Below are 245,556 nucleotides of genomic sequence, written 5' to 3' on the forward strand. Positions count from 1 at the left end.
CGAAAAAAGTTAATTTTGATAGTAAAAGCTTTCTATGTAAATTTACTGTTTGATTTTAAGTTTGTAAGACCACATGCTACAGCAATTTTAATCTGAGCTGAATACAGCAGCAGAAACTGTACGTAGAGCTTAATACTTAGACGTCATTATCTTATACATAGCCGAGTGGTTGAGGTCATCACGCCAAACGCACTTTGCGCGACGTGTCGCAGGTTCGATCCTTGCGTAGGACAAGCATTTGTGTGATCCACGAATGCTTGTTCAGAGTCTGGGTGTCCTTGTGCATGTGAATTGTATGTTTGTGAAACACCCCGCGACACAAGGATTAAATTCCTTAGTGCGGGAGTCGTTTTAAATTTACGTATCTTGGTACCTTACAGAAATATTATTCTACATATCGGTAAGATCTCTTGACAACATTTAAAATTAATCTCTGTGTATTTAGCTACTATGTAACGGCCTCGGAAGTACAACTCTACTATTAAGAAGATCGATAAGTAAAATTAAGTGAGAAGCAAGGAAATGTGTCCTCTATACTATTAGTGGTTATTCCTAAGTAATTTGCTGATGTGTTATTATGTATTTCTTATGGATAACTAGATGCTCTGTCCCGGGGGGTAGAGTATTAGTCGGCGAATACTTGTTTGTCATTTGGTACACTTGCGGTTTCTGTTTACAAGTAGTACTGTTTCTGATAAGAATGTGTGTGTTTATTTATTTGATGTTTTCTGTTTCGTTTATTTTGTAGATTTGTTCAGTTTACCCCTAAGAATTATTTTCATTTATTAATTTCACAAACAGTCAAGTCACTTGCGTTTTTGTTGTTTATACGATAGATTCATAAATAGTAAAAAGATAGAGTAGCTTGTAGACATAATAAATTCTTCTAGATGTTATTGAAGCTACAACACAATTTAAGGTAATTTGGAATTTAAAGCAAAGTATGTTCTTGTTTATTTAATTAAGTGTTAAGCATTAATGATTTGAATTGACCAGTCGCAAAGCATTTATTTTACGCTATATCTGAAATATTTTTATTTAACGGCGGCGTTTTAATGAAAACGTAGAACTAAAAATACAATTATAAAAATATACCATATTGCATACCTACAACTTTATAGTTCAACAACCATTATTCGTATTACAACTATCTTACATATGAATATTTAATAGAAGGCAATAGTTAACGATTGTGTATATTCCGAAACGAATTTTTAAAGTTATTCGTTACGTTACTGGAGTTAGCATAATAGTTAAGAAAGCGGCCATTTTCCCTTTTCTTTATGATTGACAGTAAACATTTTACAACCTCTTTGGTTAGTTTTCATTTGACATGTTTTTACTATTGGAAGTTTGTTTCGCCATATCTTAGGCCGTTTCTACTTTTTACGAAAAGCATACGGTTACGTTTTTAAGTTTTGAATAAATATAGTTTGTTCAACAATCGAAGTTTTTGTAAGGAAAATGGCACGGACTGCACGGATAGCTGAATGGTTGAGATCACCAAAACAAACGACATGTCGCGGGTTCGAGCCCCACGTAGCAAGATGTGTTTTTGTGGTCCTCGAGCGCTTGTCCTGATTCTGGGTGTCAATTACTTGCTTACTGTCAGTGCTTATACTTTTATGTTTTTGTTACCCTATGACTGCAGGAGTCATAAGCAAGGAATAAATGAATTAGTCAATTAGAAAAAACATATCGCAAAGCCAACCTTAGCCGTAATCAAAATAACGCAATCCTTAGAAATGCGACAACCTAGGTCAATTTTTTTTTCATTTCTTTTTGTGCTAACATATTAACGCCATTTCCATGTAATTAAAACAATCGACTTGAACTTACACGCATATAAGTCTATATAACGTTTAGGACATCAAGTTATCTAGACTCATCAACATAACACAAAATATAAAACAATGTAATATTTAAATAGCTACACAAACAAAGTTAATCATAGCATCATTAATAACAATTACAATTTGCCAATGCGACACGCGGATATGCGCTATCCATATTGTTTTATGTAAGCGTAGCCGCGGGGCGAGGCTAGCTCACGTTTTAATATTAGATTTACAAGCTATTCAATATGGAGATACCTTTAGATAAAACCATACTTATTGTTTATATTAAGTAGGTTTGTTGTAAACTATGGGTAAATGTTTTATTAAAAGATACTTTGTTTTTTATTGGTAACTGTTTTTTTTATATCTTAAGCTGGTTGTTAAAGTATCTTAGGCCATAATTTAAGGGCTAAATGTTATTCAAATTCTTGGTGCAAGTTACCCTCATTAGATAGTCCGAGTTTGAGTTTTTTAGAGTCTTTATACTTATGAGTTAAGCTATTAATGCTCCACTGAAATCTAAAGCAAGTTTTGCATTAAGTGTGATATATGAATAAAGATAAGAGGGATATAAAGATATCTTGAAAACTAATATTACAAAATATTTTGGGTTCCATTCCCAAAGGCACGCACCTCTATAACCGAGGCTCCGCAGTTAGGCCGTCTGAATACTGAAAATAAAGATCGATCAATCGTTTTTTTTAGTCTATTTGTACGGAACCCTCGCTGGGTTCCGGAGTTCGACACTTAACTGTCCAGTTTTTTTTCCTGCATATGGACAGTGAGTTACTCTTTGTTTTACATTATTTATCGAAATATTTAGGATAAAGGGACAAATTGCACTTATCCTAAAGAACCTAGAAATTACGAAGAAACAAAAGTCTAAGCATGTTGTTAGTTAACAAATAATCGTTTATACACCAAAGACCTTTTCTCAGCTAATTAGATATGTAATTGTGTACACAAAGTTAATTATAAGTCGCTTATATTGCGATAATCATCGTTATGTCATCGCAACACGTATAGTGTTCAATAGGTAGGTAAGTGGATGTTAGGTCACGGATTTCCGGATCTAGATAAAGAGAATTGGTTGGGTCTTAAATGATTATGAAGTTTGATGATAGGTGACCGAGTTTAATATGAAATTAAAAGTAAGTACATAGCGTGTTGAAATTGTGAGAAGTTTTCTATCGTAAGATATGTAACATTGAAATGTGAAACAATTTAGGGCAATAGGATAAATGTTATCACTTTTATATGTCATATTTTTTAAACTAACTGTAGGCGAATTTTCTTACGAGAAAAGAAAAACGTCATAACAAACTCAGGGGTCATTGCTTCATTTCATGTCCAGACAGTGAACCTTTCCGTATTGAGTATTTTTTTTAAACGACTCCCGCACTAAGGAATTTAATCCTTGTGTCGCGGGGGATTTACAAACATACAATTCACATGCACAAAGGCACCCATTGTGTTTTAATGAAAACATTGTGTTTTTGGACTAGCATTTGGACGAAAAAGACAGATTGACTTGAGTAAGCCTGGCGAACAAGCGGGAGGCATGTCGTAATTAAGAGAAGTTATGAAATTCGACTCAAACTCTAAGACCGAGTCCGTAATGTGGATATCCGAAAACGAACCAAAGTTCGAGACGTCGGTGACACAATAATGAGGTTGAAGTGGACCTAGGCAGGCCACTAGGCTAGACGAAGTGAAGGCAGGTGGACTAAGGCGGTGACAGAATGGTGGCCAAGACAAGGCAAAAGAAGCGTCGGTCGTCCGGGAGCAAGATGGGTCGATGACATTCTAAAGGTCTCGGGTCGAGTCTAGGTGAGGCTAGCACAGGACCGTAGAAATTGGCACGAGAAAGGGGAGGCCTATACCCAGCAGTGGGAGGATAAAGGCTGTGGATGATGATGATGAAATTCGACTAATTCGATTTTTTTAAGTGATAATTACGTTCATTTGTTTTATTTTGCTGATGCTGGCAGCGAATGTAATGATTAAAGCTATCCGCTTCAATCCTTTTCAACACTCAGATCAGAACACTTTCATTTATAAGTTTATTTATTGAATATATCTTATCATCGGCAGCTAATAACCATTTACAAGTAATAACTATCTAACGTATCTAATAACAATGAATTACAAACATCGTATTAAACATTACAATTACTTTTGGTCCACAAACATTAATAGCAAATGCCTTTCCCGCCTTTTTTGTGTATGTCTGTCTTCTGTGTGTTATGTAAGGAATTAACTCATGTATATGAGGAAAGGAATATAGGCTTTTAATCTGTGGACACTAACCAATAGTAACCAGCCTCTAAATATAACTATCAAAAGTATAAATAAATTGTTTGACGTTCAAAAGTGCCATTTACTGGTCTAATTGATAAAGAATTTGACTTCGACTTTGAAAAAATTTTAGCTCTTTTGCTAAATAAATGTCCGACCTTTAAACCACTTATAAAATAAAATATTCAAACATTCCAGCAGGAAAAAATGGTTTGGAAAACTAGAATTACTGATTCTAAAGTTTAATTCTACAAGTAGGTAGTAAATAAAATGAAAATAGTAAATAAAATTAACAGGACACGAAGGTTCTCTCATCCTGATAACTGAAAGGGAAATTCAGAAAGCCTGTGATATAAAAATAATTTGAAACTCACGCACAACCAGATACATAAGTACCTCCGTAATAAATATGTAAACATACATAAGTATATAATGACTGCCAATTTGTTCTAGGGCGGGTCTGATTACATCGCTCAAAGATTTTAATTAAATTGTAATAGATAAATAGATAAATGAGTTTAGTCATGCTTTACATAATAAAGACCAATTAGATTTGCCGAAAATGGCAGTCCCACATGTTCGGAATGATGACCGGTGTTTAGGAATATTTTCACTTTCAAGGTTTCGTTATCTCGTTAATTTTACCTTTACTAAACTAACATCGTTGAATATAATTGAAATTGTCACCGTTGTGTTATCCCTTGAAAGAACACCACTTTGATTGCGACCTTTAAAGCCAATCTCATGTTTTGAGTATTTCCTCCTGCCCGATTTTTTAATAAGCGCCTATCAAATTTCAAGCCTAGCTTAATAGTGAAATATCCTTTTTAGTCTACCGGCATTACATTTTCTTTTTGACATACAACCGACTAAAAATAAAACGTCCTGAGTCCAAAGTTGAGGTCCAAATGATAGTTTTCACAAAGTAGGTTTATCCAGTCCATGAAAAAATACGGACAATGTGAAAATCTCCTTTTTCTTGAAGGCGACTGAAAGTTTGTTTAGCTGTCGCATAGAGTTTAATACCACTTTCCACTAGTGCCAGTACACAAGTATGTATCAGATGAAAAGCTGCATACAATCAAACAAATTAACTCGAAATGATCCAATTTATTGAAATCAAGCAATATTAGACGTACAAACCTATCAAAAACCAATTTGTAATCGGATAAGTTGCATTTGATTTACAAAATGTCATCACAATTCTGTTCCCATTAAAGTTGTTAGTACAAATGTTTATCGAGAGGATTCCGAGGTAAACTGGCATTTATATACCAAGGACAAATGTTTTAGAATTGTTTAGGCCGTAATAAGATCATCTCTGATGACCTATTATTAAAAGAAGGTTTTATTATAACAAGTCCTATTATGGTTGAACTGGGTTAACTTGTTTAGAATCAGCGTAACTTTGTTCGTACTTCATGCGTTTTGAGTCACTGATCACGAGCAAAACCTCGATTTTATAAATTTTTGAGTTCAGTGTAACTAAATACAGCAAGATTTTCCAAAGGTTAAAAACGCTGCCCCGGTACAGAAAAGGCAATTGAAGGAACATGGGTGGGTTATAATCAGTAAAAGTCTGACACTCCTTTTAGCTCAATCCAACGCAAAATATTAATTTTATTAAATAGCTTTAATAAACAAAAAGCTACGACTATTAAGTGCGTATAATACTTAAAACGAGTATAAAATCTAGTATTATTACTTACTTTTACAACAAGTTTCTATATAAACGATTCAAATTAATCTCAAATATAATAAATCGGTGCCGATTGCAAAAGATAACAGTATTAAAGACCATAGTGTGAGAAGTGAGACAAACATTATAAAACGAAAGTTTTTGCAAAATGGTCTGAATATGTGACAAAGACACCCACGAAAACCAAAAATACCCAATCAGTTAAACTTTTAAAGTAACATATCACCCTACTCTAAAATAAGGTTATACTAGTTATTGAAGAGAGATAGCGCACTATACCTTGTATAGTGCTATCTCATTCTTTATCAAGTGCCACAGATTTTGTGAGGTGGTGTTAGGCTACGCAGATTATATTGACGTTAATCTTATCATATTTATGATGGATTTCAACTCCTACGACTGCGAGATAAAACCTCTTTTTATAGATTCTTGTGTTATATCATTAGCGGATTTCGGATATTTAAGGACAGTGTTTTTTACTGGTCGATTCATAGAAATAGTATAATGGTGATTGGTGAACGGTGATTTTTATAGACTTTTCTCTCAGTATGTTTAAATAGATGATGATTGTATGTGTAAGAGTTTCATAAATAATTTGCTAGGCTATTGAAGTAAACTGAATAATCTTTCTCTGATTTTTTCAGTAGAAGGGGCCCGGGGGTTTTTAGTCTGTGGAAGTCCAAAATATCCAATCACCGTGACCTCGACGTGGGTTGAAGTCATTAGCGTTTTGCACCGGAAAAAAGGAAACCACTCAAAGGTGATCTCTCAATTAAACACAAAACGTATTTTAAAACAGCTCCTTTCCAAAAATCTATCATAACTCCTTATCTATTTTAATGACTGATGTGGGTGGCCCCATACATAAATCTAGCGTTGTATATGGTACCATAGACTGGGTCACGTATTAGATAATCCATAGAGCTGTGGTAACGGAACCTCTACATATTTGGTAGTCTATGGTAAGGCAATAAGGATATGACGGTGCATAATGCGTTTGTTTGGCTTCCATATTTATAGCTACACGTTCCGTTTAAATCCATCATGTATTGTTAATTAATTCATATATTGTTTGTAAAGGTTATGAATCCGAATGCATCATTTTTGGGTTATACGATTTCGATTTTGGTTTGCGTAAATTACAAGATGTGTATTTGTTTTATGTAATAATATCTGCTGTCCAAGACTTTATCTGCGTGGTTTTCAAGATGAGAAACACTAAACTAACACTTAAGTTTAATAAAAATTATTATCAAACAAAGTTCTGCTTTCCAGCTTTGTTCTAAAATCATTTCTTAGGAAATTCTTATAAAGCTCTAGCTTGCCTTAAATACTTTACTAGCTGGTGCCCGCGACTTCGTCCCCGTGGGTAGAAGATATAAGTTATGATTGATTGCCCTTTTTTTTCACATCACTTCGCTCCTATTAGTCGCAGCGTGATGCATTATAGCCTAAAGCCTTCCTCGATGAATGGTCTATTCAACACAAAAAGAATTTTTTATTTGGACCCGTAGTTCCTGAGATTAGCGCGTTCAAACAAACAAACAAACTCTCCAGCTTTATATATTAGTATAGATACGCTCAACATAAAGCTTCTACTTTTAAATTCCTTTTGCAAAATATTGTCGAATGTATTTCAATACAAATAGCTTTCAGATTAAAAAAAACACTGCAGTTCGAAGCCATTTAAAGTTACACAGCCTTCGCCTTAAATAACGTTGACATCAATCAAGCATGTCGCTAATATTTATATAAATTGTAATAAACATTTATCGGGCACTTGTCATTAATAGAAAATGCTTTCAATACGTTGTCTATAAGTGGTTACGTCGGTATATTTGTCATAGTACAGATAAGATTATACACTTGATTGATTATGTTACCTTTTGCATAATACAGGGATCTCGGTTCAATTGGTTGCGTAAAAATTTGTGCGTAATTGGATTTGCAATCAATTGATAGATTATTATAATTATTGTTTGGGTTAAGCTTTTGATTGATACCTACATAGTATGTACGAGTTTTTTTGCAAGTTATTGCGATAAACGACTGTTGGTTTTTTATTGATTGGGTCAGATTGGGGGCAAGTTTTATTCGTGGCTACTGGTTGACTGTGTTGAAAGAATGTTAGGTAACTTATCTGTTGACTTTTATCCGTTGAAATAAGCTGTTAGAATGCTTAGCGAACCTTATTGGAGACCTATGTCCAGTAGGTGCATGGATAAGCTGTATGGCTTAGGTCACCAGGCCAAAACTACTGTAAGCGATCGTGTTTATGTTCGATCTTCGACAAGCTTTGGTCCGATCTACGAATGCTTGTCGCGAGGCTCGGTATCTTTGTACATGTGACTTAAATGTTTGTAAAATCATCTTTGACATAAAACTTAAATTCCTAAGTGCGGGAGTCGTTTTTCTTTACATTAGTAGGTAAACTGGATGGCTATGACCATCAATGGTTTGTATAATATTTTTCGGTAAAGGACAAGCCCAACATACGACGTAGAACGCTGTAAGCATTATTGGCCAAAAGCTTTTCTTTGCTGCAATAAGCAACAAATGGAAAATTCAATTAACATTGTATGTAAATTATCCCATTAACTTCATAAACCGATGGAATAACAATTGGCGAAACGAAACGAAGCTAACGCAACGATTTGTCAAATGCCATATTGTGATAACAACCAGTTCAGATAGACCTGCAATACTAATACAAATTCATCTGAGGTGTCTTAAATAGTTGTTGGTGAAGGAGGTGAGGTAGGTCAGAGTATAATGGTGACACGGATTATGGTTGATGGGTTGTCAATAAGTAATGTGTAATGCGTATTTAAGTTTGTAAATACGATTGAAACTTGTGTGTGATGTTATCAAAATATTTAGAAATGTTTGAGATCCCTGCCTTTTAGTATTTAACTACGTAATCCTTGTATGTGTTTTGTATTCCGTTTATTCACAGCATCGTCTTCTCATATAAGTGACGTTACATATATCGGAGTAGAGTATTAAAGAGAATAAGTCAATTAATGAAGTTAAGAATTGTCTTAACTAGGCCTCCTTAATCAAAAAATATTCTATTTAAGTGAGCTTTGATTTGAGTCCCCTCGAGTACTCGAGTGCATTTGCAGACATTCGGTATTTTTCGAAACTGACCCTCAGAACCCAAAGTCCAAGAACATTCGCACATAATTCACCTTTAATACCAAACGAATTAATTCGTTTATTCGTTCGGGAGCTATAATGCTCACGGACAGGTAGATATGTCAAACTTAACATGCTGTTTTTGCGTCGGGGTAAAAAATATTTCCAAAAAAAATGCTTTTTATAATAATTCATTGTTCTCCCTACTCATCTTCACAAGCACGGAGATACACAATTGATATTAATCGAATCGCTCTCGACAAATCCATGTCACATATTATCTTTCTCGCATCTATCTGTGTTCCCAACTATTCATTAACTAGCTGTTGCCCGCGACTTCGTTCCCGTGGGTAGAAGTTATAAGTTATGATTTATACCTGCCCTGTTTTTTCACATTTTCCATTGTACCTATCTTCGCTCCTATTAGTCGCAGCGTGATGGTTTATAGCCTAAAGCCTTCCTCAATGAATGGTCTATTCAACACAAAAATAATTTTTCAATTTGGACCAGTAGTTCCAGAGATTAGCGCGTTCAAACAAACAAACTCTTCAGCTTTATATATTAGTATAGAGTATAGATATAGATATAGATAATTGTGCAATGTGTATTATTCCTGATCATTTTCTCCTTTATTCTCTCTTATACTCGTCATAAGTAACTTGGCCTTTTGAAACGTTAAAAATGACATCTAAGCTTAAGTTGACCTAACATTTTGCTAAAATTACCTAACACGTAAGTCCTCATTAAGTCATCTTAAAACATTATAGTTAACTGGTTGACTATGTATTACCGAATTGCAATGAGTTTGCAAATAATTAATAACAACGAATGATTTATGGACGGTCTTCAACTAAATATTAATGATTAATTAAATATCGTTTGTCGAGTGTAAATATACATGTTTGCTCTTACAGAATGCATTTACACCGTACCTGATAAAACGTGACTAACTCTTCTCCTTCCTAAACTTGTATTTGATGATAATGATAGATCGGTTGTCCGTCTGTTGTTTATCCTGTAAAGTGTAACAATAAGAGTTACTAATTAATTTATAATGTGTTACTTTGCAGTTCTACTTAAAAAAAACTATTATAGAGTCTATATGTCTAAACAAATGGTCATTATTGACCACGACTACTTTCCTAAATACAACACAAAACCCAGTCCACGTATTCACACAAATAAAAACAACCTCCCCCTCCCTCCTCTCCCCAACAAGATAATTAAGTTCAGAACAAACACTCTTATTACGCTACGGTGTAACAAGAACCCACTTAAACAATTAGCTACAAAACCAACCATCAATTAATACATGACCGAAGTTAACCATACTGTGTTGGTTCAGCAATACGTTACGCCACGAGTCAATGGACAATTATATAGGTAAGCCTGGGATTGATGGGAGATGTATTAATGTATGGAGTGATACATATATCAGTATCTGTAAAGCTAATCATGTTTAGGTATAATAAGAGTCGGAACTTATGTGAATACTTCTTCTGAGTATGGAAAGACCATGAAAATCTTACCAAGATAATAATAATTAAGGTAATTGGACATCTACGAAACAAAATTTGAACCTTCTAAACAGCTAATGACAAAAGTGTACGTTTAGCCTAATACAAGACTTTAGACAAGATTGTTTTGAAAAACGTTACAATAGCTATTGACATATTTAAAAGTCAATAAATTAAATTAAAATCATTATCAATAGGTGTAAGCAGCTTGATAAATAAAAGACATTTTTCAAGTTGATGGAAAACAGTTTAAAATCGAAAGTTTTTATTTCAAATAGGTCGTTTCGTTATGACTCTAGGTGCAGTTGAATGTGTGAACCTTTGTGAGAATGACATGCATCCATATTTTGGTATAATTCTTATAATTTCAACGATTTCGTTTTCCTAAAGCCTAAAACGTTAAGATTAATCTAAGATAATAAGCATTCACAAGTGCTAAAGGATCAGCGGGTCAATTTGTCATCTCACAATTTCGCATCTGACATGTTGCCTCAAGGCTATAAAGAATATCTCAAGTATTTATTTTCATTTCAATAAACATTGAGACACATCATTAGTGTCACAAACGTAAATACAAGGAGTTACATAAATAAATATTTATGATGCAGTTAAGTACATTGTATTATTCGTTTTGTAATTTTCGCGTATTTATTATGACAGCTTGCGAAGGTGTGTACCGGATTGTGACGTCATTATTTATATTTGTTGGTATTATGCGTATTGTGTAGGCTTTGTTCAGATAGGACGAGATTTAAGCAGATTCGTTATTTTGGTTTTGTCCGTTTGGGTCATCAAATAGTTTCGTTACCTAGGATAGAGATCAAAGAATTTGGTAGAAAAACGGTTATGTAGTTAAGTACGTTCATTGTTATAATAGGAAAGTAATAACCATATAACAATAAATGCAAAAAATCTGGTGTCATATTTTTACTTAGCAACTTAGGAACTGACACAGCAATTAACAGTACTTGAGACTAATTATTTTAACACTCATAGTATACAATAGATCTGCATCTACTAAAGATTCTTCTTGTCTGTTCTCATACAGAGAGGATCGTGAACGATCCGTAGTGGATCATATTTTAGATAGCGAGGAATGTTCTCATTATCACCAGTAGAGAACCACTTGAACAAAACAAAATCGACATTGGCAGGCAGAGTCGCAGGAAGAAGCTAGTCAAAGTACATGCTTTTAGTATCTACTGCCAAAGTGCGACGTGTCTTTGAGATGTGCGTGACATTCGCAACATGTGAACACGCCTGTATTTGGGAGGCTATAATAAACAACTTAATTATGTTTACATTTTTATGTTCGTGTCTTTAAATAAATTAAAGGGTCAACTTTATCGTTTTTGTAATTTTACCGTCCGATTTCCAAACCGGGAAAGTTGTGAGTTATTTGTAGTTTTACGGCTCTTGTGACTATTTTTAAACTGATTCACCCTTGCTATTATGATTAAAGTACTGAGGTAGGTATTTTAACATTATGGTGATTACGAGTTCGGGGTTATATTAATTTAAATTGCATTTTCTATCATACACTCTTATTGACTATTTTTAGTTGTTTCTTTTTCGTCATGAAAATTTAATTCAAGCAAACACAATATTTGTTAAGGATTTCTACTTTAATATTTACACTGAAATGACCATGATTGTCTAAAATAAAAAAATTGTTTATATAAAAGTTATAAGCAGCACAAGAATAAGATATTATCAACTTACTGTTCTAAATCTTAAACAAAACCAAGATTTGAGTAAAGACTCATTTAATAATAATTTACTATGTCCCCTTATTACCAAATAGAACCAAGTTATAATTGGAACAAGCTTCTCCATGAATACATAAGTTTCCCCATAGAAATAAATACCCAAGTAAGCTCTCGTCGTTAAAGTTCGACTACTCGCTACTAGATGGCGCTGTCCTCACTTTTAAACACCCGTGCTTAATTAACACAACTTTTCAGAATTCACCAAACAGAATCACGAACATGATAACACATGTTCGCCCGTCAATTTATCCGGCGGTATGCGATGTAATGACATGTCGGCGAATACTCGACGGGTGAAAAATGTCCCGCGATAAAAGTCTTTAATTCTACACCGCTTGAGGCAACATAGTACGTAGCACTTAAGTTTCTGATGATTGTATGTAATTTTGATTAATTTATTGGATTATGTGAAGAGAGAGATGTAACAATACATTAAGAACAGGATAACTGAAAGGTGGACTACATTACGATGCTATAGAAGCTCTTCATTACGACTTTCATCCAAATGGTTAAGCAGTCATTTAGGTAGGCATCGGGACCCTAATGAGGATAGTATTCTTTACTTAGACGCACTTTTTAAAACCAAATTACCCGTACTAAGTGGTAGGTTTAAAGAAAAGATGAAGGAAATGTTTAGGTATAGACGTTTAGCGGAATGGCCTAATGTGACCGCGGCGTGATTGTGCAATGCCCCGATCATTATGATTTTACGTGTATTGCGTAAATCTTGTTTCCAAATGGGATCTATTCTTTCTGGCCCAAAAATCTGCCGGTTTTATTGTAATTGTGTTTATAAATTAACAAACAGAAAATTTCAGTATTAAATAAAAGTCGAGATGACGGAATGGGTAGGTCTATCCTCTGTTAAGGTAATAACGGTAGGACAAATAAGTCTAAGTATGTAAAACTATTTCGTTGTCCTGACAATAAAAACTAGACACAATAATTATACTCATCAAATATTCAAAAAATCTTTAGAACCAATCATAGCTCAAAGATTGAAGATCTTTGAACTTGTACTGATAATGTCATTACAAGAAAAATACATCGTTAACGATAAATAAATGTGTGTGCTTTATCATTATTGCAGCTTGCTCTATTACGGTCTGTATCAGTGTCTCCCAAATCTAAATGGTTACAAACGACTTCATCTCTTGAATCTTTAGTCGTAATAAATTAATACTGACCACTTAACATCGCACCATCTTCTAAATATTCACCTTACATATACGGACTCTTTAGTAATTTGATTTAAAGCCCCGTTTACACCCCTGCGGCTTTATTATACAACTTTTAAATGTTTTACCAACTTACATTTGCTGGCTGAAAAGTCTACAAACTGATACAAAAATTAAAAAGCTGTTCTATCTAATTGTATTAAGGATGAGTTTTCTTTGCTTCATATTTAACGGACTGCATTGTTAAGTTTGGCGAATGTAGATAATAATGAAGCATATTAGTTTTGCGCGTGCGCGAACATTTGTCATTCATCTTCGTAATGGCGGTCATTTGGAGTTACGTCATTGGACAGTTTTGGCAAATATTTTTGTTAAAGATGAATCGTTTTGTGGGCTAATGTTCGTTACGTGAAAAATTGTGGTTGGATATGGGCATTAAGGCTACGTGATTTTAGACCTACGCGAGAATTCTTCTATTTTGTGCAATGCTGAGAGAAAGGTTAGAAAATAGGAGGCTTCATTTGCATTTTCTCTAGTTAAAGCTCAAGTACCTGAAATCCATTTCAAATTTACTTTAATGTAAGGATCTTTGTCTACACATTTGATGAACTCTTATTGGAAAACATCGTACTTTCAGATACTCTCATTATCAGCAACTTTCGCTCAAGGGAACAACACTGACCCACTTCTTCTCGGCAGACACAAGTCTTGAAGATCCAGACTTGCCCAGAACTACTCTAAGAACACGAAAAAACCTAGTTGTAACTAGATGATTAATAGACTCGTCTCCCTAGTTTAACTAAACAGTACCAGTTAGCTAAACCTCGTTAAATTTATTAACTGTAGTTAGATTTTATCAGTTAAGTCGCGACGTTTATGGATTGCTGCCAAAGATAGATCGTGGACACATGTTTACACTGTCATTTCACTATTCATGAGTTATAATTAGGTGTTTTGCTGGTTGACTATATTTTGCTTAAAGTGAGTGTCGGTAGACTTCTTAGTTGAATAATTAATCTTTTAATTTGAATCAGATTCGGGTCAAATTAGTCAAATTAAATTAAGTAAATCAAAAGCTTTTGGGCGAGTGAAGCAAGTAATTTGCTTGAATCAACATCGTTTAAGACAAAAAAGAAACTATTTTTATGGAATATCAAGTATCCAAAAGGTGAACATATTATTGCCCCTAATATATTAACAGAGTTCTAAAATAGTATTGAGTATAGGACACCTCTAGTAACTCCATGTCTAACCTTATTTCCATAATCCATAATCATCCTAAACTAAGACTTCATATTTGATTGACCTTTTTGATTTTCCTCTCAACTCAACTCTCAACTCTAACAAATCTCACAAATGCGGTTATCCCATCCAGATATTCTCTAAACTCATTACAAACGTTACACTCCTCATTAGCACACAAGAATATCAAGCAATAAATCTTAGTTCAAAGAAAGCGATCAAACATATAAGGGATGAACTAGTGAGTTTATTTTTATATGGTTTTCTAAATGAGGCATCGAAAGTATTGGTGGATACGTTGGTGACGACATGCGACACGAGATACATAAGGGCAGTGTGTTGGTCCGAGGGCGACCCGCCAAACCTGTCCGGCCGCATGTCAGCTACGGTGACTATGGGTTTGCAATTTTGTGAGTGAATAGAATTGATTTGGGACTCAAGTATTTCAGTGTTCGTGATTTAAAGTAATAATCACCTTGGATTCTTGGATAGAAGTAGTCGCCAGCCCTTCTTCAACCAACTTCCAAATGGAGGAGGTTCTCCTTTTTTTTCTAAATTCCTTTGTTTTTTTATGTTTGTTGCTACAGAGCTTCGGAGTAGTCTAACAGATTTTGTAGGTTTTTTTTTTATTGAAATGGCTTTCATTTTGCTTCATCAAGTTTGGCTCAGCGGTTTTTATGCGAAGTCAGTTGAATGTATTTTTTGTTAAAAATATAATACAGTCAGTTTTTTATTCTTGGTTTTGCGTGATGTATCCTCTATCAGCATCGACACCCACCTCCGCGGGGAAAGAAGTGGTTCGTGTCGGACTCTTATTACCTAACGTCTTCCTTCTCCGCTTTTGGTTACTATAGCAGGTTATATTAGGCAAATATAGCAATTCATCATTCTTCTATAGCTTTGAGAATACCTGTCAGCGGAGATGGTCTTTGTTGATAAATATCTATAAACGGACAGGTTTATCGTTATTTTGTTTGAACATATTTCCATTCTTCTATATTGTACATGTCATCGACTTCGCTTGTTTGCCAGCTGTTTTCCTCGGTAACCCATGTCCACCCTACACTGGAACAAGTGCAGGCGGTTCGCCTTGCGCGGACGTTTCACTGCGCGCGCACACATGCGCACGCGCCTTTGCATTTGCAACTTATATCCGATTGATATTGATTTCTCTCCATATTCAATGCTCGACTTATATCAATCATAACTGTGATTAACATAAAACACTTTTTTACATTTTAACATCTTATTTTTAATAGTCATCTTGCAGATTGTACGGATTTGTATTCACGAAGGTGTAGGTTCGATCCCCAAAGCATGTAGATGTAAATGTGTTATGTTAAAGTAACTTTTTCATATCTATATGAACTTTTTTATTTATCCAAAGACAACAGTGAAGGAAAACATTGTAAGAAAACCAGGGTACTTAATATTGCTGTTGAAATCGCCAAGTCGCAGTGAGCTAGAGTGGTGATCAATGATCAAACCTTTCCTGTATGGGAAGAGGCTGGAGCCCCGCAGTGAGATATTTATAATCTGGTTCTTAACACATAACATTATAACATTCCCTGATTTTTTACACTTTTGACCCCTTGGACACATGTGACCGATTCTAAAGCCGATATAGTGCAGACTTAAAAATAGCGATGATGGTAAGTTACATGTAAAACGGGGGAATTTAAGCTGTCCAATAATACTTACATTCCATATTAGTACATTTTATATGAATGTTTTTATCCTAGTCAGTCATATCAAACAATTAAACTAGATATCTTACTAAAATAAAAATGCCATTTAGTACAAACAGTACTCAAGTAATTCTACAACCTTTAAGTGCTAACATGAGAGTTAGACAGAACGAGATACTAATTAAGACAGTGTCGAAGCGACACCTTTTAATCTGAATTAATTAGTATTTACCTCTGTAAGGCGACTGCCTGACCTATGTAAGTCCACAGACTAAACGTTAGGTAGTAACAGTAGCATTTGGGCTGATATATAAATGTTTCCGTTGTAAGTACTGAAGGTTTTCGGAGAGAGAAGTTTTAGCAATCTACATCCATAGCATTTCAATCAGTATCGTCTACTTTTCAAAAATAATCTCTCTTTTTTTATCGTGATCAAAAATAAGAACAAAAATGGACAGTATACTCGTAATGCAGGCTAGATTGCTCCTTGGAAAAAAAGAAATTAAAAAAGAGGTTATAGTTGTAACACCTACAATTGTTCATGTATTTATGTAGTATGCGCATAAGAGTTCATCAAAATATGGGTCACAAAAGTTTTAAACCATTTTAAAAATCTAGCAGTTTGATTTTCTGATCAAGCTTCAAGCTCGAAAATTTCCTGATCAAAGTCAGAAGCGATATTTGTCAACAACTGGAAACCCGGTCACATTTCCCTTTGCCAAGCGGCTTCCCACAGTACACATGTACTAAACTGTTTATTAAATGGTATTAACCTTCCGCCAGTCCATTTACATCCCAATAAAAGTCACAACTTTATCCAGCACAACAATATTACAACAAACATGGCGTGAACCAATAACAATGTTTCACGCCTACTGCTGTGGACAGTAAACGTTACACGAAGGTTCTTATGAAGCATTTTGCAATAGGCCACGGCAACGATATAGCAAAATGTAAACCATGCTCCGACGATATCGCTCGTTATACGAACAAAGATTATGAATATTTATGAAGCATTTGGGTTTTTAGATGAAGACTTTTTTGGTTGGTAAGCTGATTTTTTAAAGTAATGCATATGTACTCAAAGTGTGTGTTTATGTTTCATGGAAGATACGGTAATCAGCTGGAGGTGAAACTAGAAGCCGAAGCTAACATTATCGTAGGTTGCAAAAAGACAAGGAAAAAAGTGCATTATGGCTTTTTATTTTTTCGCCTTGCAGCTAAGCTACTATAAGAGGGAGTAATTGAAAATATCCAGATTGATAACATGATTAATTACAGCGAAAGCTCGGAAAATCCGAGAAACTGCGTCATTCCAAGATGTCCTAAATCGCGTAAACTTGGGCTTTGAGTCACTTCTCAATGAATCACAAAAACTTTTACACGACTGAAAATCTGACTCACGACACACTCCCAGAACACTGACATGCATTTAGAATATAGATGAGATTACTAATGAGATGATTGGATCAGTAACTTGATATTCTGAGGTTCTCGCTTTGACAGCAGAATTTAGTCTATTGGTTCCCAATGACAATGGCCCTCATATAATAAAAAGGAATAGCGACTGGGTATCAACATAAATTCTAACCAAATTATGTTATCGGGGCAAAATAAAAAAATACGAATCCATTACTACGTATTCAAAAAACTACAGGATCAACATTAAAAAAATCTCGTCATCCCTATTACCTAAAGTCACATAAATTGGCAAGTCGAATAAGTAAGGTCAAATTAAAATAAGTAAAGTCAAACAGCCGTATAAACAACAACCCGGTATACTTAGCAAAATGTCACTCTTAGATATCATGCCGTCTTTGTCAGTGTCAAGCAAAATATAGAGACAAATATACATTTTAGAGTGTGACTTAGATAAGCCTTGTTCTGGAATACATTTATAAGCTTGTGTGAGAAATGAGAGTAATAAGGAAATGACACAGTATTTGATGGAGATGAATGAAAGAAGACACCAACACGTCATCAAGGAATCCAAGAGCCGGAGAGATTAATATTTATTCATGAATTGTTATCGAGGACAGGATGACGGATTTCATTTTATGTAGGTACTGGAAACAAAGACGAAAGTGTTTATTTTGATCATGTGGTTATTATTTCTTGGTTAGTAACTGACGAGAATGAAACAAGATTTAAAGAGAAGGAAAGAAGAAGAAAGAAATTACTAGATCTTTTTGACAGTGTTTGTGATTTTAATAGCATCTCTCCAAGTTTTGCTGCTAATGATGACATTATCAACAAGCTTTTAAAGGCATGTTTGGTGCAAAATGTACCAAAAATAGCTGATTTTCAATTTTCAAAAATATACCTAGTTGTTAAGTAAAGTTTTTAAAAAATATAAAAGGGACGGCGGGAAAACTGCAGCGCGTGTTTCGATTTAGTTCTGTCGCAGTTTAGGAAAGTTACGACTGTATGTAGTACTTTTGGCGAATCCTAACTAATAGTGTCTAGCCTACTGCAGACTACACGAACTTTTAAACGAAATTCAACCCTTTATAAACAACATTCCATGTAATATGACAAAAATGTAAATTTCTTAGAAAAGATACTGCTGTTGGACGTTTGTGGCGAATCACCTAAATTACATTTAAAGTTATGGAATGTGACATTCATGATGAACTATGTAGAATCATGAAAACAAAAAAAAAAATCAGGAAACAGTGCTTTTATACTCTTAGTAGGTAAATTAACAAATCATCAAATTTCGATTCATCGCGCAGAACCGTGATAGTTTAAATACTAAGTAATAATTTTTCAGCAAAATACCTTTTTAAATTAACCTATTAGTAATGCCTAATAAACACGCAACTACTGGTCAAACGCAAGAGCTAAACGAACCTTTACAACACAATAGCACATACGATCAAATTCTGCAAGCTCACCGTTTGTCATAATACGTCCTATATAAATCCATGTTTTACAAGCAGTCAGCTATCTGCTGGCTGCTCTATGCCGGTTGACAAAGGTCAGCACAACAACATCACGACTTGAACCCGCGGCCGACAGCGCATGGGAACAGGACCTGGGAGACCATACCATTGGTCTGTCAGGTGAAAAGGTATTGCTGGTTGGCGGATTGGGTAACTGTTTGTGCGAATGCTTGGGAAATTTTGTACAAAACTGTGTGGGGAAATTGGTGTTCTTGATGAAGTGGGAATTGTTGCCCTTTATGTTTTAGAAGAGAGATTTTTTGTTCTGGTTATTTTTAGTTGATGTTTGTAAATGATTAGACAAAAAAGTTGAATTTCCAAATTCGTCCAGGATTTCGAACGTCCATTAAAATTTTTGCTTTATCTATCATTTTTGTCCATCATTTGACATTGTATAAACGCCCAAAAGATTTTTGGATTTAGGCACAAAAGTGTTGAAGTTCAATGAAATAGTTATGGGGATTCCAGAAACCGACTCTTCAGCAAAACAAATGACTGCTGATAAATCAATACAAATGGATTCAAGGAGTAAGTCGACGTCACAGTTGTATACATTAATAATATTTATCTAATCGTGTGTTTTCAGTGAAAAGGAACCGATGGTAGGGCGTGAGGGAGGCAAAGGCGCGGCGCCGCCGTCCAGCCACTCAAGATAACCGCCTTACTAATGTACCAGATAGTATTGAATTATGACGTTCACCAACGATATTGTTCTATGTGAAATTTAGCGAAAGTTTGTATATCTCAGTCTGTTTGTTTGATGTGTTTATTATTATTTGGTTCTGATATCCTGGTGTTGCGTTTAGGGTGGTCTGGATGAGATTACGACATTCTATTCAAGTGTCTCCTTCGCATTCAGCTTTGAAGTGTCCATTATTGCTCGCGATAAGTTCTTCGCAATATATTTGCTGCATTAAACACTGTACAGAATGGTATCTACAGTCGTACATGAATACATAATAAGATCTGTGATTTAACAAGCAAGACGCATACCTGCTTACAATATTTTTGTTGAAGTGATAATTAAAATAAATTTATCATTACCTAAAAGTTTCATTGAATACCAGTCTATGGGAAATGTAACTTAATCCGTGAATGTCGACGGCCTTGATAGATGGATTAATCTGACGAAAGTAGCTCTGGTAAAGTGGACGAGACCTCTTACGTAAAGCGAGTTATTTAGATACGCTCACTTTACTTCATTAAGGGAATAAAGAAAGTGAGGACTAATTTGTTATTCAAAATAGAGCTGGAGATGAACAATTTAAATCTACGGGTGAGCCATAATGGTAGTGGTGTTATACACTACGTTACTACTATGTTATCATCATCATCATCAGCCCATATTCGTCCACTGCTGGACATAGGTCTCCCCCTCCTTCCCCCATGCCATAGAGATCTATGATGTTACATCGGGTTACATATTGTTCTGTCAGGAATGAAAGTATAATAGAATAGTACATAATTGATGCTCTGTTTATAACCCTTTTTGCGGGAACTACCTCAATAAAATCCTTTCAATCAAGTTTAATATATTAGTTTCATTAACCTCAGACATAATTTGAAGATATATCAATAACAGTTACGTTAGCCAGATAAATAAAACGTCATTTTTCGTCAAAGTTTCGTGTAACGTGTGTATGAATGCTATTTGTATGTATGTGTGCTACGACCAAAATGATAAACATCCATATGAACAATTCCAATGGCAGTTAAAACAAAAAGAAATGTAGTTTGTTTGCGGTTTGTATTGTAAGATAATGTGCATGTGAATGAAGTCGACCCAAATAACGTAGTAAAAGTGAGTCAACTGTGAGCTTTCGTTACTTTTGAGATGTTCTACTGTTGCTGTAGGAGATAGTAGATGTTTAAGGATCATTGTTTCTGTTCCTTTGGTTTTGAACATTGTTTTATGGACTCATGGTCAAGGTTTACAAAAGTTTGTCTTTTTTGGAGAACTAGCTGTTACCCGCGGCTTCGTCCGATTCGAATAGAAAATTATCCCACCGTGAAACAACATCCATACATTGGATTGCAATTAAATCATTGAGGTGAAATGTTCTCTACAAACAAAAAGACTCTTTCTCTACAAGAAAAATCAAACTATGAAGATTCTAAAAACAAGGTTCAATAAATATAAACTTTCTATTAATTCAATCGAAATCAAATTAAAATTCGCATATTCAGAAGGCTAATTTAAGCGTAGAACTGTTGAACGTCCGCACCCCTTATGGCCGGCCCTCCGACAAACAAACTCTAAAGACCGCTCTACACTTAGCCCGCGGCGCGTTCCCGCTTCGCAATTCCTTTGACGCGGAACAAAAATCTGTCAAAATTTGGAGAACAAAGCGCGACACCGCGAAGAACATGCGAAACTAAGTGTAGAGCAGACATAAAGCGTAGCACGCTGTCACTATTTATTCAAATTTTAATAATTATTGAACTTGTTTTTTATTACTTACTACGGCTACTACCACGGCTACTACTCTGTACCCCGTAGCGTGTCGCTGTACGAAATCTCATGGTACACAGTCAGACGTTACTTGGATATGAATAGCAGCTTTATTCTTTAAGCGGTAAGGTCGATTTTGAAATGGTAGTGACGACATTTGAGTGTAATGGTCGATAAATTCAAAAGTTCTCTCACAGGTCTCGTTAGCTCAGAGGGCGAGAGCGCCGATATCCAGGTTTAACCGCCTGAGCATCGGAGGTCGGAGGTTCAAATCCTTCACGAGCCTAATTTGGACAGCCTTACATTTTGAAGTTTTTCAGTATGAAATATGACACGCGACTAACATTTTGCTTTATTAAAATATCTAGCCGTTGCCCGCGACTCCGCCCGCGTGGACTTCAGTTTGCAGCGTCCGGTGGTCCCGGTTTCCGTGGGGACGCCGAGATAAAATGTAGCCTTGACCCCCTAACTACCCAAAAACCGTATAATTCGTTTTGTTTGTCAGTGCCATCGGAATTTAACGAAATTTTCCATAATCCGAATTTTGTCGTTTCAAAATCATTTTTTTTTATTTTTGTTTTCATATAAGCTGTCGGTCGAGTCTACCGTAGGCCTGTACGAAATTATTAATATAGATTTTAGTTTTTGAGTTCTTGGTAAATGATTTTTCAGGTAAAAGAAGTTACACTAGTTTTATACTCCTTACACTCTATAAGCATAAGTTCACGTTAAGACTACAAAGATCTTTCGGCAAATTAACGATGAACAGTTATAAAAGTCCAATAATGTCGTCCTCAGAATGTATATGAGTCAAATCAGGTTGAGTCAAAATAAATTAACCTGGTTTCGATGCAATTAGAGTTGTATCAAAACAACAACAACTCAATCCTGTTCAAGCAATCGATGGTCTATTCAGAGCAGGATTAGACCGCTATTCCACCAGACAGTGCGTCGGCGTAGACTACAGTAAAATACAGGGAATCAGGTCATAGTAGTCAAGGCTGGGGGCTTTAAACACAGAGCATTGAGAAGTTGAAGGAACAGGCACTGTAGCATAGTCACTACTAAGGAATGAAGATCAACTTATACTTGTAAAAAATTAAAAGATTAAAACGTTTTCTTTTTTAATTAAAAGAATGACCCGAACAATTTGGGATTTTTTTAATTTTCCTTTTAGTCCGACGATTAAGAGACAAAAACAAATCGACTTGATATATTGTGATCAGATGGCTGACCTGCTTTTGCAAATTTTGCCTTTCAACGTTTCAACGCTGCCAGCATTCTGAGCACGTTTCCCAAATTTGACAGGGATGAAGACGCCTTTATTGATGCTATGCCAAGTTAGTTTTAAGTTGAGTCTAGTAATGTACTTTTGGAATTAAATAGGATATGGTAAACCATTGCTACCAACCTACCAACTACGATCTACTAGCCACCAAACAATTTTACCAACACTACGGCTGTTAAGGAGCACTTCCTTCATTTCTTTATTCCGCGTCTAAACAGTTACTTGTAAGATTATAGACCTCCACACACCTGTCCCTTTACTCGATAGTACCTGTTAGTACTATACTATATGTAATAGTACTAGATAGTATGTCGCACTAGTATCGACATCACTGACTCAAGTTGAAGGGAAAATGAGGGCGCATTAAAGATAGATTAGCACTTAGGTACTGGACAATACTAGGGTAGTGAAATCTATGTCTTGTAAATTGTTAGGTTTCTTCACAATTATCATGACGATTGACCTTTAATGCGTACTAATAGATTATGTTTTCTTTGCCATCATTTGCAGAATCGCATTATAATTTACCTTTGATAATTAAGTTCTCTCTATTTGTTCAACATTTCCATTTCACATTTTAAGCTTGTTCAATGACAAGTTGAGCTTTTTTTAATCTTTACTTAGACAACGTTACTTCTGTTGGTTAAGCTGCACAACTAAATCGGTTCCGACTAAGCTTACCATGGAGGAAAATGGCTTCCCTGAATGATCCCAAAAAAAAAAGTTGCATTTGCAAGTAGAACAAAGAAGTAGTTACATGACATCAAGCCAAACCAAATCACAAGCATCATGTAAAAAAAAACAACACATTCTATTCAATTTATCATTGCGCAAACTATAAAACTATGTAACAACTAACATTTACATGAAAAAGAAACAAGCTTAAATTGTTTAAGTTTTAATATCCGGATGGTTGAAAGAAGGTTGCATAACTTACAGTGACGGCAGACCAGTAGACACGTCTGGCATCGAACTGGATCAGCTTCGTGAGGAGATCACGCATCATTTTCCTATACCGTCGTTTACAATGAGGAACTTCATGAGGAACCTCGCGGCAATTAGTTTGTTCTTAAACATCGTGATATAAGGAGGATTGGTGCCGCGAGCTATTGCCACAGTTGAAGAGTATTTGATGTGAGCATATTGTACCTATGTTTCCTATAGTCTGATGAGTTAATTTGTTGCAATGCTTACTGGTAGGAATTCTTGGAGGATGAGAATAATGTGTAAATTAAATGGCCTATTAAACTGTATTTTTTTTATCTTGATATAAAGGTTAGACAGTTTGACTAAAGAAGTTGATCCAAAAAGTGGGAAACATTGTTGTTATTGTTGGTAGTACTATATAGTTATGATATTTTAACCAATAGAAAAAACAAAAACTAATGAGTACTCAATAAAAAACAAATACATAAATAGGTTCATTTAATCAAAGTTACACATTCTTCCCAACATAATATTCTCCAGCTTGCTCGCCGAACTACTTTCCATGCTCAAAAGCCGTATGTGCCAGCCAGCAGCGATGCTTTCAACAATTAACACGCGAACGATTGTCTGAGAACGGACGAACAATCGTTTGGCAACGAAACTTTACGGATGATCGTGCTTTTTGTATGCGTATGTTTCACAACGCACTGAGGCTCTACCGCCAAGTCTTACAAGTAAAAGCAAGGGGGGAAAAGAGATGAAGCTATATGACGAAATAGTGCTGTCTCTCTCCCACTTCCGCGTTAATATTACTTAAAGACGTGGTAGCGCCTCTTAGCTCCCGTGTGTATGTCGCAAGTAATTAGCGTAAGGGAAATTATGTTTTACACAAATTGTATAGTTATTGTTGTCTAATAAATACTTGTGGACATTACTGTTAGTTAGTCTTCTTTGTTTGTTATACTAATTTGTTTTGCTTGGGTTTGGTTTCGCTTACGCACGCAAGTTGTTTGGTACGAGTGGAAAATTTTGCAGATTTTTTGGTTCATTTTCTGTAAAGATTTAATAAAGGAAGACATAGTGTGACGAGAAATAAAAACTATTAACAATATTTAAAAGTTTTAGTTTATTTTAATGTCATATTTTTTTCATCAGTTGCAAAACACTTTTCGCATAAAATTTTCAGATTTAAAGACAGAACTTTCTTAATCATTTGGCGGCTCTACCTTGCTCACCTGACCTCATACTACACATCTTCATGAAGATTAAAAGTTGTATTGATGTGACCTAGTTCTGGTTTGGCAGGCTTATGACGTAGAAAGAAAAATGCGGAGCACTGCAGTCTGCAGAGCTTCAGACGAAGGAGATTAACGATGTAAACAGTACTGCAACGATACGAATACCTAGGGATTTAAGAGAGGTGGCGCAGATGCTTTTGTGTGCGGAAGATCATATGTTACTGTGCTCAAAAAAGGGAATTGAAAAAACATAAACCGTATTATTTGGATAGGAGTATTTACTCTCCCGGTGCATGCATAGTCATATAGTCGATGCAGAGTCGAGTAGAATATGTGGATTTTATATCTAACCTAATTGTATTTTAATACTAGCTGACCCAGCAAAGGTTGTTTTGCCGAATAATTCTTTTTTCTAGTTGTATGTATTTTTAATGCCACATTATAAAAAAAAGCAAACAAATTCGTCCAAAAAATAAAATATATTTTTTTAGTGTGGGCAACCCTTATCACTTAGGGGTATGGAAAATAGATGTTGTTCTATTCTCAGACCTACCCAAATGTATACAAAATTTCATAAAAATCGGTCGAACCGTTTCGGAGGAGTACGGTTACCAACATCGTGACACGAGAATTTTATATATAAGATTCTGAGTAGCAGTTTAAATAAGTTTGAGGTTTTTTCGATTAGGCTAAATGAAAAGCATTGATGAGTTTTTATCAACTTTGAGGGGGATAGTGCAATCAATCAAAATTAATGTTACTGTTTCTAACTTTAGACAACTTTATCCCTTCTCACCCATATGACCTTAAAACTGTTGTTTCGCAACATGAGTGTAATAGCCAGTACATAGCCCTATAACTAGGAGCACAAGATTACATTGTTGTGGTCGCGACCCACTTGGATAACAGCTGCTTTCCATCAGCAGTAGATTGCCGGTTACCACGTATTCTAGATTTGTCGATTTTGGTTCAAACATCAAAGGTACGCGTATTTTGTTAACACATTTGTAGAACTATTTTTGTCTCTACAATGTTCAAGTCAAGTGACTTGTATTTACTTCCTAAGAATTTTGGTATTTCTTGTTTTAGGCTTCAAGTGTTTCCAAACTTTGGCCAAAATGTTAAAGAATTTCCAGATGTTTTATTGAAAGCTCCAAAATTCTGGATATAATATTATCTACGTGATATATGCAATTCCTTTCTTGACTGATTTGTTGTTATTAGCCCGCAATCACAGAATACATTAAATATAGGTACACTTATATAGAGTTAAAACTGCTTATAGATAAAAAAAAACAACACCATAACTCACCTTTTAATTACATCCCTCTAATTTATAATTGTATGCATCTACTTAATTGTGCGAATTAGTAGAGAAGGGACCGTGTGAATACAGCACATAGTAAACACGGCTCGTTTCGTCACGGTAGCTCAATGCAACACCCGAGTGAAGGGGGACACACTTTGTTTTAATTCATTTGCACCAAAACTGCAACAATATAACATTATCAACATAAACATAAATACAGTCATAATAAGTACTTGCAGCAGTTGGAGCACAATACATTATTAATTTAATAACACATTAATCAATAATTTGATGAAAGCAAAATCATTTTAGATCAATAGAAGTTGCTTAAAGTGATTTTTCAAATTATTACGTTTAAAATAGTTTGCGGTTTCGTACCTAGTTTAGTTTTGATAGAGTCATAAGAGTGGTTATTTTTCTGATTATTTCGTTCAATGACTTTTACTATAACACGTATAATTTGGTATACATTGATGATTGGACGAGGAGTTCCGTTGAGCTTTTGTATACTAAAATATCGATGTATGTTAAAATAATTCTAGTTGTTAAATCATTTTTCTAATAAACACTTTTTTTGCGTGACTTTTAGAATTAAAATCAGTTAGGTACTAGACTGTGGCGACTTGTTAAAGAAACTAATCAGACAGGATAGTTGGTGTCCGAATGAAAATATTATATGTTGGCAGCCAAACGCCAACCATATTTCAAACTTTGATCAAACATTTGGGACTAATTAGACGAAGTAATGTTTGTCTCATGTCTCCAAAGTTGCGATCGTTCTATATTTTACATGGTTTTTGGAGAGCTAACAGTGTACTCCGTATCGTAAATTGGTGTCTTCTTTGGATCGTTTCTAGTAGAGACATTTTTGAATCGGTCGATTCTAAGAGGTATGAAATACCTCCAAACAAAAACTCTTGTTACTCCGATAAAGCTAAATGGGCATTAAGTTTTTTTTATGGAAATCATCTTAACTTGAGAACGGCTTTAACGATTTAATTACCTCATGTTCCAGTTATTTTGTTCTTTTAGAAGACTAGGACAATTAAATAAAATAGGAAAAAAGAACACAATAACTTACAGATCGAGACACCAACCTAGTACGAGGCAGCCGTGGTTAACAGATCTCGAGTAAAACGGGCTAGCAGTAGTATTGTCCGCTCAAATACAGTAAATGTTAGAATATATCTTCAAGCCCTGCCCATAATATCGATATGAAATTCCTGTTTATTTTATTATTCATAAGTTTATTTAGAGCGTGGGACAGTTGGAACATTTTGTTGGCAACAGATGTTTAGTCACGCCTCGTGTGTCCAAGAAAGGGTACCTATTATGTGTTCCTTGCGGATTTCGTTCTTACGCAAATACTAGGAAAGCCACTTGGGTATGCCCATGTATTTTGTTTAAGGCTGAACGACTTATGTCATAGCGGTTGTGAAATTTTGTGTTCGTTAATGTGGTATTAGAATTTTGTTTTAGGCTTAGACTGAAGTTTATGGACCAACAGAAAGTTAAACGATTGTGATTACTTATCTTTTGTTTTGTTTTGTCTTACGTGATTGGATGGTATTTTATTTCCCCAAAGTATTTGGCTCTTCAAGTACTACTACAATAACATATTTTTATGAGTAACTTTAGTAGTTCCTTACCAGTTCTTGTTCTTAAGAATTACATTTTGGGACCGCCGATCTAGCAACATTATTATTGTTTAATTTTAATGTACAACATGATGGTGAGTTTTATTCAAATAATAAAATATTAAATTTTACTCTACTGAACAAGTTTGTAAGTAGCTTCTCACAGCAAATTCGCTTATGACGTCACTATTTCTCTTGATACCTGATCTGATCTATTTTTATCTCTATTTTGAAATCTAGCCCACTGTGTATCACTGCTGGGCCACGGCATAGATATTCATTTTATGCAATTCCTTTTAATAGAAATAAATATATAAAGTGGAGCGATTTCTTCCTTAAAACTATTAAATTTAACGATGGTTTTAACAATTATCCTACAAAACTTTATAGGTCTATTAAATTATTATCATCACACTTAATATCCAATATAACTTTTATTATCTATTCTGATAATATAGGCTTGTTAATAGCTACCTAATTACTTACCTAGACCGCAATATTAATTACTTAGAACGCGGTTGGATTATTAATAACCTATATGGTTCGAGGGGCAATCTATAAGCGTGAAACCTATTCTATAATAATGATTTGGCCTTAAATATAATAATTACTTGTAATTAGTGAAAGGATGTAAACTAGGACACCTTGTTTGTCCCAGGTTTCCGTAGTCGAGGAATGCAGGATGTTAGGATATAGGATAGATTTTCTAAATATGGTGTAAGAAAAGCTGTACTACTATTGGCCAAAATTGTAATGTTTGTGTATTTACTTTTGTAAAATTTTAAAATAAAAACTTTTAATATCACTATCTCATAATAATTTTTAATTTTAATATCTCACTGCCTGATTTTTGAGTGTTTTTCAAGAGGTCGGTGCATTAACTCCAGCTTATACTTTGATTGCTTTACCACATTAAGCAAAGAAGTTTGTCGCTCTAATTATATTATGTGGCTTAAATCTTATCGATCTTACGTAAAGGTTAAAATAAAAAAAGACAAAAGTAGAGCAACAATATTTTTGTTATAACTACATAATTATTATAACACTTACAAAACAATTAGAGAAAAAATGAAATGGTTCTGAATATTAAATGAATGTTATGTGTTTCATTTAAAACAAGCGTAGTGTAAATTAAACAATGTCCGACACATGGGGGTTCACCGTCCTGAGCCCAACGTCTTGACGCCGCAGTCCAGAGGGACCTGCCAGACGGCACGAACAAAAAGCCAATTTCATAAAACTATGCACCCGACTGCGGCCCATAACAATAAATGAGCAAACCTCCAGAACCTGATACCTCGCCCGGATATACTTTTCACATGTCCTGTGTCAAAGCACATTCAAAATTCAACATACATTACACGTTTTATCAATTTAAATTAAACCCACCGCTCACTAAAGCGGCAATGTAAAAACAGTAGAGCGGACGAACGCATCGCTCGATTACACTGGTAGAGGAAACTGCAAGTCTGGCGCACACATGCGCGGCCGTGTCGCCATGAGGAGGCTTCGAGTGCACACTGCAGCGACGTAACATCGCGCGCCAGTCTGCCCCGAGCTGCCGCCCGCGACGCCCGTGTCGTGAGGCGCGACGACGCCGAACCTCCGACATCGCGAAAAAAGTTTTCGTCCGATACACGAAACTTTTCTTAGACTTTCCTTTCAACTCGCACATTGTTGAACTGGAACAGTCTGTTTCGAACCCGGCGAACGCGGAAAGTGACCTTCTAAAACCGGAATTCGGTATCCTCCGGAACGGGTTTAGTCTCGGACCCCGCCGTGCCAGGACTTTCGTGAAGTGCTAACTTGATTTTCATAGTGGTGTGTTCAGTGTGAGTGACTGGATTCTACGCTTAACACGGAAGGCCGGACGTTGTCCCGACTTTTAAGGTCGGCTTCTTTGTAAAAGTGCTGTTAAAATTTCAGTAAGTATTGTTTTATACCGAAGTTCAAAGACCTCAAAATATTCCACCAAATCTGTACGCAACGACCCGCATTACCAAAAAATATTGCGACCACGTAATACTTACCATTACTTTAACTTCAGCCGAATGTTGTAACGGTCCTTGCCCTTGCTTCAACAAAAACTGGACCAATATTAATTCCAAATAACATAAATCGGATCAGAGAAGTAAAAAATAAGTCGGTCACTGTAACAATAGCAATTTAATATTGTATTTAAAGTTATAAACAAAATCATTGAATGTCGACATGCCTTTAATCTTTGGCTCACAATAAAGGAAATTACGAAAGGTATAATACATTCATGGAGCAATTAATTTTAATATTTTCCGTATTGTCAGGCGCTGGTTCAGACGTAGAGCCAGCAAATCAATAACGACTTGGAATTAATTTGAGTTGAAAATAACGAGTCTGCTCTTAAACCGGATCTTACAAACGTTCAAACTGTTTTTTTACATGTTTGTATAAGCAGAAGATTCAAGCCACAAATGTTTTGCATCAATCGAAAGTGCCATGTGTCTGTCTATTCGGAACAGTCAACAGATGTGCAAAAACCAAACTGAAAAACGACTATTGAGCGCTTTGTGCAAGTAAAAAACACAACGGCGTTAACTTTGTTATTTTTTACTTTGATGCTAAATTCGCTCTCGACACAGCGTTAGTAATGTGCTCTTATCTTATTTTCTGCAAAGAAATTATTCTTTCGGCTCGTTTTGCCTGAACCTAAACCTTCGACAGTCATCAGATTAAGCTTCTGAAAGAGGTTTTGATATAAGTACACAATTGTAATATAATCTGCGGAGAACTTTTTGAATAAAGAATACGTAGTGTAACTTTGAAACCAGTTACTAAACTACTGTTATTAAGATTTCGATCTCGATTTGAACGGCTTTATTGATGTAAGTATTTAATTTCATAATTTTGTTTAGAAATATTGATAGGTAATACATTTTATCGTTTCACAAGGCTGTATCTCAGGTCATAATGCCAAGGCCGGACCTAATGGCGAATAACTTAAGAAACTGTCTGACTTCAATCGCACAAGACAATATTTGATCAATTTTGAAATTGGAACCAATTGGATACTAGTGTTGTCACAGTAAAATATCTTTGCGAATATTTAAGAAGGTTTAATACGTAACTTAAATACTGCTTTAATAGTTTTCTCGTGTTTTTCTAATAAACAGTATTTCAATTCGCTCCAATGTTCAAACGTAAACATTAAACAGACCACCTGCAGTTTAACGTTTTCTTAATAATTGTAATTAAAACTGACTGTGCTTTTATGTATCTTTCATTAACGATATGGTTTAGTAAGACATTAATTTTTTTATTTCCTTTCTGGTTGTCTCAAATAAATAGCGTCAAACATCAATGAAGATACATTTTAACTTAAGCTTAATTATTTTGTTTTTCTGTGGGCCTTACTCTATTGATTATTTCTATCTATATATTTTTTAAATATATTTCTTGGTTTATTACAACTACGAAAAGTCCATTAATAGGCTATTTTAAAAATAACAACAAGATCTTTTTAAAATAACAAATACAACACCTCGTAATTTAAAAGCACCTAAATACTGTGCGGTAAAATGCATTTAAAAACCGTTTACTTTGCCTACCATAGACACACCTGCTCTACCTAGAGTGTAACGACCATAGACAGCTTAAACACACGTGCTGCAGTAACAGTCACAAAAACACCAAATATTGACATTTCAAATAGGAGTTGCCAAAGTAAAAAGTAAGAATATTACTACGTGAAGCAAAGATTGAATATTGACCTCAAATGTTTAAACTTCAATTGGAGAAACACTTTCACATGGTGTCAGAGAGATCGTTTGTATGACCATTGACAATACGCTGTCATATGTACTTGTATTGAGTTATTATCTGTGTAAATGTTGGGTTTAGTGTCAGACTATACTATAAGTTCAAAGTTAAGAGGATTCAAGATTTTTGTGACTTTTGGCGGAGTCAAGATCAATATCAAGACAGCTTTTTCACATAATTCATATAGGTATGTGAAAAAGCTGTCTTATTGAATTCATTAGTTTATTACTGAACATTTAAAAAAAGATTTATTATTGCAGTAGTTTTCAAACTTTTATTAAAGAAGAAAGATCTTTTCACGAAATAATTATGAACACCAATCGTTGTATTTGTTAGTTTAGCAAAAACTGAAACATAACTAGTTTAAAACCTACAATAGGGCTAAAATTTACCATTTTTGTGTTAAATTTTAAACTAAACGTTTTTATAATCTCACAACAACTAGGTCCAAATAGATCCAATGTCTGCAAATATTTGTTTTGCGTTAACCAAAAAGATATTAAAGCTCTAAATCTTTGATGGCTAAGAAAACACGTTGAGTGTACAAACAAATCATAAAAATCGTATTCAGAAATAAAACCACTATTCATGCTTCTCTACCTACTTTTCATTGTAGAGAAGATGAGCAAGATGTTCTTAAGTGCTTAGTAAGTCAAGTAGTTACATTTAACATTAAACTACTAGTTTAATGATTGAGAAACGCATGTGTATCTTTTACTTTAATTAAATTTTGTTTCCCGTTCAAGTTCCTTTTTAAATCGCAATCTGTATTATATCATTACGCTGAGGACAACCCTAATTGAGTACAGAAGTCGAATCGCAGGCACAAACAACTGAAGTGTCATCTAGATTAAAAAAAGCGTTTTTGAATCATACATGTTTGTCAAAGTGAGCCTGAATCTTTTTCTTAAAAAAAAATATTTGTCGCACATGCAGATAACACTCTTGTACATCCTATTTTGTAATGTTGTGTTTCTTCTCCTATTTTGTGTGTACATAAATGATTAAATAAATAAATGTCGTCTGAGGACAATCGTAGAAGTACTTATAATATATTTTTAGCATAAAACTTCTTACATCACCATAAAAATCGTGAAAACCGTATATTTATCAGTCCGCTTCCTGGTATTTACAATCATTTTAACATTATTTACATTCATTAGTACCTCCGAAGGCCAATGTCATATTGTCCGCTAGATATAAATTACGTGATTTGACTGCTTAACCAAATAGTTTGTATACTTAGTTGGTGCTTACTAACTAACTAATGTATGAAATTAATATTATATTTATCTCAGTTATTTTCAAAGGAGGTGTCAGTCATTTGGTTTTTACGTTTGTAGGGTGCCTTTTTAGGCTTAAAAGAAATAAAATCTTTTGATTTCGCATGGTGTGAAATACATATATTCTCGTGTCTGAAGTGTATTTTTACAAATCTATTTGCAAAGTAAGCTTTTAAGTAAATAATTTAATAAGCAGCTTTTTGTAATAGGTAGATGTCTATACTATAAAAATTGTAATCATAAAAGTCGGCACTACAAACAGTTATGGCGGCAAAAAAGGAACATAGACAAGTAACGTCTACAGTAATATTTTTTCGAATGCGTGAATACTTTTTGTTGGACAAAGCAGGTTTCTTAGCTGTTGTTTTTGTGAATGACTAGGAGTTGCGGTCACTGGCCTTAATTTACAATAATACGTACCTATACGAGTAACAAAAAGGCCTTTGCTATTATTGTATGTAACCTTTACTTATGGTGATGTATGGAGTTTGGTTGTATTGTTGCGTCATGGATTAATATCTTGTAAGACGTAGCGTTAACGGTGTATTCGGCCGAATCGTAAACTGCAAACAATAATCTCTACATTCCTAGAACATTTCAACAATTCTACAAAAGGAAAGGTTGTTCAAATAAAATTCATCAAATCGATTCTTTTTTAATTGTTGATTAAAAATTACAATATTGTTCATCCATTTTTAAGAACGAATTAATTGAATACTTAAAAACGGCGAAAATATAACAATAATCTCGTCCAAAAAAAACTTCAAATTTTTGCGTCCGAACATTATCTGGTATAAAATAGTTTTACGTAACAAAAATATGTAGTAGTTATAACACGTGTAAACTGAATATCAATTTCCACTGGATCTCGCACTTTTAATTAAATTAAATCACGCACGCTCCAACAATCTCTTTACATCTACGTTATCTGTTCGACACACAAATATTTATGTGCCTACATATGTATATGCACGTACGCACATATATTTCTTCTTATTTAAAACGAATGATAGATGGGCTCGAGATAAAACTGAATATCGGGATAGCTAAAAATTACTTACATATTATAAACTAAAAGTGACTTAAATATTTATAGTATGGACAGAGTTGACATCAAGTATTGGTTGTCTCTGAAAACCGGTGTATAGGTATACACACCATACATACACCATAGGTGTTCTAAAAGGCATAATATCAGATTCTATTCTAGTTGATTCAAGTCACATATACCTAAGAATTACATAACCTTCGGCTAAAACCTGGACGATATAAAAATTTGATCATTAAACTAGTAATCCGTCACGACATGATTGTATTGGGTGATAATACTTCAAATATGTAAGTTAAGTATTAGTTTGTCTAAAAATATTCATGAGTTAAGATCGTAGAAACCATACTTATAATACAGACACATAATCCATCCATTCTGAATCCACTTTCGCGATGCATATTCGATTTGATCAAAAGATTTTTATACTTCAATTCCTTTACATTCGATATTAAGATAAGTATCGGACTAGCATGTCACTTTGACAGTATTATCAGTGATGCAACGATACCGTTCATAGCAGGTGTCTAGATCTATCGATAAAGTTATACTTGATCGTGAAATTTCACAGTTTGTTTTAAACCAGTGAACTGGAATAAGTTTTGACACCTCTTCAACTTGATAATGAGGTTCCTGAAGCTACAGATGTAATGAACGACACAAGCATGATACACGATGTTCTTGAAAAGAACGGTTAGGAAGCTAAAGTAGAAAAAGATATAGGACATCGATTACACAATTTAAACGAATAAAACTGTTTATCTAATTAAAACGATGAGAATGATATCAAATAAATTCGAATCAATTTACTCCAGGTAGAAGCTGTTGATATAATTGTGACCGTATGTCCAATACGCAAACTAACAGTATTCAGTGCTTGTAATCCGAACTCTGAAAACGTTGCAGACTTTGTTGCGATTAGACCAAGGATTATTACTTCAACATGTGTGAGCCATTTTAATTCCTTTCTCACTCGAGCAAAGACAAATTAATGGTTTCATTGTTCTTAGTTTTAAAAAGAAGTTTGACTGAAACAAATGCTGGCTAGTCGTGAGCTAGCTTGAGCCCCTATGACACTTTCACATTCATGCGTACGAAAATAAGAGCGAAATGTTAGACAAATGCAATTTGGGTTGTAACTATTTAACTAATCTTTTGTTATATTGTTTCTTCAAATATAGTAATTATGATATGGATGATGTAACTAATGTTCCATTTGAAGAAGATTTGTGTAGTCATTAGGTGTTTGAATTATCGCTACATGTTGCTAGCGATAACCTCTCACATTATTCCACAAGTTCAAATTCGTTTAATAGAAATAGTCGAAGCTTCACAAAATCTCAATATCACGGCGCGAATCGTTTATTACTATTTGAATGCTGTTATACGCAATAATTACAGAGTCGGACTCGGGTCATGGACATGGGAATAACAAACAATGCTTCTGTTCCAAATACATTTTCGGAACACATCAATTTTTGAATATTACAAAATCGATGTAGTTACAAAACGAACGATTATCAAGACGGGATCAACCAACGCGACCTTGGTTTACCTGTCCGTGTGTTGTGACACGAACGTTGTCGACTTTATTACAGCTTATTACTTCGTCAGTGAGATCATATGTCGTCAAATTGTCCATTACACCTTGACACATTGGTACCTAATAACCTTCGCAACCTATGTTAGCTTTGCTTTACATTGCAAATCATTGGTAATCATTAATATCTGCCACTCGACTTCTAACATATAATTCATCGCGTTCTCTCAACTATTTAGTTCGACAACAATCCTGTGAAATAACTTCATCGCGTTTGATAAACATACAAAGATTAGCAATATCGAAATTGAATACGAGTAATAAATCATTGGATTTATCCGAATCAGGTGGCGTTTCGTCTGAAAATTGTTCGTCGCAAGGTCCGTGTAGATTGATGGTTATGTATATTAGGCGCCATTCATTGCCCGAAAGTTCAGCATTTGGATTGCACCGAGCATGTGTGGCCTTTGCTTCATCGTTTGTGGTCCTATGAATGGCTAGTAAATATTGACCGACAGACATCTGTTTACGGACTATTGAAGTGGCTCGAGTATTATTACGATTTTGAAGAATTATGTCGAGGTCTCCATTGTGCAAGGTGATCGATGGAACCGATGAAGCTGGATAGTGAGTGTCTGATATTTCTATCTAATCGGTGAAAGTGTTTGATCGATTTGTATTATATTTATTTTATTTTGCGATCTGATGATCTAACATATTCAACGTGTGATCTCACTCTCAACTGTTATTAATCGTAAATTCATCGAGTGTCTGATTTCAAACAAAATTTTAATAACTAATTTCAATTGCTCAAGTCTCAAAGCGCTTAATTAATTTCTATTCGAATTAAGTTTTGCATTAATGTCAATGGTATTAAACAATTACAAGTTGACCTATAGCGGGTTAATCGATAGAATCTCACACCTTTACATTCAATTAAGATCACGGTAATGATAATGATTTGCAGGCTTTAATTAAAGGCCCCTGCAGGCGCTAATTGTGAATGCACTTCTGTGCCATTGTTCCAATTGTATGGAGGTACAATTATTCAGATTTCCGTTCTTGCTTAGCACCTCCCTGACCGAGTTTTGTGAAGAAGGCCGAAAAAGGGCCGCCCTAATTTCAGAAGTTCATTATCACCCATTTCTTTCTTTTAAATGTTTTTTGTGGTTACGGTAAACAGAGAATTGTCTTGAAGACTGCATCTTAGTAGTCGCGGCCTATAAAAATGTCAAAATATTGGTAGTTTCTTATTTTTCATTGAACAGATGCAGATGTAAACGTGAGAGTCTGAACTACGCAAGAGAAACTAAAGTGTGGGAAGTTCAAATCTGTTCCGAAATCTTCAATTTGCAAAAATATGATAATAAAAATGAAACGGACTTGACGTGTAGGCGATCTGACCCTGACCACCCATCACTAATGATACTTAATTATAAGCTTAAGCTTTGATTTAACACTTTATAAACAGGTCATATAGAAAGTGATTGGTATTAAATAAAAAACAATACTGTTTCACCTCAAGTTCAACGAAAGAGAATTCGCTCAGGAATCAAAAACGATGCTAATGATAGTCGTAAACACTATTATTATACTTGGACAACTGTTATTATGATGGTAGGTTACCAAATTTGAAAAATCTAGGCAAGTGGAGCAAAGCTTTGTGAATTCGAGAATGGGAGAGTTTATGGCTATTGATTTTTATACCAAACAATAGAAGTAAATTTCAAATACTAGATTTCGTTATTCTGTCATAGATTGTATTTAGAAAGTCATGGTATCTTTAGCATATCTTTCCCAAAAATTTAAAAGATTTATCGGGAAGTGCTAAATACTAATTATTTCACTATTGGTGCATAAAGTAAGGCAAAAAGAAGAAAGCATCGAATATTGAAGTAGAAACAAAAGACAGAAACATTCAAGGAATGATTGCACAATTGCAATTGGGTAAACAAGTGAGAAATAGTAAACGCCATGTACTATTAATGTACCAAGTTTATTACTACAAAATATATTATTGCTAGAAGTAGTTAAATTGATGGTGAGTGTTGCAACCTCTTTTTACAAAACAATTTGTAATTATAACTTCTTGGAGAATAAAGAGAGTTTAGACAACTTGATGAACCTTGAAAGCTGAGCTACCTAATTTGTAATATAAATCAAATTGAGAGAAGACAAATGAATTAGATATATCCAAGGCAGGTACTACTGAGTACATTGACCAACTATACCATACTCCTAAAAATAAAATAGAATTACAAATCACGTCCGACCTTAAGCAACATTGCAGTATCCACGTAGCTGGTATTAATTTACAATTGCTACCTTTGATTACTGACCTAATAAGGCCCGTAGCTAAGTCAATGAGCTAACAAGGTCACATGATCGAAAGCTGGGACATTACTGATACAATCGTTATTGTTTTCACCCGGTTTATAGTCGCTTGTAGACAATGCTTGATCGGCCATCGCTGAATTAATATGATTTTGATGTATTGGACAAGGTCTCTATTATCTATCTCCATCTTACAGTTATGTTGGAGTGACTAAGTTGTGAAGTTGAGTTTCGAAAGTATTTTGTAACACTTATTTTCATTGATCGGATAAATGATTATTTGTACAATTAGTGTGAATTATTTTGTTTCTTTTGTTAAATCTTTTACCATCCACGGCGGAAAATATGTATCTAAAATTCAGATCGATCTACATCTCTAAATTTACTAAGACCTTGATGGTCTTAGTAAATTTATGCGATGTCAATATTCTCTGACGGATCATGGAAGATATTGTTTCCAACGTAATAAATGAGAACCTGAACTAGATCAACTATGCGTTCAGCGATCAGATTAGACTAAAAGATAATTGAATAGAAGTCGGTCTTGATTTATTACTACTACGATAATACGTTTATGCTTGTTTATACTCCAACGAGGAAGAAGTTTCTTCCCTAAGCTCAATGATCTCATTTAGTAGAAGCACTTACTATTTTTAGGTTACCCAAACATGCTTACTTTCAAACAAAGTTGTTTACAACGCCCGTCTAGGAATTAGTGAACCAAAAAGTAATGTTAAGCTCCATGATTTGATTGCAGGAAACGATATTACTTCACAAAGAGTTAATTCGATTAAGATATCGATACGAGGACACACAATTGAATCAATACCTTTATACATAATTAAAAAAAGATTAAAGTTATTGTTGTGAACTATCTGATCTCTTTCGTAATGTCTGATATCAAAATCTATGAAGTAGAAAATCGTTTTATTTTATTTAGACGAAACTCGATTACTTCTAAGTAAAATGCCTCAGTCGGAATTAGATGGTATTAGTTAAGTCATCAGACACGTAACCGTTAAAAGAGAAAAGAAATCTGCTTCACTTTCATTTTTGGCTTGTCGCGTTTTCATTACCAAGGTCGTTGCATGGTTAGCATTGACGGCTGCGTCAGGTGCAGCCTCCGTTGCGTGTACATTGTTTATTTTTCGCTTTGTCGTCATGTGTCCGTAAATATGCATGTCATGCTTTCGACTATTAATTTCCTCCGTTTTACCGGGTTTACTATTACTCGCATGTTTATGCTCTGTAATGGGCGTATTGCGTTCGCAGACACAATTATCTCATATCGTTTTGTAATAAAACTCATCAGACTCGAGTTGATGACCCAGAGCTTTATGAGTGGAGAAAACGTGTCATTATCTGCGATGGTTATTAATCCCATTGTTTATAAAAGGTGCATGAGAATGTGAGAGATTAAATTTATTATTTAGAAACAATGAATTCTCTACGTGATTTCTAGGAAAAAATGATCTTACGAAAAGAGATAAAAGCAAATGACTTTACTAATTAAGTCTTAATGAAACAAATTGTGTATTCAACCGTTACTATTTCAACCGGATAAGCATATTTCCTAAGCGTACAACAGTAGGAACGTTAGATTTCGTTCCTGTTGTCCTAAAACAATATCTGTAACATCAAGAACATATAGCTGTCTCAATAAGTTATGTTCTGATTAAATCTCCCAGAGCAATAACGACGCATTGTATCGAAATATCACTATTAGTTCCGCTCGGATTCGCCGCGGGCGACACTACCAATGCCCTTTCCCTTTCTCTGATTGTTAACACTTCTTTAAAGTCCATTGCTTCTTCCGCGCCAGCGTGTCTAGCTCAATCTCTATTAACATTGTAATGTACGTCGAACGATCAATCATTTCTCGTTTGCTCTCGTCGGCGGCAGTGTCTGGTACTTCATTATGACCTGTCATTAGAGGGCAGAGCAGTGTGTATAAGTAATTGAATGTTGCGGATCTGTAATGGAAAAGTATGCGCTTTCGATTGTCAAGTTGTACTGTTTTTATATTAGATCTGTTTAACTGAGAACCAGTTGTGAATGAGCGTTTGTTAGGCTCTATCTATTGTTACATCACGGAGTTTATGTGAAGGTTGTGATTTCGTATCATTAATGAATTGTAGAGAAATGTTGATTGAGACAAGGATACTGGCTGGCGGCTACTTGTGTTCCGTTTAAAGTAGTTTAAACCTCTTTTGAGAATGTTTAACGTTCGTGATTTTCTGACCGATCGTTGCGATAGTAATCCAATTATAAAATGACACTTTATCTCTGCGGTGATGGAAATTTGATTATTTTTTTTCACTTTTTTTCTGTAAACTGTGCATTCTGAATTTGTTTGTATAAATTCCAATAGATAAATGCGAGACAAAAGCTATAAAAGTGATTTAAAAATCCCGAAAACGAGGCTCCAATGTATCAAAAGCTTTTGTTTCAATAATTATCTCGCTCTTTTGTTCTCACGTTTTTTAATAACTCTGTGGCCGGCCTGTGAGGGTTGAAAATTCCAATTTGCATGCAGAGGGTGCAAATACTAAAGTCGTTGCATAATCTATGAAAAGTTACGGACTTGTAATTTAGACTTATTAACTCCATTACCAATTATTAGTTATTTATGTTTGTTTTATATGTACGGAACTAAGTGACTTTAATTAAGTTATTTTTATGTTATAATAATTGCATGTTTTGTAGCTTTAATGGTTTTTAAATGTTCGTTATTATTTGTTAAATAACTTTATTCATATCTCCATAAAGTAGTATTGATTATTAATTTCTTGTCTATTTGTGTTCAAATGACTGACCGATACCGAAAAATACTGATTTGAATAACTAAGTCAACAACTTTGAACCCCTCAAATTTTGTGTTACAAAAAAACCTCAACCTTCTTAAAGACAAACCGGTTTTGACCGTTCTCAAAACCAGGGAAGAACACTCAAACAACATAAAACAAAAGAAAACACATGATCCATTAAAATAGATTAAATAACTCTAGTTGATCGAGTAGAAACAGAATTAAAAGCAGCTTCACAGTTCGTTGTAATAAAATGAAAGTTACAACGGAATAGCGATGGCATTCGTCTTGCAGTGTGTAGGATATTAAACTGTAGATGGACAGATCTTGACTGAACACTCTATTCTCTAATTGGTTTAACTTAAACTTTTTTAGCTATTCAACAGGGTAATATTGAATGAAAGTAAGAGCTCGCTTTGGTAGTTTTTGTGTGTAACAAATCATTGTTGCGTGTTATATTATTGATTTTAACTGTCGCCATGAGATTATTCAGTTTTCGCATTGTCCATCATAATGTTAATTATTTCCAAGTATGATACTTTGCAACTGATGATGTGACTTTCTCACTTCTCTTCAAATTATCAGTACATTAAAAGTCCTCAAATTGCTTTTAATTTAAGGATTAAAACAGACAAACCAAAATATAATTCTATTAAAATTTCGATATACTCAAATTGTATATTATCAAAACACTCAAACCGGATCCTGATTAAAACCACTTCAAAAACAATTCATACCCATAGTATTCACAAAAGTAATACGTATTAAAATATAGGTATCAAAACACATCCTGTACATAGATTTAAATATTAAAAAAAAAACATTAAGGCCAATCAGATAAAAATACGGACTACTCGGTCAAGACTATTGCCACACATTACCTATCAGGTAACCACAGCTTCTCAGAACGGATCCAGATAAGTCTATCAGGAATGAAGACTTGAATTACTACTTTACTGTTGTATCGACGTTATTTGAGACACACACTGCACTTATACTCACAGCTAATGCTGTGTGTTACAAGTTAGCAAAAAGGCAAATGTTCAAAGAGGCTTTTTATGTTTATGAAAAAGTTTAAAAGGCTTTAAAAGGGTTGTGTAACTTCCTGAAATTCCCCCATGTTTGTTAACTTATAGCCAGCAAAAAAGAGGTTATGTCCAAAAATATTTTATCTAGTTAATCATGAATTACGTATCGGTCGTAGCAAATTACTCTTACTCTTACGCTTACTCTTTCTGCTACGATCTTAAGACTGAACTTTTGCTGAATATTTTTAATTTGATTGGGACTCAAAAGTTTTCACTGGGTATAGCAGTAATAATCAGTATTACATACAGATTTTTAATCTGTTAGATCGTTCCTTATCCACTATAAAGCAACAATCGCTATTGCAACTGGGCCGAAAATGATCCCTTGGGAACATAAAATCGAGATAAAAACTAGTCTTTGTATTAATCCTGGTTATAAACTATCTGTGTACCAAGTCTCATCTAAATCCGTTCAGTGACTTAAGCGTGAAAGAGGAACAAACATCCATACCTACAAACTCTCGCGTATACAAAATTATGAGGATAATACTCATAAACTACTGTTATCACGTAAGACAGATTTCAAACGCCAAGTTTACAATCATAACATTGTTAGTCTAAGTTCCTGATCTATTCTCCGTACTATGATTCCGACGCAGACGGAGTCAGGGGCCGCAGCTACTTACAAACACACTTTATACAGTCTCTCGGCGCCAGCTTTCCCTCCTTGTAAGTGTTTATCCGTTTATATGAACCGATTTGTTTCCCGATTGGAACCCAGATAGGATCTAATTGAAGAGTTTATAGCTCATTTGTGTTATAAATTATATTAATAAACAATATATTTGAGAGTAAATGTTTTAGTTGGTAAGGCTTTTGTCCTGTGAAGAGAGTGAATGCTGTTGGTGCCGATTTGTAGTCTTGCTCTATGCAGGTTAATTTTTATAGTTTACCTGCCTACAACGACTGTCTGTAGTCATCTCAAATTAATTTTAATGGGTACTGAAAAATCTCTTAATGGGATTGACAAGATTGAAGCCATTTGTCATGATTTTATAGATCAATTTCTATCAATCGATGCCTTTATTTGTGAGTTAACTCATCTATTTCATTAGTATATTACAGTTCTTTTTATCACAAAACATATTAAATAGAACAAGTAACACGTGCAGAATCAATACCGTGTCGAATGGTGAAAATCGTATCGCTTTATGTGCAGCCGTTTTCAAGGTAACTTTTAATGTACAGATAGGCACGGTTGAAGACTTGCTTATTTGGTTTGATTAAGAACCTTACGTGATATTTTACTCCTACTGTATGTAGCTTAGTAACCAACAAATTATATAATGTCAGCCTTATGCCAGTCGAATAGAGTTTAAAGTTGAGTAAAGGAAATAATCAAAGTACTTTTTCTAGTAACTGATAAAGCTACCTGAATGCAGTCATGTATTTAGACTGCCGTCGTTGACATAGTCTAAATACAGTTCTGCTTAAACGTAAACCTGAATGCCAGTAGGACAATTATTTTACTTTAAATTCTGAACTCTGTTTTGCCTTCGTTTGAACAAACTAGCACGGTAGTGACAATTATTAAGAAATCTTGACCAATCTTGCTTAGTCAAACAATATTGCTCAATTACTCAAAATGACACAGCGCCAGCATAATTTATGTGGGATAAGTGTACTTAAGTGTCGCGTTAAGTTTCCAGTGCGAAAGGCAAATAAACGTCCTAAAAAATCTTGTTGCGTGTTTTTATGTAACTTAACATAATGAGTACCTTTAGAACAAGAAAATTTTACTCGTGACCTAAAATGAGATGAAAAGATAACTATAGCCTCCATGATCTATTTTATTGCTTTTATATGTATAAGTTGTAGCAGAAGGACTGAAGACACTGAACTATAAATATCACTTGGAATTATGACAACCCTAACTATTTACAAAATTGACTTACACATAACATCATCATTATCACCATCAGCCCATATTCGTCCACTGTTGTACACAGGCCTTTCCTCATAACAGAACAATTACCGAAAATAAATCTAAGGGAATAACATTCTAATTTAAAGACCATGAAGTCAGTTTCCACATCAGCTCAAGAAAGAACAATCCCCCAATATTTTACTGACACTTTAGATTCTTCATACCCAATTAACCCTTGACATCCATTCAAAGTATTTGCCTATGATTTTCTCACGTGGATCACATTAACGAGCTCTGTGATCGACGAGACTGCTTAAAATTCCAGACAGTGTCTGAGAGCTCTCGGCTTTTCTAGAGGAGCTAGTTTTAAGGAAACTGTGCTTAAGATGGTGGTATATGGTGTAAGATGTAGGAGCAAAAATGAAAGCCGCAACGTGTAGGTATATTTTGGTAAAGGTTTGAACTGGTAATCAATTTGGTGGCTGAAATAGAATTAAATAATATATTCAGTTAAGTAAAGTTGACAGTATGGTTTGTAAATTTAAGACAGGAAGGAAGATTGCCGAATTTAGCTTCAAAATGCCAGCCAGAAGATTTTGAGACAAAGAAGGAAATTTGAAAATGGGTCATTTAAAAAAAAACATTACTCAGGTTATTCGGGTATAAGTAACACTGCTTAAACTTGTGGTTAAGTTTTACATGACATCCCGTGAATTTTTAATTTATCAAAAAGGTTTACTTAATACAGAGTACAAACCATCAACTGAACACAATCTGAAATAACAAACGGAACTTAAAAGTGAAATACTAAGAACAAATATTATTGTTACATAACAAAAACGGTCTGATGACTTTATGTAATGCAATACTCTTATTATACTTATATATGTGCAACAAATGAATGAACATAATTATATAATGAAGTGGTATCGTATTTGTTACACCTAAATGTTTTTGCAAACTGAAATTTAAAATGATACGTCGGTGAACAGTTACTGTAAATTTGGGATTAATGATTTTGACTCATTTCTCACTCGTGGATAAAGATTAACTACAATAAATACGCGGATCGGATAGCCGAGTGGAAGAAGTCACAACATTAAACCTACTGAGCGCACCAGGCCTCGAGTTCAATCTACGCGTAGGACAAGCATTTGTGTGATGCTCGAATGCTTGTCGTGAGTCTGTTGTGGAGGTCTGTCTGGGTGGCTTTGCATGTGAACAAAAGTGATACTTTACGTTCCCAATTCTTCCTTATTTCCTACAAGCATGGGTATGGGTCATTCTTTGGAGTCGTATCTCCTTTGCGTTTCATATAAAAACGTTAAGTTAAAATATGGTTCCAACAACGTCACCAACATCTTCCCTGGTATACCATAGAACTCCCGCTTGTAGAAAAGTTATCAGGAAAATGTCCTTCATTGCTCAAACAATGTCCATTATTTTGGTCCCACGAATCCCATTTCAGTTATTTACTTAGACCAAACCGCAAGCCCTAGGCTCGGTTGATGTGTTGTCCTCTCACTTTCACCGCCGTTGCTCCGTATCACTCAAATCTGCCATCTCATTAGAATAGCCCTTAAGGGACAGCTACATGGTGTTTTAATCTACAGATACTATCCAATGGCTTATGGAACAAATATTTGCTTTAAATGGTGAAACTTATATTAAAGTTACTTCCATATTCTGCTTTCACAGTGTTAACGATAATGGATGAAAAGTACCTGGGTCCTTCGTGTAGGCGATGGAAGTCGATACCTGATTTTAGTCTTTATGTGACTACCGGCATGCATGTTCATAGAGTCGTACTGCGTGCGTTGTTTGGAGTTAAGTCGTCGGGTATAAGACTCACGTACGAGTGTGTTACATCTATGTTATATAGCAGTTGTGTTAAGCAAATTGCTGAACGAATTGATTGGTTTTCTCGGTGTCGGCAATCGGAGAAGTGTGAGTGTTATTTATAACTATTGTGAGGTAAAGAATATTTTTAGTATAGACTGTTGCCAGAGGCTCTTCTGAACTATCCGAGGTGTTCATGCAGGTTATAGAGTATCTGTGTTCCAAATCTAGTTCAAGTCCAATTAGTCCGAAGAGTAACAAAAAACCATACTAAAAAAAATTCGAGATTACAATTTTAGTCGGATTTCTATAAAACAATTGCTTGCTTATCTCCAAAATAAACTTAGGAATGTTAACTACTGTACTTTAATCAAGACTTAGACGTTAAATGATACCTAAATTTAAAGTATTTTTTGTGCAAACGTCGACAGTCCAATTACCAATGTCAACCTTCTAAATCTTTCCTATTACAAAAGGCCGAAACTATTATGTTGACATCATTTAGATGAATATCTCGTTACCACGTAAAAAGGCTTTAAATGACACTGGTACAAGGGCCATCATATCTTTGACAGGCGTGTCAAACCTTGACAAGGGGCCGGTTTAGGTTTCCGACAGTCAACTTAAAGTACTCCATGAATACTTTTTGCATGAACTTAAGGTTAATTAGAACAGTAACGGCAAGATCTATTTGTGTCCAGCTACTAAAATAAATTGGCATAAAAGGAATTGGTCTAAGCCCACCGATAAAAATGAGAAATAGATAATTGGTATTGAATTCTTGTTTTAAAATTATTGATGCTGAATTAAAAAACAAGCTTTGAATATAGAATAGTTTTTAGTAAGTACATCTAATAAATTTTGCAAGTATATGCGGATTATATTTGCATTCAGCAGTTGTGCCAATAAATTGTTAAATCAGCAATCAATCATTTTGTTTAGCAGTGGGCGTCAATACACCAATGTCAAGAATAACTGACAACTAAACGCAAAAAATGACATTGAATTTGACGCTGCGAATATCGTCTTTCTTGTAATTAATACGAAAACATTGAAATACCTTGTAGACACATCAATTTGTGTACTATGAAACCAGTAACTCTAAAAAAAATCTTGATATAAGACAGGCATGTCTTTTATCACTGTCAATTGACCTAAAATGTGATCATAAATTATTAATGTGATCTATTTCGTTTTTCTTATGGATATTTCGTCTAGTATTAGAAGTTTAAGATACTGATCACCCAATTATTCAATAATATATCCAATCTTTAAGCCCACAGATATTCGATATTTATTATCATAGGGTTTGACAAGGCCGCGTCAAGTCAAATGACGTCATCAAAGGACACTACACTTGTCAGTAAAATATTGTCTTTGATTCCAACCTTGTAAAAATAATATATGTTTTTCAAGCAATATGAATGACAAATTGATTGGATAAGCATTCTTTGTTATGTTAAATATATTTTGATTTTATTTAACAACCTTCTTGAAGTTGTTTTCTTATTAATAAGTGTTTGTATTGAATTTTAATGAATACCATGTAAACCTTGGATACTATTTGCGTAAGAATCGTAAAGCTAGGCCATAATATATTGAGTGTGTTGACTTAAAATAGCTCACAGTATTAAATGAATTGCGTTCCAGAATAACGTGTAATTACATACTAAACAAATTGTTAGTCAATTCCATGCAGAAAAACTTAAACGAATAACTGGTTTTGAGGAACATCATGATAAATAGCTACAGGCAATGCCATAAGAGGATATTTTACTACGAGTTACGATTCCGACCTTGAAAGCTATCCCTTGGTACGACAACCCCTCTGAGCGTAGTGCACCGTAAAGTGTCTTTATAGCCTGCGACTTGGAGACGATGCGACTTAGACACTTTAAGTATCGCTTTCATACGTACGACTAAGGTTTAATTATTGTTTAATAATTGGATGCGGTTCTCCGGGTGATAGATAACACTGCTAACTGCTATGTCTAGGTGTGTATTTTAATGCTAAATGGTGTGTTGTGTTCTGTGAGTTTAAAATGACTGTATACGAACAGGATTATTGTCTAAAATTATTTTTAAATTAAGAACGTCGATTATATGAATTGGGGAGTATGAAAATAGATTGTTCTTATTTTCAAATTTTAAATATTCGTTTTTAAAGATTCACAGGTTGTTTTTATATCATAGCGATAATTATTTTTGCATAATCAAACTTATATGTTGAACTTATGTACAATCATATAATTGCAATTAATTTACGTAATTTTGTTATGCTACAAATCAATATTCTCTCAAAAAAATTTAATACAAAATTAAATGGCTTATATGCCGGTCTCACAAGTACTATTGACAGCAAACCATAGAGAATAGATAAGAATGTGTCGTGACATTGACATTTAGTTAGAAAAATAGTTTCAGAATTAGGTAATCAGCAGACAGCGTCACGTGCAAGCGTGCGTGACTCTAGAACACATTATTTTACATTTTATAACTAAGACATGTCTTGTTTCAGTCGTAAATCTAACTTTCCTAACCGGTTAGGTAAGGCATAGACAAGGATTCATGTTTTTATAGTAGCAGTTGAAAATTAGATCGTTATTTTATCCTTTTTTTTCTTCAATATACGTGTTCCTATTTTTATTCGTTTGCACTTTATTATACGTCTTTTAAATTTCGAATGTGGAATAACCTGTTTATTTTGCAAAAATCAAGTTTAACGTTTGTCATTTAAATTCTATAAATATAAATTGAATGACAGGTGTTTTATAAAAACGTAAACGGTTGATAGAACTGGTTTCGTTAGCGTGTTCCTACCAATAGACAACTGCACATCACTGGTTAAGTTTTGGCATTGACAGCAGCTTTATGTCAAACGAGTTAGGTTACTTCGCTTTATTTCGAACGACTATTTAACGTGGTTGACTATACGATATCATTTAAAGAAATGTGTGCTGCATTTATTAAAGTAGGTTTTAATTACAGTAAACGAGGGTCGTAGTTATATGCTCAACGTAATTTTGAGCTGATTCACCTAATTAAACACAATTTGTCCTATTATCAGTTAGTACAAGGCACTGATTTTTAAAAGAACACACTTAATTCTAATTCTAAATTCAAATATCCTTCATGACACCTAACCACCACACTTCATAACCAAAACAAACAACAGACAAACGTGAAACAGATAACCTTTAATTACAGCGTCCCATAGTCACCATAAAATCGTGTGATATAAACGCAGGGTACAGACGGGTGTGTGCGTGCAGACGCGGGATGCGATCGATACGCCCGTCTGCTGCCCCGCACAGCCCGCACTGCGGCCTGACCTTGTCGCTGCACTGGCTTTGCGTAAACTGCAGTCGTGGTACCTATGCACGATACTGGGAAGTTTGGGTGTAGTTGGCAACATTGATTAAAAAAGAGGTTTTGAATTTGGAATGACTGAGTTTAGTTTGAATAGGATGTATAGGTAAGTTACAGCCGTATGGTTATAAAAAAAAAACAATTGGTGTTCCATTTGCGTTTAAAAAAATATATATTTTTAAATAGAAAATAATTTCGTTATTGTTTTTTATTTGGTGTCGTTAGTTCACTTAAAGCATAGGCTTTTGAAGTGTTTTTTTTCTTTTGATAAAATAAATATTAGTCGTATTAAATATTTATTTGGAAAGAAAAACTTGTAGTTTATTACCATTAAACTCACTACGTATAAACATCAAGAAAGCTTAAATGTTAACGATATATTTTTGGCAATAAGAAACATAAATAATAATTGTACTTTCTCAGAAATCGTGTATTACAAGCTGTAGATATTTTTATTCGGCACTTACGACTTATTCGGTTTGACCAGAAGTGAAATCATAATTCCTTATTCTGAGAATGTGTGATTTATTTTTCTGCGCGGAAAAATATTGAAGATACATGTTTGGATTTGGACCAATGCCACGAAAAATATATGAAAATGTATGGAGTCCCGGTCCGATTAGCGAATTTGTAATAGCATAATTGTGTAATAATTCCGTTCTGGTACATTTTGAATTTCTCTTCTTTAGAAATGTATTTTTTTTATTTAGCTTTTAAAATATTGTAAGTATTAGATTCATTCTTCTGTGGTTTCGCTTATGTACCTGTCTACGAAATCTAGCTCCTACATATTTTTATACCAAGGTCATTTAAAAACCCTTGACACTGACCTTCTTACATAAAATCACGAGAAGGTCAAAAAACATAAATATTGGAACATAAATTACAATATATTTACATTTACTAGTGATGTGTATTCTTCATACAGCTGTTTAAATGTCAGAGCGGTGTAAACAAACATATACGCATAAATTATACACTCATAGGCACACATAGACAGCATGTGTGTGTAAAAGGTAGTGCTTACAACTTGCTGCTAACGTTCACGATTCGTCAAGCTCATCATAGAAACTTATAGAGACATTATATTCACTTACGATACATTTACTAACTAATAAAAATGTTTGGGAAGACGATTATTGTGTCTGTACACCGATATACTTCTCTGATTTGCAGAATCGTTGAAGTAACCCTAAGTAGTTTAAGATTTCTCGATTAAGGCATGTTTATATTGTTTATTGGGTTGTTTTACTACAAAAGAAATATGGTTGCTTATCATATCAAGAGGAGAACTACCTGAACACATTAAATTTAGTCAGGATTTTCTTTTTTATGGAGCACAACGACATAATTTCAAGCTTTCCTTCAAGGAGTGTAACTTACTGTGTTTTATTCCTCAAAGCTAAGTTTCCAAGTAAAAATATTGATTCATATTTTTGGCGGTACTGAAAAGAGGTTACATAGCTATAGAAAAGTAAAGCTATGAAAACGTTAACGAGTCTATATAATAGCAATATAAGGTGTAGGAACCATAAACCAGCTTTTATTTACAACTTTCGTTGGCGGCACACTTAGTACCATCGCAGTGCCATCGGACGCTATGACGTTAATTGCCGTTGCCATGGGAAACCGCACAAATTATACACAGGTGAAAATCATGGGGTTCGCAATGGGTAGGCGAGTCTGTGGGTGGTGACTGACTTGGTTTTGGGATTTAATTGTAGCCCCCGTATGCTTTGTTTGAACGTGATATGGTGGGTGAGAGGGAACCCAAGATTAGAGAATTTTATTTATTCAATTTTGGCGGCAATTTATCTGTAAGTAGTAGTAGTATTTTGTATAACATATCGTACCTAGAGATGGTGTCTTTTTCAACCGACTTCAAAAATAAGGTTCTTAATTTTTCTGTATTTTTTTTGGTTGTTACCTCCTTTTGTTGATTCTTTTTCCATTTAACGTGAAATATCTGTCTTTTGGTCCCACAAAAATTTCATCAAGTTAGGGTCAGTAGTTTTTATCTATTTGAAGTCGGTTGTATGATATATTGTAATTTCACAAACACGATTACATTTCTGAAAATGGTTTAACTTTACCAAATGTAATAATTAATTTTGTGCTTAGGTAAAAAGTAGTCTACTACCCAAGCTCATTCAGTTACCACCATCCAAACATCAAAATCCGGTACCTACTCAAGCGCATATAGTTAAAATACTTTATTTTCGCTACACTTTAGATTTCACTATTCGCTATAACGATTTTTAAAAATGGTGTAAAACAATGCGTTTGTCTTGTTACTCGTGAAGTAGTAAAACAATGGTTGGTCTCGCGTCGTCGCCTGCGATTATGCGACCTTGATAATCGACGTTTCCGTCGCGTGACTCATGTCGCGCGATTTTTTTGTAGTGAAATTGATGATTCTGGTACTCTTGGTACTAGGCTACGAGACTAGCTGGCTCCCATCACTGCCTCTACCACTACATCACTCGAAGTAAGACTGATCTTTTAGAGGAGGCGAGATAGCTTACTACAAAGTGTAGAGAGACTTCTCGCTTTCAAGGCTGAAAGAGTTTTACTAAAGAAAATGGTAGGCCCCCCGTTTTGCGCGATTGTACTTGTATTTTCTCTTTCTTCTCTGGTGGGTATCGATTGACGTGTTCCACTTTTCTACGTGATAGTACTTTTTTTCACTAGCAGGCAGGTATCTAAACTTTGATTAGTTTAAATCATCGCTGTCTTGGTAAAGAGTTAGTAAATACATAGCAAAAATAATCTAGTTTTTTTTATTCAATTTGGACTCTGGTTAGGTCCGAAACTAGTCGGTTTATCCTTATAAAAATACATGAATAAATAAAATAAATTGGCTTCATAATTGCAATTAAATTCAGATGCAATATCTAAACAAAGAACTGAGTCTAATCTACAAAAAATGTTTCTAATTACAGTATTGAATGTAAATCTTAATGACATCTATTTAATCCTATTAACACCATCGCAAAAAGATGTTTTGTCTCATAATGAGCCCATTCAATCTCATCCAGGCAGCATTTTTAATTAACTTAACATTCATTGAAACAAGTCGATAATGAATCACATTTCCATTCGCAGACATCATGTTTATTTTAAAAGTGAAATCTTATTAAAACATTTTCCTCACAACTTAGACTAAAAGGAGGTTTCTAGAAGTTTCTGAAAACTATTTGTTCAATGTTCAATTAACCGCTTCGTAACCAGCGATCTATCTATCTACATATATATGGGGAAATGGTTTGTAGAGCTATAGGAGACATAGGACGGACTCACGGATATTAATAATGATGATATTTGTGGTTAAACGTATGGAGCTTTTCAAGGTCACAAAGGTATTTTTTTACAAGTAAATGAAATAGTATACACGGAGCTATAGTATGTAATTTAGCCGTCATGCTAAATGAACATGTGCCTAAAGATTTTTTACATGATTTCTTGTCAAGTTATTTATTCTTAGCAAGTTGGAAGTTAAATAAATTTTAAGTGATTAAAAGTAACGTGTTAAAAATATTGTGTATTCGATTATAATTCACGAGAATAATGGTATTAAGACTATTAAGAGTAATAGATACAAAAGTGAGTAGGTTCAAGGTTGGTACTATATACTGATTTACTCTCCGTACTGAAGATTGCAGTGTACAAATCAGTTAAGAAATATTTAACGATGTCCCTATTCTTTAAGCTTAGTTTGAAAACCCATTGTGAATATTGCTTCACGCAAAATACCATAGTTTATTATCATTAGGCAAGTTTCGTAGTAATTGTGAATATCTAAATAAAAACACGTACCTTATTATTAGTTAAAGTTAAAATGACGAAGATATTGTAATTTCATTGTCCTAAGTATTTTCGTTGTAAGTTATTTGAATTGTTATAACTTACGTCTATTGGAGAATATATTTGAATGTAATCGTAAAATTGTTATTGAGAAATAATGTGCGTATGTTTTGACGCGTACTCTTTTCATGTTTAATTTTATGTATTGTGAAAATGTTTGAAGTCACTCAAATTATTTGTGCGTAATAAAGTAAAATGCTTCGATTTGACTCGTTATAAGATATTTAAGATCTGGAATAAGCTACTTGGCTTCTACTTAGCAGGTGGGAGACTAGGTGTTGAAACACAAATTCGGAGTGGCGAATGTCCAGCGGTGGGCCACGATAGGTTGAATCGATTGATTAAAATTCTGAAACCGCCAACCTTAATTCCGCCAATCCTCTATATGGAAAGCTTAACCCAGCAATAGAGCATTTATAGACTGGCATTACTTATAACAATATTAAATATATCATAGTTATATTAAAAGCAATAAATTTATAATTGATATTAGCACTTAAAATTCTTGTTCAATGGTCAGAGCTGGTCAATAGATCAGAGTTGCTGCGGTTTATTGCTCTTGTGTAAAGGTAACTAAACATTTTGAAATCTGTCAATAAATTCTGCGACTGCAGGACACACGGTTGCCTCATAGTTTGTGAATAACTATCACCTTTAAATTATACACTGGTTATGTTATATTAAGGTGTGAATATTTGGTATTTTTATGGTGGTTGCCGGCGAAATCCAGCTTTGAGAATAACGTTTCTTTATAAGAGAATGAATTACTCTCATACACACTTTGAATTATATCCTTTAATAGTTAAAAGTTATGTATTGCATGAGAAGTCTTTGTTTTATTTTTAGAGAATCCTCAGTCCTTAAAGAACATGGTTATTGTCGCACATAGAGGCAGAAAATCAAAATTGTCAGGATCCTACAAGTTTTAAAATGAAGTCGTTCGCAAAACGCATAAGAAGTACTATATTACAAAAAATACTTGCAACCAGCCAAGATTGTGCTACTCAATTTAATCCGTCAACTTACATGCCAAGTCTAGACTTATATCAGGCTATAAACTTGGTCCTTTTATTAAGTTACTATGGAATGAAATGTCTGCCGCTGCCAAGCTAAATTGCTGGCATGTCACTTTGAAAGTTTATTTTTTTATTAGAGTATGGCGTTGGAGCGGCCTGGGCAAGACAGCATGATGGATATCGATGGTTGCAGATAGGAGCTATTACTTACTGCATTTAAAGTTGTTTCTTATTGCCGACGAATGACGTTGCAGGCCAGTGACTGATTTGTTCAAGAAGGTTTTATTGAGATTGTTTTTTGTAGAGCTTTTAAATGTAAGCTGAAGTGGAGTATGTGTAGACGCCTTTGTCCATGAAATAATAGGTGTATACCTAATTTTCGGACTATTTGGAAAAAAATACTTTCCATTACATTTTGTTGTTATTTGTATTCGCAAATCTCCTTAACATACGCAAACCTACATGAAAAAGCTAGTAAATTACGGGAAAAATATTGAGATAAAAGCAAACTAACTCCCCAAACCAAAACGATAACAAAACTTTATCCATCGAAACGTTTACAACTAAAATACTACTGCACTAGCCGAGTACAGTCTATCCCTCATGTGAACGACCTAACTGACCATAAACATTTGAATATACGTAAAACTTCCGCGTCGGGGTGTACGTATTTATTAAATTCCACCAACTATGTGGGGGAGCTCCCTACAATCTTATGAATACTTCGCATTTTCAAATGTCACTCTTTTTCTATTTTTTTTTGCTCCCGAGTGGATAACAAGAAAGGAACAATGATATTGAAATAATAAAACTGTCACTGAGAACTTATCCGATGATATTGTTCGGATGATTTGAAGCGTAATTGTATTAATATCCTGTCCTGAGATTGAGATACTGATACAATTGTGCCATTGAGTAAAAAAATTAAAATTACTAACAATCTCGTATTCGATGCCAGCTAAAAAATTGATTGGTCCGTATGTGGCACATACCTACCCCAAAATTTTCCCCAATACGGGAGTATTTCTTCTATTCTCATAACTTTTTTTGGCGATAAAAACAAAATACAGTTATCGTTTTATCATTTAACATTATTAATTCAAAACGATTTCCCCTTCTTATTGACGTAAGTAGTTCCATTGCATAACTGAATATCATCACTTCATTTTGCAGTCGTGATAGTCGACGCGAGATAAATCTTAGCTGTCATCAATAAAACAGAGCAACGGTTATAAAGCTATTTAGTTTACTGCACTATTATACAACTATTATTAAGGAGCAGTTTAAAGGGATATAGACGGTGTTACTGTGAATTGATTGAAGGAAACATTCATTTATATCGTAAAGTTTTAGAAGGTAAGTTTGGATTTCTTAATTCTTGTTTGCTGTTTTGTTGCATTGTTTTGATAAATGATAATCTGATTTTATTACACACAGCTGCTTTACAATACACAAAATAAGTGACTTTGCGCTCTTAAAGCAGCTGTGTGTAGTTATATCGTCATTATGATCCTTATATACTTATAAGTTACTTGTTATTAGTAAATAACAACGATTTAGATTTTTTTTTAATAGTATTATCCAAAATCGTGAGCTATCGCTATAATCTCGTAATTTGTGAATTATGCAAAAATGTTATCGAAAAGTAATAAAAATAATAATGTATTCTAATTAATCTGCGTTTTATTGCGTTTACCAATTTTATTAATTCTAAGTCTGTCTTTGCCTAATTTTCTAAGAAGTTAATATGTAGAATAATAATAAAATATCGTGACAAAATCCAAATTGCAATTTGAAAGTAAGCGACGACTGGCAATTCATGATCATTGTATTATAAAATACTAAATACCAGCCTATTACTATCCCACTGCTGGGCACAGGCTTCATCACATACAGGGAGATATTGAGCTAACCCTCTAGGTAAAATTCCAATTCATATTATATTGGTTCGTCATATTGAATTAACTTCAACAGTTCCATACATAGCATTAAACGATCAACAATTTAAATGTAAGTATTAATAGAAATCGCTTCTCGAAGTGCAGTTATTTTGTTTGCTTTGCATTTGTAGTTAAAATTGGATTACAGGCGGTTTTACGCTAGCGCTGGCATTGCGGTAAATTGCAAAACTTATTTATAGCGTTGTAATCAAAATGATAACGTTGCTATTGTTTTGTATTGGTTATAACAAAGGAACGGGCCTGTACCATGAGATCTTGAATTTTTAAAACAGTGTGGCGTTGAGTAAGCGGGATGCCACTACACGTGGTGCATCGCCCTATCTTACTGCCACAATGATCGAAGTATAGCTTCAAGAGTTTATGAAGATTCTTTATCATTTTTGATTGTCGGAAAAGCGGATATTATTTGTAATTAAATACAATTACACCAATGAAAAAATACCATAGACTGGACTCCTACCTGTGACTCCTGGCTATACACGGAAAAAAATAAAACCTTATACAAGATACAAAACTTACTGAAGTCCCGTCACAGGCGTGTTTTGTTTTGTATTAATAAACATTGTCAATGTACTTAATTCATACATATATACAAGATACGCACGAAAAAACCTTCCTTGTAGTCGACTATATATTTTTATAAATTGAATGTATAAGTAAGTAAAAGCCTGTTTAGTGAGTATCGAAGGTATCAATACAAACAAACCAAGTTAGTCTCATAGGAAATAAACTCGAAGCAAACAAGAATGTTGGTACCAATCTATTCAATTTAATCACTATAGTTTCAGTCAACCATTTACACAATACGTGTACACAGGAGAATACTATACAAGATGAAGTTTCTGTATCTGTTTGTATTCACACATGCACACATCATAAACATGATAGAACAATGAAACGCGAAAGTTTATAATATACAGTATGGTTATATGTTACTCTTTCACGCAAAAACCACTGAACGGATTTGGACAAAATTAGGTACACGAATAGTTCTGTTTATTAGCTGAATTAACACAGGATAGTTTTTACGTTTAATCCAGATTTTATGTTACCGTGGGATCATTATCAATTTGTAGCAGGCAGCGCCGCTGGCAATAGCTAGTATTTCATACTTACATATTTGTAACATTTAAATTTAGTATTAATGTAAGTACATATATTGATGTTAAGATGGTAACGGTATCCTGTTATTTTCCCGTATTTTATTTTTACCTTACTTATATTATGATTCACGTGTCTGTGCTAGTAAGATAGGCAAATTCATAAATATAAATTATACGGGTTGTCCATATTAAAATTTGCAAGTCAAGTACAATAAGTCGTAAAGGCTTAACGTACTGCAGTGATTTCGAGCAGCAGTTGTCTAGAACCCCTTTCCCAAATGCAAGAAGTCCATATTGAAATGGATGCCAAAATACAAAGACCAGAAGCCGGTATATAAGAAAGTAGGTTCTATGTACCTGCCATGTTCTTTTTCATGAGTAATTAGAGTGTGCTCAAAATAACACATCAACTTTACACGTATTTGTCTCAAAGTCTACGCTTCGAGCGATCGAAAACCAGTCCAATAAAACAAGCAAACTTTTTCTAATGAATAAATTAAACCGTTCACACGATGCAGAGTAAATCAAGTCCTTCTGCCTTGAACTGGCATTGACATTCAGATCGCAGCGTTCGGATGTAGCGGTGTGTGTCCGGTTGTGACAGACGGACAGGCGAATGTTTTATGTATTTATGCCCTATTAGGGTCAGCGTTGATATTCGTGCGGAAGACGTCAGGTGGGCTGGAGTGGACTCGGCTTGCGTATGGGGACATTTTAATTTAATATTCTGTTATTTTTTATGAAGTTTTCCTTCTAATGTTTATTTAGTTATTACTGATATTATTTATATGGAGCAAAACAAAAGATTGTGACCGATGTTGCAGTGTACCAAATAACCTGACGGGAAAGCGGAATTGTCCGAAAGGGTAACATGAAGGACAAAGGTAAAAACATGGATGGGTTTCAGGTTTCAGTCAGTAAGAGTCTGACACTCCTTTTCGCTCAACTCGTTTTGATGATTTCCGATCCGATAAAAAAGTGTCAATCAGTCTGATTTAATGAAAAATAGAGCAAAGCGACAAATTTTTCATGGCTAGTTACTAACAAATATATTTACACATACAAATAGATAATATACTACACAGGATATTATGATGATTCGTAACGGTGTAGCGCCGATTTATATTCTAGACCAAGTTTAGGACTCATTCTAACATCCGTTTATTAGCCAACATATAATCCTAAGCTGTATTTAATAATAGAGTTTCTTTGCAGAAATAATATCTTCGATTAAGAAGACGATGTACTTAATTCTTGCCCCAATGAATTCTTAAATAGTAACCTATTTAATGGTCTGCTTAATCTGTTTTTTTTTTTTATATTCGGCCTTTTTTGAGATTAAACTTTTCTCTTTTCATATTGTGACAAAATATAACAGCTGTGATATTTGGTCACCAAGCGAGAGGGATCACTACATGGTGTGTTATGTGGCGTCTCTTTTCCACAAATGCAAGTTTTACGCTAAATAGGTGGTGGTAGCACTCTTGTATTAGTTTGTTGACCATCTGCCACTGATAGTAAGACAATTAGAGTGCACCTGTGCTCGTACATTTGAATTTTCTTGGCTAGTCGCTGCATAGATCTTCCGTGACTGGAATTTGAGTACTTACAGATACACCTTCTTGGATATACTTCGGCAAATTTCCTAACTAATATTAACCATTGATTTCTTAAATATACATACCTATAGTTTTCTCAAGATAATAAAATTAGTATAAAAATTGCACCAATGGCTATATAGAAATGGAAAAGTTTAATAAATTACCGTTATAATCATTCATAACAGCGATTTTAACAAGCATTAAAGTACGTTTTGGAAGCAGTAATAAGGCAATATCGCAGTAACGATGACATTAATGTACTATAAATCCAAATGTTTTGTGCTTACAATACCGAAATACGTTGAAACATTATTGTGAAGAAACATAACAGTATTACAGTTCTACTTACACTGGACAACTATTCTAAATGAAAAAGCGTGAAAATAACAGTTATTGCAAATATAATAAATTGATACTAATATATTGTATAGTTTATGAATGAATACACCCACGAAGTTCATTCACTGGTGTGATGGACTTGTGTGCTATTAGGCGCGAGTCCGTTGTTGCATTCGATACGATTCCCTACTTTCACTTTTAGGAATATAATAGTAATAAAATTGTTTTTTGAGCAATATTTTTTTAATCTTAATTTGAGTAAATTTTACCTTGCTGTGTTTAGTGTAGGAATCGGCCTTTAACGAGGCTGATATTGTTGATAGATACCGAATTTTATATTGAGTCTAGCGACTGCCTTAAATGAATTCCGCAATCCATGTCTTTAGGGAGAAGGCTAAAAATTCTTATGGATAAGGTCTTATGTGATAATTTTTCTCACGTCCTGTTTGCTTTGTATTTACCTACGGTTTTTTTAAGCATTTTCCATTTTTATTACTCCAACCTTTCTCGTACCAATCAACTAAAAATATCCGTAATACAATGGGAACGAACAACAGCTGGTACTAAATAAATAGGAGCGATATCTGTCGCCCACTAGTTCTCGTAGATTTATTGCTGACAGCTGATCTAGTTAGAATGAAACTAACGGCCACACTAGTGCCTAATATGTGTTATAATGTGTGTTTGGGATTTCTCAGAAACCTTTTAATTGAATAAATTGTTAAAGGAGAGAAAAGAATTGGATTGGTTGCAGACAAACACTTGAAAAACATTTCGTATCATAATTGCTACGGCGATAATATTATGTTAAAAGGAAGATGCTTTTCTTAAGGAAATTAAAAGTCCAACATAATCTTTTAAATCGTAAAGACTAACAGTTTGTATATGTTACCTAACTATACAAATACAATTTGTCGAACGTAGAATTAAACAAAAGAAGAATCCTAATAAAAAAGAACATGAGCAGAAAAAATATGGTAATGTAATATAATATTATTTAGAATTTTGTCTACACAACACAAAACAAACGCAACATATCTGACACTTTATCTAAGTAATTCTGTTCTGCTTTACTTTGTAATAGATCCACGATGATCTGGTTAACAATAAACTAAGCAGTAACACTAGTAGGTATGTTATTGTATACTTATCTCTTCGCAGAATCCTCGGTATCATTTACATCTGTAACTGGAGATTTTGTACCACTTTGTTCTAACTAAAGGTCAAAAACTTTTCGGTGGGAAAATTATATTATCTAGTTCAGCTACCTGTTTGGTCAACGACGTGTGCGAAGATGACAGGTCGATAAGACGGCCATGTTGGATTTTTTAACTACGAATGCTGGACCCCATTTTATCTTATTTTTTTTTAATTGAGCGATTGTTTGTTTTTTATAAGCCATTTCTTCATGTGCGTTTTTTTTGACAATGTTTTTTCTTTCAATTACATAATATGAAAGAAAATGTCTTAGGATGTGCACATAGCAAGAACAGCATAAAAACTGTAATAAAGTTTATTAAATACCTTTTTGTTGTTAAAATTAAAGATTATAAATACACTTACATATTTACAAAAGTAAGCAATAACATGCACGCAAACATGCAAAAATTGCTCACAGCGCATATCCTGTTGGCGCTAACAAATGCCACGCTGTAACCCGACACCATCATTTGACTCGGTCCACAACCTGTGTGGTTTGACAGCAGTCACAACCAACAACCTGGTAGTCTGGTTACATTCCCACATTTATATCTATTGTTGAGTATATAGGTCATCTTTGGGGTGTGTTTGAATTGATCCGATACGATAAATAAAACATTAAGGTATATGTACGTCGAGGTGGTCGAGTGACGTGAGCACCGGTTTCAAGGTGTCGCTAGCTCTGAGGTCCCGGGTTCGATCCCCGGTCGGGTCAATGTAAAAATTCACATTTTCTACATTGTCTCGGGTCTGGGTGTTTGTGGTACCTTCGTTGTATCTGAATTCCATAACACAAGTGCTTTAGCAACTTACTTTGGGTTCAGAACAATGTATGTGATGTTGTCCGCATATTATATTATATATTATATGTATATGGTAAAGGGGGACAGCATAACAGTATTTTGGGAGCTGGTGTAAGTATGAAAGATTGGGGATGAAACAGATCTTCGATTTTAGCGAAATACTCGGTCTTTTAGTGTCAAGTTTGTCCATTAAAAGTGACTGTTTTAATAAAACGCGAATATAATTTAATGAAAGTCAATTTTTAGATATCCGTTTACACGGTAAAATATTTAATTCATATATTAAATTAACGTGTCAATCGTGAAATTGAACTAATCCGAAACGGCTCGACCGATTCTGTTGGAATTTTGTTTTGTAATATGATAACAGATATTAGAGCTCTATTTTTTTATTCCCTAGAACTTATTTATATGACAAAACAACGGTTGCGGGACAGCCATTTTAGTAAACATTTTAATTTATTTATTTACCGCAAATACAACTATTATTACATTTAATGCCTATGTGTGGGTAGGTCACCGACCTTCTCAATAACAAGCCTTCTTTAACTTAACTGCAGAAGTAGATACGTTTCGGAGCTCTTTTATATGGAGATGAAAGTGCATAGAGCATTATATTTTATGGTGTAAGTAATCACATTGTTAATATTCTCGGAGAAAGTCGCGGACGAAAGCTTTATGATATATGTTAGATGGGTTTATTTGACGGTCGAGTAATGTGACGGGTTGGTAGAGGTTGAAAAATACAGGGTTAGGATTTGAAATTGGTTCAGTTATACTTGCGATACCGCTGTTTTCATTAATCACGCCAAACTCCTTGCGGGTTCGACCCTTGCCCATGACAAGATTTTTTTTGTGATCCACGAATGCTTATCCTGGGTGTTTTTGGGCATGTGACTTGAATATTTGTGAAACAGGATTCAATTTATTATGCGGAAGCTGATTTAAAAAAAAATATAAATGATAAAAACATAATTTAAATACTGTATAAATCAGAAATTCCTTCAATTAGGTACCATAAATAACGGTCCTTAGTCCAACAGTCAGGGCTTTATTCAGCCCACATAGGTATATTAATAGAAATAAAAGAGAATGCAAATTAGTCTAAAGACCCGCATTGCAGCTGAATAGTAATTACAACTACGAATAAACTGTTACCTTGACAATCAATTGTTTTACCGACTACAAAAAAAAATAGTTTTTAAAATAAAAATCACCGCTTAGTAACGAGACTCGTTGTACTAAGACAGTTTTTTAACAAACTGCATAAATGTTCAGCGACCTCTAAAATATTTGATTTCTGGAAAATGTTCGGTCCCGAATACATGGTGATTGCATTTCGACATGACCAAACTATTAAAGTGCTAGTCTTCATAAACTTTTGTAAGTGATTGTACCTACAATAGCAAAGCGTAATAACAACCTTTAAACCAGTCTATCAAACTATCTATAAGGAAATGACAGGTAAACTTAGACGAAAAATGGTCATACCTTTTATGTAGCAAAACTATCGGGCCACCCACTGTGAAGAGAAAATGGCGCCATTTTTCAATAGTTCTATTTCTTCGTGTTGAATAGAATATCTATTGAATAGACCTTTCAAGTTGGACATCACGTGACATGGAATTTATTTACCTCGTTCATTATATTGATTTATAAATACTTTTTAGAATAAAATTATTACATTAAAAAATGTAAAAACCCACGATTTAAATGTCACTTCATTCAAATTTTATCAATATCGGTCCAGGCTTTTTTATAGTTGTAAATTTCATTGTCTTCGGGTCTAAAGTTACCCTGAAAATTTGAGCCTGCTAGCTTATCGAGACGTGTTTCAAAATGGAGTTGCTAAAATCCAAAGGGAACGATAATCAAACAAGAAAAGTCGTTAAAGGTGAAAAGTCGACAAACAAAGAAAGAAAATATTACTTTGCTGGGTTTTTCAAACATCGGTCTCGAAAATCATCTGTTACACTAAAAAAGTAATATGTACAAATTTATCTAAGGCCATAGTGGCAGTTGTCCACTAATCAAACACGGTGTATTACCGGGCCTTATATCACATATATCTCTAACTACCCTCAACATAACATCATGTCTTCATAGTCTCACAAGAAACAAAGCATCCTACATCTTAACTTCCACAAAAACAGTTCGAAAACGTTCAACTGATGACGTAAAGTCACATTCGCAACAAAAGCGTGTTACACAACATCGAAATTGGCGTTAATGCCGTTATGATGGCTCCGATAGTGTAGCACGGCCTTAATACTCTAAATGGACTGCTCGGCAATTTGTACGGGCCCATACACGCAGACATTTTTAAAGGAAATGAATATTTATTTGTGTCGAACGTGGTTTGAGAATGGTGATAGAATCTCTTTTTGGGTATCTTAGCGGCTGTCCCAAATACTAGATCGGTCGAGCTGGAGTAGAACCATACGATAAAAAAAATCAATTTTCGGTCTTAAGCGAAATGGTTCTTATGAATGTAACTGAGTTGTATTTTTAAGGTATTCCCATCAAGCCTCAAGGAGTCTTAGCCTGAAAGTCACCTCATGATTCATTTAGATATAACTATACCGAAAACCAACCAAAATAGAATCAAAAAGTTATAGTTTAAACCACTTAGGTACCGTAAGGATTCTTAATTATCAATCGTTAAACGTTTTCGCAATCACTTATTAACTACTTATTGACTACATACCAAACTTATTTTTTGTACAGTTCCCACTAGCTCCAAAAAACACAGTTTTAAGTAGTAATCCAATTAGAAGACACATGTTTCTGTGTAACGATCTCCTAAAACGGGAATTTTATTATCTCTACACTTAAATGGTCATTGTTCTTTTTAGATTGTATGTGGGCTGAGATTCACACATGTTTGCTTCGAAAATACCTATTATTAAGCTAGGTCAGGTAACTGATACGAGACGATAATATTGCTTTTTTAATCAGATGTATTACGCCAAGTTACGGTGTTTGCTTTACATTTGATTTGTTGCGCGTTCGATCTCCGCATGCATCCACAACTATAGGGGCGTTTTACAAGTCTGGTGTTCTATTTGTATCTGAATTGAATGCTTATGAAACACAATGACTGACTTTGATTGCACGGGTAGTCGATTGCTTGAGGTTACCACGCCAAACCTACTGAGCGCGTTAGACAAGCATTTATGTGATCCACGAACGCTTGTTCTAGGTCTTGGTACTCTTGGTGTATATGTACATGTGACTGTTTGTAAAACATCCGCGAAACAAGGATGATGATAAAATATAAACATGGTAGGTAGGTAATATCTTTTATTTTGATACTGCTTAGTCTGAGTGGAGTTCTAGAACCACTTTTCCTTTTACAATGCAACCAGAGCTATTTATCAACATAAAAGCGTCACTGCCGTATATACGCCATAAAAGTTAAGGAAATTAAACAAGTTTCTTAAACGTATTGCATACGAAATGAGTTATATTTATACCAAATCAACACAAAACACTTTATTCACCTCTTCCCGACGTGCTAAATCATTTACATAATATGATGTAAACAGCATTGTACTTGCCTTAGAATTTATCATAAACTAACTTAATACCAAGATAACAAACTTCAAAGATACGATTCTAAACCTTATTAAAACGCAATAAGGTTTACACCAACTGTAAAACTATTTGAATAAACCAGATGGTTATGGAAATGCTTTCGCTAAAAGCTGTTGGTTTGGACGTTGAAATTGCATCGCTTATGTAATTACTCCAGTTCTTGTTAAGTGACAATTTCAGCGCATAGTTAACTATTAAACTGTTAAGTTTGCCCAACCTCATGCTAATAAAATTCCTCATTTATAAACATTGGATTTGTGTTCGATTCGAATGTTTTTGATTTGACATAAACGTTTATAGTTTATTAAGTGGGCTTTTGTAATTTGTCAGTTGTCTAACTGTACATAAAACATCTTCCTGTATTGAGAAAGAAGGATCGTTGATGTTACAATCTCAGTTGATCTATTATAGATCGCTAGATTTAGGGAATTCATAAGTCATCGTCATGGATTTCAGTCGTAAACTCAGAACAACTTAACAATATTATAAATTAAAATCGTTACCAAATGATGCATCGATATAAACTTTCTTATGGCATCTTGTTTTAATACGTTAAAGTAGTTTCAAGTACTAATAAGTCACTCATTAGCCACATACCCATAAAACAGGAGAAAGTCCCGGCAGTTCAGTTTGTCGGTTTTAGCCAACAATGGCCACATTAGCACAACTAGTCACCTGATTGGTGGCGAGGTCGGAGATCAAACCCGCACTCACCACTGACGATCACCTAACAAGCACACTTTACGAGATAAGTGGAAATCTACAGAAAAAATAAGTGAAAGATGTCCAATTATACTTGAAATACATAAATAGAAATTGGTTAGGTTATGTAGCTAGAACTAAAGTTTTTCCTGGTTCCATAGTGACTTTAATGGTTGATGTGTGTGCAATGAACGAAACATTCGTTTTCAAGTCACTTAATAATGTAAAGTATTTTTAAAATTTTATTTCGATTTAACAACTCAAATTCGCCATCTTGAATGTTAGATGAAAACTTCTTGGTGCTACTAAACTATTATTTTTTAATTCAAAGTGCAAAGAGGTGGAAACAATTATCGATGTTCTATTTATAAATCTTGCGCGCCAATCATCACGACACCTACCTGATACCCTATTACGTATCCGGTATTATAGCAACCGCAAATGCTAAGCAAAGGACATTGTAAACAATACCTAATGTCACCTTGTTCTAAAACTGTCATGTCAAGGGTCTAAGTGGTGATCACCAGTCTGTTATTACTAATATACAAAGTATTACAAAGTATTGTTTCAGCGATTCGGTACGGAAAATAAGCAGGACTTTTGGAGGTCGTCTATGCCTATTTTAGGTTGAATTATTCATGCTGTTATCTGTGGTTTAAACGAGTATTTGGCATTGATCTCTTTTATCGATATCCGTCCAGATTATGCTGTCTATTTTCAAATCTTTGTGGACTATTTTATTATACGGATATTTTTTATCGTAAATTTAATCAGCTACCGGTATTTTCAATGTCAACAGATGACGTCTTAATCCTCAAGTCAAAATTGACATCTTCACACGTAATAGGTACGGTTTTCTCAACTCTATTTTTAAATCATGGGAGTGTGTTCCGTATTTAAACTTTTTGTAGAGTTTTTTTTTAATTGTTTGCGATTGTAAAACTATGGACAGTTCTTTAGAAGTCCAAATGAGTGGGCCAAAGTTAAAACAAACATTTTTTTTTGGTAAGGGCATAAAGCCGCGGTAGGCCTGTAAGCGGAAATACATAGTACAGTTTTTATGCACATAAATAGCGTTATAATACTTTATTAATAGTTTTACGTGGCCATGTAGTTTTTTGCTTATATTAAACATAAAACAGTTATTTTTAGTAACAGCGATTGAATACAGTTTTTATCCATACTGTTTTGTTTCGTGTAACGGTCAATTTTAATAACGTAACCAGTTTAACTTAAAGTTTTCCTTAACAATAGATGAGCAATTATTTTCAAAATGATAGTCCTTAAGTCTGAAGTTTAAAATGTTTTTCCGTCTTATCTTTTTTATTCCCTATCTTCTATTTACGAAAAACTGCCGGTGGTTTATGTCTGGAATTAAAATGAAATTATTAGCTCCAAAATTAGTGTCCGCATCAGATAAATGTTGACGAAAGACAAGCTCTTAAATAAAAATGAAAAAAAAACAAAATTATAATATTCAGTTTAGATTTTTTGACCTTCGTCAAGAGGCTTTGTCGAACCATTCTCAGCATTTCTATCCTCAAATTATGTCACCTACGTACTCCTCTACCTGACCAATCAATCTTCTATCTGTTTCTAACCGTTTGTTTTCCCTTGCAGAGCATGCCGCCACCCGTGTAAGGCATGAGCGGTCGCGGCACGGGGGGGCAGCGCTGCCAGCTGATCTTGCAGCGTTGCCTCGCGATACAACTCACCAAGCCCGGCAACGCGCCCGATGACTTCTGGATGTATGAGTCTGGATATCTGCTCTTTCAGGTAAGGAGAGGAAAACTTTTGAGTGTGTATTATAACCAGGTGACGTAGTGATGACGTAAAAGCGAGATGGGAGACTGAAGTTCGCATCGGGAGTCTCGCTTTAACAACTTCAGCATTATGAGCACGCTACATTAAGATACAGTTATATTTTATTTTGTTTTGAGCTAACTTAGATTGAAGTAAAAAGAACAGTTGTTACCGATCACTAAAAATAAAATTTTGTCTTCACTCACCCGTGAACTGAGTTCTTAGGCTTCTATTCCCTCTAACATCACTCATCTGATATGTTTCTTATTTGTATAAAAAATTGCAATGCTTATTTTTAATCAACGATAATTCAGCATAATAGCTATCAAATACAGAGCATGTTCCTACACCAGTTACCCAATAGAATTATCTCATGTTATTTAAGGATGTAACTTACTAATTAATACTTTACTTAACATATATTATCTAGTAAACGACAAATTTATTGGCTTAGTAGTTATGAGAAGACGTATAGGAAGTCGAGATGGAAAGCGTGACAGACACGTTAAACGTCTATATTTTGTGCGCTGCAGTGAAAGTGATATTCAATGAATTGATGAGTTATTTAAAATGTTATTAGTTCAAGCCCTCGGTTTTAGAAAAGATTCAATATACGCAATCGTATTAGATTATTCCGTTTAGTATTCGAGTTTGAGTTTTCAGCTGCCATATTGCGTTGCGATAGTGGTATTTATCAATTTATCATACAATATGTGTAACAGTTGAAACTGTAGTATTGATGCTAGAACTACAAAAATATTAGTCAATATATTGCTTCTGTTATATAAATAAACATAAACAATGATTTGTTCTGAATCTGTCTTCCGTTGTTACATCTATGCCGCTTGTGCTAACCCGCTTGCACTGCGACCACGTCTCCAATATCCTTACACCAACAACTTTGTTTACTCTGCGCTTGGCTCACAGCTGATTTTACGTAAACCACCATAACTCATGTCCACTCCTCGCCACGAATCGCTTACAAATGGCTGACAGTCTTTACCGACAGAGCTAATCTGTTTAACGTGCTGAGTAGAAATAAAATGGCGGCTTACCGCCAAATATAACAAAGTTGCCATATAAAAAATATTTGTGGAACATTAAAAAACTTTAATATGAAAAATATAAATAAACAACCTCACATAAAATTATAACCATAAAATTTACAGTAGCAAGTTTAAGGGCTAATAAATAAACAGTTAATTGCATTACAGTGGTCAGATCGCTTCCTTATCTGTGAGATCAAAGCATAGACTAAAATACCATGACCATAGATGGGCAGAATTCGTTGTGCGGACATTAATTTAGATCGAGCGAACTAAATAACTAATTCAGTTTTACTTTGAAGTTAAGTTACGGGAAGATGGCGGGTCATGTTTATGATGGCACGTACACAATCCCGTAGTGAATCGTTTCATTCAACGACAGTTTCCATATTTGGTTTTGGAGTTCAAAGTTTTATGGCGGCTATCAGTTAAGGAAATTACGAATGTCAAGGCGTAATGGCTATCTTTAAAATTAAGTAAATCGTTTAGTTTGTTTAGCAGTGAATTTATAATTCTGCTTTTAGGGAAATTACGTTTACTTTAAAACAACCAAAATGCCTCATTTAAGCATTCCGAAAACTCCCATCCCAAAATTATACCTAGAATTGTCACTTGGCTTTATACCTAATCGCCATCGCCTGTGTTCTACTAATGCATGTAATCAAATGCAAAGCCCGTAATACGAAACTGACCGGTCAGCCGAGACAAAGTTCACACAGCCGTATAACCCATCAAGCTAATTTACACCATAAACAGACATTGTTTAGGTTTAGTTTCCTTTATAAGAAAGTCTGATATGAGGTGATAGGATTACTAGCCTACATTTGTGATAGTTTACTGACCCTGTCGTGAAGTTTTACTTCTCTGTTGTTTTATGATATCGAATGAATGAATGCTTGAGTTTTACATTGATAATTCAATCTCAGCCTATCGTAGGCGCCCAATTTAAAAATCGAAGAATACATAAAAGTAGGTTGCACATTTTTTATTTGAATTATTATTATTTTTTATGATTTTTTTTTTCTGCTTCTTATAATTTCAAAACTTAGATCCTTTACTGACATTTTACACTTCAATAATGTTGGTGGCTTTTACATCACAATATGATTTCAAATTTCCAAATACTACATCTTTTCCTTACTAATTATAAACTGTGTGCGAAACTTTATCACTTTGTAGTACCACTATAAATCTAATAAATTTACCGCTCAATTCATGAAATATGATATGTGCCAAGCGTAGGCCGTACCAAAATTTCACATACACCTACACAACCATAGATACACATCTTTAAGGTTTTATTTTTAATTTGACCCATAAATTACGGGCAAATACACGCGACCTCACGTCGGTAGCAGAAGAAAGTTCAACCTACGGGCGGTGCCTTTGAGCCATATCGCGGGGGAATCAGAAGGTCCATGTTGTTTATAAGCTGTATTTTAAATTTAATTGCTTTGATGTTTTGTGAACCCACTTGTTGGTAATTAAGTAAGTAGTAGTGTTGCAATTGATAGGATATAGTTTATTTTAGAAATAATTAATCGATTATGAAACGACGTTTTTCGAGTGTAGGAATGTGTGTACCTTTAGTGATCGTGACTTATTACTCTTAATTAGATACCATTGTTACCCAACGACATTATTCGACTCTATTCTTTGTTTTCAAACCTTCAACAAAGAAGTAAACAAAAACAAGTGAAAAATGTTTTCCAATTTTAAGTCATTTCCAAAATAAGCATGTATACGTATAATAAACACTACATAATATATACTTCTTGTTACATACACACACTTGACTAACTTTGAAATACGCTTAATGAATTACTAGGTACTTCCTAGCTCTCTAAAGTTTGAGCTAAACTTATGCCGAGTCAGCGAGTGAATGGTATCTCAAATTATCGGTATATGAATTCTGAAATGATTCGCAATAATATTTAGGCTCATTGATGACCCTATTATTATCTCCATGTACTGCTTTCTACTCAGAGTAAATAAAAGCGTAATGACGAACAATATTCAATAAATTAATTCATACTTAATCAGATGTACCGGCAATTTTGAAGGTCATTGAATGAAATGGACATTGAATTTAATAATAAAATCTGAGCTGAATTTACTTCGTCATGTTTTGAAATAGTTTGACAGTAAGTATGATACTTAGGTAGGTGACGTTCGAAAATGTCTTTTTGTCTCTACATTCCTATTGACATTGATAAAGATAGCATGACACCTAAGGGCGATAGTTACTATGCATTTACTGTGCGTCGTTCTCGCATACGTCTGTCACATTATATCACAGTTTGTTCAGACTGGTACTTCTGTAATACTTTTGCATTTTAGAAATGTTGTTTATTATGATTTATCACATAGATTTTTCCTTGTAGGTACTAGAAGAAGGTAGTTGTTACATAATATTAGCGGAAAATGTATACTTAAAGCGATCATACTCAGCCCATGATGGATGGTCAGATTATGCCTTGATGGATATTCTTAAGCGAAGTAGATGCTTGATGACGCGTATCGTTATTCAGACATTGTTGGATACCTTGACTAGACTTTTTGGCGTTAACGCCGATTCTAAAGGTGCGATTCCAATGAACATTTTGGAGACGTTACTGTTACTGTCAAAAGTCTTTCTGTCAAAGTTCAAAAAATGTGTTTCAAAGATTAGGGATAATAAAATCATATTTTTATGTAAAGTGAACGTTTGTACCGGCACCTTTAATACCGTTTATCTGCCAAAGCCACCATGACCCAAACTCCATAATCGACCACTATTCTTACCTATGTTGGGAGCATCTGCTGACAAACTTTCAGCTTTTATAAAATAACGTAGGTCTGGGGTCCACGGGCTCTTAGACCATTGTCGGTATGTTTGAAAAAAGATTGCCCAGTTATACTTAACACACTAGACGATACAAAACAAACAATTTCAAATCGAAACAATAAGAATCCACCCTTTTGTTCGACAATCCTATCTGAGGTTAACACCACTCAAAATATTACTTGAGTATGTATAAAGGAGACGCCGCTATCTACCATAGCGCGTTGTCACGCTCACACAACTGCAATATTCAAAGTTTAAGGCGTGGTGGTAGGGCCAGCGCCGCGGGCGACAATTTCCGGCGCAGACACCATGGATCTATAGGTTATGGCAAATAAAATGTTCACATCGCTTATTACTGAATGGAGATTAATGATCACCTTCAAATAAACACCATGTTTTCACACTTTAAGAATTTCGGTACATGGTCACTTTACGTGTTAATATCGTTTAAAGTGACTTGTGACTTGTTTCATTTCCGATTCGTTTATTAAATAACCGTTAGTTAGCATGGTGAATAGTGATCTGTGATAGATTGTAAAATGTCGGTTTTGCTTATCTTACGACGAAATTAACTGCGTCTAGTTGTAAAATTATTATTTTTAAAGATTTTAGAGCACCTTGTTTAATACCCTTTCTGAGAATATAAGATTGACACGGAAAGTCTTTCATAGGTATCGAATAGCAAGCAATTAGGTATAAAAAACACACACATTTATACTTGTATGTTCCTGCAATTTATATCAAATAAATAATACAAAAAAAGTGATATTACTCGCCGCAACATCTCAAATAATCTCAATACCAATAGAGTACATGTAATGTGTCTTCAATTCTTATTCTCAAAGCACTAAAACAGATCAGAGATGCAAAATAAAAAACAAGAAAACACGCCACGAGTAACTCTTGTAAGAAACTTTTATTATTTAATAAAAAAACGTATTGTGTAACAAGAGTTTTACGCACGCGACGCACGAAAGCCTCGAACCGCCAATTCATCTTCGTATGCTTTTAGCGTGGACAGTCGTAAATGTGAAATCCACATTCCAATCTGAATCAATTTGGACAATTTGAAGGCTTATTACAATTTGTCATTCATTTCACACATGACTTCTAATGTCTGTGAGAACGATGATTTGTTTTGGATAATCTAATTTGAATACGAGTTTCAATTGTTTAGAATTGAATTGAATTGAATTTTTCATTAACTAAGGCCCACTTTTTACGTTCAGGAATCATAGTGTATACTATTTTAATAAAAGTACCTTAATAAGTAGCACTATTGTAAATAAATCTTTGTACTAATTAATGCGCTATGTTATGTAATTAATAATAAATTCGACAATAAATTGTTCTAGGTAAATTCCTAAATACTAATTTAGGTAACTGGTTTTAAAACTAGACAGCAAAAGTTAAAAGGAGAAGTAAAGTATCAAACTGTTAGACTACATTTAAAATATCGTAGTTCCGAAGATATTTATGGTCACGGTTTCCAATTATAAGATTACGCGTACCAAACTTGGCACGCATACTAACATGTGATCTAATCCGATTTAAAATGCGGTTGAAATGTGTGTAAAGATCATGAATTAGTTTTATTTTTAACTGCTAAGAGACTTGACAGATAAAGGGGACATCAAAAAGTTTCTTAATTAAGGATCTTATTGTAACCCAGAATGTTATAAATTAATACAAATTGTTTTCATTTCGGTAAAATTTTACTTGCAACTCTTATTTTACTAGAAATGTTATAAAATGATTTCGTTAATATTTAAGATAAGGTTTTTCCAAATGCTACCAATATTACAAAACCGCATTTAACATCATAAAACTTACTAGTAAACACAGATACTGCAGAACAACTTACTCCATCCAATTATCCCATTAAACTTCAATCACCTTCATAGTACCAATTAATTAAATTGATTATCGTTGATTAATTTTCACTTAGTTTCACCAATGTCAATGCTGATAGAATATTACACGGAATATTTTGTAATTACAACTCTACAACCGTAAAGTGTGGTCTGGTTAACGTAAAATTATTTAATTGTTCATAAAAAGTGCCGCTCAGTACCAAAAGGACTGTCCTTGAGATCGGAAAGTTCGGATTTGTGGAGTCATTCATAATTAGGTAACATTACGTGTCTTTGTTAATTAGTTTTCGATAAGCTTTGTGATCAAGTACTAATGATAATAAGTATAATATAGGTTCATTTAAAATGTGCCTTTGATGATCGAAAATAAGAATTGAAATTGCATGACAACAAGCATAATGGAACTAAATAGATCTAATAAAAGTTTCACAGAACTAATAAATGTTACATGTAAGTCATTGTAGTTTTTTAATATTAAAAGAATTAAAAAATATTTCAAATAATAAATTGTGGTGTTTTAAGCTTTCAACAGGATATAGAGGCTTATTAGAAATTTCTGCTTGCAGTCGTCACCTTTTGCCTCAATAGCTGGGTCATATATTACGAAATATTAAATCGATTATTTTTTAAATATTGTCCATAATCAATCAATGTATAAACACACGAACAATAGGCAAATACAGTTATATAAGTTAAAATACCATCGTTTCGTCTTTCCCTTTTGACCGAAGATAATAATCTTGTCAACTATAATTTATGAGATGTAAATTATACGATTTCTGATACACAAATAGACTCATTTAAAGGTTTACATAATATTTCTCCTTTTATATAATATAACTAATTTATAGTAAATGAAAAAGTAATATGCTATTAAGTATTATCATAAAATAAGTCCAGATAGACGAAGTGATGTTTTATGGATTCCTTTTCCCACGAGGTGTGAACTCCCATTAAATATTTTTGTCATTCCGCAGACAAATTTAAAAACATGTCTTTCTGCATCATAAATGTATTATGTAAGAGTTTACTGTCCTTAGATCCAAGTTGAATATTTACAATAATTAACGTCAATAGGTCAGGTCAAAGTTAAATGATTTATCAAAATGGAATGTCAACTCCATACATTTGAACGTTTTGTTAATATTACGAATAAAGGAATTGTGACCTTTTTCCTTTGAAAGAACAGATTAAAAGATTAAGTAATAATTTTAACACCTTCAAAGTACCTTCTTATACCTACCATTGTATTAAAATCTCAAGTGTCGCGAGCTATAAAAACTGATTACGATCTCAATCAAAGGTTAAATCTAAACCGTAGTTATTGTTAAACTGTTACTAGCGATTTGTCATAGTTTCAGTTAAATTAACTGTGGTTAATAACGTATTGTGTGAACGTCTTCAACCACACTTTCGAATGTTTTGTGCGTGAGAATCATTGCGTATTTGTTATCAAGGGTTATGGCGTTTTCTCATCGAAGACCCACTACCACATTTTTAAGTAATCTTGGACTTGTAAGAGCAAGACTGCGCACAACTTGGAGTAGAGGTGTCTCGCTCTCACATTTTGTTTGATAGATTTTGTCAACTTTCAATCACCACTATAGGGACCGAACAATCTCGCTGGCGCGGAATTAGCCTGGCCTTATTATTTTATTCAGCTATTAGTGTTCTACAGCTGGACAGAGGTCTGCCCCTTCCCTCCTTGCATAAATCTCGGTCTATAGCTAAAAGACCAGTTTTGTGTAAGAATCGAGTTCTTCGCTCCATAGCCGTTAAATACTAAGATTATTTCACATGTTAGACATTTCCTTGTATATTTTATAGCTACAAGCAAGTTATCTGCATATAAGCAAATACGAGTTACGGAAAATCCATGATATCTTGATCAAAATGTCGACCAACGTGTATTAGTAAAGCGATGCATCCCTCAATCATTTTAACGGCCATAGTATGTACATTTTAGTGTCCACTTTTACTTAAGCCGTAGACGGCAAGTATGGAATTAAAGAAAGGCTTTTTACACGTTCTTTGAATATGCTTTCGTACCAATCGATTAAACTATCGCCAAACGATGTTACTTTCGTTACATATAACACTTTCATCATGGAAATCGAGTTATCTATGAATGAGTCTCTTACACAATCCGATTATCGATACAGATTTAATCGATACATTAAATCGATTATTTCTCGCCTTAAGCTCCCATAAGGTTGTTAAGGGCATTGGATTACTCGTCGTAAAACGTTAACCATTATATTTATTACTACACATCTTCCGGCGATCTACACTGCCCCCTACAAACTAACGAGATAGTTATAATTATTTATGGTATTCAAATTTCATTCTTATACCTTAGCAGGTAGATCTCAAATCGTTTTGTTCTTGAATATTAGCGTAAGCGCGCCAAAACAAGAAATTGCAATCAATTGCTTCTCAATTACGTATTTAAGTTTTGATATCAATTCGTGAGTTAGACAATGGAATGATTGGGTGTTACGCAAGAGCCCTTTCTATTAACATGTTTACTAATATCTATGAAAATGTAACAGCTTTCGAATTTAATTTAGAAGGTATCACGTGTGGTTTAATTGGGTGATAGTGCGTTTGATAGCCGGCTTTCCTTCCTTTTCCAGTTAAGCGAAAGAAAATGCCGCTTCTATTGCTGACTGGTCAAAACTTGTTTTATTACTATTGAAGGAAACGCGCGAATGTGTTTTGTTATTTATTTACTGGCAGGATAGACATTGAAGTCATGCAGTTACCGCTTTCCTGTGAAGTTCTGGCACAAACTCGTATTGGACTTGCCGATATATCGATTAATATATAGGAAAGTCACAGTATACCCACCCGTGTGTCAGTACCCGCGGCTTAGCTCTTGAATATCGGTTATCGTTGCAAAATCGTCGTTAAAAGCAGGCTATGTGTTCATCCAGGTTGTTTTTTATATTATTTTAGGCGTTTGATAGTGAATAAACAAAAAGGCTTTTTGCTCAGACAATTTTTAGTCGATAGGAATAAAAGATCTGCATTACAACTGAATGTATATGGGAAGACCATTTCTTTAGATTACGTCTTGCTAGTCCAAGAAAACGGTTTTTTAAAATACGATTGGATTCTTTTTGATTTATGATTATATATGTATGTTTTGTTTTATTTTATATCAAGCGCTACAAATCGCTGCCGATAAGGCGTTGCGTGATATTAACAATATTATGTGAGTACTAGTTTACTGACCTCATTTTAAGCATTTTCATTTGTTTAAACAAATGTATTATGATTATAAGACGCATTTGGCCGAATAATGTTACGTGACTCAGATTGAAGGCGCCGTTAAAATCTTACTTATAAGGATAATTAATCTTTATTCAAAGAAGCTATTTATCCAAATTTTACTTTATTAAAAATACGTATACGTTTTTGGCATCTATAGCCGAATTACGCAGAGCCTGTATTTTGCAATTTGATATACAATTATTAACAAAATCAAGTTAAATTAATTATTTGTAAAATAACAACTGATAGATATTATAGAATGATTCAGAAATAGAAGTTTTCAGTATTTAGGGGTAGATATAAGTTTCACGACTTTTTTAAATATACAAATTATTACTACACAAGAAGGTTCTCGGTGAATTAATTTCGGCTTAACAGAGTAATATTTCCTATTTCACGAAATATTAAATATGCAATTAAATTTATTTGAAGTAAACGTCCGTCGTCGTCATACATGTGAAATCCACTGATAGTTTGTACAGATTTCCACTTATAAAATTAAAACCCCATTACTCTTCATTAAGAATTATGAAGATGTTCTTTACAAATTTTCTTTTCATATTTATAATGAATGTGAACAACTAATTGGTTAATTTGAATCAATCTTTGCTTCTCACAGTAACATCTGAGATTGAACAATTATTATATTAGAGAAATAATAACAATTGACTCGGTGAACCGTAAAATTAAAATGCGCGCCGACAGCCGGGAGATCGTGGGCCGTAATTAAGAGGCTAGGGATGCCTATCTGATGGTTTTAACTTTTATTACTGTTATTTTTAATTTTTGTAAGAGAAAATTGTGTTATATCATGTGCTTTAAGGGTTAAATCTCCTACATGTTGAGTTTATGATTTAAAAAATAAGTATACCATATGATTTTATGATATTTCCTGTAACATTTGATTGATATATAAATATGGACTAAGTTTAGACAACGACTGTTCAGTTGTATGTACGAGTGAAAGTTACTAAAATATTGCAGTTAAATTTATTTTGTAAATTGTCTGCAAAAGATAAAAAAAAATATTTTTAGTATAGATATTGTAAGTGACAACCCTACAACTTTTGTCTTCTTATCTCCATAAAGAATAACGTTTACCATCAGAATGAACAACATTAAACAAATTCATAAGTGAACTGTGTAGAGTGATCAATTAAATGTGGATTGAATAGAAAGCACAGATCACGATTCCAACGTATTAACCGTTTTACTTGTTGTAAGTGTATTTCTTTGTAACGAGCTTTTGTATTTTTAGTTAGTAATGTATGATGTATAATATAAATATTAGCTCGGGTCATGTTATAACTGATTTTAATTCTATTGTATATTGTTGGTGTGAATTGTGATTAAAGATGTCTTAGAAGTTTTTGGGAGAGATCTGGAGTGGAAATGGAAAACCAAGATGTGTCGAAATAAAAAGCGTTTTGTTTGAAGTAGAATATTTTCTAGGCACTTTTAAAACGTTACAGTAGTATAGACTTTCTATGGACAAGAACCGGCAAGAAAGTCCTTAGGTTACGCTTTTTAAATTAATTTATTATAGTAGACTGTTACCTAGAACTGTTACATGTTAAGGAAGATAAACGACGAAATGGAACTTAACAATATAATAATAAAGGTGTGAGTTTTTAATTAAATTTGTGTCGGACACACTTGTACAGGTCTGTGTTAGTAATTTATTCCTCCTTTCGCAGGTCTGCTGAAAGAGATTTCATATAGAAATAAGCTTTACTTTGTACATCATACTCATCATACATCTTTAACAATTTTGTGCTACGTTTGTAAATTTATTAATTACTTTAAATCAAGTGCTCTTATATACAATTCTTACTAATAAATATACAACCTAGATTAATATACACTTAAAATAAGTACTTAAAAACAAAAACAATAATTGAAAGAAAGCAACAAAAAATTCATCGGCATCGCTGTCGTCTGGAAGTGTGCCCAAAGGGCTGGCAGCATTGCTAAACACAAGTTGTGTCAGTAGATAGTTTTAAGATGTATGAAAAATATACGAACCTCTGCAGCAAAGAAGATGTTACACATTAAAATTATTCAAATCACGGGTGGCCTGACATGAGTAAGTTTTATTGACTGTTTATGTATGAGTATCGTGATAAAATTACGTAGTTCATTTCAATACAGGCTGCACTTTTAATTATAATTACTGATAATTATTGGAGTAATTACTTATGAGAGATTTATTATAGTCATGACTGATGTATGAGTTAATATGTTTAGTGCCTTTCGATTCTTTGAAGATCGATGTTTTGGTGTTAGGTAATATGTAGTTAGGCTTTTATCCGAGCTGATAAATAAGATTAGAGTAGAGTGATTCTTTTTTGAGGTTAGCAGTAAATTCCGAGGATATAAACAGTTTGATTAATACTTGGTACTTCTTGGTACTGCCAAACTTAAAATTAGATTATGAGGTGTACTTTATTGCACAATTCGCGAAGTCTCCGTTAGGTTTGTCTAGAAAGAAATTGAAAACGAGTCTGTTTCACTCCTGCATTACGAATTTGAGGATATTGTGGCAATAAATAAAAAGTTAATTAAAATAAAATAAAAAAAATAAAATACGTTTATTTTCAGGTATACACCCATATTTACACAAAATGACAGACACATACAGACAAATAAAACATTAAAAACAGAACAAAAACAACTTTTATAACTATTTAACATTATTTAGTAAACATTTATTTAAGGTTTTTACTCAGGTAAACAGTCTTATACACGACTTCTACCAAGGTGTTACTTGTAGTACTCACTCTATTAAAGAATGATAAAGATCACAAAATATTCCTTAAACACTTTCATCGGACTACCAAAATAGTTTTAAATCTTTTCCCATTTAGGAAAACATGACCAAACAAACAATCATTTTACATTATTATCCAATTCCTAGTGTTGTATTACATAACGAGTGTAACGTAGTATTATGTACGGTATCTTTTCCATCTGACATTTGAGTCTGTGGAAAACGTCAACCGAGGAGAATCACAATTACCAGTAGTCATGTGATAGTTTAACGTAATTGTAGGCTTTTATTTGTAGATTTAATTCTATTACGTTGCGAGTTTATTAATGTATTGTAATGTACGTAAATTAATGTATAATTAATCGATGGCATAATTAATCATGTGTTTATAATGTTTGAGAGGTAGGCCCGTATGAATTTATTGACAATGATTTACTGTATGCCTAGAATAAGCATTTGATAGGTCATAAAATTGACTCACGCAAGACATAAAAACATGTTATTGATTCGATTTAAAATGAAATATGATTTAATGCTAGGATTTTCGCTGACGGGTGTCAAAATACATTTAAAATGGATAGGTAGAGTCATTTTACAGTCAAAATAATGTTAGAGATTTTAGTTAATACATATTCTATCGTAACCAGTTTCAATATTTATTTTCATGAATTAAAATTATTAATTATAATGAGAGTAGCCCTCTGCCCCGTATTAAGACAGTTATAACTTACCGAAACAGCATTTACATAACGTTAATGTTAAAACATGCTAAAGATATTGCTTCCCATTAATTATATCTAAAATATTCAACCGAGATACATCATCATTATGTTATTACATAAACAACTATTTACGAATAATTAATTACATATAAATTAATAGGCTTTGCACGTGAAGTTCTAACAAGTTCTTAATGCTTGGATGGTTTATTCGGAAGAGCACGAAGGTCTCGTGATCAATCATCGTCATTTAGAAGTAATAGCATTCTCTCCAACACCGAATTTTACCTAGATTTTTCGCTGCTCATGCTATCTCTGTCATTTTAACCTGGAAAGTAGCGACAGATAGACATCTGTAAGTTGCGTTTAATTTGGATAATTACTGCTTTCGCGGATGGTGTTATGCAACACTGATTTTGTATAATTACCTACTGAGTTTTCAATTATATTGTTGGTATAGGTCAGGTCTGTTTGCGTTTTGTTTGCATTTTGGTGTATAGTTTTGATGGTAGCAAAGTTATTGCATTAATGTTCCGAGTTGTAACTGACGAAACAAATATGTATTTATACTGATTGAAATTAATTTCTCAGTCTATAATAATATTAGTCTCTTCCCCATTGACAAATTAATGTCACGTCGCTTGTCAAAATGGAATTCCATACCATTCATTGAAGTTTTCTATTCTTATACGAAGTGACATCCTGGCTGAAGACGTGTAAAATCTCACGAATGAGGCAGTTGAATCATTTAAAGCCTGCTTAGATCCGTCGGTTTCCTTAAGATAGTTTCCTTCAACGTTTGTCCGCTGTTATAATAATTAAGAAAGTATTATGTTACTACGCTCGAAATATGAAAATGCTCCTGTAATTTCCATCTTGCAACTCTGTCATAAGGACACCTGCAATACATTGTTACCGTGTGAAGTAGGCAGTAACTTGTTACGTGATGTCATGACGGTAACGCAAGGGAACAATCCCGCTTATTATAATAATCACCAAGTTCTGCGCAAGAGTCTTAATTGAAAGTCGGCTTGAGTACTGATTTGACGTATAGATAGGCGGGTTTCAAAGTTGCGGTACCAGAGAGCGTAGTTGACTACGTTTAGAGATGTCTATGTATAAAATTGGATGGATTCAGTTTCAGTCTGAATTTCTTAAAATAGCAGTTCTGATTATTTTTTTGTGTTTGCCTAAACAAAGCTTTTTGTATGTACATTTAATGCACGCTTCGATATTAATAACACAGACAGCACCGTACAATAAAAAAGGATAGTATGTACCAACCAACGGAACAGTTAAAATCTGACGAATAATGTTAAAACTTTCTTTCTATTGTATAACTATGATAACACACACATGCCGTTTTGCTCAAACAAATTATATAAATAAAATTATTACTGACAACCGTTACGACTTTTGCTCTTATGACGGACTATATGACCTTTGCGCTCCAAAAAGTATTTAATATGTAATAATGTACACCTGGGGCTATGTCTAGCTTTTTGTAGAGACATTGTCACGACACAGGGTGTTCTTCTTTTGAGTACAATGAAAGAAGGATAATAATTTAAAACTAAGATTTTTCTTTACGAATTTCCAAATTGCAGCATGCCGTGTTTGGACACTCAGAGTTAATAGTGCTCTTATGTTTAAAAAAATAAAACAAATTTTAGGACATTTAGTCAAGATATTAGGCGTATTATTGATTTTGAAAAAGATTATGACATATTTTCAATGATCAAAATTTATATTTTTGGATGAATTTTTAGTCGGAATCGAGTGTGTTCTGGGAGAAAGTTGTTTGATTCTCACTTTTATTGTATCGATATGCATATGCAAATATGTTATAAGTATATACCTACCAAATACGTTTGTGAAGTTAATTGTAACTAGTATTAAACAAATGTAAAAAAATACTTTTAATTTCAAAGATTCAACCGTCCATCCTTTTTCAGACAACTACTTCTATTAAAACAGCTGCAGGCGAATCTAAATTAAAAAATAATTAATATCTAATATCGACTAGAAATTTTAGCGAATTTAATTATTTCTTTCTGATTGACATTTTATGAAGGAGAAAGTTTTGTAGATATTTTGTAAAAACGTTTTTTAGCCTGAGGGATTGTTATAGGATAGGAAGGTGTTTGAAAATGCTAGAAATCTGTTGTTTGTTTTGGATATAATATGGTCAATCATAATATTTCACTTCCTGTTTTCAATTGGATAGCTAATGGCGTATGAAACTCATGATTATGAATGATTGATTAACTTTTGATGGATGCTAACATACGCCTTCTTCTGCAAAAAATGCACGTCATATTGTTAGTTTATGTTTGCCTGCGAATGATAAATTAGTAGTAGTAATGTATTGAAGAAACCTTTCATATTTTTTTAATTTTAGTTAAAGTTACGTCAATATACTCGTATGATATTTATAAGTTATAACGCTATACCGCGGTGCGCGGTGTATAGCGAATTTGATCTAGCGCTGACGGACGTTTGTTCTGAATCTGGGTGTCTCTGTATAAAGTGCGACGTTCTTTTTTAAAAAGGTTTATGCGATTTGTAACCTGGTTTTTATGGTAATAAAATTGAGATAACCGATTTGACGAGAAAAGTAAATGTTTGAATACTTGACAGAAATTCTTTTCACAGCTTTCAGATTGATTGCTAGACTACCATATATTGTTGACTAAATAACCACACCTTTAAGGCATTAATGCTTATCTACTCATTAAAGTGAGCATTTGTAACAGAATATACAAAATACCGTTGGATATAACGCAAGAATTTTATATATTTATCTGTATTTATCCCTCTTCAAAAATGTCGCTTTTTAAAAACCCTTTTTTTTGTAAAGCCTCTGATCATTCTCATATATTAACGTCACTAGAAAGACTTATCAAAAACATCGTGAAATCTTTTCCAAAAAATAATGTACATACGTAAAAATATACCATAGATTTCATCACAGACAAGACAACTGCTTCAAAGTGATGAAATGTCCTCAATCTGAACAGACACAACTGTTTACATGAAAACAATATCCTGTCGACAAATTGAGTAAACAAGTAACAACAAGTTTATAGCTCAGTATCATGTTTAGTGAACTTTAATAGAACGGGTGGTTTACCAAGTTCTGCCTCCATTTAACTTGGTCCGGAGCGGACAACAAGAATGAAATCATGAAGTTATAAAGTTCTGTATGGATTTATTGTAGTAAGTATAGTGTCCCTGTTTTGTGACAAATAGAATAAAAAGAAATAAACCTTGTGTTATTATTAAATTTGGATGTGATTTGTCTTCATATTGGAAAATGATGTTTGGTTTTTCCATGGAAGCTGGTTGCAAGTTTTATTAAGAAAACCGGATAAGTACGAATTGGACTCTCGCACTAGTGTGAGCGTCTCAACCCTTTAATTAGTTGTTTTATTTTGTATTTTAGTCCTTTTTTACCCTTTATGCACGAAACCCTACACCACGACCACAAAGCAATTTATACTCTCCGCAGTGACCGTATCTGAGAGTATCACTCAGCATCAAATGTAGTATTTAAAACACAATTTTTTAATGACAATAACATATCACTATATCCGATTTTTTTCAAAAACTTCTCATTATAGTACCAAGTTATAGTTAATATGCATGAATCCCCTGTGAATGCTCAATTGTGCATTATCAAAGGTGTATGATGCAGTTGTATGATAATTCCCACATTTACAACTTCCTTATTGATCATTCTTCAGTTAATTTATGAGCAAGAACTAATTAAGCGTTATTTTTATACGTTTCCGTGGCATGATGCACTTGAGATAAATTAATTATAGGTAAAGGTACATCCCAATCTTCAAGACTAATAAACTCTTATGTTGCAAGTCTATAAAAATTCGTCATTAATTAAATATTACAAAAGAAAGAAACGTCACTCTCTTGTAAAAAAATATTAAGGGAAACCAGTCAAATATGCGTCTTAGTAACATGTGTTTGAGCCCTCAAAAATACTTTAATGGAAAATAATGTCACTAAACTATATTGACATTAAAACGTGGTCATTTATTTGAAAAAAATATATATATTTTACCACTTTATAAAATAGGTATAAAATTAAGCTTACTATTATAAAGTATTATACACTTACGGTCATAAATTAAGATTAGAGATTTACCCGGATTCTATAGTCGGTGACCCGAATAAGTTTCATGCGTTAATTAGGTAAAAGTAACACTTTGGTAATATTTATTACAACCTGTAATCTTAGTTCGTGTTACCTTAACAATAAACTCTGTTTAAAACCAGCGAACTCTAGTAAATATATTAATTTTAACGGTAAAATTCGTGACTTATATAGTATGATCTTGCTGTATCGAATGTTTTGCCAATTGTAAGCCATGTTATTTCTAAGTGTCATACGCTTGTCTAAAACCCAGGGAAAGTGAGCAAAAAGGATAAAGGAGGAGCGTCTTCGGAAAAATAAACCATCGTAGTTTACATTTTGACCGTACTTACTGTTGGTTGTTCTTGTAATAGTAGTAACAAAATACTTAATGGGTAAAAAATTTAACTGTCTAGCTATTACGGTTCATGGGATGCAGTCGAACTGACAGCGGAGTTTCAGTAATATGTTTTGGTTTCGATCCTTTCATCATCATCATCATCTCAGCCTATCGCCGTCCACTGCTGAACGTAGGCCTCCCCCAAAGAGCGCCAACCATCCCGGTCCTGGGCAGCCCGCATCCATCCGCTGCCAGCCACCTTCTTCAAATCATCGGTCCATCGACCCTTTAAATAAGAGAAAATAAAGAGTTCCTTTAATAATCAAAATACACAAATATATTTCGTCACCATTCTTGTAGCTTTGCTGCAGTCGGATAAAGTTTGTTAATCCTACCGAACTGCAGTGAGTGTCAAAGTACTTTTAAACACGCTTGGTAACTGCTAACTTGGCTAACAGACAAAAATTTCAAGTCACGTCGTAAAACGGTCGAGGTATAAACTGTCTGGGGCTAGACACCTTATCCCAAAACCCTTTTTATATAGCTACCTAACAATCTACCTATCTACGGAACAGGGAAGTAGTGGGAAGTGGCATGGCTCTGCTGTAGACAAGTTACGTTATCCCGAATATCAAGGCTTATAGAATCGCTTTGAAGTTGTCCCACGTGACGCGATGATTATTTTTTAAGTAGAGGCACAGCATCCGGTCCTGCGCGTTCTGCATTTAGTATAAGCTGCGTAGACTCACTGCCACTTCCTTTAAATTTCTATTTTCTGTTTTCCTACCTACCTATCATAGCTCCAGACTGGATGCAGTCTGCGGGTATTGGTAGCAATCCCCAGCGAATACGCGGTTTTCCTCGAAACTTTTCCAAGATTTCATATAATTCTAGCTATGAATTTGTCGGATAACTAGATCCTTTTCACTTAGCATTTGGATACGTCGAAGTTTCTCGCTTACCGACGAAGAACAATCAGCATTAAAGTTTTGGGGAATTCTCCGAAAATCGGTCTCTGAAATAATACGTAACGGATGGTGACGATATAGGCTATATAGCTTAATACCCAGTTATATCATGAATGATACTACACCCACCTAGAGATAGTCCACCCTTCACACCTAAAGTAATTTAAATCCACAATAAAAGTCTAGAATCAAGTTCCTCCAACCTCGTAAAGCATCAGCATTACTTAATACTATCCGCCTCTAAACCTATTGCACGAACAGGAACAATAAATAATCGAACACATACATAATCTTTACATTAGATCTTCACTCTTCCGATTACATTGAGTTGCATTTTAATATAATTTGATTAAGAACTACAAATTTACTATAACTTAGGTTTCTTTTACACGAGGCTAAACACACAAGTCCTCGTTAAGTGAATTTTGCTCTCCAATGACGCGTGCGGTTGTAGGAACCTCTTGAGTTTTAATGGCGGCTGTCTTTTGAAGACTTCCATATTTGAGAGAGCTCTATAACCCACCTTATTATAAAATACTTAGAATACTAAACTTAACTTACAAAGATTTCTAGTACTTGTATATCGTAAGAAATGTCACACACTTATACTTTCCTGCTAGCATATACCTACAATATTGGTATTATAGTACAAGAACGGAACAGACTTATATGTCGCCTAAATGTGTCATATTGTCATTATCATGTGTATTTTAAACACACAGTTTTACCATCGAATACTTTTTAGTCGCAAGTGGAAGGTACATTGTGTCCGAATGTACACCGAGCGTTACTTCCAAATGTTATTAAATTTAATAATATTTATTCATGCGGACCATAGAAACGAACTTTCGTTTTTAAATTAAGTTATAGATTAAAATGATTACACATAATTCTAGTGTATTTATTTTGCAGATGTTTTGACAGTTTCAATTGATAGGATCTATTATTATGGATGTCAATCTAATTTGGTTATATGTAAAGAGTTTTTTTTTAAATTCACTTTTTAAATGTTAAGTTGAATATGTTTCAATGGTATGCTGCGATTAACTGCGGTTTCAGGGCAGACTTTGTTTATAAGTCTTAATGATAAAATGTCTACAATATGTTGTGAAGATAGAAGAAGGCCATGTTAAATACGTTGAATCAAAAAGGCTAGAAGCCTCTACATATCTTCTGAAAAAGCTAGAGTGACAGAAGAGGGATTCACATGAATAAATTCGCAATTAATAAAGCTTAAAATAAACAAATGAATGCAGAACCCACTCGTTGATGTAGTATTATCGCTGTCTTACATACTCCATCTAAAGAGTTTTTATTTAAACCTATCTCGCTTATTCTTGCCTTTACAACACAGATGTATGCCTCTTAAAACACATTAACATGACCGTTTATAACATTAATCTTACCTGCTAACATTTTCTCCTTTCGATCTACTACCATTTCTTCAAGCCAGGCTTTTGTAATTGTGGGAGCAAGACAACGCTCTATGCCGTGTATGTTGCTGTCCTGCTTCCACAACTGCAAGAGTCTTGTATCTAGAAGAAGTGGTAGGGCCAGGTAACTTACTAACCCTTTTCACAAGTTACCTTATTATACATTGAAATTAAACTAGTTTTACTAGTCTGGGATATTTTAAAGGCATCGTATATTAAAGATTAGCGGAGGTGCTAAATCTGATTGCCAATTAGTAGGTACATTATTGCGTACATATTTTATTATTTTATGGTAATTTGAAAGTGCATTTAAAATAGTGAAGGAATTCAAGCCGTCGAGATTATTATCTGCTTTCTTATGTATTACGTATTTGATATACATAAAATACAGCTTACGAAATTCACTAGGTACCTATAATTTAAAGAAGCAACAACAAGCCAACATAAAGCATTGTTTCATAAAGATCAATTTCGATCCAAATATCACACAGACATAAAATACTATACAAACCTCTTTACAAAAATCGAACTACATAAAAAAGTTTTTAAACAACAATCGGATTTCAAAAGTGCGTCGCCATCTTGATTTCAACGTCAATTTTGACAATTGCGTTTCGCGGTATTCTCGGCACTAGAAAACTGAATACGTATTGTATCGTGTTAATTACGTAATGTTATGTAGTAACCGAGTACAGAACAATCGCGGTAACCACTAACTACAGTTCCTTCCGTTTTTGAAGAAGGTTACTGAAGAATAGAGGCTTTAATACTTGTGTTAATGTTGTTCTAGACTGAGGTCAGGGTGTTGCTGACTCATTAGGCGATATTTTTTATTACTTTAAGGCTGTTTAATGATCGTTGCTTGGTCTTTACGTTTATTGAATAAGAATACTGGATGCTTTTTTTTTTAACGTTGTTATTCAATCTTTCCATAAAATCTGTCCATGTTAAAAATTGCTTTAAAACTTTAGCCAAGGGATACGTTATTGTAATTTGTTTAAATTTCAATTTAAAATATGCAAAATAAACGTGACCTCACTTAAATTATTTGAAATAATAATAACAGATAATTTGCACACTTAAAAGATTCGGCACGAAATGTTCGTATCGATTTCAAAATCGTTATTCGCCGAAAATATTTTGATAATGATCAGGATTTTAGCTATAAAACGCTTCTTAGTATTAAAATGATAATGATATGTTAATCGGTGATAATACTTAAGATTATAAAGGAATGTTCTAAAAACTTAAAAGCAAATGCAAAACACTTTTAATTCTTTTTTTATGAGTTTTTAATTTTGACAGTCAGTTACGCTATGGCGTCCTGTATTGCCCAGTAAGATTGGCCGGTCAGGTCAAAACCAAGTCCTTCAAGAAACAAAAACATATAATAGTGTTAAGTGAAAACTTGTGAGACACCAGTTTACAACAGATTCTTAATCTAATTAAAAGGTAGTTACATGTGAAACCGCATTAATGTTTCATTAACGAAATGAACATAATGCCGTTTAGTTTTTAATTAAATTATAAACTAAACTGAGATTAGTCATCAGTCTAATTAACTAATGTTATAAAGATTAATATTTCCTTTGTTTTATATTTAACTGTAGTTTAAATTTAAATTACAAGTAATTAATAAATATACTTATGTATAAAATACCGTTGCAGAGTTCAATAGCATTGATTTCGTTACGTCATGAGTTTTTAAAAACAGAACGTGCGATTTTATAAAAAAAAACTGCATGCTTTGTTTATGAATATTTATTAAATTATGAAATTGAGTCAAAGAGTAAATTATAATTGTGATGACGTAATGTTTTTTTTCTTTTTATATTCTTTTGTTCCAACCAGTGATATTTTTGTTTGTCATGTAATATTCCACAGATTGTTGCTTGACTAAGTGTATAAAGAACAATTAATGGCGGTTAATGACAGCTCTCGTTGAATTTATTACACGTTAATGAACATAATAATATCTTAATCCATTGTGTTAATTACGTGCTGTTTTTATAGACGGTCAAGTACAATCTTTTTTCTAGGAACAAAAACTATTCTGCTTAACCATGGCATTCGTTTAAACTAGCTTGAGTAGAAATCATTTATAAATTGACCACTCTACAGAGATTGATTTAAAATGGTAAAATTCCTTACTGTCTTTTATCATTGTTAGGTATATTGTCTACTCAACATATTATTTTTTGCAAAAATAAAATTGTATCTACCTAAAAATATTTCGGCGTGGGATGAACTTAAAAACAAATCTCCCATAACCAATCGTTACTCCACTTGAATTGCGTAGGTCAGTTTTAGACTCAAGATATCGCAATATCTCCTAAAACAAAAGCCTAACGATATCTACAAACATTTGATAAAGATCGCAACAAATTCGCATCCTTATGCTAAACTGTGAGTTGTGACGTAATACACGTAAGTGTTGTGAAAAACATGGCGTTTGTAGGCCGCTGCGCCTGCGCACGCTAATTGTGTATTACCGAATTCGTGCGACCAAATGAAGGCGTTATTAATTCTTACTTTAAGTGAATATTAATAACTGTTTTCAATTCTCTGTTATGGAGTGATCTAGATTATGGATATTATGGTTACATCATTTTGTTATAATTAGTTGAGAGTGTCTAATCTCCTACTCCTCCTACTCCTACTCCTTGTAGAAGCGTGTGCGCTGTCCGAACAAAAGGCTTCTATGCTAATGTTGTGTAAAAAAAACGAAATTCCGACCAAGAAATCTGAAAATCGAAATATTTTCTGGATCTTCTTTAAAGTGTCTTGAAGGGCCATCATGAGACTCTAAGGTCCAAAAAACAAAGTAAGGAATATAGGTTTTTTTTTTATGAAATCCCATTCTACACCGTTTTTTATTACACCGTCATACTTTCGTCCCATAATAAGCTAATCTACTTTAAACCATAACCTACACCAATAATCACGAAATTTAAAAACAATAACACTAGTAAACCTGTCCAAACATCCACTTCCTTCCATTTTTCAATCAAATAAAAACAAATTAAAGTAACGGATTCGGTAATTCACTCAGCAGAAATATTGCAAGAACCGGCTTCGAAATTCAAAAACCGTTAAGTTCAACACAATCACATGTTTGAGTTCAGATCTGTAGACTTTTTACTCTATGATTTTAAATTTCATATGTCAAAGTCAAGCAATAATGAACCCTATCTTTATTAGTTTAAAGCTTTTCGTGTTAATTTGAATTGAATTTGCAGTCCGCCTTGATCCGTAACGCACGACTTTACTTGAAGTTGTTGGTTTTTATGACGTATTTACAATATACAGTAAAGGGGATTAACTGTTAGATAAATCTAGATAAAAAAAGATTTTTTGGAGTATTTTGTGACGTAATTGAAAATAATAAAACTAGTAAGCAAGCCTGACGTAAGCTCTAAGAGACTTTGAATTTAGAATACAATCTTCATTCAAACAAAGATGCTAGCGTTTTTTTTTTTAATATTGTTTTACTCGAGGCTCAAACAAGTTGCTATACAGTCTTACTAAACCAGCTACTGTTGTATCTATGTAATAAATATCAAAATTATTGTATTAACACAAATCCGATCGTGATCAGATTTTCATTGTGCGTTCCACGTAGTGTTTCGCAATATAATTGTAGGTGAATTTGTAAACATAAGGTACTAGTTATTAGTACTTTATCGTGTATAGTACTAATAAGGCTCATAGTAGGCGTGTCACGATTTTCTTACGCTCATTAAATAATAGGAAAGGTGATTTAGGACTTGGTAGAATAACAATGAGGATTCTGACATCTGTAGTAAATGTCGCTGTGGCCTTGTATAAACAGAATTTAGGTTTTTTTTTAATGTTCACCATTTCGAATATAATTGTGTTTAATACACTTAAAGGTACTTGCAATAATTTACTCTTTGTAAAAAGGCAATGTGTTACAATTTTTTTTCAAACTAAGTTCAGTAAACCGTACATTCGAAAAAAGAACCCGAACGAGTGTACTTTTAATATATCCAAAGATATAGAGTTACTGTCAACCGACATTAAAAGTCAAGATTCCACTTTCAAATCTCTATCATTGGGCATCCGACCTCACATCACATACTGGCCGAAAACATAATTAGGTACGGCTTCAGAACCCGCGTTACGAATTGCGTCATAATTATACCCCTGCACACTATTGTTAATGAAAGGTCATATATTTTGACACTAATGACTTAATTTCGATCAATATTATACGGAACTTGAATTGAAAGGAGTATGACGTTATGTATCAATGAGAGCGGTTCAAATAATACTGGTCAAGTGCGAGTGGCGCCAAACTTAATATTTCTTACTAAAAGGCAAAGAGAAACAAATTTTGATCAGCCATGAAATTTATGACTGTACTAACGGTACTAACTATTGCTCTACTATGATTTTTATTTTTGCAAAGTTTAACTGTCACCTATCACGGTTCATGAGATACAGCCCCGCGACAGGCGGACCGACAGCGGTGCCTTACTATTATCGTTTTTACTCTTTGACACATTAAATAGTATAAGATGGAAATATAACAAATAAAAATCCTCCTTAGACCAAATTCTCTTCAGCATTAATATTTTTTATTCAGTTATTCGGAACCACGGTTATTACACAAAGCGAACAATTTAGTGAAAAGAAATGAGTTATACGGACTGTGAGCGCGGCGCTAAACGATAAAGATTCAGTTTTAGATAAGATATGATTACACAATTTATCTTAAAAACTATATTATTATTTATTATACAATACAATTTTCGTTTGTTAGTAGCATGTCTTAGAATATATTCAAAGTAAGCAACTGCATATAAAATGCATCCTAATTTATTCGTTTTCTGGTACGAAAACCCCGTGAGAACACTGAACCCGTAACGATTGTCAAAGATGGGTTAATAACAGCCGGGAACTACAATTTTACACAAACGAAACACAACGAAATTCGTTATAAAATAGATGGTCACCTATCCACGGACCGACAGCATCAAGTGTAGTTTAACCTTTAATCGATCAACTTGTGCACTTGTAGTTTAGCCACGATCTCCATGGATTGCAATAAACAATAAAGTATAGAGATTTATATCTTTAAAGAGATAATTTAATTTCCTATCCAGTATAAGTTAGAACGATGCAATGCTTACATAATTCTTATGTCATCAGCTTGTGAATCCCTTAAGACTTAGTGAATGTTAGCATTCTTCTAGAACTAGCCGGTTTATTTGCGGTCCGTCTAGACCCTTGAATAAACTTTAACTAAGTTGTTTGTTGACGTGAGGTGAGAAATAAATCATTCATTGCTGATTTTTTGTAGAAGTTTTAGTCTTTGTTTACTAAGGTATATCGTATGTAGCAAACTTTAAGAAAGCATTATAGATAGATAGGATGTATTTTGAACATCTTAGCATCGCCTGCATCGGAATTACCTACCTTTATCAACACCTAGAGATCGAGATTTTAATTGTTTTCTGTATTTTATTTATTCTTATTCTCACATCTGACATAAATATCTAGATGTAGAAGTGCACGAGATTTCATAAAAAAAGGTTCAATTGAACAATCTAGTTTAGATTGTTCAATTGAACCTAATGATGATCACTCTTGTCTTAAAATAACACTTTATGGACATTTTACTTACACGTACTCATCCATCTATTCTAGATATTACTTTTAAGGTTATTTTAAGGTTAAAATACTAATATTACTTAGTTTAAACTGCTAACTGAAAGTGCTAATAATTTTATAAATAGCTCTGACTAAAACGTGCTGTCTAATAAACTCTGTAGAATACGATTATATCGCATCGAAGGTTAACAGATAAATGTAACATATTGTGTTATTTATTATCATTAATTTTGCACCGTCTGTCGTGGTGTATTGAACCTTGTAGCATAATTATTCAGTTTACAAAGTAGATAATAGGAGGTAAACGTGTGACAAGGTGTACTTATATGTCTACGATTAATTAGGTATATAAAAGTTTGTCTGTTTGTTGTAGTTACATGGTTAAACCTATGAATTAACTTTAATAGAATTCGGACGCTTGAATTTCTACGTCACGTCATCAAGATTCTGACGGAAATATTTTAAGGTCCAAAGGCGTCGAATCGTTGGAAACTAAAATTCAGATAAAAACTGTGCTCCAACCCGCAGCGGTGTTCTAACTTTTTAATTAATGGCATAGTCACGTTGCCGTATTATATATATTGATAATTTGAAGGAGAAAAGCTAACATGTGTGATAGCAATATTTTTAATAATGTTGATTTTAAGAGTCAAATAAAATCTTCAAAAACTCTTTCAATATTATGAAAGAGATGATTATATAAGAGATGATCTATTAATTACTTGTTCAGTAGCCTTTCTATAAGGGCCAAAGGGCCTACTACCTAATAAACTAACATTACACAATTGTGGACGCAAGACAGCGCACTATACGGGGTAGAGCATTGTCTCTGTCGCACAGTTGCAATTATATTACTTAAAGAGATATAGGTTTGTCAGCTCAATTCAGTTCCTACTAAAACCAGTAATGCTTGTAACTTGTACGCGTGTTAAAACTAATTATAAGCTTAACAAGGAGCGAAAGATATAAAATCAATATACAGTAGTAACGGACACGATGCCGCTACTTCGCAAATATAGAGTTTATATGTTAGAAAAGTAGGAGAATGACTTACGGTATGAGGTTTGAGCTGGCGAGAAAAGAAGGTTTTATGGTGATATATTAGTGAGAGATAGGATTAAAAATAACAATTAGGGACTTCATGACATTAAACATTTTAGAAGACGGAGGATGAGAACCCGTGTATCCAAATCTAAATCCAGGATTTATTTAAGTAAATGTGCTAAAGAACGTTATTTACATTAAGTTTTTTACTAAAACAGTATGTTTTAGTTAAATGCTAAAATAATGGATCGATCAGTGCCCTAGAGATACTATCCAGAATAGTGACCTCTAGAAGAAAATAAATATTATAACCAAACTTTTGCTACATTGGAAAAAGATTTCAGTCAGGATGAAACAGTCAAATCCAGCGACAAGATAACTGCGGACCTGTACGTGTATTTACTATACGTGTGTGCGTTAAAAAATAAGCTACGCGTCCTAGGAAAACCCATAATTCCTTATTTCTATCCATATTACAAACTCTATCAGATCCTTAATGCGTTTCTTTTAACACGTCCTTAATGTCCCTACAATTTCTCACGGTTTCAAGAAAGGAGGCCTATTATGATTTTATGATTTATAGACCCTCTATAGAAGTTTCTTCTTGGAATAAAAAGCTGTATTAATATCGATTTTATAGCTTATGTAACTTTGTGGGAATTCCGATGGCTGTGTATCGCCAGTATTATGTATAGACGGTGTGGAAATGTGACGTCGTGTAACACTGCAAATAGCGCGGTCTCTTTCTTTCTGCTTCTATTTTATGCATATTATTTAAGAAAAAATAAAAGAAATTAGATATTACCAAAACCGCGCACTAACAGTTGGTATAGTTTTTCGTTTTTTATAGATTCAAACTAGTTCACCGTGCCTAATATCGAAAAGAAGAAGAAAAGTTATGATAAAAAGTTTAGATTTAACATACTTACATACTCAACAACTAACATACAGAACTCAGGATAATAGGCTAATTACACTTATTAGTTGTCAATCACACATCGTAAACATGCAAAACCCAGCTTATGTATTTACTATTCACCCTTCTATGTATACTATTAATGTATGTCGTTATTTTTGTTACAGGTAATAATTAGGCCCTTTACCACAATGACGTAATCAAGATTACCATAAATCGCGTAAGTAAATAATCGACTACAAAAAACGCGAATGTACAAAACGATTCCATTTTCAAAATGCAACAAAAAGAAAAATAAATCAGCTAACATTTGAAATCTAGACTTAGCACTGGCAGGTACAATATTTTTCTACGAAAAACATATCAAAACAACAGCCCCTGGTCAGTCCATTACGAGCCTTAGGGACAACGTTTTAAGATTGAAAATTATTTGTGGTATATGTAGAACCTTCTTGGAACTATGTAGTTTAAGCGCGGGCTGTGTGGTGTTTGCACGCAAATTCAGAAAGTCTGATTGATGAGAAGGTGCAAGCTATGTGGGGAAAATGGCCGCACTAAGGTAGTACAGTGAAAACAGCAAAACTTTTAATGAAAAATAAGTCGGAACTTCAAAGATCTGTTGTAACGACTTTATTCTTACGTGTATGTAAGTTATACAAACACATTTGCAGACGTCAACAGACACACCGAACTTCAGGGCATGTGTGGCGGGCTAGTCCCATAAAAAAGTCGTCAACAGATGTGGTGTCGAAAACTTATTAAATTATTCGGTTTTAGCAACTTGATCAAATAAAATGCAGATTTTAGTGCCATCAACCAAATTATTTTTTTTATTTAATTTCTATAACACGAAAAGTTGTGTCTGATTTTAGATTTAGTGCCCGACAATTTTACAGGCACTGTATACTCAAACTTATCATAATTAATAGAAAACGTGTTCCTACAAAACATCACTACAAAAACTGACAGACACTTTCTTACTTGATATCGGAAGTACCAGTGACCAGTTGACCCAAGCATAAATGAGTTGACCTTGATTACATAAAGATGATGCGATTGACAAGACGGTCTGTAGCGAATCGGTAAACTTTTCGCAATAACCTCTGGGACCTTGAGACACTAACAAATGTAATTAAAGTGATGATGAATGACTTATTTTAGTTATCTTCTATATCGTCGGTGAGATTAGAAATTGGAAATTTTATGTATGTATGGATTTTTTGTGGTGTGAAATCGAAGTGTGGACTTGATTTAGATAGAGAGTTTCGTGAGATAGAAGTTTGTCTTCCTTCGTTCTTGGAAAGAGGGCTGTGAATGTGAGTGAATTTCATTGAGCCATGTTTTGATGAACTTCAACTGTAGTAGTTCTGTATGAAGATTTACTTAGGTTTACCTACGTATTTTTTTTGCATCCACTAAGAAAAACAATCGAGTTCTTCTCTACTTACCGTCCAGTCAGACACTGCATTCAAGACAACTGTGAAGTATTAAAAAAAAAGAATTTGCTAACAAACGGACTTAAAACTTAAATTCTCCGTAAGCTCTGTATATAACCCAACTTTACACGATTATGTATAAGATAAATAAATATACGAAGTTAAATCAACAACCGTTATCCGCATTAGACTACAAAGGCTTGCCGTATATGACGCAAGCCAGTCCTGGGGGCCTACCATCATCCTATAAAAACACTATTGCAAATGTGGAAGGGAGAATGAGGGATCTACGTAGAACGGTGTCTCGCTCTAACCTGTGCAACAGTTTTAGTTAAGGAGTCGTTGGTAGGCAGTAGAAGTCCTGTTACTCTGACAATGGTTCCCACGGGGTTAGGGTGACTACACGCGAATAACAAACATTCTCATAGAACAATGAAATTGTTTTTACACGTCTGCAGCGATCCTTATCATTATGGATATTATGCAGTTTCCGTATTGTTTTTCTTGCAAACTTTGTATCTTTACTTAAATTCAGTTGTTTGCTTTCAGTTCAGTTCATTCATTCAGTTCATTCAGTTTGCTCTAATTACGTTACAATTTACTTTAGATAATGTTTTGATACAGATAATATATTTAGTAATAGATTCACTGAAACGTTATCTCTATTTATCGATCAAAATTGAAAAAAAAATAAGTCAAATCAAATTAATGTGCGTCGGATTAACTTGTCAGCAAAAAATAAGATAGGTACCTATCTACTTTCTAAGTAAAAAGAAATGATATAGAAATTTAGAAAAAAAGTTCACACACATTTCTTTAAACTAATAAATAAGAGAATAAATTCATACCATAAATCAAATATTATGATTTTTAATGAAGTTTATATTAGAAGCAAAATATAACTTACTAGTTATATTACAGATAATTAATCATTACAGGCTGGCTTTCTATATCCTGTTAAACTAATTGATATACTTATATTTCTAACTTATATTAATTAATGTCTAGTATTTGCACTGTCATCCGCTATTTATCATTGAGAAATTATTTTTTTATGTTTACTTGTTTTTGATGACACACGGTCGGAAAAAAATCTTTTTTTTTTTTATTATTCAAGCAATTATAAAGAAGTTTCATACTTCCAATGAAATCCAAATGTTTTGTTTCTGTTATTTTTCGTAAAATATTTATGGAATCACCGATATTATTTTTGATTATCCTAATAATATACAAACTCTATACATAACCGAATATTTGAACTAATAAAATGTATAAACAAAATAAATAAATCATAGAGCAATTCATTAAATTATGTCAGGTTAGAACCTAGACATGGTATTTATAAAAATACTTACTATTATAGTATAAAAATACCAAGTATTGTTAACTTTTCCAATAAATAAATACCACAAAAACTTCTAAAAAGTTCCGTTGCATCGAACAAACAATTGGAAACCCACAAAGGTCGCACTTCAAACTTATTTGAAGTTCTGTATTTCACAATCCGATACCGCCCAATAGGGAATCACAATAACACAATATCAAAACGGAAACGACGGACATAAATCACTAGTCTCGCTACAGTCAACTGTTTTTGCATCGGAGTAATTTTACAAAACCAATAGTCCACTTGTCTCTCTGTGATTTACAACACTATATTCTATTCCATTGAAATTTTTTTAAAGGTAGAGCAAGATATTTCTAAGTACGTTTTTAAATGGTATCTTGAGATTGTAGAATGCAACTCCAACTATGTGGTGTACTGTAGTTTTTAGATATTCAAAATATATGCGACTTATATATTGCATACTGATAATATTGCTAGTGCATTTTGCGACGTTGCAGGGTTTAGTAAAATATTTTTGTATTTCTTTTACCCATGTAAAGCTACATGCATGTCTCATTACCGAATAATACCTAATTTACCTTACTTAGTGAGCCTTGGTTAGATAGCTCAGTGTAAAGATAGTAAAGTAAATAGTTCAAATAGCAGAAGCTTTATACCTAACTAGCTGTTGCCCGCGACTTCCTCCACGTGGTTATAAGATGTAAATATTTTTTCAATTTGAACCAGTAGTTCCTGAGATTAGCGCGTTCAAACAAACAAACTCTTCAGCTTTATATATTAGTATAGATTAATACCAACTGGCAACTAGCCAGTAGTCAACGATTAAAACGGTAGTTCAAGTACAGCTGTGACTTACAAACCGTATTGATAACACAATTTTGATAAGCTTTTAAAGCCAACTAATAAGTTTGTATAACTGTAATCTGTAACAGAGACCTCCATTTTAAGTCAGTGCTCTTCATTAAGCACTAAACTTTGTTTAAATCTCACACTAAATGTAGTTTAAATAAAAATGAAACAAATATTACTGGGTCGAATATTTTGGAAACTACATTCAATCCTTTCGGACTATGAAAATTATCAGCACGACTCTTCGAAAATATTTCGAGAATATAGGAAAGTACAACATCTATGGAATCACGGAATAAAATTTGTTTTTTTTTTCGACTATACACGGTGATTTTTAGTCGTCTTACAAAAGGAGCCCAGTTCATGTATCCGACGTAAAATACCCCTAGGCGCGATTTTTTTTTATCATCAAGTAAGATAATAAGAACGAAGAAAAATTAAACAAGAGAAATCTGAAAATACTCTTAAAAATTATAAAAACGGCGCGGCCCGCGCCCCTCAACATTGTTACAAGGCTCGGACAGCGCTCGCAACAGAGCTGTTTCTAAAAAACTACGAATTGCATCATAATATTGAATAAAAATTGCATTTTAAATTTATTCAAATCTCAAAACACCTATTTTTTTTATCATGCACGTGTTCTAGGCATTGTTTAGATGAACTGGGCTGCTTTTGTAAGACGACTAAAAATCACGGTGTATACATAGTCGCCTCAATAAACACATTTAATATTGCAAGTCCTTTATCAACATGACTTGCGAAGACTCTATTCCAAAAATACTCCTCATTAAATTTCCTCAACTCAACAAGATATCGGCTCTGAATATTTATTGGAATATTTCATAAACATGTCTTACCCGGAGCGGGCTGGCTGCATGCGTAACTACATACGAGTCTAGACGACGTACAGCCTTACTTACTGAATAGATGCTAAATATCACAGAGTATGTAACTATTACGTGTAACTTAATGTCAGTTTATGATATTTAATTAATTTTTATCATCTATTTCGTCTGTTTGTCAAGTGTATGTCAAGAATACTTATTACTGTCATGGCAAGGATAAACAGGCCTTGTCTTAGGCTACGTTGTAGCGTTTTGAGTAGAAAAACAGTGTTTGTTTTTCTACAAAAATCATAATTTGAGAACCGCTTCATTAATACATATATTTGGATTCATTCAAGCGATACTGTTTGTTCAGAACAACATCTCTGAGCGTCCCGTGTAGAAACACAAAAAGTGTCACCCACTAATTAACTATTCTACTGAATGAATTACAAAACCAAACCAATAAAAACCTCATTACACTTTCCTTTTATCTATAGATAAAGATAACCCAAATATCTACCAACATAAACAGTTTACACACACACCATTTGGACAGTTAACCAACACTTATTAAGAAACAAACAACATTAATTAAAGCACTTATCTACAAAGCAAACATCAATTAAATATAAAATTACAACATTTCTTAGCCCTCAGACATTCGTCGTAATGAGCCCGCCCCTGACAATACCTATTTAAAATGGCGTTTGATCTGTCAATCACGGGAACATTATCATTACAACGCGTTTACCTTTGATATCTAATTTGTAATTAAATTCCATACATAAGTGTTTGTTTGTATTGTAAGTAAACAATTGGGTTAGTAAGTGGCTTGTTACTAGCCATGTTATGTAATTACTCTAATTCTAAATTAAAATATACGTAGTGCTCTAATTCTTCTGTTGGTTTTAAGAATTAATGAGAACTGCTACTGTTTCGTTATGTGGATTTCAATTGCTAAATATTCATTGTTGCAATTGTGGTTTAATTGTCAACAAAGAAATAGATTGAATTACAAAATACTTTATATTTAAACCTTATTAGACTGTTATGTTATGACCTACTATTGATTTTCCTTGTAATCTATGCTAATACAAAATGCTTGTAATGACAACTTGTAATAATTAAATGTACACAAAAGATTGTCTGACACGTTAAAAAAACTTAAGTAGTATTTGCATGCGTTTTGTTTCTATTGTTAGCAGCACAAGAATAAGTTATCTTGACAATCGAAATGTAATTATTTTTAAACGTACTTTAGCGCTGATCTTGTTCCTCTAAAATAAAACTTGGAATTGAATCCTAATTTTATTGGGACTATCACAAACATTCAAGTCAGATATACGAAGACAAGCGTTTAGTTTATGCATCACACAAATGTTTGTCCTACGCGGGGATAAAAGCCGCGACACCTGAACAACCTATATTATCCTATATATATATATGTAGGATATATTTTATACCTTTTAATTCTGGATACTGTGAAAATATAATCGTGAATAATAAAAGTAAAACGACATCATAAAAACCACCGTAACATCAAAAGATCTCTTTGCAAAAATATTCGCGTTGCCCACCAAATATTGTGCGTTCGGCATTTTAGCGCGGCACCTCGGTCGCCGACCGAAGCCAAGGTCCTGCCAACACATGGTTACGGTAAACTTAGTCGGACCTTTAAACTTGCCTTGCGGTATTCTCGATTCGCGGAACTTTTTACTTAATAAACGTTGGATGTAAAAGAGTAATTTTATAGTGTTTTCGACTGTAAATAAAGCTTTAGTGTCGAGACGTTGTAAATGTTGCGTTGCGGTACTTAATGGACATGCCCCTGTACTATGAGATCTTAACCATAGGCTGTTGACACTGTGTAAGCGAGATGGCGCGTTACATTGCGAAGCGATGTCTCGCTCGCACAACGGCAGTAGCTCTACTTTAAGGTATCTTAGTACAGGCTTTATACATTCTATGTGACAGTATTCTTGGATTTGCAGATTGTTTTCGGTAATAACTGTATGTTTATAATACTTATAACAGGGATTGTTTTGATAGCGTCTGGGACATATTCGAAGGCATTATCGTTATCGCAGAGTGATTTAAAGAAAGTTGATACGAAAATGCAATTACCTGAATGTATATAATTTGATTGTTTCTCTAAAAGCCCCTTGTAAAAACTTAAGATCTGTTTTATAATCTGAATTAAATTATTTTTTGTTAATAAAATTGTTTGCTATGTAGTCAAAAATTGAGGATAAATCTAAAATACTAATGAGTCATTCCTTTAAATAGGTTATGTGTATAAATACAGTTATTATACCACAACAACTAAAGTTAGGACTTTAGTTAGGAGTTACAGTAACCAAAGATTTTTTAACTTTTTAAAGCTAAAAATTTTAAACTCACTTCTTAGTGGTTTCCGGTTATCGGCGAATCTTAAATGAAATGATTGTTAAATAATAGCGTATAAAAATGGTTTAATCATCAAAACCTGCTAAATGGCTGTCATGGTACGTGAATCCGGGTAAAGTGTATGTTTACACAATGGATCGCCAATTAAACATTTTTTCAAATTTTATGAATTCGCTTTATTGTTAAGGAAAATATTGTTTGAATTAAGAGTATTATCTTTTAACCACTTATTTGAAAAGGCCCGCGGGATAAAAATTATATATGTTTACATCTATGGTAATTAGGTATTTTTCAAACAAACAAATATTTTATGTCTACATCGGAAGTAATTATATTTGTATTTATAATTTTTATTTTACGTAGAGATTCGGAACAAACAATTAAGAATAAGAAACAAAATAAATTAATACCTATTTCTAAACAATCGTTCCAAAAATATTTTATTACCCCAATCAAGACGTATTTTCAATGTAGTTATAATAATAATTGCAACAAAATTGATTTAAAAAACGTGATCATTTTATTCGTTCAGGATCTAGATTTATATCCGCTAAATCTTTAAAAAATGCAAAATGTTTTACATTACGTCCGGTGACATAGTCTAAACCACGCTAACTACAGATTAAACTAAAAAGAACCTGAAAATTAAACTTAAAAGTTACACTTAAAATAATATTATGTATCTAAATAACATTTTTAATCATTTTAAACTTAGAATAACAAATGCCTTCACAATAAATCCTTCATGAATAGAAGTGAGTTCGAAAACTTTTTTTGCAGCCGCACTGAGACACAGGAACTCTCCATTCAGTCCATGCAAAAAGCCTTAAATAAGACATAAACTAGTTAGGTCTAGACTAGAGTTCTAGACTCAATACAAAGTGTAGACTGAAGTTGATAGATGACGACCTATTTAAACTATAGACAAGTTGATATGAATGGATTAATAAATCTAATTGAGTGTAATCTGTGTTTCGCGGCCTGTTGCCGGCTGATGGGAAAATCGCTTTGATTGAGACTATTTAGTTTGTGTTGCTAACGAGTATTTATTATTGGGGAAAGCAAGGTTTAATAAATAAATTGTACTTGTAAAGACCCTTTTTATCTGTTTGTGTTAATACAAAATTAGATGCGGGATTCTTGCGAAATTAAACTAGCAACACGTTTTATATGTTTCTTTGATGTTGTCTTTTACCTAACGTTCAAACGAAACATCATAGCTAAGGGCGCTTAACCTACTAAATACGACATAAATCATAAATTACATCACTCTGTTGAAAAACATTTTATAACCTGAAAACTTAATACAAAATATTGACCTTTGTCACGTAATTCGTGACACTTCCCTGAGAAATTACCAATTAACAGCATCTTACAAAGCCCTAATCTTAAGAGTATTACGTTAAACATGCTGACACAATTTTTGACGTAACAAAATTGTAAACTCAAGATTGCTTCCATAATGTAAGTCCGTAATGTGAGCCCTATGATAGAAAGCTGGGCAAGTCACGACGCACCTCGGGAAAATCGCACAATAAATTGCAGACTGCATAATTGCAAACAATAGGCTAAACTGTGACATCATTAAATGTAGCCTGGCCGGTTATAATAAAATTAAATATTAAGAATTCTTAAGTTCATAGTTCGAATCGTATGTTTGTAACTTCTTTTTTTCTTTCAGTTGAGCATGTAGGTTTTGCTGTTCCTGATGCCTTATAGAGTACTTTGTGCTAGTCATATAAGAATACCCTTATAGTTTTCATTTTGGTCAAAATAATTTGCATTGCATTAATTATTGTGTAGCCATTCCTCAGTTTCTATTCAAGAAGAATCACCTTAATAACTTATTTTAAAAATCGGATCGCAAATATTGCATCGCTTAAATGAATGAAAATACTTTCGACCTTTTTAAGTTCAAAATGCAACTATAAGAAAGATAATCTGCATTCCTATAAATGATTCATACAGCATCAGAATTATTTTATTTTATATCCAATGCCGCATTAATGAAGCCACTTTAAAAATTGCCGTAATCAATTTAAAACTTCGATTCGAGCACTGGATTCGGCAGATCTTATCTCAAGCTGCGTGTTAAGAAAAATGGCGACTCGGACTAGTGTATCAAGTTTTTTAGCAAAAAGGAAATACAAAAGTTTTACTCTGTAATGCCGACGAAAAAAGGGTATTGGATTGCATGCGAGCCGATGTTTTTACTTTTTTATGTGGGTATTTGCTTGGCTTGTAGGGTCTGACAGCTGTCAATCTTACTAATGACATAATTGAGGTTAAACAACTCGTATTTTGTTACTTAACCACGTAACGAGGGACTTGAATACTCCCGCAAGTGGAAATGATGATTTGTAAAATATGACGTCTTTAAAATATATTTTCTTAAGGTACTAAACTAAAAACAAATATAAGGAAAAATGGGGTTATTTGACTCCAATAAAAATAAACAATAAATCTTCGCTGTTTAGGAGAAAAGATTTTAGTTATCTCTTAGTACCTAATCAATGTTAAAATAAAATCAAAGGTATTTATTTTGACCTTTTCTGACCTACACTATTCAGCATCAAATAAAAAAAAACCCTCCATAAATGCATCATCAAGGAGCTCATTACTACCAACCTTTAAAAAAAGTACTAAGGAAGTGTGTTTATGGCCGGAAAAGTACCATAAAATCTATAAATTAATATTGTAGAACAGTTTCCGTACTTCATTAATAAGATCTGATGCACGATTTGTTTTTGTATGTTTTCCTGTATTTATTCAGATTACGTGTTTTCAATGTCAATATTAATGTAATTATCTCTTATGCTTTTTTTAAGTTCAACCGGTTGTTTATTTTATATTCGTTGGTCTATATTCATATATCGTATTTTTGTTGATTGAGTATTGTTTCCTTATGTCAGTAAAATTATTTCTGATTCTTTCAAGCTTTTTGTCCATTAATTTGTAAACTGTTTTGTCACTGACACCGAAAAGTTAAAGTTTTTTTTGGATGTGGAAAATTGAAATTTCCCGACTGAATTAGAAAATTCAAAAATGACGTCAAGTATCTTTATGGTTTTTCGCATAAATGTATGGATTCTGAGGAAACCCACTTTATCAAAAACGTTTCGTGTTTAAAAGATTAGGTGGAATATAGTATCGAACTTACATACACTGCTTTTGATTCATCATCATCAGCCCATATTCGTCCACTGCTGGACATAAGCCTCCCCAACTGCACGCCAATCGAGATCTTCAGCTTCTCGCATCCAGCTCCTGCCAGCCCTCTTGATTACAAATCATTATACTGTAATATTCCGCCCGCCCTGAAATAATACAGCCCAGACTTCAAAGCTTAGTTTAGCAAGTAAAAATTCCATCTTTATTTCTACGGACTATACGACCAGATAGTATAAACTAACTCCACAGCCTCACCATGCCCTCATTAGTACAAAATTGTCCCGTCAAAGACTAATGAGGGTCAGTTAAAGCCTTGAAACATTTAATGAGGCTACGAGAGGGTCACACTGACCCAGTACCGTTTGACGTCACTCTGTGATAAAATAGAACTTTAATAGTTAACTGTGTAGGTTTTACACAGACAAGCATGTATTTAAAATGTTTAAATTTTAACTGATCGGCGTAGAAAAGGAACAATACATAATAATATTTAAATTACACCTTTCTTTTTTAATTTAGTAATAGATTTTTTAACTATAGATATGATTGATATAAATACTCCTGTGTATACTCCAGTATAAATAAATAAAAACTTTTTAATACAATATTCAAACGATGAAATAAATGTAGTTTGATGATACAGACGAAAATAATCAAAGTATGTATTTCATCACCATACATTCCTGAACGTAAGACCTGATTCCGTGCAGATTGCAACGTCCTTAATTAATTAAACCTGCCCGCAACTATTTCAATATATCTTTGAATACAAGATGAGCCTGCATAACTACAGCAAATTAGCAATCCACCAACGTAGAATATATGGTATGGCAAAATAAGATGTAAAGGACGAACATCTTCCTCATTAGTTATTACATCACAGACAAACAAACATGTTTCGAAATGAACATAAACGAAGCTATCATATTAATTAGAGTTCTATTTAACTGAGTACTGTAATGTTGCGTGGAAAAACTTAATTGATATAAAAGAAAATTGGTCAAGTGTGAGCCTGAATTCTATGGAAAGTTCCGTATCACATTCATTTAATGATTTCTGGAATTAAGTCTAGTAGATTATGATTCTGGTAATTGAACAAATCGGAATATCATACAAAAACTAATGTAAAACTATTGTGCGTGCATTTCGGCCATTTTGAAAATGGTCATCTTAAAGCTTTTTTTAACTTTGTTTTTTTGTAATTACAAAGTATTACGTGCAATTGAGGGACTTAAAATATGTTATTAGTAAAATAGTAATTGGCAAATCGCTTGTCAGACACAGCTCGCCGACGGACCATTGCTCGGGGTAACTGCATAGATTAGTTCTAAATAGTTAGGTTAGGGAAAGGGTCCTATTGTCGCCCCTCGTCTACTTAACCCAAACGACAGAGCAACATAAAATGATGTATCTGTTACAAACGTTGTAAGAATATCTGTATTCCATTGCGTAAATGTATGTAATTGTTACGTCACTCAGCTGATTTAATTTCAAATGTGGGTGACATCTGTCGGAGATCGAATGCATTTGCATTTACTGTAGCATGTCTTAGTCTACTTCGTACATCGGCCCTTCACTCGTTTTGCATAAAATTATGTGATTTGACTCTATTTAATATTAAATACTTTGGTATGGGTATACAAAATTGAATTCCTGAAGTTTCGATTGCTACAGAGATTCTATTTCATAGGTATATGACTTTTGATTTGAATGTAGAATTCGAATACCTAAGTGAATAGGTTTTCGGGTTGATCAATTTATTACATTTGAAACTTTTGACACATAACAGTTGACGATTAAAGACAGTTTTCTCTTCGATTTCGAAACTAGGTTTATCTAAGAACTTAATTTTACATAATCAAGTATCGAATCGCACAAATTAATGTCAATGTAAATAAATACGATAATGCTAGTTTAAGTGTTAGTTTTTATTGCTTTCAATTAAAATGAGCAATTAAAATCTACGTAAACAAACTTATTTTATTGCGGGCCCACATTAATGTAAATGGCGGCCCAATCAAAACAAATAATTAAGGTTTCCTTTGATTTGATTGAGGGACTTTCCTTCCTTTAAGTATATTTTAATCTCCATCACATCATAAACTAAGATATTTGTGGGATCGAGACAGCTTACTACACGGCCTCTAGCGCCATCTCTCTCACACATCAGCACTAGTTTTGCTTTTGAGCTGTTAGTAGGTACTAAGTTAGTTAAAATGTACGAATGTAAATTGTAAGATGGTGGATAAGTAACCAGTAACAAGTCGCCGTCAAAAGACACGCGATACTCAAGTCCACGCCATAAAATTACATGTTTATAAAACACTTTAACCAACCCCAGTGTATAATTAAGGGAGATCTCACAATTTAATATAGATAGGCTTGTGAGCTTATAAGGTGTGGAGTAAATTAACTCTATTAATAGACTATAATTTATGCAGCTGTTGTTCATTATTTTCTAGGTCTTGTACGTAGTTATATTAGTGTCGTTGCATTAACGCTTGATTTAAAAGGCTGAATTAATTTGTTGTCAAATCGAATGTCCGCGTAATGATTGGAAGACCAAAAGCATGAAAACTAAACGTATTGTATTACTTTCTTTGACGTGTGGTATAAACCTCATTCACCAGACTTCGTCCGCGTGTAGAAGATATATGTTAGGATATTTTGAACGGAAGCCCTCGAAGATGAACATTTTCCCCCGTTTTTGCCACATTTTCCATTGTATCTTCGCTCCTATTTGTTGCAGCGTGATGTTATATAGCCTAAAACCTTCCTCGATGAATGGTCTATTGAACACAAAAAGAATTTTTCAATTTGAACCCGTAGTTTCTGAGATTAGCGCGTTCAAACAAACAAAAAAACTCTTCAGCTTTATATATTAGTAAGTATAAAGTATAGATTATAGTTTACGATTTTTGTACCTCTTTCTTCAGCTCTTTTGTAAACTACTCCTCAACAGTCCCGCTGAAACCTCAATGGAAAAACCTTAAACTTAATACCTCCTTTTTTAAAGTCGGCTAAAACTGAGTAATACCTATTAATCTAGAGAACATAAATCGACAGTTATTATTATAAGTTGTGATTAAAGTTGTTATCTTTTAAGCAGATGTCAATGTACTAGACATAGACAAGTAGAAAGCGCTACCTGTAAGTTATAGGGACGATGGTGTTAGATAGTTTAGGCTGTAATTAAGATTGTAGTCGAGAACAGGTACAATTTTCATGTCACTAGTCACTTGGTAATGGTAAGTTATTGTGCTGAAGGAAATTAAAAATGTGAAGACTTTTTGTTGTTCTCAAAAAAAGAAAAGTGATATAAGAAATTGTTTCAGTGTAGACGGTTTATTTTATTAATATTTGGTATAAGATTTAAAAAATAAATTTAATTAATTACACCTGTTCATCAATCGCCTGCGCTATTTACTTAGGGTTAGAGCCTACTATTGACTGCTCACGGCTCATGGGCCAAGAGCTTTCGGTAGCTAAATCACTGCGATTGCTAATGGAGATTCATAAAGAATATTTTTTTTCTGAAAGGAGCTATTTTCCAATTTTAGCTAAGTTAGACTTTATTAATATACATAAATACAGTTCTTGTAAGGCGAAAATTACCAAACAACCAAGACTAGTATTTATGGCTTTCATTTCAAAATTTAAGTTTTTTGTAATTGCATTTTACTTTGCTATAGTCTGGCGGACCTTAGACCTCTTCATGAAATATAACTATCGCTGATGTAGAAGCGAGAGGCCGCTCTATAACATGTAGTGCGCTGTCCCGCTCCCACAATCGTAATTGTCTTGCTTAAGGGTGTTCTGGTAGGACTCTGCCTGTCTAGTAGCCCACACGGGTTGCAATATATTGCCTTCATTACATAGTCTCATACCTTCATTCAGTTTCATATTTATAAATGAGATATTTATACTTACGTTGTTTTGGTATGTAATGTGTTGTAATGTTTCATTTTGGTGTTGTCTTAAATTGGTTTAATAATGTCATACTTAAACGGCTCAATATAAAAGATCTTCTATGTTATTTTTTTAACAATGCGTTCGTTTTTTGTTTGATTATATTTCATACTTTATAACATGGACTAAAAATATCTCGTCCAGATTTGTTTTTAGAATGTAACATAAAAATAACTTCCGCGCAAAACCAAAACGGATCCACGACATCATGTCAAGAGCACATCCTCAGGCAATAGCGCATAATTCACCTCTTAATGGTATAACACCATTAACGAACTAAATGCTGTAAACTGTCTGCATGCAAATCTTCGACAATCCATCATCCGAGGTCCGAGAATCCCCGGAACTATTAAATACTCGTAATCTAATCCTCACCAGAAACGGAACTTTCGTCATTAACCTTTACTATATGCCCCGGGCGTTACCGTAATAATAATGTAACACACGCAACAATAAGAGAATTTTTACAAATTACTTACTAAGAAAGTAACAGTTTTTTTTAATGTTTGTTTGGTTAAATTCATGTTATGTAATTTCTTCGTTATTGTTGGAAATAGCTGCTGGTGTTCTCGTCAGTTGTTTTTGAAGAACGGCAGAAGATATTCAAAGAATCAAGGAATTAATAGAAACGCTTATTTTGTATAAGGCTGTATAAATAAATCGAGTAAAAACCAACTAGAAAAAATTATAAGTCTTTTCTCCTTTCTTAAGCCAGTTAGAAAACAAACTTTTCAACACGTCAATATGGAAATGTCGCTTTAAATCCACTTAAATAGGTTCTATTATAGGTGTCATATATTTTAATAGTTTCGCAAAAAAAAAATATGCATCATTAAACAAACTTGGAGATAGAATTGTCAGAACTTAAAAAAATCCATTAATACCGTACTAAATTGATTGCCCCATCCTGGTATCTTTTTCCATTGGAGCCGGATTGATAAATAGTTTACGGCCGCAATCCCGCCAAACTGGAGCGCATCGTGAGTCTCGTGACAAACTGCGCGAGTGAGCGACATCCCCGCGTTAAGTAATTAACGTCGTCGCTCAAGAGCCGTCAAATTAACGCGCTTTGTTGTACGGCGTGAGTTGCAGGCGAGGAGCGACGTCTAGTGGGATAACTGGGAGTTTTCAAAGTGCAAAAGCTGTGTTTTTTTTAGTTTATGAGATGTGGTTTTGTTTTCATAAAAACTAGGTTATTTATAAAAGTTTAATCGTAACTTTTTTTTGGATTTAGGGGAAATTACGTTTTCTAACTGCAAACTAATATGGGTTTTTTAATTGTATTAACGAATAGTATAAAAAAACAGTAGCTGGCTGGTAACTAGAAATATTATAAGACATTTAAGTATTTGGTAGATAATTTAGAACTCTTTGTTAATGCGAATACGTTTGTTCGACACTAAAATAAGAACACGTATCGACAAAAGCCTAAGAAAGTAAACATAGTAACAGAGTGTACTCGCCAGTACGTACCTGTTTTGCTTGCGTCTTGCATGCTATAAATTACGATAGTTGAGTATACACCGCTTTCCCCGAGTTCCTCCGACTTCCGTGATTTGTTTTACAAACTATTTTAAATTTTAATACTGGGTTTTTGTAGAAATTTCACATAGAAACTCTTTTTGAATACGGACTTTTTAATGTGGGTCAAATGTCGCTGTGACCCACTTTTCGCTCGTTCTTAAGGTAGAATAAGATTCTACCTTAAGAACGAGCGAAAAGTGATCTATGGGAGAAAAATCGTAAGAACCTTTATTGAGTTAAGAGATCTAAAAATGAGATCCGAAGTTTTTTCTTTCTAGTGAACAATTGTCAGTTTTTGAAAAGCTTATTACTTTCGCCAGCTAAAAATCTGAAGACCCTTTAGTTCCCCTTAAACGCATAATACCGGCTGACTTGTCAAATTTTATAATAATTGCTCTCGAGTGAATAGGGGGTCCTGCTTCGTTACCGTACGACCGCCGTCTACAGACCGGTACAAGCAAATTTATGGAAGCATTGAAACTTATTCTTTTGGAAAACGAGAGAAAATAACTCGATTTATACCCATTTGTTAAGATCAGTTGACTGAAAATATTATACAGTATTTTGTTGACCATTTTTTTGGGTAAATGCTTTAATACTTGTGTTATTCAATCAATTTATTTTATGGAGGGTCCTTCAGCGAGCTATAATTCTAAAAAAAATATTTCAGATGAAATTCTCTTGTCCTTTAGTGCGCTATAATGCTGGAAAAATAGAAATATTAGAAATATATGTTTCATAAGAAACTTCCTTCGAAAACTCTAATCTTCAACAATAGCCAGAACCTTCAGCATTAACAGAAAGTTCCAAACAATTAAAAATAAACAGTCCAACAAAGTCAAGTCACAGTTTCCCATCTCAAAGAAGCTATTTTTCTTGTATTGTCACTGGCTGTAAACATTGCCATTTCTCTCTTGTTCACAAAAATGCGATTGAAACGCTGCCAACTACCGCCTTTCGAGAAAACTGTCCGATTGTTAAGTGTAAGGTTGCGGCTTTATAAAATAACACTATTATTTCATAAAGTACACCATATTTTGAAACAAACAAATGCCAGAGATCATCTTAACGAAAGTATCTTATTAAATGTTTAATTTGATATTTTATAGGATATCGCTTTTTGTGTAGTAATATTTATTGAATATTCAATAGATTTTGCTTTACGATAAATTTTTGACCGCTATATAGCATAAATTACATGTATTACACTATTTCTCATGATTATTTGTATATAATTCTTCGTCAATGACGGCAAATTCTAGGCATCTATAAAAACGCACTTATATTTTCCGCTACCTCCCCCGCTTCAGCTTGTGTCCAGTCGCAACCCTAACTAAACATTTTCAGAAGCAGTAAAGTTGTTCGCTTGAGCTTTTAAAATGTTATTGCCCTCTTATTTGGCCGCTTTTTGATGTAAATCACGTTTGTACACAAAGAAACCGCATCTTTTCTTGAGAATGGTGGTATAAAGCAATTATATTTTCATTTTATTTTATTATTATGAGACCACTTGTTTGCCAACGTTTTAATTTATTGACGTACATTCGTTTAATGGCAATAACTTGGTACAATTTTTCCCTTAGCATAGCTAGTGTAGGTACGACAAAAGACAAATATGTATACGCATTTAGCTGTCAATAATTTGACTATAGGTATTTTGACATCGCGGTAGATATTAACGAAATTTGATACGTATTTTTATCAGTTACGTGTATTATTATTATTATAAATGAGTGAGAAAATATCCTAATGCGGTAAACGTATCTTATTGCACTCTAATCAGCTTAAAAACTAAGAACTAAAGTAAGTCAGAGTGCTTTTATTATACTCGAACTCCACGCTAAGGTTTGTTGCAATTGTCATTTAATTTATAACTTTAAGTTTTTAAATTTAATATAAAATGGACATTACTTACATAATGTGCTTCGGGAAGCTTTGCTTTATCAATAAACAAGACATTCTGTCGAACTATACAGTAGTCTGTAGCCTGTACTGGTTTATTATTATACCGCGTACGGTTACCGATCGTAGAAGATATGGATGCGCTATTCTGCATAGATATTTTTATATCTCTGGTTTGTGTGTAATAAGTATGTATATTTGTATATTTATAATTTGGTTTTATTTATGTAATTTTAATTGTGCAGTTCAAGGTTTGAGTGACGACTGACACCTTAGAATTAAGATGATAAGGATTCGGAAAGCAGGGTTTTAAGCCGGGAGCCGACTTTAGCACTTAGGTTGTATAAAAAAAGACCCAGTCATACAATTGTGCTATATTAACACAATCAAATCACATGTGTAACTGATACTAGTAATCAATACCTATCACATTTGTTACCGCATCCACTTTCCTTATACCCTCTACATCTGGCCTCGATAACAACCACAAGCGGGCACGGATCACGTCTCTATCACAAGGGCTTCCTTCTTAGCTTTCCCGTTTGTTAGGCATTATCGTACTTGCGTATAACCGCAGTTGCGATTAGTCGCACGTCTTGACGTTGTCTTAGTAAAAATAGTTGTGAGACCGACCCGTCCGAATATTGGGAAGAGAATTAGTTTTAAATGCCTGGTAGGAAGATTCCCTTTAACATATTAATTACCCTACGGCCGGGATTTTCAGGGTTTTTATAGACATCTCACACTTAATGCTGAGGAAGTAGTAGATAGTAGAGGTTTAATATTTAACCACTGTTTATGTATATTTATGTACTTTTTCAGTTGCATCCATTCCACATTTACGTTATTTGAATAATAACATTTTGACACTCACACATAGTGTGCCATCTCTTTATGTAACGTCATCCAATATTCAGTGATTATAATAAACCTAGTGATGACGGATTATTATAAAATTCTTTTAATTATTAACTTCTTTTGAGACAGCCTTCTTTAGTATAATTATCTTTTCACCAATAGCCAATTAATTATGATTGATAATGTTCACATAAATTACATTAATCATTCTTCTTAGATTTTGTATTGTTGTTGTTACGTTATTGTTTATTAAACAACGATGCAATTTTAATAATGCCACTTGCAAAAGAAGTTAGAAGAAATGGACAAGTGCTGGTGGGGTCGCGACACTGAACAAATGAAAGAAAGAGATACAATTTTCGACCCATCACCATAACTGTTTCCATTAAAGTGTTGCTTAAACTTAACTTTGTTTATTTATAGTTTATAATTAGCAGCACCAATAATACCCATTCTGCGAAAATGTAGTTTTCTAAATGCCATAGTTGACAGTCACAGTTGAGGAACAACCTGGTGACAAACAGACGTACAGATTTAGGGGTTTAGTATAAGTTTTACATTTCCACCCTTTGGAAACTAAACTCAGTACGGAAACTCAAAAACAGTTATTGAGTTCCTAAAATTAAAGGATTTCTCTTAAGCTAAGGATCATTCTAACATTTGAATTAATCGTTCTCACTAAGGCAATAATTTACCCTGTATAGAAGATTAAACAAATAAATAAAACAGAACTCTTTTGTTTCATAATATCAAAATACTAGTTTCCAACAAATGCATACCGCATTGCGTTGCCCAGCACACTTTATCGGAACTAAATTTAAGTCCCATATCGCGGCATGTATTTAGCATAACATTACGTTCAGTCCTGGCTAGGTGACATTGTACTTAATCTTGTACACTTGTGTGCAATAAAAGTGTACCAATAAGGTCATATTGTTTGAATTATTAAAGATTAGAATATTTGGAACTTGCTATTAAAACTAGTGAAGAATGAGATATCTTAATTTATATTATTTTTTAAAATAGAAATATTGAACTGAAGAATTTTCAATCTTCGCATTGAAATTTAACATACTAGAAGAAAGCAACAGTAAATTTTCAAAAACCAAATGTCCCTCTCAGAGATTTTTCGATCAGCAGATATAAATTTTCTGCGGAAGGAATATTTTTTTGAACTTGATAGTCAGTTTTGTATACCTCTATTTTACTAAATTTCAGCAAAGGTCGTTGCATAAATTTTTCGAACAATTTATTACAGTGTCGTTGTAATAACGCTGTTATGAGTACATTTGTATACTTTCTTTACTTACAAATAAGGTTTCAAAAAGAATTCCTTATTATTGTCTTTTACTCTGCTTCCTATTTACCTTGTAAGTTGTTGACTTCAATCGGTATGCAAGTGATTGTTGCTCTACCGTTATTGGACATTCCATTTACCTACATAAGTATGAACTGAACAGAATACTTGTTTTAATTAACTAAACATGTATGTATTTATGCCTGACTACTATTGAAATACTAACTAAAACCTTAATAGGTGAAGAAAAATAATGTATTGACTTATAAATAAGGTTTATTTGCGGTTATGTTGTGTCCATAGGGAATGTTTTATATGATTTGTTGTTGCGCACTTATTCCTTGTGTTCCGGGGTTTAACTAACATCCATGGCACATGCACAAGGCACCCAGACTTATAACGAACATTTGTGGATCACAGAAATGCTTGCCCAATGCGGGGATCTAACTTAAGACAATATAATGATCGAACTTGTGCTAAGTTGATTTGGCAAGATGATCTAGCTTTACCAATCGGTACTTTTTAGAATCGTAATCAATCTAAAAATATTAGGTAATAATGCACTAATGCACACTTTTTTTTTAATGTTCACAAAGTAGTTTGTAGCTTACTTAACGGGCTTGGAGTGTAATAGATATTTTTAGAACGGGTAATTTAACTTCCGATTATAACTGTAGGAAAGCAAAATAATCAATCCCCTAAAAGCCGTCGCTTCTGACATCTCTCAACTTGTTCTGACAAGACCCTCACATCTTTAGATGACAGCTGCCGACAGGTTGAACTCGAGTTATTGTTACCAAATTAAATTGACTATTCCCACTACAATTACTACAAACATGCACTCTATCCCATAGGCAATAAGAACTATTTTCATTTAAACAGTTTTATTAGGTGTGAAAAATGTGGCGCAAAATTAATTATTAAGCTGCGCACTTATTTTGAAAGGTAGTGTACGTCGGGTCGAGTGTCAAAAGTTTTTGTATGGCTACTTCATAACTAGTAATAAGTCTGACTGTGATGTATTACCCACCTGCCAGCAACATTACACGTTGTTATATAACAAAACATAATTGCAATTATATTAATTCGAATATTAAGACATTTTGTTTTGCGAGTAACCATTTAAAACGACTCCGGCATTAATGAAACCAATCCTTGTTTCATGGGAGTTTTCACAAACATACGCGTCTTACGCACAAGATACCTAGACTCATGGTAAGCTTTCGTGATTCACACTAAATGCATATCCTATGCGGGGTTGAAACTGTGTTAAGTTGCAACCAGTGGTATTGGTTCGGATATAACTAGGTGTTAGTCATCAGATAGATCAAGCTAAATGTTATCACACAACAACTAAAAAAGAAAAAAAAGGAACTGGAATGGTTTTTTTCCAGTGCTCACATGTAAAACTTCCTCTTTGTATTAAAACATTTCGCTGTGCCCCATCCTTCGTACAAAAGGGTCATAATGAACTGATATACATGTAACTCTTTCTTTTCATTCTGCCATACAGTGTCACCGTTTGCCATATTGAAGGATAAAAAGGGGTAAAATGCCCCCAAAATTTCCCTTTCACCAAAAATAATCCGTAAAGCCGGCCAAAGTATGTCTAATAGCAGATAAAGACCATTCACAATCATTGTTACTTTCCACATGAGCCTTCCAATCAATACCAATCTCAAGCATTACCTATACGATAGACAAAAACCCGAGAAAACCGAGGGTCCCGTATATTAGTCACTTAGAACTTCTGTCTTTGACAGATAGGGTGCAACCCTAATTGTCATGCCCAGAATTGTCTGACCTCCCTTCGTTTATTGAATGTCTCTTGTTAAGTCCGTTTGATATCGGAGCGAGGGAGGGGTGGGAGGTCTATATACCTGGTCGTTGCCTCGAGAGGTGACGTTGGAAATATTTGATGAGGCGTTTATTTTAAATCAGGGTTTCAAAAGCTTTTATTGTTTGTGAATTATTAGTGAGGTCAGTCTGAATTTCTAAATTTATTTTAGTGTTGACGTTTGGGAGGATTTAATTTAAAGTATTATGTGTATTTTTATTTTATTAATTGCCTCTAGACTGAAGCCTGTTTTAACGAAGAGGGATTTTTGCAACACTATAAGCGGAACCAGTAAAAAAATAGAACGACTATATATTTATACCAAGTCAAGCATTTCCTTTTAGTAACATTCCTTAAAAAAAATCCTTACTAAACCTGTGTAAAGTTATCAAAAGTTGCAGCACAGAACGGAAAATCTTAACTCGACTGTCAAGTGAGGATTATCCATTCAATTCCTTTAGACGATATGTCTCAGTGAGTAGGGTACGGTAATAACATTAGATGGTCCCGTAGACAGCTCTGACTTATGTTATTAGGCGGCTCAATCAATACCGTCGCCAGATTGGTTCACTTCGATACAATACGTATAAGTATAAATAAGATACAAACTGGAAGCTAACCTTTAGCATTTGCAGAGACTTGATGAAGAAGAAAATAATCAAGATGTGAATAAACCTTACTTAATAAAATTAAAACTTTTTCGAAATTTGCAATATCTTTGGATGCCATTCGTATGTCTTAAGAATCAATGTTATAATTTAGCCCAACTTATTGTTGAGCATTTCGTTCAGTTTTAATTCAATCTCCGTTTTAATTTGTATAAAATGTACATTCATATAACATACGAACACTTTCATAATAACACTGAAACATACATCTTTTGACTCAATCTAGACTACATATCTTACGAACAATAGCTTTATAACAACAAAAATACAACTTCAGATTCTTCCAACACAAAGGAATAAAGCAAACCCCTCCAGACTCATTCATCAGATCGCTAAAAGCGTTCACCTGTCTTTACTCAGCTTAATAAACCACACAAGTAACACCGTTAAACGGTAGACTAGACATAAATGCACCTTTATCTAGACCTAAAGCAATATACTTAGACATTAAACTAAACGACGCCGACGTCTGAAACCACCAAAATAAATATAAAAGTACAAATTGACTTCACTAAGCGATTCTAAACTAAAGTGGTTTGCGAAGCCCTTCGCTGTTTTGAAAAGAAATAGATACTGTTTTAGTTTGCAAACATGGCTTTTGCATATGAAACTTTCAACAAAATGGAAGCTGAATACATTCAATACATTATAAATAATAAAAACTACAAACCAAGTTAAGGAATATGTTGAGTTAGTACGGTTTTGAGTTAAGTGCAAACAAAAAAGGAATCAATTATTAATTATGACCACATAGTGTTGTACATTGCAATATAATAAATAGTTAATACGCCAGACTCAAACTAAACTCGAAAAACGTTGAATTGCTCAATATACAATTTATCCGGCTCGATAAGAACAATATCAATGATTATAACAAAGTTGTCATAATGTGCCCAGGATCAGGCCGTCATAATTGTCATAGGAATAGAAGTGACCAATAAACAAGTAGACCACTCAAATGCCATACGCCATAGCAGTAAACACAACCAAACCTAGCAATGATCTAGTTCCGAATAATGCCAACAATTCGCGATCGAGGCGAAATTGAACGGTTGTGCACCAATAACACGTTATCACAGCAATCGGTGGCCAGTCCGAACGATTGGAACTCGCTACTATGGAACTAGACGGTGTTTTGTTTGAGTTTTATCAGATATCTTCGATTTTTTTCTATTATTTATTGTAATTTTATGCGGCCCATCTATTTCTGGATTAACGCATGCTCCGCATTTCAAATTGGTTGTTTTTGAGAAATAGTTGATGTGGCTGGACAAAAAATGTGCGTAAAATTTGCTTACTATCCAAATTGATTGAAGAATACTGTCTGACCTGATGTAGTTGGTAGGTATAAAACCCATTCAAATCCTTCCCAACACCGTCTATTATAGTTTGCTAGCCATTTGAAGCAGCAACTATGCTGCAAACAGCCGTATTTTTACACAAGATTACGCCAATTGCCAAACTCGTAAAGGCAGACTTCTATTTCCCGTAGTAATTTATCGGCAATAGACGGACCAATTGCCTTTTCACCCACCGATACTGGCTCTGAATTGCAGGATTTATTGGCAGAACTATCGAGTATCGATGCTGTTTACATGTACTCATCAATTTGTGAGGAATTTTGGATGCTGCCAGTTATTGGGACCAGTTGACTGAAATTGGCGAAACAATTGAAAGGTCTGATGATGTGACGTGAGATGACAATTTACGATGGTAGTTTTCGACGATTGTTTTGTTGCCAAGTGGTAAACTTTGGAAGCTTGGATTCGATTTTTGTATTTTGCATTTAAAGAGTCATTTATGATGACACACTTGTGATCTGTAGATACTGGGTCTAGGCAATTGTGAATATGCATTCCGCACCCACGACACAGGACGGTATTAAATTCCCATTTATATTAATGGAAGTGGTCTGAATTCTGTTGGTAATTTCGAGTATATGTGTATAATAAAACAAAACATGTAACCTCACTGCAAATGCGTTCATATCCGCCATATTTTTACAGGTCCATTTATGTTTAGCTTTATTTGGCTTTTTCCAAGGATGTATTTCCCCAAGCTTTACTTTAGTCGAATTCAAATCTTCCCTATTTCAACTAAATACTTTATTTCACATCTGCCTGCCAGACCTACACAGCCCATTTGAATGCAACATATTATCGAACACCAAAACAGTTCATCAGAAATAATTTTATTTCTGATGAACTGTTTTGACGTAAAAAGGACAACTTAAAACTTAAGTGTTACCTAGCGCAAAATATATTCCACGCAATAAAGTTTAAAAAATATCATTTTTCTGTTGTCTTATTGACAAAGGCCTCTAGCAACTGTGAGATAATTTCCCTTCCTCGGACGAAACTTCTGTTACATAAAACATTTGACACAAAAGACGTCGGTACCAGTAACAAGGTATTATGTTCCGTCCGATGTCCCACTTCTGCGAATTAAGTTTATTGAAGACGCGCAAGAGTTGAGTGGCCCAATTGTTTTGTCGTTAGATCGAGATAGTGTGCATGTGAACAATTTGTGCCGATCGAAAATATATTGTAGGAGTGAGGTAAGCAATTGGTTTTTGTTTTTTTTTCTTGGTTAGTTTGAAGAAGAGATTTGGCTGACGGTTATTATAACAGCTTGTAATAATTCTACTGCTGGCTAATGCCTCTTCCCATTTAAAGGATTGTGTAGTGAGCATGCAGCTAGCCCCATATTTATAATAACGTTATTTTGATGAGTAAGACGTCTGTCAACTATGAAATATAGTTACCATATACTTATTGAGATCTTATCCTCCCACTGCATGCAACGGCAAAGTTTTTTCTCCATTTTATAAAATATATTTTATAAAACTGAAGGAGAGGTTTTTAAAACTCGAAAACCAAACGTGAAATAACTAAAAAGTAAAAACTAGGCTTTAACCATTATGAAACATTACCCTAATATCACAGATTGCAACAACAATTTTTAATTGTAATTGAAAATGACACAATAGCGATTTATTATCTGTACAATAAATTATATTCCTTACATAACTCTGGGTCATACATTTGTTATCTCGTTAATATAAATACAATATATTATACAGCGCTAGTCATTTGTTTCTACGTGTAAAAAATACAGGTCACACAGTTTCAAATAAGAACCAATCATATTAAACTGTCGTGTTTTGCAATTCGTCAAATAAGTTCAATTATTGGGCTTACGATTGATATATAAATAGAGTTATTTATATGATTTTCAATCAGTGATATCACTCATAGTCGTGTGTGATTGTATGAATGTATTCTTCTATACTTACGGGTCAAACGTGTGGTAAGCTTGCAAAAGTTTGATGATCATATATTTTGCATTAGCTGTTGCCCGCGACTTCGTCCGCGTGGTTAGAAGATATGGGTTAGGAATTTTTGAACGAAAGCCATATTTTTCTCCGTTTTTGCCATATTTTCCATTGTACCTTCGCTCCTATGAGTTGCAGCGTGATGTTTTATTTCCTAAAACCTTCCTCGATTAATGGTCTATTAAACACAAAATTTTTTTTTTCAATTTGAACCAGTAGTTCCTGAGATTAGGGTGTCAAACAAACAAACAAACAATCAAACAAACACTCTTCAGCTTTATATATTAGTATAGAAGTATAGATAGATAAGTAATATCTAATGTAAATATGTTTTTAATAGGCTTAATAATAACATTTTTAAAACTATCAATACAAAATGAAAAATATTCATAATATACAAAGCTTGAAAAAATACATTTTCATCCCTGCCAAAGTCGGGAAACGTGCCCAGTAATTTGATATTATTGTTTCAAAAACTCACATAATTTAAAACAATCTCGAAGTCGAATCACTTGAGATAAATAAATGACCATTCTTTTAACAATTTCGGCCAACAGAAACAAAATAAAACAATTGCCTGTTGAAAATGGAATCGTTATATAATTCTAATTCCATAACATTTCACACCTTGTGTTACCAATCTAATCCGAATGTTGCCAACTTTTAAGCCTCTAATAAAAAATCCATCCATCATAATCAGTGTAAAACATTGTTATACGTAACAAAATAACAAGTGTCTCATATTTCATAAGTTGTTTGTCCTAACGAGCTGTGTGTACCCATCTATATAAAATCAATTTGCTTACATAATTGGACCCCTGACCTGCGACCAAGGTATCAATTACGTTGAACACAATAATAAAACTTTGACATTCACGTCGCTTCTATTCCTTCGCAATAAGGTCGAGTTTTCTAATTACTTTCGAAATTGTCTTAGATACTTTCGATGTGATCTTATTATATCGATTTGAGATCGACCACAGATAGTATATATGTAATATGTCTTAGTGGCCTATGACCCGGTAGTAATTTTTGATGTTTAGATAATGTTACATGCTTTATTGTTTTATAGCACGTGCTATTATGCATTTCACTTTATACTATTTATTAAATATACAAAATTAGACCTTGTGTGCTAAATGTTATGGTCGACTATAGAATGTGATACAGATTTTAGGCAAGGTTAAGTTTTTTCCATTTAATGGTTATGTCTACCTCACGCCATAGTTCTGGGATAGGACGAAAAGAAGGCAAAAAACTTAAAGAGATGAAGTTTTTTTATATATATCACTTATTATTATTACTGTTACCTATTATTTTGCTTCGCCTGCCTGTCTCTCTTTTTTATGTTTACCAGTAACCTTACGAGAACTGAGAACCACAAATAATTATGTTCTTTATTTATTATACTTTATTGTTTTTTTTTTTCAAATATGGTTTTTAATTATCCACAAAAAAAGTTTTAATATCCAACCTGAAGTGATTTGAACCACTTAACTCATTAAATGAGTTTTAATTATGTAATACTCGTTAACGATGTAAGTATTTGGGTTTATGTTATACCTACTTATGACTCAATATAATAATAACATAACCAGAATAATAAAGACACTTGTATCTTTATTTGTTTTTTAAATCAGTTTTTTAATCTTGTTGACTTTGGTATGTAACAGTAGTAGTATTTTTGGACACAAATAAAATCAATTTCAGTAGTTTTTTTCCGAAAATTAAACGTAAGTATGTCTTGTTTTAAGTATCAAATTATATCTTGTGATAAAAATACATCAATCCTTTGCTAACACGTATTGAAAATTACAGCTGATCATTGAAATTGCAACAAGAAAAAATCTAATTTATATTCATCTGTACCTACTTATATGTAGATAGCAAAACAGTTTCAAGGTTAACTTAGTAACGGTTTTCATGTTTATGTCAAAACAGTGTTATGTTTTATTATTTTTAAATACTACATCGTGCAACGGCAATGTATTCATCCATTCAGCCGGTTTCAGTATCCCCCCTGCAGAGTTTTTGGCTGTATAATCTGTGGCTAAATTGATTGTAACCTTTTTAATAAGTTTGACAGCGAAGGTTAGGCTCTTGCTAGTTTAGACTCCTATAAAGACTGATCATTTTTGACGCAACAATCATGCTAATTAGTAGATACTAGTGTAATGACATTACAAAGAAATGGATTTGAGTAATTTTAAATATGTCAAAATATTTTTGTACTGCGTAGAAATACTAAAGATCTTAAATGCTTTCATCAATCTATGCTTTCTTATTGGATTAAATAGATACCTTTTATGTTACTGACCAAATTTGACCGTTTGCACACTAGCTCAAAAACTAAAACTAAACAAAATTTTCCATAATTTATGGCAAATGTAATAAATACGGTCCATGTAGTATCAATTCGCATTGTGACACATATTTAACTCAGTTCAAATAGGACCAAACAAATATAGCATCAGTTATAAACCTTACTAGGGTAGAAGGTTCATATAAACAGAGAAAGCATACCATAGCAAATGATCCCGGAACACAACACCTGACGGATGCAGACCAGAGGCCTACCATCTTAAAGTTACATAGTTGTGGAAGCGAGACGGCAATACATTTCGTAGAGCGGTGTCTCTTTCTCACAATTGAAACAGTTTTACTTTTAGTTATAGTTGTGGGCCCCAGTTATCGTTTTCAAGTACCTAGAACCACTTGACCTGACCATATAAGTGGAGAAAACAATATTTCCTTTGAACTACGATAGAATGTGGCCCTTATTGCCCTGGAGTTTATACAGAGTGTTTAAATTTATGGCGCTTTCAAAGTTTGGTCAATCATGTAATTGGTGCGAGCAGAAAAAGGGCGTTATTTTTGGTGTTCATAATTACAATTACCTTTAAAGTGATTTATTTCGTGCATGAAATATTTTGAGATATCTTGGATAAAATTTGAAAAGATTGAGTTATCAAAGTTTTGTAATTTGACTAAGAATTTTCAAAAGCATTCTCTTAAATGCTTAGTAGACGTAGTAGTATCACCTAAAACGATAACTCGAAGGGTTCTCAAAACAACAGCCTGTATATAATACTAGTTCGCTGTCCAGTTCGCCTTCATTCATAGAACATTGAAAGATTTCATTGATTTATATGATTTCTCTCCATTGATAAAAGATATACGTTTCCGAACCCTTTTAAAGGTGTTAATTTGAAGTAAAAGTGTACAGTCGACACCACATGTTCAATGACAAGAAAATGACTCTTACTTTGTTGATATTAAGGTTGATTTTTGTGATTAATTGTGAGCGAAGCTATGTGGTCGAGTGTACAATACATGTTGGACAGAAAAGTGTCAATTACGCGTTTCTATGAAGGTTTAAATTGTTATAATATTGTGATACGTTCATTTTCTATGACGTATAACCTAGTGAAGTAGTCTTGATAATATATCTTACTATGATTTATTTGAGAAAGTTTTCATAGTTGACATCGTTGACTTAATCGTAAAAGTAAATGGTTTTGAGGAAACCAATAAAAATAATATCTATATAGTTATAATAAAATCATTCTAATATTTATAAGTAGTTTATTGTGATCTAGTGGCATCATTTGGTTATTATTGGTTTGATTATTTACCAAAATGTTGTACCTACCTGTTGTACAAACCTTTGTAGCATAAACGACACTGGTAAGAAATTTGTTTGTGACACTCTGATATTGGCGGCGTTAAAGGGTAAATATTTCCATACTTTGCTAAATAAATAATGAAGTAAAGCTCGTTTAAACTGCAGTAATCCCAAATTATCCTAGTTACCTTCAGTACTAAAAGCATATAAAACAAAGCAAGCAAACTTAAATTTACCTACAAACGGACTTTAATTGAAAACTTTTCAGATCATTCTAACATTCTTTTGTTTTTTATAGCATTTGTTTTGTATTATACTTCTATTAATAAAACATAACAAGACGTTCTAAAAAATTGCCAAAAAAACTTACGACACAATTAATAATCAACAAAGCATTATTTGCAGCTGTCCAACACAAATACTAGTGTAATTAAATAGTTAACCGTGGGTTCAATAAAGGTTAACTTGTTACTCTAACAATAACCAAATAAAGTTGCGTCATAGATCTAATAATAAAACAATATTTCATACAATAAAGGGTCATGTGTCACAGAGTCATGAAAATACAGAGGCGCTACATTTAAGGAAAGCTATCGTTACTAATATTATAAATGTGAAAGTAACTCTGTCTGTCTGTCTGTCTGTTACGCTTTCACGTCTAAACCACTGAACTGATTTTAATGAAAGTTGGTACAGAGATAGAGTTAACCTTGAGAAAGAACATAGGATAGGTTTTATCCCGTACTTTTGAAGAATTTTCTTGGAAACGCGATATAACCGACCTCGACGCTGGCGAAGCCGCGGGCGAGAAGCTAGTACAATTATAAATGTAGGATAGCGTTCACGAATCAAATGCTGATATGAAATGAATTTCTTTTTGAGCTACTGCAACAGAATAAAAGCGCTTGAAAATCGTTCTCATATAGCTTTTGCACGAGAAGTGTGTGAAGTAAAAGATTTAGACAAAGGTATTAGTTCGTAATACTCTAATCCCAAAAAAATGCTCTTCTAAAAATTTGATGTGCCCAACAGGGGCTAAATTGTTTCTATGTCTAATCTACCAACAGTTAAAATGAACATTATGAAGCGATAAATGTCTAGAATTGAGTATTGAGTAAAAATCAGTGGCATAGGTACATAAATATAATCATGCAGTTGTATAAAGCGTCACCTCTGGGTATTCATTACTCTGTGTCATGTTTGCAGGCTAATTTAATACTGGACACTGTCGTAACATGATAGGGCTGTACATAAATCTTAATCAGACGCCATTGTGAGCTGCATTTGACTGTCGCACTTAACTAGTTTGATTTTAGTATTTTATTTATTGAATCTAGTTCAATTGAGCTAATAAATTTATTGGTTTTCTTTTGATTCAGTCGGAAGCTCGGTTAGTTTATTGTGACGTTCTCACGCACTGTTATGCTAGAATAAAATAGATGTTTATTATGAAGATTGAAATGATTTATGCAAACGACTTCGAAAAGGATGAGGTTCTCAATTTGTCGGTATTTTGTATGCTTGTTACCTCAAAACTTTGGACTGGGTGAACCGATTTTGTTAATTTTTCACTTGGCGTGAATTAGCTGTCATTTGGTCTCAATAAATTTCATCAAGTTTGGCTCAGTAGTTTTCTGCAGTAAAAACATTATTATTTAATTAGAGTCTATGAGAGTATGATGTCAATTGTGTTTTATTTTTAATTAAGAGGTAGTTAGTAACATCTTATTGAATTATATGAACCTTCTTGGTAAATCATAGATAAATTAAACCTATTTGGTGTTCCGAGTTTTATTGGTTGTCGTGAGCTAGGCAAACTAATTTATTATAAATTGAATATTACGTGCTTTTTCATTTAAATACAGAAGGAACACTTACTCTCATAATTACGAAATACTAATCACGATATAATTATCTATAATAAATATGTTGCGTAAAAGCAATCGAAGATACCCAATGAATAACACAAATTGTATATTAAGCCCGAATAGACCAAAGGTGAAGAAATAATTAATTATTTCCTACATCTCGCACCCTTATGTGGTCAGTTGATAACGTATTCAATAGCACATTGGATTTATAAAGACTTTTACAACTTCCTTGGCGATTACCTGGTAGCCGCCATTACGTCAAATCGCATTTATATAAACATTCAATCGATTTGTGATAGTGTTTAATTTATGGAACTTTCATGATCATAAGCTCTGGTATTGAAATGATACTAACTTCGTGTAGGTTGATTGATTGTGTTTTTAATAGTTTTAGCGGTAATTCGGATAATAATTTTTCAACATTTATTGTGTATTTAAGTAGACAATACAAATCTTCAAAGGAAGAAACTCCTAGCTCCATAAATTCTAATTATTAAAGAATGATTATAAACTGTCGTAACAAAACAATCTGAAAAGATGTTTTGTTTATTTTTAACTGACAGATGAGATGCTTTTAATAACTAACATCTATATTTAAAAATAATGTATCAATAAACACAAACGATGCGGAAAACTAAAACACTTCAATACCATGTTTCCTGTTATAGACATTCCTTTAATTCGACAAAAGAAAGCGCTGTCATAAATCCTAATAGAAGCTGTAAAACTTTTTGGTATGCACCACAATTAAAAAAGTAAAAATAGCACAGACTACACGATATTCCTTTTTAGTGGCGCGTGGAGCAATCATTTTTGGAAGTGGCAGCGTGTGGGAATTCCTTTGCCAATTAAGAAGTTTCGACTAACCCGTAGCGTTTGTTTTTTTAAGTTTTTAAATATTGGATTTTGTTATGGTTTTAACCATGTAGAGATTTTTTTGAATTGAATTTGTTAGTAAACAATTTTATGAACACGAAATTCGTTTTTATCTAAGAATAATTTAAATAGATAGTGGGAAATCGATGTAAATAATGAGGTTCTTAAAGTAAATTATGTACTAAATACTGTGGAATATTATATATAAAAAACTGTAAACTGATAATTTTGTTAAAAGAAGGACAACATTACATAAGAATCAATGGCAAAAGTCTAAATATCAAATAGAAACTTTAAATCTCTTTAAACATCGTAAAGGTGAATAAAATTGTATTCCTGTTTGCAAGAGAAACTTTTTACATCTGTCATTACATATATAACAGGTAGTATTTTAGCAAAAACTACATAAATATTTAATGACGAGGTTGTTTCCTCACACGGGAATGGTTAGCAGACCGTAACACAATGTCTTGATGATGTATATGCGATAGCGATTGCAATTTCTTGCTTTTTCTCACATATAGTCTGACAGCCAATGTTGGCTGAATGTTTGTGTTACTCATAACATGACATGATGGGCTTGGCGCAGGATTAGGAGATTTTTTGTGAAAGAATGTTGAAATTGAAGCGTTGTTTTTAATAATTTGTAAACACTTATAATCTCTTTTGATTACTATAAGTAAAGATAAGATAAATATAAGTAAAGCTCTTTAAAATGCTTTAAAAAAATAATGTAGTTCTCCACAAAATGTTCATCCGAAATTGCGAGAAAATTATTACGTATAAAAAAACAGCAGTATGGAAGTGAATATACACGACAGAAATTTAAAGCTCTTCTTGAAAGTCACTATCATTTTCCTAACTCACACCAGAAAACAGCATTTCCAAGAATGCAATATCAATTTACCGAGAGCTTTCGCTACAATCTCGTCCAACATTTGTAACCAATGATCGTCACCAATATTGGGTCCAGTCACCAGTATGACGGGCTTCCGACTTGCACGCTTAATTAGACAGTTCCCATTGTTACTTATTAGATAAGCATGGAAACTTTATGCAAAATCTGTTGTATGTTTATAGATTATTAAAAAAATACAATGTGAGAAAAACAGACCATATTGAAATGTAAGGAGGTCTTACGGCGTGGATTGGGTAAATGGGTAAAAATAATAATCATGAAACCTTAAAGTTTAAAAAAAATATCTTTTCACATACGAAAGAAAGTTGGTACCGATGTTAAATGAACATATTATATTTGCTCATGTAACAGTGTGATTAGTGTTACAACCGCAAGAAAAAGTTGTGTTTAAAAATAATTCTGATGTGCCTTTTGACCCAAGGTCAGCCACACAGGTGTAAAATGTTGTATTTGACAGGTATCACTTACGAATCAATCTCGTTCTTATTCTAAAAAATAATAATGTAATAAATATTTAATACTGAGAAAAAACTTATTACATAAAAAAGGAAGCCCAAGTCAAGTTTTCACGAACAATTTGCATGTTTTTAAAATGGTCATGATAGAGTATTATAACTGTATACTAACACTATATTACGAGTATAATAGAAGATTATGCATTGTTAAACATAGTGAAGTTTTATATTTTCTTAAAACAAGGATTTTATGTCAGTTTACATAAGTTTCCATTACCATATTAATATGAAGGTATCATGTTATCCGAAATACGAAAGATCAGCGGTAGATGAACGTGTCACTCAAATATTTTGTATTTAATGTAGGTAAGTTTCACAGCTATCACACCCTTCCCGGCAGCGCAAAGCAATCTATTTCTCAATTACAACAATGATTATAAGGCAGCTTAAACAATCTAAGATAATTCACTCACATGGGAGTTATTGTAACTTAATAAATCCTCATTTGTAAGTGATAAAATTTTATGAGACAGCATAATAAGTATATAATCGGGCCCTACTTTGACCATAATGTGTCCGAGGGCCCCGGTTTTACTTTCACAAGTAGGTACCTATTTAATTCACACCCGGGAAAATTGTAATCTACATAATACTAGGCTTAGGATACATGGCTTTTGGAGACTGGAGCTGGGTTATGATGTGTCAAAAGAAATTTTGAGAAGCTTAGTTTGTCATATTGGTTAGTTACAAAAAAAAATACAGTTGTAACAATTTGAGGTTTCCCAATTTCTATTACACTGGTCCTATCTTTATTCATGATAAAACTAAAAAAAAACTTAATTTAAGAATTAATTTTAGAATAGCTTTTCAATAACCCCACTTTTTGTGTGTTTGTTGTATTAGCGACGTCGAATAGACGTCATCGTTTTGAATGAACCAACGTACTTATGGATTCAAGTTGAGGTAGTAAACCATATTCTGAGTATTCTGAGTTTTCTGAACATCGAATTTAATATTCTTAGCATTTCGCAGAAGCACCGTTGACTAACACTTAAGTTTCAAAACCACGACAAAAGCTTGTTATTTTCAACGCTTAGGTGTCAAGTTATAAAACTAAGTGGCAACGGGCAAAGTTTCATATGCTTCCTGAATTCCGTGTGAACTGAAATTTTGCATGTTTGGGAGCTCGATAACGGTAATTTAAGCTCTATTATAAAACAACAAACTCTAACCAAATATTGGCTCGCCTGATAACTGTTTACGACTACAAAGATCCCACCCGAGTCAAGCCAATAAGTTTCTTTTTCTAACCTTACCCCAGTGTGAAAATATAACAAGAATACTTCATGCAAATTGCGTAGTAATTGTAGTTATAATGCGTCGGTGAACACTAGGTTTAATATAATGATTAAAGCTAGCAATTTACTCTTTATACTTAAGACAAGTTTTCTCTTCGGACACAATCCTTAGGGCACTTAATATTAGGTACTGTCCATCAAACGTTTGTGAGTAACCGTTTTTACTTTTACGGGGTGAGAAATGAAAAGCGTTTTTTAAACTACAATTATATCTTCACGCAACGTCATTTTAAGTGGCAAACCTAATGTATATTTAGGAGATTTTGGAACTATATTATTTTTTTGACTCAAGTTACAAATAAATAATTATGTAAAATGGTAGACAAGTAACCAACATGGTCTGATACAATAAGTATTGTTTTAAATTCAATACGTGTGTTACCTTAACACTAACAGTATGTACCTAATACTTATTATTATTTTAATAACCGCAACCTTGATCTTCAACCTGTAACAATCAAAACAAATATTCAATCGACTCTCAAAAACAAGTCTGAAGATTTGTTTTGAGACATGATATAAGATAGACGTCCATTAAAAATATTTGCTACATTACACTTTAATGGGCGGCTATAGCCAACCACATTACAATTTCGCAAGAGCAACCTATGTAGTGCAGGCCTGCAGGATTCAGATGTTGGGCAACCAAAATGCCAGCAACCTGGTCAAGGACTTTGGTTGCCCGAGGTCTGAGCACACGAAAGGACCGATCATGTCGATTTTGTCAAACACAATTTCGGCAATTGAATTACAATTTACATGTTAAATTGAATGGCTTGTTTCAATTAACATTAATGGATAAATGATTTATCGCCGTATTTTAAGAGGAAATTAAGTGTTCAGGAATGTTGTTCGGTTAAAAGCCTGTAAGGATCCGGTGACCTTAATTTTGGACAGCAACCTCTTTTAAAACTTCATTTATTTTTATTTTTTAAACCTAAGCTCTCAATATTTATCTAAAAGAGTAATTTTGACTGGTCCTTTAAAAGTCGTTCCCCAAGATTTGATATCAGAATTACCTCATTCATCTACATATTTTCTTGTCTTTTCCAGAGCTTCCTATCAGCGAACGCGAAATGCTGGTGGGCTGGAGCCCTAGCGGCGGCGACGGCGGAGCTGCGGTACGCGGGGTATGTCTGCCCCGGCGTGCTGCTGGTGGCCGGGGCGCCGCGGGCGCTAGAGACTGTGCGCGGAGCATACGCCCGGTCCGTGCTGAAGCCACCGCCCACTTACCTGATATGTGGACTGGGTAAGTGTAAAAATAGAATATGGACGTGGATGGATGTAGGGGAAGAGGACGACCAAGAAACGGTGGATGGTTTGTGTAAGACGATATGGCTGCAAAGAGTGTTTCTTGTGAGATGACGTCAGATAGAAAGGTATGGAAGAAGCACTCATGTTGCGTCGAAAAAAATAGTAATTGGTATAAGGGCAGGGATGGTGATTAATACTCTTCCACAAACTACATAAGAATTCTATGTTAAACCAAAGAATTCTATTCAACTTTTATTGCTAAACAATTTCTTGGGCCTATTTAAAAAGATTTTTCAGAAACAAGACGGAGATAACATTTTTCCAGGAGTGCTCGGAAAATCAAACTAGGGCAACTAGGCACAAATTGCCAAAGCCCGATAAGAATTAAAATCAGACTCTCAATCTTCTTGCCAATCATATAATTATTATTCACATAGAATACCTGTTTATATTAGCACCTCAAGGATACGTCATATTTATAATTTCTAAGAACATTTAGATATATGCATGATGTCATGAGCAAATCGTCGCTAAGGATAATTTTGCGTTATCTTGCGTATTTGTTTCTTACTTTAGGCAAGTTTCTGACGGGAACTAAATACTTTTTTTCTTTTCTTAACGACTCCCGCACTATAGTTCTTGTTGTGGTGGGCTTCACAAACATTCAAGTCACATGCTCAACGACACCTACCAACTTATATTGGATCTTATATACGATCCGATGATGATATCTTGTGTCGATGATAGTCGTGTGGAAGGCTGGCAGCATTGCCCGGTTTCATGCTAACGCCAAGCTAGTTTCTGTGAAGCTGTGCAGATTCGAAGTAAGTTAGTGACCTAAAACTGACATCCATTGTGTAAATGGATCGTGTCGGGTTTGACCTAAATGTTCTCGATAATAGATAATAGAGTGGATGGCGGGGTAGGAAAAGTAAAAATCTATTAAACCCGTCAGTTGCTAGGAGGAATCGAAAAACAGCTTATCTATTATGTGTTTTAATGGAACATGTTAACAATTTGTTTTCAATTCCTTACGCAAATGTTTACATTAGGTACTTAAAGATATTGCTAAAATCTATAATATTAAACCTACAAATGTAAGTAAAACTATTAGTATATCCCTGACATACAATCCAATACAAAAAAAAACTCTTTTAAGTATCGTATTTTAGTTAAAACTATTTTTAAACTAAATTACGTAAAATTTGCATTTAAACTAAAAAACGTTACAGTGCTTAAATGTTCTTTAAAAACGATTGTTTTAAATAAAAAAACTGCAAAATGTCCTCATAATAAATTCGTGTCTCTTATCATGATATAAATCAGTCATAACCTTGCTTTAACTGTGACTCACATGAACGGTTAACTCACTTCCTACTTCTTGTAGATTAACTTAAATATAAAAAATGTACTGAGAATATCCGCTAGAGTAGTGTCTACACCTAAACAACTGAATTTAGATATGAAATCGATTTATTCGATAATCGAGATATCGGGAGGGAAAATAATTGAATTTAACTTTATGAGTCGAGTCAAGCTATTCAATTTATACTGCGTGTCTCTTTATGGTGAGAAAAATCAAAAATCCTATTATATTCCATTTTGCATTATACAAATATACATTATACGATTATTCAAGTATCTGTAACAAAGCTTTCTAGCTTGAATGTGCTTGAAAATAGTCCATTGTTTTTATTGAAACAATATTTTTCATAAATTATATCGATATTTTTATTGCAAAAGAACTAAACAAACAATCGATTGAAGTGACAAGTGTCGCATCACTACACTGTATATCCTTTTCCCACGATTAGCAGCACAACAAAGGCGTAATTACGTGCAATCGCGCGCAGGCGGGCGGCGTGTTGCATGTTAGCATATGCAAAACTATGATCAGAAGTCCGACTCCACTCAATTGTTCAAGGCGTGAAGCATTAAACGATTTGCACCAGAAAATAATAAACAGAACGCAATTATTTATAAATACTTCTTTTTTCTCTAGCCCACTGTGCCCCACTGCTGGGCAAAGGCCTCCCCCAAAACATTCCACGACTCTCTATTTTGGGCCGCATGGAACCAGCCTGCAATAAAAAACTTTTAGTAATATAAAAATTATCGAATAATAAAAACATGGCTCCTGCTTCCTTTACACATTCTACTATTAAATAATATAAATTTACTAAAATAAAAAATACTTATTCAATACTGAAGAAACTCACTTACATTTATTACTTAAATCTCTATATAACAAAGTACACGCTACCAACGTACAGATACAATTAAATAAAATGATGTTAAACTATACATTAATGTTTTTTTCCGGTTGGCCTTCTGACTTGACCTGCGCTATGCCCGGTGCGCCCGCGCAACCGCCGACGGCCTTGCAAGGACGCCGCTTACATAACGACTTATACCTCGCTCGCTAAATGTCAAATATTTTTCGTTATGTCATACAAATTATAATTTCTCGAGTACGGTACACTATAGGTAGATGATATTAAAGATAGCTAATTTCTTTGATATTTACGCTCAAATAATTATTTCCTTTTTAGTTTACCGTTGTAAAATGAACTTAATTGTGGTTGTTTAAAGTTTATTTTTCGTTGTTGTTGGTGGTTTAGACGTTATGTATTGAACTACTGTTTCTTGAAAGCTTTTGTTGGCTTTCATAATTATAAATGATTGTATTGTAATTTGGTAGCATCCTCGTTTTGAGTTGACGTTTATGCGGCTGTTATTTCACGATTGTTCATTATTTTCTTAAGTTTCAAATACTCCTTACGAATATATTTTTGTTTTCTATCAATCGACGTTAAAAATAGAGACATTCACGATTCGTATTTTTACCTCAGAACTTCGGACTGCCTGAACCAATTTTATTTATTCTTAAAAATATTTCATTTGGTTCCATAAAAAAATCTTCAAATTTGGGTAAGTATATATTATTTGAAATCGGTTGTATATTTTTGTTCATACAAAATAATATTTATTTATTTTTCATATTCCAGTTTACTAGTTTGTATGGCTCAAGATGACTTAGTCATCAAAGGCTTCAAAGACATAATATACATGTATGAATGACTTCAAGTACTAAGACTGTATAGGTAGAAGGTCTCTTCAAGTCAATAAAAAAAAATACAATAATAGTAAATAACGATTGTCCTCATTTCAACAAACATAAAACGTACGCATGTAAATGTATAAATTAATATTACTAACTCATAACAACAATAATGTATAAATCGGTTAATTTCTGCACTATGTCGTAGGCCTTAGTAAACACGCAACATCTATTAAATTGTACCCTACCCTCATCGCACTTTTGTGGCATTTCTTGAATGTAACCTACCTTCTTCTAATTTGTTTGCTGTTTTATTTAATTGTCGTGCTAAATGTATTTATATTATGTGAAAGTACTTTGTGATGTTAGTTTTAAGATACATTTTTTTTTTGTTATAGTTTTTATCTACGCTTGCTGGTGGATAAATTGCCTTGCACTAACATATGTTTTCTCTATAAGTGAATTTGTAATTCTTTTGAGAAATAAAATATCTTTAACCGTAAGTCCCTACCTTACTGTTAATGATGATTGTGTCATCAATTATCGCAATGTTAGTCATTAGGCGTGCATTTACCTTACCCTTGAGCGAAGTTTAGGTGTCAGGAGTTAATTAACTTATCTTGAAAGACGACCAATTTCATATATTAGGTAATAAATTTGGATGTAATTATGTGCTTCTTTTGGTTTGTGGAACCAGTCCTATGCTGTGAGCCTTTTTGCTTTAAAAATTGACTATAAAATTCATGTTCCGCTGGGGATTTCTAAAACATTCAGTTACATGTACAACGACACCCAGTCTCAGGACAAGCATTCGTGGATCACACAAACGCTTGTCTTACGCAGGGATAGATGAAACCCCCGGTCAAGCCTTATTTTAAAAACGCCCTAAAGGAGTATATACATTAGGTTCAAAATGACAATTTTTAGGCAAAGGCAAAATCATTTTCGGCTGACTCAAACAGACTAACATTACGCAAAACCTACTCACCACATCTATTTATAAATACCTTCACGACCTTAACTCATAGGTAAATACCATGACGTTCACAAGGGCGCTCGTAATGATCCCTCATTTGGTTCAAGACTCCAACTTAGGCTAAAGACTGGTCATTATGGTAAAATTATATGCCTGATTACTAATTAAAAAGGTAATTTAAGGAATGAATGGGAGGTTGTGAAAGGAGTTTTTAAGTGTTTTGCGTTTATGGTACCTGCTATTGAAGATATGTGATAAGTTTTGATAGTGGTGATAGTTTTGTAGTTTAGATTCAAGGGTCTTGCTGAGCCGGCAGGATTGTCGAAAAGGGTTACTGCGGCCCCGGTACTCTAAGAGCGAAGTAAAGATCTTGTGTGGGTTTTAGTCAGTTAATGCCTGACACTCCCTTCCGCTCCATGCAAAATGGGAGGAGTCATTTGTTGTTTTCTTTGGAAAAAAAATTCAAGGGTAAAAACATTATGGGTAGCTTACCAGGACCAGGATCGGGCTCATGCCGGTAGCGCGTTTGTGTTCCTCGCTCATAGAGATATCACCAAGCTAAGCGGGACCAGTGTCCCGACCAGAGTTTAAAAAGGGTAAAGAAAACATACTTTGAATCTTTTTAATATTCGAGGCTTAATAAAGTTTGTCAACGTCAAAAAGTAGACAAGTTCGTTATGATAGTATGTTTGAAAAACCACGAATGTTAAGGTGAGTAATAATTCTGTGGTTGCTTATTAAGTTATGGACTGGATATGATATGATATCTGGATAATGATATATTATAATATACTGGATATGATATCTCAGAGTAAATTAGGATCGTGGCGGTTGACCTTAGCTATTGCAACAGTACGTGTGATAAAATCTAATGAATGAAATATACAATGCTTTGATTATTTATAAGATTGGCCATAACATTGTCATCATAATGATATCATCTTTGCAAGATCAATCAACACTTCTAAATATAGAGATATAGAGGCATATCTTATATGGAAGACCTTGTACGTAAACAAAATATTTATAATTAAATGCAATGACAAAAAGAATCGCAAATTTACATTAAACTTCGGCACCACATAGACAGTCAAATTAAATAATAAAAATAACATGAAGATAATACAGAAAGTTGAAATATTGTTTGACATCACACATCATTATCACTTCAATATTTACCGACAAGCGACGTTATTAGCCCCCACTTCTTCAGGTTTCAACATCATTGATGGGTTTTATCTTAGATTTTTTTATTGACTCATTATTTTTTTTAAATATTATCAGACTGCTGAATATCTTTTAGTCAAATACACGTCGAATAGAGTATTGAGTATGTTAGGCCCACATTTCCATAACCATGGCACAGCGAAGGCGCCTACATAAACTTGAAGTTTATTTGTCGGCACACAAGATGATACAAGGCTCACAAGGTCTAGTCATAAAATATTATGCTAATGTAGCCCACAGGCCAGTTATGTCTATGTTAATTTGCTTAGTTCGCATTGTTTGATGTACGTGACTTTGATAATTGTACCGAAGTACAGTTTGACATTGGCTCTATTTTTATTGAATAATTAGAAGCTTTGTATATGATTGAGAACCTTATATTGATGTTTGATTGATTTAATTATTTCCTCGTAAGCTTGCTTAGATGTATGCAGTCCTGGTACCTGGAGTGTACTAATATAAGTTCAATGTTAAAGTGTACAGGACTTGTTACCTCGGTTACCGTGGCTCCGGTACACGAAATGCAAAGGAAGGAACATGGGTGGGTTTTAGTCAGTAGAAGTCTGACACTCCCTTCCGCTCAACCCAAATCGGAAAGACTCATTTGATGATTTCCCATCTTTCGATTGTATTCTCTCATGAAAATTTACAACAGAAACAAGAGGTCAAAAATTTTAAATATTTAAGTTACATCATCTGGTACGAAAGAAAGCATTCTTAAAGGAATAACTTTTCTTTTTGCGAATGACTAACGAACTCCCAAAATGGCTGCCCTCATGCTGTCTTCAAGACATCAGTGAGACTTCAGAATATCGTAAAAACAATCGTTATCTCACCCTTTAATGTGCGTTCAGTTTAATGGGAAAAAATTTGACTTGACGTTCCTGATAATATGATGGAGACCACACAAGGTGCTTTAAAGTACTTTCTTTAGGAAATATTGTAAAAGCTGTGTTAAAAACTTAATTTTATGATGGCTAACATCCGAATAGAAGATCGATGCGTAGATAAAATACGATCTAGAATTAAATGACTGTACCGTTGGTCTGTGGGTTATTGGTCCTGACTGCTATACCAGTAGTCGTGAGTTCGATTCCCGCCCAAAACAAATATTTGTATAATGAGCAAGATATTTCTTTATGCCTTTTTTATGTTGATAGCAACGAAACAATTTTACCTCGTGATAAAATTCGACTCTTTACTTTGCGTTATAAAACCGAACTAAATGGATCGAGTTAAATTTGATCACGAGGTAAAATTGTTTAAATAGTTGACAACATTCCACTCACTCATGACCGGACTTACATGCGGTAACTCAAAACTCACCTGATCCAAAATGGCGACTTTTACTTTCTTCCGAAAGAAATAAATGACGAAATACCTTGACAAAGTAATGCGATCGATATTAAATGGTTACCTAAATATACCTAAAGTATTAAACTTAAAAAGTAAAGGTTAAAAAAGTTTCGTAAAAACAGTTTAAATATAACGTTCACCGAATTACTGCCGGTGTTGCTAGCTGTTAATTTTCATATCAGTCTCTATATATGGAAATGTCAATAATTCAGAATGTAATTATTATTGACGTATTTTTATAATTTGGACACGATTAAAAGTCAATCTGAATGAATGTAGTTATAGATATTTATAGCACTTTAAGATCAATCAATCTTGAATAAAGATTCTTTATAATTACTATCATCGACCCATCTCAGTCCACTGTTGGATAAAGGCCTCTATCATGGTAGGCCACTAAACACGATCTTCAGCTCTCTTTCTCCAATCCCTGCCTGCTGCCTTACGAATATCACCGCCTTCTCTTATATTTAATTTATTTTTGAATGGATGGAGGGTTTCTTTTATGAATTAACTAAATAGAATTAGTCTTAATTTCTTAAAAATCACGTTTCCTAGCACCTAATTCTGGAAATTATGGTAACTAAGCCACATCTCATCAAGACAACTGTCAAACTAGGACGAATGAAAATTTTTGTCGCGTAAACGTAAATAAGTTTTCTGGGAATCTCAAACAGTTGGACATTTGCCTTGTGGCAAATAAATTAAATATACAACATTCTAATGGAATTCCAATTCAATTCACAAAGTAGTATAATGGGTTCAGAAGTAACTGTGAAGTTGACAGTTAGTAGTTGTCATTAATATTCAAGCTCCCAACGGGCAGTGTTGCCATTATTTCCCATTGTGCTACAGGGTTGCCAGTTATTTACAGCGTTTTAAATCAAGTGTTTATGTCGCGGAACTTTGGATAAAACCGCTGCAGCGCTTTGTTCATAACAAAGTAATTAAGCCATCTAGTTTTACGACTTTTGCAATGTTTTTTATGTACTTCACCGAAAGCGCATTTTTTTTCTATATAAATAGTAATCATAAATAGTGTCACAAAGTTTGGGACAGGACATATAGAATAACGACTTTTAATCTTATAAAATACTCGAATATGATATCTATAATTTATAATAAAAAATCGTAACCATCAAAAAGGATTCAGTAGTTACATAAACTCACACACAAACATCATCAAATATTAGATATGAACAGAACTTTCTAGTTATATACGTAAGTTATTGTATGAACGTCGATCTAAGTCAGATAATTTTAATCAATGAACACTGATGAGTGGTACAAGGCCTATCGCATATTGATCATATTTATGTCTTGTTGATGCCATTGTTCCTATCGAATCGCCAACGGCGAACTATTTTATGTCGCTGTTAACTACTACTAGTGATTGCCTGCGGTTTCACTCGTTAAAGTCCAAAGCTAGTAGACAAGAAATAAATTACAAACATTAATACCGATCGGAATTCTGAAATGTGTGGAACTGACAGCCTTTTTGGATCGTGACGTGACTTTGACTTGTCAAATTAACAAATTTTAGGGAAACGATCATTGTTTTTTTGAAATGACAACTTTCACGGTCGACAATGTTTATGAAGATCAAAGAAATCCTACATCTCAATTCAAGTTACAAACTATCTATCGGGCTAATTTCGTTCGAATTGGTTTAGTAGTTTCTGCGCAATGAAAGAACAAACATACATCCTGTCAAACTTTCACGTTTGTATTATTAGTTGGATTGTTATCGGTTCTTCGCTATTCGTTTGTTTAATTTGAGTTACGCAGCGTTACTAGTTTGTGTAAGGTCTGGCTAGTTTTCTAGACATGTTTTTGCTAATGCCAACACTGTAATACAAGTTTATATTTGACCTGTAGGTGCAAAGCTTCTAGTTGACGCAACATTTAATGTTTATACTCAATTATATAAGAAAAATCAACATTTGCATTTATATCGTAATAAAAAAATATAATAGGGATGATGAAATTTTTTTTGCAGTGTCCGTCTTGTAGTTTTTTGTATAATAATGGATACGTATTTTTTAATTTGTCCCGCAAACATAAATTGACCAAATTACAGTGAATGAAATTTACGCGTGACGTCACGATTGAGTATAAATTTTACTCTATCGTTAAGTCACAAGCCCCCTCTCCTAAACTTTAAAGCAGTTAATCTTTGTCAATTCTAGTTTTCCTGAAAAAGGAAAAAATACGTGTCTCATACTTTTCAATTATCTAACTGAGGGACTAATGAGATTTTTTCTTTTTATCCCTATTGTTAAAAGCATGCTGCCATGCTGTTGCCAGAAAAAGACCTATTAAACTGACTTATGCGTAATATCCTACTAATATTATAAATGCGAAAAGTTTGTATGTATGGATGTTTTTCCCTATCACACAAAACCGCTGAACGAATTTAGACGAATCTTGGTATACAGAGTTTATAACCAGGTTTAACATTATAGGATAGTTTTACCACAATTTAATATTCCCGTGGGATCACTTTCGATGTACAACTAGTTTAGTAATTAATTCTAATTTGAGTAAAATACAATTTCCAGTTCAAGGATCGACCTCTCAAAAATCTTACTGCATAAGGTATAAAATTCTCAACATAAAAAGTATAAGAAAGAACCATTCTACAGGCAGCTTCCTGGCTCACATTCCTTTTGAGATAATTGCAACAACATGGGTGGCAAAAATACACTCTGACTTTCGTACTGGACTCGCCCACTCGGCCATTTACACCTAACGATGTTCGTCTGTTTGGCTAAATCGACCGATCGACCTGACGGGCTTAACGCAGGACTTTTAAAAGTTCTTTGACATGAAAAAATGTGTATAAGCGAATTTCTGTTTGTGAATGCCGTTACCGAATAACTGTCACAAGGATTATGACAGATTCGTGACAGTTATTCGGTATTCGGTGGTCAGTTTTACGCTCATGAGTGAGTTACGATAGTTTTATTTTATTGATTTCGTATCTTATCTAAAGTTTTTTTTTTATTTTTTACCTTAATATAGTAAGTAGTTTATATAAATCTTACTTACATTTGAGCAAAAGCACAAAGCGCGAAAAAGGAAAATAAAAATACTCTCAAAATGTTTTCGTTTTTCACTTGATAAACATAAAATCCTTGCATTGCAAATCTCCTAATCAATGCTAAACTTATTGAATATCGCAACACATTTTCATAAGATTAAGTACTACAAGGATAAGTATTAGAAAGTCGCAAATATCTGCAGGCTATCATCTACCACCACATCTTGAACTAAGACTGCAGTTGTGTAAGAGAGAGATGACGCTCTACACCGTATACTGCCATCCTGCTCCCACTACTGCAAAAGACCTATATACTTTAAGAGTAGTACCTAGCCTCCTTTGCATATCTATAGTTCCCTCACAATTATGGCAGCTTTCGAGCAACGATTAACCGTTTTATTTTATTGTTATTTTGAGTTGATGTCATTCGTTGGAACTCGTTTTCTTGTTAGACGTCGGCAAGGTGCTGTGTCACAGAGAGTAACGACGTATAATTACTAGTTTTATGAAGTTTTATGCGAACGTTGGTGTGAACAAGTCTGGTCAAGTTGGTTTGGGATGGTTTTATACGGTATGGACGACAGTTGATTACAGTATTTTGTTAATAAATTAATTAGATTTTTTAGTTACTAGAAATGTATTTCTAATATAAAAAAATCTCGTGTCGCTAGAGAGAATTGGACAACGTCTATTTTTCATACACCTCTATTATTTTTTTACATGTACCTACTGTTTAAATTCCCTTAAATTTAAATTGCAAATCTACGTTTATCGGATTAGCTAATATTGTACCAACATAAATGTTTGAAGTTCTTTATAATTTTGGCTCATATAACTTCAAAAATTGGCTTGAGTAATCTCTAAAAATGAGTTATTTAAGATGAGGCTTGAATTTAGTTTTTAAACGCCTCGAAGTTATTCGATAATATTATCTTACAGGAATTGAATTAATAACTATTAAATATTATTTACTGGTTCACTTTTGCTGTAGCACTACCCACGCGTTTGCTTATCATTTCAGTATTTTATTGCTACACGGCCTCTGACTATTAAGCTAAGATATTAAAATAACTAAAACAAAATGAGCAAATAATTGTGGTGTTCTTTCAACGCAATTTCTAAATGTTGTTTATTACAACTTAACTACTTTAGTTGAGACTATTAACTTCAATCATAATGTGAACGTGATACTTTTGTCTGTATGTTTGTTTTAAACACTCGAATGTTAGGAAAACTTGTCAAACCAGCTGTGTGAAGGATAAGATTTTTCCATCAAACCAAGGATTTCTGGTTGGGGTCAATGTTTGAACGTTTCGGGGACGTTTATGTCAATTAATCTTCCATATTTTTTGTCACTTTTTAAAATAGGAATAAAAACGTTACATTTCTACTTTACAATACTGGCATGAATAAAATAGGTCCGCAAATGAGGTTTGGTACTTAAAAGAGGTTGCATTTTAACAAGTCGTAAAGATTTCGACCGTAATGACTTATCACAAATCTTGATAAAAGTCCATTCCTAAGAAATATTTTCCTTCTACAGAGTTTTCTCATCACTAATGACGTCACTGGAAATGACAGACGGCCATTTTGAAATTACAGCTTTTTAAATTTAAATAAATTACGAAATTACGGCTTTGGAATTAAACTTTTGTCATGTTCTACATTTTTAAGAGTAGGATTAGATAGCCAAATTACATGATTTTATATGATGTACAAGGAAACCTTAACTTTTATAAGTCATTAACTTAACACGTTAAGTAAAATACCAACCGTAAATTGACTATTGATTGAAAAAAGTATCTGAAAAACCAAAATTATTCAGTACTGACGCAATTATCTCGCTTTTATGCATTTTACATTACATTTCAATTTATAGAGCTATCCAAAAACCGTCTAAAACATGCGAGTGAACTGTAAAACAAATGCAATATCCTTTCAGTCAGCTTTCAGTAGATCGGAAGCTCTCGTATCAATGGGCGACAGACTGTCTGGCTGAAAATTCAATTTTCACAAATCTGTTTTGTGAAATCGAGGGCTGTTTGAGTCATTTAAAACGTCAATACCCTTTTGAGAGGTATTGACATTTTAATTTTTTGGTGTTAATGATTTAAAATTTTAGATTTCATTCATTTTAAATACGAAAATTTATAATTCATCGAGTAGGTACATAAATGAAAATATGTTCCGATATATTCGCTTAGTCAATGTGCGTTTTAATTTCATCGATAAATTTTTCTGCCTTCTTGTTATTTAGATTTTTTCTTTAAAACCATTAAAGTTATTTTTAACACGATAAACCCCAAAGAATATATCTTTCTGATGTCCTATTTTTCTGCTATTTATTCACTAGTTAGATAATATATACGCAAAACAGTTAAAACTCAACAAAAATAAACAATGTAATAAGGCTTAATAAAACAAACGCGAAATCCTCTACTGCGACTACAACAACGTCAAAATTTCATGGGAAGTCGTTCAGTCATTAATCATTAACAGTTGTCAAAGTACAAAGGAATTCCTTACAGGTAACACAGTAATATAACATGCCAGAGTGAATGGTTTACATAAGGATCACAGACATGACTGCGGTCACGTAATATGGTGGGAAATGGCGGTCGAACTGAGAGCTGGCTGTGGTCGACGGATGTGGAACTCGAATACTGTAAGACTGTATCGACTTGCTTTTGTTTCTCTCGTTGATGTTGATAGGTACCTTAAAAAACGAAAAGAGGACTGATATTTTGAGTCTTGTTTTTGTGGCTTTTTGTCAAATTGTTACTGCCTACCATTTTTAAAATCTATCTTCTAGGATTTATTTCTAAAATGGTAAAACGGAACCCTATTGCTGTGGCATCATCTTCGTGTTTGGTCCGTCCGCAACCAGGCCATTTTTCTGAAAATGTAGCGAACACTGTTAGAAAATTCAAATTTTAAGAGACAGATGATATTTCTGCTACCATTTTAAAAATAAGACGAATCAATCAAATTTTGTATAATACGATCCCTGCGTAGCCTACTGCGTACACAGTAGGCTTGTCATAGTGACCTACACCGCTCGGCTACATGTGTCTTGCTACGGCTATAGTATTTTTACCTAAATTACTTATTCGATCTCTCTGGCCAGTCTCACATCCATCCTATTCTTGCCTTCTTTCAACATTCACATCATATATGTATGTAGCCACTACAAAAAACTACGCACGCAAATTTCCTATCGTAAACAGCAAGCAAATTGAATATAATGCTTAACTAACCATAATTTGTCTAAAGCGATAGTAATAAGTTTTCCCACGACAGGTTTCATCGCTTCCTAACTATCGCACTAACTATCTGGTTTACCGGAACGAAACGATGTGAACTACACTTGTTATATAGACTAACTGCTTATTATGTGTAGGATGTTGAGTTTTGTACCTAAGTTGCATATAAGAGTATTGAAATGCTATGATAAGTCTTTGTGAAAAATTGCTGTTTTTTAAATAACAAGTTCCGTTAATCGTTCGGTGGATTCGATCGTTAGGATGCCGCATCCAAAGGGTAAAAACCCAAGCCTTTTACTGAGGTACCGCTGTCTGCCCGTCTGTCCATCCATCTGTCACTAGAGTGTATCTCATGAACCTCAATTATTTTTTGGTACTATTTTTGGTACAACATTTATTGTTATCTTTACTGAACCATATTCTTACAAATGACGATTTTCGTATTCTATCTTACTCATAAAAGCAAGGTTAAGTGAAATCTCCATAAATTGGACCTTCAGAACTTTCCTGTTAAGCTCTTTCCTTTAATCTTAAAAAAACTTATAAACTATTGTCCTTAATTAACATGCATATTTCTATCAGTAAGTTACCTAGCTAGCTATTACATAAAGTACAAGCTACATACGCAACTCCGTTCATTAGTAAAAGCACGTTAAGTCAATTATTCAGTGCGCTTTATGCTATTAGCATTAATTTATTGACAGATTTAATAAAGCCAGCCTTTCCATTATACATCAACGCTTAGTCGCGGTTTTCTGCGCACTTTCCGGGATATTGCAAGTTGATTTAATCTCATCGCTTTTCGTGTTTACGTAAAGGGATAAAATTCAAAATATTGAGTTTTTATGTACCTAAACACGAAAAGCGTATTTAGCGTAGCGTATCTTTCTTTTTCTGGACTCTAAATGGAAGTATTTTTTTATTCTATTTATTTTTAGGCTCTGAATTCATACCTCTGAATGTTGACCTTTGAATCTGACCTCTTTATGTATTTTTAAGCTAGGCAAATCGGAAATATTGCCATTAGCGTATAAATGTTTTTTTTAAGGAAATACCCATTAATATTATTAATAGCCATAGACGAAACCTATCTACGTTCTATAATCTTTACATTTTACTAATGACATCTGATTTTCCCGATCTCGGTAAAATCTGATTTCTTTTCGAACTACAAAGTTGGTTTTTAACTTTCTTTTTTTACGATAATTAATATTTAAATTAGAAAATAACCACTCCTTTGCGGTTAACCTTAGAAGCTTTTACTGTTTCTAATAAATAATAAATACCCCGGTCACTTGGTCAAGCCTCTGTATAGTTAACTAGACTCTTAACTAACAATAATTTCTACAATAGTAGAGTATTTAAGTTAAAACTTTGTAGAAAATGCTGTTTATTAACTATTTATTTAATTGACAGTAACTTATGTAATATCGGGGTGTTACAATATGTTATACGAACCGAAATCTATGTTTGAACATTAAAAGCACCGATGCATCATTTAATGAGTTAAGAGCACCATTTAAAAAACAAAAATATTTTCTTCATTTTGAGTAAACGAGTTACCAAATCCAAATAATTAAGACAGCTTTCATTTTCAGTTTTTAACGACTAGGTGCACAGGACTTTAATTAGTCGAATCCGAAAGCTTAACGTGCATGAACTTCTAAACAACACTTATTTGAATTTCACGCGGCTTACTGCTGGCGCAACCAAACAATCAGTAATTCAAAAATTATTCTATAATAGTTAAACCAATAACGTCAAACGGATTGAAAGCTTATAAACGTGAATTTATCGGCACTTTCATTACGTTCCTAATATATTTATGTTTGTATTTTATTGTTATTGTATTGTGTTAACAAACGGACCGAAACTCGCTTGTTATTTAGGGTTGACATAAAATGGCTATTGACGCACTCTATCGTATTAAACTAAGCTTAATGTAATGCTAATTTAAATATTTTAATAAATTTAGGAACTTTCGAGTGGTATTTATAGTATGTTTTCATTAATTATTATTTATTATATATTTATTTACAAACAGAGGCATAGTAAAACATGCAGATATATGTATCTTATCAAATCGAGTCGTCGGTCATTCAAAGTCTCAGTCAGTTTAAGTTAAAAATGGGAGCTAAAAATTACAAACTTTAACGAGTCAATAGAAAATCAGTTTTATCTTTAAACAAATTTGAAGGACTCGGACAATATTGTAGGACCAAAAAAAAACATAATTGCACGTCAAACACCAAACAGCATCATTAACATGTCATTAAAACATTGACAACGGACGCAAAATTAATATTTTTCTCACCATACACAATTGTATGAGTCACATGACTCATACAAGCTAGGTACAGTAAGGAGGGCATGTGTGACCGCTCACCTACGAACCGACCTTCACGGTACGGCTCTTAACACGCACCCGAGAATAAGTTGACATCTTGTTGTAAGACTGGGTGCACATCGTCGACTTTCTAGCGCAAAATGGCTGCGAGTTTAATGTTCACAAGTATCGTTAGACTAAATAACTTTTCTATAGTTGCTGTCACTAGAAAATGCTTAAATGTAAAAAGTTTTCTGAAATTAAATTTCGGTTCAAAACAATTGTGCGTTTTCTAGTGACGTTTCAGATTGTAGATATATCAGTTGCCTCGCTGCTTTAGCCACTTGTTTTTTTAGCGTAATGTTACAAAATCCTATATTTTTTATAATTAAACAAAAATTATTTGCAAGAGCAGTCAAAATAATAGTAAACATTCGTATAAAAACGAAGGCCCCAAGTACATCTATAGAATTGACTAGTTTAACTATCATTATAATGAAATCTAATCCAACATTTGCATTCCATACTATATTAGACATTCCGACATCGGAACATTATTAGATACAGTAAGATATTTAAATTAAACTTAACGTACAGCAAAGGCATCACATTTCAAGAGACTGGCGAAGGATCTCACATGAACACTATTAAAAAATGATAATAATATACACGTGTATATAATTATATACCTTTGTCTGAAGTAAGTTTCGAGTAGAATGTCACTCAAAAGCGAGTAAAGGGCTAGTGTTTCCGCGGCTCCAGATAAGGGAAGGATAAATCAAGGCTTTTCACTACAGTATAACTTCGGCCTGGCTCTTCTCATCTTTAAAAAAACATCTTTGCACAAATTAGGTTAAAATTGACTAGCTCTTTTTGAACGTCAAATTACAATGGGCAACTCCCATCACCGCTGCCTAAGTGCTTTCGCTGCAACAGAAGAAACGGTTTCAATTAGGCAAGTTGACGGCAACAAAATTTTGTCACATCGAAAATCGCTACGAACAGTATGTAGTCAGTCGTCAGTGTGCATCTAACTTTAAGCATAAAGTTTACGCATAATATTACGTAACTGACAGTTACTTGCGAAAATTGGCGTTTACGTGTTTCGAGTATTTAATTTTTCGTTATTTACATGGAACGTTTACTTAATGGTCTTTTGAAGGATTTTTACGATGTATTTAGGGCAAATTGATGTGATTCATAAAATAATAGGTTGGTTTGATTTGTATTAAATTAATTCAAAAGTTATTCGTTACTACTACTGTTTTGTAAAATCGGATTAATCTAAACCAATCATTGTTGCAAGGAAGTAAGTGACGATATTTATATTTTTCAAGTTTCAATTTGTATGCAAAGTATCTAAAATTTCACTGTTATTACTGACAACGGCGTCGGTTGACATTATAAAAATCTTTCGAATCCAATCCTGAATATGTCAAATATAATTATTACTACTATAATTATTACTAGCACTATTGTTTAAAACTATCGATTCGAATATATTCTAAAATTAAAACAGAGGCATAAATGCTCTATGCACAAAATCCGATGCCATTTAAAATTTTAAACAGTGAAGACTAAAAATGTCAAGGCGTAATTGAATTTCGAACACAGATCCAAGGACAATCGATAGGCTGTCTGGAAAATTTCTTCGCTTTTCACAGACGCACACGTTTCTATCATTCTGTGACGTGAATACTAAACGGGGAATGAAAAGCCTTATCAACCGTGCCTGTAGTAAATTTAATAAACATATTTTCTGCTATGTAGCCAAAAATTCTTCGTTGACAACTAAAATCTATGTAGTTTTTTTAAGTGTTTTTAGGTGATTCATCTCGTATGTTCAAATATTTTCGTTTTTTTTTGTTATGACGTTGTGCAACTTACTAACCGAACTTTGTTTTTTTTTCTAGTGATGTTACAGGTTATTTTTCTTTCAAGCCAAATTGCTTACTATAAAATTCTCTTAAAAATAACATTAAATCAGCGCTAACCGTTTCAGAGGAAATGTCCAATGAATTTGATTCCGATTACTTATCGATTCATTTACATGATTGTATTTCAACGTGATGTCGACTGTTTTAATGTTTGGCCCACGCTGGTGGGTTATGTAGCTTTAATTTCCTGAAAGAGTGGGCTGAAGGGACATGTTGATCTTTCATAATCAGCCCGTACAAAGATGCACTAAAACATCTTCTAAGGTTGCGAGCTTATGTATGTATTAATAAAAGCGATTATCAAGGCAGTTTTTTCAAAAAAATTGTTTGTTCTTTCAACAGATCTAGTTAGTTAGTAAAGTAAATAAATACATATCTTATCTAAACAGGTCTGGTAGTATTAGTTCTGCAAAAATGTATTTTTTTTTATCTAGATTGCCATTTTACATATTACGTAGGTACATTGGAATGTTAACAATCAAAAATTTTTACATTTCTAGTCAAATAAAATCATTTATTTGTAAAAGAGATTCGTCTGGCGACCCTAGATTCATCACAAAATATATGTACATAACAATATACTCGTAAAACAACATTATCACGTCTTCAACAAATACCGATCTCAAACTAATTTTATTGTCGTTTAGAAATCAGCATTCATAGCACTTCACCTTGAACGATAAACTAAGCTCATCAGCTGTACTTAATAGCTATAGAAAGCTGATATAATGCGATGCTATTACACTTTTTATTTGCATATAGTCGCCAAATGATATTGTTCACACGGTGAAGTATGTAGCACTTTCGATGCAGACGCAGTTTCTAAGTAATCTGTTATGGAGTTTACATCAGATTAGGGACAATTTTATTGCAGTAGATAACAGCAGTAGAGAAAATAACATATCACAAAGTATTGAAAGTATAGTGTTCCAAATTTTTTTTTTAGCAACCCTAGGGTAAAAATTGAATACACAAATCACAGTAAAACCTTTTTTCGGTACCGGATTATAACAACAATCAATTGTATTATTTGATCCATTTCTCTAACGTCACTCGTGACTGCAATCGCCATCAAATCGCTAAAACTGACAACAACTTTATTTATATAACAATAAGGGTTATATTTGAAGTAAAATAAATTGCGGTATACTCCGGGCGGCTTGCGGTGTTTACTAAAAGCTTTGATTGCAGAACTGTCGTCGACGTGGAAAGAGACGAAACTACGTGAATTATAGTTCTGTCATTTACATGGTAGCGACAGTTTTACTTATAGATCTCATGGTACAGGCACTGATACGTCCTGATAAGAGTTTCGTTCTCTGCATGAATGCGGTAACGGCCTTGCCGGTTACAATGGAACCGGATTGTCTGTTACTTTCTTATTCATTTACCATAACAACTTCGTTAAAAACCGATGCATTTTTCTCTGCATTGTTCGCTTTATCAGATTCTTACGGATTATGTTTCTTTAAGATTTTATAGGTACTTGTTGTAATTAGATGCCCTTTAATTACACTGTTCTTCTTCAAAAAATATTTACATGTTAGTGCCTCAGCACGGCGATGATATAGCCTCAAGAAGCCCTTATTACCTCCTGCGCTTCTTATATCTTTACAACGTAAAATATAATATTAGAACGATAATCGAAAACAGTTTTTGTATATCGACCATCGTCTTCTTTCTCATCAATATAAACCAATAAGTGCGCTTAACACAGTCCAAAAATAGCTACAAACTCAACCTCATCGCAAACCTTACTTGTTACCTTAGCTGTTACTTAACACAACACCAAAGTTCAAGAATTATAATCCTTACTAAACAAAGTAGGTACGTTTGACAGACACCATATTAGCAATAGATCAGTTGTATATAAAAGACAAGTAAAACAATATGCCCCTTTCACCAGAGCCCTATAAGGCACGGGCCGCGGCGCGAACAAATATGGGGAAATGGCTTAAAAAGTGAAAGCATACCTATGTTACACAGTAAATGCCGATAGTACTTGTTTTAGTTGAGATTTTTATGTAAAAAGTGTCCTAGTACATGTTAAATATGGTTTAAATTTAAAGAAATACAATTTGGCAGGATTTATGTATTCAGAAAAGATTGTCAGTGTTGAGTTGGAGGCTTGTATTAAAATACTTTCAAGCATTAGAGTAGGTAACACTTAATATATTTTCTAAACTTGCTTATATATATAAATAATTAAATATTTGTTTATATTGATCACCAAAAGGGTTTAAATTAACGAAATATGAATATGTACCATAATGAACCACATCCATAATAATTTGTAACGCCATAACTACCGGTGCTTTACATAATACTTTATGGTTCTACAAATTCCTTAACGATGATTACATCTCTCCCATTTTTGTATTCCAATACAGTTAAGTTTCGGTAATCACGTCTAACAAGACCTCACCTTTCCCCTTTAGGTTAAGTGATCATTATATTATTATGACACCTCATATTTACTAACTTTCCCTACCAAACAAGATGTATCTCAACAACGATAAATAAATCACACGGCAGATGATTTAAAGATGGCGAAGTTGAAATAGCTGTGAAATACACAGGAACCTCTTATACTCAAATATACTAGAAATATAACAGAGTAGAAATCCTAGAATAAATCTGAAGAAAGTAACGATAATGACCGTTTAACAATTTCCTGTGTGGGAATTTTCCAAGCACATTAAGAAGGTCACACAAAGCGTTTTATTTATGAATATTTTACAAGTCAAGTACTAGAAACAGCAAAGGTCAAAACTAATAAACCTTCAAAGGGAAACATTAAACCACAAACAACAGCAAATAATTTAAGAGATGACAACTTAACAGAAACGCGTCGCGATGAAATACATCTACATAATGCTACACGATTTACAGATAATACTTTAAATGTTGCCATACATCAGAAAACGTCAAATATATAAAATAGTAGCGAATTAAATGGCAATAACTGTGAGGAAGATGGTGCGATGAAATTTATTGAAACATGAATCAAATGTGAAGATGATTGGGCATTAGTTGCCATTGCAGCGATGGAACATAATGCCTGTGACAGTTTATGATATTTGAATGGATAGAAACTATTTATTAACTTTGGTGGGAAGTAATAAAATAATTATTATACTTGACGGTCAGTGGATGGGATCCTATCGGGATGTTTGTCTTGACGCTGTAACTTTTACAGGATGAATGAAAATTCACAGGCACTTAAAGTTATGACTAATTCCGTAGTATCAGCTTTTTACTTTCCAGTTTAAGGGTAATGAGTATTTTCTCTAAAGTAGTAGAAACTACCTATAGTCGATCGGTTCTGAATGTAAATATATCCAACCCAACTTTCAGCTTAGCGGTTTTAATCGACATATTATATTGAAGAAGGATTTCACCGTCCGAATGTTCTCACATTGTAATCCAATGTTATGCACAATACTCATAAAATTCTTCATCGCAATGAAACATGAAAAGATAAGGTACAAGCGAATCTGTTTCCTAAGCATTAACCCTAAGGTTTTTAATCGAATGACAGATATATTCTGAAGCAGAAAGCACAGATGTACATCACTTGTCGTCATTTGTATTTCAAACCCATCGATCAACATCGACACTTACATGCAGTCCCGATGAATTGCTTTTAAATTCTGTAGGTGCAAAATTAACCTTAAGGTAAGGCATTAAAGTATAATTTTGATCGCCTAGTAATTATGATTTTAGATTGAAGAATCAATGCAGTAGATGATTGGAAGTCATATCTTACTCGATAGTATCGTGTCGTGACTTCTGTTCGATTATAACTTTGATCTTGGTAGGCTGATTGTCTGTTCTATCTGTAACGGTTATTAAGATAAAACCAATACCTTGTTGAAAAACTCGAGCTTGTATAGTTTTGATTCTAGGTATTTTTTCATAAAAAAAGACTATATACATATAATTTAGTTTGTTTATACATATATTAGTAGTACATTTACAAGAGTCTTAATTATTTATCATTAAAACCGAATCTTGTATACCACGTCTCAACATGGCCAACGCATGTAAGCAACACATGAAATATATTGAATCAGTTATTTCCTTTGCACACATCGTGTCACCTCGCAATCAATCAACGATATCAACGAAAATCGATATTTGCAGTTTCGAAATATTAATTTACTTACAGGAAATGACGGTTGAGCGAATCCGCGTCGTGTGAACTTGTTTCTCAATCTCAGATAGATCTCAGATACAGTGATAGGTGGCGGTTACGATAAAAGAACAAGTAAAGCACGTCACGAGAATAGCGAAAGTACACTTAATGAGTTACACCTCAGGCTATCGACGGCATACACCAGCTACGAACAGCAAATTGACTCTCATTTGACACACTCTTCCAACCAAAAGAAGCCCCGTTCTAAACAATAAAGAAAAATAAAACTTATCATAACCAATCACGGCGCAAATTTGATTGCTACTAATTTGTCAGACGGAATTGACGAAGAAGACACCTGATTGTTACACAAATAACTTTCAATTGTAACGCACAGGCTTAAAGTCGCATTTGCAATGGTAGCAACGAAGCTTATTGTTTGGCGACCGACGCTAGATCAATGTTGATTATTTTGTACTGACAAGCAAATTAGCTGATGCCTTTGTCTCGTTTAGACGTATTAGCCGTGATAGGTGATTGAAAGAGTCAAGATAAGGGGACTGGATGTGGTGTTCAATTAAACAGTTCATTTGATACTGTATGAATGAAATTACATAGTCGGTATGACCAGACTGTTACCCAATGTGAGTTAACTAGTGAAACTTTCTTTAATCGACTGTGCATTGTTATATGCGAAGCTTTGGTTTACAATTACTTTCACATCACCGTAAGGTACAAAACAAATAAAGGTCACACTTAACTAGCTGCTCATTATCAACAATAATTAAGTCATTTCCTCTTGCTTTATAACCTAGACTCCAATGATAACATGGCTGACTCATTTATCATCAGTAATGCGTTATAGAAAGCCAGTAATCATGTTTGTTTCTGTTTCTAATTTAATGGGAGTAAGGTGCAGCTTTTTAGGCAATTAATTTATTTTTTCCACTTCCTTTTACTTTAATTTCTGTAACCATTAATTCAATTAGTGTTTCTCTTCCAACAACACTTGCTTCTGAGAACGTTACAATAACAATACAATTCACGACCCACTTTTCCGGTTCAACTCTAAGTTAAATCGTTAAAAGCCGGTAAAGTATTGTGTATGCATTTAGCCTGAATTCCGGTGATAGCTGTAAACAATAACCCACTGTTAGGCCCATAAATGTAAGAAACCGTCACGACATGATCACATATGACCCTGGCTTTTACTTAAGCACCATTGAAAGCGATCCCTGCACACTAGAAAGTTACGGTAATTGTATGGAATTCACTTACACCTATATTAAGATGCCAAGAATCTGATAATTGTGTGAAAATGTCAACATTGTATGCTTTAAATGAGTTCTTTTGTCTTAGACTATATCAAGAGTTAATTAACTGTTACACGACTAACCGGAACCTTAAATTTTGGAATGGCTCATATCAAAAGCCGCCGAACGGGTAAGCTGGTTACTTGAATTGAATGTAACTTTATAGAACGCTTTCCCTCGATCTCATAGGCTTTTCCTGTCTCGCGGCTTGTGGATATTTAAATGTTGTGGATGCAAATCGAGAAAACATGTTCTCATAGATTTTCACCAGTCAACGATTGTCACGACAACTAGACTGTTGTGACAGAGCGGACATAAGCAGACACGTGTGTCGCACTCAACGAACTTACAGTAGACGCAGACGTAACTCCATGAATAGGGACCTTGTCACGATGAAATACAATACAACATGCTGTTCAACAATCAATGCTAACTGCTTCATCATGATCGTAGTGGTTATTGACGAGCGTCTAAATGATCTCGATGCTTATCTACACAGACTATGTTGTGATCGATATTGACGAAAGTGAATGTGAAATTTGAGAAGTCGCCCAAATGAAAGCAAGAGTGAATAACTCCGGTGATTAACATGCACATCAGATATTAGTGTAGACACTTGACAAACGCCATTAGTTTCCTGTATCTGTAACATTATGTCTGGCCGACAGCGTAATATTGTCAATCATTGAAACAATCTCAGTTTTGGCGGCGTATTGTCGTTTGACATTATCTCAATGATTTGTATAGTCACCGATGTCAAAATGTCAGTAGCTCGCGTAACTTCTAGGAATTTCTTGAGCGCAATAAAGAGAAACATATTATTATCCTGGATTGTCATCGGAGCGTATTTTATGGTCGTAGCGGTGGTTCGCCAGACTCAAACTTGTTTCTCGAGGTTGACATCCGCACACCGTTAGCTTGCTGAATCGTTGACCCATGCCTTTCTTTGTCTTACATACGTGAGGTTCAATTAGCTATGACATTTCACAACGAGTACCGAGGAAAATTATTACTGAACTCGTTATAACAATCTATTCCTGTCTTTGTGATGCAATTAAAAGACGTTTTAGTATACGTAAAATTAAATTGCTAGTTTTATAACAAGATGATGGTGATTAATTATAATCAGTTGTTGTACGTTACGTCGACAAATTGGTGGCAGTTAAAATATCTAGATTAGTTAACTGGCGCGTTTCATAACTAATGAAATAAGTCTTGTCGAGGTGTGAATTTCTATAAATGGTTGGAAATTGAATCCGTATATTTGCATCAAATATTGCGATGATCCGGAACTGTCCGAACTACGAGCCAGATTAATGGTTTCATTCGTTTATGAGCTGGATTTAAATACGAGAAACGGAGAAATGTTGATGTATATGCTATATTTCTGCCTCTAGTATGGGAAGGTGGGGTAAGACGGGGTAGCGAGGTAAGATGGGGACCCTCCAAAAATATATAATACAGTATTAATTGAAAAGTTATTTTGACGCCATCTAGTCGTATTTATCAGTACTTGTTAGAGTCGCAAAAAGTTTGTTCGAAGGAGCGCACGATTCTTCATGGTAAGTACATTTTTAAAATTTGAAGTGGTTTTATCTAATTATTGAAGCATATAAAGTGCATGACTGTTATAATGTATGATAAACATAATGTGTGACATATTTTTTTTGTTAATTTGTATTTATTTTACTATTGTAAACTCATTAATTCATGCCGGTTTCTTTTGATTTATAACCTCTAAAAATTCAATACAACTTTTAAGTCCAGTTTGGGAAAGATGGGACACTTATGTGGGGCAAGACGGGGTAGGTACCCGATCTTATCCGCTGAGTTGTTATTCAGTTTGTATTGAGATTGCATTCAACATTAACTATTTTTTTATAGTACAGTTCCAAAAACAGTAATGTTGTCATTTCCTGATGCTTAAATGGCTACACCGCCGTAAATCATTTAGCAAACTCTCCACCTCCACCAACTGCTTCAACCTCATGTCTCAAGCAGGCAACAGTAAATGATTATATAGATAATGATGCATTCCATTCGCGATTCGCCGAAAAAAGACCAAGACAAGTTCGAAGAAGGGGAAAAGCAGCTATTATTACTGCTTTTCTATATAAAAAAGAATGAGAGGAAAACTAAAATAGGTAGAAACTAAAACCACATGTAACAAACAAAAAGTAAATGACAAAAATAACAATAAAGAGAACTTGAAAAACCGAAAAAGCGAAAAGGCACAGAAGAAGAAGATACAGAATGTCTATACTGTCGCGGCTTGTATTCCGATTATCATACTTGTATCACTTATCGTACTTGAGGCAAGTGAGCGCATTGTGTCTGTGCAGGAGTGGAAGACAGCGATGACGAAGCTGAACATATCTGCCCGGTTTGTGAAGATGACGGCGCTTAAATAGTCTATACCCCATCTTACCCCAGGGGTATACCCCATCTTACCCTATAGGTGGGGTAAGATGGGGTGATTCAGTTATTTTTTAAAAGTTTATATTTTTATGAGAAGAACTTATTTTTTTTTGTTTTGACTGATTGTTATTAAAAGAAGAAAGACTGATTATTTAATTAATAAAAGTTCCTACGTTGTGCAATTAAAAAAGATGGGTTTTATTTATGAAATACCTTAAGGTCCCCGTCTTACCCCACCTTCCCCTATATTATACAATATATTCCCATCGTAACATCGGCTGTCGTCTCTAAGATTTTAATCATCTTTACGATGGAGAAATTATCCATGCGTGCTGAGAATGTTTCATAAAAGCGTTATTATCGTACGCAATCGTTTCCATTTCCTTACAATACATGAGTGTTAGGAGCCAAAGGCCCATAATTCCTTTGTTACAGATCACAATAGTTTCCTAGTATTTTACTCTAGTTAACTACTGGACGTATTGTGATATCAAAACCTTGGCAATGAATACTTTTGCCACACATACCCAGTTCCCATGTAATTTTATATCAGACGGTACATGTAATTGAGCAAAACCGTTGCATTTCCTTTCTTTGGCATCATGTTACCGTGGCTTAATTAGAGCTTTCGGATGTCTGCTAACCTCATCAGCTACGATTGTTGTTGCAAATTGCTTAATTATTAACTCCACTGTTGCCAAGGATTTATTCTAAATGAGATTTTTATCAAGTTCAAGTTTTATATATTTTTATTTGATTTTGGATTTAGTATCTAATTAATCGATAGTTGCTTGTTTTCTTTTTCTATTATCAAGCAATTCATTATTTATAATGACATTAATAGCTCTCGTATCGTCATTGTATGGTCACTATCTATCTTGCAAAACTATGCCAGTCATCAGACATCGAATACAAAAAAGAACTTGCGCTACATAAAAACAAATTTGTGGTGTATAACAATCACGGGCCAATGAATTACTCAAATAAACCAAATTACATCTTCAATAGCCATTTTCTTTGGTTTCTTATTATCGAAACTACCTTAGGCAAGTCGACCTAAAATAGTAGATTCAATGAATTTATTCTCATTGATACGATGATATTGCTCCGTATAGAAAGTAAGACCGATGTGGTAAAAAATAGGAAGTTTCTATTAAGCTGAAAGAAGTGATAACGAACCTCTCGCCACCAACAATGGCGTCGACCAACTCGTTCCAGTTCCCAGTGACAGCGATAGTTTCTAATCCTAAACCGTAATGAGCGAACCATATTCACACGTCTTGTGAGCACTCGATGAAAAAACGATTCCCATTCCGCGTCTCGAAACGCGCTTCACTGTATCCGCCAGTGAGGCTAATTCCGGCGGATTCTTTGTTCTGATGTACTGACATCCAACGGTGTAGCTGACCTTGTTGATGAAAGTAAAGCCATTGTCCTAGCCGACCTGGGTCAAAGATCTGTCGCGGTCATATTTTAGTTCCCCAAACCGGTGAAGGCTCGTCACGAAACTCCATCACGATACAATTTCACGATGCTAACGTCACGCCGCGATTTTCGCCACAGATATTGTCGCCGAGAATCGCATTCAAATCCGTTTGAATTATTAAATACGCGGGGTTTGCACCGTTCGTTCGAACAATGTAAAGGTTATCAAGATTCAAGGACCCTATTCTATTGGGATGTGCAATCGTTTCGCGGAAGCATTCACTTATGTAATATGAAATTTCACTTTCGGTAACGGTCTCGGCACCTTTATAATTAAGTGCAACCGAGGTCAAAAGTGTATCTAATAAGTTTAACGCGTTAACAAGACTAATATGAATCAATTTCTCTACCCGAGGCAGTGTAACCGTTTTTTAAGTATTGTTTGTGAGTTATCGATAGTTTCTCAGGCTTCACAAATTTTCGGTGCTTCGGGCGTTAAGTTCATAACAATAACAGCTTTTAGTAAAAGTTCCTTTCCCTTTGTGTGACTGTTACATGTGTCTAACAATTTGTTTATCGTCGTTTAAGTACAAACGATCTTAAACGTAAATGTGTCGGTCTCATAGATTACAATATCGTCAGGTAATGGGTGCCTGTATATGTTTTTAAGCTAAGTTTAAGCTTAATACATTTCATTGATCTGTAATTACTACACAAAAAAGATCCTTATCTGCAAAAACCTGACACTGAAAACACTGTTATTGTACATTATACACTGATATTATTATGTTCAACAATGCAACACAATATGCACTAGTTTCTGTCATAGCAAATCAAATTAAGGAGGTTTGTAATCGGTATACAACCTCCTTAAAGATTTGTTTACCAACAACTGTCACTTAACCTACTGCATTCTAACTTCAAAATACAACAATACATTGTCAGCCTATTGTGAGGCAACTATAATTCTATAGAATCGTAATAAGTGATATCTAAGAGGATGGAGGCAATTTCATGATTGTCCACGTAATAGCGTTGATTGTAGCCTATTCCATATTGTGTTAGCCGTAGACAAACTTACAGAGGAAACGTTTTGTATTATGTTGTTTAATGTATTTAAGTTAAACGATAAATTGTTAATGTTGAAGATTGTTAGTCGCTCAATTGGGGCTACGAAACGGATTTTTGAACGTTATTGCTCTATTATGTAACGATATAACATCCTTTTATCTAAGTACTTACCATCCAACCCCAAATACTTACCATCCATCAAAACGAATACCTACTTACCATCCATCAAAACGTTATAATGATGAACGATGACGGCTAACTCCGTACCAAATTTCATTAAAATCAGTTCAGCCGTTTTGACGTGAAGAAGTAACAAACATACACATGCACTCACAAACTTTCGCCTTTATAACATTAGTGGGATTAGTGGGATGGGATGTATTGAAAGTTATGTGACCTACTTTAATAAAATTCTCTGAAGAATACTTTACATGGCAAAATTCAAAGTGTCAATACAATGTTACGTCAATTTAACCGACCTTTTTAAATTTTACCAAGGTTTTAAGGCACATATGTATTTTGAAAATAGACTCCTGTCTGTAACCGTATCTATGGCACAATGCAAAACCAATTCCATCCCTCCCTAGCCATATAAACAGTGTGATATCGTACCGACAAAACAAAAACCGATCTGTATACACTAACATGTGTAGATGCGAGTACATCTACGTGAGCACTAAAAGCCTACAAAACGTGTCCCCACAAACATGAAAGCCGCGGGCAATTTGACGTGATTTGCTTGCAGCTAGCTTTTCAGAGGGACACTAAGCTAATAGCGAACTACACGGAGTGCTACCATGGAAACCCGAATTTGAATTTGAGTTATCACTTTAATTATTTTGAATATTTTGATAATAGTTGTAAAATATAAGTCGAAAAAATAATTTCAAACACTTTTTTCACAATTTTTCTTAATTCTCTCGGCTATCAAGAGGGACATTTATAAAGGTTAAATTGACATAAATAATAGTAAAATCTCTTCTATTTCTTTTGCACATTGATAAAATGTTATGTTGATTAATTATTATGTGCTATCCTTTTATAACTTGGGAATAGAAATCGAACATCAAATTTTCATAAACAAGAAATATGTTATTATGTAGAAAATTACTATAAAATATTTTCTAATGTTTATCTATTTCCATGTAGATTAATCGGAAGCCATTAAGGAAACCGGTGTCCTTATAATCCAATATCCTACACTAAACAAGAAATAGCCTTAAGGCTTGCACATAAATGCTCGTATTAGTGCTTATGCTTCTGTACCTACACAAATAAAATTCCCGTTGTTACTAAAAGCTTATATTTTACGAACACTTATGAAAATGTTAAATTTGTGGGGGAAGTCGAGACTAAGACTGTAAAACTCACATCATTCGAGAACTCATGGTAGGGGGTTGTGTAACTGACAGATATTATATTATAGGGTTGTGACATAACATCGTTAGTTTAGCGACCTTCCTTCATCGTTGAGGACATATCATGTCAGTAAATGTCACAACACTTATAAATATAGATGTGAGACCTATCTAAGAGTTTATGCTGTCCTTTAATAACATAGGTAACATATAAGTCTCGATGATTCAAGCATCAAATAAATATTTACCCTGTCTAATGGTTCGCAAACCCGACCAAAAACTTAGGCAAGATTCTAAGTCAATTCAGGAGTAGCTAAATTAAATTTACAAGATAAGATTGAAAACTGTTATAACATTGATAAACCTTATAATCATCAAAACATTAAAGTGCATTAATATTTTCATAAAAACTACAAAAGAAATCCGTTATGTCCGTAAACAGTTTATTACAAACAGTACCAAGTAAAGTATAAAAAACCTCATTCAATAGAATTTTTTACGGCCGCCGCAGGGTGAGAAGAACTAAGTTTACGTGACCATATAAATTTATAATCATTTTATTTGGGCCTTTGCCCTCCAGAGCGACTGAACGTACGACCCAATTCGCGCATTAACCTTGGAATAATACAGTTTTGTTGCTAGTTCGATTCCCGCGTGGGAGCGCTGATGAAAATAATGATAACTGATTGACGTTTTTCTCGAGTTTACGTTTTAAGTAAGAAGCCTGCACATACTTGGTTCTCAACCTATCGTCATATAAAAAGAATATACATTATCTATCAAGAAATTTGTCCATTAAAGCATCATTGGGATACAAGGTCACTTTCATAGTTAATTACATTTTAGACAAGTCATAATCTCATACTCCTTAAAAAAAAAACCTCATTCTTTTTTAATATCTTTTAAAAACAAGTGACAATCACGCGAACTACACAGTCCATTCTCAGTGAAGATGCTTCTACCTTTTACCCTTTAAGATACTTATATAACAGCTGTTCGTGACTCCTTAGGCGATAACACATAACAACATAATCGTTCATAATAGAGATATACTATGTGCTAGTACATGACATCGAGGGGCCCACTCACTCAGTGTCACTCATGTAAGTGTGAGTATTTATAAGTGGATTCACGAATTTCGCGATATTGACTAGTTTGTGATTGTGACAGAATGCTGATTGTCTCAAGGAAATATTGATAACAAGTTAGATTAAGTGTGAAAAAGGGGGAAGTAATGGTAGATATAAGTTTCGTAAAAGGCACAGTAGTTTCAATTGCTGCTATGAGAGATTCCCCGAATACAAAAAAAAATGTATGTAGAACGCAACAATAGATAATTCACAAACAAATTACGAAATAAGATCACTGTTATTATGCTAACATGCTGCTGTTACAATAGAAATTAATTCAAACTGCTGATGGCAAAAAAATAAATGTTTTCATAATTAAGTCTGGTAATCTTAAGTCTTCCTCACCATGACACCTGAAATGTGCCAAAATTCTATTTCAATATAGTTTTGCTTGAATACCTAACATTCGTATTCACAACTCAATAAAGAAATCCATCCACAAGAACTTAGATAAGTTCTTGTGGATGGATTAAAGAAGATTCATAAAACCGGAGCTGGAACCTCATTGAGCGAGTGAACACAGTTCGAAGTGCTTTGACATCAGCAAACAGATTGAGTCGCTCCCAGCCGCGCACCGTTACAAATGGGATCCTATTGGTTCTCAAAACTCGAGAACACTTAGTAGTTTTCATTGTGTAAACTTTTCACTTATTCGATGTCTAGATTTCAACTTGTGAGTTTTATTTTCGGGTGGTTTGCAGTTTAAGTGCCGGTTGCTTAGGAAATTTAGAATATTGTAAGAAACATGTTGTATATCAGAAGATAAATAATAGTTGATCGAATAATTTTCGATTAATAATAGGGGTGTGGTTCAACAGTGTGATATTTATATGCCTAATATTTTTAAGTAACTTATTTCGAGTACAAAGGAACGTGCTAAAGTACCTATCCGGTGTGTGTGGTTGCCTTTGGGATATGGATGCAAAAAAAAACGACATTGAAATAAAAAAAAACTGATTATTTTTTTAGGCAAATTTAAAAATTCACTCCTGATTTTAAGTGCTTTTAATCTTCCCAATCTTTTTAATCTATACTTCTATACTTTAATATATAAAGCTAAAGAGTTTGTTTGTTTGAACGCGCTAATCTCAGGAGCTACTGGTCCAAATTGAAAAATTCTTATTGTGTTGAATAGACCATTCATCGAGGAAGGCTTTAGGCTATAAACCATCACGCTGCGACTAATAGGAGCGAAGATACAATGGAAAATATGAAAAAAACAGGGCGGGTATAAATCATAACTTATATCTTTTACCCACGGGGACGAAGTCGCGGGCAACAGCTAGTGATGTGATAAAATTAAAAATACAAAACCAATGTTCATTTAATCTCCCTTATATCATTAGATATAGTTTAAAACCCTATTTATATAGACACAATTACGCAATAAAACACATACTTACATACCTATGATTATAGTAACGACCCTTGCCACGGAGTGATACATAATTAGAGCTTAGCTAAGCATTTGCTTAGCTCTACCTGTAATCACCTATAGCATACTTAAGTCTAAGCTTTCGTAATTGATATGTGCTCGTAATAACCTGTATTAATGAAGTAAGTTCTAGACAAATAGCTTTAAGTGAAAAGTAAGCTAGTCTGCACCTATGATTTTTAAAATTGGTTAATTGCGATACACACTCTCGACTCTAAGGGTTTCGTATAGATTGCTCAAAGAAAATCGAATTTGTAAAAAACAATTCACCCATCAAACTTATGATCGAACCAACTGTTACTTAACCTTTATTTTTAGTATTTGTTGATATACAGCTGTCTAGCCAATATCATTCATGAAATACAAGCCTAGTGACAGAAGAAATGACACACGGCAACACAGACACATAGCAAATCACAGGTAGAGCCTTGGTTTCTAATAGGATTCCGATTTTACTGTTTGAGTACAAAAACCTATTTCGGATAACACTCATGCGTAAGGGCCACTGACACCCCAGGCGAAAAGCCAGCGGACCAGCCACTTTTACACCACGGTTATTGCGGAAGCAATATCAAGTGTTAGTTTTTTGCTGATCCCAAGTAAAATTATATTAAGAATTTCATCTTTCCTTTAGCGTTACGTTTGGCGGTGGAAGTATTCCACCTCTAGCGTAGAGCACAGTTCTGAGGGTTTGCAAGAGACTCCAACATCAGACCTTGGCGCCCCGCAGAATTTGTCGCCCTGGGCCATCGCCCCATCACGCCCCCCCCCTAACGAAGGCACTGCTCATGGGGATAATATTAAAAAATAGACACGGCTGGTACGACTATTTATTTATTTATTTATTTACCTTATAAAATGTAAACTTATACTAGAAAACAGTTCAAGTTTTCATTTGTTTTCAAACTTATTATTTCGAAATCTAAAACAAATAGCGTGCACAATTAATTACGATAGTTTGTCTAGACCAATAAACTAACATTTGTAGATTATCACGCAAGTCGCAATGCACAATACCTTGTGAAGTTAGGGTCACTGCAGTATACGTTCTGACATTTAAATTATTAGTTGCCGTTATTTATGAGTTAAGTTTTGTGTAAGTTTTTAATTTTACCTTGCTGTAAGAATTTAGCGTCTGTTTAGAATGAATACAGCCTTGATAAGAATAGTTTTAAATTTTTCGAATAAAACCTTTTTATTTGTTAAATTTTGTTTTAGTTATCATAATCCAGTTACTTAAAGGCTGGCACAAAAGATTAGCTCTGCTGTTCAACTTAGAAATGCCGCCAGTCTCGTGGGCAGTGGCCGGCAGTGAAGCCGACTAATTTTTGATGCCTTATTTTAGCTATTCTTTTTGTCTTTTTTAAGTATTTATTTAAGCTTAAATTTAATTAAACTATTTTGTAAATATGTAAGTTATAGTTTTGTAAAATATTGTTAAAAATAATTAAAGATACAATTTCTAATATCATGAATTGATTGACCAAGAGCAGAGTTCGTTCTATCAAAAAAAGAGTGGACGATGTATAGATTTTGGGGCCTGGTTCATACTGTTAGAAACGAAAAGATAGAACGATAATACTGTAAATATAGTATTTAATGGCCAATATATGTTATTTACCTTAAAATAATTAAATGAATACGTGTTAAGGACATTTTCAGCTTTATATACAGTTTACTATCATGCGGTTGTAAACTTGGGTCAAATATGTGGCCTTTGAAGTAATCAAATGTGGCATTTTGTGCTCAAAGTAAGGCCAGAATAATTCATTATGTTCGTACGTAGGTAATTTGTAAAGAATTTTAGCCAAAAAGTTGCAGTAATTATTTACCTGCGTATGTGCTACTTTTTTTTCTCTTATCACATAAAAAGCCTCTAGTGTTGTAGCAAGTCTTGGATATACGTTCACTTCTGCTTTTTCATAATAATATCATGAAGTACCTTGTTTTACTGTTGCCCTATCACGGCTAAACCACACGAACGATTTCAACAACATTTTTAATGAAATTAGCTTTAACGCTCGTAAATTTACGGAAAACATGAAATATTATTCTACATCAAAATCATTTTTTTACATTTATAGTAGACCGTATTTCAAGCACCTTCAAAACGTTACAGTAACGACTCTAGGTGCGCCTCAATTCTATCCTAAATGACTAATTGTAATGTAACTAAGTAGTGTAAGTTAATATTACAAAAACTTTGTCAACTTGTTCGTCACAGCCTTTATTAATACAAATATGCCTAGGAAATGCCGTGAATCCTAATTTCTACCTCTTTCATGCAAAACCCAGGCATTTTACTTCTAATTACTTTCTTACAACTCATAGCCACGTTTTAAACTAATGTAATTATTGTGGAAGCGAGACAACGCAGTGCTTGTAGAGCGGCTTCTCTTTCTCTCTCGCCCTGTTGATTAAAATGCAGATTAATATAAGTTTTAAGTTTATTACTTGGCGTGCTTGTTAGGAACTTTATTGTCGACTAAATTTTTTCTTAACATCTTATTTGTGTGTAATGCAGGTGTATTTCAATTAGGAAAGCGTGTTGAGTTGAAAAGTGTTTTATTGCTTATGAAATGGGCATTTTTTATAGCTTTTTCAGAAGTTTATGCTATTTTAAGTGTTTTGTTTTTTTCATTCAAAAATCATTTATTTTTGTCCTAAATTTTTCTATTTTTCACACATTATTATTGCAAATAATTTATTGGTTTACAGTGAACGTGATTTAAAAAAAGGTTCCGAATTATAAAAAATATGATTGCAAATTTATAAAACCTTGCCTTCAGATTGCCGAACTTATCCAATTTGTATGATGTCATGTCAAATTAGTGGGTCATTAAATTCGTTTCAGCCTTTTTTCATCAACTTACCATATAATGTGTTTACGCATGACTCACGTCAACTATTCATCAAAGAAATTCTCATTATCAAAATACAATAAATATGTATTCAATAAATGAAAGAAACAGATCAAGATATGCAAAGATGATCAATACATGTAAAATATACCTATGCAAATACACACACACACACACACACACAACACAAAACAATAATTTCAAACCAAGGGAACATCTTCAAGACACATGATTAACAGCAACACTTCATCATCTACTGTCAATAGCTACATCATAAATATTCAAATCACAATTTCTAGGGTCCCACGCCCACTGTTGACCATAAAACCATGGTAATAAGGTCCTATCGCTTGTTAAACAGCCACTAAATAAACTAACTATTAACACTATGTTATGTTTAGCTGTGTTTAAAGTCGCGGTTTGGAATATTTATGATGATTTTATGAAGATTTATGAAGGTCTTGCTTCTGGGCCTCAATTCTGCTATTTAAAATGGCCGATGAATTTAGTGAAATTTGGCTTAAAATCACAATTTAGTTGTATCTTCAGCATTTTTCTACACAATAATTGGAAATTCAGTGTGGCACGCTAAACTCAAGGTCAATACAATTGGCAAAATGCTTAAGAGCATAGGAATAATTTCAAATTTAATTCAATTGCCATTCATTCATCGGCCATTGTAAAATAGCAGAATCGGGGCCCTGGAAGGGCATTTAAAGTTAGGTCGTGTGACTATATAAAACTGAAAGTTAGACAGGATTCTATTGAAGAATCATTTTTTTGCTTATTAAGTGAAAAAAAAATCTTATGTATTTTTTTTACCATAATACCAGGATTAGGTGAGTCGGACTCGACATAGAGGGGTTTTTACTAAAAAAACATTTTAAATGCACCTGAAAAAATAATTCCCTTCAAATTTTTTACGATACCAACTTCTGCTTAACTTAGATTTTTATAACGATACCATTACAATTCGTGTTTCGATTATATTGCAATTTATCCTCACTGTATATAACCCAGTATTCTTTACATTACAAAATAAGATGAGTTAAATAAAATCTAACAAAAAAAAACGCTCATTACGAAAACTAAATCGAAATTGCAATCACTTTCAGAACCTATACATTGGTTCAACCTCCTAATAATCATTATTTTTATAATTACCGACGCATCAATAAATGATCGACGAAATCATCATTAATATAGATTGCGAAACAGATTAGTTTTTGATGCTGTAATCTTAGTTTCGTTAAGATCAGGTCACTGGTAAAAGTTCAATGATTTTTGGAACAGCGAGTTGTTACTTTTTTGTCTTTTCTGAAGGTTATGGTTTTGAGATTAAATAAAAACAAACAGGTTCTGGACAATCAAGAAAGTGTTTTTTTTAACTTGATTTTCTTCATTTCCTTTATTCTTTCCATGCTTTTTATTTTATTAATACTTTTTGGGAGTCTAGTAACTCTTAACGTCTTAATCGTAAGTTTCTTGACACGATTTCGTCGTTTGTAGAACGTATATTTGCATCATTTATACGTAATATAAAATTTTGTGCTCAATATTAAATGTAGTACAAATAGCAATCTCATTCTCTTCTCGCAACACAAAAGCTTATGCTCCAATAGCTTACAACTGAATCTAAATCACGAATTGATATTTAATTAAGAGTATTACGTACATATTTACAATGAAGAAATCTCTTAATACATAAATGATTAATCCCCACGAAGCGGTCATGTCAACACAATACTCATTAAGCACCCTTGATACGTCACCAAGTCAATTTTCAATCTGCAATACTTTAATGATCTCAATACAATGAATCATTCAGTCATTATCATTTGCCGCAACCTTGAACGAACTTGGGCATTTCTTTATTTCATCTTGAGAATGCTGAATGGTAAAATTAATTATTAATGACTGGCAAATTGTGGCCGTCAATCGCACTCACGTTGATAAAGATGCCTTTTAAATGTAATATAGGTCAGATGTAATTAAAGATCGGTTATACAGAGACGAATTGAATTGGGGCCCTTATAAGATCATGTGTCAGATGCTGAATTATCGTTCAGTGTGATGACGTTTATAAAAGTGAGGCGATATTTTACATTGAGTGACGAACTGTCGTTAATGTGGTGAACTTTGGTCAGCCATTTCGCTACGGTTATTGTTAAATCGATTATTATGATACTAGTGGCTCGATGTGGTCTCATCCGCTAAGTGCTGATTTCAATGAGAGTTTGAAGTATTTTAGTTGGGGATAATGTAGCTTTACACCGGAGAAAGACTTTTGAAATGGATTAAGTGGTTTTGAACTTAAATGCCGTGCGGCAAAAAAACGACTTGTTAGGTAACATTACATGTTTCTCTGAATCCACCCTTTTATACGAATATGGATTATGTGATCTACATACACCACCAAAAAATTAAAACTTATGATTTTTGTGATCATAATTTACTGTACTTCGACGACAATACCACCCAGTTACAATAATACTTTTAAAGTCAAGTACATAACATTCCACTGGCGGCCGCAGAAAGGCGGCAACAATAACTTTGCTTTTATTTTTTTCGCAACGATTCCGACGATAAAGTTTGGTATTTATGAGGCTGTGAGGACTGCCCACGTGGCTCAGAACGGGTTAAATGTAACTTAAATTGCGTTTACAAGTTTGTTCTGCATAATTATTTTTTTGGGCTCCATAATTCAAGTGTAAAAACAGAACGGATAGGCAACGAAACCTTAGCAATATACTGCACGGATAGCCGAATGGTTCATGTCAGCACGCCAAACCCGCTGAGCCCAGCGTAGGACAAGCGTCTGTGTGTTCCACGGTTACTGGTGCTGAGTCTGGGTATATTTGTGCATGTGAATTGAATGTTTGTGAACCCCCTCCTCGACACAAGGATTAAATTCCTTAAAGAGGGAGTCGTTTTTTAAAAACATAGAAAGGGAATGATGTTCTGACATCCTTTATAGGCACAATTTAAGTACCAAATACGTTTTACTTATTTAAATTAAGAAACATTAAAAATCGTATGTTAAATCGTATTTATAAGAAATACGAGTTAATAATGAAAAAATAAAAAATGAATTAGCGAATGTAGTAAACAGCTTATAAAATTTATGTTATTAAGTAAACCGCTTTTGGTAAAAGCCTCCTTAATGACGCCATTTTGTATGCATGGCGACATATAAGGTTAATATGCGTACCCTTAATAATTAATTATGCTGGAATGGAATCTACGATAAAAATCTGTAATTACGTTGAAAGATACTTGGGTCTTATAAGTTAAAAACAGTATTCTTCTTCTTTTCTTATGGTTGATGTATAATCTGATAACCGAGTTTAAAACCGCCTGGAGACTCTTGACGAGATTTGAAAAACTCTCAGGTTTTGTGATATTCTGTAATACGCGCTTAAATTCGAAAAGACTAGCTAGCTTTTGAAATATCCATACCCAAAAGAATAAAAACGAAATCTTATTACCGAAGCACCACTGCCTATTCGTCTGTCCATTCATTTGTTGCCAAGCAGTATCACATAAACCGTAAAAGCTAGACAGTTAAAACTTTTCACATGATTTATTTCTGTAAGTTTAAGACCGACGCACACGCTAACCGTTCCGGTTAAACTAGTCAGTTACAGGAGTCTAAAATACAATCTTTGAAGAAAAGATTTCATGACTAAATTACCAGGACCTTATAACCCTAAAGAAGTACAGAACAATAAAATTAAATGTGTCAATATTGTTTTACTGCTTGAAACCTTGGCCCGTGCCCACGTTCAGCATGTAACTAATGGTATTCGACACAACACCTACCGGCCATTATCAATGCATTCGCAAATTACAGACTATTAATTTGATCGCAAGTGTACACGGGAATTCGTTGGTGGGTTTTAAAACGTAAACAAATCGTTTTTGTTTACTTGTTGACTGTTTATTGGTCTGTAGTGTACTTTATAGCTTGTAGACCAAATTTTAAGTGTTGTGTTAAAGGAGGTTGTCAATGACATGAAAACTCTTTGGAATTAATTTGCTGGGCTTGGTTCTCCCACGATTGAAGTAAACAACATATTTTAGACTTTTGTGGATACCTTCATAAAATAGACAGAACCACGATATAGCCTTATTTAAACTTGTTCTAAGTACAGGTATTTTCGAATAGCAAACTCATTACAAATTAGACGGAAACTAGTAATACATTTAGTTTATTCGCACTTTTTATTTAATACTCATCTTTATTGCCTTCCTTTGTTTTCTCTAGCCACAATTCAACCCAAACCATGACCAAACTGCTTTCTAGCAGATAGTCACCTAAAGATATCAGTTCAGTCCTATCCCCTAAACAAATAAAAACAAAACAACCCATTACGCAATACTCCAGACTTGACATAAATCTCGTGTCCTCGTAACACTTGGATTTAGGTTACAGTAGTGCTCTCGCGGCTTTTGTTTTTCGTGTTATGCACTAACAGCGTAACCGGCCACATGCAGAATAACGACGGGGGGAAATTCTAAAGAAAACGCGGTGTGTGGTCTTTGAGAATAGGCCACCTATTTTCCGTGCGTGTTGGCGCTGTGGTGGTTTATTTTTAACCGTGTCAAATTGTCTGCTAAAAGTATTTTGTTTAAAGGCAGTTAAAAATTAAATAGTAAAGGAGATTTTGGTTGTTGTTTTTAAGGCATACCTTTTAAATGTGTCATAAATCGAGGAGAGAAGAATGGAGTCAAATATTTATTGGCTATTTTTGCCCAGCAGCGGGACACAAAAAATATATTATTTGAAACTTAGTTTTCGATTAATTTTCCAATTTATATGTCATGTAATTTTTACTCTTTCTTTTATACATCACGTCCGTTCAGCTGGCACCTCCCTACAATTCATGATTAGACTAAAAACCAAAAAGGAAGTAAATAGAAACCTAATGCAAAATTTCTAAACAGTTTAGTACTATCAGTAGTAATCAAATCAAGAAGCTTTCGCTAACTTTTTGCTCGATTACCGCAAGACATCTGACTATAACACAGACATTACTTTAACGTAATATTACATAATGTATGTTTGTATGTGTGTATGTTTGTATGTGTGTATGTTTGTACGGAACATTAGCCGTAACATCCGCTTCCTAGGCACCTGTGTTTGTAAAACAATCCATTAACATTCCACTTTGTGTACACCAATATAAACAATCAGGAAGATTAATGAGATATGTAATTGTATGTATACTGGCTGGTTCAAACTTAACTGTATTTTCTGATAGTTTTTATGTTCAGATTAATCCTAAATTGCTTAATAACTGTTGTAAATAATTGAAATAGACTACAATAACAATCGAATTTGGAATGAAATGCAAATAAAATAATGAAAAAAAACAAATCACTAAAGGGACTTGAACTTCCTACTACTCACTATACGACCTAAAGCTTCACGAACTAAGCTACTGAGATCACTGACCAAGAATTTGAATTTGTGTAAAACATTGACATTTTACTTCAGATATTATCCGATATGCAGAGCTTTCTGCGAATCAAAGTAATAAAAAAATCATAATATTTGAAATTACTTTTTGTTTTGGATACATTGCTCTTTTACCTATAGGTATATAGATTTCGGCATTCCAAAAGTTAATATGTCTGAAAAAGACTTCCATATTATCAAGAAACAAAAACCACAGAAATACTATATTGCATTTCACAGCGTTAAATCCTTAGGTAAAGAAACTTTAACACAGGTAAAACCTCCTCAGTCTTGCACAATTAAGAAAAAAAATATATTCATCTACAAACACTTTTACACATTTATTTAGTAAAAACAATTCCATCCAAGTACAATGACAGTAGCGATAATTTCAAAGCATTTAATTTAAAGTCCAAACTCACTCCTGAACAATATGCTATCCTGGTACCCGTCACTATTGTTTCACAGTTCTGCGCCGTCAGATAAGCTGGACACTCACTGAAGGTTTCATGAATTTACAGCACCGTGAAATCATGTTTAAATGCAGTTTATTTTATAGCCGTTATTTTAACGGGTTGAGAGACGTTGACAAATATTTTAAGCTGAATATAGGTTAATTTATGTTCATGCGATTTTTGGAATTAGGTCTTGTTTCCTAAAATACGTTTTTGTAGGCTCTTTTATTAAAAATACACTTTTTAACTGCTTTCACTTATATATTTGCACTTTTTCTCGACATATTCATGATGACGGCTTTCATTGTCATTTAATATCTCAACGAAGAGATATAATTTGTATTCCATTATTCTGAAATATTACATAAACACACCTGAAATAGCTAGCTACATATTCGCATACAAAATTGAACAATTTCATCCAATTATTCTCTTGCTTCATGATATTTTGCCTCAAGAGTGTCATCGCATGGTTTGTGTTATAGGTTTAATCAAATGTGAATTATAAATATCGTGCACAGAGTTGCGTATTGCGGACATTTTAGCATCTGTTTGCCGCATATTTTGAGCATACGACATGCATTTTTAGTACTTGTTTTAACTTTCAGTATTCGGATATAAAGGTTTCCAGGCTTTTATATGATGATGATTATTGATTTGCTTTTAGTTGTAATTTAAAACTTATGAATTTGGACCAAATTATTTTCGATGGTAATTTTGAATTGTTTAAAACCACCTTATATACCTACTTACTTTGACAGTCCCTATTCATGCTATATTCAGCATACTAAAAAAAAACGATTCATTCGATCCTCTAACTTACAAATCAACTAGACACTGTTACCTATCTACTGTTTCAACACACGATATACAACAGTTAAATAGCAAAATAAATTGATTGAATCATACACATATATTTATTTATTCACGAATGATAAATATAAATATAAACTTTCGTTTCACGAATGATCAAATAATTTAGAACCCATAAAATATTAATACCTTAACAAAGAATGTTCAAATAACATTTTTACGATATACAAAATCAGGAAGATATAAAGAAAGGAACTAGCTTACCAAACACAATTACCATGGCATTATCTCAGCTCTCGTATGGATGTGTTTGGCGGTGGTCCAGGATCTCTCCCGCGGGATAACCGCGCTGTGTGGAGACTGAAACGAGATTTATAGCACCGACCACCGCTTACATCAGCTTTAATTGTATTCTGTGGTCACTGTTGGTAAATAATTGTATTTTAAATAAAAGTACATTTTTAAAAGACTTTTTCTAAACCTCAAAAAGCTTCGTTTGTACTTTCGCTAATTAGTGGAATGTGTTTCGATTTTTATGAATGTTGTTGTTTCCTATGGTAAAGTATGGTGTGCAGAATTTGCAAGGTTGGCTGCTCTGATTGTGTATGAGATCTGAACTTTATCTGTTTCACTGAACTATAAAGATTACCAAGCTTTCTGAAAATCGGTTTTATATCAATAAAGCAACAAACTAACATAACAAAAAAATCTATAGCATCGAAGTTCGAAAAGCTTCGTTTCGGCTTTGAATTTTTTTTATAAACCTTTGCAATCATAAACAATATTAAATTTGAAATCTCACGTAAAAAGACCACAAAAATTAAAAACCGACAAACATTTTCCGAGCAATGAAAACACATAATATACATACACGTATATTTTTTTCATGTACCTGATATAAATAGACTCTATTCTTATGTAAACAATGGTTAATTATTCATTTGTTTGTTACCAGGTGACATCGAGGACTGCATAGTGACGCCGGCGTACCAAGGCCAGTTCACACCGCTTCCGGAAGCCTTGTGCGACTGCATCATGGACTTGACGTCACAGGTATGTACTAGCTTTAGATTATAGCACTAGTTTAAAGAAGAAGAAAATCCAAGAACATAACTGGATACATACCTACATTTTACAGGAATGGCATGGTACGGTGTAACGTTTTAAAACTTAACGTTACTTTGAGGATCAGATGAACAGTGATTACAGAAAAACAAAATAATTATATGCACAAAGGCTATTTTGCAAATACTAGAAAAAGGGCCGAAGAAGAAAGTTGCATGAACTTATCTTGATTCTATCTAATTAATTTAAAGAAATCGATATTCTGTTCATCGATTACAATCGATATAAATTTTCGCTGAGCAAATTCTTTCCAAATATAGTTAGTGAATTACTATTTAATTTTCTAGGGTTGTCACCAATGAATATAGTATGGTTAATTTTACCTTTAATTTTAATAAGAGTATAAAATACAGTAATTTTTTTATCCTCATAATTCAAACAACACAAATATAATTATAATTTCAGAAATATTTAAACAGTAATTTCCTAGACATACACCGATCTAGCAAATAACTGTTTACTTCCTATCAGATATCCTAAATAACTTTTTTAATTGGTGTAGCCTTTATGTGGCCAATCTCAGGCAAAACAAAAACTTATTTTAGTGTTCAAAATTTTAATTCTCGCACCTGTTTCTTAAACAAAGGATGGTAACCCTACTATGATGACTGTCATAATTACCGCTCTACATATCACAATGGTTTGCTGGCCGTGATAGTCAAATATTTGTATTAAATTAAAGAACAATCTGAAACAATGGGGCATGCGAATCGGAACACAATTGATACGAAATAACTTTGATTACTGTAAAATTCTCACTACTTTCACTGTATATATATTTTGTGGAGCAAACTCACAATAATTTCTTGTTATTGCTCTTTGTTTTTGTGGGACTGTTGTGGGTGGAATACCTCCAACGTACAAGTATCAAAATAGATTTTTAGGCTCTATGCTGCCAGTGCTAGCCTGGGCCAATTATTGTGTTGGGAAAATGCTAATGAAAATGCGAATAGTGTCATTTAATCCTGTCTCTATTCACTCTTCGGCATTGGTAAATATCGGAATTGGGGCCCTGGTCTCATGATCATTGGACCGCCAAGTCGAAGGTCCTAGGTCCAAATTCTGGCACCAATATCCTACAGAAATAATTTGCGTAAAGTAATAAGTGAATTTGGTAAAAATAATAATAAAAAACTTCAGTATTTTTTTTTGTCGTTTCGTAAATCTGGATTTGTCCATCGACTTTTGTTACTGACCGTAAGTACCTTCATTTGCATTAAAATCCAGTTATCTATATCAATTCCATATAAGACTTCGACGTTTAAAGTAACAGTCGTATTCGGTTCTAATTGGACGTCTGATAGTCACCATTTGTACGAGTTTTTATTTGACAGCCCGTATGGCGCAGGTTCGATTGCTGGATAAGATAAATATAAAAGTAGTTACGATAAAAAACAGACGTTAAGAAAGTGAACTGTTGTCATTAGTAAAGTTTTTCTTTGCTCCATGATAACAACTGAATCACTGTACTAGTCTGTCCAGAATGAGAGAGAGAAGATGAAGAGAGCATGTACTATTATAGTGCTTTAATCAACGTGCCTAGACCCCCCGCAACGCAAACATTTAAATTCATTAGTGTGCAAGAAATTAAAAAAAAGGTCGGGGTAAAAACGATCCTATGCGTTGATCATGGTTATAAACTATCTGTGCTGTTAAAACACTGAACACTTCAGTGTTTTTTTTGCGTGAAAGAGGAACAAACATCCATACACACAAACTAACGAATAAAATAACGTTTATATGACAAGTGGGACGTTTTAAATGGAATATGCAAATAACGCAAAATTTGAAGGACGGCTTCATCTGTCTATAAACCAAGTCAATGTTAAACCGTGAAAACGATTTAAATTAACAACATAACACAATTATACAACAGTTAGAATATAAACTAATATTCAAATTTCGTTAGGTAATTAATTTACATGCGATATCCGTTCGAATGGATATTGGCACTTGACCGTGAAAGATGCTAATGTTAAAACATTACTGGTTTAGGAATATAAACCTGTTTCGGCTTGTTTGTGTTTGTGTGTGGCGTAAGTCACCGTTTTAGGATTAAATTAGGAAAAGATTTTGTATGAAATGGCCTATGTGAACGATAAGATACTATGAAAAGATGTAAGGAAAATTAGGAACGAAAAATTCATTGGATTTCAGTTTAAGGTAAAGACCATCCTATCCTACCTTAAACAAGTGGCATCTTAGCAAGCCTTTTGCAAATCTTTTCAATGAAATGACATTTCCAAAAGTCAAGTCCTCACTCGGATCTTAAGTGGAACGGAAATTCGGCTTGAAGACAAACTATTGCAAAAGTAACTATATCATAGCTTTATGAACATAAAAGACCAGAATCTCAATCTCGATCCAAAATCGATCGCTAAAGCCCACATCCAAAGGTTAAGTTATTTACCATAAAACTCGCAATCGTCTACTTCTTGCACCAGAGCCCGCTCCGTCATCCGAGGCTGCGAAGAATTTCTGCCAAGCTGCTCTTTTTGCCGACACACTCCTAAAAATATCTGTGCCATGAGCTCATTGCGGCATAATCGCCATATTAAATCACCGTCGTTTACGTTTTCGTATTAATTATCCAATTATTTGAAGAGTTAAATGAAGATAAAATTGTATTATGTGACTTTAATTGGTGGTGTCGCAATTAAATGGCAAGTGTCAGAAATTTGCAATTGCAATTTGGTTTTATGTTCGCCATTGTTAATTTTAGTGCGAAAATCACCTACCATTCTGTCCTTTGAAAATTAATTAAAACTTTTTAAAAGTCAGTTAACTACTCCTCAAGCTCTGCTCATAAAACGTGCACAAACCAAAATCCATAGTCTTGTCAGTGACAGCAAAAACCTGCTTATTAAAACACATAATTTAAAATACCTTGTCTTAAAACAAACAAAAGCTATTCAAACCTAAAGCAACACAAGGAATTCAAAGTAAACCTGCTTATCACTACTTATCATTGCTAATCACGCAATATCAGATAAAGCAATAGATTTATAGCTACATTCATTAATTATGGCTGAACTAAAACATAAACTACAAGCAAAGTATATTCAGCTCAATTAATTTGTCAAATTACACAACTTTATGCCCCAATTCCTAAACTTATTGAACATGGAATGTCGCGCCGTCGCTCTAGACTCGTTTTAGACAATGCCACTAAGAATTTCAATTGGAATTGCATTGAATATAACATAATGTTTAGCATAAGCTCTTGTTTAAGTTACAACGTTGATTGCATCTAAGTATTTTGGACCTTGAAGCTAGTTTTACTTGTCCTATGAATTCTAAGAGCTGTTGATTTAATTGAAGTGAGACAGCATACCTTACTTTAGTAGAGGTGTCTCTCTTTCACGATTATGATTGACTTGTATTTGTAACTAATATCTATGATTTGGTGTAAAACCTCATTTCATATTAAATCTGAGCTTTATAGCTTTAGGACCAAAGATGTTGCAATAAACACAGTTGGAGCTTTTATTACCCTGTTTTTATTAACTTTCCTTTTTGTACCTTAAGGTCGATTAAAGTAATTAGTCTAGACCAATTTCATCAATAGAAACCATTCATGAATATATTCTTGGCAACGTTAACACTAAGCTTTAAAGTCCTGAAATAACATCTACATAAAAGACTAGACCCAATTATGAAACGATTGCTATCTTTTATCCTTTAAAACTATTGAAAAAATAATCGCAAAACAAAAGGAACTAAAGACCATGTAACAAATGACCTCTCGATGAATGAACTAAATATATAATTCATTCATCTTACTCCAGTTTATACGAGACATTGCAACATCACTAAAGCTAGAACAGACATGCCACAATTGTGTCATACAAAGCATTCTTTGAACCACGCCCGTGCCAAATCGCATAATATAAAGGTCTTGGATATCGTAACTTGCATTAATAGCTCAAACAGGTTCGAATATATCACAACTTGTCCGACTCCAACCGAAATTATTCAGCGTTCGACTAACAGACTCGTTAAACATAAATGTGTCAACTGCCTTAATTATTGTCTTGGCATCGTACGGAGAAATGTTACAGGGTAAGGCAAATGTCTTAATTGAAAACTCAGAATTCATTTTTAAAATGTCTCTTAGTAATTAACTTAGCAACTGCGTTATATGAGAGGAACTTAAATTACTGGCTCTAGGCATGAAGACCATGTCGTGAGAATTTTAATTCATTCAAAGTAATGTCAGAGAGGTGTCTCTAATAAAAGTTATATCACGACACTTATAGAAACATTCGTGGACAATTCCAATCAAGAAAGTCGTGTAGAACGAAACGCATTATAAATAGCATTAGCGAATTGCAAACATTAATCTCAATCAATAAAACAAATAGACGATTATTTAAATCAGAGTACACTCGATCATAATATATCTGAAAACATGCTAGGTATAGATTTACGCACATTTCTCAATAGACACACATTAATATCTGCCACATTCCTAGTCTCGAAGGCTGGTTACCTAACAATGATTCGATTGCCGCTGATATAATTGAACGAGATCAAATTTTGTTTGACTGAATTGATTTATTGTTTGCCATTCGTTAGAGGAATGAAGGCTTTGATACAGGTGGATTCTTGAGGTTATTATCTGAAGATAAAGAGCATGAAGATCTTAAAGATGAGAATAAAATAAATGACAGCAAAGTGTTGACAACAACTAATAACAACTGAATGTAAATTTGAATTGAGATAGAAGTTTAGTTGAAGAGACGTTTGCTTGAAATTAATCCCTAATTTATTCAGTAATATATCAAGGTATTTCACTACACGACAGATATATAGTAGTGTGGCTTTAGACAGGTATGGCAATAAATTACAGTGGGTTCAAAGACCGCAATAATGCAGTAGTAGCGACAAGTTGGAGGCTTATCGCTTACGTGCGCCATTAATACGGCTACCTTGCCGATTCCAAAATTTGTATGATGTCATTGGAAATTACTGGAGACAAATTATTATGTTACTTTAAAGCAGTGAACCAGGTAACATGAAACAATATACGATATCGGAATTCGAGGAAAATAATAGATATAGTGAACACCAAGAAATAGAAGACAAAGTTAATGAGATTAACATTAGACCAAAACAGTTTCTTAATGTATGATTGTGCGAATGTAAGATGAATAGAAAACAAGATTCCATTTCAAAAATACAGGTCAAGTCCATGTCAGATGCACAATAAGATTCAGTTACCGACAAGAGCATTGACATTACACTTCTATATAAGTAAGTTGTATTGTTACGATTTTTATCTCGACCAAATATGATTCAATGCCAAATGTCCAAACACTGAAGGTCGGAATAGATGAAGACATCCTGTTTATTCAAGCAGATCTAGATTGTAATTGATTGATAGCCGAAGTTTGGCGAGTTTACGCTTGAGTAATCATTGTTTAGATTGATCGATCATTTAACGTCTCCTGGATGCAATAGTCTTGATTAAACATCTGATTCATTAAGGTATTGCAAAGTTATTTTGCCTGAACATTGTGTAATCGACCATGTAGCACATATCGTTAACATGCATGCATTTATGATTCTTGATGGTCACGACTTGGAATTTTGAGGTAAGATAAATCTGTGGTTAAGGTATACCGAATTATGTAAAGACATGAATGAGATATAAAGGGGTCGTTAAAGTGTTAACCTTATACAGTCTTATCCTGTTAGAATATAAATACACCTATTGTAAATACCTCTCGGAATCCAAAGCTTAAACTCATACTCTACACTAAATTTATTTCTTGCATTTCTCTTGAGTATGCTAGATGCCATAGCAACTAGTATTCTGTCATATTTTAAGAAAGTTATTTGTACGTGAAACATCCTATGTATTATAAGTAGTGTAACAAAAAGCGGATAACCTTATTAAACCGATTTACTTTTTACAGGGGCAATCAGCAACATTGGAAAGTATAAGAACGTCGTTGTCGGCGAAGTTCCCATCCATGCAGACGCCATCACAGGAGGTTGTGTACGACACGCTCGCACAACTCATGCAGGAAAGGAAGATCTACCAAACATCAAGGGGCTTCTTCATAGTCACGCCAGAGTAAGTTTTTATTACCCTGAATTTATAACCGATCCGATTGCACTCAAAGTTGCAACAGAAACGAAATTTACTGCAAAACTTTTGAATCCAAATCTCATTCCTTTTGTCAACAATCGATTCGCTCGAAGCTAACAATATTATGAACATGAAACCCACAAATTTATTGCCAAAGTCAGGTAACAATAACGGTACTATCTTGACAACTGAAAATATGATCGATCATAACAAAAAGATTGATTGAAAAAATCTATCACGGATTAAATTGATTGGTAATGGGGAATTCAATCATGAACCGAACAGATTGTTACAAAAAGAGACAGCTTAGTTTGAGATGAATTTCTTGAAGTGTATCAACAATTTCAATCTTACGTTGAATTGCATACAAATGATCACGAATTTCAAAACAACAGGTCACCGATGGCTTCTCGTTATTTAATCCGTCACCTGTTATGAATACAAATTAAAAAGTGACGTCAATCACAAGCTCTATATTCAGCAAAACGTAATCTAAGCCCAAAAGAGAGCAGAACGCGAGCTTAATATTTATTAAAACTCAAACAACATGAGTCACATCGCTATTTTTGTACGTCAGTGATCCCAAGCGGTCATGTTGTACTAAATTGAACGCGCCCTGCGTTCAGAGTACCAATTTTAGCGCCAACTTGACACTGTGAATTCAAAATGGCGGTTCTCAGGTCGATTTAGGAGCTGAATAATATGTGACTAATCCACGACTTATCTGAAATGCATTCGGGTGAATCCAAAGCGTTTTGTAATCGGTGTGCTTTATTTTGTTTTAGACCGATTTATTGGTTTTTGAAGAAGTAAAATGGACTATTATATGTCGTATTCATTCGGCATAGCCAATAATTTTGCTCTGCCTTTATTCCGCATAAAGTATATTTTTAAAGTCATTCTTATACCCGTTATGTTTAAACACTTGAATCATAAGATATGAGCTTATTGAATCAAATATGACACGACAAATATTTGCATGTTTTTCGTGTTTATTTTTATCGTATTCTCGTGCAAAAGTTTAATTTATTTCGAATGTCTTAAATACTTTAATTGTAGGCGTATTTGCAAGTACACTTGACCTGACATCATTACGTATATTTGTCCTTCCATTGCCACAAAAAGCAATAATTCTTCCATTCGCTTATTAAGACCGCACCGTAGGTGTCGTTTCATAATGTGTGAGGTCGATACTTAATTATATTATGAAGGTGATCCGTAATACCTTTGCGATCCTCTCATTACCAGTACTGACAGACTTTTTGTCTTTAAATTTCTTAGTTTTTTAGACCCACTCAAGGCCAGTGCATGATTGCACATTTGCAATATTGCTAATGGCTAAATTATTGCTTACTGAATTTGGATTTGTTAATGGTCTTTCAAGAGCTTTAGTCAGAAGTTTTTTTAAGATGATTTATAATTGTATTCGTTATGAATTGAGGTGTAGTTAATGAAGTTATTAATACAGCTGTATGTCGGTGCTTTTTAACCCGACCATTTAACATTACTGCTACCTCACCGTATACCACAATCTAAGTAGTATCATAATCATTTTATTGATTCTAAACAGCTGCATTCCCCTTAAAATCTACGACAGGTCCTACAATAAAACTGTGTATACTTAACAGCTATTTAATAGAACATTACTCTTAACCTGTTATTTCCACATCGACTGGTTCGGATTATCTTAGAACCTATTGTGCAAAAAACTAAAAGGATTGGCCAGTAATGGCGTAATATTTATCAGTTGACTCAACTCGTCAATCTTGTTACAACTACAAATTCTTGGAATCTAGGTGTCGAGTTGGTCTCTGAATAGAAATTATAACTATACGGTAAAATACTGTCAGATGGGTTTTACACTGCCTAGATTCGTGTGTTCCTACACATCTGTCGTCTTTAATTTAAACTTATTTGATAGCGTAGCATTTAAATTATGCAATGATCTAGTTTTTCATTAGTCGTATTTGGTCATTTACATCTTTTGTATATTTACATATTTATAAAATAATGTGTTAATGTAAAATGTATCATTACTTTTTCATGTTATGTTATGAATAAAATGACCTATTTACTGTTGTGTTGTAAATACATATAACTTAACAGGTACTGCATTTAAACTTGGATTTCAATAACGTAAACTGTTTACCGTATACAAGATGGCTCTTGGTTTATCCGCAGTATTTCCCTAATAAAAATCAAATCTATCAATCTGACTGACCATAGCGAAGATGACATCACTAATAATGGAATAAACCACAGAATCACATTGACATCACCGCAAGGTGTTACCTTACCCGTCAAGTCGATGAAGTAAAACACCATGATGATTTAATGATAACAAAAAACAATGACATTGAGTCCCATGGCGTAATATTAGATAGACATCCGTATACCTTATAATGAGTTTCTTCATTAAGGTTTTATATAAAAATACGTTTTTTTGTCAAACTAATCAAAATATAATCAATTATCATGACCTTAAAAGTCCATCAAATTCTGAATCGCACCTGGGTAATAACACCAGCCTAATCGTCCCACTGCTGTGCACAGGCCTCTGACAATAAAATAATCACACCTTAAAGGTATTTTTAAACATATGCTACTCAATCTGCTGAGCGATCCCATACTTGAGAAACTATACGAAAATTTAGGGCGATTTAAAACTGTTTGACGTTTCATATTCACCCGTCACTGGTATCGCATCAAAATTATGAGAATTCTCTCAACAAACACATTAAAAATGCACTTTTTCAAAATAAAGATTTCTATGATTGCGATCACAGTAGGTCTCAACAAACGTTAATGTAATGCATGCAATACGGGTTTTCGCAGAATCTAAATGAAATGCGGATCTTTTATCGATTGCAGCAACATTCCAAGCATCAGAAGAGCCGGAATCTTATCGATATCAAGTTGCGACTGCGATCAGCTACCAGTTCTCGTTATCAAAACGAGGCCAAACTTGTGCATATCTTGAATAACTTAAACCTGGTTCTGTAGGTTTACTGTAAAAAGTTTGCACATTGTTTCTTAATTAGTTTCCTTTCTTTTCTTGTGAGATGGTATTTGCGGTCTCGGGTGTTTAATTTTACTGTTTTTTTTGTCGATTTAGAACTTTACCTTACTCCTTATCGTATCTTAGTGAAAGAACTAGATTGAAAGGACATGAAATGGTTAAAGATTTTGAAATTATAAATATAGATAGATTTGTGATTGTAACTTATTGAATTTTAGGTAGGGGCCGACAATAAAAACACTCAGTCACCCGTAAAACAATTTTATATTTCCTCTTTAAAAAACTTGGAAGCAACACGTCTGGATCCTACCACACAGTATGACAGAAGGAATGAATGAATGCGTTAGAGATTGATTGAAGTTAAATACCAAGATGGCAGCTCGAATGTATCATTCTAAGAACTGTCAATCTTTAGTCAATACAAAGATTGTTTTTTGCAATCTCAATTGAATAAATCAACACGCCCCCTCAAAAAATAATCTGGAGTATAATAACAATCTTCCTAACCAGAACTGTATATCTTCCAAGTAGGTCTGGGAAAAATACAATTATAATTATGATCCAACATTTGTTGCTTGGATAAGGAAAACCCAGTAAAACCTTATCAGATCATTTCATCAAAACAATCAATAATAATATAATCAATATAACAGTAGGAACATCAATGACAAATCACAACATAAGTTTAAAAATCATAACTCTTTACTGCAAGCCCATATTTTGTGTCATTTCGTGGAACGTCACTGCAGGCAACGGCTTTGTCAGTGCATCTGCCAATTGTTGACCTGTGGGAATGTAATTAAGCTTGATTACATTTTTCTCTATTTGTTCCCTAGAAAAATGATACTTTATATCTATGTGTTTTGTCCGCTTATGATTAGTCGGATTGTTTGCTATGCTAATACAGCCATTATTGTCCTCATATATTATAATAGGAGTAGGAATAATAATATGAATACTATATGCTAAGGACTTAAGCCATAAGGCTTCTTTGACAGCTTCATATAAAGCCATATACTCAGCCTCAGTGGAAGAGGCTGCAACTGACTGTTGTTTCTTAGTATTCCAGGTTATTGTACATTTCTCAAATAATTTAAATATATACCCGGTTGTACTCTTTCTGTCATTTGTATCATTACCCCCCCAATCGGAGTCTACATAACCAGTTAAGATCTGATTATACTCACACCTCTTGTAAATTAGTTTCAAATCACTTGTGCCTTTTAAATATCTAAGTACCCTTTTAAGACATTTCCACAATTCTTTATTATTTTTATTTGTATACCTACTCAGTATATTAACACTAGTACTCAAGTCGGGTCGAGTACATAACATTATATACATCAGACAACCTATTACATTACGACATGGAGCATTGTAATTATCGTCTGAATTTAGTGCTTCATAATCAAGTTTGCTCTCTAAAGGCGTTTTTACAGGTTTACAATCCTGCATGCCAAATTTAGCTAAAATTGTTTTAATATAAGCACTTTGATCTAACATCAACATATCATTAGAACGAGTGACTTTAATTCCGAGAAACAATTTTATTTCTTGCAAATCTGTCATCTTAAATTTACTCATTAAATACATTTTAAAATCATCTATTGTTATTTTATTAGCACTAATTATAACCAAATCGTCAACATAAAGTATCACATAAATATTACTTTGTATATCTCCTTTATTTAGTATATAAATACACCTATCTACTGATGAATTTTGAAAACCTTTCTCTTTAAGTGACTGCTCAAAAATTTCAAACCAACACCTAGCTGCCTGCTTAAGCCCATATAACGCTTTATTTAGTTTGCACACATAATCCTTTTTGCAAGATATACCCTCTGGAACTTTCATATAAATCTCTTCTTTTAATTCCCCGTTAAGAAATGCAGTTTTTACATCCATATGGTGAATTAGCAATTTATATTGATTAGCAAAAGCAATAAGGAACCTAAAACTAGCTATTCTGGCAACAGGTGCAAAGGTCTCATTATAATCAATGAGATATTGCTGACTAAAGCCCCTAGCAACAAGTCTAGCTTTGTAACGTAAAGGTTTTCCGAATTCATCATTTTTGATACTAAAAATCCATTTGCAATCTACAATATTTTTACCATTCGGTCGCGGTACCAAAGACCATGTTTTATTTAATAATAATGAATTTAATTCGTCATCAATTGCACTTTCCCACTGAGCTCTATCATGTCGAGTTTTAATCTCAAGAAATGAATTTGGTACATCATACAAAATTGTTTGAGTACACATAAGGTAATCATCGAATTTTTTAGAAGGAACAGAAGGACGACCCTTGAGTCTATCACTCCTACGAAGCTCAACATTACTGTTTGTATTGTCATCACCAATGACGGAACGTGTATTTATTTGCTCCGATTCTATTGTGTCGTGGTTACTTTTGCGAATTTTATGAGGACTCTCATAATCATCAGATTTAGAACTATCTGATTCACCCCTGTCAGTATTTTGAGACTTCATTGACTTACAATTCTTGTCAATGTTAATATCTACACGAGAATTTACAACATTCTCTTCAGGCTGCAATATTGGCCTGGATTGAAGAAAATTGGTCTCATCAACAATAACATCTCTGACAGTAATAAATTTTTCGCATTCAGGATTCCAAACTTTATATCCATTTGGTTCGTATCCCATAAGTATACCTTTCCACGACTTAACATCGAATTTCGTTTTAAAAATTTTATCATGCACATAAACAGTAGAACCAAAAACTTTTAAATATTTTATCTGTGGTTTTCTATTATGCCACATTTCAAATGGTGTTTTGGATGATTTTATAGCATTTGTTGGAGTTAAATTAATTAAATACACAGCGGTTAACACAGCTTCACCCCAAAATAATTTTGGAAGATTTGCACCATTTAAAATAGAACGAGCTTTTTCAGTAATACTTCTTACCATTCGTTCGGAAACACCATTTAATTGAGGTGTTCTTGGAACTGTGAAATGATAAGTTATTCCCTTTTCAACACAATAATCTTTCATATCGTTAGATAAATATTCTCTACCATTATCACAATATAAGTAAACTATTTTTAAATTGAATCTCGCCTCGCTTTTTGACACAAAATCTTTAAATGCAGAAAACACGTCTGATTTATGCGTTAATAGATACACAACACAGTAGTGAGTATACTGATCAACAAATAAAACAAAATAATTTTTGTTGTTAATTGTTGAAGGAGTGATTGGACCGCATACGTCAGTATGCACAACATATAAAGGTCGCTGAATATAACTTTTATCTTTGTTCTGATTAAATGGTAGCCTACTTTGTTTTCCATAAATACAAGATTCACATAAACTATCGCCCGGTATCACTTTGTCAATCAAATTAATATCAGAAGTCATTTTATTATTTTTCAACTCTAAAAATTTACTTTTACTCATGTGACCTAACCGCTTATGCCATAACTCATAATTATTTATCATAACATTATACACTTTAGGCATAGAGCAGCTCAAATGCACAGATACCTCAAAATCCAAAGCAATTAAATTATTGATTGACCTACCTCTCATTATTATTTTACCATCTTTACATATTTGGGTGCCTCGGTGATCAAATATGACAGTGGTTCCAGCTTGTTGCAACCTTGACACAGACAACAGGTTGTAGGGAGCCTCGGGGCAGAAAAGAACATCCTCCAATGTCCCTCGAACACCCATATTGCTAACGACGTGTAATGTTCCTCTCTTGTTAGCTGAAATGAAATGCCCTTGTTTAGCAATTGAAATTTTTATAGGAATAGATAAATCAACAGAATTAATAAATAGATCTTCCCTGTTGATTATATGGTCCGATGCTCCGGAATCTAACAGGAATGTGATCTTCCGTTCGGCTGCGTCCACGTTGTATTCACCGGTCATGAATGCAAAACCAGAAAAATCTGCTGATGACTGAGCTGATGCGGAAGGCTGATTAATATCGACTGCTTGTACTGTCCTCAGCCTGTCCGTAGATTTCGGTTGATTTAATCGCTTGAAATAATAACAGTCGTTTTTCACATGTCCTTTCCGGCCACAATGATAACATTTTGCAATATTAAACTTCTTCCTTGTATTCTGATCTTTCTGGTTGTTACTGAATGTATGATTTTCAAAATTCCTTTTTCTAAACTGTCTCTTCTTGCCTTCAGCAGCAGCTTGTAAAACTTTAGCACTCGTATCATTGGATTCATTCTTCAGTTTGACCTCGTGGTCCAGGAGCCTCGTTTTTACAAAGGCTAAGGTCAGGTTATCTTCTGACAAAGTTTCGATAGCAGTTATAACACCATCATAACTTGAAGGAAGTGTTAAAAGTAAATGAGCGACTTTGTCGGTTTCTTCAAGTTTAGCGCCAGCCGCAAGCAACTCAGTGATTAAGTCGTCAAACGCAGCAAAGTGTCTAATCAAAGTAACATCACCTTGCAGTTTCATACCCAACAATTTTTTTCTTAACGCCAACTGAGTAGCAATACTCTTACGTTCATAAAGTGCATCCAAACTTTTTAAAATATCCTTCGCCGTACTATCTTCATTTGCAAAACCAAGGTAAGAATCCGATAAATACTCGACGATTATACTTTTTGCAATTCGGTTACTTTTGTCCCATGAACTGTCTCGAATAATTGGATCACTTTCAATTACTTTTAAAACGTTCATTTCGCTTAACAAAGCACGTATTCTAAATTTCCAAATACTATACTTCTCGCCGTCGAACGGTTTTATATTTCGTTTTAATTTTAAGTCCATTTTCTTTGTTCGGCAATAACGGTTATTATTTGAATAGAGATGAATTTAACAGTGGAAATTATTTAACACTCGCGCACACTGGGCCCATAACCTATTGAATTTTAGGTAGGGGCCGACAATAAAAACACTCAGTCACCCGTAAAACAATTTTATATTTCCTCTTTAAAAAACTTGGAAGCAACACGTCTGGATCCTACCACACAGTATGACAGAAGGAATGAATGAATGCGTTAGAGATTGATTGAAGTTAAATACCAAGATGGCAGCTCGAATGTATCATTCTAAGAACTGTCAATCTTTAGTCAATACAAAGATTGTTTTTTTGCAATCTCAATTGAATAAATCAACATAACTTAATTAAACTAGAAGGTACTTGCCTTTTAGTTATAAAAATTTACAATCGCACACAACTGATTTACATTTGAATTCGCTTCGGGATAATTTTAACCGCCTAGCTCATCAAAATCTTAATAACCTTTTCAATTCTCTACAGTCATTCAAAAAGCTTGACTAAAATCATCTCCAAAACTTTCAGACGCCGTCGCTCCCGGTCTCGATCCTCGTCCCGGCACCACAACAGCATCGAGGACGACTGCCCCTCGCCCCGCACCATCCTCATGTCAGATCAGGAGGCTCTGCACCAGCTCTACGGAGAGATCACAACCCTCAGGGATGGCGCCGTCACGCATCAGTGCGTGCAAACTAATTTAGCTGACGTTATTTGTGGAGGTAAGATATGTTGGGGTTTTTAGAAATTAGATTGGAGTTCTGCAGGTATTTTGATAGATGGCGTTGGATGTTTGGAGGTGATGCAGTTTTTGGATTAGTTTGAAATGCGCTTTGAAGTTATTGGTCATGTTTTCAAGCCGATAGAAGACCTAACTTAAATTTCAATGTATAAATTCGAGAAGTAATTTAAATAGCATATTGGATTGGTACCTGTTATAAACAGAGTATAAAACAGTTTGTCATAAAAATAACCATTATAACAGAAATTCCCAAGAAATACGCCTCAGACCTCATTGAGTTATTACGTTGCCAAAATGTCTTAGTTCCACTTAAGTTACAACCAACAAATGTGTTTTATGATTCACCATAACATTCGCAAAACGATCCTTGTAAATAACTACAATGTAGCCAAACGTAACGACTGCAAATTCATGCACATAACAATTTATTTCCACGAGGTTTTATATTCTTCAGGCTAGTTCAATAAACCCATATGGGCTAGTAAGGTCAAACGAATAAGCTTCCACGAACTGATTGCCTTGGCAAATCCACAAGTTGCGAAAGTACACGGGATCTTTTTTTGAATTGCCTTCACTTGTTGGGATATAAAGGCTAAATTTCCGTAATGAAGGTTGAAAAACAAGGAATGTGGGGCAGGCCTGCAATGCCCTGATTCCACACTGCGTTGCTTGAACTGTTACTGTGAAAATTCGTGTTGATTTAACATTCCCATTGATATGCGGTATATTGCTTCGGAATTGCACAGTCCGACTAGCAGTTTGATGTAAATTAAGTTTGGTATTTACATTTTTAGGTCATTTCTTGGACAATGTTACCGTTATACCAACGGCTAGGTTATATTTTCTGCCGCCTTAAGCTTGCCAAATATGCAAACCTCATTCTATTCTACGGTATTTTGAATTTAGAATATTGTGCTAAGCCATTATTTATTTATAAAATAAAAATAACTAAAATAGTTTTAGTGTGAAAAAGAAATATCCTATCAGTAAGTTACGTAGCTGCTAAAAAGCTCTCTGTTGTAATAAATGTTTTATCAAATACATTTTAAAAAACTAAGTTATTGAAGAACTGTGTTATCGATTATTTACTGAAATAATTTTATGTTTATGTTTATACTAGCTGTTGCCCGCGATTTCGTCCGCGTGGTTAGAAGATATAAGTTATGACTTATATCTACCCTGTTTTTTTCCACATTTTTTATTGTATCTTCGCTCCTATTAGTCGCAGTATGATGGTTTATAGCCTAAAACCTTCCTCGATTAATGATCTATTGAACACAAAAATAATTATTCAATTTGAACCAGTAGTAGTTATGCACCCTACGTGAATAGCTGTATTTAGCAGCTGTATACGGCTTACTATGTTCGGTATCAAAAGCACGCGAGAGTGAGCTATAAAGCTCTTAAAGTTTTAAATAGCTTGAATAGTCGGATTAGCTCACATCACGCATTCTCAGTCGTTAAACAACAAATTCTTGGTTTTAGGAAGTCGTTTTTGATCGCTTAAGAAGTTAAGATTGCAAAGGAGAACGTTTGAATAAAAAACTCTGATGATAGAATTAGTATGGCTTTTTATTGAGTGTAAAAAACGTTAGATGACTTTTTGTAATTTTTATACATATACGTGTATTTTTAGAGGACTGGTCTGGTTGTGACATGTTCGAGAGTTGGTATGTTAATCTTCCGTTTAAAAATTGTTATAGAGTGGACCGTTTTATTAATATGTTGTATGACACTACTGTTTTAAATAACATAGTTATTTATTAGACCTGTCTAGCTAGGTTAGTAATCTAGACCCACTTAGTTATATCATTCACGTCCACAATTCGCAGTTTTAACAATTTTGTTGGACCTCTTAAGGTCACGACAGTCACACGAAAGCGCGTGACCATCTTGTTTAAGGAGTAATGACCATGGAACATAAGAGTTGAAGGAAGTGGCATTAATGATACTCGTTTATCTCAATATTAGGAGACGATGATCAACTTTGCCTTACAAAAGTTTTGATAAATTTGAAATAAGTTGTATTTCATTTCTGTTATCTTCATTGTTTTTGTCATACGTTAATTAATTCAATCTCCTTGTAGGACAAGCCTTACTCTGAGTCGGGCTGTCTTTGTGCACGTTTTTTGTATTTTTATGAAATCTCCCGCGACACAAGGATTTAATTCCTTTGACGTTGTGTAATATAATAAAGCGAGAGCTTTTACTGTAGAGAAAATAGGCACTTCCTCCACACTTCTATGCTCCCTGAATAACAGTAAATTATGAATACGATCGTCCGTTACACTCCAAATTTTATGACAGCACAAATTTCTTTGTTTGAAAGCCGTTCTCAGAGAAATGCTGACCGATTGGTCATGATCGATTACAATTTTACTCGATTCTTAATCAAATCAATGTTAACACAAGACGATTCTTTGTATTCACACGTTTTGTGTGATTATAATACGTTTTTATTTAGATTTCTTTTTAATCGATTTCATGGTGATTTGCTTGTTGTTAAGATGATCGGTTATCTTCTATAAATAGATAATAACGGTTTAATGGTGGGTATAATGACACTGTTTTCTGTTGAGTTTATTTATGACCTACAAATTAACATAACTTTAGATTATTCCCAATAGATTTAATTTTTTTGGTCACTAACAAATTAATAATAGAATCTATAAACAAATACTTTGTTGGAAGAACTCCTACAATTTATAGATTCACGATTATTTTAATAAAATTACACACTTTAAAAACTCTTCGGAAAACCTACAAAAAAATATGAAATCTATATAATTATTTTGAAAACATTTATTACTAGATTATTTTGATCTACATCTAAACTATTTTGACAAAGTCCTTTTCACGTTTCAATCTCTAACTATCACTATAATTAACCGCGTTAATTCAATCTTCAGCAATTAAACGAATTTCCATCCTTTTTATCTGATATCTCAGGCCTCCTTTCCCACTGATATCTTGCTTGCAATCCATTCATATCGCCATCAGTACTTATAAAGTGGAATAATGTAAATTAAGTAGTAAGTAGTTACTTAGAACTCGCATGTAAGTAATGAGAACGGTGGAAAGTCAAATCCGCGAGGCAAAGGAAACTGCTCGGATCAATCTTACTCTTCAATTGTAAGGGCTGTTCACATGCACAGTCATTTTATGTGCGATTTTTATAATATAACATTTATAATGTGCAAATTATTTTTCAATTCATGAAAGAATGCTAGCATAAAAAGTAAGCACCCTCTTTCGAAAGATTGTTGTGAATCGATCAAAAGTTTCAGAAAATTAAAGGAAAGTTCACAAGACCGCAGAGATCGAAAACTACGTTAATGATTTAAAAAAATATGTCGGAATACTTAACTCTTAAAATTGAATTGTGTTTGTAAATGTGACATATAAATGTCTAGGCCAAATGAACGCAGGATCACTAAAAGTTGAATAATACATAGGTCACTTAAATAAAGTTCACTTACAGGGGAGTGCCGCTACGATAAAATAATAAAATCGCACGTATACGAAAACTATCATCTGAAGCGCCTTACTCTATTAAGAGTCAATTGACATTATGACTTATGTCTTCCACAAAGAGTTTAATGTCCAATGCTCTACTTAGATCTTCAGATATGGCTGTGGTCTGTAAAAAGCTTGAGACCAATATGTACAGATGTCGAGGAAGATGGCGGTCGTTGAGTTTTTAACTAAGTTCGAATTGAGTGACCGGGAAGCGAGGGAAAAACAGTATGTCCGCGCTATATATTATTCAGAGACTTGTCCAGTGTGGGAAGTCGAGAGATGATTGGTGACGGATGTCAGAATGGTGACAGATGTGTTTTTGTTTTTAAAAATTGTGCCGGCAAAGGTGTTCGTTGAAAATGTAGTTTGTCGTTTTTGTAAGCACTTAGTATCGTTTTTTTTTTGTGTATAGAGTAGGCAATGAATTGTGCAAAATATGTAGTGTACAGAATCGAAAATATTATTTAAAATTAAGAAGAAATATAAGATTTACTTAGACTATGTTTATTATACCGCAACTTAATGAAACTATTTATTATAATTAGTATATATCTAATAGGATACAAACTTTGGAATTCATTATCCCTAATTAGAAATGGGAAGAATATAACAACGTTATATGTATATTATTTAAATATTTTTTTAAAGCTTTATATTCATAATTCAATCACCAATTCACCAATTATCATAACGACCTCTCAATATCTCGATACCTAGACCTGATAAACCAACAGACTATCATTAGAAAAGATTCGATATCGACGAGAGGAAAGCGAGATAGATGCTGTTAATGATCAGCCATTACTGTCAAATTAAACCTGACAGCATGGAAAGTGTCATCCGAGTTTTTCTCGTAAAATGATCACTTTCATAACTAAGAAAATGTTTGACTTAGGCCAAGAGATCGTAACTCGAGTAATTTCTTCATCATTGGATAATTATGGTTTTAGTTTATAAGTGTAATTTATCGCGTACGTGGTCATTAGGTTATTTATGGCTTTTAGTATTAAAATTGCTTTCAAATTGTTCTAGTAAATAAGCGTTTAACGTTGTGTAAAGTAAAAGATTTAAAAATCGATAAATTATTCAAAGTATGAAAGAGCAACATACAAACTCGTGTTAACATTTATTATATTAAGTCAGACTTAATTAGGTACTAGTTGCTTCACAACGTAATTTGGAAACCTACAATAAAACGATGTATTTATTGTCATTCAAAAAACTTTAAAGCAACAAGCTTTCATGCGATAAATCATTTATCGATTTTTAAAACTATTAAAATTCATATAATATATTTATTTTAATAAAGCGCAACATATCGAGTATTTACAAACTCGCATTAACATTTATTAGAAGTCAGGCGTATACGTGATCATATAGCGAAATTGCCAAATTAATTACTAGTTGCCTCAACATAATTAGGAAACCTTAAATAAAACAAAATATTTATTGACAGTTCCAAGACTTTCAAGTAACTTACAAAATGTCAAACTCACATTAAATTGTAAACAATTCACGATAAATCAAACAATATCTAACGAGACAGGATCGTAAAACTGGTGTTTAAATCTTATATGGTCTGAAATCCAATCGAGTTTTAATATCAAGGCCTTCTAACATTTGTGACTCAAGTGGTACGGCGAAAGGTCGAATGTGACCGCCATGTTACTACAATAGGGTGAGGGGTTCAACAGAGGTACTAGCTGAGGTAATCGGTTATCTTCATAGTAAAGATACCGAGGCTCTGGTTTAACATCTCCCGTAGTAAAGAATTCAATCCTTTTGACGATGGGGGTTCGCACTAAAATTCAAGTCAAATACAAAGATACCTAGACTCAGGACAAGCATTCGAGGAAAGCACAAATGCTTGTCGAACGACGAGATTTAACTTGCGACACGACAGCGCGATCACTAGGCTATCCGTGAAGGGGCAAAGGAAGTTTTTAGGTGGTTAGATTATTTAAAAAAAAAACCGGTATTATGAATTGAACCTAATTCGATCAACTGCTGTCAGTTTTCAAGGTTTAAAATCGAATAATTTGTAATCAATTAAGATTTTTGCGATAAAAGCACCTGCGGAGACAATCGAATTATCAATTGTAATCATAAATTAGAATAACGTTATTTTTATCAAAGGTCAGTATAAATCTAGTTAATAGTGCCTACTGTTTGTGACAAGGTTAATACAGTTTGATCCTTAACTTTATTTAGGACTTGAAGTAGTATTTAAAATTAAAGTTTAACTTTGATGTTATCTGTGTTATCAAAGTAAATAAATCAGTTCGTGAACTTTGTCTGTAGTCCATTATTTCAATGATAAATCAACGAGTTATCAATTGTTTGATAAAATACTTTATTTTATGCTGAAATATAATCTAACTTCTTTTTTTAAAAAGCTGATATTCTTCACTTTTCGGAATATTAAAATAAAATTTTACACTATTTTTAACCACTTTTTGACGTGATCATGCTTTTATCACTCTTTTCATTTGTTTTTATTTATTCGCTACAACATAAGTACTAGAAATTTAATGTTTCTAGGACTATAGCCCAAGATCCCACAACACATACCAGTATATAGAGTGATGATATTTTATTCCGCTTCACTATCTCTTGGCCTAACAGCTACCGGTTCCCAGTAAGTAGTTCAGTCTGTTCTAGTTCAGATTAATCACCGTGATCCAGCTTTGATGAGGTGTTTAATTCACTTTCGTGTTTATTATGTAAAACACCTGTTTGTGTTTAGTTTTTATAGTGAAGGTTAATAGTATGAAAACACTTTCGTCACACTAATTTGGATGAAGGCGAAAGTTGCGTGCGTTTGTTAACAGTTCAGTCTGAAACCGCTGTTCCTATTTTGAGCGAATTCTAATTTTTTGACAATCAGATTATACACACAGGTTTTCATTATTTTAATATTAAGGTTAATAGACAAAAAAAGAATAATCCTATATATGAAATACTCATAAAATTAAATTTGTTAAAAAATGGTAGAGTATTTTTGCACTAAAATTATTAAATCCTTAATAAAATAAAAAATTGCTTCCCTTTTTAAAAATAGCTTCCCTTTTTATTTATCTTTCATAAGTAGGATAAGAACGACTTCAATTACACGTCTAAGTACCGTGTAAAAGGCGCTCCTAATCCACAGAAAACATGAACTTATAATGTGAAAAGTGTAACAAATTAAAACTGAATTTACTATCATTTATCTATGTTGCTGATAGAATCTGTTCACGGTTGAATGTAATGATAGGCTGCCTCAGATCGTGGCCAGATAAACCCTATCTTAATTATTCGTTTATCTTAACTGGCGATGTTTTTGCCCATCAAGCAAGCTTATTTAAATTAATGAAGGAATTATGGAAACGTTTGCTTTTGCGTCCGAGAAAGTCTTCATAAATGGGAATGTTATGTTATATTTAGAAGGAAGTTGCCTCCCTTACATACATCCAAAGGTCAATGTGGGTCACAATTACATATACAACTTGCCACCTTAATAAATAGGATGCTTTACTTGTTATGCTAATTATTTAGGTGGCAAAAGACTGTGGATCTTCGTGTGAAATCAACTAATAAACGCGATTAAACGTTAGATTAGCTGTGTTTCTCTGCAGCACCTAGTAAGCTAGTTTAGCATCTCCGATCTCCGCATGAGTACAAACATTTAAAGAACAAACTGTTATTTCTCCACTTAAAGCATATTATATCCAATTTGCAAAGAAACAAACAAAAATTACAAATGTATTAGTTTAGCAATTCTAACAGAGTTTTCTCAAGAGTTAGCAATATAAAATTGTTCTGGATAAATGCCAGGTTCGCCCCTACTACGTGGCTATTCCGTCACCGATTTGTATGGGCGTGCATTTTATATCAGCCTGCTTTTCCTATCCCTCCAGGGTATCAGGTGCTCTTGCTATGTTCTATAACATTTACCATAGAGTTTCTCCTTTATCTGCCGTTTCATCTGTTATCAGAACTTGATTAGCATATATTGGGTAAGAGACTTAATTGAATGCAAATGTTGGTCGATTGAATAGTGGCAGGAGAAAGACTAAAAGAGAGACCGAAAGATGATGTTAGAAAGAAAGGGTTGAATGGTAAGGTGATGAGTCGAAGAAGATTAAGAATAAATGGAGGAAAAGCGCACGTATCCAAAGAGTAAATACGGAAACGTTTAAATGAGGCTGCGCTGTCAGTCCGTCTCTCTATTATCAGGCGTTTCTCATGATAAGCAGATAGTTAAAATTTTCACAGACGACTTTAACAACAAATGAAAATAAACGTGTAGGTTAAACAAAGGTTGCAAATATTTAATGTGCCACCAAAGTTTATTTTGCAGATTGGTTTCGGTTCTTTCAGTATCGCAAACCTGACATGCACGCGAACACTCAATAGAACTCACTTGACTCTGAGTATAGATAAGGCCCGATTACTGCTAGGGTACCTACATACGCACTTATACCTACCAGCTCTCCAACAAAATAAAACAATCGAACTCCAAAATAGGAAGTTGATTCCGGGTTGTTCATCGATAAAATTATATCGTTGTGGTTTAGAATCGATTTAGGGTCATTATGTCCGGATGGTCTGAGCCTTTTTATTGGATGCGGCGCACCGCAAGCCCGACTGTGTGCTTTGATACTTTAGTTAACATTTAAGTGATTGGGATACAGTTTCAGTGTATAAAAAGTATTTTTACAGTTAATATTTAGGAGCTATTTCGATTCTCGAACTTCGAGTGTAAAAATCTGGAATAAAATTCTAGCTTACTTCCGAACATCGTCTCTTGGTATCATCTGCCATCACTGCGTCTTCCAGCTTCAACAAATCCAGTGCGATACCAATACCTTATCTGCAAACTCTGTTAATCATACCATACCAACCTGTCTAAGGAGTATCAAAAACTCTTCCAACGTCATCATTATCATCATCTCAGTTCACTGATGATGCCTCTCCATGGCCACTTAATCTTCAACTCTCCTCCTACATTCCCTAGCCGCTGCGTCACAAATGTCATCGCTCCACCTGGCTTCACTGCGCCCCACACCACGTTCGCCGACGAACCAACGTAATCAACTATTATCGCATACCCTCACTTACTACATCAAAGCTTTCCCGATTACATGTTCTTGCTCTCTTAGTCATACTTCATTCATTCATCAAATCAATTTTCCAATACAGCCTATTATTACAGCATTTAGTACTAAGACACTATCTCAACAGACTATAGACACAATAATTATTCTAATTGCTTAATCCGCTGAACGTTTATCATAAGCCTACTAATCTTCAAGTCATTAAAATTTCCGCCTACCCGCTATATGTAGGACACAATTTACTCGCACTCAAACTGACCGGGGATCTGGGCTAAACATATTCAGGTTTTGGCGCATAGATTACGTCAGTTGTCGCGTGATCGCCACTTTCCGAGTCTACTTTGTTAACCCACTTAAATAGGGTAGCAGGAAATTGTGTGGATGAAGATATCACTGCACTAGGTAATGTTATTATCTTTGCTGTAGAATGTTCTGAAAATTATAAGCGAGAAGCGGATTTTATATTTTGGAAAGTGAATAATTGGTCTTGTTGATCTGGGGTTCTTGGGTGTTACAAGGGTTGTCCGCTATCGGGACACTGTCATTTTTTAGAAAATATTTTTTCTGTAAAATAACGTTAATACACGTCGCTGTGCAGTGTATAGGTTGATTATAATACCAACTCAAACACCTTAAAAACAAATGCATTCCGTTTTGCACGCTTAGCACGTACCCAGATAATAATACCCCTACCCACCTGATTAATACCAACCTGCTTCAAAGCCTACACCAGCTAAGCAAGCAATTACAAAGGCGGGCCGATAGTTTTATTGACCGACAATCATTTCTACTAGACTCCGCTATGAAATCGATAATTATCAGTTACGTGTTCATGCAAACATTTCTCATTGAATTACACAATTATTATGCGTAGATTACTTTAAACTGGGCTGTTATATCGATGGGTGGAATCATGTTTAAGTTTGAGATGGTTATGTTAAAGCGTTTGATTGAAATTTCAGAGTTTAAATCGAATCTGATTAAATAATTATTAAAAACTGCAAAATATATAAAGGTACTTCAATTAACAGTCATAAAGGATCTCCCTCTCATTGTTAAAATGATGTATAAGAGATAAATAGACATTTAAAAACGTCACTAATAATCGAAATATTTTTTTGTTTAGTGAGTTCTTAGAGCTTCATCTCTCTTCCACGCTCTGTTAGTAGGACATAAGATATGAGGACTTGGTATTGATACGTATCCCATAAGTGGAATAATTTTACAAATTAGTATTTGCAAAACTTGTGTAAATACGACTACATTCTCGTACACGCATTAAAAAAATAATTCATTAGTTACAAACAGCTGCAAAACAAATATACCTACTCGTCCCACAACTTAAATTAATAGCCACTTAAATAAATACTGTATCATGTTGGCTTTGTGGCGGTGCAAAACAAAAGTGAAATGCAAAGGTCATCATATGGAAGACGCATTATACCGCAGCTGAATGTAATGCGGCAGATATAATGATAGTACACATTTACATTGTAGGTATTAAAGTGAGCGATGATCCCGAGTAGGTAATATAGTCTTTACTGGCATTTAAGAACGATTACAGGGAGTCATTCAGATTTTTTTGCCGTTGTGAATGGAAACTAGCACCTCAAAATCAGTACTACTCGTTTGAGCGTGAAGGGGTTACAAACATATACAGAAACATTTCATATTCTTTCATTGAGAATTGGGCATGTAAACGTGTTCGCTAAATCTTAATTATAAAATACCTAATTATAGCTATAAAAAACTTTTTATATCATAAAATGATCCAAATATTATCTTTTGAAAAACAACAAAAATTGACCAAGATTCTTTTTTTGTTGCACCTTTAATCCATTATTGATCAACTCTTGGCCTATCCCCAAATACTTTAGATTCAGCAATGCATAATATTAATTCATTCAAATTTCTAACAAAATATTATAAGCAATTATTATAGATATAAATTCCAGGATTGCGCCATTGAGGTGCACTAGTAGCGAATTTAGCGCAAATAATCGCCTTTCCACCTACGAATACTGTTGACATTTAGCTGGCCTACATAGCCCAGTCTATTTCTTATGACACCGTGACACGCACCTACTGAAACTGGCTAGATTGGAGATTCCAGAGTATACTAAATTAGAGATACAGAAATGTGTCTATTTCGTCCAGTTTCGAGTTGATAGGAAGAATATAGATTATTTTCCGATAGTGCCGAAATACGATCCATCCATTGGCTGTTAAACAATTGTTATATATTGTGTATTTTATTGCCTATAATTCTGCACATAAAAATGGACTTTAAGGTACTGAAGCATCCATTTTTTTATTTTAATGACTGTCGAGTCGAGTTTTACTTTGTCTCCTATATTATGTGTAATCGATCTAAAAGTGTGGCGTGTAGTGTAGCATTTAATTAAATCTGTACCTATCAAGACAAGGCTAAAAAATCTTTAATCGTCACTTAGCGATTTCACAGATTCTCACTTCACACTTGGTATCTCCATGTTTGTCTATGGCATCGCTGGCACTCTCGCCCCTTATAAACAAACGATTACACCTTATTTGCTTAAAACCTTCATTTAAATACAAGTCCAGAACACCAATCATATGGATAAACATCTCATAGGTAACACGCTTAACAAAATGAGATTTTCTCAGAAATCATTTACTTTTTGTCGCACGCATCACATTAAGGCTGAAAATCATTTGCACGTCATAGAACAACAGGGTTGATTTTCCCTTGCAAAGATACTCTTGACAGCTACTAATGACAAACTTATCGTTATTTTGCTTACATGCGAAATTTGGCAAAAAATTATACCGTCTATGTTGCCTATCAATTTTAGTACAGTAGCAAAAAGTAAGACCAAATATGATCTAAACTAGGAAAGTGAAAAGAAATCGAAAACAACATAATTATTTTATAATTTGTTACAATGACTTGTTATTTCTTGGATGTGGTCGACCAATTCTAAAAGCGCATGTGAAAATCAACCTTATTTACATGTGATAGAGTAGGAAATCAATTAGGATGTTATTATTGATGTATCCCAATTTACCGAACTGTGTCTTGTTGGCTTAGTTAATCTAGCGTACAAATTGGGGATACTGGGTGATGTTAGCTGAAATGTGTACAGTTTTCTGTTTTAAGGTATAGTGCACAAATACCTCATCTCTTGTCTCGCGCTAGCCATGGAGGGAAGTGGAACATTTTTCTTACTCCTCCTTTTTACCTTCGTTTCGGTTTTCGTTTTCGTTAGTTGCATTATAAATCTTAGCTTACAAGAGTTGCAATGACGGGCATGTGTGGTGGGCTAGTCCCATTAAAAAAGAATACTGCACCGTTAACTGTTTCGTTAACTAATTCCTCCCAAAGTCATAACAACAATTTATACCTCATTTTCTGCTTCCTACGTGTCATAATGTTCGCTATCCATTGCTGCATTATTTGACAATGTCTGCTTAAGGTTCTGTAATGGTCGATTCAAGGACGTCGTCCAATTTCACACATGACCGCTCTAAGCTCTAACCTCTGTAGAGCCAAATTGGCCAGTTTTATGAAGATTGACAGTTTTTTGTACTAAAACAATTTACAAATTGTTGATTCATTGCTCGCTTCCACTTAATAACATATTTTAAATTGCGACAATGTTAAAGAAAATCGGTTCCTTATTTTGTATTTTTTTGGTTAATGCTTATTTGTGAAGTAATTTCTGGTGTTCAATTATGCTTACTCGGAGTCTTTGTGGTTTAGGAATCATTAAAATAGTCCTTTAAAAACCAAAAGTGTGTAAGCAAAATAGGACGAAACGGAGATTATTTGGAAATAAAATGAACATTTTTTTTAACATTTATTTCTGCTTAAAATCAATTTGAAACTCGACTTGCACTCTAAATTGTCACGTAAATTCTTTTGTTCATTTTACTTGACAAAAATATATTTTGGCGCGCAAACCAACAGAGAGAAACATTTTTAGACTGAGGCGGACATCCGTGTCACATGATAATTCAAATTCTCTCATCATTAATAATTTTACGACATGACACTTTATAACTGTCATGCTTGCGTCACTTACTTGTCAAATCACGACAATCTATCAAAAACCACAGATAGCTAAAAATAAGGAAGTTGTAGAGGTCATATTAGAATGGTCAATTTTTGTAGATGATTATCGCTTGTTGCTATGAAAATGTCATGTTTTGCATTTCTGTTTGGTAGGTAAGTATTTCTTTATTCCATATTTGGTCAATTACGTCGACTTGTATATCTTTTCAGATGGTAAAATATAAATAATTTCGAGTATATGAGTTAAGTAGATTTATCTATGCAATTTTTATGTATTTCGTAGAAGCCTTATAAGCTAATTCCAAAAAGGAATTAGCTTATAAGTTCATAAAACAACACGGCTCGTAAATCAGTATTCTAGCATTTCTCATGTTATATAATTTTACATAATATCTTATTATTCATCACTCAAATAAGGACGAATACCTAAAATGTTAACGTAAACCTAAAAGTTTACGTTAACAGATCTGAACAAAACTAAGTTAAGTGCAATCGGAAGGATATAAAAGGAATCCTAATACCCCTATTACAAACAGCGATCTATTTATTGATAGAAAACACTATTATGATCAAAGCACAGGAAGACTCTAATCCGTTTTCCTGCTTCATGATTTTCACATCCCATTATTATACCATAGAACAACGAGCGATTACAATCTAAGCTCAAAAGAAAAACCTACTTCTTATGTCAACACCCTAAGGTCGAATTTCCACTGCATAAAGCTTAATTGAACGAAACGCATGTTGGTTTTCTCGACACTAATTGATACCGTCATTTTAATAGAATATTGTTTCTAAAACCAGGAAGCAACGGTCCTTAATTTTTGTTCCTTATGACTGTATTTTTAGATAAATATGCAGCCGTGTGCTATATTTTATTAAAGTTTAAAATGTTAACATAAAGGTAGGTGAGTTTTTCTTGAAAGCATTACTGAAGCGACGAATAAATTAGCCAATATGTGACAATTCGTGACAAAATTATTGCGTGTTTTGGATAATAATCGATAAAAATCATCAATTTAACACTTAAAACGACATAATTATTTCTTATCTATGCCAAAAAAAAAACAAATGACAAGAAGCCAACAGCACCAATAAAAAAATATTTCAACATTCAAATTTAGAACGGTTCTAATTACCGGGCGAACGAAAGAAATATGGCGTCAAAAAATGCGCGACAATAAATTGAAACTCCCTAATGCATTCATCGCGATCTCGCATCCTGGATGCATTCCACTTTTAATAAATTCAATAAAAATAGAGTAAAAAATATCCCATAACATATACAAATTTTAATAACTTAGCTATTTAAGAACCTACATTGAGAAACATGGATTGATCGTAAGGTTCAGAACCCTTTGTCAACAAAAAAAAACAAAAGCTACGTATCATTTTTTGATTACTCAACATAATATGGATGTAGAAATATGTCTTAACATCTCTCTTACTTAATATCTACTTATTCATCGTAGCTCTAGAGTCTAGTGCCTTTAGTATTTTTCTTCCCCTATTGCCAATCGGAGTGCTTGAAAAATGTATTGGACGATCGCCAAAGCTGATAAGTATCTTGTTATCTTACTACTTTATCCAGGCTTCGTAAATGCAATAGGTAAAAAGGTATATGGATTAAATTTATTGAAGCAATTAGCTATTCAGGTTTTTAAGTAGTAAGTAATTATTTTAATTGTACTTGCACTAAGTTACTGACTATCGGTAAAAAGTAACGACCGTCGTGAGGATTTTGCAATTCGCAAATATTTACAAGTCTTATATTAAATTATCGTTTTTTTTTTGTTTTAAATTGATAAAAGGCCTTTGCAAAGTTGAGGAACATTTGTTCGGTGTTTTAATAAATCCTCAGTTACTTCACAGTTCACATTAACGTATCGAATTATAATGACAGTAACTTCACAAGCTGATGCAATATTAAACCTCTTTGTTTAATTCATCCACGATGTCCTTGTAAATGTTTTTGCAAACTTGATTTATGGCACATAGCACCCACTTCTACAAAGTAAAATTAATGTAAGCCATCAATTATAAAAATAAATACGAAGATAAATTCAAAGACATAATTTGTAACCGTATTTTGCCCGTACCACCATGTTAAAAGTAAGACTGTTGCAGTCTTGGGAGCGAGACAGCACTACAGTGGGTAGAGCGTTGTCTCTTTTCAACAACTGCAATCACGTTATTTGACGAAGTTTCGTAGGCCTCTTGAACGTTGATCGGTGATGAAAATGATAAATTTGATATTATCCCACGCCTTTAAATTATTTGACATTGGTAAAATGAATCTCGTGTTGGCAAATATTTAAGGATTATCGGACATTCATTTAAACTTATGGTTTGACGTAAATATGATTACGTCGGTGACGTCTTAGCAATATTTGGCCAAGGCGACCAGTTTAATCTCGGGGATTATTATTTAACTCAATACCAAATCGCAAAGATCTTAAATAATCAAAACAGTGCCTGATTTTTTATTAAAACACATCATATTCACCTGGGATGAGAGGGAAATGATGACTGACACTAAATATATTCACAAATCGTATGCATGCCAGCATTATCGTCTCGTATGATCGTATTTACATTATCTAAGATGCAAACAACCCTTATGAAATAACCCCTAATACCTATTATGATTGATTGAATGCTGGCATTTTTATTATAAACCTAAGGATGATTGTTTCAATTTCTAAAATCAGAATCATAAGTTTCATTTCAAATAGGCCATTTTCCAGGCACGTTCCAAACGTTACATTAATAACTCTGGGTACACTAGGTGATTCTGCTTCCAAAGCTTTATTTATTAATATCTCATTATATCGTCTCGACTAAACTCGATATTGGACATCGAACCGTGAAATTCCTGAGCCATGACACAACTTCCTAAAACCGTATGCATTTTGTCATGTTGAACTGGTACGGCATTTTGCAGTTCATTCAACTTTCCAAGACATTTGAATTCACCTTTTATCCACGTATTAATGTAGCCAAAGTAACCGTACAATGGACTTAGAATATTTATCAAGAATCCTGTAAACTGAAATAATATTTTCCATTGATAGGTACTATAAAAAACATACCTAGATTTCGAATGCAGATGAATATCAAAGAAAGGAGAGGCAAGAACTGATTGCTAAAACCTTTTATAGACATTACTTTACAAATGAACAAAGCCTACATACATAGTTTCAAACACGTAATACAAAATACTAAACATAAGTGTCTAACGGTATAAGAACTAAATGAATCCTAATAGCAGTGCGTACACCCGACCATGAATTCAAATAGGATGAATATTGTTTTATATTAACACTATTTTCTTGCCAAGTCATCCACTACACAGGCCTATGCAAACATGAATGCTCAAACATTCAATACTCTGTCGCTAGCTAAGAGCCAAGTAACCCGTCAGAAATGACCAGGACTGTGCCTATTACATATCTTGCAAGAACGGTACGACAGAAAAACACAACGATAATTATAAAACGATTGCTGTAGTGATAACAGCAATGATTGTAATTTCCTATTGCTTTGCGTTTGCTGTATACGTAGCATCGCCGAGCATTTGACTTTCTGTTATCAACGTGTCATGCAAAAGGAACGCAGCCAATATAGCTTCAAGTTCAAAATCAATTTGATAGCAGTTATCAATGGCGAGGACATGAGGTCTATCGTCACTAAATACTTCATGTTCAACTTCAACGGTACAAGCACAGTAGATACTACTACTGTGATACCTACAAGCTTCATTACAAGTCACAGTGTATTAAATGCTCAATAACATTATACATGCTAATGTCCCTTGGTACCAGTTATCACTGTTAGTTCACCCGTTTCCATAATATTCGCATTATTTGCTACTTTACTATCTGTCCAGTAAAATCTTGTAACAAATTATTGAATTTGCCATTTCCGTAGTTCTATAGACTTGTTGAAGGCGTTATTAAGGTATTACTGTATTCATAAAATTAAGGTATCTTATTACTGTTACAACTCCACGAATTTCTTGTTTTTTTTTCATAATTCATTTTGTCTTGGTTCTTGAGTTTAATTAGGATATAAGCAATGTGTATGTTGACGTAATTCGTTGTTGTTATTGACGTAAATGAAGCAAACGTTAAAAAACATGAAAAAATTACTGAATATTTCATTCGCGTCAATTACTCCGCGCCAAATTATACGCACAGGAAGCACGAACACCAACACGAACTCATTAATTATAACGAAAATCAATGGCAATGCAATATCACATTTCCAGCTCAATGAGCCGCTATTATTAGTCTAATGAAAGTACGGATCGCACGAGCCAATCCATTCATAATTAATGAACGTATGAGTCAGTTTATTTTTAATATCATGGATGCTCTGGACCAGATGTGGGTCGAGAGACACAGGTACAGGAAGAAGAAATAGGGACAGTGTTAAATATGGATGTTTGGAAGTCAAGATGGTTATTATAGGGATATTAGGTAAGAATGATTTCCTATCGATACATAAATTAAATACTCTAGAACATTAACAGTTTTAGGCACAGGTCAGCAAGGAAGAGTCTTTGCACGTAATATAAAATAATAAATGGAATAGTTAACGTTTTGGTTTAAATTAAACACTAGCGATAGTTAAAGCTGAAAAACCCAACAAACATTTATGGAACGTCCTACCAACATGACGATTAAACAAAAATAGATCAGAAATGCACGCAGAGATGCATCGTTATCCATAAATAGTTCAATCAGTAACAAGAACATTATATTTGTTACATCGAAATGCATTAAAATAATTAATATGGATTGCAAAAGGTTAATGTCTCTCTTGAAATGTATAATTAGTATTTGAGGCATGCGTTTTAATATCGAATGCATAGTTGCAGGCGAATGCATTCCAGGCTTGAAATAATCTTGCATTAAGAATACTTAAATAGAACGTAAGTAATAAGAGAAGGATTTATTTAGTTACTTTGTAGGAAGAATAATTGACAATCAACTTGTACTAAGACTTCACTTCAAAACTGACGGTGCTATTAATAACAGTGTTGGTATAATCTTTCCCGATTCAGATTCCAGGGAATTCGATCCTCCAGAATAAGATTCAACAATAAACAGAACTGTAAATCATGAAGTTAAACTCAACGCTCATAAAGGTTCAAATCATGTAGCACATACCGCTCGCATTATCGACGCCGTTAACAAGTCACACGTGTTATGAAGATCGAGCAGCCAGCAATAAAATGGCTGCAGTGAAACAACGAAAATAGTGCAAGTGACGACAGAACCAATCTGAACACAATTTGTCACTTAGTATTTGTAACATAGTTTAGCTTAGCATAAGTCCTGATAAATTAGCTGTCAAATTTATAGTGTAAGAGATGTGATGTTACTTCTAAATAGTTTTGACTTCAGTAGCAGTGTGTGCGAAAGGGGTAAAAGTGCACTCGAGAAATCCAAACCCATAGAACAAAACTTTTTGTCATCTCACTTGTCAACAATTATGAAGTCATGAAAGATATAATTGTTTAATCTGGGGTAGTGTAAAAAGTCTAAATTATATCTCCAGTTTCGAAATTCACCTGTGGACATGTAATTAGTCCATATACGGAATAATCATGCGCATACGGGTTCAAAAGCGTTTCATTTCTCTTACCCGGTGAAAGTATTGTGATGGCTGCGTTGGCCGTAACTATGGTATGCGCAGGATTCTACCAGAATAAGGAAGGAAGCCATTATACTGATGAAACACGGGAAGAATCTCTACATGGTGATACGTAAATTACTTCAACCATTACGTTTTAATTTAGATTTATGTCCAAAGCTAACACTTAGAAATCTCGGGTTACACAAGGAACCATACTAGGTCCCATAACATAGTAAGTGCTGCGCAATATAAGGAATGATTGCAATAAAGGAAATCATAAAGTTAACAGATAACAATGCATTACAAAAGACTATTTCACTTTTAAAGTATTTAGTTCTGCTACGATAACAATACAGTCGGCGAAATGAAAGCCGCAATTACATGACAAAATGAAGCTAGATTAAGTATAAAATACTCGCAACAAAAGCTAAAAATACTTTCAGATAAGTACTAAGTGAAAACGCAATCGTTATCTAGAATCAAGTGCGGAATAATAACAAAACGTGTGCCTAACCTAACCTAACAGGAGGAATTTGCTTACATATCGTCCTATCATTAAATTAAATCTGGCGATACATAATTTACAACAATGATAATCAAAAACCAGCCTTAACGATCGATGTTAAGGTTGAAAGTCTAATTGATAAAGAGCAATGTAGCTGCAACAATAATATTGCAGATGGGAAACATCGTGGTACACTTACGGCCATGCAAATGTGTACATTCCTCTCGACATAGTAGCGCTCGTGAGTCTCTTCCTTGGCAGGACGTGTATTTTAGTTGAAGATAAGAATGCACTTAGAAGATAAGTACCTGCGTTATTATTGGAATACAGATGAAGATGGGATATATCATAATGTTTAATTACGTCCAAGCTCGCAAGCTTGTACGGATTTATTTCATGACGGTAGTAAAATGGATGTGTTTATTATATTGTTGTGTAGGACTTAGTTCTTTATGACGTGTGCGTACTGTGCTTATTTACAAAGTTTGTAGAATTTAGTCTGGTTTGTGTTAGTTTCGTCCTTAAAAATGAACATGATTAAGTTTTGATGAATGCCCTAAAGGCGGATGACCGGGTTTTGTGTCATAACTTGGAGGAAGCCAATGTCCAGCAGTGGTTTTTTACTTGCCTAGTTGCTCTTTTAAATTTCTATGAGCTACGGTTCTTAACACGAAACATATAAATTTTCAGACTTGTCTGGTTTTCTGTTTTTCTGTTTCTTACCAGTCACCAGTTAATTTAAATCGAACTCAAGTCAACAGTGATTAATTAATCTTTAAGTCAACCAACTCCAATTATTTTTGTTTAAATTCCAAACTAGAGGTCTATTATTTTCGCGTCAAAAAGACAAATGGTCAAACATTTCGGGCAAACACATATTTAACCGACTGACTATAAATGGTAAATTGAGATAAAATCACTATTTAGGTACACTTGTTTGTGTCCTAGGTTTTAGTTATCTAGATCTAAGAATATATTTACCATAAATTTAATTCGGCTGTTCGTTTAAATTTACCAATTTGAAATAAATTTGAATTGTGCTGGGAACTATTTTCATACATGTTGTAGATTGTACTAATTTTGTCCCAAAGTTAGCTAAGGGTTTAATGTTTATGTTTATATTTAATAGTAGGTATTAATAATAGATAATAATGCGCTTACAACACTTCAGTAAAGTCTTCATTAAAACGACAACAACAACCCTAATAAGTCGTCACTTAAGTCCCTCAATTAACTAAAATCATTGACGTTTTAATATTCAGCCATTGATTAATGCGAGTATCTGCCTTTACTATCTTTTGCCTCTTATAAATAAAATTACAATCAATACTTGTGCTCTGACTGCTATAATCTGCTAAAATATAAAAAAAATGATGAAAAATGTATCTTTAATAATTCATTAGTATAAAATGTTTAGAGAAAAAAAAACAGTCACAATTTTCGTAAACTTGAGGCAAATAACAGCTCAAAATACTCATGAAATAATATCAGCACTACAGACCAAATTCCAAGAAACCACGTAACGAAGGTGTGCTAAAATTATGCGTACGACATACCAACATACCGTCCTAATAATATTATGTAGGAAGATGGCATCTTAATGGGCCGAGCCGATCCGGGAGATTACGCTAAACGTGTAATGACTTTGTTAGTTCTGACTTAAGAACAAAAAGGATTCGCTTAAAGATTTAATTTGTTATAAGCGGGATTATTTTTACGCCATATTTTTATCATAATCCTCTGAAACTTTATAACTCTCGTGACACTTTGCTTGATTTAGTAACCCAGCTTAGGTTATTTTATATGATATACTATAGTTATCTAATATTTTAATTGGTAGGTCTAAGAAAATGATGCAGGCAGATTTTATACGTACTTTTTGCGTAAGTATTTGATCCTTACGTTCTTAAAAAAAATGACAAATCGTTTGCCGGGTCAGCGAATAATCAGTAAAACTAGTTTTTTTGTCTCCTCTGTCCTCTCCACCTCTTATCTGTCAAAACTATTGTATCCACATAAATTCTGTCATGTATGCTATCAATCATATATCACCGTTACAGTAACACCTACACACTGCCGAATCCCAGTTTCCATCTAAGGAAAAATAGGGCGATACACACACACACACACGCTTTTATTCCACATACAACAGCTAAACAAGTATGTTTACGAAGAGTTTGATAGATATGTACATACATTAAGCACTCACGAACTGCTGTCAAGTTCATTCTTGATTTATACGACGAACTGTTGGTTAGTCTTTGTGCGTCAGATGCGTATGCGCAAGTGGCTCGATATATTATCGACTTAAAAATAACGAGTTTTCAGTGTCACGTCAAACGCACAACATTTTACAATCAAATTTGGAACGCAAAATGAAAATCACTGACGTTCCAATTTGGTTTTTGTTTTTTTTTTCACGGATGTTGTCATTTTCGGTTTTAGTTTCTTGTGCCAAAAATATCATGCAATTTATCTCTTGCAAATACATTGCGATTTTCGATTAGTTACTTTGACATTCCAATTAATATTTTCACGAAATGAAAATAAATCTCGTTCCAAAAGCAGAGAATATTTGGAAATCGAACAAATATTTTTGTAGTTGTCTTATGGACCTGTTCAGTCACTGAATATTTTAGAACGGCATGTTAAATTCCTTGGGCCTACAATAAGATTATTTCAATGTAATTCAACAGCAGTTTCGTATCCCATGAACTAAACTTAACAGCATTACATTAGGAAACCATTTATTACGCTCACAAATCAACGCTCGACGCATAAATGTCCGTTAAGTTTGAACCAAACCAAACAAATACCTCTGAATTTATTTCCATATAAAATGAGGCAAGCAAACATTCGCAAGGCGAGACAACACTAAACAATACAGTAAATGGTTACAATTAAATTAAACAGAATATTTTACATCGAATAACTTAGATAGCTTAATGTAACAGGTTGACAGGAGTTTACTACGAATTCTTAAAGTAAGACTGCAACATTCATTAAAGCGAGATGACGCTATCCATCGTAATATCTGCCGTCTTGCTCATACACAATCGAATTGTATCATTTGTTAGGCTCAAAGGACACTCAACTGGTTCTGACATACAACAAGAATTTAGTCTAAATGACTCAGATTAATTCGTAGGCATTTTGAGAGCTGGGGACGTAGACTTATTTCGAGATCGAATAGTTTGGGTAAATACATTTCTTACTTGATTAATACCGTTGATTATATAATTTAAATTTACAAGTTAGTAGCTCAATATCGTGATTGTTAATTGGTAATAAAGGTTTTGTTAATCTTAATAAAGCATTGGTGCCACGATTCAGGTTGAAATCAAGGTGGTTAATTAAACCTGTCTGTAAATTGGGCAGAATAATCATTAAGTACTTAGATGCTGAATTTTTCATCAACTTTTTTAACACTTTAATTGTTCAATGCTCCTACAATTCTGTGGATTCAAATACCTGTAATTTGCGCAGGCTTTGGAGGAAAATCCAGGCAAGTACCACTGTGACCTTGCTAATGTCATAAGTACTTTCTTAGTTTTTCTGTTGTGTCTCGCTTAATATCCAAAATGGTTCTAAAGCATCTTGCTTAAGTCTAGGATTTCAATAATATTTTCTTTCAGAACCTTTAAAATTGCCTTCAAGTTGATTATTTCCTGGATCTAATAGCTACTTCTCCCCTTCCAGGCAATCCGAACGACAAGATCCTCTACGGCCGGCCGAACAAGCGTCGCAGCGCCTCGTTCCCCGCCCCTCGCTCCCTGGACCGTCGCAACTCGCTTCGGATCTTCGGGTCCTCCAGCAAGTACCTTCAGCGATGTGCCTCCACCAGGAGCCTGCATCACAAGAACGCTAACACCACTGACAGCTCGTCTTCCACCGATTACCCGCCGAGCGTCGAATCTGCGTCGCCTAGTAAGTTCTTTCATATTATATTTTCTTTATCTCATTTAGACTGCGTATCTAAGTATATTTTAGGCCTCGACCATTTGTTGAGTATTTTAGACAACAAGAAAACCTGATCGAAATATTTTTGTAATTTAGGAAAATAAGTACTCCACAGATAATCCTCCGCTTTACATATAAGGATATAATAAGCATTGATCACTAAGCTTGCTTACTGCTTATTGGTCAATCCAGATTCCAATATTTTGGATTAAAGTTTCCTTAAGTTGTTTTATTAACCGTAAGAAGCACCAATATTTTTTTATCATGACCACTCCTAAAGGCATTTTTAAATTTTTCAGAGAAAGTGTCCCTGCTGTCCCGCTTATTCAGACGAAGCGGCCGCAGCAAGCAGACGCGCGCGATGAGCACCTTCTCTGCGCAGTTCCCGCCAACCGAGTGGTTCAACTCCAAGGCGGTTCACCTACACTGTGTGGCCACGCAGACCAACTCGAAGGTAAGAAACATTAACCAGTATAAACTTAAAGTATTGATGTGAGTTCCAGCTTGAACTAAGTTACAAGAGTACAAGAATTAAAGAGTTGAGGGATTAGTCCGATTTCGATTTGAAGAAGGAAAATCCAACATTGTTTGAGATCACAATTTTAACATTGAATTTCTTTCTATTTCAGGAGTCTTTGCAGAGTCAAACATCGTTCGTCTCATCTTATTACGACGGTTCGGAAATCAGTAATCGGTCTTCGACGCTGCCGCGCAGGCACAAGAGGCACCTGTCCACAGAGTCCGGCCTAGCCGGCTCGGTGACGGGCAACTATGACCACTCGCCCGTCCGCCACTCCAGCCCGAGCTCTGGCAGCCTGCCGCGCTCCACACTCAGTAGGAGCTCCACCAACAAAACCATCCTGGACCACTTCGGATCACCACAAAGAAACAGCGACCCCAAACTAAGAGACAGTCCAAGTGGAAGCCTAAGAAGGGTTGACTACTCCAACTCAGACCACATCATGTCCACCAGTGGCCCCTCTAGCTTAGAAAGCACGACGCCACATCGCACTCCCAGGAAGGATCTTAGGAACGGTCAGTTAGACCAAAACTCTCCGATGAAAAGGGGCTACCACACCAGCGGGAGTAGTGGTCACTCGAGCCTAGAGTCCCACATATCAGATCGCACGTTAAAGCCTTCGCCTAGTCATAGCAACACGCACGGAGCCCCCGGCCTTAGCAGAGCACAGTCACTCGTCAAAGTGCAGAGCTTACAGAGTTCGCCTAAAAGCCTGCACAAATACAGAACGAAACCACCCATGGTTGGTGGAGAAACGGTAAAAAACGGTAACACGTCACCCAAAAGTTCGCCAAAAAACTGTCCAAGCACACCCAAAAAAACCGCAACCCCGCTGCATAAAACCCTAGGTTCTAAAGTAGAAAACCCGTCGACTACGATGTTGGCCAGTTCTAATTCTAACAACTCTATCACACTAAAAGTTACCACGAATACTATATCTCAGAACGGTGGTGGTACTAACACCAAAGTATATGTACAAAACTCGCCAGTAAGATCTGTTATCACTTTCGAGAATGGTAAAGTCACCGAGACTTCAAACGGGAGCAATATTTACATCATCAACGATGACAGACAAGTCGTGTCAGTGTCTCAGAACGGAGTCCAGAATAAAGTCCCAAAAAATCCGACAGAAACCTCATTCGACGTTTGTGTTGAAAAGAATAAGCAAATGTATCAAGAAGCAGAACCTATCAAAGTACAAGAAAACAAGTTCAATAAGAATTCGATTAACGACACGGGTATGAATAATAATCGTAAGCTTTCTTTACAAATAGGTGGTGCAAGTAATAATAATAGTTTTGTGTACAAAAATCAATTAAACAATACAAACGAAGTCGCATCTAATCCTGCTTCTCCGGCTATACATAATAATATAAATAATTTGGAAACAACAGCGAATAGCATCCCTTCGACGCCAACTAAAAGTTACGATAATATTATAGGATCATTGGGAAGTCTGAGGTACCAGAAGAACTCTTTGTCGTCGGCCAACAGTGGGCTACAGACGAACATAAACTCGAACAGTGAATTGAAAAGCGTCGATTTGTTGAAAAAGGCCGCAGCGCTGCAAATGTTGAATGGACTTCCAAATGTAAATAACAGAGTCAGCTCGGAGTCCATCGCAAATCTGTTGACGAAGGCTATCGACCACAAGCCGACAGTTCTGGGCTCCGAGCCGAACCTGGCGCTCAAGAACCAGGAACCAATCAAAGATATAAACACGTCGGCGGAGAAGATAAACTGCTTGGAGAATAAACAGAAAAGGTACAGCCTGAGCCAGGAGAGCAAGAAGGAAAACCAAGATTTCTATAACTTTCCGAGTTTAAGCGACTTGAGCTTTAATTTTACTAGTTTAGCGGCGCAGAAGATCCTGAAAGGGGTCAGTATAAACAGTGTGGACACGCTGGTAGAGCTGAACATGGCCGCCAACAACACGGAGAAGCAGAACAACCGCGATGTCGCCGCCGTGTGCACGGATTTTGGCCTTGTATAGCAATTAACATATAATATTTTTTGTTGTAAAATGTACAATAGTAGATATAACACGGTATGATGTAAGGTAGCTGTATATCTTAGGTATTCGTAACTACTTTGTAACACGCTTTAGATACGCAATACCTACCTATGTTAAGTTCAAAAATTTTACTCATAAGATTTTGTACTCCCTACTTATGGAATTTATCCCTTAAACGCATTGTATCCCTATTATTAAAATTTTGTTTGTCTTTACTAACTTATTATCATCGAAAGTATCAATGTAGAAATTATTTAACACAGTATTCATAAATGTAATCGTTAATGAATAATCGGAAAATTCTTAGTTTGTAGCTCACTTTAAAAGTAACAAGACAATAAATTATGAACACCTGTGAGAACCAAACGTGGCCTAAAGTTGCCTAATGACATGGAAATTTAGTGCCTAATTCGATCATAATATAATTGTAATTCAATTGTAGCCATAACGTAGTGTTTCACTATCCTTTAGCATGTATGCGGCTCGCACGCTGATTAGATAACTGTATTTAAAATTATCCTCTCCACAGCACTTCTGTTCGTGCCATCTCAATATTTCCAGTGAAAAAGTCGAGTACAAACTAGAATACCTAACTCCAATAAACAGATTCCATCCAACAATGGGAATTTATAGGAATGATTTGTAAAATGTATGTCATGTATTAAGTGCCATAAAACCATAGTATTACATAACGCGGCGACATATGGAATGGGAAGGGGTCTATGGATTGATCATTACATGTCTAAGAATTTTACTGTATTTGTGTATGAAAGCAATGGGTATTTATTCATTAGGGAAGATAATCAGAAGTCATATCGCAATTAGTTTAAATCAGTAATAACGCCATTTGTAAAAATTTATTAACAATATAAGATGATGCTTTAAAATGTCGTTTTATTTCCGAATCACTGAATATTTGCTTCCTACCTATATAAAACTATGGCATGATATTTGATGTATGAAAGAAAGGGGCCTTTATTTGTTGAATATAGAAGGTAAAGGAATGTTATCTTAATTATTAGGTACAATAGCACAGTTAAAACATCACAAAACAGAAAATAACAACATTCAGGGTAACTTTTCGAAGTGATATTAACTGCGGTCATATTCAATGCTATGACAATTTTCCAGTATAAGTCCTGTGGGAGACAAGAATGTATAAATGTCAATGATAATGAATTCTAAGACCAAGACCAATAGAAGTCTAGATGACAATAATATGTAATTTCTGAAAAAAAAAACATTATTTAAATAAATAATAGTTACAAATGTTAGCAGCAACTAGGAAATATTTGTTATCAACAAATATTGACCGCCTTTCCTGTTTGATGTTAACACTATAAATTCCGTCACTTTTAGTGAATATGATACAAAATCCACATAATATCTAGTCTAAAAAGACTGTCTGTCTAGACTAGACTTAAAAATCCATACAAAACCACACATAAAAAAGAGTGTATATTAATAGCCACTAGTCTATAACCACCAGTCTATGGAACATTATCCCTGTCAGGGTAACACATGAAAAGGAAGTCAATGTTGCTAGCATTAAAACGAAATTTTATACAAAATATAAAACTTTATTACAACAACTAATTGGTAAAATGTAAATTCATATCAATACTACTGCTACATTGGCCTATATACATGCTATGGTGCTGTGCTCCATCACATCCGTCACTTGGGATGGCTCCGTCTCAGTCTGACCTTTGATAGAGTTCAACCAATCGTCTGTGGGGTCTATTTTTTTCACATCATTATCAGAACTATCACTTTTATCATCTTCTGTAACACTCTCTGGACATTCAATCTCATTGTTATCAAAACTACTATGACTACTTTTACATACTTTGACGGGTGAAGGTGTGTTAGGTTCTACATCTCTAAACTTCTTAGACACATCTTCTGACTTAATATTTACAAAACACACACAGTTCTCATTAGATGTGATCTCTTTTAATGCAGCCTCTTCTATAGCTTCTAAGTCATCTTCGCCGACCTCCTTAGTCACTTCCTCTATCGTTTTATACGAGTACATGTGGTCATCCTCTGGATTCACATAATCTTCGAGGGTAAACATATTGCTATCAAAATTAAGCTTCTCAAAATCAATAACACCATACTTGCTTACATTATCTAACAACGTGGACTTGTTCTCGAAGCATATATGTATATTTTGAACACAATTCCTTCTCAAATCTTTGTCGTCTTGGCATTGTTTACGTATTACATCAAGTTGTCGTAAAGTTTTTAATTCTCTCGCTTTTAAAGTAGCGTACACTCGCGCGAAAGATGCTCTTACGGTGGTTTTGAGCTGAAATAATAAAATCGTCAATTAAAATCCTTCAAATATTACTTCTCAAAGTATTTAATTACATTTATTTTACTTACATTTTCTATTATTTCGTCAAAATCGTCGGGATCGCTCGCCATGTTTACATTAACAATTAGAAAGTTTGACGTTTGTGAGAGTGAACAGAAAGTTGCCGAAATACTATAACCGAAAATCTACTTTTACTGAGATTCTTTATAGTAGAAATAATTTTGTGACACATCTAGGATACAAAGCACTTTGATTACGCTTTTAACCAGTTTTATAAATGCTTTCCAAAATAAAAATAACAGTATACTTACATTTTTGTCAAGTGCTTACAGTCATATTATTAACATTTACCCTAAATGGAACTACTTGTCTTTAGATATTACGAATTATTATCAATACTACCTGGACGGGGAATGTTATTTTTATTTTTTCCATACATGAATTTGGCCCTAAGGTGAAAATTTCATCATTCTTTGTACCTACACAAATAAATGTAGTTAAAAATATTTTTTTCTACAAAGCTAGCATTTGCACTAGCATTACTCGCTACTGAGATAACTTAGCTAAAGGAAATATTATGCCAAATATATTGCTTTTGAAGTTATGACGATAAAGTTTGACGTTCCAATAACATGTATCGATTTTTGGATTTTCATTTTTTACATTGTATGCTATTGAAGATATTATCTTCTAATAATGTGGCGCTTTGGATTGGCAGCCTTAACAACTGTAGGTAAAGCTACCTACTTTAAATTAAAAATAAGATTCAATCCATAGAGTTTGTATTCTGAAAAAAATAAAACGTTCGAAATGTAATTTCTACCACTGCTGGTCGGTTATAAACCTTGCAACACTAAATAAAAAAAACACTATTGATTTTTCGTTTGACAAGTCGCTGGAAAACATTCTTGGTAGATCCTTTATTTTTCTCGTTTAGATGGATTAAAATAAACGCGTGAGTGAAGTGTTATTGTGTAAAATCTGCTGTTATTGGTGTTAAATTAAATAAAAAGCAAGAAAAGCATGAGTGAATTGAGACATCGGCGTGGGGAAGGCGATGGCAATGACAAACTGGAGAACGCAGGGGAATCTGATCACGTACGTTTTTATTTAATTGTTAATTCTCACACAAAAACCAGTTTACAATTTGAATATTGGTAATATTTATGAACATATTAAATTCATAGGTTGATTCTGAGGAGGAAAAGAATATAGAAGAGAAGTATGTGGATGAAATGGCCAAGTCTTTGCCGCAAGGAACGGATAAAACGCCAGAAATCCTTGACTCTGCGCTTTCTGGACTATCTTCAAGGTAATAGCGCAAAATGTGTATTTCTTTTATTGTTATGCTGCTAGTAAAAAGTAATTGGTCTAGATTTTTTGTTTAGAGTTGATTAGTTATTAATTAATAGGTAAAAAATTATTAACATAAAAGTTTGATGTTACTTGATACTAAGTTTTTGTTATTGTAAATATTGTTATACATTTTTCTTTCACTGGACAATGAATTCTCTTTTTAGAACAAAAATAAGTACTTTCAGGAATTTATTGAGGTTTTATGTTAGTGTATTTATCAATTTATTTATGTACTAAGAAAACCTCCAACTTCCAGTTGCTATTCTCATTTTCTGTTTGCATCCATTTTCTAAAATCAATCACCATACTTTATTCGGTTGTTCCAATTATTCTCAGGTAGTCCTGAATTATTCTCAGTGTCAAGTAAAACATGGTTAGGAGAAGGGATTGTATTAGATAGATCAATAGAAAAATATTTTTTGCATGCCACATCTGAAGATGATTTGACAAACAGAAATAGTTACAGGTTGACACAATGGGTGTCTTATCGCTAAGAGCAATCTATTTAATGATAAATTTGAAGTATATTTATTTACTCTTTGTAATGATAAATAAGAATGTATACTCTGTGTAACAGATGGAGGAACTGGGTGATCCGAGGTATCTTCACCTGGTTGATGATTGCTGCGTTTTGCCTTCTCATCTATGGCGGCCCGCTGGCACTAATGATTACGGTAAGTTTCTGTTCTTCCTGCTGTCATGTCTTTTTGTTTGAAAGTTTTCAACTTAACTACCAATCATAGCTATTTTAAGAAGCTGATGAAGTATTTAAAAAAAAAGTTTGTTAAATTAAAATAGAATTAACTAGAACATTCCCTATCACATGCAACATAATTACTGATTAAGATAAAGTTGCATTTGTTGTAGTAGATCCTCTGTTGAATCTGATCGTTGGTGAAGGTAGCGATGAAAAATTTACAGTGCCTTTTGTTGCTCCTGATCTCAAAACAAATGAAGTAACGTTTTGTGTGACGCCTTTGACGTCATATCCGGGCCCATATGTTTATCGCAGATGGGATTTTGTTACGTCATGATTAAGTACGACAAGAATGAAGAGTAAAATATAAAATCAATACAGACATTGTAAATATAGGATCGTATTTTTTTTATAGCTGCCTAATTTAATAATTCTTACATCAACATTATAATAGAAATATATTTTCAAGTAAATCTCAAATTTAATTACACGTTAATTTTTACTCCGTTTGCGATTTTCCGCAATATGTTATACTTAATACGTTTTCCCGCTATTTATTCGAATGTGAACTAACTTTTGTGTTGCATAAAATCAAAGCGCATTGCGGCAACCGACTTAAATAGTTAAACCTACTTTTGTACATTTTTTTATTCATAAACATGTCTTCTTTGTTTTACCCCGAAATACTCAAGAGACAAAAGTTATAATACTATAGTATAGGTTATAAACTAGAATTTATGATCTTCGTACTTAAGTAATAGAATATTAAAAGTCTTGTGCGAAGGTACATCGTATAATCCCATGATATAATACTTATTTTGTAGTGCCAAATATGGTATCAGAATGTTTGGCATTGGCGCAAATAATGCTTTGTCTATTTAATATTATGCTTAGGCATGACATAATTTTCCTCGTGCAATTTATACGTGGTCGTTCCTATTTATTGACTGTAGATACTTGTATATAATATTTGTATATATTACGTGTATCTATTATATAGGCGTTCATAAAAAAAAACCTATCTGTCCGAGCAACCGTTGTTTTGTTGTACAAATGATTTTTATTTAATGAAAAAAGGTGCATGACAATAGATGTTGATGATTCTCAGACCTAGCCAATAAGCACACAAAAATTTCATGAGAATCGGTCGAGCGAGTTCAATATCGTACACCGGTACCCAAGAATTTTATATAACAGATAAACCAGACACAAACTTTATTAGTTTTCGAATCTACACCGCCAATCCCGAGAAATAGATTTTAGTTATAAGGTATTGTTAAATATGTCAAATACGACAATGTAAAAAATCTAGTTTGTAATAAGGAAATTCTTCTCGAATTCATTGAGACTCATGGTTTTATAGCTTAATTATACACCAAGTAACTCGACTCTAAGTACAATATATAAAGCATTGCTTAGCATTTACATAGTCAGCTACTTAATAAGTTAATTCAGTACTGTCATATTAAAATATTCTAATTCATGTTGAACGTATGAATGAAAATCTTTATTTAACGTTATCGTAACGAGAAAATATGTCTTATAAGCAATGTATGATGTACGCCTTTCCTTTTCTCAGTTAATTTTTTGTTAAATGTATTGAGTCTTGAATTTCCTAAGTTTTTAAGTATATAACACGAATTAGTAGAACAAGCTAATCCAACCAAGCGTAGCTGTGTGTCGCAAACAACTGCGTGCGGCCTCCAAAATACTAGTTTTTTACATTCGGCAATCGACGGGAAACGTTGCATATTTACTGCTTATGAAATATATTTCTGTATAGAAATATGAATACATAATATAATCTAATATGTGTGAACCGAATATAAGTTGAAAACCATTTAACTTTAGACTTTGACGAACTGCCCTATTTTTTGTCGAAAATGTCTTTAGTACAATAAAAGAAATGATTGAGTGCGCTGGTAACCTATTACAATTAAACTAAATGCTTATATGAGCCGTCAAACTCCTTAGTCTCTGAAAAACCGCAACGGAAATAATTAATGATATTGTTTTGACAACAAAAACATACAAAAATCTAATAAGACCAACTTGATTAGAAAACTACTAAGCCCAACTTGATTTAAGGGACCAGATGAAAAAAGAATGAGAACCTTCTCTTTTTTGAAGAAGGTTGAAACATTCGCGTCAATCTCTAATATTTCTTAAACCATCTCCAACATTCCATAGAATCTAACTCGACTTTTCTCCACCCAGGTACTGTGCGTCCAAGTGAAATGCTTCGAGGAGATCATCAACATCGGTTACGCGGTGTACCGCGTCCACGGCCTGCCCTGGTTCCGATCCCTCTCTTGGTACTTCTTACTAACCTCCAACTACTTCTTCTACGGAGAGAACCTGATTGATTACTTTGGAGTCGTCATTAATAGAACGGTAAGTTGATTTTGCATTTTTTTTTTCAAATAAATGATTATGAAAAAGTGGATTTAAGAAGAAATTAATAGATCGGACAGAGTGGAAAATTCTTCTTCCCATGTCTATTTAGATTTTATTTCTGGGTCTTTATACTAAAAAATAACTGCCAATTTCTGAGAACGAAAAAAAAAATGACTTTGTAACATAAATTACTGTGTTGGAATGACAGTATTTGCGATTCTTATTTTGAACGTAGACAATAAATAAATTAAACACAATAAAAAGCAAAAAGCCACCCAATATCATCTTCATTGAATAAAATACGTTATAACATCCCGTGTTAGAAAGAAATCTTAGTGCACGCTAGAACTGTCACAATATTATTACCCTACCTATATTATTAGTCTATACTCTCAAATAGAAGTAAAAAGTAATTCTAGACTCATTTTTGTGATTAAATTTGAAATAGTGCTAGATCGCGTGTGGTTTTGACGTTTAAGTCGACTATTGAACCCTGCAGTTAATCATGTCTTATCGACTAGCTGGGAAAATCCGGATTGTTCACTAGATTTTCCCATCGTTTTATGGAAAATACGATATTCAGCTATATATGGCAAGATTGAAAAATGGCATTTAAATATACTTTGGGAAAAGGCTGGGCATAATGTGTTAAAGTGTTTTAATTGTTTGGAGAATTAATTTGTTTTCTTGTACGTATGTTAAGACGCATATTTTTATGTCCTACATATATAAAACACAGTAGAAAATAAAATAATAATGAGATTAAAGGTACAATAGGTAATTCGAGAATATTCAAGTCATCATGATTTTCTTTGCTTTCATAGAAAGTCAGAAGCGTAAACAATATCCGTCTGATGAATATCAAATTATGTTTGATTCACTTCTTTTTATCTGCTTCAGTGATACGGTTTTGAAGACTACACTTGCCTTGCCTTGCGTACATTTCTACGGCGTATAATCATATCGACGTCTATGGAACTCCTACTTATTTCCCAGCTTATTTTGCTAAGTGAGAACATAAAACACTTAACTATCCTTTGAATCTTTCTTTCTGTGCTGAAACATGTTTTATTTGGTCAATAAACTACTCCAGCACATTTCAATAAATTCCTGCCTCGCGGGGACACAAACGTCCCAGTCACATGTACAAGGATTTGTTCCCAAAAACTGTGGAAAGTCCCTTCCTGAGTTCTTTAAGCTAAAATTCTTCCACGATAAGTCTTCCTATCAACAAATACATTATTTAAGATGTATTTATTAAAAAACCGCTCATATACATCAAACTCAACCGCTTACAATGCTACCAGAATGCCATTATAAACATAGATGATCTAATTCGCAATTTGGGAGAAAGTTGAACGAAAAATTTCAAATAGGCCCGATGTAAACGGAAATCAGTGCATGTTATATCAAAGATAAGCGCTAGATTACTAGTATATCATGATATAGCACAATTTTAACCGCTATCTTATCAGCCCTAGACTGACGTACTTGACGCCGTCGACATTTTTCAATTAACGTTCGTGAATATTACACCTGTCTGTTATTATTAACCGTACATTTTCTTGAGTCTTTTCAATAAAATATATCACAGTTATACACCTAGTTCCTTCTGGAAGCCAAATACTGCAAAAGATCTTAAAATAAAGTATCGCATCCGTTGTTTCAGTAGGTATATGGGTAAAGTTAAAAAAGATTTTGGATCTCGAACCTACCACAAGTGGGACTAACCAAATTTTTCAGTAAAAACCCTTTGGTCTTTATACCTTCTGTCTCATACTAAGTTAGAAAACAAAACAAGAGTTAAAATCCATGAAAGTAATAGAGATATCATAGAAACGAACCTCGTTTGGCAATTGGCACTTTCACTGAAAACACAAGGCTAGGTAAACAGATTTTTAATCGGCTCATAAATGTTATCAATCGTACGATGGAATTTGAATCAATCAGATTTGACCCTCACTATCGTAGTACTGAATGGATCGCGTGATCCGTACGTAATTATTATATACGTGATTACACAGGGGAGATAGTGACTAGCGTATTTTGTTTATCGAGGCATTTAATACTTCGATTTATATACATAGGTACTCTGGCCTTTGAATGCACCTTTTGACAGCTTTTAGGGAAGCATGAGTTGTAACTTCTCCTTAAGAAGGAAGATCTTTAAACCTGCTATGTTTTTCTATACGGCCCTTGTACTTCGCACGTAGCAAGACCTATGGAGCCATTAGTATATGCGCAAGGGATCTCGCGACTCTTTAAAAGAAAAGTATGACACCACACCAGTTACTGTTTTTAGTGCGTGCTAGTCTATCATATTCCTGGACCTGGGTCTCGGATCGGGAGTTTAAATCATAAGCGAAAATGAAAATATGAGACCTAGAATTAGCGGTAGTCTAAATTACGTTACATGGCCTGATCGCCGAAATTGAACTTAATTGTGACAGACCTATATATAGCTACCCGATTTTACTTGATAAAATTTTATCGTCATTTTTATTTCGTACATTTCCCTAGTATGTAGCTTAATCTGATCATCGAGTGTGAATCTCCAGTCTGATATTGGTTGACATCGCGAGGCAACAAAGTTCATTGCACTCGGTGACCTATAAATCAATAGGTTTTTTTATCGGGACTTTTATCAGAAGCAACTGGCGACCATGCTTTAAAATAATCTATCGGTTATAGACCGTAGTGTCTTTGTTTTTTTGAATAAAATACATTTAATCAAACAGCCTGATTGTAGCTACGATATTAAAAGAAATTCACTTATTTCAATCTAGATTTTTGATGGAAAAGGTTAAAGAAAGAATTCTCAATTTTAGATCTAATAAAATAAAATCATAAATTCGTTTACGAATACGTTAAAAATAGATTTAACTGTTTAGAAAATGTTCTTTAAATTACAAAGTAAATCACACATACCAATCAGCGCTTTTGAAAGTAAGAGTGTGTTTAACACAACTGATACCGCATAATTATATACATTATAATCTCAAGCGTATAATAAGCTGAGGTGCATGTAAATTAGCAATATAATAACCAATGATTTTATTGCGTATGGCGCGTCGTTTTCCGTTAGCAGTTTACGTACATTAGCTTGACGCGAGACGCAATATAGCACGCGTACTTGTTTGTTTACGTTTAATAATTATACTAGTTTTAGACGTAATTATTTAGTCCTAAATTCCGTTGCAGTTCTGTGGTCAGTTGGTACACAAAAAATGGATTCATTCATATGCAGACTGTATGTGATATAGGCGTAGTCCAAGCGATTTTTAATAATAAAAGTCGTAAGACATACAGAATTTTTAGCATTTTTCTGTTTCACTCCCGACGATGGCTGGAAAAGCTGGCAAGTCGAGAAAATAGACTAAATGTCTAGTATTTTTTTTTACTAGCTACTTTATGAACTATGCAAGACAGAATATTAAGTCCTCAATGTGTCTACTCCTAAACGTATGTCGGATTAACCGAACGCAATAGGGTGACCTTCTTGCAATGTTAATCAAGTTATCTCAGACAGGCATATACTTCTATTAATCAAGCCTTCTTGTTACGATATCATCGAAATGTCGAACTCACATATGAGGTAATAGAGAATTATGATATCAGCTTTATTGCTTTGCAATAAGGGTGATTACAATTTGAAGATATCATTCATTCAAAGGCGATATTTCCTCTTAATAGCAGTTACGTTACTAATCAGCCTTACTTACTACCTAGGTAGGGACAAAATTTAGAATTTAGTAGACAATTCCATTATAATAGTTTCAGTAGTACAGATAAACTGACTTCGCAAATCAAATACCTAAGCAATACCTACAGCATTTTCAACATCCATTATTCAACTTGCCATCGTTATTTTTAAATAGTCGTCCCTGTTGGAAATTCATGAATGACTATGAATAATTCATAACGATTAAATATCTTTTTACCGCGTTACAAGATGCTTGACTGATATTTACATAGCAACTGTCTAGATAATCATGCAATGTCCATAATTAAATTTTAACTCTTAATATAAGTGAGTAAAATAATACATTTATAAAGCCTACATGTCATATTTTCTTATTAGCCAACTCGATTACGACTTATCGATTCTGATCGAATACGATTTTCATTGAAATAACGCTGTCATGCGTATATTGGCTATGAATTGGTGTAGTCATCTGATATAATTGACTTGGTTTTACAAATGGGGAAATTCCATCATTATATCGATTTCGATTTAATATATCTGCTTGTTGATACGTAGTAATAAAGGCTAAGTCATAATAAATGACCTTCGTTTGCCATCAAAATGTACTGACTACAAAAAAAAACAACTTAATAACGAAGTAAGAATATTTGGCATCTGAAAGTTTTATCTTCTCTTTCGGTTTTCTTTAAACTGTTTTTATTTTGTCGTCACACCATAAGAAGTATGATGATGAATTGTCTCTAGTTCTATATATGGAAAGTAAAGGTTTCCTAATAGAAAGCGAACATTTGGTGGGAATCCTTCCCATACAGAAAATTAATGAGTTCCTGTATGTAGTGGAACAGGTACACACTAGATTAAACTATGTTACCTCATCTTGTACAACAGTCATCAATCTTTTAACAATTTCTTCTACTTCTCACCCAGGACTACCTCAAGTTCCTCGTGACGTACCACCGCTTCATATCGTTCAGTCTCTACTGCGTCGGCTTCGTGTGGTTCGTCCTGTCCCTCGTCAAGAAGTACTACATGCGGCAGTTCAGCCTCTTCGCATGGACCCACGTGGCGCTGTTGATCGTCGTCACCCAGAGTTATCTCATCATCCAGAATATATTTGAAGGTGAGTTTCGTTTTAATTTTCTTTTAGGTGTAAGGTCTTTGATTGAGGGATCACGATCGATGATTGCCTTTTCGTTGCCGTGAACAATAAATGAAGATGAAACTTTGAGTTTGCAATCAAAGTATGATATTCTGTTATGTCTTAAGCGACGAAAACCATTATTTATTTATAAAGATTCGAAATAAAGAAAAAAAATGCGTAAAAGTTAAATTTGCCATCCCAGTACAAAAGTATTTAACAGTTCGATGCACTGATTCATTGTATACGTTAAGCTGATTTATTTAATCTCTATTACGTCCTTTACTTAAAATACTTAATTAAAGACAGCATGAACAGAAATTTGATTTATATGGCCTCTTAATTTTATCTATAATGCCAGTTTCTGTCGGAGTCGGTAATAGGCTTTAAGATAAGCACCTGATTATTGGCTTACGGCTAATATTAACCTCTAGCGAGTATATCGTCTCGATTACTATCTAATGCCCATAGTCAATAACAAGCAAAATCCGTGTCTCGCTTTAAAAACAAAATAATGACGTCAGCTATTGGTAATAAATATTGTAATGCGTATTTTGAAAGACTTGGACATATTTTAAGTATATCTTTTATGTATTATAATAAACAACTTCAAGAAAGCGGTACTTCGAAAACAATCAACTTACTAGTAACTACTGGAAACAATGAAACAAACAATTTGTATGGGAATCGCCATTGTTATAAAAAAAAAGAACCAGGCACCAGCCCATAGAGAAGGTATGAACATTCGTGACCGGTTGGCCTCACGAAGATTTTCTTCTTCACCGTTGGTCAGGTATCTAAGAATAATGAAGAAAGTGCAATAGCTGTTTAAAAGCCACATTCGTCATGTGACTGTTTTGGTATCGCACTGGCATCTCGTTCACATAATGCCAAACCTCAAGACTACAAAGACAGGCGAACTTATAGTTAACCGTTGTAGTGTTTTCTGATAAAGATTTCCTCAGTTTTCCCTTGAGTAAAGCAATCTTTCGACTATGACATCGTTCCCTCATCCTTTTTCAATTTCCGTAAGGCCAATTTATTTTCAAACCCTTTACTTAACCCAAAAACCTAGTTAACCAACCCGCAGTTCCCATTCTCCCTTTACTTGTACAGTCAGCAGCAAATGTCCGTAGACACTTTAACTTACTACTTACTAAGCTACTGTATACAATTAAACGGATTAAATGGAACTGGGAAACAAAGTATTCAACTGAACTCCAATATTATACACCGTGATTTTTTAGTCCTCTTACAAAAGCAGCCCAGTTCATGTATCCAATGACTAGAACACGTTCATGATAAAAAAATAGGTATTTATGAGATTTGAATAAATTTAAAATGCAATTTTTTTTCGATATTATGTTGCAATTCGTAGTTTTTTAGAAACACAGCTCTGTTTCGAGCGCGGTCCGAGCCTTGTAACATTGGTGAGGGGCGCGGACGGGCGCGTTTTTGTCATTTTAAAAAGTATATTTCAGATTTCTCTTGTTAAATTTTTCTTCGTACTTATTATGTTAGTTAATGATAAAAAATAATAAACACGCCTATTTAACGTCGGATACATGAACTGGGCTGCTTTTGTAAGACGACTAAAAAATCACCGTGTATACTTGTCAAACATTTTTCTTGGATCGCGAATCCCGTTTGTTTACCGGCTCCCGTTGCTGACTTCACCGACTTTTAGCAACTAAAAATACTTTCCGATCAATATTGGTCACGGTATGTAGGATAGCGGTTCTATTTATGTCCTTTAAGAGCCAATTCAACTTAGCTCATTAATTTTCAATTGGCTTCATTATTGAGAGTGGAATTTAAGCTTGACGTTTTCTCTTCGACCATAATTTATTGTGTTTACGGCTAATGTGTTTAGTAAAACTTGTGTTATATACTCGCACTTTGACTTTTCACTTTCACACTCACACTTGTTATACCCGGACGGTAGAATAATGGGTTTCCATAACTAGTTTCAAGTCGCCTTTTTCTTCATCCGACCCTTTAGGGTAAAGTTAAATAATAATTTTATTTAGACCTCATCTTATTGCTAGTCGATGTTACGTACTTTTTTTGAGGTAAGAGGTTTTTAAATTGTCGGCGTGGTTTAGATCTATCATAAAGCCATGATTATGATCATAATTTTAGAAACTTAACTTACAAAATAAAGTGCAGACTAGTTTATTAGCAGATTTCACGTTCTATTAACTTGATCGATACATTGTTGTGCGTACCAGTATTTGTTAATTAATTAGACTGGCATCCATTTACAAAATAAGCAACTGCGTTTATTTACCTGCAACTAATATAGCCAAAGTACGTATATATGCTACGATTAATCAAATTGATTAAATGCGTTACACCTACGCTAAAGTGTAGATTTTTGCATTTAATGTTATTGAAGCGGTCTTACATAAAGGATGGGATAATGTAATTACTAGTAAATATTGGTTTATTGAATTTTATTTGATCAGCAGAAGCTTCTTATAAAGCTCGTCCTTATAAAGCTTTAATTTTGGGTAAAATAGTTGCCAGAAAATCCCTGTCGATACATGGTAAAAAACATTGTTTTCAAATCACTGTAGGAAAAAAGAGAAAAAAGGAAAATAAGGAAAAATATTTTTTGTGATCCTAGTAGTTAATATTTGTATTCAAGTGAATTTGAATCCAAAATAGCCGTAGGATTCAAAATAAACAACTATTGACTTACGTACCAACTTTTAATACAAATAAACAGATCCAAAAATAGAAGAAGTAAAAGAAAATATTTCGTTACTTTTTTTCGCCGCTGTCCACATCATTCTACTAGTCATCATTCTACTAGTCTAGTGAGACAGCTTGACCGTGGTCGTAGATTAGTTTCCACATATAGGTCTTTGTCGCCCTGAGAACACGTTAAGCCGTCGATCTCTATAATACGAAGACTTATGATAGCCGTCTGTCTGAAGCCAGACAATTTGATAACCGGTTTTATCTTGTAACTACATGTAATATGCGTGAATTTACGCTGTCATGAAAATTACTGCTGAGACTAATTTGGTATGTGGATAAGTCCAATAAATTCTGGTACGTTTAGTTATTTCTGAAATTGTAATCTGAAGATCTCCCATTTTGGACATACTTTACCGATAGAAAATCTCAACTTTTGTAGGTGTTTTTGGCTACATGCTAACCCGAAAAATACTTCTCATTAAAATGGGCATGAGTCTGTTAGTATTTTATAACATAATGATAGAGAATTAATTTGTTAATTTTGTCATTATTATCTACAAATACTCATTCTTGTTTAGGCCTTACTTTTTATGCCAAAAGAAACATGTTTTCTTTCGTCTCTTACTGACTTAACCTGAACCGCCGTGCTACGTCATACGCGATTTTGTGTCGGTGTAAGGCAATGTGTTGCAATCCTTCATACACAAGATTTTATTACCCTATCCGAGCTATTCTTCTATAACTTCTAAAACGTTTCATAAACCCAATACAATGCACTTTTCACGATAGCTATGAATGATAGTAAAATATTCCGTTCTTATCATGTTCGATGCAGAAATTAGGTCGCAGATGTGTAGTACGCTTGTCATTTTATCTTCATTCTTGACGACGTAAGGTATATTCTATGGAGAGTGTGTCCAATGGAAACACAATTTCTGTGCTCTCTATTTTACGCATTGGGTTCTGTAATGTTTTGTATCTAGTTTTCACAAACAATGGCAAGTTTAGGAAGCTGATGAGTGAATAAAAGTTTTAGTTGTAACCAGCAACAGTGGACCCCATAGGACCCAAAATGAATTTCTCTGACAAACTATTCGATATGAGATATTTTTATTTGAGTGTGTGATATTAAAAAGCGCAAAAACAAGCAGTAGGACAAAAAAGGTGCCCCTACATGAAATAAATCGTCAACAAAATGCGTGAAACATATTTCATACACGAGAACAATAACATCGAATTTGTTTGTGCCAAAAACTTAAGTGCAAATCCAATTCACCCAACTTAACAAACAACAATGATACATAACAATGGATACGTTTGTATGGCACATCAATACTTAGACAATAGCATCGCACCTTCCATACGGTTGTCACAAGGTATGATGTTATACCACACTATAATAAGTACGTTTGAATGGACATTGAGGCTGTGTGGACAGCTAGTTTATAGCTTGTGCACTGCGTTATGGGATGTTCCAGTTGCATTGATGGTTGTCGACTGTTTTCGTGGTGCTTCTGGAGTAGACAGATATGAAATGACAATGAACAAATATTCTAACAAAAATAAGACTTCCCTAGTTACGTGTGTTTGACATTCTGGCCAATAATAAACTGGGGATTACCGGAAGCAGTTACGGAATCAAGGCACAAATTTCAAGTATCTAACGAAAGTTATAATTTCTTAATCATTGGACATTTTGATAACAGGATGTAGAAAAACAGGTGCAGAAGCTATCATCCGTTGACGAATAGACTTGAAATAACGGCTCTTGTTTATATGTAATTCATGATGCAATTAAGGAACTAACTTTAGTTCCGTTGGTTTGAACCCTTTGCAGACGTCATGCTCACAGCAAGAATGCGGAAAAATAGAACTATTCTAGCAAACCCAAATAGCGATGAATTGTATTTAAAATAGTTTTAATTTTATAGTGTTTCTTCAATCTCAGAAATAATGACAGTACGTTATAAAGTTTATTAATGAAACAACATGAATTGTCATTACCATCGCAAGTTGTCATTAAACTCGCGTAGTAACAGGTGAATGTGATTAAAACCTTGAAAGAAACACACCAGCCGTAAACAACAGATAATTTAATCAGACATTGAACTTGAACCTTTTTAATTCGGCCTAAGTATTCATGTGCATGATAATGCATGTACAGTCTACCGCTGATATCGAGGTTGAATGTACAGTGGATGTATAGGCGATGCGGGAGGACTTGCGGTGCTTAGTGTACACGGTAAATTTATTGCTTGGTGGAGGTCAGTTTTTACTTATCAAACAAGTAAAATGAACGGATGACTTAAAGTTATATTCATACTGGCCACTAGGAATGTGACCTCAGTCAGGTATTCAGTCTTGACAATCTGAACTTCAAGGTGTAAAGTTTATTTCGGTATTTTTGGGCCCCTAACAAAGACTGTACGAGGTGTAGGACATAAAATTAAGTACAAAGAGTATTTGTTCTGTGTACTCGTCCCAACCACAACTACAAACAATAAACTAGGCATAAGGAAGATTACAATTCCCAGGCAAAGTGATGAAAAATAGTGTTTAAATTAAAAAAGAAATGTTCAGGGTAACGAAAAAATTAAAATAAGATAAATGAAAATGTGTTGAATATTTGACGACCACGGAAGGTTGTCTTGTCATGTTGTAACTATTATATATACGGCTATTAGCTAGCTGTTTACCTTGTAATTGTAGTATACGGTTATTCTAATAATAGCTAGACCGGCTTATCTATGACTATTCTATGAGTGTAGAGCATGACTAATCTGTGCTATTGTACAAAAGAGACGGAAAATTAGTCTAAGCGTGTAGCCATCTCGCTTCCACAATGGGTTTGTATGAGCTTGTAGTAAGTGCTGTTAACTGTGGAGCGTTTCCTAAGAGTAATGTCTCAACCTAAAAAAAATTCAAGTAGGATAAGTCGCGTGGAAATCATCATCATCAAATAACCAATATAGTAAATAAAGAAAGAGGAACCTAGAAGCAGGACATGGCAATGATGGCAACAGTCTTTTTTAAAGAGACTCGGTTCGTTGTTGATCGCGGCGTATAGAGAGAATCCATTTGACTGCAAATGGATGCCTCTGACGTTCCCCGGATCTAAAGTAGGAAAAATCCGGCAAAACCCGGACGGATGGCAACCCATACATGACTTTCATCATATGGTTATTTACTAAGATTTTTTCTTAATTCTGATATGATTTACTGATTTACTCTGTAAGCATACTAAAAAGGCAATTCAATTACATTCTCAAAAGTCTATTTGTAACTCCTCAAAGTGGCGAAGACGATAAAATTAATGGTGCCTTCATGCTGTTGACAATTGGGTGAATACTAATTTAAAATTCGAATTTACGTATAATAGGTATCATTCATTGGTATTTATATTTAAGTCAATCAAAAGCAGGTATTTCCGAGTGTTTAAAATCACGCTTTTGCCACAAAAACTGTCCGTGACTTGACATGTTTTAATTAAAACAGTCATTGAACCGACTTTATTATGAACATATTGTTACATACATTCTGTCCGCAAAATTTGTTTTTGCCTCGTTTTTATGTCTTTAAAATAATATCGGTACGTAACGTAAACCTGCTTGTATATAGGTAGTTATATATTATCTGCTATTAATTATTTATTTACTTAGTAGAGCGAATATTGCAGTGAAAATGTGTGCCAGGAAATCTAGGTTACAAATTGAGTTGTTTGGACAGTGTTCCGGTGCTCGTACGAGAACTATTGATTGCCACATTCGCTGCGCTATGCGCGTCGCGTTTTACGAAAACAAATTTTAAGACCAAAAAGGTTTACAATCGTTTAAAGAAGCATCCGAAAAGGATGTTTTTAGGGATTTGTTCTTAGATATTGATGTCGTCGACAAGATAGAAAGCATTCCTCACAATCTATCTAACACTTAGAACTGTAAACCTCGTATCTCGGTGTTATTGAGCTCTTTCAAAACGGCCGTAGTAGGTTTGAGACTAAATCGTATATTCTAAGTACCTATTTGTAAGCGGCTCAAATGAAACGAGTATTACGGCTTTAACATTTAATTTCGGACCTCCTAGCTGTTACTCATAACGAATAGCGTATATCGTTTATTTCACGACTCAACCAACACGATTTCCATGTCCTAACAATTTCACATAGCTCTTTGTATAAACGACCGCGGTGTTTTATCGATAACATCGTACCTTGTCCGCTCCGCTGTCAACATTGTCACGGGCGGGGAAGCCGTACGAACGATGTATCTAGGTCGAATAGTAGGGGTGCTTTGTTTGCTAGATGTGGCAAAAGGTAATATATATCGTATAAGTGGATGTAGAGTTTAGGTATGGTTAGTTATGAACCCTAATGGAGACATAAGTCCATCCATATACGGACTCTAAAAAGACTACAGTGATTTTCAACAGATTCAAAGAGAAGTAGGCTCTCAATACGCCTATATTTTGTTTTTATGTTTGTTATCCCAGTATTTCGGTCTGGATGAACAGATTTTGTTGATTGTTTTTCAATTAACGTGAAACGTTCAAAATCATTAACGTGTAAAAAGCTCTCAATTGGTTCCATGATTTAATAAAGTTAGGTCAGTAGTCTATGTTTGAAGCGGGTTGGAGGTTTTTGGTTTTTAAAGAAATATTATTCATGCAGCTTTACTGTACTTGTGGAGAAGAGTTCCCTGCTACTCCGTGTAGACCTTTGTAACGCTTCCACAACTGCAATATACATTTCAGTAGCAGATAGTTTGTTCTCTAAACCAGCAGTGCCCAACATATAATACTTTTTCACCCCTCTAGCTCACTACTCGTTTTTTGTTTTCGCTCCCCGTATGGTGGGATATCATTAACAGGCAAGCGCAGTCAATATCGGACGCTTTTATTGTGTTGTCGTTGTCTAGTTCAATAATCATAACTCAAACAATAACAACGATGAGACACGTTTAGCTAGTGACGTATAAACCTAGACAAACTGACCGAACTACGCAAAGTCGTCGCATACTTTGCGTATTTGCGTCAGTTTGTGTGTCATTGTGACTCTTGATTTAATATGATATCGTAACGCAACTTGTGATTTCATTGCATATGATAATTGTTTTTATCTTTATACAAATCGAAGTCCACCATTCTACATATTATTTGTCACTTACAAAAAATATTTTATAGTTTATAATTTCGGCAATTGATACAAAAAAAGTTCTTAATGAAATATCATTTTCTGGTAGTATTCACTAAATATAAGTGTGGGCAAAGCCGCAGGCGAAACATTTAACTTTAATAATAAATTGCAATACAATTGCTTTATCAGCGTCTATTTACGCAGTCAATGGTTATGTAATTACACTCATAAATAAGATTTAGTGTTCGTAAGTGCCACTTATCTTAACATATTGTTTGTATTCGTTGCTAATTACTAATAATTATAGAAGCGATAAGTAGGAGTACTCAATTATAAACTGTTCGTTAAGTTTATTTGAGTTGCGAGACTAATTTGCAGTGGTTTACGTCTACTAATTTGTATAATTTTAATCAGTTTTATTTTCAAATTGTTTTAACCGTTACGCGAAAATGGAGTTTAACTTTCAGGATGTATTTATACGAGTTGCTCTCTCTGATCGTGAATAAATGCCTAGGCTCGTTTTGAGGTATCGTTAGAATCGTATCATAAGAAACAGAGGCTATATTTAAAAAAGAGCTAAAAAATTGACTGGTGAACGAAGTTATGTAAATCCGAATTCTTCAAAACGCACGTATGAAATTGTATGCATCATGGATGGATGGAAGCTAAAATACGTATTGTATAAAAAAAAAAATTGCAAATTTATTTCTTTTCAAAAGCTTAATTTGTAAGCTTATACGATGTAGGAGTTCAGTAAATAGTCCACGCCCATAATTTATCTCATCGTCTACAAGACACATTATCGAGGGAATCCGTCACGAAAATAGATTACGTTACTTCGAGTCAACACATTAACCAAAATTAACCTTTAATGATTCAATCATTAGGTTCATTTTACGACGTGTAGGTTCGCTAGGATATACCTACCTGCTTTATTTTCGCAGCGCACGCGAACTAGTGATCAGTATTCGTTGAAATGAAGCGGTTTGCTCATATTGATCTGATTTGCTTAACATGCATGAGTAAGCGGTAAATTTTAATTGTGTCGTAAGTTGATTAAGGAATTAAGGTTATCGTTCTGCTTTTGCGTATTTATGAGTCAACACTGGCCTAAAACTAAAATTTAATTAACAATACTGGTCCTGGGTTTTACTTGGCACAGCTTATAACACTATCTCTTTTTGAATTTATGTCAAACTTGCCAGCGTAAGTATATAAGAAAGTGACCTTACAACTTTTAATATAATTTCTTTAAGTCAGTCAGGAAAGTTAACTTTCATTGCTGTTACCGTATTATCACCGCTCCGCATAATTTACCAGTAACATTAAACTGTAATCATACATTCACCAAATCATAAGGTTCTGATCGAAGCTCCAAACAACGTTATGAGAAGTAAGACACTTAAAATTCCGAACTTGTATCCACAGTAATATAGGTAGTACTACAGATGTGTTAGTCGGTAACAATAAACACATAGAGTAAATTCTACCAATGCCTTAAATAAATTGAGACATTTAGAAGTTTTGGCTGAAACCGTGAAAGAAGCGAAGACCAAATTCCCGACCGACCATTCAATAGATAAATTCCAAACAGTTCAAACCAATTCAAAAGCTTGACGGCAGTTGTCACGACACTCATTCGATAGAACCAAGTCGGATAAACGAGAGTACCTACGTCCAAACACTATCACGATACCCACATTGTCTATCGTCAGAACGAAACATTCTACTATAAACACATTGCATTTTATTATTAGACGCCGTTTGATCTTCAACCTCGACATTGTTTCAACAGCTGGAACACTTCGGATCTCAACAATGTATGTAAAAATATACGTTACACTTACATACAATAGAAATTGCGAGCGTTGCGTTTTGTGGATAGCAAGGCCTGTTAATCAATTATTGTGTAAGTTACGAAAGAGATATTCAGGTAAAGTACGAATACAATAGTGATTGTATTCGTACTTTACCTGAAAAGTAGGTTTCATGAGTAATAGGAGTCAGCAGAAGGCAGGTGACTCTTACTGGATGAGGAAGATCTATGACCAGCTGTGGACTGTCTCAGGATGAGTTGATGATATATCTACATCAGCATATATCCCTCCTTCTTAAGTAGTTTAAAGTCCTTTCTGTTTTTTTGTCCCAGTTTAATGTCGCTTCTACATCCAAAGAGAGTGAGCACACACATTTCCTATTAAATATTAAATCAAATATGTAATTTAGTTTATAAAATCACGTCCTTCCCATCCCAAAAAGGTTAAGAAGGAAATATATTTGGAAAACAATATTCTTGGATCGTAAGGATTGTGTTAGTAACGGCAGTTCGTTTAGTGACTGCTACTATTTCTACTTAAAGCATACCTAGCGGTCGTATATTTATCTATTCCCAAAATACTTTTTTATCCTTATTTCTTGTACAGTAATATTGTAAGTACGAAACGATAAAGTAATGATCAAGGCCCAAGAGACGTGCGTGAAAAATTGGGGCTAGCGCCACTGGGACGGAATTAAATTGAACTCGTACCTAATAAATTATAGGAAGTGTATCCTCATTTATTTTATTATTTGGCTAAGACTCGTATATCTACTATAATTTATTCTGGTTTAAGTAAAAACCTACTTTATAATCTCAAAACGAAAACACTATGCTTACATAAAGGCTGACTAGAATGATGAATTGCTATTATCTGCCTACATAGCAATCAAGATAATTATGAAATATCCAATACCAAAATACGGTCTTATCAAAAATCTACAAAATATCCATATAAGTGCTCTCATACAACGATTAATCATGGTGACCTTGATTCGTTAGTTTATTTCGAACTGAACTAATGTCTGAATTCAACAGTCCTAAATAGGTCATATTTATTGTGAACGAACAATTTGATCTGATTGTTCCACCCGATGTTACTGTTTCAACTCTGAATTATGATTTATATGACTTTAAACTGCTGTGTTAACACAACTACCGGATGTGTGGTATTTATATCAAACTAGCCGTTTGTGACTAGTGTTAGTATAGTGAATTGCAGTTTTTCGCGATTCTCATCTTTTGAAAATGTCATTACTTTTGAATATTCCAAATTAAGGAGTTACCATTCTAAAGTTCTTTTTTCCTTTTATTAGTACAGTTACTAACAACAAATTCCCCGAATCAGGGATTTTTGCCGTACCATTGTCAAGTTTTTTGCCTTTTATTAGGAAAACAGTTCCTAATACATTAATGTGTAGATATATGATGATAATTTATAATAAGTATTGTTCAATTCACAACGACAGCCATCGCGTGAGGTTTATGCTTACTCATGACTGACAGCTGACCATGAGACAGTGTCAAATAACACTGCACTACTAAGTTACTGTAACGTCGAGTCAGCATTTCCGGGGTTCTTTCTTGCAGTTTAAATTTATGTGATAGTATTTTACCTAGGCATTTGACAAAAACCTTTTAATGCTACTGGAAATACGGCTTATATGGCTCCTTGAATGTTGAGAGTTGTTTTCGAAATATTTATTTTTTTTGATATTAAAAACAAAGCTTTTGTATTAAATATAAAATTTTAACGAAACTAGTACCCATATATGCCTAATTGTTAATATTCTATTTTGCGTCCTCTCGTTCATTGTTAACTGCAACTATTTGACTCAAACGGACTCAATCCACTGATATCAGTTCTGGAAGCAGGTACCTAGCTACAACAGACACATGTTATGTTATGCCTGTAAACATCTCATCTACATCTCACAACTAAAGACCCCAGTGGCATACAAATTCGATTCTTAATCAGCTTATTCTTTGTTCCAGGCCTCATATGGTTTATAGTGCCGGTATCGATGATCATCTGTAATGACGTCATGGCCTACGTGTTCGGCTTCTTCTTTGGCAAGACCCCCCTCATCAAGCTGAGCCCCAAGAAGACCTGGGAGGGATTCATCGGCGGCGGGATATCTACTGTCATCTTTGGACTGGTGGTTCGTATACTTATAATAGTTGTGAAGCCTGAACTTATTTCAAATGGGCTAAAAAATTTCGTGTCATTTAGGGTGGAAGATTTTCTTTCCTAAAGTTAAAATCTTTGTCCATATGATTTGGATGGTTGTGAAAATGCTTGTGACAAAACAGAAAACTAGTAAATGTGAGGTGTTTTTCTCTTAAAATCACAAGACTTGTCTTTTACACGTGATTTTTACGGTAAGTGAAAAGTGAAAACGTAAAAAACAAAACAATTTTCAGACGACCCTAAATTTACAGGCTATTTGCTCAAACCTCACGACTACTAACCAACAAAACAGTATTCTTAAGATTTTTTTACAAATTTGTTAGGTCTAAAAATCAAACAACATCTATTTTTCCCAATATTGCAACGTTTTCTCGGACAGCTATAACTAAACATACAGTACCTCATACATTTCTCCATTGTCTTCCAGATGTCGTACATGATGTCCCAGTACCCGTACCTGGTGTGCCCCATCGAGTACTCGGAGTCGCTCGGCCGCATGACCATGGACTGCGAGCCCTCGCTGCTGTTCAGACTTCACGAGTACACGCCGCCTCAGTTCGTGCAGCCCGTCATGAAAGTTGTAAGTTCTACTGTGCCTTGAAAAACTGTCGATCTATGAAAGCAAATTTTGAACAAGGACGAAAAGCCGACGTATCTTCGAATACTGATAAACACTTAAGATTAAGGCGTTTCTAAATATACTTAAGTTTCAGTATGCGTTAATATGCCTTAAAAAGCTGACCTGTTTGTGGAATGGTAGCGTGACGAATATACAAAAATATTTTTTTCCTCTTCAAGTATGTTGATCGTCAAAATCAAGTAAAATGTGCAAGCCCCTCTATGTAATGAATGTTTTGCAAATTTTTACCTTACCTTTGCTCTATTTAAAGCTCATTTTCGTTTACTTCCAGTTCGGCCTGGAGAAGATGAATATCTACCCGTTCATGATCCATTCCCTGTGTCTGAGCACATTCAGCTCTGTCATCGGACCCTTCGGCGGATTCTTTGCTTCTGGATTCAAGCGTGCGTTTAAGATCAAGGTAAGTCTAACCAATATACAAACTGACTAGCTGTCGGTACATCTAAAATGACCTCACGGGAACATAAAATCGGGATAGAAATTATCCTGTACGTTAATCCTGGTTTAAAACTATGTACCAAGGTACATAAAAACTTTCGGGTTTATAATATTAGTAAAGTTTAATTTTAGCTGAGCTTAAATTAAGAGAGGATATTCTGTACTGTAGGTGGAAATTCGTGTTTTCTTTTTCATTTTTGTGTATTGTTTACTTTTTTCACTAAATTAAATGTGAAAGCTAGTCAGTCCCTGATAACCCAAAAAATGTTTAAAATATGTCGTATGTGATTCAGTTGCAACTCAAGACATCCAGCTTGCAATGCTCCACTCAGGCTTATCACTTAGGAAGATTTAATTCTATTAAATACATTACAACATTTCTAAAGAATGTTCGTTCTGCTATTCAAGGACTTTGGCGACGTGATCCCCGGCCACGGCGGCATCATGGACCGCTTCGACTGCCAGTTCCTGATGGCCACCTTCGTCAACGTCTACATCACCAGCTTCATCCGCACCGCTACGCCGCAGAAACTCCTGCAACAGGCAAGTTACTTCTCTAATTTTTGACCACTGGTTATAGAAATGATGTAACTGACACCTCCAGGTGAAATATAGGAAAATTTTGGAAATAAAATGTACAATCAAACAACCTTTGCTTTACATTTTTTGTTGTGGTTTATCCTAATCGTGGTCCACCAAGATTAATTGGTAACGTTTTCTAATGAACAATCTACAAATAGATTTCCATGGTGATGAGGCGGCCTACTGAATGGTTTCCGAGGGGCCCACTGCCACGTCTTAAAGTAGTACTATTGCTGGTGTAAAGGGAAATTCTCTACGACTTGTATTACACTTTTACGATTTCGCAACCATAATATTTTTCCTTTAAGATGTGTTGGTATATCATCACAACCACTGTATTAGTTTTAAGTTTCAAATATTTTTTCTTCTGAGTACGTATAAAAAGTATAACAACAACATCTGTCCCTTACAGGTGTACAACCTGAAGCCCGAACAACAGCTACAACTGTTCTACGCTCTCAAGGAGTCGCTGGAACACAGGAATATACTCAACTTGGTACCTTAAGCGCGCCATAGTCCAATACAGGTATCGTAATACGGTCACAGCTTGCAGTGGGGAAACTACACACTATACAATAAAAACGCTGCGTTTTAACAAAGAAAAACCAACAAAAATAAAGGAATCAACAAAAGATGTAAAAATATATCCATGTATGTATGTATATGTAAAGTCTGAATATTTACTTGTGACGTTTTGACGACTTTGTTTTTATTAGGAAAGTTAATTTTTGATGTATTTACAGTACAAGAATCAACGGGTTCGTTTTGTGTAGTTATATTTTTTAATTATCTTTTTATTGTTGTATTAAATGTGGGTTTCGAATGGTTATACGTAAAAATAATAGAAAATTAACAAAACACAGCGTTTTTTTGTGCAGTGTGCAAGTTATCTAAGGTTGAACATATCCCGTGTACCTTAAACGAAATACATTTGTTCTAGTCTGTTATTGCGTTTGTTTTTTACTTTAATATTAATTTTTAATATATGAAATATAAAACATATATAATTAAGCGCTTTTGTAGTGTATACAAATGTTTTTATATTAAAATTCCTACTAAATGTATTGCCAGTGTTTAATTATACATATATTCACAATTTATTGTTCTTAACAGATTATTCTGTTTTACAAGGCATGAATTACGGTTGTATAGAATATTTTTATGTTATTTAATGACATATTATATTCGTCAATACTCATGAATTCAGAAAACTGTCTTATGTATTGCCAGCTACCAAAGAATAAAATATCAAAGTAAAAAACAAACGCAAATCATTGAAAAAAAAAATATAGAAATAATTTATTTATCCTGCATACTACATAGCATTATTCTTCAGGAGAAAATAATATTATAATTATATTTAATTAAAATACTTATAGTTTAATTAGTAGTAATATTAAATAATTATAAAAAAATATCTAACACACCTGACATTCAGTGTTAGACGTATTAAATGACAAATATAATAAAAATATTTAATTTTATTTGTCATTTAAATATTAATAAACTTATATTTGAATCTGAACAGGCTTCGACGTAAATGGTACATTGAAATTTAAACCTTAAGTACTAGTGTATATGATATAATTTGAGTAACGAAATTTCATGACTTTTATAACTGTGTTGAGCTTGTTTGTCTTCAAATATATAAGAGGTTTCTGCTTATATGAGAGCAATCTACTAAAGGAATATAGGAAGAGGGTATTTAACATCAAATTGTCTGAAAAAAGTATATCGAAATTATACGTAAACAAGATCATATGTCAATCAGTCAAGTTGTCCGAAAATGGACTTTGTGCTCTTTCTGTATGGGCGAATTTTGCGGTTGCGAATTACCTCTCCCAAAACCTTTATTGGGTTGCCGACATATACTCAATAACCCACTATAAATAGATTGATCGTGGTTCTTATAACATTAAACTAATAATATCCTTACCACTCGAATTATTACTGTTTGGGTAACGATTAAACTAAGTATTTCTATATTATTCCTCGAATTTTTATGTGTAGTGTAATGTAAATGCCTCATACATTTTGTAATGAATCTATTATTTTTGTTTATTATTTATTGATAGTTAAATAAATATCTTCCTCATGTGGACGCCGGTTTCGATGTAGTCGGGTTTCTTTACGTTGGCCTAAGAGGCCCGTATTGCGCTTAGTTATCTAGCTCATTTTATAAATGTAATATACACACCGCTGACCTCAATAAATAGTACAACATATACCGAGACCTTTTAGTTGTGAACTTTGATATGGTCTTCCAAAGCATGCCAGGAAAGCAGTATTTTAGAAAAACAACTGGTTAATCAATTATAAATCTTCCATCTGTTATCAATCTGACTTCCAATTCATTCTACATAGAATTAATTTAAAGTACCTCTAAATTAACGCCATTTAATACTTCCATGAACTGCTATTTGTTAAGTACGGCGGTGTATATTATTATAGTTTATTTTTGGATTAGACAGGGAATATTGCATTTGTATTTATGCTTTAGACTGAATAACGAACGACTGTTTCATGTGCTAAAGACTTTTTGAGAGTTTACTTTTGGTATGATAAACGGATTGACAGAATACCTAGGCCAGTCTTATACGACCCAAAATAATTGGTTAAAAAAACCGAATATTGATTTTTACTAATAAATTAATATGTCTTTTAGACCGTAGTGTTAATTTCGCTTAAATGTCTTTAGACAATTCTTTGGAAAATAAAAATTAAAAAGTTTCTTAAATAGAAATGTTTAGTTAGATGTTGGTTAGGTATATAGATAACCTAATAGATTCCGCATATAATACAAATTACTCGCATCAACTATAATATGTATTTGCACTGATATAATATGGCACCAATCAGACAGACAAAACAGGTACATGATCTAAAGAGAGATAGAGTCTATCAATTATATTACAATACTGCACGGATAGCCGAGTGGTTGAGGTCATCACGCCAAACCCACTGTGCGCGACGTGTCGCGGGTTCGATCCCCGCGTAGGACAAGCATTTGTGTGATCCACGAATGCTTGTTCCGAGTCACGCGGTGCACGAGGACACCCAGTCCTCGTGCATGTGAATTGTATGTTTGTGAAACACCCCGCGACACAAGGATTAAATTCATTAGTGCGGGAGTCGTTTAAAAAAAAATAACCGCTATCCGTATTTATCGTGCCTTTCCCAAAACTTGGTGATGTCAGTTATCTTGAACAAGAACAAATACCAAATGCGGTATCTATTAGAGTTATCTATAAGCAAAAGGAAAGGGTATAGAAAGAGACATGTAGAGACTCAGCAATATTTCATCATACGGCTTTAAACTGCAATGCAGCTTACAATACACGCTTAACAAAACACATTGGTTACAAAATAAATATATTCTAACTACAATATTGTTTAAAAAGTATATATTAACATATAAAAACAAATTATCAGCGTTACATGAAACGTGTTAAGTTTGGTGATGTTTTTTTATTGTGATTTTTACGTTACGTTGGTATTCTCATGTTGATTTGTTGCTTTATGTGTTTATTTGATGCTCGTTCGCTAGCTTTTAGTGTTGTATTAGCATTTTTAGGTTAGTTTAACTATATTTTTTGAGAACGTTGACATAGTTGTGTCGTTGGAACATTGCGTCTACCGCCATCTTTTAAAGTAATATTGGGGCTGTTTTGATAGAGCATTCTTTCTCGAAGTGTGTGTTAACGCCCCCTTGTGGGCTGTAAAGACATCAAAGTAAGAGAACTAAAAATGTTTAGTAATGGAAGTGGTTCTTTTTTAACAAAATTATTTTGCAAAATATGGCATTTGACAAAATAAGTTTGGAACATCCGTAGTAGAGAGACGTTATTCTACACCGCTTAGGGCCCTATCCCGCTTACCCAATTGCAATAATAGTACTTTAAGAGTTGGTGGTAGACCCCCGGGTGTACTCATACTTGCAATGTTTCACACGAAGTAGTCTTGTCAAAATTGTATGTGAATTGATTAGTGTTAAATTTTAATAGGCAGATAAGTTGTTTGCGAAAGTACGTGCGATTTCTCATTGATTTAATGCTACTTAGTCTTAAAATACTTGTATTGTGTTATAACGGTGATGGTCAAATTTTAAGAGATAAATCTAGAAATTTTTAGAAAGCAATGCAATTGGCAATTCTTTGTCATAGTTATAAATAAATGTGTTTGTTACGATCTCGCGAAAAGATTGATGTGACTTTAAATTTCTAGATTAATAACTACCTAATATAACAGTATACCATACCGCTGCATAGTTTTATTAAAGAAGTGGGACAGAAACAATATTAAGTATATAAAACAAGTGAGTAGCTAAGTAACTTCGATTTCAAACAATTTTCCTATACGTCATAGTAAAATCCCAGTGACCAGAAATGTATGAGAAATGAAACTTATGAATACGATTGCCAATTTACACGTATTACAGTTTTAAATATAGAACTGTTGGTGGTGTGCAAGCGAGAGGCCACTACTCATGGTGTAATGCGCTGTCTCTTTCCCTCACTGGCAACAGCTTTCTGTTTGATTTGTTTCTGTACCCACGCAAGTAAACGAGTACCTACCTACCAAACATTTGAGCATAATTAAGGACCAATCCATGAATATATTATGTTGTTAATTAAAATACTAATGACGTTTATTTGCCATAGGACAAACTGCGCTGTTCGTTTTATGATAGTCTACGTTTAGCTCCTAGAATTATTTGCCGTTAATAATTACTTTCAGAGTATTTTATATGTTTGTGTGTGTGTGTGTGAGTTTAATGTACAGAAAAATTAAAATGTAAGGTATGCATAAATAAATATGTATTTTATATTTTCAGCTTATTATCACTCATTAGCTCGTAACTGAATTACAAACGATGGTTTAATAACTGCCAACGACTTGTACATGAACATTCAGTTTCCTAATTCTTTAAGCAAAATGAGTGTTTCCACAGTCAAGTACAAAATTCTAAAATCTGAAGTTAGACCTATTTTTGAATACTATATTTATTTATGCATGACTTACGTTCGCTATTGATTCGCGTGCAATTTTCTTCTAATGAAAAAGCTGTGCATTTCACTCTCACGCCTTGAGAATACGTTACAAAATTGTAATAGTATTAAAAGTATTGATGTTTATCGATAAGATAGCTCTGTATAATGCATTGTGCAAAATGTTTAGCGTATGTGATAGTATATTATGTGAGGAGCTAACGATATACCTAGATCTGAAATAAGGACCTGGAATAGCAGTCATATTTATCTTGAAAAAACCCAGTTTCGTTTTAGATATTTTTTTGGTGCAATGATATGAAATGACTTCGACTAATAATGGTGTAAATGGAAATTAACTGTTTTATTAATAGTTAAATTAATAGCCAAGTTTTAGTCGATAACTTTTAAGATTCAACAATTTTGTTGACGGAAAAAAAAATATTTTTTTATATACAAATTCTTGGCCCATATATATGCTACTTTTGAATTAGTTCCAGCCAAATAGATTTCTCATTCTACTGCGGCTTAACTAGAACGTTGTTAATGAGTAGCAAAATGCCCCATAAAGTTGTACCATCAAAAGCTTAGTGGTATTTAAACCACTCTTTATAGTGCAATTAAATATATAAGTAACACTTACATCATTGCACCTCATACCAGTTACAAAATGACAGTAAACGATATTTAAATAATAAATACATATATTGTTAGCTCTGCTACACCAAATGTCTTACCAGCACTTCATTAGAATTGTTAAATTCGTCACAAAATATAAGATCTTGAATCAATGTTATTGTAAAATATATTTACGGTTATTAAACACCCCTTATTTGGTATTAAATTCATTACAGATTCTTGGTATCAAAACCTTTATTATGAGATTTTAATGCAGGACTATTGTCATTGTCGAAGCGAGATGTCGCTACTAGCTGTGTAGTGCTGTCTCACTCTTTCAATAGCATGGGATTCACTTTGAATAGCGCAGTTTAAATACATATTATTCAAAATATGTTTAAAGCTCTTGTTCTATATATCTTACTGTTTAAATCATATTGAAATAGTGTTGAAATTGACAAGTAAGGTGTGTTTATAATTCGTAATGATATGCGTACCTAACGATTATTGATAGTGTATGTATTGTAGACCTAGACGTGTTTTATGATATAAATTATTTATTGGATATGTGACGGTAAAATAAATGGAACCCTAAAGGTATCTGGTATTTTATTTAACTTATCCACATTTTTTAAGGTAAGGCATTGAACTGATTCGTATAAAAATGGTTAATTTTACTGTCTCATGGTAACAGATATATGGAATCTCAAATTACTTTGCCACTATATTTTCAGGTGTCTCATTACTTCTGTGTCGTTGATTTTCAAATCCATTGTCAGTTCTGCAAACCTCCCTCAGTACATCCTAACTTAATGCCTAATTCAGTATTAAAGTGACAAAATGTATGATATAATGCAATTGTCTTGGAAAAAATTGACGGATATTAATTTACAATACAATTAATTTTACATGGTTCATAAAAAGTGTCAAACTTATTCTTCCTTAGGATGTGGTTATGGAAAAGAGACAAACCCCAGACGCAACTGTAAGGTCATTCTCGATATCCGATGAAAACCAAAACTAAAACCGAATATAATTCTCAATGAGGGCAATTTGTGTGGAAAATCAATTTATTATCGGTATTGTCGCGTTTCCTATTTTCCGAAGGCCTATTAAGCCTATTGTTGAGCTTCCTGCGTGTCAGACAATTGGAGAATCGTGGTGTATTAGAATGAGATTGTTAATATTTTTTTTCTTGTTCTACTCTACGATATTTTTGATTTGTTTGAAAGATTCACGGTAGAGTTTTATGATTTGGGGCATACCTATATGTATGTTAATGACATAATGATGATCTGAAATAAGTGCGCTTTAGGAGGTTGTATCGGCCAAAATGGGTTTTATCGTCGTCAAATTGACTTTTTATTTAGCCGTTTACTGTCCCACTGCAGGGCAAAGGGAGGCTAAAGGAGGCTCCCTTAGGTTTTTTAACTCTGTCCGGTCTACATAAGCAATAGACCGGACAGAGTGTAAAAACCTAAAGAGAATTAATTCTCGAAAAAAAATTACATTTTGCGGGGCTTTATGTAGTAGTCATGAATATATTCGAAGAGCTGTTCTTTTCCAAGTTTGAATCGTTATTATAAATCGTTTTAAAAACCTTCGAATCATGAAAAAATCTGTCAATTAAAATTACATTTCACATCAGACCTCACACTCACCAAAACGAAAAAATTACCTAACAGAGAGACTCGATAGCAAACACTAAACACTACATATTACCTAAGAGTAAACCTAAACATTCCCAACACGGAAGTGTCTTCCGGGGCGTTTGGTTTTTGCATACTGAAGCGACTAGGAACGTGTTCGGTTCCCACGCCCGCTTGCGCAATGCAATCTTGTTTCATATTGTGTGCTGTGTGCGTTTCCAATGGAGGACGATACGTGACAGCCACAATACTGCGTCGTTTTAAGATTTCTCCCAGAGGCAAATGATGGCAGGTGAAGTATGTCTGGAAGAAGGTGGAGGAAAGAATGAGGTAGTTTTAAAAGAATAAGTCTGGAAGTTGAACGTCTCCGGATATTTTCAATAATTTTCTCTTTCTTTTTAGACTTTTGAAGTCTTTGCTCAGCATTTTGAAAACAGGATTAAGGACAAACTGGTCGGATTGAAATTGGGACGGGAGCACAACTTACGTTTGTTGAAGACCTTTGTACAATTATGTTTCAAGTATTACTACGGTATTGGTAAGTATTTAATTATTTTTAAGCTGTGGTCATTTTACCAAAAACTAACCAAATTAAATTCAAACAAAACAATGTAAACGCACACAAACAAGAGTAACAAACACAAAGATGACATTTATAATTCCACACACATCGAACTGTCTGCGATCTGAATAAATGGGGAAATCACTTTATACCATTTACAGTGAGTTTTATTAGAAGATAAAAGAAATCAGCGGTGAGATCTCGAGGTAAATAGAACGGAGGTCGCGCTACGAATACTGATCGTGATTAGGTGGATAACTCCTGTGACTCATGCGCTTTCACTACGCAACTAGCTAAAGTAATTCGTTAACTGTGTAATGTCATCATGTAATCGCTGAATCAATGGGTAAGTGTCTCGTCTTGATTTGGATGCGAAGATAAAACGTTAAGTTTATTTTGAGACAGGTTTAATTTTGATTATGTAAGCTTAGGGAATGTGTTTTTTGCTGGTAGATATTGTATCTGGCAGTAGTAGAACGGTTTTAAACGATACCTACTGTAGATTAATCTGTAGTCCCGGGGAGTTTCCCAAACATTCAAGTCACAATATGTACATGACACCCAGATT

At 33.9% G+C, this 245,556-nt stretch overlaps 3 protein-coding genes across 3 annotated transcripts; 2 read left to right on the forward strand and 1 right to left on the reverse strand.

Annotated features, from left to right (window-relative positions):
• The first annotated feature begins 29,683 nt into the window (after nucleotides 1-29,683).
• On the forward strand, nucleotides 29,684-212,940 carry LOC113502422 (putative uncharacterized protein DDB_G0277255). Its single transcript, XM_026883987.1, has 9 exons — nucleotides 29,684-30,088; nucleotides 66,940-67,095; nucleotides 129,709-129,904; nucleotides 171,932-172,029; nucleotides 178,023-178,183; nucleotides 186,526-186,719; nucleotides 209,259-209,486; nucleotides 209,819-209,973; nucleotides 210,149-212,940. The coding sequence occupies exons 2-9, from the start codon at nucleotides 66,964-66,966 to the stop codon at nucleotides 212,030-212,032; spliced, it is 3,048 nt and encodes a 1,015-aa protein (XP_026739788.1). The 5' UTR covers nucleotides 29,684-30,088; nucleotides 66,940-66,963; the 3' UTR covers nucleotides 212,033-212,940.
• A 672-nt stretch (nucleotides 212,941-213,612) lies between these two features.
• LOC113502424 lies at nucleotides 213,613-214,553 on the reverse strand. Its single transcript, XM_026883989.1, has 2 exons — nucleotides 214,445-214,553; nucleotides 213,613-214,367 (listed from the first exon to the last, which is right to left on the reverse strand). Exons 1-2 carry the CDS (start codon nucleotides 214,484-214,486, stop codon nucleotides 213,693-213,695), a joined length of 717 nt encoding a protein of 238 aa, XP_026739790.1. The 5' UTR covers nucleotides 214,487-214,553; the 3' UTR covers nucleotides 213,613-213,692.
• Nucleotides 214,554-215,233: 680 nt separating this feature from the next.
• LOC113502423 (phosphatidate cytidylyltransferase, photoreceptor-specific) lies at nucleotides 215,234-243,377 on the forward strand. The gene is made up of 10 exons (XM_026883988.1): nucleotides 215,234-215,474; nucleotides 215,564-215,688; nucleotides 216,310-216,406; nucleotides 218,647-218,823; nucleotides 223,460-223,652; nucleotides 235,316-235,482; nucleotides 235,939-236,091; nucleotides 236,423-236,551; nucleotides 236,998-237,132; nucleotides 237,584-243,377. Exons 1-10 carry the CDS (start codon nucleotides 215,400-215,402, stop codon nucleotides 237,674-237,676), a joined length of 1,344 nt encoding a protein of 447 aa, XP_026739789.1. The 5' UTR covers nucleotides 215,234-215,399; the 3' UTR covers nucleotides 237,677-243,377.
• Nucleotides 243,378-245,556: the final 2,179 nt, after the last annotated feature.

This window comes from Trichoplusia ni, chromosome 17 (assembly GCF_003590095.1).
Source record: "Trichoplusia ni isolate ovarian cell line Hi5 chromosome 17, tn1, whole genome shotgun sequence".
In the NCBI taxonomy this organism is placed as follows: Eukaryota; Metazoa; Arthropoda; class Insecta; order Lepidoptera; family Noctuidae; genus Trichoplusia; species Trichoplusia ni.

Coding starts and splice junctions, on each gene's coding strand:
- LOC113502423 (XM_026883988.1), top strand. CDS start 215,400: ATGAGTGAATTGAGACATCGGCGTGGGGAAGGCGATGGCAATGACAAA. Junction 215,475..215,563: donor ACGCAGGGGAATCTGATCAC/GTACGTTTTTAT, acceptor TTAAATTCATAG/GTTGATTCTGAGGAGGAAAA. Junction 236,552..236,997: donor AGCGTGCGTTTAAGATCAAG/GTAAGTCTAACC, acceptor CTGCTATTCAAG/GACTTTGGCGACGTGATCCC.
- LOC113502424 (XM_026883989.1), bottom strand. CDS start 214,486: ATGGCGAGCGATCCCGACGATTTTGACGAAATAATAGAAAAT. Junction 214,368..214,444: donor TTGACGAAATAATAGAAAAT/GTAAGTAAAATA, acceptor TTATTATTTCAG/CTCAAAACCACCGTAAGAGC.
- LOC113502422 (XM_026883987.1), top strand. CDS start 66,964: ATGAGCGGTCGCGGCACGGGGGGGCAGCGCTGCCAGCTGATCTTGCAG. Junction 178,184..186,525: donor TTCTTCATAGTCACGCCAGA/GTAAGTTTTTAT, acceptor CAAAACTTTCAG/ACGCCGTCGCTCCCGGTCTC. Junction 186,720..209,258: donor AGCTGACGTTATTTGTGGAG/GTAAGATATGTT, acceptor CTCCCCTTCCAG/GCAATCCGAACGACAAGATC.